Genomic DNA, 274,051 nt, shown 5'->3' with positions numbered 1-274,051 from the left:
AAAAAAAAAAAAAGTTCACATAGAGCATAGACTTCCTGTCTTACTCCAGCCTCCGGTCCAGCTTCCTTCCAGTATCCCAGCTAGACGATGGAGTGGTTGGGTTTGGAGTAATACTTGCTTCTTTTTTTTTTTTTTTTTTTTAAAAGATGTGTTGCATTTTTTTTTAAAGATTTATTTATTTATTATGTATGCGGAAGAGGGCGCCAGATCTCATTACAGATGGTTGTCAGCCACCATGTGGGTGCTGGGAATTGAACTCAGGACCCCTGGAAGAACACTTGGTGCTCTTAACCTCTGAGCCATCTCTCCAGCCCAATACTTGCTTCTTAAAATGAGCTGCTCCTTACTGCCAGATCCCTCTGCTCTGCAAAACCATCTGCCAGTGGGGGATAATCTGCTTCATCTTCGTGTCCCATGGTTTGGGTTACAAGCCTCTTAGTTTTATCGTGGATTATTTGTTTCTCATCTCTGTGGTTTTAGTGGCTCTCTGCCACAAGCAAAAATTCATTGTTTTCCAATCAGAACTCTTCCAGCCTTGGATTTTATTAAGGAGCATACATGAAAGTGGAGAGAATGCTCATCCACCTCGACCGTGGTCAGTGTTAACCCTCTTGGGTCGTGTAGACAAAGCATATATGTTACTTATATATGCATGAGCACACAACTCTATCCCCTCTCCATAGGTTATAAGGTCAAACCTGGATACCATACGATCTATTCCATAATTTAGACTATTAACCCTAGTTACTGGAAGCAATAGTTCCCACAGCTAGAAATGACACATGTACCCCACTAAACCACCGCTGCTGACGTAACAATAGAGTTGAAAGCTGGTGGAAATCAGTCTAAAGCATCGAATTAAGAGATAGTCACATTAAAAGGGATGGGAAAATGTAAAATTATCAGGTGTTTGTGTACCAGGAAAGTGCAAAGATGAATGAGACAAGCTTAGAAATAAGACTGAGGAATGACTTACCTACAACTTGTTTTATTATTAATATCATGAGAAAAGAATTCTAAATTCTTTTTAGGCTTTTAATTGACACATAAAATGTAAACCGTATTAATGGAATAATAGCATTTAATGTTTTCATATTTGTGGACATTACCCAGTGCATGTGTGTAACTAACATCAGTCTTAAGCATCATGATAAAAAAAAAAAAAAAAAAAACTTTTAGGGGAGAGGCTGTACAGAGATGTTTGGGTCCCCCCCCCCCCCCCCCATATAACAGCCCTGGCTGTCCTGGAACTAGCTCTGTAGTCCAGACTGGCCTTGAACTTACAGAGCTCTGCCTGCCTTTACCTCCCAAGTTCTGGGATTAAAGGCGTGTACCATCACTGCCCGGCAGAGGTGTTTTTAAAAATATTTTTAAAATTCTTTGGGAATTTTATATGTACATACACTGTATTTTGTTCACATTTACTCCCTACTCCTCCGTTTCACCCCCTAACCCCCTACTAACTGTCTTTTTTTTTGCCCCACTAAGCTCAATTTGTGTTGCTCATAAACTCATGGGTGTGAGGCCATCCATCAGCGCATGACTGACCTACAGGAACTGTACCCTAAAGAAAATGGACTGTCCTTCCCTTAGCAGCCAACCCTCAACCAGCATGAACTCTCAGCTGGGGGTGGGGCTGTGAACACCTCTCCATGCTGGAATGTTGACTGGCTCGATCCTGTGTTGGTCTTAGGCAGGCAGCTACAGCTGTTGTGAGTTTCTGAGTGCAGTGGCCCTGTTTGGTCCTGTCCTTCCTGACCTCTGGCTCTTAGAATCTTTCCACCCTCTTCTTCCATAATGTCCTGTGAGCCGTGTGTGTGTGTGTGTGTGTGTGTGTGTGTGTGTGTGTGTGTGTGGTGTGTCAAAGACGTTATATTTATGGATGAGCATTCCACAGACATTTGTTTCTGTACGTTGATCATTTGTGAGTTCCTGTGTTATTCACCATCCACTCACAGAGAAGTTTTGATGAAGGCTGAGAGATGCAACAATCTATGGTACAGAGATACATATTTAGAGGATAGCTTGACACTATGTCCACCTAGCAAAACAGTGGCTCATTCCCGGGGCATGTCAGTTCCCTAGCCTTGGATTTTTGGTCCTATTTACAGTTTCCTCCTGTGGAGTGGGCCTTAAATCCAGTCACCGAGTGGTTATCTCCATAAGGTCTGTGCTGCTGCAGCTCCCATGTGCGTGTCTTTGTCAAGCCAGCCTTCACTGTAGCTCACGTGTTCCTGCCTGGGTAAGAATGCTGATGACTTTTCTCCCCCAGCAGCCCACGTAGCATTTCCGGTATGTGATGTTTTCAGCAATAGGATCTTGTCATCAAGTCTGGTAGACATTGCAGTGACAATAGTCTGTGCTGTTTGGGCAGCAGGGGTGGAGGGGGGCATGTTCTCGGGACACCCCTGACACGGTGCAAACTTGTAATGTCCTCTCTCTAGACTTTTTCTTTAAATGTTTATTTTTTTATGTGTATATGTGGTCTATAGAGTGAGTTCCAGAAAAGGCTCCAAAGCTACACAGAGAAATCTTGTCTCAAAAAAAACAAAACCAAAAACAAACAAACAAACAAAAAAACCAACCAAAACAACAACAACAACAACAAAAAGCCCAAACCTTTAGTCACATGATGCCAATACCCATGGAATAAAGCAAAAGTTATCTGTTTAGAAATTAAGTTCACAGGTGAGTAGCTCAAACCAAACCACCAGATGAAATTGTGATCACCTGTAGCTTGAATATTTATTTCTGAGACAAGGTCTTGTTATGTAGTCCAGGCTGGCCTCCTGCCTCAGACTCTAGAATGTGAGAATGAGACAATGCAGGATCCAAAGCCAGGAGATGGGGCTGCCCACAGTGGGCTGGGCCTTTCTGTACCAGTTAATACAATCTAGACAGTCATCCACAGGTACTCCCACAGACCAACCTGACCCAGACAATACCGCATTGCGATTCTCAAGTGATTTCAGATTGGGTCAGGTTGACAGTTGAAACCAGCCAGCACACCTGTGGTTTTCCTCTTAGTGTGTGAGCAAAGATCAGAGCCTCACAACAGTGGAGGTGCCTTTTCACATCTCTTGTTGTTTTTGTTTGTTTTCCCCATCAGAAACCACGAGTGCTTTTCATTTTTCAAACAGGTTTCTACTTAGCCCCAGGCAGAGTTCCCAAACAGCAATGTCTGTTCATTCGATGTTTGCTGTCTGTCCTTTGAACACCACTGCAGTAAAACCCGACACCAGCAGGGCTTTGCAACCCAGGGAAGCTTTTGTTTTTACTTCAGCTCTCCATGTTTTGATAGCTAGGTTGTAAAAGGTCCACAGCAGCACTAGGGTCCACGTGTTGCTGTGAGCTTGGGAGGCTTGGGGAGTTCTACAAGCTGTGCCTTGTGAGGCAGTCTCTTCTCTGCCTGTGGGTGGCAGTGTTTCACTTTTTCTATCCTCGTTTCTAGGAGAAAATGGCTTATGCTTTTTTTTTTTTTAGAAGGGTAAGAAGGATTCGGTCATACTTCTCTCTCATCCCCCACCCCTCCCCTTTGTTGTGTTCCCTTGGAAAACCACATTGAGAACATCAGGATTCACACTCTAGGCTGGTTCTGAACACATTTCCAGGAGTCAAAGTTCCAGTATGGAAGACAATAAAGCCTTCTTAGAGGACCATTTGAATGTGTGTGTGTGTGTATGTGTGTGTGTGTGTATGTGTGTGTGTGTGCACATACTTGCATGTATGAGCATGCCACAGGGGGCAGGACAACCTCAGGTGTGTGTGTGTCTGTGTGTGTGTGCGCGCGTGTGCACATGCCTATATGTATGAGCATGCCACAGAGCATATGTTCGGGGCAGGACAACCTCAGGTGTGTGTGTGTGTCTGTGTGTCTGTGTGTGTGTGTGTGCGCGTGTGCACATGCCTGTATGTCTGAGCATGCCACAGAGCATATGTTCGGGGCAGGACAACCTCAGGTATCCTGTCTTGCCTTCCACTGTTTAAGGCAGGCCTTTCTCGTTCACTGCTGTGCACATCGGGCTAACGGACCCCAACCTTCCAAGGACTGTCCTGTTCCTACCTCCCATCCCCCGTCGCAGTGCTGGAATTACAAATGTGTCCATCGCTGCATCCGGCTTTTTACGTGGATTCTGGAGATCCAAACTCAAGCTGGTAGGCTCGGAGGTTAGCGTTTGACCCACTGAACAAGCTCCCCAGCACCTCAAGAGTTCTAAGCAGGTGTCTTAGTTATTTTATTTTTTTCATGGCTTTGACAAAAGCAACTTAAGGAAGGGCAGGTTATTCTGAGTCCCACTGGGAGGGCACAATCTTATTATCCGTCTCCTACTGCTGGAACAAAGTTCCTTCTCTACCTTCTGGAATGTCATGTGGTAAATTCAGTAACTATTTGTGAATGAATGAATGACTTATGTGTCTGGTTTCCCTCCTGAGGATCTACTGGTGTTTTAATTAATGTAATTAATTAATTAATCAATTAATTAATTAATTAATCTATGTGTCTAAGAACGTAAGTGGTAGGGGAGGGGTGCATGTGCCTATGGAATCCAGAAGATGGCGCCATATACCTTGGAGCTGGAATTGTGGGTGTTCGCAGGATGCCTGGCTTGCTATGTGGCCCCTGGATCCTGACTACAGTCCTCATGGTAGGGTAGCAAGCACTAACTGCTGGGCCATCTCTCCAGTCCCTACTGGCTCTTTCCATGGGATCATTGGAAGCAAAAGAAACCAACTGAGACCTCTGTGGCTTAAGCAAGAGTCTTCGAAACTGGAGAAGGAGTTCGTTAAGCCACCAGCGGTCTGTGCATTAGGAGAGTTTTACAGGGGCCTCGGCAGGCAGTGACTGTCTTGCCCTTTGTTGCCAGTGTGCACAGGGACGGTCTCAAGTTCCAAAGCATAGCCAGGGAAACCATGGCCAGAGATCACTTTCTCAGTGACAGGCCTGCAATGCTGGCCCTCAAGTCCTGCTAGCTTGCCCTGCCTCCTGCAGGACTGGACAATAGATACAACAATGGGGGTCAGGAGACATGGCTGCTTTGTAAGTGCTGGCTAGAGAGGGGAAGGAAGTCATACCCCTTGGGGCTGGACTTCCGGGAACGAGGGCCTGGGATTGGCAGCTGGTGTTATCACAGTTACTGGCTAGACACATGGACTTGGAGGCTAAGACAAGCGACGTCAGGGTGCCATGGAAGGTGTGTTGGGACCCTGAGCCCATGCTGTGGAGGGGACATCAGCTTAAGGCCATCCTTTAGAAGCTAAAGACCAGAGACATGAAGCCCAGAGAGTGAATGTGAAACCATGCAGAGCAGACCTAGGAAATGGAGAGGAGAGGAAAAAGGGAGGAAGGGGAGGAGAAGGAAGGGAAAGTGGGGCAGAGAGGAGGGAATGAGAGAGAAGGGGTGGCAGAAGGGGCCTAGCACAGAGAAGGGGGCTGTGTGTTCTGAAATCCTGCCAATGCTTCTGTCTCAGGTGTTCGTTTCTAAGGTCCCTGGATCACTGTCCTGGATCCTTTGTCTTAATTCTCAGAGACAGGCTAGCCTTGTTCAGTGAAGCTCCATTTGAGTTTAAAGCTTTTGAACTGGGTCCAAGTCTCTCCTAACTGAGAGAGTCCTGGTGAATATGCTTCAGAATGGAAGGCAAACAATGGTCTTCTCTAGGCCACCAGCCCCTGTTTCTAGGCACATCCTAATCCAGTATCCCTTCCTTTGAGATCAGTGGTGTTCTCATCAGAATCCTTCTCAGGGCTCCAGACAATTGGAGCCAACAATCACTGAAACGTATGTGTCGTCCTTGGATAAGCAAATCTCATCCTTGCAACACCTCTGTTGTAATAGTCCATCTTCCGTGTCAACGTGATTAAATTTGAAATCACCTAGGAGACACACCTCTCGGGCTTGTTTGTGGGAGTGCTTCCAGAGAGGTTTAACTGAGGAAGGAAGACCCACCCTGAATGTGGGCGGCACCATCCTTTGGGCTGGGATCTTAGACTGAATAAAAATGGGAAAAGAAACAGTAACATTGACCTTTCTTCTTCCTGACCGTGGATGCAATAGGACCAGCTGCTTCACGGTCTCATCATGATGCTTTCCCAACCAGGACAGATGATACCCTCAAACTGTGAACACAACAAAAACACTTCCTTAGGTTGCGTTAGCCAGACTTCGTCACAGCAAGGAGAAGAGTTTTAATACACACAGGAAGGGGGCCCCTCGTTCTGCAAAGCTGAAAAGGAACACCCAAGCGCAGCAGTGGACTGCTCAAGATGACACCGTTTGCTACAGACTCAAGCTCAGGCTGCACCATTGCCCATGAAGTCATGTGGGGTGTCCTGAAGCTGGGGCTTCCAGCTGTGACTTTAGAGCTGTGACCACTGTGGGCTCCATGTTCCTTTCGAGGAAAGAGGTTGCTCTGAGGGAAGAGAGTTCTGGAATCAAACTGTCTCCAAGTCCCAGGGTAGAGATGGCTGGGAAAGAAGATCTGGTGCTGGGTCACTAAGAGTAGATGTGTCATAGAAACTTGAGTCCCCAACTATCATCTATCTGCCTGTAAATATGTCTGCCTGGGGAATTAAAGAAATGGACTTTCCTATGGGAGCACCATGGGGTATATGTGAGACGTGTGAATACCTTGTATTTGATGTCTCATATAGCCTTAACTATTTGCTTATTTGGTTATTTACGTGGTTAAAATTAAGGTGTTCTTATTTTCCCCTAAATAGAACTACCCTGTAATGATTTCAGCAGATTATTGCATTTTGCTTGGGAAATGTAATCATGCAAAATGAATGTATTCAAAACAGTCATCATTTATTTGAAAAATCTAATGAAAATCCAAACTAATGAATTACTTCAAAGCAAAATTGACTTAAAATGACTTGATGTGTTGGGGAAGGGGGAGTCATCTTGTAACGATTTATACAGCACATCCCTGAGGGGCTGGTTTTGAAAACTGAGTTGTGGTGGCATTTTGAGCAGCATATTAATGAGCCTCACATCAGTCTAAGGACACTGTTTTCAAGTCACTGAGTTGTGCAGATTTTGCATGTTAGCATGGAGTGAAGGACCAGGGAATAGAGCTTTCTTTCTTTTTCTATCTCTTTGGTTGCCAAAGGGTTAATTGACATAGAGAAAGAGGTGAGGGAGAGGAGGGGGAAAGAGACTGAGATGGGTACAGAGATAGAAAGGGAGCAGGTGAAGAGAGAAGGAAGAGGGGGAGGGAGGGAGGGAAGGAGAGATTGAGCACTCTTGAGCAAGCACAACCCGGGTGGTGGCTCCATTGGGCCAGCCCATCCATATCCCATTTCTCCTTTTCTTTGTCTTTAAATAGAATATCTTTTATTATTCATTGACAATTTCATACATGGAAATAATGCATCTTGACTATGTGCACCCCAACTCCTCCCTGCCACTCCCCTGCTAGGCATCCCAATACTGTTACTCTTTCTGATGCATGGTCCACTGTTCTTCCCACCTCCTTGAGGTCAGACTTGGATGCATGATTTATTTTGTCCCATGCGATGTCAATACCAGTGAGGACCTCATTTCTGGGGCACAGTTTGCTCACTCCCTTACCTCTGTCACTCTCCTAGATGTCATTCCTATCAGCCTGTGACCCCCAGTGAAGCCACTGTGGGCTGCAGCACGTACCAACCCGTGATGGATTGATGGAAGGTGGCATGGGTAGGACCCTTTGTTGTCTTAGCTACTGACTCTGGCGATGTTTGTTTCCAATGTATTCCATGGCCTATCCTGACTGAACCATCATGTGACCTTGGGCAAACAACTTTAATCTGGAACTTAGCCATTTCTCCTTTTACCAGATGGGTACCTTGATCCCTGTACTTGCTTTTCAGGATGGCGTAGTGTGTCTGGCATGGAGCAAGGGCACTATAAATGTTAGCTGTTGCTACTTAGTGTGTGTCTCAGGGTTTTATTGCTGTGAAGAGACACCAATACCATTGCAACTCTTATAAAGGAAAACATTTAAGTGGGGCTGGCTTACAGTTCAGAGGTTTAGTCCATTTTTGTGGTGGGAAGCATGGTGGCATGCAGGCAGACATAGTGCTGAAGAATTCACTGAGATCATTTGAAGGCAGCAGGAAGAAAGTGAGACACTGGGCCTGGCTTGAGCCTTTGAAACCCCAAAGTCCACCCCCAGTGACACACCTCCAACAAGGCCACACCCACCCCAACAAGGCTACACCTTCTAATAGTGCCATTCCTTGGTGACCAAGCACTCAAATATGAGTCTATGGGGCCATTTTTATTCAATCCACCACAGTGTGGAAAGGTAGAAAGAGTACATTTCTATGTAGGAAAGCATCTTTCCATACAACAGTGAAGGTGTTTGTGTTGTACATTAATGTGTGTCCCCAGCCTGAGCTGTAATTGACACTGACAAGGATGTAGAAGGGAACCTGCTCACTGTCCATCTCTTTCTTAGATAGCTATTTGGTGGGGTGGATACTCCAGGGCTATGGTACCGAATTGCACAAACCCAAGGCCCAGTTGGCGAGCCCCTGACCTCAGACCACCTGTGCACATGAATGATCAGGACACCCATTTTACCTTCCACTACAGAAGCTGTTTGTCCCTGTTGATATGGAGACTTATTGGGGCTGATGCTAATCTATCTGGATTTTTAAATCTATAGTGAGCAGAGGCCACACCTGACTAACCCAGGCAGCAAAAACCAAGGAAAGCAAAATCTTAGAAGCATTGCAAAGGTCACTGAGACTCAGGAAGGGAGAGCCAGGCTGGAAGACCACATGGTCAAGGGCTCATTCTGAATTATGCTATAGTCTTTTGACACTCCAGGATCCCTGCCCTGGTCACTGCTGGGGTTTGGACCATTTGTGCCTTAACCACCATCTTCTGTGGATGAATCTGGGGGTTCCTACTTCTCCTGTCTAAGCAACAAGCTAGCGTGTACAACAAACACCCTTTGAAGGGTTTTCTTGAGAAAGCAGAATGGAGATGTGGGGCTTGGGTGGCTGACAGACAGAGTCTCTCTGTTTGAGAGTTCCTGTCTCCATGGGGATATGAGCATAATGTTGAGGTTCATGAAAAGCAAGAATTGGCAGGGCAGTGGTGGCGCACGCCTTTAATCCCAGCACTCGGGAGGCAGAGGCAGGCAGATCTCTCTGATTTCGAGGCTTGCCTGGTCTACAAAGCGAGTTCCAGGAAAAGGCGCAAAGCTACACAGAGAAACCCTGTCTTGTAAAAACAAAAAAAAAAAAAAAACAAAAAAAAAAAAAAAGGAAAGAAAGAAAAGAAAAACAAGAATTGATTTTTGTTTTTGTTTTTGCTTTGGTGTCAATCTAAAAATTTATATCCTGCTGCCTTTGTTTTGTTTTATAACCATCGATAAGAACTTAACTCCAGTGGCAAGCCTGCTGACATCAACTACAGCTCTTTTAATCTGAGAGTGCAGTTGGGCAGAGAACAGAAGCCAAGCGAATGCAGAATGATGTGTCCTCAGGCAGCAGCAGGTCATCCAGGCCAGGCTGGGCTGAAACGTCCCGCGGAATCTGCTCATGGTCAATGGTGGGGAACCCAGCTGTCTGCAAAACTGAATGACCTGAAGGGCAGGCAGCCCCTGCCCCATGGGATGAGCAGGGATGCATTATTCACACAGCAGCACTGTCTATCACAGGCAATGAAGGCTGATGAATTCGATTTTACAGTTTTACAGCCCTGCTGGTATCAATTTCTTAATGTGTCGGTTGAAAAACTGTTGAAGAATTGTCAGCATGAGAATTTCATATCCACATGATTCAGGAACATCATAATAAGACCAAACATTGAGTGCACCATATAATAATAAAATTAAAAACCTATATTAGCTCCAAGAATCCCAGGGACTTCTCCATTGAGAAGGGGCATGGACACTGCTTGAGTGTGCAAAGCAGTGAGCTAATGCAGGCTCAAGGTGGGAGCAGGAGGGACTGTTTACCGGAAGGGAGAGCAGATGGAGAGCATTGTGAGGAAGTGGGCCATAGTTTTGGGTGCAGCATTGGCTTGAGTTGAAACCACCACAAATTCAATGAAAAGTTATTACGGAATGTAAACACAGATCCTGCCTGGCACGTAGTAGGTGCTTACCACTCACACGAGTGAATGAGTGGATGGCTTCAGGAAGTAAATGACGAGTGCTGTTGAACCTACTTGACCACACAAAGCCACTGACCTATGAGGACTTGGGGGCATTAGGACAATTACTAAGAGAGGAAAAATCAGTGACAAAATGAGACAGTAGATGAATGTGATTTGAATACTAGAAGATTCTAAGTAGCTATGGGGGTTGGGGAGGAGGGTAGTGAATGCAGTATTTCTGTTAGTCTGCCAGGGCTGTCAGAACACAAGAGCCCAGACTTCCTAGCTTAAACAGCATGGTGATGGTACTGGCTTATAGAGGACTATGTTATTACTGCATCTGCGCAGGACTTTTGAGACAGACATATATAGATGACAGATAGATGATCGATGATAGATAGATAGATAGATAGATAGATAGATAGATAGAAAGATGGAAAGATAGATGGATAGGTTATAGATAGATGATGGATAGATAGATGATAGATAAGTGATGGATTATGATGATAGGTAGGTAGATAGATAGATAGATAGATAGATAGATAGATAGATAGATAGATAGATAGACTATAGATAGACAGACAGATGAGAATCTGCTTTCCCCTCTAAGGATATCAGTCCTATAAGGATACAATCCTATCACTTCAGTCTAACCCTGATTATCTATCTCCCCAAGAGCTGTGTTACACAATTCAGTCTATAGCCATCTTTAATACATATTTCTGCATCACGGGAAAAGACCAAGGACCTGGGTCTGTAGCATCAAAGTCAGACGCTAACCAAGGGACTTTCTTTGACTGGGTGCTTTGCCACGTGGCTCTTTCTTTCAGAAAACAAACAAATAAACAAAACAAGCAACAACCAATATCCTGTCTGTTGCTTTTTCGTTTCAGGATAGCTGTGTGAAATTCATATTTTGTTAAATATGAGATAAAACAAATCTGCTTTCTGTCACCATCCACATAACCCTTCTCAGTGGCCTTGAGGACATTCACAAGGCTGTGCAAGCACCATCTCTGTACTTCTAAAATATTTCCCTTGGTCCCAAAGGAGTCCCCATAGCCCTCTTCCTCTTCCTTCTCTCTTCCCCCTGCCACAGTGAATCTGCTTTCTCTCTCAGTAGATTCATCCATTCTGGGCATTTCAAATAGAGAAATACAGTGTGTGACTGAATGTCTGTGTGGTGGTATTTTACTTGTACTGAAATGTGATTTTAATTGTATGTTAATAAATAAAGTTGCCTGGGGGTCAGAGCTATTAGAGCCATAGCAAGTGTGCCGGGCGGTGGTGGCGCACGCCTTTAATCCCAGCACTCGGGAGGCAGAGGCAGGCAGATCTCTGTGAGTTCGAGGCCAGCCTGGGCTACCAAGTGAGTTCCAGGAAAGGCGCAAAGCTACACAGAGAAACCTTGTCTGGAAAAACGAAAAGAAAAGAAAAAGAAAGAAAAGAAAAAAGAAACCCTAAGACAGAGTGTAAGCCGTCATGTCTGTGGTTGGCTTCTTTCGCTTTTACTGTTTCTAGGTTCAGCCATGATGTCAGTGTGATGGTGCGTCAATACATTCTGTTATACATGCATACACCTCGTTTGTTTCATCCACTATCTTTTGGTTTTTCTAGAATTTGGCTATTATGAATAGGGCCATGTCTTTGCAAGACAACATTTACTTTAAACCTTGTTCCCACCATTGAGTGGATTTTGTTTGTTGCCTAAGTAATGTTCCTTTAAGGCACTTCTGTTCATGTCTTCTTCACTGAAGGTTTGATACCCTGTCCCTGCTCACCCAGTAAACATCTGCTTTGCTGGAAGCCAACATTCCTTGGGCATTGAGAATTGCTTGGTGTGATGGTTTACATTGATTGTCGACCTGACAGGACCCAGAGTTACTTAGGAAAGGAGCCTGTGGGGGATTTTCTTGATTAGGTTCATTGCGTGGGTAGACCCAATCTAACTGTGGGTGGCACCGTTTCATGAGCTGGGATCCTGGACTGTGCAAAAAATGAGAAAGTGAGGTGGACATCAGCATTTGTCTCTCTCCGCTTCCTGACTATGGTGGATGCAATGTGAGCAGCTCCTTCAAGTTCCTGCTGCCATGACAGTCTGTATCCTTTAACTGTGGGCCAAACCAACAACAACAGCAATAACAACAACAAGAACAGCAGCAGCAACAGCAACAGCAACAACAGCAGCAACAGCAACAACAACAGCAACAATAACAGCAACAGCAACAACAACAACAGCAACAGCAACAACAACAACAGCAACAGCAACAACAACAACAACAACAACAATAACAACAGCAACAGCAACAACAACAACAGCAACAGTAACAACATCAACAACAGCTACAGCAACAAGAACAGCAACAACAACAGCAGCAGCAATAACAACATCAACAACAGCAACAGCAACAACAACAGCAACAATATAGCAACAGCAACAACAACAACAGCAACAGCAACAACAGCTACAGCAACAACAGCTACAGCAACAACAACAGCAATAACAGTAACAATAACAAAACCCAAACAATTTTCTCCATTAAGTCTGGGTGTTTTGTCACAAGAACGAGACAGGAAACTAACACTCTCAGATTTCACCATTAAAAACAAACAACCCAGAAAACTTAAAACAATCCACTTCTCAGAAAATGCCTGGGTTTGTTACTTTGAGAGGAAGTGCAAAAGCATTTCATTAGAAAGGCAGATTCCTTTCTCTTCAGGAGAGTTCTGTTTCCCATTCCCAAGTGCCAGGAGTATTAGCTTTGGATGCTTATGCCTCAACCTCCAGTCATTAGAAGGGGCAGCAGGTTTTATTAGCCCACATCACATCCTAGTTAACAAAGCAAAGTGAGCATGATTAAAAAACAACCCCAAATATCTTCGGGGATCATGAAAATAATTGCAGATAACTTGAAAGACACAGAAGCATAAAGCTGCCAAGAGAAATCCCCCTCAAGTCCAGAACCCAGAGCCCATCACGTGTTAATGAAGTCATGGATCTGTGGTTGGCAGCAGACTCTAGAGGGCCTCTGAGCCCCGTCCGAGATGTGGCCTCAAGACCCCCACGGCAATTCTGCAAGGCCTGTGGTTTTTCGACAAAAGCTTTGCAGAAACCGCTAATCAGCTGGCTGCGCAGAACTTTACCAGCAGAGAGAACAATGGCATGAAAGCAGGGTGCTCTGAGGTCTCAGCCAAAGGAGGCTTACCCTTTGGTGCCACTGAAAAATGTCCCCATCTTTAGTTCTCATGGTGATCCAATGCAGGAAATCACCTTGGAAACCTATCCTGTGCAGGTTTTTTAGTAAACAGTAGTTGGTCTGCTTGATGATGTAACCCAATCAGTGCTTCCTTATGTAAATGAAGCTTAAAAAAACAAAGGGGGGGAAAAAGAGACTTCTTTTTTAGATATGTAAATCAGAATGTTCTGAGCCTAAAATTACAGCCATTTTCTGGCTGGAATTAATGAACTTGGGCACCAATCAACCAATCAATCAGGTTGCCAATCAGTCTTGAGTAGCAGACATTGTTTTCAAAGTGGGTAGAGCTCACAAAGACGGGACAGGGATGATCAGGGCCCCAGCGTGTGGCAGCCTTTAGGCATGCATTTGCTCCCTGACTCCCGTCATCAGCCTCGAAGCTCAGAAAACCTGGCAGCACTTGGTGGGTGCTCACTTAGCTCAGGTCTGACCTAGCAGCGTGCTCCATCACACACGTAGGGAGCACCTGCGTGGGAACACATTCCACATAACCGGCCATTAAGGAAGTACAAATTAAACCCACTAGGGGATGGCACTACATACCTTTCAGAGCGCTCACACAAAAATTAGAGGCAACACTAAGTACTGGGAAGGATGAAAAACCACCATTTCCCTGTTACTTGGGGACATTTAGGACAGCCGCTTTGGAGAGTTTGCCAACACCAAAGACACACTTAACATGTGACCCAGCATTGGCACTCCTGGGCATTTCTTCTGGGGGACCATCACACAGGTGTCCACGGCAGCTGTGATAGCTCGTTTTAATTGTGAATTGAACCTGACCTACAATCACTTGGGAAGAGGGCCCTCATGAGGAATTGTCTACATCATGTTGGGTCTGTGGGTGTCATAGTTAGATTCATTTGTCAACTTGACACGCCTGGGAACAGGGAACCTCACTTGGGGAAGTGCTTCCATTGGCTTGGCCAGTGAGCACGTCTATGGGGCCATTTCCTTGACTGTAAACTGATGGGGAAAGGCCCAGCCCACTGTGGGCGGTACAATCCTTAGATGGGTGGGCCTATACTGTATGTAGAAAGGGAGCTCAACGTGAGCCTGGAAGCAAAGCCAGTAAGCAGCGATGTTTTGTGGTCTCCGCTTCAGTTCCTGCCTCCAGGTTCCTGCCTTACGTTCTTATTCTGACTTCCTCCAACGATGGACTTGAGCTTGTAAGTCCAGTTAACCCTTTCTTTCCCAAGTTGGTTTTGATCAATATGTCATCACAACAGAAAGCAAGCTAGAACAAGGTGTGTATGTGTGTATGTGTGTGCGTGGGGGGTGTGTGGTTATCTTGTTTGTCTTCATTGGTATGGGAAGACCCTCTCTAACTGTGGGAGCCACCTCCTGGTAGTAGCCCAGATAAAAAGACATGGAAGAAAGAAAGGACCCCCCCCCCCCCACTAGGCCTTTGCTTTGGCTGGTGAGTTCATCTATCTATCCTGTTGCTTTGCTGCTGATTCTTTTGCTCATGTTAGAACCAACTTCTTCAGGCTTCCGACATGTACTGAAGAACAGCGGCTCTCCAGGAATCCTGCAGGCTTTTGGTGCCACGTTGGCACTGCTGAGGCACCAAACCTCTTGGGCTGAGCAATTGCTGGGTCCTCTACCTCTCTGGTGAGAAGACAGTCATTGTCAGATCACTCCAATCATATCATGTAAGTCAATCTAATGAATCCCCTTTTAGAATATACTGGTTCTGTGGATTGTGTTTCTAGAGAGACACTCTCCAATGACTAACACATCTTTATTTGTAACAGCCCTAAATGGAAAACACCCCAAATGACCTTCAGTGGCCCAATGGCTAAACAAACTCTGGTCCATCCATGAAATGGACTACTACACAGTCTCATTTATGTCATGAGCTTTTGAAATGATGGGTTTGTAAGGATGGAGAACAGCTGAGTGGTTTTTTCCAGGGTAAGTGAAGGCAAGAAGAAGAGAGAGAGCTGGAGGACATGGCAGGGTAATGTGAGGTGCTGAAGATCTGGACCACACAAGGGCAGTGGGACACAAAGGAGGGTGTGACTGGGTAGGACTTGGTGGGCAGACTTGATTGATGGCTTCCGTGATGTTGCATGGACTGCCAGGCCCTCAAATAGCATCCTACCCTGCCAGCCCAGCCTGCCTTGAGCAGGTTTCCTTTTGTCTTGGCTGTCTCCACTACTGCTTCTGCATAGACATCCCAACCACAGTCTGGTCTCTCTCCTGCCCCGTTTTACTGCTCTCTGAAAATCCTGCCTCCACCACTGTGCGTTATTGACCAAGGGCTGTCTGTCTGGTGTCTGCACACCTCTGCTCTACCCCTAGGACTTGACTTTGTGCCTTAAGCAAAAATAGCCTACAGCTTTTAAGAGGAATAGTCACCTTCTATTGCCCATGAGGATAGGTGGAAGGGTGATGAGCGATAGCCATATTCTGGGCTAGATACCAGTGGTAATGTAGGGTTTACAGAGGAGATGCTGGGGGCTCCCACTTGTTCAAATCCACCAGAGATTCCCAATGAACTGGACTCCAGTCTTTTTTGTTTGTTTGTTTGTCTGTCTGTTTTGTTTTTCCAAGACAGGATTTCTGTGTGTAGCTTTGTAGCCTGTCCTGAAACTTGCACTATAGACCAGGCTGGCCTCGAACTCACAGAGATCAACCTGCTTCTGCCTCCTGAGTGCTGGGATCAAAGGCATGCACCACCACTGCCCAGCCTGGACTTCATTCTTTATGCTGCTCTACTTGCTGGCAGGATCTTCTGACCTCCATACCCCTCAAACTAATGTGCATGCTTAGCATGAAGAAAACCAGAAAGGCTAAAAAATGTGAGTTGGAAATCACCACAAAATGTTCAGCTCCATTCCCTAGACTCACATTGTAGGCAGTCCTGCGGGTCCCCTCCAAATGTTTCCTGAAGACATGAATTGGTGTGTTTGCTTTACAAATGTTGTCTCTGTGTACATCTGGCTTCCTTTCCTGTTAAAGGCACATCTCATCCATCTTTCCATATAGTCACATGCTTCAGCCTGCTGTCCCCTGTACTCGATTCCCTTTCCTGCCGATCCTCCCACCCTGTCTGGGGAAGATGCTGGTTGACAATATCCATTATTATTAGGATTCTTGGTTGCTTGGAGGCAAGAGAAACAACTAAGTTGTGAAGGTGAATCCCATTGTCAACCTGAGAACCACAATGGAAACAAACTTCGGGGAATGTCTGTGGAGTTTCTAGACTAGGTAAGTTGAGGTAGGCAGACCCATCCTGGTATGGGTGGTACCATCCCATGGGCTGGAGCCCCAGACTGAGTGAAAAGGAAACAGCAAGCCGAGCACAGCATTCATTGCTCTCTGTTTCCTGATTGGCTTGAGCCTCTGCCCCATGACTTCCCTACGATGACGGACTGTACCATAAAACTGTGAGCCAAAACTAAACTGTTCCCTCCTCAAGCTGCTTTTATTAGATATTTTACTGCAGCACTGTGCAAAGTAACCAATACATAAATCAAGGTTCTTTTAAGGGAGTTGTTGACTATGAAGGGTCCTACAACGTTGATGGAGCTCAAGGAAGAGGTTGGATTAGCTTCAGAGGCAACCCCATGAACATCAGGACTCTCCAGCCCCGCGTTTAGCAAGCCTGCTTCACACTGACACCTTCTCAGACTTGATTCTTTTACTTTTCCAGTCTGGAATGTGGAAAACCTGCCCTCCAACCACTCTAGTGTTTACACATCGCAGACTCAGCCACCCTGAGGGAACCTGGACTCTATTCTAGTTCTGATATTCTCAGGAAAGGGAATTATATCACCTCAGTGTTGTATAATTTTGCCATGCCCATCATAAACAAGTCAGGTAGGAGCACTGTGAGGTGGGACCAGGTGGACAAGTGTTTGTATACCTTCCTTAGTCACCCAGCTGTGATCTAATGAATGATCCGTGTTCACACCGGAACCTATCACAGTGAGTTCCAACTGTGCATGTACGTCTCTGTAGTCTTAGCTGCAGACTGGTCTTCACAAAGATAGTATAGCATACAGTCGGTGCTCAACGAGGTTCTGTGGAATGAATGAGCGCCACTCACTAGGACTTTTCTCACCTACAGCTCATGTTCTAGGGACCCCCAGAACTATTCCTACATACAGTGCCTTTACTCCCCTTTTTTCCACAGGCCCACGAGTTCACTTTATTTTGGCTACACTAAAAACAATTCAGACCCTTTTTGACAGGAGCTCATTAAATGTTTCCCAAACCCACTGTTTCAAAACAACCGATAAAGTAGTTTTCCAACCCTCTTGCCTCTGGATGTAGTCCCGTTGCTATGAAACGTGAGTAGGAAAGGTGCTCGGCACTAGCTAAGAAAGCAAAGGGCAGGAAAGCCTTCTCCATATTCTTTTCCCTTTCCTGACTACCAGGATCTGGCAAGAGCTGCAAGATGTGAGGGACCAGAGAGACAGATGAAGTACCTGAATCATTGAAAATCACAGGGCATCCTTGCCTGGGGCTGGAACCATGACCCTAAGTCTGGGATTGTCACAATAGCCTATCCTGTTCAGTATACACCCCCACACATCCTGCTTTCTGTCACTGTCACTGACTTTTAGATTTTATTTCTTTACTGTTGTAGAACTATGCATATCTATATTCTCTTGACTTTGGCTCCCTTTTGACGACACCAGAGGCCTGTAGACATGTTCTTAGAGTAATAAACTAGTGTTTGGCTAAGGTGTTCTGCCGAGTGCTGGCGGCTTTGTGCTCAGTCTTTATGCTGGTACTTTTGCTGCAGCTGATACCGTCTAAGCTCCCGGGTAAAGTGTTCAGCGGATTACTGCTAAGACTTTATCGCTGAATGGCGAGCGGAGATGGCCTCTCTGAGAATTGCATTCACTAATACCTGGGGCTAATAACGTATCTTTATTTTTCACCCCTGAAGTCTGTGCTTTTACTCAAGGCCTGTGCTAGTTAGTTTTTATGTCAATTTGACACAAGGTAGAATTATCTGGGAAGAAGGAATTTTTTCTCTTATTGATAATAGATATTTTCCCATACAATATATGATTTATGGTTTCTCCTTCCCTTACTCCTCCTAGTTCCTTCCTACCTCCCTTCTCATCCAGGTCCACACCCCTTCTGTCTCTCAGTAGAAAACAAATAGGCATCCAAGGAATAATAATAAAATAAGATAAATAAAAAACAAACATATCAAAATATGAGAAAACAACCAAACAAGAAAAAGAGACAAAGATAATGCACAAGAAATGCAAATAGACACAGAGACACACAAGGTCATACTCTCAGGAATCCCATAAAAACCCAAAACCAGAAGCCATACTATATACAAAAAGGTCCTGTAAAGTATAAAAGAAAAAAAAATGCCCTGATTTAGCATTATGAGACAAAGAACATCCGAAGATGCTATTGAGTTTGTTTTCTGTTGGCCAACTACTTCTAGGCATAGGGCCTACTCTTAAGAGTGTTTTGTTCCCCCAGTGAGACTCCCTTGGAGAAAACTTAGTTTTCATTTGCAAGTGACTATCGATTGGAGATAGCTTCTTGGTTAGGGATGAGGGTGTGTGTTCACCTCTCCTTTCCACTCTAGGATCCCATCTGGTGCAGACTCATGCAGGTCCTGTGCATGCTGCCACAGTCTCTCTGAGTTCATGTGTGCCAGCCCTGTTGTGTCTAGAAGGCCTTGATTCTTTGGTGTCCTCCTTCCCCTCTGGCTCTTATACTCTTCTGCCTCCTCTTCCTGCAGAGTTCCCTGAGCCCCGAGGGGAGAGATTTGAAGGAGACATCCCTTTTAGGGATGAGTGTTCCAAGGTCTCTTAGCCTCTGCATATTGTCCTGCTGTGGGTCTGTGTATTTGTTCCTATCTGCTGCAGGAGGAATCTTCTCTGATGATGGCTGAGCAAGGCACAGATCTAGGAGTGTAGCAGGATGTTGTTAGGAGTTATTTTATTGCTACATTTCTTGAGCGGAGGAGTAGTACTTGATTTTCCAGTAGGTCCCTGGGCTATCTAGTCTCAGTTCTTGGCCACCCAAGCAGTACTGTGTATGGGTTCCATTTCATGGTGTGGGCGATCCGTTGGTTACTCCCAAAAGCTTTGTGCCACTCTTGCAGTGGTGAACCTTGCAGGCAGGTCATTCTTGTAGATCAAAGGATTTGTAGCTGGGTTGCTGTTTGTTTCTCCTTTGGCATCATGCAAAACACCTTTCGGCACCATTAACAGTAGTCCATAGGGCTGAGTGTTTGTCTGAGTTATTTGGGGGTTCCCATGGGACTTCTCCAGTACTGGATGCTTCATTTAATGAGAGATGTCCAGTTGGGGTTCTGTCTCCCCCATTATTTGTTGATTTCATTTAATCTTCATGTATGTATATTATGGGATGCTTCTATTATATTAGGTTTCCACACGGCCCCTTAGTTTTGGCTGTCCCTCCCCATATTCCCTCCCTAGCCCCCCTCTTCTCTCCCACTCCCTGTTTGATCCTCCCATTCCAGTCCCCCATCTTGTAATCCATAATTATGTATTCTTCCTAGAAAGACTCATTCCTCCCCCAGTCCCTTACTCTACCTAACCTCTATGCTATATGGATTAGAGCTTGCTTATCAATGACTTAACAGGTAACATTGACATATAAGCAAATACATACCATATTTGTTTTTTTGTGTCTGAGTTATCCCACCCAGGATGAATTTTTTCTAGTTACATCTATTTGTCTGCAAATTTCATGATTCAATTTTTTTAATGGCTGAGAAATAGCCCAGTGTATAAATGTACCACATTTTCTTTATCCATTCATCCATTGACAGACAGCTAGGTTTTTTCCCAGTTGGAAGAAGGAATCTTAATTGAGAAGATGCCTCCACAGGATTGGAGTCTGTGGGTATTTTTCTTTTTAATTTAATTTTCTTTTTAAAACTTCTCTTTTTTAAGACATTTTAAAAAATATTTCTCTCTCTCTCTCTCTCTCTCTCTCTCTCTCTCTCTCTCTCTCTCTCTTTCTCTCTCTCTCATTAATTATGTATATGGTGCTGTGTCTATGTGGCCAGAAGAGGGCACCAGATCTCTTATCGATGGTTGTGAGCCACCATGTGATTGCTGGGAAATGAACTCAGAATCTCTGGAAGAACCGCCATGTTCTTAACCTCTGAGCCATTTCTTCATACAATATATTTTGATCATATTCTTCCCCCTCCTCCAACTCCTCTCAGATCAACCCATCCCACTTCCCTACCACCCAACTTCATATTCTCTCTCTTTCCCTTTTTCTCTCAACAACAAAGACTCCAAAACTAAATCAAACAAACAGAAACCAATAAGACAAAACAACAACAAAAAACAAACAAACAAAAAAACCCAAGAAGTACAGGGAAAATATGGAGGATGTTTTGTGTTGGCCAACTAACTACTCTCTGGCATAGGGCCTTCTCTGAAGTATGGTTGATATACCCAGTGATATTCCATTGGAGAAAACTGATTCTCCCTTTCCCAGCAATTGCAAACAGCTTCTTGGTTAGGTTGGGACCTTGTGTTAACTTCCCTTTCTCCATGCTGGAATTTTGTCTGGTTTGAATCTGTGCAGGTCTTGTACATGCTGTCTCTGAGTAGAGCGTTTTCTTTTCTTTTTTTATTTTTAAAAGATTTATTTATTTATTTTATATACATGAGTGCTCTATCTGCGTGTACAACTTTGTGCCAGAAGAAGGCATCAGATCCCACTATAGATGGTTGTGAGCCACCCTGTGGTGGCTGGGAACTGAACTCAGGACCTCTGGAGGAGCAGCCAGTGCTCTTAACCACTGAGCCATCTCTCCAGCCCCTTAGGGCATTTTCTTGATTGATGATTGATGGGGGAGAGCCCAGCCCATTGTGGGGAGATGATCCTGGAATGTATAAGAAAACAAACTGAGGAGGCTGTGATGAGCAATCCAGTAAGCAGCACCCCTCCATGACCTCTGCATCAGCCCCTGCCTACAGTTTCCTGCCTTGTTTGAGTTCCTGCCCTGACTTCCCTCCATGATGGGAGTTTGACCTGAGACTTGGAAGCTGAAATGAATCTTTTCCTCTTCAAGGTGATTTTCGTCAATGGTGTTTTATCACAGAAATAGAAACCCTAACTCAGACAATGCCCATGAGAGTCTCTGCAGTTAGGATCCAACTTCAAGCCTGCCCTTTCCTCCCTTCTGTTCCTCTCTCATTCATTCTCTTTTCCTTCCTTCTTTCTACTGATCTTTAAGAAGCCTCTATTGAACTCTAAGGTCTTCAACAAGAACTAAGGATTTATATTCATCAGAGTCCCAGCACTCATCTGGGCATGTGGCACATGATGGATACAAAATTATCTAGATTGAATGGCACTGGATGTGAGCCCAGAACCGTAGTAGGTGCTGAGGGGGCAGAAATGAGAGAAGACACAAACTGTCTGAAATGATCTAATTCACAAACTCTAATGATTCTCCAGGAAGCGGCTGTGCTAATCAAAAGCATAGATGATATTTATTAGATGCTAGCCATAGGCCTGGTCTGAATTGAACCTAATTTTTTTTTAAATGTGTTTATGTGTACATGGGTAGGCAAGCCAAAGCTGACATCAGGTGTCTCTCTCTAGTGCTCTCCACTTTATTTTTGAGTTCTCTTCCTGAACCTGGAGCTCACTTAATCGGCATGACTAGCTGGCCTGTGAGCTCAGAGGATCCCCCTGTCTCCACCTCTCCAGCACTAGGATTACAGGCATGCAACACCAGCCCAGCTTTTACTTGAGTGGTGAACATCTGAACTCAGGTTCTCAGGTTCGCACAGCAAACACTTTGCAAACAGACTCCTCTCCCAAGCCCCAAGCTTGACCAATCTTGAGAGTGAGTAGTAGGGAACACAACACCGGAGTCCTCACTGTATCAGGTCCGACCTCTGCAGAGAGTCAGAAACTTCACATGGATAGCTGCCATGACTATAGGGCAGCCTGCAGGTGTGGGAGAAGCATTGTGTCCGAAGCAATTAAGAGAGGGCCCAGCCAGTTTATATAGAAAAGCAAAACCATGAAACCAGTCCTTCCATGTGCTTTTTTTTTTCTTTCCTGAAACCTCTGACCAATTCAGTGAAAGCCAGACATTTCTGACTTGACCTTGAGAATCTAGAATTGTTCTCTCCACCTCGAGGGACTTACAGAACAGCCATGTATCAACCAACAGGCTGATACGTGAGTTTAAATGAAATCTTCAATGGTCTGTCTAGAGCAAGGAACATTTTGAGATGGCCTAAAACAAAACAAAACTGACCTTTCTGTCTAAGAAAGTGATCAGCTGTGCCTGATGGAGTACTTCCCTTCTTGGCCTTGAATGAATGAGGCTGTGTCTGTGATGGGAAGCAGGGGGACACGTAGTCTTCAAATTCCTGCAGAAATGCTGCCCCAACTGTGACTGATACTTCTAGACGTGAGTGTGGAAACTTTCCCCTGTGTGTGGCTTGAGTCTTCTTTATCCCTGAGCCTCACCTTACGTCTTTACTCACGTAGCAAAGACTGCCATTCTTCCTCCATCCACTCTTCCTGCTTATTCACTTTTTTCACAGTGTTAGGCTGTTTTCCTGGCTGCTGCACTCTCAGAAGCTCTGGGTAAAAGACTCCTGCTAGTGTCTACTAATGGAGCGAACAGAAGTGAAAAGGTGCTCTGGTGTTACAGGAGAGAACTCGGTGCGGGTGTTAAAGACAGGGAGGTGCCCATGTTCAAATGCTGGCAGCCAGAAGGTGCATCTGGGGCTCTCAGCTCTTGAGCCCGTGTTCTTTTCTCCTAAATACTCTCAGAATAAATTTGGATTTAAATACATTTGTTGTTGTAGTTTACTGTTATGTAATTCTGCTGTCAAAAGGATGGAGCAGTTGCTCAATTAGGGTGAGTGCGCTAGAATCACCTTGGATGAGACAATAATATTCTCTCCAGACCCTACCCCAGAAGAACTGAATTAGGGTTCTCAGGACTCAGGTATAGGTGCTTTTCAAAGGCTCCTAGGTGACTCTCTCAGCACTTGGGGTTGGAAACTGTGAAGTGGGTTTTTGGTTAAGACTATTCAAAGTTTGGAGTTCTCTTTATTAACACAAAAGGGAGAATGAAAATTTAACACGGGGACATTTTCTGTTTGGTGTGGTATTTCCTTATCTTTTCTGGCTTACACTGCTTTCACAATTACATGTAAAATCAAGAACTACCTTCTGAATTGCAAAATCATTACAATTCTCTGCATGGTATGTGTGAAGCATAGATAGACCAATGAATGAAAAGCCAAGTTGATTATTCTATCTATCTATCTATCTATCTATCTATCTATCTATCTATCTATCTACCTATTCTCTCTCTCTCTCTCTCTCTCTCTCTCTCTCTCTCTCTCTCTCTCTCTCTCCATCCATCCATCCATCTATTTTTTTTATCCATCTGCTGATCTGTCATCTGTCTAGATCCATCCTGGGGATGGAACCCAGGGTCTTCTGAATGTTGAACACTCTACCACAGAATTCAGAAGTTTGCTTTTTGAATAGCTGCCTCTTGTTGTCCTAGAGTCTGCTACATTTATAAAATAAGCATTCTGATGAGAAGATTAGGAGTTACCACATGCATGCAGATCATTTTCAGGGCCAGTACTCAGAACTCTGATTATTTTATGCTCGTCATTAACCGTCTTGTGTTCTCAAATGAGTGTTCCTCATTCTTTGTGCTTGTAATCATCAGTCCACAAGAGCATAAATGACACTGTCTATGACTAAGAAGAAAAACAATTTAAAACTATTATGATCAAACCATATGGCGATTGGCAGTGTTCAGCTGAGTAAGACATTGAGTCATGAACACATCTGATCTCTACTTACTGTATTGCTTGCTCACTTTATCCCAAACAGCAGCACTTTGATACTTTATGTACTAAAGAGAATTTTTTAAATAATTACTTTATTGTCTAACATTAGGAGCAAAAGGAAAAATAAAATCCCCAAATGAATTACCTTTTAGAACCTGTTTGGAGAAATATTGTGAGTCTTTGGTCACCCAGTGTCACTGAAGTTCTGTAGTCTCAGGTTCCAGCATCCTGCTGCTAGCAATTTGGATGGAGTCTATTTTCTGGTCTCTTATTAATGGCCTTCCTATCAAAGATGCATTCTTCTCTTGGGAACTAAGGTCTAGATCCTGCATATGAGGGAAACATTCAATATGTGTCTTTCTGTTCCTGGCTTAACACAATCTACATTTCCATGTACTTTATGGTAAATGACATGGTGTCTGTCATCCTTATGGCTGAAGAGCACTCCATTGCATGTATAACCAAGTGGATTTTATCAGTGTATCTGTTGGTGAACACACAGGCTGATTCCGTAACTTGGCTATTGTGAAGAGTTCTACAATAAGCATTCATGTGCAGGCATCTTTAATGTGTGCTAACTTTGATTTCTTTGAGCTCATACCCAGGGTTGGTATAGCTTGATCATATGTCTTGCTATGTAGCCCAGCCTGGCCATGAGTTATTATGCTCTTGAGTCTAACTCCTGTGTGGTGGGATTACAGGCATGAACAACCCTACCTAAGTATATTTTCTTTTTTTTTCCTTTCTTCTTCTTGTTCTTCCTCTTTCCCTCTCCTTCCCTTCCTTGCCCCTTCCTTTCTATTCTTTCTTCATTCATCATTCCTTTACTCCATACTTGCCTCTGTATAGACTGAGGGTTTTGCCACCAGATGTATAAACTGATGTCATGACCACTCCAAGATGTGGTTGAGTGGAGGTTTTTTTTTTTTTTTAATTGTAGATATGGGAGAGAGAACAGCCAGAGGCATCTTGAAAGAGTCGAGAGCAGAGAGAGAAAGTAATAGACTGAAAATGGCTAGCAGAGTGGACTTGGCTGTGAGAGGAGAAAGAAGGGGAGAGAGGAGGAGAGAGAGAGTGAGAACATGAGAGGAAGACAAAGAAAGGACTAAGAGAGGACAAAGAGAGAGAGAGAGAAAGAGAGAGAAAGAGGGAGAGAGAGGCAGAGAGGGAGAGAGAGAGAGAAGGAGAGAGAGAGCATGCAGAAATAGTAGGGTTATAAGGAGAAATGAGTAGCTGGCGGGGGTGGGGTGGGGCTCTTGAGCTGGAGAGGTTTAGAGTTGGGGCTTGGGTGAGAAGCGCTGAGCAGCTCCAGGACGCCAGCACGGACTCTGAAATGTGTAACAGGTACTTGTGATACTGAGAGACTCTGGAGGCCAGCATGAGCTTTGGTATCTAATAGACACCTCAGAGAGCCACTTGTCCCTTCGGCCAGTGACGAGGGAAATGGCTCCTTTGGTAGAGGGGAACCAGCTTCACAAGGTCCTGAGGAATGTCTAACTGTCAGAATTTAGGGAAATGGAGTTTTCTATGGACCTGACACCTTCTTTCCTTCCCTTTCCATTCCATAGGCTCCTTCCTGTTGCTGTTATCTTGGGATTATTAGGGCAGATGGATTGTAAGACAGAGCTGGTGTTCTGAGGATGGTATACAGCAGAAAGTTGGGAATGACCTGATCTCTAGTGATGTTATTGATCCATTCAACTCAATAAGCCTGGAGATACCCGACTTGGCAGGCTTACTTTATGAGATAATAATGTGTCCTTATTGCTTAAGCAATTTTTATTGCATCTTCAGTACATGTAGATAAAATCACTCTAAGTGATAAAGCATGTATTAGGTTGGAAAACTGAAGTGCAAATAGGCAAAATGAATTCCCCGGTGTCACCAAACAAGGAATTAGGCAACTTCAATGTCTCTCCAGTGTACTCATTCAACTGTTTTCATGCAGTGGAGCTTGGAGCAGTTCTGTCACCTCTCTGACCTTTGACTTCCTTATCTGCCTGTCACCAGGATATGCTAGGGACCTAAGGGAACCTGAACAGAACTTTTTCTCACCCTCTTTGTGTTTTTGTTCCTAGGAATCTTTACTTCCTCCTAATTGTGGGAGGTGATGAATAGCTCTCCCATTTTATGAAAGCCCAGCATATTGTAAGGATTTTGTCATATGATTTTACCCAGGGATGTGTAAACAAATCTCCATTCACCCCACAAAATACTCACAGATCAAAGAAAGGATTCGGTCCAAGTCTAGCTTGGTGAACTGACGAGCGAGCGTACTGGGGTTACTTACAGAGGCATGTGGGAGGGGTTACTTAGAGGTGAATGGGTGACTTATGGGCAGCAGAGTCCTTGAAAAGTCCCACCCCACTGTAGCATGGGTGACAATTCACAAAAAGAGTCCCAACCCTAGTCAATCTTCTGTGTCTTCCTTTCGAGTCAGGTGGGACAGGATTACATGCAGTTTAGGGGTGATGAGAGATTGTGTATCTCAGGTGAGGTTCTGATGACCTCCCTGCTCCTTTACCAGCCTCGTTACTACAGATGGAGCTGTCTCTATTGTCTGCTTATTCTGCAGCCATAACCGTGGACCAGGGCATTCTGTAGGTCACCACAATTCTAACGATGGTCAGGGGGGGAATAGCTGCACCACAACAATTTCATGAATGCAAATCTGCTTGGAGGTTTCTTCTGTCCTCAAGCGCTGCGTTATCCATCTGAATTCACACAGCTCAGGTCAATCCAATGAGCTCTACCTTCTGTCAGAATCTGTCACACTGATGTCCCAGCACCAGAGTTCTTCTGGGCTCATTGCAGATCTTTGAGGTCAACCCAAGTCACTCATCTTGATTCTTCACATTTGATTGACAATCGCACTGGGAGAGTGTCCCTGCCAGAGGCATAGTGTTCAGGTCTCAGGGCCATGCTCTCCGGAGATAAAACAGGGACCACTCTGTGGAGGGTCCTGGCTGAAAGGTTTTGAGAAGGTTGTTTTAGTCATTTGGGCTCTGTGCTCTTTCTCAGGAAAGCCGGAACAGGAAGATATAATCCATCCAGTGGTGTAAGGTAAGGGAGCACATCCCAGCACAGAAGGGAAGCAAGGACCTCACTCTCAGTAAGTCTTGCTGAATTCACTAACATTGCTATGCAGTGCACAGACACCTGCCAAATGCTCCCTTCTGTGAAGAACCAACCAACCCAGATCAGGAATAAGAGTTACAGCCCTTCAGTCATGCCTCCTGTCTCTTTAGAGACAGAGTAGTAATTAAATTTCCAGACCTAACGAATCCTGCAGGGGACGTGAAGTGATCACAGCTCAGTAAGATCCCACCAGCATCCGCATTTGATTATGTTTGAGCACCCCCGGGGGATTCCTGGGAAGCTCTCAACTGGAGCTGGGAGGACTTGGTCAGACGATTGCATCCCTTTGACTGTAGCCCTCTGAATTTACTCACAGGACCACGATCGCTCCATCCATTTGGAAGGCACAGAAAAAATGATGAAATAGCTTGAGTTCCTTTTAACATCCAAGATAAAATGTGCTTTATTTTTAATCTTTTAACTTTAATATTTTGAGAATTTCATATGAGTACCCAGTGTCTATATTATTCCCATTCCTTCCACTTCACCTACCAAATCTTCCTGTGTCCATTCTATCTCCAATTCATTACCTCATCATTATTAGCCTCTGCTCTGTCTCTCTGTCTCTCCCCAACTCCGTGTGTGTGTGTGTGTGTGTGTGTGTGTGTGTGTGTGTGTGTGTATCTTCTTTGAATCCAATTAGTATTGCCTATATGTACATGTGTTTAGGGTTGGGAAACCTATCATGCTTAGGAAGGGATAATCTGCATCCAGAGTAACTATCTATTCCTGAAAGAAGGAAACCCTGCCCCTTCCATGATGGAAGTGGTCCAGTGGAACTAACCTGTCATCTTGGCTGCTGACCACTCTTGGGAACAGTGCCACTGAAGACTTGTTGTGGGCCCCTGTTGCTGGCAGATTAGACAGGTTGGCCTTGGAGACTGAAAGCTAATATTACCAAGCTTGTGTGTGTGTGTGTGTGTGTGTGTGTGTGTGTGTGTGTGTGTGTGTAAGGGTGGGGAGGGAGGCTGGTAAAAGGACAGGACATTATGAAGACAAAAAACAGAATGAGGAAATTGTCCCAGGAACTCACAGAAAATATGAACTTCCCTAAAGTAACAGTTTATTTTACATAAAAGTCACAAAAATGACAAGCTTTTCATATACCCCTCACTCAGTTTCCTTTAGTGGTAACATCTTCTAGTACCATGATGTGTTTGTCAAACCCAAGAGACTGACTTTGGTATGTACTCTAGGCTGGCATCTCCTGCCTCATTTCCTTGAAGTCACTTTTAAAGATCAGATGGCCGCTAGGGACAGTGGGGCTGAGTTTCTCAAGGCCAGTTTGGTGCCATCTAGAACATTCTAGAGTTAGTTCTTCGCAGCTGCTTGATGCTCTGTTTTGGAAGATGGAGACATATTATTTATTGCCTTAAGCTTTGGGGCTTTAGCTAAACATTTGAGACACAGTAAATCTCAACATCCTCATAGGTCCCAAGTAGTTTCTAAGACGTCTCAGGGCAAGGCTAGTTGCTGTGACAGATACACCCTGGATTTGCAATGACTTGATATGTTATTTCTTGTTAGGAGTTCAGTCATCAGTGGAATGAGGATGGGACCGGCTTTGATGAAGACCATGTCGTTTCAATACCATTAGATGAGGAAGACTGGGGCCTCGTAGGCAGGTATAGAGTATCACTTCTCTCATATGCTTTGGCCACACTTCAGTCACAGGATGACAGCTGAGGAAGGCTGGGAAATGCAGCGTAGAAGACATCCAGGAAGAAGGGGAAATGGTTCACCAAACAGCTGATTAGTGTTGTCTCTGGGGCTTCCAGGAAAAAAAAAATCTGAAGAGTCAGAATGGGAGATGCTGGCTCTTGGGGGTGGCGATGACAGAGATCATTTCAATGTCCTGGGTAAGGACCATACATTTGGAGCAGTGCGGTACTGTTTATAGATGACCCGGAAACAAATTCCTTTTTGTGACTGTGACGATCAAACCCAGGTCTGCCATGCCAGGTAAATGCTCAACCACAGAGTTATTTTCCCACTCTGGGGTATTATATTAAATTGTGACAATCACTGGGTCACTTCCCTGGCATGAATGGCCAGGGGCCAAGAATGCTAAATACCCCATGACATGTGTTCAGTTCCACACAAGGATAAATAGTGCCAGCTGGTCAGACGCCATAAAGGAGGCCTGGAACAAAGAGGAAATTCAAGTGGGGATGATGTTCTGCAGACACACAGTGACCTGGGGGGCAGGGTAAGAAGGGACATGGCCAGCTCTGACTCCAGTGTCTCACTTCAGCCACCCATGATGTAGTGGTTAGGAGCACAGGCTCAGGAGCCAGAGAACCCGGGTTCAAAACCTGACTCCAATGTCTTCTTTTGTCTCCATATCTTTGTCTTCAAAAGCCCATTAGTATTTACCTTGTAAGGTTGCCATGAGAATAAAAAATGAATTAATTTACCTGGTAAGCACTCAAAATAGCACCTGTCACATGGGGAATACTCACTAGATGATGTCATTCCTCTCAATATTTGCATGTAGCTATTTATAGGAGGGACAGTATTTTTCCTTATTTTAAAGGTCTTACTGAGATATAACATATGTATATATTAAAGGTCACATACCTTACGTGTGCTACTTCATATATATCTACCCAAGCACCATCTCTCATAATCACCCCCCAAGGCACAGAATGGCATGAGCACACATGAGGCCCACTCCCACCACTAAAAGACACTATGCCCCAAAGAACAGACTAACACCATGGGCCTCTTTTGCCTCTTTTTGTTTTATATACATGGAATTACGTAACATATGCTTTTCTGTGTTTTCTTCCATTGAGTCTTCTTCTGTGAGCTCTTTCCTTACTCTGGTCCTCTTTCCCCATCTCCCTCTCACTATTATAACCAGCAAGTGCCTGGATAGAGGCAAATACCTGGGCCGGTGACCTAGTAAGGTTTTTAAAAGGAAAACATGCCAATTAAAAGGATTCGGTAAACTTTTGATGCCACCTTATTAACATCCTGGTTAAAATCAGCGTCTGGTGTGGTAAGGAGTTTTGAATTAGTGATTTGGGGCTTTCCAGAACAGATCAAAGAAAGGGAATAATAATAAATAAAACTTTGAAAACACGGCTTCTTTTCTGGGGCACTGACTCAGAGCAGGCTTGTTGCTGGCTGGCTGGCTGAGTTCAATGCAGCTTTTCATCTTGCTCTGCACATTCTCCCTGATCACTTTATTTATCACCACCCAGGCTCATTTCTTTATGTAATGAAAATACACGCTAAGAAGGGACAAGCTGTTTTCCATTCCCAGAAAAATGATTCTCTGCTGCCCGCACACCGTGAGGTGCCCCCAAGTGACCATACTACTCCCCACCCCCCACCCCAGTCCTCAAACATACCTCCCTGTAGACCTGTTGGTAAATCTGTGAAAAAACATAAATAAAAATCTGGTGACTTGAATCGATTTTCATCTTTAGTCTTGTGTTCCAGGGGGAGCCATTGTCTGCTTAATTTCGGGACACAGCGGTAATAATTTTTCTTTGACTTCCACTGGAGAAGCAAAAACATATTCTGAGTTAATGGTCCAGCCAGGCAAGAAGTCATCAGAGAGTTTCCAGACATTTTACGGGAGGCCTAACTAAAGAAAATGAAGGGTACAGACACCCTCCCTCGCCCACTTTCTGAGCACTTTATAAATGATTTTAGCAATAGCTCACAGAGGGAGGAACCATTAGCCTGTGGTGTATCGGAATTCAGCGTGTGAATGTAGGGCTGACATCAAGTGAGACCAAAGTGACCCAGGAAACAACAGGAAGGGACCTTTGCCTGAAAGACATATGAAAGAAGCGCTTCTGGGTCAGCTTCAAAGCAAATGGTTAGCCCAGCTTCCTTTTCACCTTCGTAGACGGTAACTTTTCTAACTAGCCTATCTCAATGCAGAATTAGACATTTCCAGTATTCTTACTACTGCCCAGATGTGATCTTCTTTGTTTCTGGGTTAACACACACACAGCTCCAACCATCATACTCTCTAGGTAACCTCCAAGTCTTTCTCTAGCATAGTCTTGCATTTACATTTATATCCTATTTTATATTATATTTATTATGCATTTACATATACATTTATATTATATTCATACACTTGCATTTCCAAACATGGCTGGGCATCACGTGGGTGTCCTGTCACCATTTCTTGGGTAATACGGCTGGCCCTGAGCTCATCATTTCTACCTCTTTGGTACCAAATGCCTTTCATTCTGAATAACCCAACTCACTGAGTGATGCAGCCCACTGCCTCCAGCTTAAGCTCCAGATGTAGAGGCACCTCTGCCTTCTTCCTTTCTTTTCCCATTCCCTCGTATTGCCAAATCACAACTAGTCTCTCTTCCAAATGGATCTTCATTCCTGCTCTTCTTTGCAGCTCACGTTGCCATCAGAGCATTCTGGTTTCTACTTTTCCGTTTAATTAGGCTAGTGACCTCCCAAACAGACATCTGTTCTCCTGTGTCCTGTCTCATCATTCCAATCTGAAGAGTGTGGCCATGTGCTCCAGATCAAAAGCATTCGAGTCTGACAATGTCTACAAAGGGGATCTTAAATCACCAAGTGACATTTCAGGTTTGTGAGGCAGGTAGAACATTCAAACCTCAATCAATGGGCCTCACCACATCAAGTGATCATGTCAGCTGATACAGAGAAAGCATTGGGCAAGATCCAACACTCACTCATATTAAAATTTAGAAAACTAGGGAGCTGGGGGGGGGTGCACGCCTTTAATCCTAGCACTTGGGAGGCAGAGGCAGGTAGATTTCTGAGTTCCAGGCCAGCCTGGTCTACAGAGTGAGTTCCAGGATAGCCAGCGTTACACAGAGAAACTCTGTTGCAAAACAAACAAAAAACAAAACACACACACATACACACACACATACACACAAACCAAAAACAAAAAACCCAAACAACAACCAAACCAAACCAAACCAAAACCAAAACAATAACAATAAAAAACCAAAACAAATGCTTTCACTTCCTATCCCATCTATGAGCCTATACCCAATCCAAGCACCATCACCCCCTGGCAGGCCAAGACACTGCCGTCTATGCGGTGTACTGACTCTCCATTGTCCCTGCAGGGAGCTGACAGTCCCTGCCTCTCTGCTCCTCAGCTGCTTGCACTCGGAGCTTTGTAACTATGTGCTGGTCTCTGTCCAGTTCCCTCCCGTTTCTTTATCCCCATTGGTCCGAGACCTTTCCAGGCACGGGCTACCCTATGTTCCTGGTGCCCGTCACAGCAGCACTATACACACAGAAACTCTCACTGATGGGGACTGAGTGACACAATGTATTCAAAAGCGTTTAGCAAGCTCATCTACCCAGGAGCCATAGTTTCTTTTCTTTGTAACTTCGATCAGTGCTTTGGACTTGCCTGTAACTACTAGCTTTTTTAATTTTTTTCATTCACTGTTCAGTTTTATCCAACCCTCATCTGTTAAACATATTTTCCTACGTCCTATTTCTTCTGTACTCTCAAAATAGCGATATGATCTTTTTCTGCCTGGTGCTGTTTCTTGGCAAGAAACAATGACAGCTGTGGGCTCATCCACCGAATTCTCGGGGCTCAGGTGGGCTCAGGAGGGCTCTTCAGTCACCAGCAGCTGGTGTGATTGGCACCAAATGAGATGAAGTGGGGAGGGGGTGGGGAGGCAAAGGACTACAAAGGCAGGTGTGTCAAGGGTCACTGTTTTCTGTGGCTGTGATGGACAGTCCCTGGACCTGTCCTCTTCCCTCTGAACCTGCAGCACCCACAGGATCTGCACCAGCATTTTCATGGAACTTCTCTAATGACAGGAACGTCTAGCCAGGCAGTGGTGACCTACACCTTTAATCCCAGCACTGGGGAGGCCGAGACAGGCAGATCTCTGAGTTCGAGGCCAGCCTGGTTTACAGAGCGAGTTCCAGAACAGCTACGGCTACACAGAGAAACTCTGTGTCAAAATACCCATTTCACCCCCTCACCCCTGCCAAGTCTGTAACAATGCCTTTAAAAAAATTCCTGAAACATATATGTAGAGAAATAAATGAACTTTGATTTTGATTTCTCTACCTGCCCTCATAAAGACAACAAAATTTGTATCTCAATGAATTGGATTTTTCCTTTGCTGTCTTAGGGTTTCTATTGCTGTGACAAAACACCATGACCAAAAAGCAAGTTGGGGAGGAAAGGGTTAATTTGGCTTATCCTTCCACATTGCTGTTCATTATTGAAGGAAGTCAGGACAGGAACTCAGACAGGGCAGGAGCCACGGAGGGGTGCTGCTTACTGGCTTGCTCCCCATGGCTTGCTCAGCCCACCTTCTTATAGAACCCAAACGACCAGCCCAGGGATGGCACTACCCACCATGGGCTGGGCCCTCCCCCACTGATCTCTAATTGAGAAAATACCCCACAGCTGGATCTCATGGAGGCATTTCCCCAAGTGATGCTCCTTCCTCTCTGATGACTCTAGTTCGTGAGAGTTAACACACGAAATCAGCCAGTCCACTTGCCTAAAAAAGCTTCAATTCTAATGGAAAAGCAAACAGAGACAACAACAACTAAAAAACCCAGCTAACTTTGAGGTTGGCTAATTAATTTGGTCCTTATTTGGGCAGATTTATCACTGTACGTCTGATAAAAAGAGAACGTGAATGTGAGGCAAGAGAGCTCAGAGGAAATCATGCTATTGTGAGAAATCTGTTGTTCTAATTGTTTTAACATGGCTTTTATTTGTTTTTCAGATAAGCAGACGGTTTCCTTTAAGAAACAGGGCTTAAAATTGTTGAGTCACACTGTGTCTCTCTCAAAGACAGCAAGTCTTAGAAAGAATTACAGACAGCTGGGAGACGGGAAGGCTGGCACAGCGACATTGTGTGCTCCAACTGTAGAGCCTCCCAAAACAGATACAGGGGAGACAGAGGCAAGAAGCCCGCTCTACAGAGAACTGGGGCAAGAGAATTGGAAAGGACTCATTTGAGACACTCTGCTCCCAAATGTTAACTCCTTCATGGCCAAACATAAAGGAACATTAAACAGCAAAGTCAAAGGTGAAGCCTGGAGCAGGCTTTGGAGAGGACGAAGTTAAAGTATTGGGCAACTGATTAAAACTCCATTTCATCACTGAAGTCCAGTCTACTGACCTATCCACCATCTCCCAGAGCAGCCACCACCCTCCACTTCAGGGCTTCTGTTATTTGGACTGGACTCCTGTGCCAGGCAGGGGTAAGAGCTATGTCTCAGGAGCCAGAAGACCCTGAGTGCTCCACATAAGACCTTGCCGTGAAACCTGGAGTAGGTGTCCTCATCAACAAAACTTATTCTGAGAATAAATGAGTTAGTGAGTTGTTTGGAATAGTGCCTGGTTCAGAACAAGAACTATGTGTGTGTTTAAATAAAATACTTTCAGAAGGCATCATCCACGTGGTGTTTATTTTATTTCTTAGTATTTGTTTTTGGGGTTGTTTTTTTGAACCCGGATCTCCTTAGGTAGCCCTGGCTGGCCTGAAACTTGCTATGTAGACCAAGCTACCCTCAAACTTACAGCTTATCCTCCTGCCTCTACCTTTTAGATTAGAGGTATGTGCCATTATTATTAACCTTTTTTTTCACTATAGATCTAAAAGATTTTTGATCAACACATTAAATCTGTTTTAATTCATATTCACATTGAGTAGAGCTCAACTCAGGATACTTAGCTTATCCACTGCCTTAGGCTTATCATTTTTATAATGACTGCATTCAATTCCTCTCTACTATTTTAAGATATATAATACATAATTGTTAACTGTATTCAACTTGCTGTGCATAAGACACCAGAACTTTCTTCAGAACATTGTACCCCAAATTTGCATTTTACTTACATTCTTGTTCTTAAAAATGAAACCGGAAGTGAAAGAAAACTTCTTCTGAAAATGGGACGCTAGTCTTTCTTACTGTAAGAGAAGGTAATTAAAAATAAGAACTCTGATAACCAAGTAATGTTACTGAATTCCAGGAGTACTCTGTGGCCTGTGTGAGACCCGGAACCCGGGGACCCTTCTTTGCTGAAAAGTGAGATTACTAAATGTTTGAAATTAAAATATAGCAGTGCCCAATGAAGCACCCTCTGGCATGATTACTAGGCAGGAAGGGGCTGGAGAAAGGGCCTGAGATCATTCGTCTCACTTATGAATCACTCTTAGAAGAACGGCAGAATGTACTCCTGCTGGACCTGCTCATTGAGCAATTGGTGTTAATAAGACACGCAATGTCAGAGCCACAGAGGAACAGCAAGGTATTCTCTGCTGACAATTAGAAATGAGGCGGTCAGGGCCAGCACGATGACTGGGAAGATTGAATCTTGTCCTCAGTGATGCCTGCTTCAAGACCGGGGACAGGATGTCACACACACCACCTAGGCTGTCTTCAGGCCGAGCTCATTGAATCAAGGTCTTGGGATCAAATAAGTAAATGGCTTGTTGTGGGGGAATGGCCTGGGAGAGAGACGGTAAGACATATCCCATGGCATGGTCCCAGAAGGTGGTACATAAATGACACCACTCAGGGGAAAAAGGAGAGTTGGAGGACTATGGGCAACAGAGGAGCCACATTCGGTTCACAGACTTCCTGACCCAGCACTAAGCATGCCCTCACCTTTACGGCTGTTCACGCTTAGTAGAAATTTCAGTTCTTTTAGACGAAAAGTATCTAGGTGGTGCATTCTGCCTCTGGTTCCCTACTGCCAAGCCCGATGAGGCTGAATTCAATCCCCCAGTCGCCACTGAATGGAAGGAGAGAACTGACTCCCAGAAGGTGTCTACGCACATACATGCACACCTGTACACAAACTAAATAAGTCAAAATGTAATGGGAAAGATTGGAAAGGCACAAACTGAGCTATTGCTCAGTGAAATATGTCTGGACAAATTTGCCTTCATGATGACAGCAGCAAAATAGGTAAAAACAATCATTTTTTTAATAGACTGGAAGCTGACACAGTGTTGAGGGGGGCTGAATTTAATGACAACTTTGCCTGCCCAGATGTTCTGTTGACAGCCCAGTCCCATTTCGGTGATGAACGGGCGATGGTAAGACTATATATTCATAGCAGACTATTTATTTACTTGGTAGCATTTATATTTCCTGACTTCTTTGCAGCAGAGTCACTAACTCTATTGAAAGAAGCAGACTTTTCACATAATTTATATTACATTGGCAGGGAGGCAGGAGTTGGCAGAGCTGGAAAGGGCCAGGACGATAAATATTTTAAGCTTTATGGACCAATTCCTCTCTGATGCAAATATTCAACTCGGCTGTGGAAACGGGAGAGAGCTCTAGACAAAATGTGAGAGAATGGCTTGAATCCATTCCAGTATCATTTTCCTGACGAAAACAAGCAAGAAGCTGCATTGGTTCTGCACACTGTACCTCAGATATGTAAAGGATTCAAAAATAGAATATGATATACTCAAGATACTGACATTTAAATGTATCTCAATAGAAACATAATCTAAAGTCAAGTTAAAAGTGTAAAAATCTATTTTTTACACATTTAATAGGTTTTCTTATAAAATATTCAAGATAGTTTAATTAGTACACAGAATTAACAACTATTCTAGTTTTAACTAAAAATGGACTAAAAGTTGAAAATTTAAATTTAGTTTTTTAAAAATATATTATGTCAAATCAAGCATTTGCATAAAAGAAGGGTCTATTTGTGGGGGTAAGAAGAAGATCTTTCAAGGGGGAAGGGCAGCGGGGGTCTAAATAAGAACAAAGATGTGCATATGGAGATGTCACAGTGAAACTTATTTCCTGTGTTATCTAAAATATGAATAGGAGGGACTTGTCAGGAGAGTTAGCACCTGCTGTCTCTCTAACTGCCACCAAAAATAAGCATAATAAATACACCAGGCATGTGAAGTGTCTGTTGACCTACATGCAAAGCAAAGGGTCCAGTGGAGTCCTTCAGTGTTGTAGAATATTCTCTATGAACCATCGCCTCTGTTGGTGATGCTGTGCTGATTCTCAACGCCCCTGGGATGGCAAATTGCAGAACAAAAGGATTGAAGACCATGGTTCTGGGCACTGCTGGGAAGCGATGCTTAGTTATGTAAGAATCTGACGTTCTCCGTTCTCTGAGAGGAGAGATCTGACAACTTAATGAACTTAGCTTTTTCCCTTCCTAAGCACTTCTGCCACTCAGATCCATCTCACACTCCAAAGCAGTGGCCTCCTTTGAGGCTGCCAGGGCAAGCACGGAGGACTCAGAAAGCTCTTAGCTCTGGCTCCGCACACAATGACTGCACAGCAAAGCTAGCCCACACCACACAGCCACGAGCCCTCATCCTCGAACATGGTGTAGGAAGGCGGGTCCTGGGAAAAGCTGATGTTTATGAGAACCACGGGCCACAGGGAGATGCGGGTGGAGTATTCCCAGGGCAAGGGGACAATCAGTCTACCAATGAAACCCATTCCAAATCGTGCCAGTTACTTGGAACATCGATGATGATTTCACACAAGCAAGAACTGTGGAAGCAGTGGGCTCCTTCCTACTATCAGTGCCAAGCAGAAGGTAGACATAAAATTCAAGGTGACCAGGAAAGGAATCTCCCATTGGCCCACAAGGAGATTAAATGGACTCTAAGATCTCTTTCAACTCAGATTTCTAGAATATGAGATGAAACAAGGCAGCAAACAACACAGAAAGACAGAATAGGGCATAGGCAGAGGGGCATGCTGGAGCCAGGTCACATGATTTGCAAGAACAAATCGTCAAGTATTTAGGAAACTTGTGAACTATGGATAAATCATTAGTAGCTTAAAATCTGATACAGTTAGGATATTTACACAATGGAAATTGGCAAACATTGTAACTAAGAACAGCTCTGTTTTGCTTTTTTTTTTTTTTTTTTTTTTTTTTCAAGATAGCTGGTTTCCCCACACATCCTTCAATACCTAGTTGGTTTAGCTGCTGAGTTTCATCTTAGCTAGAATTCATAAAATTAACTCAATTTCACTTACAACAGGAGTATACAGATTCTGGAAGAAGTTTGCTAGATTTAGGCTCCCAGTTACATAGGCAGACAGAACTGGTACTACTTCTGACCTGTGTGGCCTTCAGCAAAGCACTTGACCTTTCTAAGTCGATAAAATGGGAAATTTAATAATAGTTTTGTTGGGCGAGAATGATGACTGCTATGCTGTTGGAACCTGATTAGTAGTGCTATTGTGAATGTTACATGTGATGACACACATACAAAGATTAGCATGGCTCTCATCGAACTATAATCTTTTAATACATGAAGCAATTATGATAATTTTCTTCCTTGTACATTACTAAAAGCAGAAGAATCTTGGGTTTAAACAAGGAAAACAACTTTTGTCACATAAAATGACTGAGAGCGCCCTAAGAAGACGTTGACACTAGTAGAGAGTTTGCTTCAAATGGAAGGTCCTAACTTCAATTCCCAGCACCCAAACCAATTAAATAAATAAATATCCATTTCATCATAATCAGGGACTGAAGTTGTGGCTGTACTGACTCTGGGAAAACTCATAGAGCTATATAATAATGGTTTTCTTCATTTAATATGCTTACTTTCCTATGCATAATAGAATCAACAAAATAGTGTATTGAAAATTAAGTAAAAAATTTAAAGAGGATTTTGCATGTTTGATAAGGTTGGTGGAAACACAGAAAAATTAGAATCAGAAAGGAAACAGAATCCAAAAGAAACAAAGAAGCCACCCCAGACCCAATCATAGCATGAATTTTCTCTCTTTGTATATCACGAGCTTCAGATTCAAAGCCTTGGGCAAATGTGCCCAGTTGGCCAACCCTTGATAGGTGCCAGAACCTTAATTTCCTAGAGTATGGGTAAAAACAAGCATCTAGTCGTTTTAGGATCTATTCTAGAAGATAGTCTCTACCTCCCACCAAAAACCACATCATGGTTCCTAATATAGGATAAATCTGTCTGAGTGACAGGTCCAGTCTGTCTTGTTCATTTAGAAACTCTACAGCTTTCCCCTATGTTTAGTGTTTAATGACAATGTGCACAGAAGATAAAACATGCTCCCATTTAATATGATGAAACTATTCTTCATATGTCTTAACTCCTCCTCCAAAGAGAAACCAATGCCTTCTACTGAGTAAATGCTCAGTTCTAAGTCTTGGGTCTAAGACTGATGCTCGTTTCTCCTTTAGTATTTAGAGACATCGATTGATATTGTGAATCCCCTTGGACTAGAGGAGGGGTTGGCAAAGGGCCGTGTAATGAACATTCTAGGCTTTGCAGTCCATATAGTGTTTGTCTAGACTCTCTGATTCTGCCATTGTAGCATGAACACACCCAGAGACAGTATGTAAATCAACTTGTATGGCTGTATTCCAATAAAGCTTTATTTATAAAAGTCCATAGGGGGCTATATTAGGACTATATTAGCCTACAGATTGTCAACTCTTGGGTTAAGTTATAAATCTTGCTACCACCAGCACACCTCTGCAAAATAATCAGATGACATAAATGAGAAGAAAGGAAGTTATTGTGGTAATACAAATATTACAGAATACAGAAAAGGAAGAGACATGGGTATAGGGGCTCTGGGCATCATTTCACATGGTCATAGCTGCTTCCGCCATTGTTCTTACTCATGGCCTGTGCTGTGCTCTCTCTCTCTCTCTGTCAGTCAGTACTTCAACTTGTTATGGCTCAGTATTTGAGTAGGCAACCCAACTTTTCTTTTGCTAATTCTTCCAGTATGGGTTGGAGTGGTCACATAACAACTGTCTCACAGGGCATAATTGTGTCTTAAGGGCCCCCCTTACATCTTAATCATGTTCTTACTCAGAGAAGGACTAATTCAGAACTGTCTTCTACACTTAGCACATTGAAAGGAAGCTCAGATGATGGCATGGTGTCACAAATGGCCATTCCCTAAACTGAATACAGGGGGACAAATAAGGTTCCATAGTGCACACAAGCCTGCACAGAAAGTGTGGTGGTGAAGATTTTTTTCTGTTTATGTGTACCATTTGACGTCAATTATCCAAATATTTTATTTGTTCCCACGTTAGGCTGAAATCATCCCATGATGAGAATGAAATGCGTTTTGTCTATCCTAGAACTTATCATAGATCCTGATAAAATACTATGTGCTTAAATCAGATCCAGGCTTTGTGTTATAACAGAAGAGAAAATGCAAAGCGATGAGGAAGTAACTCACAAAAAATGTAACCCGAATGTGATAAGAACACAATGGTTCCTATGAGTAAATACTGTGTGTGGAGGAGCAGCCACTGTTTAAACAGACTGGAGTTTGGGACTAGACCACAATGCAGGGCAAGTTAATCCCATGAGGAGGTGGAGAATGCTCTCTCTCTCTCTCTCTCTCTCTCTCTCTCTCTCTCTCTCACTGTCTCTCTCTCTCTCTCTCCCTCCCTCCCTTTCCCCATCTCTCTCTACTCAGGAAGTCTTTGTGGGATACTCTGAGTCTGGTATTGGTTCACAGCCAGAGACAATACACTGCTCTTGCTTCTCCTTGGATGATGATTTTTTTAGGAGCTTAAATCTTACATCAATAGAACTTAGAAAAGTCGTTTGTTTCCTAGCTAGGTAAGGCCCTTCGTGAGAAGCAGGTGCTGTTGGCACTAATGCAGCTCAGCCCAGAAGTGGAGCTGGAGAATACTATCAGAGAGGAACTGAGTTGGAATTTACTAGCAAATTTAACTGTTGATTCGACTGAAATAACTCAAACCCAAGCCAAGATTTTTTTTTATATTTATTAGGGGTAAAGTAGCAATATGGGAGACACAAAGTTGAATTAGAATTAGTCCTAGTTTATGATTTAGTGAGAGGGATGGAGTTGGTAAAGTCTTTAAATTGATACAGGCAGAGGCACCAACTAAAAAGTCTAAAAGAGGGCAGAGAATGAAGAGATTAATTCTAACTTGGAACCAATATAAGTTTCATGGAGAAGACATGATTTGAGACCATCTGTGAATTTAAAAGAAGTCTGTGCGATAGAACATTGCTGGGGATGGGAACACAAGATAAAGGCTACAAGCTCAAGTGTCTGAGGAACCATGCTTATCACAATTATGAGTGAGTCTAGTTGGGTATAAGACAACGAAAATTGTGGGCAGAGAGGGATCTGTACCCACAGAAAAGGGATGATTCATTTCTCAGCTCAGCTGACTGTGCAATTCAACTGCATGAATTCTTCAGGAAAGGCTAGAGAGTTCTTCATTTGTTGTCTCGTTTTGTAGCCCAGCCTGGCCTCATCCAGCAGGCAAGCATCACCACACCAGGTTAGAGATCTTTTAAAACATTTTCAGTAGGTTAGAAGAAACAAAACTCTGATAACAATGTGATCAAAATGCACCTGCAGATAACTCTGGTGTGCAGGCAATGGTTCAGGTAAAGGTTCAGAGGAAGAAGGATGAAAGCCATGCTTGGAGACTAGCCTTACTGGAGTTCTTGTGGAGATGAGTGACTGGGATTTGGAGCTGAAGGTTTTCCTGTGTCCCGCCTGATCCACAGCTGCTCAGACCCAAGTAAACACACAGAGGCTTATATTCATTAAAACTGTTCGACCGTTAGCTCAGGCTTCCTGCTGACTTACTCTTACACTTAAACTCAGCCCATTTCTGTTAATCTATATGTTGCCACATTTTCCATGGCTTTACCTGTGTGCAATTACATGCTGCTCCCTGATGTCTCCTGACTCAGCCTTCCTCTTCTCAGAATTCTCCTTGTCTGCTTATCCTGCCTATACTTCCTGCCTGACTACTGGCCAATCAGCATTTTATTAAACCAGTGTACAAAAGCATTATCCCACAGAAGGGACTGAGTGGTCACACAGGAAGTAGATGGAGCTGGATCTTTCAGGACACTGAGGACACTCTTTATTTTGTGGGAAATGAGGCTTGTAACCATGGAGGGGTCTCGTTGAAAACGGTGCTGGAAAGATTTCTCTGGCATTGATGGGAGGAACAAATATTGCTGTGTGAGGCAGAGAGATGAGTTAGGAGTATGTGTTTCAAGTTTCACATATGGAGGAAATGAGTTGTTTTCAAAAGGACTGTATTCTAAGACTAGTTAGGGCAGCAGCAGTGAGGGAAATGTTGAGTTAATTTGTAAAGTTGATGACAAGCTGTAAGAATCATGAACTTCAGAGTCTGAAGGTTTAACTTGACTTCCTGGTTGGATGGGCAGTGAGGGCTAGGTAAGTGGCTCAGTATGGCCAGGCTCGGGTGCTGTAAAATGGGAAACAGAGATGACAATGACTACGATGATGTTGATGATGATACTGGCAACACTGGAGCTGCTGCTGCTGCTGGAGCCAATGTGACAATGCGTGCAACATTCCTCATCACCCATGTTGTTTGTTGTTAGTGTTAAATAAATAGTTAAAGTGATAGAAACAAATGACTTCAGGTAGAAAATTGAAGAGCAATAGCAATTAGTGTACGGGAGGACAAGGTTGACCAGTTTCAGAAAAAAATTGTTAAGAAAGAGTTGATATTGTTATTGGATGCTTTGTACTTGCTATGTGATAAAAAATGTCTTTTAGGCTTCACCTTTTAGGACCAAAGTAGTAACAATGGCAAGGATGATAATAACAGCTGCAGCCATCACTTACTGAGCATCTGCAGTGGCCCAGGCATGGTGTTGTACTTGGCATTAGCTATTGCAAATCCTCCAACATCCACGCTCCGTATCAGCATGAAAACCAAGGCTCAGAGACGAAGTGACTGAAGTCAAACAGCTCAGGCATCTCTGGAGCTCTGTATTCTGTGCACATTTTCCTGTTGGTTTAATCAGTTCATGCTGGGATGCTGTGACAGAAACAGCTCCAACGATCACTGAATATTAGCTAATCTACTTTTTTTTTTTTTTAAAGGAGAAAGGGACCCTAGAAGCCCAGGGCAAGGCAATGGCCTGCTTAGGGACACATAGCTATGAACGCTAAGAACCCTCCAACTCAGGGCTCCTGGCTCCTGGTGCTGAGAACAGTTGCTGTTGCCTGTACTGGGCTGCTTCTCTGGAGTACAGTTGTTTTGAATTCCCATGGTCTTCTGCAAACAGACTGTTGGTTTCATTCCAGAGAGCCACAGGGCAAATTTACCCTGGTAGAGAGAACAGCTGGCATGTACACTGTGAACTCGCTTTTACCACACACCCTAGGTTTATGGTGGGCTTGCCTCTGGCTTCTATTGGCAGTGGAGAAGCTGTTTGACATGGAGTGAACAAATAAGGGAGTTCACTGAACCTCAGCTCCTAACTTCCTGTTTATTAGTAGCTTCCAGCATAAATATTACACAGTGCTCACCAAGGTGAGAGCTGGGAGGACACATCGACACGCTCACAGTATCTGGCCTTTGTAGAGTGAATATGTCATGCTACACTTCTGGTTTCTCACAAACTTCAAGATGATGGATTAAAGCCATTTAACAGAATCGAAATCTGAGACCCACGCACATCAAGAAACTTGTCAATGTTTGAAAATGGACCTGATAATTCCTGGGGCCAGACCCCAGCCTTTATGCCCGGGTGTATTTTGATGTCAAAGCTGATGACTATCACCATGCACACACACTGCACCTATAGAGCTTTGTCTCCACAAGACTCAGAGAGTGTATGGGAAACACATACAAAACTCTCAAAGAACTGATTTGTGTTCTAAAGTTTAAGCTGGCTTATTTTAAAGAAATGATCTTTGTTTTATTGCTTATTTCTGGGACAATACCCATGGATATGAATAAAACCCACAAAGACCTGGGAAATAATGAAAGCTTTAACATAAAAATCTCAAGTTATTGAATGTCACTAAAACATCAATAGAGCTGGTTCAGTTTCTCATAACCACCCCCCCACCCCCCGCTAATGTTTATGCTAAAGGCTCATTACGCACTTTTATATGTAGAAACTCTGCTCCTTTTATTTCTCCCTAGATCCAACAGAATGAAAGAAAAGGAAATGCTTTTCAGTATAATCATGCCTACCCTTTGTAGATTTGTAGCTGTTTCTTTTCTTTGGCTCTTAGAGTTGGGGTGCCAGGCTGGTACCACTGTTGATTTTCTTGATGTGACATGGGAAGACTCCTCTTTTGTTGGAATTTCTCTTTGTTCCCCCCCCTCCATCCCTCCTTCCTTCCCTCCCTCCCTTACCCTTCCTAAAACCAGAGGTTGGAAGCCCCTGACTTCCATATTGGGCTCTTCCTTTGGGAATGGTCATTAGTGGCTGTGCAGTTATTCTGGAGGCTCTGGGAATCCATGTATTAGAGATATGTGAAGGCAGAGCAAAATCACACAGTATTTGCATCTACTAATGTATGTGCTTCAGGATGCTGTAGTAGTTAATACACTGCAGTTAAAAGTATGGGATTTTTAGTACTTTTATCATCATGCTTTTCCTAATTAAAAGTGTTATGGAATTTTCAGTTCTGATCTCTTTAATTTTAATAACTAAAATGCAATAGAACTTTTGTTAGTTTTAGACATTATAATGTTCTTAATGTGTTCTATTAGAATGAGCAGAGTCTGCATACATCTTTGATGTCAAGAATGAGTTTCACAGGGCTCAGTGGAAGAGAGTTTACTTAGATGCATGAGGCCCTTGGTTTGACTGCAGCACTGGAAAAATATGAAGATCTCACAGCTGCAAAGGTTGAGAATCACAGATCCCAACAAGTTATTAGTTTTTTTTCCCCTGGGAATAACTTTTTGAGATTTTTTTTTTCAAATATGGTCTTTAAAACAGAAACCCATAGTCACATGTGGCTGATTATATTTACATTAAATTATACAAATTTATCCTGTTGTACCAGCCACATTTCAAACATCCAACAGTCATATTCTGAACAGGGCAAGTGATAGGGTATTACATCACCACAAAAGGTTCGTGTCAACATCCTTATACTGGGAGTACTGGGTGATCTTGTTATAGCCAATGCTCTCACTGAGAGGAGATGGTCTTAGCACAATTCTGAGAAGATCATTTGAGGACTGAGGCATTTACTTCTTGGTTCTGTCCCTGAAGGGACCTGAGGAGCACACCAGACACCAGGAGTGGCTGAGAAGCCTGACAGATCGGTCCTTTCTTAGGGAACAGTTTGTCTTTGTACCTTTGATTGCACTGGGGAGCAAGGTGCTCGCAAACAGCCGTGCACAGCCAGCCTTGTTGATTCGGCCACGCCCCCAGATAGCCTCACCCACTAGATTACTCTGAGACTCAAAAGCCTGTGTCCAGGACCTAGATAAAACCAGACACCAGGATTTTGCTAGTTCCCGACCAGAGGAGGCTCTAAGAAAGGGAAGAATGGAGAAGCCATCTAAAGCCAAGTAATGTACTGCTTTCTCTTAATGGATGGTTTCTGGGTGTGGTCATAGCCAGGGGAGCAGGGAATAAGGGGTTTCCTTTTTTTTTTTTCCAGAGCTGAGGACTGAACCCAGGGCCTTACGCTTGCTAGGCAAGCGCTCTACCACTGAGCTAAATCCCCAACCCCAGGGGGTTTCCTTTCTAAATAACTAAGATTTAAAGCTTAGCAGGCAAAGGCCATACAACAGAGGAACAATTGAGACTGATTACGCACTTGAAAGATACACTTCTCACATAATGAGAAAATAAATAGCATTTTAGTAATCACTCATCACTGGAGATAACCATTGTGAATGTTGAAAACAGTTCTTCTCATCCCTTGCCCTGGACTGTAGCCATTATTAAATGATCAGAAAGCAGGGATTTTTCTTAAATTACTGGACTGAACTATTGGCTTACTCAGCATGTCTCTTCCTTTCTCCCCCATGGGATCATTCTCTGCTGCCAAATTTCTTCTCTCAGTCTCTCAGTGGGGGCTGAGATCTTTCCAACCATTCCTCAGGTATATTGTTCACTGGCTTCTCTCACAGACTTGTTTATAGGGCTGTGAAGAGGCTAAAACATTGGCCTGGTAATGACAATGGCCTCACGGGGTAGAGCATATTAGTCTTGTGGCTCAGAGGAGGTCTTGTTGGGGCTGGATGAAAGGAGCTGATTTGTGTATTTTCATCCGCAACATGATATTGAAGAAATATATAGGTATATGAAAGCTTAAGTCAGGGACAGGATCTGAATTCTGGTATAGAATTGAGGTAATGAATGATTTAAAAAATGTAACCAGTTCCTTATTGAATCATTATTGATCATATCATGAGTATAGTGCTTTACTGGGGCCCCAGAAGTCCTTCTCTTAGAATATTTACAGATTGGTGGTGCTGATAAATAGTGAAAGCTTATGCATTATGAATAATATGGTAGAGTTATACAAAGAATAATGTTGGAGCCTGGGCAGGGATACCTCCATTTGGGGGAATGAAGAAAATGTTCTTAGAGAACACATTTGTAAGCTGGAAGGATGACTAGTCGATAATATTCTTGAGCATGGAGATGGAGATTGGAGTGAAGGAGAATGTTCCAGAAGGAAGATCTAGATAGCAAGACGTGCAGAGATGAGACAGAACAAGGTCAGTGAGTATGTACATATGTCCATCCTGCACTTTTTCTCAGTGGATACCTTTAATAACAGTGGTTCTGTGAAGGCTAGCCTGTATTGATGGCTGGGGGTCCATTTTCCTTCCATGCTCCAAGCACCACCTACTCCTGAAGCTCCAGGCCAAGGATACTTTACTCAAACAAAGTCTAGATTTCCTCTTGTGGGAACAAGTCTCCCTCAGACTTCCCAGTGGTTTTGTCTTCTTGAAACTTTCCACTTGTTATAACCTAGTATCTATCACTCAAGGGTAGATTCTCTGCCTTCTTGGATTGTAGTGCATGGAGAATCAGGGACATTCTGATTGCTTTCCAGAATATGTGTTCAGAGAATGCTGGGCTCCCTATGACGGCTGGTCTTGCAGCATTTTGCATATTTCTTGAGGATTGATTGTATTTTGTTTCATTTCCTAAAATGTGCCCCTACCACGTCTCAAGATAATGCTTAGAAGAGGGTAATGGCATTTGATTCCACTTACTCATGCACAGTGGATCCACCTGGATGTAGATGTTTTTAGTGGCTTTGTAAAAACTTTGCAATCCTTCCGTTGTGTGGAGGGATTTTAGCATGGTGCATGCACATGCATGGCTCTTGGCTGCTAAAACAATGAAATACTTCTGCATCAGGAAGCAATTGGCCCCTTCGTTAAGCCCTTAAAGTGCCCTTCTGACACTTAGGGTCCACTTGTATGCAACAGTTGTGAGTTAAGACCTGGCCTAAGCGGAAGCCTTTGAGAGCCTGTACAGTTGCTGGAGCTGATAGTGTTTTGGTAGGTCAATACCTGTGCCATAGGTGTTTTGACTATGGATCTTGTTTAATCAATAGGATCTACAACATTGAGGTATTTCATTCTGAAAAGTAATGGGGTGGGGGTAGCCTTTTGGGTAAAAAAGGATAATGAGTCCAATCTGGTGGTTTTCTGGTTATATCCCCTTAGGAATATTGTTTTAACTCTGCTTCTCAGTTTTCTTGTCAGTAAAAGAGGTGTGCTAATTCATTCTTTTGTTCACTCACTCACTCATTCACTCACTCACTCATTCACTCACTCACTCACTCACTCACTCATTTATCCATCCATCCACCCACCCACCAACCTACTTACCCTTCCATCCATCCATCCATCCATCCATCCATCCATCCATCCATCCATCCATCCATCCATCCATCCATCCAACCAGCCAACCAGCCAGCAAACAGTGGTATCAACCTAGAAATGTTTACTGGTGGTAACCAAAGAACATGGGAAGCAGTCTGGGCAACTAGCTTGCTTGAAGATCAGATGAGACATTGAGAGTAAAAGTCTTTTTAAACTGCAAAGTAATGAGTTGATGCTGCAGTGGTCTTCAGCATTTACTTAGAAAACAGGCAAAGGCATTTTTTATGTGCTGTGACATTTAGCATGGCTCTTCAGATCGTCATTTATTCATGAGATGTATACAAATCATGCAGAGCACAAAAAGGACTCCGGGAAGTTTCCACTTAACTAGTATTTGATGAAAATTTCTTTGCTTCAGGTATTACCCCTTTTGCCAAAACACGAACTTCTACAATATTTTCAGAATGCAAAAGTAATGCACCATCTTTATAAATATGAAAAAGAACACAGGAAAAGACATAAAGACAAAGATAAAAATGAATCTAGTACTATATCCCAGAGAGAAATGCTTTTGATGAAACGTCCCTCCAGGTACCCTTCCATGCATATATTCATTATTTTTACAGAAACTGCATCATATTCTTCACACTGTTCTGTAACCCACTTTTCCTCAGCACATACTAAATGTCTTATCACTGGGGGGATGAACGAAAAGTACTTAACATTAAAGAGTCTATGATCTCTCTGGTTTCTTTTATCTCAGCATTCTAGGACACCGTGAGTGTTAAAGCTTCTTATGTTTTCTTCTTAAACCAATAAAGTGATGGGCACCTTTTCAATTCAACAAACACACGCTTGTACAGCTGTCACCAATGACTGCTTAGTTTTTCAGTCCATACATAACATTACTTTATTTAGATCCTTGTTGCTGGATGTTTGAGTTATTTCTTATGTAACAATTATGTAATAAATATCCTTGTGTGCTCAGATTTGCTTATCTGCCCAGTTGTGCAATGTGGACAGTGTTGGTAGAGGGTTAAGAGTGGATCTCTTTAGATCAGTGGTTCTCAACCTTCCTAATGCTTCCACCCTTTAATACAGTTCCTCATGCTATGGTGACCCCAACCATAAAATTATTTTCGTTGCTACTTCAGAACTGTAATGTTGTTTCTGTTATGAATTGTAATGTAAATATCTGTTTTCTGGTGGTCTTAGGAGACTCCTGTAAAAGCATCATTAGACCCCCAAAGAGGCAGCAACCCACAGGTGGAGAACCATTGCTTTTGATGAAAAGGGACACAGAACACTGGGTGCAGTTTGGGAGCAGATGAATAATCTTGCTTTGGAGTCCTTAAAAATAGCTCTAGTCATGTTAAAGAGGAATCTGTGGGAGGACCTTGCGCGAGGCAGAGAGTAGGGTCAGATTCTCATCAATAAGACACAGACTTTGAGATCTCTCCTTTGACACTGGAAGTGGAATATTGCTAACACATCAGCCCTTGGTTTGTTATTGAGGGGTCCTTAGTCCAGGGGGTTCACGTGGGATCAATTGGAGTTGTAATCAATAGTGGATGGTTGTCAGTAGAGGGAGAGGATCTCTACATGCAAAGCTAAGGTGTAGACACTTGCCTTTCAGGGGACCTGCCATGGCATTGGGAGGAGCCACTTCTGCTGGTGGGTGAGGTCAGGGGGTGTTCTGTAAACCCTTAAGGACTGGGTTCCACATCCCTTGCATACAGCCTTTCTTGTGGCCAGCCTGAAATAAGCCAATTCCTTCCTCCCACCTGTCGTATGCTCTCCATGGCCCTTGCCCTCAGCAATTGCCACCTGGGTACAATGGCTGGCGGCTCATGTGACGTCACCCCTGAGTATAGGAAGTCTTGAGATTCTGGTTCTCTGGCTGATTGCCATTTGAGGGCAGGGACATTTGTTTTGCATGACAGAAGGTGACATCTGTGGCTAGAGAGATAAGCAGGGTTTCTGTCTGAGTCACAGGGAGGCCACAGAGACACGGAGGAAGCAGGAGAAAGCAGAAAATCCCTCCAAGAAGGCTCCTGCAGTTGTAGTAAACACTGCTGGTGCATCAACTTTCTGCCTAAACTTGCTCAGAGACTTCGTTAGGGACAGGAGTCTGCACAGGAGGAACCGGGCAGCTCAGGGAGGTCGCGGCAGAGATCGCTAGATGGAGTAGGAGAATTTGTATTGTGGTTAAGGAGGGGACATTTATATAACAATCTCCAGGAACCCACATAAGTGCCAGGCAAGTGTGGTATCCCACCTACAGCTTCAGCCTCGGAGTGCAGAGCAAGCTGGCTAGCAAGACTAACCACACTGATGAGCAGTGGGCTGGACTGAGAATCCCTCCCTCAGTAAATAAGGTGGAAGGTGGAAGGTGGAAGAGCTGTGGAGGAACACTCCCATCAACAACCCTGGGCCTTCACACCCATGTGCCCATACACACAAAAAAGTGTGAATACACACACTCGTGCACCCTACAAACACATCTGAAAAGTGGGGAAAATAAATAATTAGAAAGGAAACTCATCAGGTGTGGAAGACTCTGGGCGCAAGATAGATGTGGGGCAAGGCAAGTGTTACAGAATATGAGCTGTGACTTAGCCACCACCTGGGCTCACAATCCCCACACACAATTTCTAAATCCATAAATCTCTCTCTAAAAACAAAAAGAGCTTTCTTTAAGCACAGCTAACGTGACTATTTTTGTATTTTACTATAGAAACACTAACACAATTGGTTATAAAATGTTGAACTCTACTAGGGGGTAATTTGATTCTTTATCTTTCTAAAATAAGGCAATTTTGAACTTCCTAATGCATTGTCTCCAAAGACTCTAGGTAAGACATGGGTTTGGGGCCTGGAGTGATGGTTCAATGGTTGAGAATATTTTTCTACTCTCAGAGAGGACCAGAGTTTGACTCCCAGGGCCCACATTCAGCAGTTTACAACCACCTGTAACTCCAGAAGATCCAGTACTCTCTCTGGTCTTCACAGGCGCACGCACGCACACACACATGCACGCACGCACGCACGCATGAAAAATGAAAACCAATGATTAAAAAAATGAAGAGATGCAGTTCCCGCCATATCCCATTATTCTATGGCAACCACTAGTATCACTGCTTTACATTACTATATTTGTTTGGTGTTTGTGATACCTTCTAATACAGATGCCCACATTAGTCCCATTTAACTGAACATAAAACAAGAACCTAGAGGAGTTTTGTAATTTTCCTAGGGTTGGAGACATGACAGACAGTGAAAAAGGTGGAGTTTGGGGGCATAGTAGTGAGTCAAGTTGCTCAAGAGGTCAATGGTCAATCTCATTTTGGGACAAAAACTTCAATATTTGGCTTGACTAAAGCCATTGGCAGGTGAGCAGTTACAATGAATCCAGCTGTTGGGTGGGCTATGGGGCTTCCTGGAGGGGCCTTTATTTTCTCTTCTCTGGGACTCTGATGTTAACATTCACCACCAGCAGAACCTTTACTGACCTGATGGGGAAAACTTGTGACTGCTGAGGGGAAAAAATTCATTGACAATAGTTACACTCCCTTGTCTAAATGTCCAAGGGACAGCTCAGTCTTTCCTGTCCTAAACTGGAATTTTGGCTTCCTGCACTCTGCAATAAATATACTAACTTCTGAAAACCTTCACAGCAGCCTTTGTGACAGCACCATTTGTCAGAGTAGCAATCTTTGTTTAATGCTTTTTCCCCCTCAGAAGTTGTGCTCTGGTTAATGGCTGGGTGGCATGGCTGCTATTGTCTGGCTTTATTGATGGCCACATTATCAGAGTGAAGAATCTTAAACCCTGACAAAAGGAAAATAGATCACATTTATTGCTGCTCCTCAGTGGTCTTCACCCATCTTGGTTAGAGAGCTGGCTTAGATTCCTCTGACAGGATGGGTGCTTCGTGAAGCTGCATCAGCTACCTTCCTGCATCCGTCCATCACAGGACTTCCGGTCAGATGGCTTTTCTCACAGCTTATTTTTTTTTTCTCCATTTTGGAAATGGATATCTTGTGTATATCATGAATAATGATAAGAATTATTTATATAATTGGTACAAAGGCTTATAAGGGTTAGACAGGAATATTTATTTGAGGTGAGCCGTAAGAATATACTACAGAGATTCAGCAGTATATAATAAGCTATACCTTGACTGACCAAGGAGTCCTTCAAGAGGGAAGCCTTTTATCAAGGAATATTTAGTGTTATCCAGCTTTTGATATTTATCAGCTGTCTTCTGTTATGAAATTTTTGTGTGCTCATATACTACTAGGCTATATGGCAAACAGCAGAAACAGCTCAGACCTACTGCTGATCCACTAGGTAACACCCCTGCAGAGCCTAGGAGACAGGCAGACTATAGATGCATAGCTTTGTTTCTTGTGCAAATGAAGCTCAGACCATCCCCTTCCTTCAAGACTAGTAGCATTATAGAGCTATTGACTCAGGACAATAGGGCTTTTTGCATAACCAGGTGCAGTAAAGTCTGGAGTGGAATCCCTGGCTCAAGTGGAGTGGTGTGGCCAGAGAGAAAGGAACAAGGCAGATCTTTGTAGAGAATAAGAATCAGGTCAGGAGAGAAGAAGAGGAAGGAAAAATGGAGGTCAAAGGAACAGGGGACAAAGAGGAGATCAAAAACATAAGGGCTTAGTTATTACTAGGGCTATGAGGGGACAGAAAAAGAAGGGACAGAGAGGAGCTGAATGTGAGGAAGGAGCTGAAGCTGTATAGATAGAATTATGTCTTAGAGAAATAAAGTATATGGATGAAAGAGCATGGTGTACATAGATTCCTTTCCCTCAGGTAACCCGACGTCAGATGTAGTGTCTTCCCTGGGACTCTGGGAAGGAATCTTCTTAGGGCAGGCCCCTGGGAAAACTCCAATATTTATTTTCTCCAAATACTTGAATATAAATCAAAGTTTGCATCGATGTGTAAATTGTCTTTTAATGGGATTTGGAGAAGAGTTTTTCTAATTTTTTTCTACAAAATCTGAATGCTTACTTTTGCATAGGGAAGTAACAGATGAAGATTCCAATATGCTTGTTTTGGGGACCAAATAGAACACTTGGGTGTCAGGTCCACAAGAAATTAGGGACAAATAGTTAACTGTAGTACCTACTATCACATGCTGGCCTCTTGGATTTTTCAGCTTCACAAATACCTGTTACAGAGTCCATGCTGGCATCTTGGCTCTTCTTACCCACCCTGCCCCCTACCTCTGGCCTCCAAGGTGGTGGAGAAGCTTCTATGTCCAATGACAGGGTCTACCCAGGGGCTAGCTGTGGGGAGGTGGGTACAGTTCCTCCTAAACTTGGAAGATTTGAGCCTAGTTTTCTGGGACTCCTTGGGAATCTGAAACTCACCCATTTTCCTACTTAATCAAGCCAGAGAGAGTTTCTATATGTTAGCATTAAGAAATCCAGAGGCTACAACTGGAGTGAGAGGGTATTGACAAACGGACAGAATTGTTTCATATGCGTCCCCTGTCAGCTGTTGAGAGATATCAGTAAGACAAGACTGTCTACCAGATGATTCTTAAAGGATTCACTGTTTACTTAGAGTGACTCATTGTTGATAACATCTCCTGGAGAGAGTGATGCACAGCCAGGCAGACATTTCCAAGGGAAATAGAAAGTGATTTAACACTGGTGTAATAAATGGCTAGGAGTTAGGAATTTACCTATAACCTGGGGACAGGATCTCCTAGCAATTAAAAGGTGAGCTATAAAGAGGACCTGGTTCCAGGAATTCTCCAGGTTCTTGGTTTGAAAGCTGGTTGAAGCACAGAAAACAATCTTACTAGACACACATGATTTGACTCTTTTAGTCACTCATGGATCACCTGTTTATTGTGTGCCCATTGTGCAACACATGAGAGAGGTGGGGAGGGAAGAGAGGGGAAAGGGGAGGGAGAGAGGGAGGTCCTGCTGCTCTTGCTGAGGACCAGGGAGGGAAAGAGATAGAACAAGAGAAAAGAAAGAGAGATAAAGATAGATAGATAGATAGATAGATAGATAGATAGAGAGATAGAGAGATAGATAGATAGATAGATGGATAGAGATGATAGACACAGAGGGTGGAAAGGGAGCAGGAGGGGGAAGGGGAGGGAAAAGGAAAGAGAGAGAGAGAGAGAGAGAGAGAGAGAGAGAGAGAGAGAGAGAGAGAATCCAAGCAGAGCGACTCTGAAGCATTTCCTACACATGTACTGTCAGGATAACAGGTTTTCACTGTTTCTAGTCAGTGAAAATTGGAGAGGTTGTAGGGTTTTTCTACAACAATGTTGTCAGTAAAACTGAGAAGTGAACTTAATTCTGCTTCCAGAATCCTATCTACTTTCCAGGGCACTAGTCCTTACCCGATAGAGCTCATGCCAATGCCAACTGAAAGTTGTTGAAAATATTATTGCCTCAGGGATGGAGAAGTGGCTCAATGGTTAAGGTCACGTGCTGCTCTTGCTGAGGACCAGGGTTTGGTTCCCAGTATCTCCATGGCAATTCATAACTACCTGTAACTCCAGTTTCAGGGGGTCTAATGCCATAGTCTGGCCTCTGAGGGCTCCTGCACACATATGGTATATATGCATATGTTCGTGCACACAAAATAAAGTTAACTAATAGAAGATTACAGCATCTTTCTTTTTATAGGAAGAATTTGAATCAAGGATGGATTAGATCAGTGAATATAGAAGCGAGTGTCCTTTATCCAGGCCTAGTGGCTTTTCTACTACACCATAATTCTACTGTTTAAGTTGGCTTTAACTTATACTTAGACTATAATAGTCTTTAGCATGAAGGGCAGATGTCATGGAATACAGTCAAGTGTGAGAATGAGGGCCAGAGAGAGCAGATGTGGAAGGGACATTGCCTCAGCCTCTGTTCCTAGGGCAATGGAATGCACAACAACCTGGCCTCCGCCCTTACTGATGCTGTGATCTAGAGGGCAGGATATATATATATGCATACAAGCAAACCACTCCCCATCTCAGGCCCAGGCCTCCAGTGTTACATTTTCATGTTTTTACAGCCTCATCCTCTCTTGTTGTATCGTGTGTCTTTGGTATCTAGAAAGATGCTTTATAATTTTATGTTATATGAGTAAGTGAATTAACAGTATCATCACACACAGACACACACACACACACACACACACACACACACACACACACACACTCACTCACTCTTGGAGAGAAGAGGAAAGAACTATTCATATGAGCTTTGCCTTAAAGGCACAGGGAAAGGAGCCAGAATTAATGATGGAGCTGTAGACGCTTGAGCTAGGGGGGCAGTGACTAACCTCATGGTCACAGAGAAACCCTGCCTATGTTGAATTCCCGTGTCCCACCACTCTCTGTCAAAGTGGTCCCAAGCAAGTTATTTTCTAGGCTTCCCCAATTTCTCATTTAAAAAATAGGAGTAAGTTGGTGTGTATATTAGGGGTTTCCATGGGATGAAATAGGATGGAATTTGGGCAACGCGGGCAGAGGGAAGTCATAGCTCAAGAAATGGATGTTACTTTTAATTACTTTGATTTGGATTGTGTGCAAAGGGCTTTGGGGGCTCAGAACAGAGTCGTGACTAAAGCTCTTTGAGAGAGAGCATGGCAGATTTCCTCTTGGAGACAGGATGAGTGACACCACCCCCACCCCACTATTGTTCTACTGTTCTGGACCGTCCTTACTGGGTGTCCCTACAATGGTGGAGGTGATAGCTCTGGACGGCACTTTGAAGTTTTCAGTGTCTTTCACGGTATCTTATAGGGAAGCATGCTTGTGGGTGGTCATATGTCTGGGGATTCATAAAGTCTCAGGAAGCTTTCCCCTGGATTGATCAGGATCAGAATCCCCCAAGATGGAGGGCTCATGCATGACCTGCACCCCAGGGCAGCCGGCATACTTCCCAGGAGCAGACACCATTCTTTCTCTTTGTGGGATGGAGGAAGGTGGTCACTAGGGAGCTACCTGGACCCCCTGACTCCCTCAAATACCCCTTACTGGGTACACACCTGCTGTGAAAATCTTGGGTTCCAAAGACAAGGCCATGAGTAGGGCAGGGTCGGGGCTGGGAAATCCGCACAGTGTTCATCCGATCAAGCCTGAAGAAGCCACAGACCACAGACATAACTGTCCAGTGGGTTGTAGGGACAGCCTGGTTCTTTCTCAAGGGGGTGCCTGAGCAGAGCCTTCATGGATGATTCTGAGGTAATTAATCATCACTAAACATTGTAAAAAGGTGATTTCATTTCTTAAATTATTCCCTCTGTTTTTTTTTTTCAAAGATTTCTCATTTCCTTTCTTCTTCCAGCCACCTCATCCCTTTTTAATATCCATATGTTTGTGGCTTGTTTATATACTGTGTTACCACCCATTCTTGTCATTTTTTTGATATTCAAATTGCTTCTTATTTAGTCACAGATTTGTCTTTTTTTCTTCATATGCTCAGAAAGAGCCTGCCTGGGTTGAAGTCTCTTCCCACCACTTTGTGTCAGAGTGGCCCCAAGCAAGTGGCCGGAAGAATGGATCACTGGTTAAAAACGGGTATGGCTCTTGCCCAGAGTTAGTTCCCAGCACCCACACTGGGTAGTTCACTACTGCCTGTAATTCCAGCTCTGACACTTTCTTCTCGAATGAGACACATATACACAAACACATAAATAAAAGATGTGAGAACAGTTGCTCAGTACATGAGGCAGAGGCTGGATGTCCCAGTTGGTCTTCTGTATATACTGGAATCCCGAAGAAGTAGGCTCCGATGCCAGTGGAGGAATGGATGTGCTGACAAGGTGAGGGCAAGCAGGTGAAGAATGAACCAACCCTTCCTTCTTCCATTGTCCTTCCAGTGGAAGGTGTGGCCCAGATTAAAGTGTGTCATCCAGCCTCAAGGCCTGGATTAAAGGTGTGTGTCTTGCCGCCTCAAGATCCGGATCAAAGGCAGGTTGTCTTCTTACGTCAAGGTCTGGATCACAAGCATCCCCCCACCCCCGCCCCGCCCATTTCTGGATTATAGTTCTTTCCAGATAAAGTCAAGTTGACAACCAAAAATAGTCATCACATTCACACACACACACACACACACACACACACACACACACACACACACACACCATTCCAGAGGCATGGAAATCAATGTCTAAATTCAATCTTTGCAAAAACAATGGGTTCCAGATTATACTTACTAACCACTAATATTTCTAGAAATGGATGTTGTGTTAGTCATTGTTGTCTGTGAGAGGCTTTTGGGGTGCAAACCCTGTTGATGAAGAAAAAATACATGGGCATAGTCTAGGTGATGCTCATAAACACCTGCATAGCACCGCCCTGACAGGTATCCATGGTAACAGGAGACAGAAAGCACATAGTAATTACTACAGGAAGGCAAATGATTTGTCTCAGTCATCCCTGCTCTGCTCCATGAAAAATATGACAGGAGTAACAAATCAATTATAAAACAATCTGTCTGCACTAATTTTAATTTCCACTGCCTTCAAGTCTGTAGAGATGAGAAGTTATAGGAGAGGGAACGCACAAAAGGAAAACAGAGAAGATGATGAGGTTTTTAAAAAATTCTCAAAGTAGAACACACACACACACACACACACACACACACACACACACTTCCAGGACTGGTGATATCTTGATGATTTACATTTACTTGTCAAGAGTCCTTCAAACAGCTGTGTAGCCGAGTGTGTGGATGGAAGTGAAGAAAACGGTCTATTAGAATGGGAGACAGATAATACAGTGAAAATAGCCATTGACCATGTGCCCAGGGAGCTGGTACTACACAGGGGTGAATGCCGACAGGTTGTCCCAATGTGTGCTGTCCACAGAAGCTTTACAATTACTCTAGACTCTCCCCAAAAGGCAGCCCATACTGAGGGGGGGGCAGGAGAACACGAGAATTCCTTTCACTTGAACCTCCCCCACAACACTATTGCATTCATCAAGAAAATCCACATGCTGACGTAAAAGCAGCACTAGAATGATAGGTGGGGCTCTTGGATTGCACTCCAAGTCTGATCCGTATGCCTTGGGGCTAATCTGGTTCATGATCTGCTAAGTGACATAGCTGAATTGAATTACGAAGCTTTCTCCAGCATGCTCTTCATTATTAAAAGCCTGAGCATTGGTTCTATAATATTTATTGGATGTTATGAAGTTGAAGGCAAGGAGAATGGAATACACTGTGTTTCTGTCTTCTAGAAGCTTTCGGTATGCCTGGGAAGGCACCAAGGGTGATGGTAGTGATGGATTTGAATATCTTCTCAGTTGATCAGAATGTGCCAGCACAAGCAATCTCCACCATTCACTGTATACCAATAATTGAGTGAGGATTACAAACACTATATTATTTTATAGAAAGAGATTCACCTTCCTGCCAGTTTCAGTGACAATTTCCCTGGGTTGTGCAGCATAAGTGTGCTTTGGGTTTAGATTGCACAGAAAAACAACACACAAGTCACTGTCCATGGTGGAAGTTTGCTCAATGGATATACTGAATATTAGCAGTAAAATACAGAGGCTAAGAGAGAAGGATTCGGAGTCATGTCTTGACCCCATCATCTAAGGCTGATTGAGTCTGGGCCAGTACCTTGAGCCCTCTGTCTGTCTATTTCCTCTTCTGGAAAATAGAGATTCTTGCTCCTGCTTCATAGAATAGCTTTGGAGACAAAATGAAGTAAGTACGTAAAAGAGTTTGCTGTAGTTTCTAGGCATAAGAGCTCAAAAGTATTACTGCCATTGTTGCTATTTTTCATCATTAATGTAGACTCTACTCCAGTAGCTTTTTGGAGGCCAGAAACCTCATCATAGTGTGCATCTTAGGGATGAGAACATCTCTCAGGAGCTACTGTGCTGTTTGGGGTTACACAAGGGTTTCTGATTATCCTGGGGTCCCCTGGGGCATCAGCTTCCCCTGGCACTTTGTTGCTTGGTACTTATGAAGACCCAGCTACTCCATCTCAGCTTTGCTTACTGTTGCCAATGCCACCGAGCTTCCTACGACTCTTGCTCTACCTGAGGTCTTCGTCAAGCCATAATCAGAACAGGAAGTCGTCCTCTTTCCGTTTTCCCACTGTGGTCTCAGTAGACTGCCTTTCCTTGTGTGAATTTTAAGATTCTATCTCATTACCAGATTCCAATGTCTCTCCAACTTGAATGTGAATTCTCTCACCCACCTGGCTAAATGCTGTCATTATTTTCCCCAGAATGTTAGTTCACCTGTGGTCCAGTCAGCTATGGCCCATGGATGAGGTAATATGTTTTTGGAATGTCCTGACCCTGAAAAGAGAACTTTGGGGGTCACAGACAACCTCAACCTGATCTTTCAGTCCTGTGGGTACAGAGATGAACAGAGGCCCCCATACAAAGTAACTTTAACTCCAGATCCGGAAGCGATCTTGGGCAGCTATAGTTAGATAGAATCCACTTTTATGTATCACACAGCTTCGTTAATTGCTTTTCATTTTCCCATCTGGAATACCAGCAACTTTAGGAGAGAAACTTAATTCTTTCTGACTCTTTATTTAGTAATAAGCTTAAGTTTTCTATTATGATATTTTTCATAATTTCCAAAGTAACAGGCTTCATTGAAAAGTTATAAGGCACAAGAAAGAAATGTCAACAGCAAATTCCATGACCGTCTACCAGCAACTTTATTACCTGAGGCCTGAATTTCTTCATCTAAAAAGGGAGGATAATAGTTTTGATTACTTTGAAGATCATGGAGGCTGAATATCATCTATGTAAGATGTCTGCTCTAGTGAGCAAACAGTGATGGTATTTTAAGTGGCAAACTACAATTAGTCTCCCTACTCCACCAGAGGAAGGGTACCCTTGTTCCATCTCTGTGCCCCCAGGAAGAAAGAGGCAAAAACCTTATGGGATTCAAAGCACCCAAATCCCCGAAGAGATGCATTTTTGGTCCCTGGTTCTCAGAGGTGCCCAGGTGCTCACTCCGTCAGTTGACTCTTACTTAGCTGTGTTTATCCAAGAACACTGCCTAGTAGAAGTGCATCTTCTCATCAAGCTTCCTGCAGGCTTGGCTTTTGCATCCTTGGGTTGTTTACTGAGAGGCTCCAGAATGTCTTGTCTTGTGGCATTTAGTCTCCTTTCATTCAGCTGTTGAGTCGTGACCAGGAATTGAGGTCAAGTGGCTGACTCTTGACATTGAACGCAAATGTTTCTAAGATGAATTCTCTGAGCATGCCCGTCATAATAAGCCCAGGATTAAAATTTGCAGGCAATCTAAATTTATTGTTTGTATCAGTGTCATTTGCAGGAAGCAGATAAATCAAATAAGCTTTACATAATCCAAAGCCATTTCCTAAAATGAGGAAAGCAGCTTCAATGTAAAGAATAATTAATTTATTCTTCTTTGAGAGAAGATTGTATTGCCAGATGGTAGCTTGGATTTCAGCAATTGTATTGCTTTTCAACAACTGTATTGCCTGAGAAAAGAACACACTAAACCATCTCTTTTGAGGTCCCTAGCCAAGCTAAGGATAGGATGAGTGTGTGTGTGTGTGTGTGTGTGTGTGTGTGTGTGTGTGTGTGTGTACTGTCAAGTGGTCTGCAACTGTGGTCCGTGCAGACTGACACTCAATTGTTTTGACACTCCTACTGAATGAACAGCCTGAATAATATTGTTTTGTTGTTACATCAGCTAAGGGATCACTATATTCTAGGGTGTTTTTGGAGACTCTTATACATTAGCTGATTAAATGGAATCCATGGAGTTGATGATATTGGCTTTACCCCAGTTCTCTCCACATGTATTTCAAAATGAAACCTTTTTGGGTGAAAGATGTATTTGTGACTAGCAAGGTCTGGATCAGATACTGGTGGTTTGGGTATTCCAAGAAGGAGGAGGAGGAGGAGGAGGAGGAGGAGAAGGAGGAGGAGGAGGAGACCAGGACAGCATCAGTGTGTGTGTTGAGATCAGTTTGGGAAATGCTTGGGAAGGACAGAGTGGAAAGAATAGACGGCCAGGAGAACATTCAAACCAAGCCTCAGCTCTGACATCTGTGCCTCAAAGGAGGTAGGAAGAGGAGTTGGGGAGGAAACATTTCCTGTTATTATTATTATTATTATTATTATTATTATTATTAAAACTTACAACTGAACAGGGGGTAGCGAGCATGGTTATAGGCCCCAGCATGATGGCTGATGGAGGCAGGCCTCAAGGCTCCCTCACTGTCTGGAGCTAGGCTCTCTTGAGTTTGCTTTGTTTGGTGTTGGGGGTAGGATGTAGGGCCTTGCACATGCTAGCTAGCACTGTTCCACTGAGCTACATCCCCAGCTCTCTTTCAAGCCCTGACCTACCTGTGGTTTCCTGATTCCCCATGAGAACACACAGGCAGCCTCTGCTCTCTGGACCTGTCCTGGGTTTCTGTATTTGCTGATCAGAGCCCTGGGGCTTGGCAGTCAACCTGAGCACAGCAGTTCTAAACAGAGATAGGGCACTGCCAGACAAGTACACACAGAAGGGCATTTCCTGGGCCGAGACCTACCCAGCGGGAGGGGCAGCTGGTACCACATACCTCCGCTGCTGAGCCTCTCAGTTCCCAAGGGGAGCGGTCTTCCTTCCAGGACGAGTGCTGGGTATGGTCCCTCCTCAGGCACACCTGGTTCAGGGAGTCAGTGAGTGTGGGCTTCTTTGCCCTCTCAAGGGCCTGGAGGTCAAGGTGAGACCCAATGCTCTGCTTCTCTTCACAGAGCTCTGCTGTCTTCAGGCTGGGCTGCTGCAGATCCTTGGAGATGCTGTTCCTATGCTTGTCCTTGGAGACTGGGCCAGGGAGGATGGGGCTGCAAATGGAGTAGAGGCGATCTTCGGTGTTAGATTCCTGTGTGGGTACGCTACAGGTTCCTTAACCTCCCTGAGCCGAAGTGCTCTGAGTTTAGTGAGGATTGCATGGTATCTAACTCTTAGTGGATACTTGAAAAAATGGTGGCTCTGATTGACATTTGGGAGTAGGCAGCAGTCGGGGTTAGACAGGATGGGTGGAGTGGGTGCTTTCTGCTGTTGGTGATGATAGGAAGTTAGGCAGATGGCTGGCTTTGTATTTCCTTTTAAATGTTTGCTTACTTATTTCTTCTTCTTCTTCTTCTTCTTCTTCTTCTTCTTCTTCTTCTTCTTCTTCTTCTTCTTCTTCTTCTTCTCTCTCTCTCTCTCTCTCTCTCTCTCTCTCTCTCTCTCTCTCTCCCTCTCTCTCCCTCTCTCTGACAGGGTTTCATTATGTTGCCTAGGCCGGCCTCAAATTTCCGATCCTCCTGCCTCAGCCCCTCAAGTGCTGGGATTATAGGCCTGGGCCACCACACCTGGCCATTTGACCCCTAGCCAGATTTTGCAAGTCAATTTCCTCATGTGAAAGAGAGATCAAACCTTGCTCAATGCTATTGGGAAGACTGGGTGACACGCTCAATTAACCGAGTCTACAATGGCCGTCTCAGAGTGCTTGGAGCCATTAGAATAGAAAGAATAGAAACTACGGACTGAAGTGTGTCCATCACAGAGAACTGCACACGAGCTCAATCTCAGCGTAGCAGCATTCAGGAGGAAAGCATTCAGCCAGCAGCGAGAGGTGCAGCCCTGTCTCCAGTGGCCAGCGTGTAGCTGGGCCACTCGGAACACATCTGTCAGCTCTTCTGAGCCTCAGCACTGTAAGAATATCAGTGGCTGGGTTAGGACCTGCCTGGTGCTCTCCACACAGAAACTCACTTAGTCCTCAGCACTCTGAGATGTACATACCCATCGGTACTGGTACTTAATATCCGTAACAAAATGAAGGTATGAAGAGGTTATGCAGTTTGCTCCAGGTCACACAGTGAATGAGGCCAAAGTCTTACCCAGTACGCTGTGAAATCCTACCAGCCTTCCTGCCTCCTAGGACCCTATACATGGTCATGTACTCGAGTGAGGACAGAGCATCATACAAATAGGACAAATAGGATGTGCAGTTCCTCTTTATATACTCAGGGTCTTGGCTCCATCCTTCTCATTGCTTAATGTATGGCATATGCCACCGTGTAAATTGAGGTTTCAGGCAGGTATAAGTAGTTATGTGTGTTTATGTATAGATACACGTTGGAGTCCTCCTTTATGATTTCACTCCCATCATGCATTGGGAACAAGTGAGGACTTCATCATTGTACAGTTCTGGAGCTGAAAGTCAGTATCAACCATAGATCTTTTCTGAGCCTTCTGGGCTTATGACCTAGGAGTGTGCATGGCTCTAGACCTTTCTCTTTGGTGTTTTTAGGATGAGTCTGGGAAGGCCTATCTGGGACTTGTGGGACTTGTTATATTTTGACCCCGAACTGTGGCTGAAATTCCAAAGACAGTCACTCTTGAAGAAGTGGACAGGCCTGCAAGGGTCTCCTCCTGGACATGGGGCTCAACCCCCAGCTTCTGCTCAACTCAGGTAACAGTAACCTGAGCAGAACCCTCCAGAACTAGGCTGCACTGGGGGGAAGAGGTATGGAAGGGCCCTGTTTCTGGGACCCCGTGAATCTCACAGAAGTCCCACTCAGGAGAAGTGGTCCTAAGTATCCTCCATGCACCTGCAGAGGGCCATTTGATGGGACAGGTGAGCTTCCAGCTTTGTTTTTGTCCTGGCAGTCTGTCCATCCGAATGAAAGCTGGAACACCGAATTTCTAGTTGGGGTTTTTTTTTCCCCTTCTGAGTCATGTCTGGGGAATGGATGACTGGGCACTGTTTGTGAGTAATTGCTTTGAGCTGGCTCTGTTCGAGGGATTTAGAGAGCCATACTTGACTGCACTAATTAAAGCTTTACTCTTGGATCTAATCAGCTCCTTCTGGTCACAGAAGTGATTAGGCAGCCCAGACATGCAAAGGAAGGGAGGTCGTTGGTGAGACACCTTGACTGTTGGCTTTCAGCACTGAACTTGAACAACGTTGTGCTTGGAAAGGATGGGAACTTCTTTTTGCTTTTCTGGAGATATAGGAAAAAGTAACTAGACTCTAATTTTTACCCATCATAGCATTTTACGTAAGGCACAGGATCCCAAAGCAAAGCTCTGAGAAAGGAAAAAGTTAGGTTTTGAGTGAGTGGCATGGAGATGTAAGGAGCAGAGATGGCCTGAACTCAGAGAAAAAGCCCATGGCAGCCATGTTTGCTGGGATCTTAGCATCCTGGCAGAAGAACACAGGTGTGTGGATTCCTCGACATTTCCTCAGGGTAACCTGAGGTCCCTGTGCAAATGCACATCTTCTTTCCCAGCCAGCCTCTGAGACCCGTGTACCCCAGACATGAGAAAGGAGGATTTTGGTCAAGACAAAAAAGACCTCTTCCCCTTAGCCCCACTTGACAAACTTCCTAATTCTTTCAAATAGCACCGCTCTGGGGACCAAGTATTCAAATCTGTGAGCCTATGGGAACCAATCTCATTCAAACCACCACACAAACTAAATGTTTTTATAAGGGAATCCAATTCTCAATTATATGAAAAGGGATTAATGAAACAAGCCCGAACAAGGAGATCCAGGTCCAATTCTGAATGTCCTGCCAGAGAGAAGCCTGCTCATGAGGTCTGTCAAGGATAAGTTCTCTCTCTGGCCTGCACAAGACCTGTTCTTTGTAAATGTTGAGGACACCTCGGCAATGCAGGTGCCGCTAGGTAGACAAGACCCTGACAAGTTCTAACCGGACTTTAGCAGGGCTCACCTGGCCGAGGGCTCAATGTGGAGTACCAGAAGGTGTGATGGCTACCGCATGGAAGGAAGGCAGACTCCCTGCCCCCACTCATCAGTAGCTCCTTCTGTTCTTAAAAGCTAAATCCCGCCTCTTCTGCCTGTTCTCGTTTTTTCCCATCTCTCTGGTTCACAGCCTTCTCGTCCTTCCCTTCACTCTCTGTTTTTAAAGTTTTATTTTTACTATCATTATTAATGCATGTCGATCGCACATATTAATGGGGTTCACTGTGACATTTCTGTAAACACATATATAATATGCTTTGATCTATCCATACTTCCAGCTACCTTATCTTCATCTCTTAACTCTCCCCCTACACAGTCTCCTTCCCTGGTAGTCCCTTTAGTCGTGTCTTTTAAAAATTGGAGAATTTACATATAAAACACGTATATTTTCTCTCTGAACTTGGCTGACGTCGCTCAGTTGGCTACCCAATTCTGTCTACTTTCCTGCAAATGGCATGATTTTGATCTTCTTTATGCCCAAGTAACACTCTATTCTGTGTATACACCACATTTTCTTTATCCACTCATCAGTACATGGGCACTTATGCTGATTCCATGACTTGCTTATTGTAGAGCGTGTTGCAATAGACATGGATGTATACCTCAGTGCTATGCGGACATAGAATCCTTCAGGTACATGCCTGGCAGTGGAATAACTGGATCATGTGGTAGTTTTTATTTTTAAAATAGGGGCTACACTATTACTCTCACCAATGGGACCCAAGAGTTCCCCTTTTCTCGTATCTTTGCTAGCATTTTGGGAGGTTACTTTTTCCATTTTTTCGTGTGTGTGTGTGTGTGTGTGTGTGTGTGTGTGTGTGTGTGTATGTGTGTGTTTCTGAGAAAATGTTTCACTAGGTAGTCATGGTTGGATTTGAATTCATCATCTTTCTGTCCCAGGTTCCTAAGTGTTCAGATCCATGGCTGTGTACCAACACTCCCAGCCTGTACTTTAAAAAAAAAAAAGTTGTAATGGTCCTTCTGAACAGGGTGACATGGAATCCCTCCACTCTACAATCCAGGCATGTGAAGGGGAAATTTTCTTGTATGGCCTATGCTTTTACAAAGAACTCCAGTGTCATAGAAGAGAATCTCTTTGAATGTTAGCTCAGGCTGGGCCCAGGGAATGGCATTGTCCAGGGTCTATGGAAAGAAGAGCAGACTGACTGGAGGCTGGTATGCATCCTCTGTCTGAACATGGTATCGGAGTTTGAGACCTTCCAGAACATGGCGGACTTACATCACTTAGAATGATGCTAACCCCGAGAGTCACTGAGTCCCTTTTAGGCCTGCAGCTGCTGGTGTTCCAAAGCTGCCCATCCCTCAACTCCCCACCACCAACCTCTGCCAAAGGAACCCTGGTGCTGTCTCCTAGAGCTTCAGGCAGCTGCTGAAATGGCAGAGATTGACAAGCATCCAAGTCAAGCCACGTTTGGTCCTTTCTCTACTGTATTACTCACTTGTCTTGTTTTGACAAAATATCTAGCAAATCCAACCCAAGGAAGGGAAGGTTTATTTAATCTCAGAGTTTAGGTGCACAGTCCATCATGGTGGGAAGGGGATGGAGGCCGAAGCTTGAAGCATCATCTGGTCACACTGCATCTACAGTCAGGAAACAGAGAGAAGTGAATGTCGGCACTCAGCTCTCTTTCTCTGAGTCCATGGAATGGAGCTGTCTACAGTTTTAGTGAGCCTTCTCTCCTTAATTAACCTAATCTAGAACTCCTTCCCAGACAAGTCCAGAGATTTGTCTCTTAGGTGATTTTGAATCCTGTCAACTTGACGGTTGGTACTAACCATCCCGTATATGTTGAAGAAAGCAGTGATCCAGATTATCAGGTCATTTGGAAGACAATGAATCCTTTATCCCCAGAGATATGTAAGAAATATGGTTGATTATAGCTATTGGGGACACCAAAAGGGTTCTTTAAGAGTGCCACAGCTCTGAGATGCTATGGATTACCAGGGACTGGCTGTGAAGTTCTTGCCCTTTTATGTGGTATCTTGTCTGAGAGTATATGGAAAGAAACATGCCGATATCTATCACAACTGGAGGAGTTGTTTCTTTAGATCTGACATTGACTGTTTCAATAAAAGTTTGGAGGGGAGGCTTTAAATCTGGGAAATCCCCTTAAAGAAGAAAGCCTTATATTCTGAATGAAGAGACGGAGCTTGGAGGAAGGCTTTCTTTTGACTCCTGTTTATAGCCTGGATAGTATTGGGGGCTGGTACAAGATGCTTTTCTAAGAGATATAGACCTTCCTGAGGACCAGCCAAAGGGAACAGCTTGACTCACAGCTAATTAAGAAGAAAGGGCCTCTCTGACCACTCCAGCCTCCTACAGGAGTCACTGGAGGGTCCTGGTGGCACCAGTGTGTATACTGTTCCTTTTGTCTGGCTTTGGGATCTGAACCCTGTCTGCACCCATGACTTTGGTCAAGTGGCTTAGCCTCTTTAAGTTACTATCTAGGTTTTGAATGTTTTGAGAGTGCCATTGCTTACTCCAATGTTGTGGTCATTATATGAACAATATCATGCAAAGGAATCTGACACATCGTAGGAATCTAGTGCATGTTCATCCTTCCCAGTCACTTCTTTGTGTGCCTTATTCCTCTTCCAGGACCCAATTAGAGCACCACCTCCTTTTAGTGCCTTCCAGGTCCATGTAAGTCATTCTTCATTCTCTGAAAGCACTTAGTCTATATGTGAAAGAGCACTTCTTGCATTGTGCTTTCAGTCACACGGGTTTCTATGTCCTACCCACATCGTGAATGCCCCAGCTAAGGAACTCTGCAGTATTTATCTTTGTAAACCTATGTGTAGCAAAGTACACCAAACAACAAACAAACAAATAAGCAAACACCTCATACACTCTTCCTGAGTGACCATACGGGAGAAAAATTCCCAGCCAATAGAAGACATTTAACCACGATAAAGAGAATGAAAGGGAAGGATGCATTAGTGAAGGGGGTGATGGTAGGAAATGGATGGAGGATTGATGACAGCCAGAACTGATGTCCCATTTAACAGAGCACTAATGGCTTCCCAGGTCCCAGAGTGGACAGTTTACTTTCTCTCCACAGTTCCAGGGTAAGCACTGGGGCAAGGCTCAGACGGCCATTGACATTTTATATGGCTCTCTTCTGCTCTAGTCTCAGACTGCCTTTATCTCTTCTGTGACTCACAGAACACATTTTAAAATGGGGACAAAGAAGTTCTGAATTTGGTAAAGCTTTTCTATCTGCATATTCTACCCACCTCCATCTGTCCATAATCCAACCTTCTGGGTCCTTTATACACAGCAAATACTGTGATTGATAGCTGGGGTTCAGAGAGAAACCAGGCATGGCTGCTGCCTACACATGCTCAGCATATAGCGAAGGTGAGTGATGTCTTTTCAGAAGCTATTATGTCAACATGACAAATGCTGTAACAAAGAAAAAAACAAAGTGCTGATAGAGGCCAGGGGATGCATGACTTGTTCCTCCCCACAAAAGCGAAAAACACATCACATCAAAGCAAGTGGTTGACTTAAGCCCGGAAGAAAGATTTGAACCTTGACAGGCAAAGGTGGAGGAAGTCACCTTAACAGAAGGCCCAGAGTGAGGAAGGTTCAGGGCAGAAGAGAGGGACAAGTTCAGGAGAAGCTGTGCATTGGGATGAAGTGCAGGATCTGAGGGCCAGGTGCTCACTGACGTGCCGAGACCACACAGCAGAGAGTCTGGAAGGAAGCTCAGGCCATGGATCCTGTTTTCTGATTGAACTAGTGCATGTGGGATAGAACATGTCAGTGTTTGCAAACAGTATCCTGCATGTATAATCTCACTGGGTCTTCACAATGGCCCTACAAGAGGGGCATTCATTGTCCTCCATTTTTGCAAATAACAAACTAAGGCACAAAGAAATTGAGGGTTTGCTCAGGGTTGTATGATTAGCAGGTGGCTGAACAAATGCTTAAAGCTGGGGACTTCAATCCAAAATGTATCTCTCCTAAAAACTAAGTGTTTTGTAGAAGTCTCTCTCTCTCTCTCTCTCTCTCTCTCTCTCTCTCTCTCTCTCTCTCATATACACACACCCCACTAATCATTAGTGTATTCTTGTAAATTTTTGCAAAGCCATTTTTTTTGTAAAATAAACATGGCAAATAATATCTTTTTAATATTGTATTTTTCTTTCTTTTTTTTTTTTTTAAATTTTTTTAAATTTATTTTTGAACCATCATTTTCACGAGTTTAAGCTTTAATGGTAAAAATAATGACACACAATTTTTTTCTGCAACATCACACATAAAATTACTAGTACACATTTCATTAGTTTTTTTTAACAAGTGGAAATCCTACTTCAGAAAACATTATGAATCAATTTGTTGAAATACACCACCTATGTACTGATTAAACAGCCACTCAGGATTAAAGAGTTAGCATTCCTATTATTTTTAGGCAATAAAATTAAAAAGGAACTTTGCGTGTTTGCTGTTTTCACTTTATACATTATTATGTGGGCCTTTATTTGGGTATAAAATTTAGAAAGAAAAGCATTCTCAGCTACTCTCATTAGGTTTAAATGGTTCAAAACTACAAATAATGCTAAGCCAAGCCCTGGCATTATTTTTAAAATCTTAAGTTTCTAAAAGTTCTAAGTTTTAGTCAATACTTTTAACTGCCAAAAGACTACTTAAAAAACTAAATATTTTGTTAAAGATATGATTAGAAGATATGCCTTTGATTATTTTTTAAAAAACAAGATGTGAAACACAAAAAAAGGCAAAATTCACAAATGGCAGCTGAAATCCCATCAACTTTCAGCCTAGTGGAACATATAGCCAGTTATTATGCATAAACAATTCAAAATTAAGGTTTCTAATGGAAATGTCAACAAGTCATAACTACTATTCATCCCCTCTGATGTGTTCCACTAACTTCAACCAGGCACAACAGCTGTGTACATCTGAGAGATACTGTTTAGAAAATTACAGCTAGCAGAGCTATAAAAAAGGAATACATAAATAAGAGCACAGCAATGCCATGGAATTGGGGCCATTAACAAGATGGCTGTGATGTAAACATGCCTGCTAGGTCTCCCTTAAACCACTTCCCACTAACTCACACAGCCATGGTTTTAAAATGCTTTTAAAAAGAAAACATTTTCTACGCAGCAAGCAGTAATATCATTGTACATCTTGACTACAATGCAATCTTCAAATTTTCTTTCAGAGCTTGGCATATGTGTTCAGGACTTTCCCGGAAGTCAGCTTGTATTTTCAGCAGCCTTCAGTGCTTCAGTACCCTTGCGAAGCTCCTTAATAACAGACGATAAAGCTTCCGGGTTGATTCCTTGTTCACAAAGTCGTACACAAATAGACAGCGTTTCCATATCTAAACCGGTATTCAAAATTCTTGAAATCTCAAGAAGAACGTCCATGGTCTCCCGCACGGCGTTGAGGTTGGTCGAGGCCGCCGCGCCCGCGCCACCGCCGCTAGCCATGGAGAAGAAGAGCAAGCCCCGGCCGGTGGGAGAGGGCCTGACCCGGAAACGGAGCGCCCGCCGCTCCGCCCCCTAATATTGTATTTTTCAATCCACAAGCATCTAACATTTCTCCATTTATTTTATTTTATAATTTCCAGTGTAGCAGTCTCACACATATTTCTTAGATTTATTTTTTAGTTTTATAATTTTTTATTCTTATAAGCAATGTTTTATTTACGGTTTTAATTTTATTTTTTTTCCTTTGGTACAAAGAGGTGCATTGATTTTTTTTTATTGTCCTTGCTTATAGATATCCTGCTAAATTCAGTTAGTAATTCAATTTGTCAGATTTTATGGTTCTGAGGAATTGAATGAAGCGCATTGAAAAGGTGAGAGCCAGCATTCAGTCTCACTTTATTCCAAGATAACGGGGGAAGGCTCTAACGTGTACTTATGGTAAGATGTTATCTTTAAGGGGTTTTGTAGCTAACATTTATTGAATGAAGAAGGTTCTTTGCTCTTCCAGTTTTCAAATATGGCTTCAGAATGGACTACGCTGCAGGAAGGATAGAGACTGGAGCTAAGTCCTGAGCTAGGCCAGGAGATGTGTGGAGGTAGAGGGGGGAATGCATGGGTGTGGAAAGAACCCTAATATTGCCAACATTCTTTTTCTCTGGAGTCACCAATGACGTTCTTTAGGTCAGTAGTAAACACAGTTATGATAAATGCGTGGTCAAAGCCATCAGGAAAGGCTGAGTACATCATCCACTTGGAGGGTCACAATCCACACTGGCACATAAGGCTCTGAGTCTCTCCCAGCACAGGCAGTTATTTAGAGGCATGCATTTTCCTGCACCTGATGCCCACAAAAACCAAGAGTGTTGTTTGCCAGGATTCCATAGGTCCCATTTCTATTACTTACTTTTCTTGGAAGCAACTATCAAAGGCTTATTTTGAATCGTAGTTCAAGATTGTTAAATTGTCAGTCAAGAAAACGCCCATAGATATACTCAAATCGCCAGTCAAGAAAATGCCCATAGATATGCTCACGGCCAATTTGATGGAGACAATCCTCAGTTCCCTCTTCTCAGGTGGCTCTAGCTGGTGTCAAGTTGACAAAAACTAACCAGAACTTAGACCCTGCACCCAACCAGTGACCTACTGTCACCAGCTAGGCTTCACTTCCTAAATGTCCCACAGCCTTCCAAGACAGTGCCACCAGCTAGGAATTAAATCTTCGAACATATGACCTTGTGGAAAATGTTTCATATTTAAGCCATAAGATCCTTTTTACATAGGATAAAGCTTCATGACTGTCACTTGTTATAGCACTGTTATAAGTTGGTACACTGGTGTTCTTGACGATGTTCCAGGGTTCTAACCATACCCTGTCCCTGCCACCCGCCCACCCGCCCACCCACCCACACCCACACACACAACAGGTCAAAGCCCATTGAGAACTAGACCTAGGCATCAAGTAGGTATCAAAGTATAGTGTCTGGTGCTGGTAGTGTGATGGAAGCAACTGTCAAAGGCTTATTTTGAATCGTAGTTCAGAGTGCACCGTTTCTCATGTTGGCATTATCAACTCTTGTCTGTGGTATGTGAGACCACTGGTCACGTCATGGGGCAGACAGGAGGTAGAGAGGGAACAGGAATACATTCTGAAGTCCTCCTGCTCTAGTTGGTGTCTGTCGCTGTCGTAAACATCATGACCAAAAGCAACTTGGGCACGAAAGGGTTTACCTGGCTTATGCATCTCAATCACAGTCCATCACTGAGGAGGTGGTGGCATGTGCTTATAATCCCTGGGCTGAGGAGGTGGAGACAGACCGCTCTCTAGGCTTCATTGGCTGGCCAGCCTGGTTTAATCACAGAGCTCCAGCACCCAGTGAGACCCTGTCTCAAAAAACGAATTGGGAAAAAAATGAAAAGCTCTTGAGGAATGACACCCAAGGTTAGCCTCTGGCCTGCACACACACACATGCACATGCGTATGCACGCATACACACACGCGCACACACACACACTCATGGGTGTGTCTCTATCTCTCCAGTATTGGGATTACAAGTGTGTGCCACTATGCTTGACCTTATTCTGTTCCTACTCAGGCCCCAGGGACTAAATGCTGGTCTTTGTTCTTATAACACAAGAACTTTACTTGACTGAACCAGCTTTCCAGGCCTTAAATAATATGTGCTCATTGTCCATGGCATGCATTTTATATAGCACGTTTCCCCATCCTTCCCAAGTCCCCGTTGTCACCCCACCCCTCCTGTTAGTCTCCTTTGTTCCACTAGACAGTTTAGATTCTACATTCATGTCATAGATGCATACCTGTGTGCATGTATCGATATAAAGTCCAGGACTCAGAAGGGGGAAAAAAATGTTGTCATGCTGAGGCTGGATTAACTTGTTTGATAAGATCATTTCCAGCAACTAGGACTTTGTTTAAGATTTTGGATAATCTTAGAATGGTGGAAACACTTTGATTTTCATTACGGTTGTCTGTTTTGTTTTGGGAGCAGGGGTCTCATTATGTAGCCCAGGCTGACCCAGAACTTAGCATCCTCCTGCCTCAGCGCTGTGATTACAGATCTGTACCACCATGCCGACACTTGTTTTTAAGACAGACCTGATTGCATACAAATTGATTCTCTTGATAACAAAATTCTAATAAAAATATAATGACATTTAGTTTAACTTTTAAAGGTGTTGGAGATAAATTCGGTGTTTAGCTGCGGGGGTGGGGTGGGGGTTGTCCTTTTCCTATACTGGATGCTGTAGTTGACAGTATGGAAGGTGGGATACCTAAGCAACTTGTATCCTATGGCCTCTTAGATAGAAAGAAAGCAGCATAGACCTGCGCAGTTAGCTCAGTGCTTGGCCATTTGGCCCAAGCTGTTTCTATCCTGCACCAAAGCTGGAAAAGCTCATGCTGGAAGGGAATTTGGAGACTCAATTAAGAAACCACACAACTCTAGTTTTCAGGCAATTTTCTAATTCTGGATCCAAAGAGAAGACATGAAATTAGCTACCTATAGATATGGGTATAGCTCCCTATGAACAGTTCATCAGGAGAATCAGGAAGGTTGTCTGCGTAATGACTCAGTTTGGGAAGCGGAGGTAACTTAGGACTGGCCTCTGAAGACAGAGGAGTTCTACGACCACCATCGATGCAGTAACTAGAGAGAGGATAGAACATGCCTTCACACCAGTCCAGCCCTCCCTCCTCAGTGCCACACTAGCCGTGCCTGGCATTCCACGTGCTTTGCACCAGTGCCACAAGCAAATGGGCAGAAGCCAGTCTAATCCAGGCCGTGTTTAACGTTCTTCTTGTTTGGACACAGATATCGGAGTCACGGTAGCTTTCAGCCCGAGGAGACCAGGTTGGTATGGGTGTGTCTGTGTGTCTCTTAACTTCCCCTGGAAGGGGTGGCTTGGGAGGAGATATCATAGATCCTGCTCTGGAAAGCCTCATCTTCTCGGAGTTTCATGTAAGAATAATCCCCAAACAGGAGAGGGCAGGTGTGAGGGAAGAAACGATGGAGATTTACCTTATCAGTCTTCCCGATTTGGGAATTGGTTCCCATGTATTGGCTAGAAGCCCCAACTCTACTTTATGAGAAATGGTAACAGTAGTCCTTACTCCATGATATGTTGTGGGGATCCTAGGAGATCACATGTAAAATGGTATTTCCATCACATGGCTCATTATAGGTGCAAAATTAAGATTTCTATTGTCTTTCCATTGATACTGTAGTGATTTGTAGCAAGCCTTACACTTCACAAACATACCTCCTATTTTAATGTCATTTTTAATTGAGTAAGAAATGTCTTTGTGTCATCTGGGGGATAAAAGCTCATCTAAGTACCCAGTCCCCAACTCTAGAGCCAGAGTCACGCAGCTGCCTCTGAGGCTTCATCTTCCAGCACCGATTCTGCTTCTTCTGCCCTATCCTCCAGTGCCATGGCCAGTGGAGACAGGCATGCCACACTTCCTCTCTGCCCCTGCATGGCACAGGGTGGTGGGGGAGAAATCAGTTTTCAGAGAGAAACTCTCTCACACCAGGAGCGCCCTGGACAGCTGATACCCTGCATGCTCTTCAAAATGACATCATCATACCAGTGGCGGGGGTAGGGGGGTGGGAGGGGTGGGGGGGGGTGGGGGGGGTGGGGGTGGGGGGGTGCGCAAACTGACTGAAAGGCCTGGGGCATTCTTGAAAGGTTTCTTTAGTTAATCTGCAGGGATTTGAGTTGTAGGCAAGAGATTTTGAGCTCCAGCCCTGCCCTGGATTAAGTAAAACTTTCTACAGGTAGTTCAAGACATCAATATTTTTTAAAGACACAAACCCTTAGGAGACTCCAGTGGAAGCCAAAAGGGAAGAGGTTCCTGTGTCAAAGGATGGGGATCTCTCTCTTCCTCTGCCTTGGTAGCATTCTCAGCTGTGCCCCAATAGCTTAGCCATGGGCGTCTCTGGGAGAAGCCAGGATGCCAGGCCATTCAAGTTGTGTACGCTGGGGCTCCTTCCAGTACCACTGTCATTGTTGACTAGTAGCGACTTCCCTTTAGGAGATGGAAGTAGCTCAGCCTTGACAAGCAGCCAGCAGACACTGGCCAAGTTCCTGGGGATATGAGGTTCTGTCTTCATGAACCAATCATGGCAATGAGCTCTTGGGGAGTATACGTATGGTTTCAGGGTCTGGAAAGTGCCAGGCGTGGGTCCCCAGCTTGGTAGCTACCCTTTGAAAAGAGGCTAATAAAAGCTATTACCAAGAGTGCTCTCTTAAAATTCAGAAAGGGGAGTCCCTCATGTATTTGCTCTCTGGAGCAATCCTAAGAGGATTTAGGGCGAGGACACTCCCTCCCAGAGGGCACTCATATGCCACATCCTGTGTACAGGGACCACTTAAGCCCTCTGTTTACTCTGCTGCATTTTATTCATTCCCACTTGGGCCATGCAGCAGGTACTCTGGTATATCTTCACTACACAAATGAGGGACGTGGGGCTCCGAGAGGCCCTGTGACTTCCCCAAGGAGAGAGGAGTCCAGTCCATGTCTGGGTGCTACCGAAGCCCATTCTTTGCATCTCAGTCTCAACAACCCCCAAATCCCCTAGGTCAGCATTCCATTGTGATGCTTGTCTTCAATACATCATCCTTTACAGCATCCTTGGCTTGTAGACCTTCGGGGAAGTGAACTCTCTCCCTCCTGATAAAGTCCATTCCATTGCTCAGCATTAGTGATCAGGTAACTTCCTTAATTCCTCATCTAAGTCAAAGAAAGACAAAAGCCTGAGAAATAAGTAGATCAATAAAATGGACATTTGTTTCCTCTGTTTGACAGTCTTAATACTATCCCTTAGAACGACAACAATAATAATAATAACTAATACTAACAAAGGCTTATTGAGCAACTTATTGTACTATGACAGTTTCTTACCATTTATTACACTGTGACCCATATGGGGATCCTGAAGTTGGGAGAGCTCAGGGGCTGCTCTAGGTTGAGAAGACACTGCTGAGATGAGAGACGGACAGGCTGACTACGGAGTAGATGACCTTGACCGTGAAACTCACCACCTCAACAGTCCCACATTCAGAAGCACAGGCCCAGGGTCTAGGAAGTGTGCATTTGGGGGAGAAAGCAATGGGGCTGGTACCCTATTCAGGGGTCACTCTGCAGCCCCAAGCAACCTGTGTGAAATGAAAGGCAATCAAAGTCCTCCACTGTGCTCACATTTTGGGCACACACCGTGGACCAGTTAAGCAGTGTGCTGATGGCATGGCCTCAGCAGGTACCAGAGCCTCTTGACCTTAGAAGCAGTGTGAGAGCCAGCTGAAGGGATGACTGCCAAAGAGGACTGGGAGATTCGGGTTTCTCGGTGGTCAGAGTGGCTTGTGAGACTTGGCAGATTTCCAGGAGCTGTGTGGCCTGAGAAACTGTTGCCACCCTCTCTGGCACCTCATCGGTAAGTTGGGCAGGAGACAATTGCTGTCATTAGCAAAGGATGTCATTCTTTAAGAGTCGATCCTAGCACCTGGCACGGGCAAGCCAGAAGACATCAGAGGTTCCAGGCTAGCACGATTACAATCCCCAGCCTGTCTCCCATCATGTGCGGTAGTTTCTGGACAAGAAGGACAACCTGGGGGACTGGTGGTGCTCTCCCAACACCTTCTTTTGACTCCCACCCTGGGTAGATGAGGGGGCTGGCCAGCCAGTAGGACCCACCATCTTTGTGTAATTGCTTCTTCCCAGCAGGGGCGATGATTCATTTCCATGATTGGACTGATGAGTTTTTCTTCTTTGCAGGAAAGGAATGTTTGGGCTGAAGCTGAAAAAGAAGAAGAAAAACAAAGCAGAGAAGGGGTTGATCCTCACCAACAAGGGTGCACAAGGTGAGGTGTGAGGTGGGGCGCTGCCCACTACCCAGGGGACAAAGGGGACTCTCTTTATTTGACAATGTGACTGTCTGTGGTGCAGGGTGACTCTCAGTAATCTGCCCGCTGACTCTCAGGTTCTTCTGAACAGGTGTGGGCCTCAGGGAAATCACCCCAAGGCCCAACATCATCGACAAACAGGAGTGGGGTACATGCCTGCTGGGCCATGGAATGGTCCGTCTGAGACAGTGGCCACAGGTTCAAGCTCAGTTTTTGCCTTTGTTTTCACTGGATAAGTGGCTCAGGAGTCTCCCATTATCAAATGGGCATGGCACGGGTCACCAAGCTGACCTCATGCAGCCCTGGAGAGGATCAAGGACATTTTTCAAAGTAAAAGTCAGGATTCTCAAAGTAAGATGGGAGGGGGATTTCTATACATCATCTCATTTGACCCCTCTTACCAGCAGGAATCGTTACCCCAGTTTTCCCAACAAGATTACAGAGACACAGAGATAATACAATTCATGCATGGCAAAGTCTAGCTGCAGAATTTGTAAGGCGAGGGTGTGTGGGTGAAAATGTAGAGCCATTGTTAAGACATTAAGAGGGATTTCAGGATGGCAACAATAGTGCCTAAACCAAGTGGGACCAGGTCCTTCTAAGAAGGCTCTGTCTGTCTGCATAGAATGCCTGTCAGTCAGCTTGCCCTGAGCCTCAGGGAGCCTGCTGGGAAGCAGCTACTTTGTGAGCTCAGTCCAGGCTGCCTGGCTTTCTGTGCCTTGAACAGGTCACTCCTTCTGCCAAGTGAGGACCAAGGCTTGCACTGGGTAGACACTCAGCATTGATGAAATCACACTGCATCTGTGGTTTCCAAGTGGACAGGTCTGGCTGGGGTGGTCGCCTGGAGACATCTGCATCGTAGCTTTGATAACATCCAGTGAAAGGCAGGCATTCTTGACCATTTCTAGACCCAAAATGGTGCAATGGGTATAGTCCATCTTCACACATCTTGAGGCATCATTCACCATAGCTAGCTGCACTGTAGCCCCACGTCCCACCTCAAGCCATTCTTTGCTCTGAGTAAAACTCAGTCTTAGAGAGAAAGCAATGGACACTCATTCATACTGAGATGTTGGTGGTCATGACTAAGAGTTACCCTTAGATGGGAAGGGATGCAGTGTGTTTTCAGTGGCTACACGGCTTAAAGCTTAAAGGAAGTCTAGGGTGATGGCTCTGTCATTAAACTTGCTATACAAGCATGAGGACCTCAGTTTGATCCTAAGAACCTACTTGAAAAAGCCAGCAGAGTGGTGTGCAATTCCAGTCCTGGGGTGGCGGAGACAGGCAGATCCCCGGGGCTGGCTGAGCCAGCCTTTCTCAATCAGTAAGGTCCAGACCAATAAGAGATGTTGTTTCAAAAGTCAAGCTGATGAATGACTGAGGAAGACACACAAAGTTGACCTCTGGCCTACACACACACAATCAAATTGATAATATGGATGGATGGGAGATTTAAAAGGCTCCGGATCTTTTCCTGGTCCTTGAAATTAAGTCTTGGGGACCTCAGGTTGACTAAGAGATGGTCCCTTCCCTCTGGGACCTTATGAAATTTACACATATGACATATTTAATGAGCTTCTGCCATGTGTTGCTTGACATGCACCATTCATGACCCTGAGCAGTAGATTCTGTTGCCTGTGTTTCAGAACAGAGGTTCTAATGGGTGAGTGGCTTGCCTCAGTGAGCCCACAGCTTGTAAGTAGGAAAGCTGACACGGAGGGAGCCTGGGCTTTCCTGGCTGCTGGATGGCCTTTGGTCAGGAGTTCTCCCTTACTACCCAGCAGGGAGGAGATGAGAGTAGTCAACAACAGGCATGTCAGTCACAGGCTAGCCCTGTGACTAGTTCTTGTTAAGTCTTCAGCCCACAAAACAAACAGGGCAGGCGTCTATCAGCCCCTCCTAGAAAGTAAATGGTATCCATCCTGCTGGGAGGGGCTGGCCCTGCAGGGAAGGGACAAACATGGGTGTCAGAGCAGAATCTTTGGTCCTTCCCTCTTGGTTTTGCTTGGGAAGCTATGGTGTGGTGTGTGTGTGTGTGTGTGTGTGTGTGTGTGTGTGTGTGTGTGTGTGTGATATGTACCCTTAAAATCCATTTTATGTTTAGTTTGAGACATTGCAATTATGTCAAAATTGTTGGTACTCTAACCCCTCTGTTCATTAGTTGCTCAAGTTGTAACTCCTCTGACCATTCATTCATTCATTCATTCATTCATTCACTCACTTCTTCAGTGAAAGTTAGTGGAATACCTGCTATGTGTCTAGCCCCAGGCTAGGTTTGGCGTATAATGTGGGGCCAATATGGAGGGAAGATAACCTTGGGCGCAACTCCTCTGCCTTCCAGATCAGTTCCCACCCTTCTCTCCTGTCCTGTCTCAGGATGTATGTATGACCCAGATCCCTCAGCCTCTGTTCTCAGGTTGGATCTGGCCAGTGGGACCCCAGCAGGAGGCTTGAAGTGGGTTTGAGGGAACTTGGGGTTCAGCTGGCTGTTTCCCTCAGCTGGAAGAACCAGGGTCTGACTCAACCTGACTCCCCCTTTTTTAGGTTCTGGTAAAAGCTCTCTCCTTCTCCCTTTTCCTCTTCCTCCCTCTGCCCTTTCTATCTCTTTCTCTTCATTTGGAAGGATGGGATAGGAGCAGAGTAGCTGCTTTGAGCTCAAACAACTGCATGAACTTTTGTGGAGAAAAAACTAATGGATGAAGAGCAGGTTGGGTCAGAGTTAAGTCAGAAGGAACTGAGGAAGGCCTGGGTAGGCAGAGAGCAGTGAAGGGTGACAAGGTTAGGTTGTCAGGAGGAGCACGTGGAAGCCAGATGGAGGAAGGCATCGGCACTGAGTCGTGCGGACTTCGGATGGTTTTCTAAGCAGGATGGGAAGCCACTGGAAGGCATCAAGAGAAGTCACGTGCTATCCTTCATTTGTGTTTTGTGAAGATCACCCTGCACGTACAGTGAGTGAGAGAGCATCATGAATCAATCGGTGAATGAGTGGCTGCCATAGAGAAGCAGCAGCTGGTGACTTTCCTACCTTGAGATCTCTGGGGGTCTCTCTCGCCGCCCTCCCGAGTATAAGCTCTGGAGGAAGGTGCACATGGTCTGTTAGATGCCTCTCCAGCATCTAACCTTGCACAATGTCTAGCTTTTGTGAGGTACCTAAGGATGCTTACTGCACATTTGCACCCATTCGAGCAGTTCTGCACCCATAAGACTCTGTGGTCTGCAGAAAATGTTTTTTTATATTGTTGCTACAAGGCTGCAAGGTGCTCGGCCAGGCACCAGTGTTAATTCTGAGAACCCTTTTGTCTGGCTTTGGCCCGACTTTCCCAACTGAGACTGCAGTAAATTCAGTTCCTCTTCATCAGCTTTCCTCTCTGTAGCCACTGAGAATCTAATGAGACCACGCCCAGGGACACCAGAGCCCATCTGTCTTCTGATTCAAGGTTGCTGAACATAGATGTCCAGTTAAAACCAGAACCCAAACATGCTAAAGCTGGAAAGTATATTAGAAATAATTCAGTTGATGTATTTATAGTTGAGTCTCATAAGCTCTGTGGCAAGCTTCGTTTCCACCCCACAAAAATGACACCCAGGAAACTTGAAACAAATGAGCTTTTGGTATACTTGTGTCATTTTGAGACCTTTTCCTTCATAATATCTACTGCTTTGATTCATGGAGAGGGTGTCTAGATGATAAGATTATTTAAATCACACACACACACACACACACACACACACACACACGCACACACACACACACACAAAGAAGGAGGATGAGAAAGAGGAAGAGAGAGTTTCAAAATACAATTACATCTGTAAAAAAAGATCCTGGTTACTTTAAAACATTTTGGGGATTCTTTCCTTACTCAGTTCTCATTTTATAGAAGGATAAAAATCAGGAGTTTTTTATGACTCATTTAAGCCACCCTTCTTAGGCTGTGACAGGCACAGGGCTGGGACACTTTATTTTCCTAATGACTTTGGTAATGCAGGCTTCAGCTCTGCAAATAGAGATAAGAAAACCATAGAACCAAGAGAAAGTAAGTAACTTGTATATGTGCAGCAACTTCGATCATCATCTGGGGAACTGAAACCATCTCGGCATCCGGGCAATGTCGCCATGAGTTAAGCCGGAATCTGGGTTAGAAAGGAAGAATCTGGGGATATGACTGCAACCTGCTCACTTGGGTTTGCTAAGTATTCTAACTTTGTTTCCTCGGGCTTCTTAGTAAGCTGTCCTTTCTAGGGCAGATAATTTGGTAACTTAAAACAGCATACATTTATTCTCTCACAGTTATGAAGCCCGGATGCCTGAACTCAGCATCCCTAGGTCAAAGATCTCAAGAACCTTTCCTCCTCCCTCCAACCTCTGGTGCATTTAGTCAGCGTTCCATCACTATGACAGAACACCTGAGGTGATCATCTGATAAGTGAATAATAATAAAAAAATAATAAAAGGGAGAACATGACTGCTCCTAGGTATGGTGGAGGAGAGGTAATTTTGTTGTTGTTGTTGTTTTGTTTTGTTTGTAGATATGAGGGAGAGCATAGCCAGAGGCAGAAACATCTGGGAGGGCCCATATTGAATATGGCCATGAACCAGGCCATATGAGGAGAGTCAGGGAGGGGAGAGCCAGAAGGCCAGGAGGGTAAAATGTAAGAAGGACCATCCTAGCCAAAAATGGCTGGATTATATAGGGCAGCCCAGCCCCTGGGCTGGAGAGTTCAGGGTAGGGAGCTGGGTATGTCAACCATACCCTGTAACAGTTAGGGACTGAGGGATGCTGGGAGAACATGGCAGTCAGGTCTGCTTTAATATGCTAGCTAGGTACTTCAGTTAGTCCTTTGTCCCGGGATTTAGACCTAACAATAGGGAGGAAAGATGTAGTTTAGCTCATGGCTTCAGTTCACGGTTGCTGGGTTCTGCTGTTTTGGGGCCAGTAGCTGGACCAAACATCGTGACAGGGAATTCATGACAGAGAAAAGCTGGGAGAGGTGAGAGGAGACTTATGCCAGGGTCCCAATCTCCACTGCACAGACACACCCCTGGTGACATAACTCCCTTTTACTAGGCCCTACACCTTACAGGTCTACCTCCTCCCAGGTGTGACATAATTTGACCACCAGACTGTCAACACTTGGCCTTGGGGACATCTAAGATCTAAAGCATAACAAAGTGGATGAGGCTGGGCTGTTCCTTGCTTTGTGATATTGGTTAGTCGAATCTTTGCCTCCAGGGTCACATAGCTATCTTGGGTCCTGTTTAAAATCTTTGGAGATCATCTTGTCAAGGTCTTGGATGAACACACACACACACACACACACACACACACACACACACACACGCACACACACACACGCACGCATGCACGCACGCACGCATACACACAATTTTGTGTCTGCTTGCCTGGCTTTTCTGTCAATACAACATCAAATTCAACAGTGGCAGAGCTACGGTGCCTCCTATGGTAGTGGACACAAAGCGGAGGCTTGCTTACCACTTTACTTTGATTGAACAAGATTCCCTTTCTTCATTTGTATCTACAGATGGTCAGAGCGACTCTGAAGCACCACAGGAAGGGCCTTCTCACCAGGAAGGACCAGAAGGAGACGTGATTCATGACGATGCTTCTATCACTCCTGGCCCCGCGGCTCCTCCAAAGAGGAGGTATGGTGTTTTTACAGGTAGTCAGTGCACACACTTTGCACCATGAGTGGCCAGGCTCTCAGAGAACTGGAAAGAAGACATAGTCAGTGTCTATCAGGAGCCAAAGGTCTAAGGAAGGAAGAGAGTTCTGTGTCCACTCAGCTTCTCTCTGAGCGCCAGCCTACAGATGCTGGTCAGCCTTCAGCAGAATTCTGGTCCCACTAGCTTCAGACTTTAAATGACTCTGGTTACATTCCTGAGAATTCAGAGATGAGCCCAAGAGCAGAAGGCAGATTTGGGAGCTGTCCTTTAACCTGCTCTTTAATTTATCAGGATCCCAATTACCCTAGTTTCGTGTTTCTCCCAAACGGGAAGGTACTTCTTAAACGACCAGAGGAGATTCAGAAAAAACTGGCTTCTGCATGCTGTACCAGTTGGCTGTGATGGTGAAACCAAACCAAAACAAAGCCACCCCAATCAGTGGCTTAATGTAAACCTTTATTGTTATCCTTGAGTCTGTGGGTCAGTTAGATGGTTTTAGTGATGCCAAACAGTTATCAAATTGTTATTCACATGTGTGTAGTCACTTGGCAGCTTAGTGGTTTTAGCTCGGGGTTGGTGGGTGGCTGATCTAGGGCCAAGACCACTGTACTCATCACAGGGCAGAGAGTGCGTTTCAACGTTGGCCGTGGCAGGGTTGGGGAGAGTGGAGGCACATGAGGTCTATTGAGACTTAGGCTCAGAACTAGCATAGGTCATTTCTGATGCACTGAGTTGACCAACGCAAGTTACAGGGTCAGCCCGGGTTGGAATGGGAGGGGGACAATAAGATGCAGATCCAGGGGAGAAGCCAGGAATTGGGGTCACCGGTGTTTTCTGTCTACTGCATTTGTTTATGTCAGTATCTGATGAGTAGCAGTTTATCAGGCCCTTCCATTCTCTTTCCGTGCAGATGAGTTACTAACAGGAATACAAATTGGTACCTCTCTGGGGGGTGGATCCTGAGCTGGTCTTTCTAAGCCGTGACATCATGGTAGATGTAGGGGAAGGCTAGAAGGAAGTGGGAGATGGGTAGAAGTCATTGAACAAACACAGAGGTGACACTTAAAAGCAGACGTGACACTTTTGTGTGCACACTGTCACATCGATCTCTCCATCTCCACTACACCTTGACAGCTACCATCTCCTCCCTGTGGCTTTGACTAGGCACTTCAGTTATTCCTAAGCATCTTCGTGATGTCCCAGGTCATTTACAGAAGAGAGGAGAGCAGAAGGAGGAGAAGTAAGGAGTGATGGCCTATTCTTCCTCCCTGGTCAGAGCATTCCCCACGGACTGAAATTCTGCCCTCCCAATACTGGTTCAGACCCCACCTCTGTACTTAGGTCTTTCTTGCCCACTGAGACCCAGGGAATTTCTTCTCTACACCTCTTCCATCACACACATACCCCCACGTGACATTTCACACTTACATATTAGATCTTTCCTTATAGGCCTTGGCCCTCTTTCCCCTGGATAGATTGCTAACTCTACAAGGGCAGAGGTGATGGCCTATTCATCTTTATTTTACTCTCAACTAAGCCGAGCACTAGGTTTCAAATTATGAGTAATTGGACTGAATTTGCCATTTGATTGATGAGCATGTGAATGATATATACATTTTCTTCACCTTCAGCCCTCAGAGTTAACCATTTGTGATAGGAATTATTATTTCAGATAAGGAAATTAAATATAAAGCTAAAATTGAGGAGAAAAATATTCTAACTCAGATCAATCTGATCCAAAAGTCTTGAGAATTATTTTTGTAGCTTACAGCATTTTCTATTGGGCTGAATTACACTCAGCAGATGCAGGATGAAGGCAGGTACACAATGTCACTGTTAGAAGCCAGACGAACAAAATTCAATTCTACTCACTCTCAGCTCATTTTCCACACATTGCCACTTCTGTGGTAACAAGGATCCTTCTCCGCTCGTGATTAGCCAATATCTAAGTGCCCAGGTGTTGCACATCTATTTTCAATTACCTGAGACAGTCCAAATAAATGAATTCCCTGGGACTGTGAAACTCAGTGACATGCATTTTGGTCTTCCTTTCCAATTTCCTCCTTTACCAATCCTTTCAAAAGCAATCACAACACTCAAAATTTTTTATCTTCTAGAAAGGATAAAGAGTTCCCGGGTCTAAAACTAGTCAGGCAAAGGGCCAATCTTTACTTTGACCATCCTTGCCTCCGATTTTCTGAGGAATTATTATTTCTGTAAGGTTATGAACAAACGACCTAGGAAACCTTACATATAAAAACGCTATCGTTTATTCTTGCTAGACACTTGGTTAAATGCCTGTATGCGTTCTATTATTTAATTCTAGCAATTGCTTTGTGGTATAAGTGATATTATTAGCCTCATTACTAGGACAGGGAAACTGAGTCATAGGAAGCTACTTGTCTACTTATATTTATTTCCTAGGAGATGTAGAGAGAATCTGAGATAGAGTGTAAATGAAGGCATTTAGAAACTCTTAGAAAAATGTTACCATGGCTTACACATCTGAAGTATGTTCTTACTTGAGATATATTAATTTGCTGTTACACTGTTTATTTTTTTATTTTATACTTGTGTACAATATTATCAACAAATATAAAACAGTATATTAAACTTTACTTCAATAGAGCGAAACTGCTGACTAAGATCCATGATGGGGAGGTCAAATCTCAAAACTATCAAGTAAGTGATTGATTGGCTCATCCTACCTAGCATCCCCCTCATGAGAATGAAGAGCAATGGCCGGAGAGGCATGAGCGCTGTTTTGTGTTACAGATCGCCATAACCATCACTGAGGCCCGGCAGCTGGTGGGCGAGAACATCGACCCGGTTGTGACCATTGAGATCGGGGAGGAGAAGAAGCAGAGCACAGTGAAGGAAGGGACCAGCAGCCCGTTTTATAATGAGGCAAGTCACAGAGCATCCTCTGGGCCCACATCCCCGTCGGTTACATACAAAGGGTTCCTCAGCCAAGCAGGAAAGCGAGCTCCTCAGGGCTTCTCCTCTGTCTCCCGTCTAAATTCACAGCACAGTCTGAGCTCTTTGCACGCACAGCCCTGAAGTGCTGAGAACAAGACAATGAACAGGAGGCCAGCTTTCTTATTTCTCACGAGCTCATTGCCCTGCTTCTAAGCCTTGGAGTTGCGTTCCATGAACCTTGAATGTTGGTTAGAGACACAGTACAGGAGCCACACTGAAAATTTAATGACTGAATTTGAAATAAGCATACTTTGTTGGAAAGCAAAACACTTGTGTTTTTCTAAGATGCATAGTTTTTTTTTTTTTTTTTGGTTTTTCGAGACAGGGTTTCTCTGTGTAACTTTGCGCCTTTCCTGGAATGTTGCTAGAGAATTTCTCTCCAGCTCCCACCACCAAGTCCCGCCAGTCTCAGAGCCCACTTATAAAATAAACACACAGACTCTTACATTATTTAAACTGCTTGGCCATTAGCTCAGGCCTGTTATTGTCTAGCTCTTACTCTTATATTTAGCCCATTTCTATTAAACTTTACTTTGCCACATGGCTCATGGCTTACTGGTACCTTACATCTTCCTTGTCCTGATGGCGGCTGGCAGTGTCCCTCTCTCAGCCTTCCACTTCCCAGAATTCTTTTCCTTGTCCCGCCTATACTTCCTGCCTAGCCAATGGCCAATCAGTGATTTATTTACTGACCAATCAGCAACACACTTGACATACAGACCATCCCACAGCACTGGAACTCACTCTGTAGACCAGGCTGGCCACGAACTCACAGAGATCCGCCTGGCTCTGCGTCCCAAGTGCTGGGATTAAAGGCGCACGCCACCACTGCCGGGCAATACATAGAAATTTTAAAGGAAGACCCCAAAGAGGGAAGTTTCTAAACAATCTCTTTGTAAATGTTATTTGGTAAAAATAAGGCAGAGTATACAATAATATATATGGTGGAAAACCTCATTTCCCTCTAATGTTTGGGCCCTAGTACCCTAGATTTCGTCCCTGGAAAGATCCATTCTCACAATACTCAAGGATCTTCCAGAGACATCCCAAGCATGTACAGGAATACAAATCAGTGCCCCAGTGACAGACTCAGTAACACTGTGGTAGGCCTTGTTCTTTTTACAGAACAGTGGGCTTTGGGGTAGGGCACAGCTGCTCACACAAGTCAAGCTCACTTTGGCTTCATGGCTGGAGAATTTTCCATTGCTTTCACAGGTCATAATTTACTGTTTAGTCTCTCAGCTACGGACACTAAAACTTTTAGCCTTTGGCTAGTACTTAAAATATACTTATGTGGTCTGACTGAGGGATTTAAACTTGGATATTGCCAAATTGCTTGACAACGTGAATTGCCAAAAAAGTGCTGTGGAGTCATTACTAACCCTAGTGGTAATCTACAAGGAAGGCAGGGACAGCGTGGATAATGACATTAACTGGAAACCCCCAAACCACATTTGAGCTGTTAATTCCTTTCCTCTTTGTCATTATTGTCCCCGAGGCTCCCAGATGTTACTCCCCCGTCTCTGGCCCCCCTCTTCCCTCCCTCTTTCTGGCACGGATGTGATATTTAAGAGTGTGTATGCAAATGCTCTGAAACCTCAAAGCCCCATTTACGTGTCAAATGTTATGATTATGCCTGCAAGTCTTGGCTCTAACTGGCATTAAATTGAGCCCGAGTGCAGCAAGGAGGAAACCAAGAAAAAGAACGGAAGGCAAGCCAAGGACATTTGTCACAACTTCTCACCTTGAAGGCCGAGGTCACCAGGTGTTGGAGGAGGAAGAAGGGATTGGTGAATATTTGCTTGCTAACTAGAACAACGGGTGCAGGTCCAGAAGTCTATAAGGCATTAGAGCACAGCAATGAAACTTAGCTGAAGACAACAAATAGTAGAACTGATTCATCAGTCTAAAGGATCGCTCACATAGCCATCCTTAGTAGAGTGAAGAATTTCACTAAAGTGAAATGTCCATGTATACTTCGAGTTCCAAACATTTAAAAAATATAGTAAAATGTGTACAAAGTATATGTATATGGACATTACATATGAAAAATTTCTTTAAAGGTCATACCTGTTTTCTTACTAAAGGACACATATTTAACATCATCTTTAAATTTATTTATTTATGGTAGCACTGGGGATCAAACCCATAAGCTAGGCAGGAGTTCTACTGTGGGGCCACACCTCAGCCCCAGGGACCACCATTTTGAAGGGCTCCTAGTATAGCACATGGTAGTTTAGTTTTGTTTTTCTCTTTTACTCCAGGAAAGAAAGGTGTTCGTTGTCATTGTTTTTCTCCCCACTGGTGTGTCTTTCCACAATTTATCATTCTTTAATATCTTTGCCTCAGAGCAAAGGGAAGAACCCAGGACACAACAGTGTCCCAATCCTTCCTAGCCCACCCCATTCTTCCTCCTCCATCAGCCAACTCATGTAGACACCTCCCTTTAAGGTCTTCTGTACCTTTAAATTCTACAACCTCATTTGAGAGGAAATTGACTCAACCTCTATGAAACGTCCACTGTCTAGTCCCTTCTTTAAGAGAATCAAAGTGTGGCTTGAGAGCCAGAAGTAACTAGAATTATGAATCTGGTCATCCATCACCTGTTAATCTCTTTAATCATCAGTCTTTCTATATGCAAATTTGGGGATCCATATAGATAATTCTTACACTTCAGTTATCTGTGTGTGAGCATGTGCACACATGTATGCATGTATCATGGTATACATATGGAGGTCAGAGGACAGCTTGCAGGAATCAGTTCTCGCCTTCCACCATGTGGATTCTGGAGAAGTTCCTTTACCCACAGAGCCATATTGCCAGCCCCAAAGTAATTCTTTAACTCTGGAATTTAATAACTTTTCCCATCCTAAAAGTCTCTATCATTCATCTTTTTTTTTTTCATTCCTTCCATGGTTAGTCTTGATAATTTTACAAGAATGTTTGAAATAGAAAAATCCCAAGAAAGATTTCAAATGTGTTCACTCAAAGTTAAAACTGCTCCAAGATACCATTTTCAGCTATCATAAGAAACCAAACAGGTAAAGAACTAGCAATATCAAGGGTTGGAAAAGACACAGCAAAAGCCAGAATGTAAAATGAATGCCTTTTGTGGTGGTTTGAATGAGAATGTCCCCCATAGGCTCAGATATTTGAACACTGCTCCTCGGTTGGTGTCATTGTCTGGGGAGGTTTAGGAGATGCAGCCTTGCTACAGGAAGTATGTCCCTTGAGGTGGGATTTGAGATGAAAAGCCTGGTGCCACTGCCAGTTTTTTTCCTTCTGCTTTGTGTTTGTGGTTGGCATAGGAGCTCTCAGCTTTCTGCTCTAGAGCCAAGCCTCCCCACAACGACAGATCTTGTCCCCCTGAAACTATAAGCCAAAATAGACTCTTTTTTTTTTCATGCCTTGCTCATGGTATTTTACCATAACAATGAAAAAGTAACTAATAGACATAAGTAGAATTTTTGGATAATGGATTAGGTGTATATAAAATTTTAATAGTGTTATTAGTCCTTCAAGGAAGAACTTTGAATACTACTAAAACTTCATACAATACATGATATAAAACTTCTCCTTATGAGCTGGGCGGTGGTGGTGCACGCCTTTAATCCCAGCACTCGGGAGGCAGAGCCAGGTGGATCTCTGTGAGTTCGAGGCCAGCCTGGGCTACCAAGTGAGTTCCAGGAAAGGCGCAAAGCTACACAGAGAAACCCTGTCTCGAAAAACCAAAAAAAAAAAAAAAAGGTGTAAAACTTCTCCTTATGTTTATGTTAGAAGAATAATTATAGTTATCTTATGCAAGAATGTGGTTGGTGGCATTTTAAATATAATATATAAAACAATGGAAAGCAACCTGAATGATCTTCAGTAGGGGACAAGCCAATCAAACGCTGATCTACTGTTGCCAATAAGGACAAAGCAGCAGTGGGTCAGAGTGATGCAGATCTAACCCACTCCAGGAACAAGGTTCTTAGATGTAAACTGGGGGTTTGATGACCAAGATGGACTTCATGTTTTACAGTACTTCGTGTTTGACTTCATTGGACCCCAAGTGCATCTTTTTGACAAGATCATCAAGATCTCAGTAAGTATACCATTGCAGGTGGTGGTACTTGGGGTCAGGAGGAGAGACTCTAGGCACGGGGAACATTTTGGGGCAGCTCAGCATGGTTGGCGATGCCTGGATTCAGGGGGATAAATATGGGTCAGCGACTGGGGAAGAAGCAGGCTAAAGCTTGAAATCCCCAATACGGGGGATTTTAGGAAGGAAAACCATCTCAAGAGAATTTGCTTCTTGGAAGCGAGCAGTAGACTACAGAAAACTTTTGCTAATTGGATGTGGGGATATGAAGCATATGCTGCAAATGACATCTTAATTGACTGCCATTTTTCAGTTATTTTTTTTAAAAATCAAGTTAATGTTATGTTTTTCTATTGGGATGATAGCTACGCTAATTAATCATAACCATCTCTTCTCCTAGTCAGTGATAAATAGAGAAACAGGAGTAGGAACCAGGGAGGGATCACATATGTTCGCCTCATCACGGATAATGCCTAACGAGCAGGGAAATTATTTGCAGCATTCTGGCATTCTTGAAAGTTGCCGCTGAGTGTGGACCTCAGGATCTTTGCAGGGGCAGTTGGATCTGCTGGACAGCTCTTCCTCAGCCCCTCCAGGGAGAGGAAGTTTGTCCGCAAATCCGGACCGAAGAGTAGAAAGAGTGAGCGCTCCCTGGGCTTGCTGGGGGCCTTATCCAGGCTTACATGGATGGCAGGAACAGGAAAGCAAAGTAAGGATGCTGAAGTCATCTTGTCCCAAATGAGAGCAGAAAGGGCCCATTACCAACTGCACACTGTTCAGCAAAGGGACAGAAGACTGGGTGGCAGGTGATGGCATTTATCCTTCAATCTCAGAAAATAGCCACTTCTTCCACGGAGAGGGGTGTGAGCCTGGCTCGGTGTGCCTGAGGGTGATAGGGTGAGGGCTGAAGAGTGAACAGGTGCTATCTTCCAAAGACTTCTCAAAGAACAGAACTCCTACTTTATATGCCAGTAAAAGTGTGTGGAGAACAAGGGAATAGTTCCCTCAACAGTCAAACCATCTCTAGTGGTAATTGCTAGGCTGACATTCATCTTGGAAGTTTTCTTCCCTGTCCTTCTCTTCCTGGCCTGTTTTTATCACTCACTCACACACTAGATCAATGCATAGGTGATATGACCTTTTAACTGCAGCTGAATGCCAACAAAGTCCCCTCGTAAGGCATGGGTTCCAGTGGTATGATACCGTCCTGCCCAGGAGAGCTTGAAGAATGTGACTCTTGAGGAATGGAAAGTCACCAAGAGCCAAACATTCTTAGTACTTGAGTTTCAGATGTGATGACAAGGATGTAGAAGATATTTTGGGAGCTGGGATGGCTCCCAGGGCTTTGTGCCATCACTCCAGCAGTCACCTGATGACACTGGCCTTGATTCAGCTAAGGGACGTGCTAGGTTGCAGATGAAGTTCATCACCAGGCCTCTAAGTCCTATCATAGACAAGAGTCATGACTATATGAGGGACACCTGGAATTTTAGACATAGGACCAAAGCTGATTTGCCTGCCTCCTTCCTTCTTTGGGAGAAGACAGTCTTGCCATTCTTAAAAGACAGCTTGGGGAGAGAGACCAAAAATTTTAATGGAAAACCCTCCCTCTTATGTTTGACACAATTTTTCTGCTGGTTCATAAACTGAAAGCCAGTGTGCCCAGAATGAATTCGGTGTTAAGGAAGGGGAGATGACTTATGGTCATGTGTTTGGAGCACTTCGATGGTTATGAGTCCTTGTTTAACCACTGCCCACTGCAGATTACCTGACCAAGGCAGAGAGCAGCACGGATTTAGATGTGTAAATGTAAGTATTTAGAAGATAGTTTGACAGCATGGCCACCTAGCAAAATAACAGTAGTAGGTTCCCCTCTGGGACCTGTCACTCCCCATCCATGGCCTTTGGACCAGGTTTGTATTCTTAGGCATAAAGTCTCTCCTGGGGAGCAGTCCTCAAATTCAATCAGACAATGTTTGGCTACTCCCATCACAGCCATGAAACTGCTGTGGATGTAAGAGCAAGTCAGCCAAAATTCCAGTGTGAATGGGAGAAAGACTCATGAGGTTCCACCCCCAGCTGAGGAACTATTGGCAGTGGATGGCTTCTGGAGCAGGCAGTGTCCTTATTCTTTGGGAGTATGGTCACTGATAGGTTGCCTATGTTCTAGTGGATGGCCCCCAATCCAAGCATGTATGGGCAGCATTAACTGGATTCAGTGGGAAGTAAAAAATGGGGGGAAACACATGAATTTAGGAGGTAGACATGTTAGAGTGTTCCAGAAAGAATGGGGGGGCGGAAATGGGGGTGGATATGATCAAAACTACATTGTATATTGTGAAATTCTCAAATAACAAATTAAGAATATTATTAGAAAGGGGTGGGGTGAGGGTGACTATAATTAGATGCTCTTGGAATAACCATGGTATAATAATATGCCCTGGTAGTACCATAGACAATTTTCCTTTAACAGTGGGCCAAGGAACCCAGGACCTCAGAGCCTAGTAACCTCATAGCCAACTTCAATAGGCTTGCCTGGCACTCAGCCAGTAGGCAGATACCTTAAAGAGGTCTCCTGTGTGACTGGAAGAATCAGTTGAGGGTCTTGCATTCCATCTTTCACAGAGACATTTACATTGTGAAAGGAACTTGAGACAGGCATCTGATCCTCCTCAGACCTCAGGGAGTCATGTTAGCCACAGAAAATGAGGCAGCTTTTTGTGTGTGGTCCTAAATAGCTCCTCCACTGAAGCCAAGCTGTCCTTGCTTCCCCTCTGTCAACACTAAAAAGTCACAGCCAGAGAGAGAGAGGGAGGGAGGGATGGAGAGAGAGAGAGAGAGAGAGAGAGAGAGAGAGAGAGAGAGAGAGAGAGAGAGAGAGAGAGACGGGAGAGAGGGAGAGAGGGAGAGGGGGAGAGGAGAGAGAGGAGGAAGAAAAAGTAGGGATGGCTGTCATTTCTTGAGGTCAGCTGACTACTTTTTCTTACTGCCTCTGACAAAAAGAGTCACTCAGAAGCTACAAGAACCTACCATTCACCCTTCTTTCAACCATCCATTAACTCACTGAATATTCATTGAAATTCATTATGAATGAGGCACATGGTGGATAGAATCAAAGGAACACTGCCCTTAATCAAAGAAATCGTAGTATTTATAGTTAGCAGGAGTCTCGGAGGTACCTCCAGGATGACATGGAGTTCTTGAGGCCCTTGGGTTCCAGTGACGGGAATGTCACTACTTCTGGAGAATGAACCCTTCATTGCTGAAAGATTCTAACCAGCAAAAGAAATAGCATCCTTAACTGAGTTGAAATCTCAACCTGTTACTCAAGAACCACGCAGGGAACCTGACCCCTTTTCTGGATGCAACATGCCCAAGATTTGAGGGTGCTTCAGTCACACAGTCCTCTTCCCAACAGCTCCCCTTTTCTGGATTAAAGATTAAAGTAGTCTAGCTTTTCCCTTAGCGTCTCATACACTGTGACTTCTAGATACAGCACTCACTATGCCACCTTTCTTCAGGACTTCCTCCTGGTGACACCAGCCTTTCAGCATGCTGCTGTACCCAAGCTAGACACTCTGCTCACTGCCAGTGAGAACACACACACACACACACACACACACACACACACACACACACACACCATACTGTACAGAACTTACTCTGTTGTTCAGTAACAAACATTTGACAACACATGATAAGCTCTCAAGAAAGTTGTGAAAAATGTTTTGGAGGCTGAGGAAAGGAAGAACAGTGGCAGCCAGGGAGATCAAGGACAGACACTTGGAGGAGGTGACATTTGCTCTAGCCACTGAAGGATAGGTCAAGTTTGAGTGGGAAGAGGTGGGTATTGAAGGGTAGCTTACCATGGTTCATTTGATTAAAGAAACCTTTTGGGCACTGAGAGCGTCATGCATCCTTCCAGCAGAGGAACAGAAAAAGCTGCTAGAGAAAGAGGTACCAATGAGACACTTAGGACCCTATGGGTTGATGACCACTGTGCTCCAGACAAGGTCAAATACAGACAAAGGTCAAGTCCTAGGAGTATCGTTGGTGAATTCAGAGTCCGCTTCACAGATACACCTTCAAGGACAAATGAGTCAGGCTTGGTGCTCCATCTTTTATAGGTCTTACACCACAAGCTGATAGGAAGCATCCTGATTGGCTCTTTCCGAGTGGATGTGGGGACGGTGTACAACCAGCCTGGTGAGCCAGCCCCTCCTCCCCATCCTGCTTTCTTACTCTTCCTCAGTTTACTCTCTCATCTGCAAAGCTGGGCATTTACTGTGTGGTTCTCTAGACTGAAGGTCTCCCAAATACCCATGGTCAGTTGGAGAAGAAAGTCAGACAAGAGGGTTGGAAGGAAGGGAAAAGGAGGAAGAAAGAGAAGAGAGTGGGTAGCCTGGGGACTGGGGATATCTGGGAACGGCTACTATGCTGAGCAGCAGAAGGAGAGAACCAGGAGCCTGCGGGTGTGGGAAGGGATGTGGGAGCCACTGGCCTGTGTGCAAAGGATACACTTACAAAGTGTGTTTGTAGGTCACCAATTCTGCGACAAGTGGGCACTGCTTACAGACCCTGGTGACATCAGGACTGGCACCAAGGGCTACCTGAAGTGTGACATCAGTGTGACCGGGAAAGGCGACGTCTTAAAGACCAACCCCAAAACCTTCGACGCTGAGGAGCAAATAGAGAAGTGAGGCCGACCCACTGAGAGCCCTAAAGGAGAACTTACTTGTCCACTTTATGTCTCTCTTCCTCTCTCCACTCCTTTCCCTATGGGTGTGTGAATGCTGCCAAGCTCATGGCTTGTCTGCCAGAGACCCCGCTCTGTCAGCAATCCCTGAATATATCTGCTCAGAGCTGTGGCTCTTTCGGGAGCTCAGATTCTGGGACAAGAACACTGTTTCCCTGTAACAGCTTATTTCAGATAAGCCATTCTATTGTTATCATTATTGCTATCATGAATTCTTCGAGAATTTCATATAATGCATCTTGTTCATATTCACTCCGACTCCTCACTCCCACCCCTCCCAGATCAAACCCCTCTTCCCTATGCCCCTCTTTGTGTCCTTTTGTTGTTGTTTAAAGAAAAGACTATTGTACAGCAGTTTTCCTCTGCTCTGTCTTCCTACCTCCTTTTTCATGTTTCCTGAGCCTTAAGTGTATGCATTATGTGAATAAGCCGTTCTTCAGAGTGTATGATTTATCCACATCTAACTGTTTTGTCTTCAAAAGAATCATACTTTCAACCACTGGTTTATGGCAAAAAAAAAAAGTTAAATTCTAGAAGGAACTAGAAAGAAAACTTGGTTTAGTGATGAATTCCAGCATTTTTCTATAGCCAGATTTTTCTTTCTGCCTCCAACCTGCACCTGCCCTTTCTCTTTACTCTTGAGTGACAGACTTTTTCATTTTAAAAATCTTTTTCCCCTCTAGGAACATTCTGATCCCTCAAGGATTTCCATCAGAGAGACCTTGGGCCAGATTCTATGTGAGGCTGTATAGAGCAGAAGGGTTACCCAAAATGAACTCCAGCATTATGGCAAACGTCACCAAAGCATTTGTGGGTGACAGTAAGGACCTCGTGGATCCCTTTGTGGAGGTGTCCTTCGCTGGGCAGACGGTGAGGAAACTTTGTCACCAGTAGTACAATTATGTCCTGCTCTGCATCCAGAACATTTTTAATCAAATGAAATTAGGTTAAAAGCGTCCCAGAGAAGACCTTGTCACAAGAAGGGGTAGTGTAGAGGAGGCTTGCCCGCTCGTACCTCACTGGACATTGTGGAGAGGAGCTACAGTTGGATTGGTGCAGCTTAGGGTCAGGGAGAAACATACATTTCCTCACCTCTGGCTATTTCTCTAAGCAAGTATCAGGCCCTAGGCCCTGGAGAATTACCACTCTCTCCTGACCTATTTCCCAATGTTCCAGGTAGTCCTTCTCCTATCACTAGACACCTCTGTTCCTTTCTCAAGAGCCATCGGAAGAATCGAGGTCTAGGTTTGTGGCCAAAGCTGGATTCTGCCTTACTGGACTTTGAAACTTTGAACGCATTTTATACTTTCAAAGTATGTCCCTGTCCCTTCCCATCAGTAGGAGTGAATGCTGGGGCATTTCTAACTCGGGTTGAATTCGGAGGGCATACAGGACATGATTCCCATGTATGGCAAGGAAACTGAGGCCCAGGCTGCAACACTGATTCCCTGAAGGTCATATATAACATGCACCCAGGTCTTCATGTAGACCTGAGCTCAGGGTCTAGCTATGTCTGCTGCTTTCCTGGAGCTGTATACAACAGCTCATATTCATGTCACAGGCATTCACCCCAACACTTATCTGTTGAGTAGAAATTTCCAAGAACAACGCCTTTGCCCCAGTGCTCCACATTGCATCTAGGTCACCAGGAATGTTAATGGGGTGCAGTTGGTTTTCAAAGGTGTCCTGGGAAGTAAGCCTGTCTTTGGTAATTCCCTTTCTATCCCCAGGTGGTTTGAAGTGTTTTCTTTAGCCATTTATTTCCATGGCTGACTTCTTCCTGGCTGTACTTGTAGGGGCGAACCTCAGTGCAAAAGAACTGTGCAGACCCTGTGTGGCATGAGCAGGTGGTCTTCAAGGAAATGTTCCCTCCCTTGTGCCGGAGGGTGAAAATTCAGGTGTGGGATGAAGGCAGCATGAATGACGTCGCCCTGGCAACCCACTTCATTGACCTGAAGAAAATCTCCAATGAGCAGGATGGAGACAAAGGTAGAGTTTCCCGTGTCTGACTTGGAAGGAGGTCTCAAAACCATAGTTACCTTTAAAGAGAGTGGGCCATGTAGGCATGTGCTAACACCTTTCATGGTTCTGTGGTCTGTGGCCTGGCTCGGTTAAGCTAGTGGATGGAACTCAAGCTCTGGTCTCAGGTCTTCCATGACCATTGCTTACCTACCTGTGGTGTGTCACAAAATGGAGTTCCAATAAAACCCAAGGTTGGTAAACTAAGATCTATAGGCCAAATCTGTCCTCCTACATGTCTTTGCATGGTTCTGTGCGAGTAGTTTTTGCATATTCCAGTGGTTGATTTTCCCTCCTACATAAAAATTACGTCCCCAGTCACCTGATGGGAACAGGACAGCGTGAGGGTGGCAGGGGCTGTGGGTGATTGTGAACTCAGAGAGCCGCGAGAGCCTCAGGTAATCCGCAGAGTGCTGAAGGAGGCAGGCAGGGGAAGAATCCTTACTCGGTATATGACTCTATTTCCAAAATCACATTGATGTGTAAGAATTCCTAAATTAACCCCCATTTAAATTCATAAAAATCTTTCTCTGCACTGCAAATGTATGTCAGTTGACAAATACACATATATACATACATACCTACATACATATATCACAAATATATACAATTAAATGGTCAAATACAAACACACACATATATGTATATGTTAAGTAGATCTAATCATATGTCATGTAGAGATGACATTAGTTTAACTGCTTTATTTTTTCTTAACTAGATGAGTATTTTCCAAGAGCAGAGACTTGTGTATTTGTGTATTTTTATGTCCTTCACAGATTGACTTTACAGAAAACCCTCAATGAATGTATGTTGTCTATTTCTTGATATTGCAGCAGCACTTACCACTTTATATATAAACACACACACACCCTCACTCATCCATCTACACTTTCTCAACTAGATGTTAACATGTTTTATTCACAGCATTTTAGGAGCCTCTTGATGGTTTTCAGAAAGATAGATGTTTATGTCTTAGAAGTAGACACCAGAGAACCATAAAATCTTTCTATCCTTTTTAACAATAATATTGCTGCTTCTTTAAGTTTACTCAAAGGACAACAGAATCTGAGGGATAGAATCTAGTCTGGAGAAGTCAGGGTGGGAGAAATGAGACGTGTGTGTGTGTGTGTGTGTGTGTAAACATTTACTTGGCAACTATGGGCAAATTGATAAACAAATGATGACTCCCTCTTTATTCATAATAGTAGGGCATGTCCCAAGGGTCCATATGAAACACTTGATAGATATTATCCTGTTAATCTTGATAGGTGAGGTAGGCACTATTAGCTTTTCCTCCAGATGAAGAAACTGAGGCACAAGGAAGTGAAGAAATTTGTCCAAGCTCACACAGCTGCAAAGTCCCAAAGCTGGGATTTGAATCCACCCAGTTGAGTCTTCAGAAACATGCTGTTTTGCCTTTCAGAAAGGAGCATGTGTGGAATTGAAGGTGTAGGTCAGTGGTAAGAGCACTTGCCTACAAGGTGAAAGGCCTTGGGTTTGATTCCCAGTACTGAAAAAATAAAGGGACATTGCATTCACATACGTTCTCATGGATAGCATACATTTTCTCAGATGGTCTATATTAAGAAGAGAAACCCCTTACGACAGAAATAAGTTAAAAATCACCAGGTCTTTTCAGTTCAATGTTTAGGAAATATTTTAGAACATGCATTTCTCACTGTCTCTACCACCCTACCCTTCTAGTCCAAGCTACAGTGCCCTTAGCTTTCATGGTAAAATGGTTCCCAAAGCAGTTTGCCCACATCCATTCTTGCAGGCCTTCACGTGGTAGCCACAATGGTCTTATCAATTTGATGAGAATCCCTTTAACATATTCTTAAGGATACTAAGATAGTGAGAAAAATCCATAACAAGGCCTTAAGGCCTCTCACCTGTCCAAACTCTGCTCACATACCCTTCTCCATGCTCTTTCCAGCTGGTTCACAACCCCTTCACCCCATTCCTCCATAGTTCATCAACCTATCACTTGTTCTTGCAACACCAGGCATATACAATGTTTATAATGTAAATATTAATGTAAACATCTAACGTGCTCATGTTAGGAATAAATAAACATTCGATGACTGAATGGTGAGAAATGGTACACAGTGCCCTCTGTAATGTCACACGGGTGGAAAGTGTAAATGTGTAAAAGAAAGACTAGATGGAAATTGAGCAAAATATCGTCTTTGGAGGGGATGCCTCTTAAATAGTTTCTTTTGTCTGTATATCGTGTATTTTTACATGCAACTTCTATAAACCAAACATGGTAAAGGTGGAAGTTCATTAAGATCCCTAACACTTGGGTTTTCCCCAGGCTTCCTTCCCACCTTCGGACCTGCCTGGATTAACCTGTACGGCTCCCCCAGGAACCAGAGTCTCATGGATGACTACCAGGAGTTGAATGAGGGCTTTGGGGAAGGCGTGGCCTTCAGGGGCCGGATCTTGGTGGAAATTGCTGTGGAAATCCTCTCTGGGGGCGCCCAGGAGTCTAAGTTCTCCAAAGCTCTGAAGGAGCTGAAGCTGTCTTCCAAAGACAAAGACTCCAAATCTTCTAAAGGCTCAAGCAAAGACAAGGCTGACAAAAGCGAGGATGGCCGAGCCCAGCAGGCAGCTGACAAGACCAACTCCACGGAGGTGGAGGTGGAATCTTTCACGGTCCCCCCAGAGGTAGGTGTGAGCACAGCTCCTCTGGGCCTGACAGGAGACGAAGAGAGAGTGGAGACACAGAAGCACCTGGATTGTCCTGTGTCTACCTCCTTCTCCAAAATAGCCCAGTAGCCTTCTCTATACCTTGACTTATAGAAAAGTCCACTCCCTACCCACCTCCCTTGCTTTCTGCTAGAGTATCTTCCTTCAGGAACCCTCTTAGATTATGAAAATCTCCTCATAGCTTCTTTCTTCTTGGATATCCCTATCCAACGTGGCTCACAGCAAGAATGGTTACCAGACAGGCAGATGTAAGACATATATGCTTGAGTGACCACAACACATCACACAGGCTACTCACCACATGCAAAGTCAAGTTTCCCACGTCTTGGTGTCTTGGTGGTGGTAGTTTCTTGTCAGATTCATTAGCCATTTGTTGCTGTACAACAAGTCACCCCAAAGCTTAGTGTCTTGACATTGAATGCTTATTTTCTCTGTGAGCGAGGAGTTTGGGGATACCTCAGTACAAGGGTTCTGGTCCCGACGTTCCTTGGAGGAAAGTTTCATTAAGGTCTTGGTAGAGGCTATGATCCTTTGAAGGTGTCACAGGACTGGAGGACCCATCTCAAGATTATTGGTGAAATTATTAAGGCCACTCCACGTAGTTAAAAGGAGATTTATTTAATGGCTTGGGAGCCTGAGGCGGCCAGTCACACTGCATCCACAGTCAGGAAGCAGAGAGAGATGAATGCTGGTACTCAACTCACTTTGTGAGCTCAGTGAACATTATGTATCATCTCTTCTCCAGTTTAAGGCATGCTTCCGGAAGGGAGGGCCCTTTCAATTTGAGCTTGAAGAACATGGAGAATTAGAAGATATTTCGAACTATTGAACTACTTATTGTAGTTACTGTTTGTAGGGTTTATATGTCTGCTTTTTACCAAGTGTTCCAGGCTCTGTTGGGATACTTTTGTCACAAACAAGGAAAGCAACAGCCAGAGAATGGATGCCACTTGCTTAGTTGGCTGGTTGGCTGTGACGTCTGTCATCCTGGAGGTCACGTGGTCTGCTTTCCCTCTAGTCTCTGTGGTTTTCACCCTCCTCCCAGAGAGTAAACTCAGCCCCTGGACTCCGAGATAAGAGGCTGGTGGATGGACAGTGACTAAGTTCCAGCACTATGTCCCACCCTGCCCTGTAGTTCTGGTCAATAGAAACATTTCCTGCATTCCAATGCTACAGGAAAGGTCACCTCTTATCCAATTACCGTAACTCCTTTGTTCTCTGAGGGGCCTGGTTCAGGACTCTTGTTGGATGGAACCCTACATCTGTGAGGCCACAGTTCTTTAGTTTCCTTAGCTCCGCCTTTCTGTTCTTTCCATGGAGTTTAGTAAATCCAGCTGCAAGGCAAGGGAATCCTGTCTGCATGACTTTACTTTACTTAGAATCTTTACTCAGAAATGTGATGCTGGGTCACTGTGCCTCAGTGACATCTGTTGCCCAAGTTGTCTACACATTCCACATTAGGAAGAGCTACTTGCAAAGAACCGAGTATTACCTCATAGTGCAGTGGTTCTCAGCCTTCCTAATGCTGCAACCCTTTAATACAGTTCCTCATGCTGTGGTGACCCCCAACTATAAAATGATTTTCATTGCTACTTCATAACTGTACTATGAATCATAATGTAAATATTTTTGGAGATGGAGGTTTGCCAAAGGGGTTGTGACCCACAGGCTGAGAACCAATGCATAATGGTTCCTGCCTTATGGCCTGCCATAATCCAGTCTTCCAGACTATCTGTGGGCTCCTTGACCAAAAAGCCTTGGTGAAGGCCATGTCTCAAAAGCCTTAGCTGACTTTAACTTCCCAGTGGGCTTGGAAGCCCCTCAATTTTTCTGGGCCTTATTTTGTTTTGTTTTGTTTTGTTTTTTTCCCTTTTTTTCATTATAAAGAAAGTTTCTATTCACTTTACATACCAACCACAGGTTCCCCCCCTTCCCTCTTCCCAACCCCCAGCATTCCCCCGCAACCCACCCCCCATCCCCACATTTCCCAAGGTAAGGTCTATAGGCCTTATTTTGTAATGGTAGAGGTTGGAGTAGATAACTCTAATGTCCTTTTCAATATAAAAGCATTTGTGATTCACATACAAGTGATTCGCATCCTTGCAACAGCGTTTAGTGTGTATAGCACCCCAGAAACACAGGATCGGTTGGTGCATCTGCCTATGTGTAACACTTTACTCTTTTTATCTGAGTTTCCTGATTATTTGAGGAAGTAAACTTGGACTGTGGGTCCGCACAAGGCCAAAGGTTAGCACATGCTAAGCTCAAAGAACCCGGGGTCTGTGATCAAAATGCCTGGGAAAGTTACTCAACAACACAAGCTTCCATTCCTTCAGTTTCCTTTTCTATAACATGGGAATGGTCCGAGTTCCCAGCTCCAAAATTTGCTATAAGGAACAAATAATAAATGTATGTGAGTACCCCAAACAGTTATGTTGACGTGCAAGCGTTTAGTGCGGGGACTCTCAGCAGCTCATCTATGATTTTCTGGGTCTACAAACCTGTTCCGTGCTGGGTCCTTCCCAGCATCTTTGGAAGACACACAAGCTCATCTCTTGCCATGAAAGGAGACATTTTTTTTTTGTATGTTAAGTTAGCAGTTCATAAGGTAATTCTGTGCCATTTTAGACCAGCAGCTAGCTGGGTTTGAACTTGAGGTTGTTGGCCACGATTGCAGTGGCAAGACGTGACTTTTCCAGCTGGAACAGAGACTCGGGTGTCTATGAATTACACGAGACCAAACAAGTTCCACTAACTTGGCTTTCTAGTGAGAAAAGGAAGCCAGCTCTGTCTAGCAATTTTTTTTCCTCTCTGTAGATTACACCAGAAAAATATGAGGAGTTTTTACTCTTTGGAGCCTTTTTTGAAGCTACCATGATTGACCGGAAGATCGGAGACAAGCCCATCAGCTTTGAAGTTTCTATTGGTAAGGGCAGACACCTGCAGTGTTTGGGGCAAGTTTATTTCTTGAATAAGTGGATTAATGCCTTACATGAAGGTGTGATTATACTCTGGTGGAGATGGCAGGTGGCACCTCAACAAGAAATGATAGTTCCTTGTCTACCCAATGTCACATAAAGAGTAGATTTATTCCTACAGATCTAGTTGCTGTCTATCTGTCTGTTTAACAGTAATCACTATAGGTTTGGGTTCAGGGACTTGGATTACTAATCTTGGTTCTATTATTTTGGGCTGACTTAATTTCTCTGGGTCTTGTTTCCCTCATGTGTAAAATGGGAAAGACAGTAACTCCTGACAGAACGGGAAGGTTTGATGAACTAATAGGAAGCATCACACACTCAGTAGCTGCTATGGCTATAATTCCCACTTCTCCCTCGGCTAGGGAGCAGCTCGACTAAGAGGACTCATTCCAGCCGAGAAGAGTAGATTCACGTTCAGGCAGTTCTGTGGCAACAGGGCAGAAGGAAGTAGAGATGGTACTCAGTCCTTCTGAGCCACACAGCTGGAGACCGGGCACATAAGCCCGTGTCTGCATGTGCATAGGGTGCAGATGTCTGTCAGAACTGTGAAAGTTAGCCATGACAACAGAGGCTTTGTCTGTTCTTCCCTTTTATTGATTTATTGAAAATAGATTTTTTTCTCACATAGTATATCCTGATCATGATTTTCTCTCCCTCCTCTCCTCCCAGTTCCCTCCACCTCTTCTCCCATCTGGATCCACCCTCTTTCTGTCTCTCATTAGAAAACAAACAGGCTTCTAAGGGATTAATAATGTAATATAGTATAATATGATATGATGTGATAAAACAAAAATGAACACGTCAGAATTGGTCCAAACAAACAGAAGGAAAAGAGCCCAAGAGAAGGCACAAAGAAACAGAGACCCATCCATTCTCACACTCAAGAATCCCTAAAAACATTAAACTGCAAGTCATTATATATACACAAAGGACCTGTAGAGTAAAAAGAGAGAAGAAAAGTATATAAATAAAAAAAATAGTGAGGTAAAATTGAAAAAAAGAAAAGAAGAAAAGGACAAGTCCTGTCCTGACACTATGAGATGAAGAGGCTCCAGCCACGCTGTTGAGTTCACCTTCTGTCGGCTCTCTGCTGCTTGGGCATGCAGTACCCTTAAGAAGAGTTTGCTTCCCCACGAAGACTTCCTTGGAGGAAATGAAATGTTCACGTCAAAGTGGCTATCAATTTGAGATTGCTTCTTTCTTAGTAATGGGGACCTGTGTCCACTTCTTTCAGTTCTAGGACCCCCAACTGGAGCAGACCTGTGCAGTCCCTGTAAATGCTGGAGAGACCTTCTCTTACATGAAGATGTGTACAGCACAAAACCTACCCTATTTGAAATATTCCCCCCAACCACCATTCTCTCTTTCAATACCAACTCACTCTTACTTTTTAAAACATGATGCTGCCTTTTGGATACTCAGACAAAAAGTCTTTTCTTATAGAAGAAACAGTTTTGAGAAGGTTCCTAATATTTTGAGTGAAAAAACTTGATTACAAATTAACACATCCACAATGATAGTTTATCAAGTCTCCATGATGAGTTTTGGTAGGACAGACACACTAAGACATTCAAAGTCCAATAGCCCAGAGAGCAAAGGCGCTTGATGCTAAGCCTGATGGACAGCTGGACGCAGAGAACCCAATTCCTGCATGTTGTCCTCTGACCTCCACACTTGCTCATGAGTGTATGTACATACACAAAATAATGTAATAAAATTAAAATAGATAAAAATAACATGGCTATAAAAAAACTTAAAATCTCCAGTGGACTTTCTTTTTCTCAACTATCTTTCTTAATTTGTACCTTGTGTAGCTTTGACAAAGAAGAAAATGAGACTCATTGACTTTGTCAATTGAGTTTTCTGGTTCTCCATCATTAGTTCTTTCTGCCTTTATCTATAACCTGGAATCTTATTTGCTGGTTGGGAGAGGGCATGGGTATGCCAAGCTGATGGATCCCACTTGCTGACACCCAGCCCCTCCCCGCTTGCTATCGTTTCTGAAGGTAACTTTGGGAACCTGATCGATGGAGGGTCTCATCATGGGAGTAAGAAGAAATCAGCTGAGCTGATGGAAGAGGATGTCCTTCCTCTGTTGCATGAAGGAGAAAAAGACGTGGCCCACGACAGTGTCATTTCCATGGCCTCCACCACACACCCGGAGAAGCCTCTGGTGACGGAAGGGAACAGGTAGGAGGAGACAGGGCAAGTGAGAACAAAGTTTCTGCTGGGTGAGAATTTTGCCAGTTCCTGGGACTGTTTCATTCAGCTTTTCAGTAAAATAAGAAACACAAGTTTTATCTCAGTGCTGGGAAGAAGTTGCGAACAGGTGAAGCATGCTAACTATTAAACCTGTAGCCCTCCATGACACACCCAGGGAATCCATCTAAAGGCAGAGCAGCCATGATGGTTACCACACATGAAGTCCCCTTTACTCTTAACTAAGAAGCATGGTAAACTAGGAAGAGGATTTTAAGATTCCGCCCAAACCCCAGGTGATGATTATGCTTCTTGTCAGGGCACCGCCAAGTAACTCGACTTGGTGGGATTATTGAATGTGTAATTTCTGACCTTAAGTTTGCCACAGTAATTGAGAAACTAAAGAATGATGGTGAGGCACTCGAAATGACCATCTTAGAAAATAGCCGGGCATCCATACTCACCCTCACAACTCTTTAATTCATGCAAAATTTCAGCCAATCATACCAGGAAAATTATAGAGTTGGTTTAAAGAAAGCCCCATCAAACAATGCTCGGGAGATTCATGAGAAGAAATAAAAGCAGGCATGCAAGAGTATTGTCTTGCCTAGTCTTGTGCTACATGCGTGAGTAGTCTCTTATGTTGTGGATTCTCATGGTAGCACATTGCTGTCCTCATTTGTTGTGTGAGGAGACCGGAATCTAGAGATGTTGCACAGTGACATGAAGGCCATGCCACTGCTTTTCAGCCCTTTGCTATTTTCAGCCTGGACACTTCCCCTAGGAACCGACTTCCCAGTCCTGTTTCCTCAGACGGTCCTGTTCCGAAAAGGCAGATCAGATGCCCCCATTTGGGTGGTTTATACACTGCTCCCCAGACTTCTTTCTTTTCCCATCTCTAGACAGATCCCTCTACTCAGAGCCTTCCAACCCACAGTTGGTTGTTTTTCTTTTCCACATTTTAAAGATTAATTTTTATTTTTTTTATTTATTTTTTTTTTTTTTGGTTTTTCGAGACAGGGTTTCTCTGTGTAGCTTTGCGCCTTTCCTGGAACTCACTTGGTAGCCCAGGCTGGCCTCGAACTCACTGAGATCCGCCTGGCTCTGCCTCCCGAGTGCTGGGATTAAAGGCGTGTGCCACCACCGCCCGGCAAAGATTAATTTTATTAAATTACGTGCCTTTGTGTGTCTGTGTGTGGGTGTGTGCACACGTGAGTGCAGGTGCTTGCTGAGTATCTGTTACCGGATCCAGAGTGAAGGTTGTGAGGTCCCCCACAAGAGCAGTACACCCACTTAACTGAGACATTGCTCTAGCCCCCAGCTTTGCTTTGCCTATGTGTCCAAGGCCAGTAAATGACAAGCTCTGGTCAGTATAAATCCTAGGGTTCTTTGTGTCCTTAATCCTGGCCATGTATTGGTCATTGCTGTGACAAAAATACCCGTCAAAAGTAACTGCAGCAGAAGCTTATTTTGTCTTATATTTCATGGAGATACAGTCCACCATGATGAAGAAGGACTGACTGCTGGTCACATTATGTTTACCATCAGGAAGTAGAGAGTGGACAGGAAGTGCGGCCAGGCAATACATCCGGTGATCACTTCCTCCAGTGAGGTTCTACTCCAAAAAGGTCTCTAACCTTCCAAAACAGCACAGCATCCGTGACCATCAAGTGCTCACACACACACACGCGCACACACACACACACGCACGCACAGACAGACACACACATACACACACAGACAGACACACACAAATACAGAGACAGACACACACACAGACACACACACACAGAGACAGACATACACACACACACAGAGACAGAGAGACATACATATATACACACACACAGGCGATGGGACAGACAGACATACACACACACAGAGAGACAGAGAGACATACATATATACACACACACAGATGATGGGACAGACAGACGCACACAGAGAGACACAGACAGGCACACACACACACACAGAGACAAACACACACAGAGAGACAGACACAGACAGACACACACACAGAGACAGACACACACACAGACAGACAGACACACACACAGACACAGACAGGCACACACACACAGAGACAAACACACACAGAGAGACAGACACAGACAGACACACACACACAGACACACAGACAGACACACACACACACAGAGAGACACAGACAGGCACACACACACACAGAGACAAACACACACAGAGAGACAGACAGACAGACAGACAGACAGACAGACACACACACACACACACACACACACACAAACACGTCTACCTGGCTTGGGTGGGTCATTCCCCCAGGCACCCCTTTCATCCAGCTGTTCAGTGTTCCTGGAGGATACCCAGCTATACACTGTTCTTTGCTGCTCCCAGGTTTTGAACACACTCTCCACTCTGCCTGGCAATAAGTCCACACCTTGGCTATTGGCTTCCCTTATCCTTCAGGATCCTTTTCCCTGTCCCAAGTCTGATTGAGCTTTCTGTACTCATCAGGGATTTAGCGAGCCCTAATCATAATGGACTGCGGTGGCTTCATTTGTCTCTCTTGCCTGTAAGACTGGCACTTGGAGGGCAGCGACCTCATCTTTGCCCATCTCTGTACCTGACACATTCTATCTGGTTTTCAGTGAGTTAAGGAGTTGCTGTGGACGCAGGGTGCTATGGGAACAGAGAGGAGGAGTGGTTGACTAACTCTAATGTCCTGGCAGGACGTAAAGAGTTGGGACAGTTATAGAGAAGATGAAATCTTACAGGATAAGAGGGGATTTCAGAGATAAAGAAGACCATTTGGGACAAAATAGGGTCAAATAAAAATAATTTTAGTTATTTGTCTTCTCAATATTTAGTGTTCTCTGCATTTTCTGAACCTTGCCCCTTTTCCATGGGTCACCTTTGGAGGGTTCTTTTTAGCTCCAAGGCGGCCATACCTTGTAGCTAGAGTTTTCCTGCCTGGCCCACAGTCAGGACAAATCTCTGTCACCAGCCAGTCCCACAGCCACTCAGACCCAACCAAGTAAACACAGAGACTTATATTGCTTACAAACTGTATGGCCATGGCAGGCTTCTTGCTAACTGTTCTTATAGCTTAAATTAATCCATTCTATAAATCTATACCTTGCCACGTGGCTCGTGGCTCACCGGCATCTTCACATGCTGTTTGTCATCGTGGCGGCTGGCAGTGTCTCTCTGACTCAGCCTTCCACTTCCCAGCTTTATTCTCCTCCTTGTCCCGCCTATATTTACTGCCTAGCCAATGGCCAATCAGTTATTTATTGACCAATCAGCAACACACTTGACATACAGAACATCCCACAGCACTACCTGGTTCCCATCCTAGTTCACATACACCAGAAAGAACCCGAAGCTTCCTTGTGCCTTAACCCCAATTTACAGCTTGAGGGTGTCAGTGAAGAATCCCTGCACCTGGGGTCAGCAGCTCCGGAAGACTTTCTAGGACTATTCAATGGGTATCTGTATCCCCAGATGTCCTCCGCCTGGACGGGCTGTCCCACTGTAGACTGCTAGTGGGATTCCAGGGGCTGTTGTATGGGAAGGATTTAGAGAGCACAGTCTCCAGGTGCCCTTAGATGGGTTCTGTGCTAGTGTTGGGCAACTGGCTGAAGCTGACCAATACGTTATGCTGGGATTTTTGAGTATTTCACACAATTGAGCTTTCTTTTTACTTCTCAGTTCCTGTATCGACACCTTATCCATATAGTAGTGAGCCAGGGAGGCTGCAGATGCATTGGAAGATTTTATATCTGCAGTACTCCTGTGTCTGCATGCACACAGAGACACAGGCGTACATGGACACACACAAACATGAACGCGCAAACGATGTATGTCTATTGCCCCTAACAACATTCCACTGTGCATGTGTTCTGGGATTTCTGGTTTTACAAAGTATGTGCATTTGCACGCAATCTGTGCTGGATAGAGATGAGGAATAAAATCAGCGCAGGTGACATCCAATGGAGGCTCATGATTACATCCCCAGGATTTCAGGCTTATTCTTGCCCCACGTCACAAGCTGCTTGCTGTTCTGTTGGCCAGCCCTTCACTTTCCATGGGCCAACCAGGCACCTTCTCATCTGTGGCTTTTCCATTTGCACTACAGCTTACTCAATGAGCCTCAACTGCCTGGTCCTCAAAGACACAGTCAGGAAACTCTGAAAACCGCAGAGACAAAGGCCCAGAATGCCATTAGCCCAAGCCAACCCAAAACAAAGGACCCCAAGAGGAGGTACAACAGTGTGTGGGCACTTTAGATGTAGGATTCTCAGTGAAATGATTGTAGAGATAAAACAGGGAATAGTCTGGTTTCTGACCTTTTGTCTTTGTTGTTCTCTTGCTGAAATGACAACATCAGTCCCCCTGCCCCCATCCCCTGCCATTCCCCCACCCCATCCCCCCTCCCTGCCAAGAACCTCTTTGACTTACTTTTCTGAATGGACACCTGCTGGTTTATTTATTTTTTACAGAGTAGACCAGGGGGCCCTTTGCTAATTCCATCATCCTTCCGGAGAAATTTAGGTTGGAGAGCTAAAAAAAGAACATCCAATCTTCCAGGCTAAAGAGCTTTTGTTGGAAAGGAAAACATGTTCCCCTCCCCTGCCCTCCCCTTTCCTCTTGCTTTCTTTCCTCCATGGTGCTTTCCTTCCCTCTATCTCACCTCCCTCCCTCTCCTCTCCCACCCCATCCCTCTCCCCTTCTTTCTCCTCTCCTCCTTTCCCGCTCCTTGCTCTTCTTATGGCTCCTCCTCCCTCTCCTTCTTTTATGCCTCTGTCTACCTCATCTCTGTCCCTTTCTCTCCAAACCACCATAAATACATTTCTCTAAACAATGTCCACATTCTCCAAAGTCAGCACCATGCCCATCCCAAGCATTTGCTCCTGCCTCCCATCAATACTTCTCTTTAGGGTCTTGGGAGAAAATTATAGGGGGGGGGGGCTGGGGAAAACCTGACCATTAAAACAATTGTCTGTAGCCGGGGAACTTCACTGGTTGGCTATGCCTCTTCTGCCTGCCCTGCCTCCACACACCCCCAACACCCCCACCCCCACCCCAGCCCCACCTTGGGAACCAAATCTACACATTAGTTCTGTCTTTTCTGACTTCCATTTCATTCTGTTAATGACCTTTTCCTATCAGCATTAGGGAATATTTATTCCTCTGCCACCGTCAGGCAATCCTTGGGGCTCCAGATCTTTGCTGGTTGGCTATGCATCTTATCCCTTCCTAGCCAAGCAAGTCACCTACATTGTTGACACCGGGGCCTGGTAACAATTAGTATGAGATGGATGGATGGATGGATGGACAGACGGACGGACGGACGGATGGATGGATGAACGAATGAAAGAATGATGCTAAGCTACCGAGTACTGGTTTAGATTGGGATGTATGCGTTTATCCCCATTTAGTAACATGATTTACTTTTCTCCAGAAATTTCATTCCTATCAATAAAATCAATACAATGTGCTCAGAATATACATTTTTTAAAAGTAACATTGCTCTTTTCCTTTATTAATTTAAGCCTTCTTTGAGGAAGGTTTGCCCAACATACTCTACACACTAGTGATAATTTCTAAGCTTTACTCTATGTCTAAGAGTAACTTCTTTTGTGTGTTTGGCTTGATTTTGAGAGTTTCATGTAGCCTAGGCTGTGCTTGAACTCACTATGTTGCTGAGGATGGTTTTGAACTATCCCTCCCCCTGCCTCCACATTCCAAGTGCTGGGATTAGATGTGCACCACATTGGTCTGGGGGTAACTCTTGATGTCTTTCATGGTAGCCATATAACTCACCATTCACTGATCACAGGTCTCCAATTATAGTCTAAGGATATCATTAGCAGTTACGTCTCCACCCTTCTGCACCCCTACAGAATACATAACACATATACACCTGGGGTCGCTTGAAAACCACTGATTGCCAGCTGACTTCCACACCTAATGTGCCTTTACAGAAATTACAACTACTTGCCTTTTGGTGCCAAGAAGCCCTGTGTCTCCTTCATCAGTTCCTGGGGAGACCAGACATTCAGACTGCACTGGTCCAACATGCTGGGGAAAATGGCTGACCTCTTGGTAGGTGGCTTCATTGGCATATTGGGAAACTAAGATAAAGATATGCTTTTCTCTTCAACCATGGCCTTGACCTCAGGTCAAACATCACTGAATTGGGGTTGCTGTATTTCAAGGCTTCGATCATGGGAACCCAGAGGAATGAGAATGTTTTGCAAAATTTCCCCAAATTCAAATCAGCCTATCCAAATCAGAACCCCTGCTCTGGCTTTTGCTCTTACAGGACCTAACAAGTGGCTGGATCCTCATCTCCCAAAGGCAGGAGGAGAAGATATCTCACAAAGTTAACAAATCCTGGCTTCAAATGGCCCTTTCCTTACCCTCACATTTCTTCCTAACCGACAGGTCTCATGAGGAGGGGACACCCTCTAATCCTCCACTCACTGTCCACGGCCTCATCATATGACTCTTGTTTCACCTTCCTGGTCCACTAGAAGCCACACTAAGGAGAGAATGTGTATCTCCCTCCTCTTTGCTCCACAACCCGACTTCTGTAAAGCAAAGTGTGTCTTCAACTGTGGGATTCTAGGCGTTGGGGAGCTAGACTCTGAAAATGGCCAGAGAAGCCTAGACTAGGCTCACACGATGTGGAGTCCACAGGCTTTGCAAGACGGGCCTTATTTATTCTTCAGGCAGAATAGATAGAGTTCACCACTAACAACAATGACAAAATAAACCAGAATATCCCTTAGAGGCTGCAATAGTCTTTAGCACTCTTGTCTAATTCCCTGCTCAGTGTCAACAGCCCTTCATGGCTTCCATGACTAAGTGTATTCCCCCTATGGCAGTGAGGTAGATGGTTCCTATTTTATAAATGAGAAACTTTGTATAATGAGATTGATTTACCAGTAAGCGGCAGCCTGGATTTGAACCCAGATCGCCCAAGCCAGAGCCCAAATCCTTAGACTACTTACTCCATTGTGATGCCTCGTCTTTGTGTATTGGAGGTTCAAAGAACAGAACTTGAGTCCCCAGGCACCAGATTTTGGCAGGTGGTAAAAATGCAGCTTTTATAAATTCTAGCAAAGCAGTAGGAATACTGGCATTTCCGTTTAGACCCCATTTTCCTCTGGGATGCTGAGTAGAATCCTGGAATTGAGGCCCAAAGAGAAATGTAAAATTATTAAGTATATCAGCATATAGTCACTGCTATATCCAATCTACCCTGTTCCCTGCCCCAAAACCTGATATACTCAGAATTGATTTTCAATGCCAGTAGGGTTACATTATTTTGTAAAATTGACAAATGTTGACTTTGTAATTTTTTATAATAATATATACATTTTAAAATTAGGAAATATTTCTCATGATATTGGGTTTCCCACAATATGGGTGACACAGAATGATGCTTAGTTAGATAGGAATCGATCTGGGATGCAATGGCTCTGAGTAATACAGGAGAAGATGCTCATCTGGACCTGAGGAAAGTGGGGATCGAAGTAGGAAGGCAGCAGTACTTCCAGGCTAAGTTCAAGAAAGAGGGGGCTCTTCCTGCCTCTCCAAAACCACAGAGACAAAGACAGGCCACTGTTGTTTCTGGAATGTGACAATCAGTGATCTCTACCACAAGTCCCACACTCTGTGGTTTGTCTTCAGGAAGAAGGCATAGAAGAAGTGAGGGAGCTGGTCAAGGTTTCAGAGGAGGCACCGGAAGAGAAGATGAAGACCGTGCTCAGTGACTTCATCAGTCAAAGCAGGTGAGTGACAGCACCAGGCAGCTCAGATGGACTCAGCTTTTAATGACCTTGAGAAATCAGCTGCTCTCACACACATTCGGATGGGCACTTTACAGTACTGTATCCCTTCCTGATACTTAAAGAACTACAGCGTAAGTCAAAGGGGAGAAGGTGAAACTAGACAGACCAACTGCTAAGATTCTTTACGGAACAAGAAAAAGTCCTCATAGCATCAGCACCCAGCAAGGCACTTCTTGTTTGGTAGATACTCAACAACTATATGGCAGTTAGATGCATAATGCTATATCACGGGATACTTAATTGATTTTAAAAAACCCAGTTAAGGACTTCTATTTTAGGTGGCAGACGATATAATGAGAGACTTTGAAAGCAGGGTATACTGACCTATTACTGAGTAACAATTGACCCTCAAACCTCGTGGCTTGTCACTGTTTTTTCACATCGCAGTTTGTGTCTATCAGGAAGGCAGGAGTGGATTTTGAGCACAGGACTCCCTGGGTTACTGGGACTAATGTCATCTCTAGGCCCAGCTAGGAAGGATCCACTTCCCAAATCACTCATCTGGTTACCCACGGGATTCAGTTCTTCCTGGGTAGTTGGGTTGAGGACTTCAGTTCCTTGCTAGCTTTCAGTTTGAGGCCATCCATCCTCAATCCTTTGCTGCACGGGTCTGTCTAAGAAGCTCTTATGATGATGAACAGACAGGAAGAGTCGGAGAGAGTGTCAGTCAGGTGGAAAACACAGTGGGCCTTGACCGAAACCTCATCTGATTGCTCTTGACACATCCTTTTTGAACTAAGTCACTAGTACAACCCGCAGTAACAGCAAGGGACTCCGTAGCAACACAGATGGTAGGCGGAGCTCTCTCGGGGGGCCTTTAGCGGCAACTTGTCCCAAGTAGAAGCAACTTGGACCATCTCTTAAAATTAACTCAGTCAAGACAAGAAAAATGGGAACTTGCTAAAAATGGAATTACTAAAAAGCGGGTAGAGATTAAATTATATCAGAGATAAAAACCAGTAGACCGGCAGTAGATATGACAGACAGTCTGCTGTGTGTGTTCATTCATGTGTATATATTTATCCTCATATATATCCACACACGTAGACAAAGAAATAAATGTGTTGTTTTGCTATCTTTATTTGCTTTCATTTTTCATCACAAAACAATATTAAATACTTTTTATATTAATTACATACATCTTCAATTACACACATATATAATTAAATACATCTTTACAAAGTTTCATCACCTCATCTCTCATCTTGGAAAGTATTGGCATGCAAGTAATAGCTCAATAACTCTTCTACATGAGGGGGTTACTTGAGGATGATAACTAACGATCCCTCTTTTCTTCACGTTTCCAGTCAGCTGACAAACCATCCATGTGTGTCGATGATTAAAATGGTAGATTTATAGTTGGTAACTGCAGATCTGAGAGGGCAGGTCGGACCCGAGGTCAGATTGGAATTCCTGCTTCCTGCTCCTTTCTTGGTTGAGCAGTTGGTCTTCCGATGTCTCCTCCACAGCAAGGATGAGCCGCTCGTCATGTAGGGGTGATGAGATCATGCACAGTCAAAGAGCAGGCTGGGTCTGAAAGATGGAGACTGAATGGAACACATACCTTATCACTCACCCAAATTCTGATACAGAGAAATGTGTTTCCACTGGTCTCTGTGTGACAGGAGAGACCCTAAGGAGGTAACATGTCTACTTGGGCTGATCCATCCTGGAGAGTGGGATAGGATTCCCTGTATTTCTAATAAACACAGGAATGCAACAAGAATACGTCTATCCCCAAATATAGTCCTCTTATTCTTTGTAAAAAGGAACAAAAAAAACCCCTGTGGCTTTAATAGCATCTTCAAAGAGAACCTGGTAGGGTTTCCTATAGGCACCAGGCAGAGCGCAGGTGTGGGGTCTCTCATCCTATTCTTCTCTTCGTAAGTTTCCTTTGTGGTAGTTTTCACATCTATATGCCATATTCCATAGTTCTATTATGGATATAATATTAAAAGAGACATTTTCAATTTTCTCTACATTCCTACTTTCAGAGAAAAGAGATTAATTTGTCCTTCTGGACTGGGTTTTCCTGCCTTTGCAGACACACATCCTCACATACACACACATACTCATAAAACACTTTGCGTCTTCACAATAATAGCAGACACTTGTCCAGCAGGTTGCTTCTACACTCAGCAATATAGCACAGGCATCTTCATACATAGATATACCAAAATAAATTTAATTTGTCTTTAACAATATTTTATTGCTCCTTATTTTATTGCACTTATTTTATTACTAAAGCAAATACTCTATAAATATATTCTTACAAAATCATTCCACTATTTCCAAAGGACAAGAATTCTAGTGTAATTTTTAATCAATTACGCACATGTTAAAATGTCCATAGGTGCTATCAAGTAGTCTGTAAGAAATAACCAGTTACTTCTACAGCAGCATACATTTTCCCATCCTTGCCCATACCACCACTAATTTTGCATAACGTTAATTTTATAAATGAAGTAGCATTGATTTCAATATCATTTAAGTCATCACTAAAGACTGTATGTTACTTCCTTAAGATTTTCAGATCATTTACATTTCTTCTTGAATTGCACTCATAGCCTTTATTATTTTCCTTTTTGACACGTTTAAAATTTCATCTCCAAAAATATTCCTCTTCAAGAAGATGGGCACATATTTCAGTCTTCATTCTAAAATATTTGCTTGATATGAAACATTTTAGAAGAGTCTTGATATGTCTTAAATATGTAAGACAGAGAGCTGTAAGAGAACTGTATCATTTCATGCAAATTTTGCCATGGAATTTGATAGCAGTCGCAATGGGTATGTACTGAAAGAAAATGAAATTCATAAATTCCCCAAATGAACACAGGCACAGGGTCTGGGGATCATTTCCAATTTTTTTTTTTTTTTTTTTTTGTCTATGAGAAATGTTAGCACACCATTGTTTAATCCTAAATTAAAAACCTTGGTTCTGTGGCTCTATCAGCTTTCGACTGTGCCACAGAAAGTAGATATTTTTGCAGATCTCTGGAATCATACAAATGGATTTTCACTAAGTAGGCTGCAAAACGGATATTCTCTTTCAGCTCCTTTATCTCTGAAGCAGAAAAGAAACCGAAGATGTTGAACCAAACTGCGTTAGATAAGAAACGACTCACGCTCTGCTGGCAAGAGCTGGTATGTGAAAACCTATTTATATTTTGAACGGAGTTAAAGCATGTGCTTTAAAAATAAACCTCACGGATGACACATAGGTCACAGGCCAGACAAGGACAAGGTTTAAAGAACACACTTTTCTGTGAGGTAGAGATAGCAGTGGGGAAGAACGTGTGCTGGGTAGGAAAGGCGCTCACGTCTATTGAAGATTCACAAGGGTGAGCTGGAAGCCCCACAGTTCCACTTCCCATTCAGATGGAACCTCCCCTTATTTCTTCTGAAATTTGCATTTTCTTAAAGCTGGTAGACCCAGGCTAGAGAAATGGCCAGGTAGTTAGGAAAAACAGTTGCTCTTCCAGAGGACCCGAGGTTGATTCTCAGCACCCACGTGGAGGCTCACAACTGCAGTTCCAGAAGACCTGATGCCCTCTTCTGGCCTCAGCACACATTGCACATGGTGCACAGACATATGCAGCCAAAATGCCCGTATTCTTTTTTTTTTTCCCTAAGGCTATGTTCTTAGACTCTTCCACCTTCATGTCTCTCTCACAAATCAGAAGCTAAAATGAAGTAGCAATTCTCCCCTCCTCAGGTCCCTATTGAGAATCGTGTTAAGGGTTGCCAGAACTTTTTGAGGACAGGAAGCTACTGATGACCTTCTGTGTCCTGCCCACTAGCACCGTGCCTGTAGATGTTTAAAGTGACCTTACAGATGCTCGGTCCTTGTGGAATGAGTGATGGCTGAGAAATGTCAGCCCAAGTCAGATCCTGAAATACCTGACCTTGAACTTTCAATTCCAGCAATAGCACCAAGGGACATTTGGGTGATGCTGTGATAATTCTGCCAAGAAAAATCTCTCCATATTTGACTCTGTGGGGAACATTTTAAAGATATGAGCAGAATTCGGGAAGATCTTTTTTGTTTGTTTGTTTGTTTAAGAACTCATAACTAGCTAATCCAATTCCAGAGACTAAACATGGGTGCCTAAACTCTTCCTTCACCTTTCTTTTTAGAACACTTCTCTTCTGTCCCCCAAGATGTCCCAGGGGCTGGCTTCCATCATCTGTAAGATCTTTCTGTCTGGTCCTTCCTCTGATCCTCTAGTGACATGCTGTCTGTGTCTTCTCTCCATTGCATATTCTCTGTAGAGTTCTGTCTGCTCATTGTCCATCAGTCCTGGCTGGATCCAACCGGCTATGGCAGCATCTTTTTTTTTTTTTTTTTTTTTGGTTTTTCGAGACAGGGTTTCTCTGTGTAGCTTTGCGCCTCTCCTGGAACTCACTTGGTAGCCCAGGCTGGCCTCGAACTCACAGAGATCCGCCTGGCTCTGCCTCCCGAGTGCTGGGATTAAAGGCATGCACCACCACCGCCCGGCCCATGCTGACTTTTAATCTCTCTCCTCAAACAGTCAATGCCACCCCAGATCCTCTTGATTCTGTCCCTTAAGCATTCTAGAACTTACACCACTTTGCTAGCCTGTGAATTACTAACCTGAACTAGTGCTTAGAACCTCTGGCCTAGACTTTGCAGTAGACTTCCTCTAGCCTATCTTCCATACCACAACTGAAAAGCCTTCAGAAACGAAATTCAACATGATCACTTGTTCATACCACATCATTGGAGTCCATCAATAATGCATAGGACAGAGTCTAAATTCCCTTTGCATGCTGTACAGAGCTGTGCTTGACCTAGCATCCTGGCCTTGTCCTGCAGTACACCTTTACCCTGTATCTGTGCTCCAACTGGCTGGACTCTTGCTGATTGTGTATCTGCATGTGTGAATGCTCCCTTTGTAGGGACTGTCATTTGGTGTGATTGTTCCCTCTGTGGGGACTGTCATTTGGTGTGATTGTTCCTCTGTAGGGACTGTCATTTGGTGTGATTGTTCCCTCTGTGGGGACTTCCATTTGTTTTCTTACTGACTGATGAATTCTATTCACTTATAGCTCAGCTCAGATTCAAAGCCTCCAGGAAGCCTGGCTTCACCCCTGTCTGAAATCATGATGCTCTGTACATTTATTTGCATGTGTTGCTTTTGCTTACATTTCACAAAAATGTCCAAGGAAGCATCATGTCCAACTGCAGTCTTGGTACCCGACAGACAGTAGGTATTAACTTTTGTAGTCAGCATCATCAGAAGGTTTCTTGTGTGTCAGGCATGGACAAAGTGTTAGGAACACAAAACTGACAGTTTGTCTTTGGGGAGTCCATAAACGGACTGACTTACTCATTCCAAATATCCTTACTACGCTCTGTGTGGCAAGGATGTGCTGTATGTCACTGTTGTGTGGTAGTGTCAATGACAACATGAACGGTGCAAGATAAGAACCAGACAGGGGCTCTCTGTCCAACTAGAAGTCAAAATGCAGACAGGAAAACAACCCGTACGTAAAAATAATCATGGGTTATGATTATGAAGGGAAACTCACTAAAGCCACAGTGACCAGGGAAATATGTGGCATCATATAATAAATGGTGATGTTTAAGTTGAAGCCATGTGGAGGCCAGGAAGAACATGTAAGCAATAAGAATGTCCTAGTGTTACAGCCTTAGGGTAGACTGAACTTGGCATGGTCCAGGGCCTCCCGAGGAGCCATGAGCCTGGGGCCCAGTGGGGGAGGAGGGGATGCTATGAGAAGGAAGGAGTAAGCACAGCCAATTCACAGGGCCTTGGAAGGCACTGGAAGAGACTTCTTTCTTTTTCTTTTTAACAAATCCCGTAAGTATAGCTGGAAAGGGTGAATAAAAATAAGTATTTTCTTTGCTTCTTCCTCCCTTCCTCCGCCCCGCCCTGTGATCTCCTCCTCCTTCTTCCTCTTTCCCATCCACTCTTTCTTCCTTTCTTTCTGGTCTCATGTAGCCCGGGCTGAGCTCAGACATGCTATGTAGTTCAGGATGACCTTGAACTACTGATTCTCCTGTTTCCATCCCCATCCCACGTGCCGGGATGCAGAGGTGTGCTGTCATGCCTGGGTTATATGATAATTGTGTTTGGTATTTGAACACTATCCTGACTCCCTTCCTGCTTCTCAGATGGTACCTTGGGCTGGAAGCATCCTTCATATTTCTAAGATGAGAAAGTGATGCTCATTCTGGATTGAGCTGCAAATCAGGACCAGGAGCTGTGTGACTTTTTTCTCGCCTTAAAATGGAAATATTGATACCCATCTCCTAAGGTCACTAAGAGGAGTAATGAAAGAACATTGCACGGCGCAAAGTAATAACTCAACAAAGTTTAGCTGCCATTATTACAGTTGTTATTAAGCACTGGGAAGCTTAGTTCAGATACTGTCTCATACTTCTGTAGCCTGGACAAGTTTCTGCACTTTCTAGGTCTCAGCATCCCATCTATCTACCAAAGGAAATGGTACCTACTATCTCCACATTCCTATGCACAATGCAGGACTCAATACAGTCTTGTATGGAGTTTGCGAACACCTTTAGGACACTCCAGCCATGGGGCAATGTTTGTTCCCCAGACTTCTAGAAAGATCTACACTAACTCTTGTCTTTTTTAGGAGGCAATGGCCAAGGAGGCCAAAGGGGCCATTCAACAACAGAAGAAAAAGTTATCTCTTGATGAGATGATCAATGAAGCCCAGAGCTTTGTGGAGAAGATCCGCTTTCTTGTGGATGAGGTAATCAACCCTACAGACAAAGTTCACTGGGAGGATGGGGAAGAAATCTTCCCAGACAGGGGAGATGAATGAGTTGAATATTTGCTTAGTGATGGGAGGAGAAATTTTAAAAATTAAGTCAAATATAGATCGCTATATTGATTTTTCATAAAGCCAGAGTGTTCAGCAAAATAAAAAGCATGTCCCCTAGCACAAGAAAAGTCCAAATAAGAACGCTGAGGGAGGGGACTTTGATAGGTTTTCAACTATAAGAGAATTTAAACTCAGGTTCAATAAAGATTAAACAGCATCCCGTTTTAAAGTTAGTTGTAAGGAATGTTTTCTGGTATCTTCTAGAATGATCTTTTAAGAGGGATCATATTTGCTTCTGTCAAACACTGAATCTTTCTTGAAGCCTACGGTTGTGGGTACATTTCCTACGTTGGACTTTGTGGGAGATGGTGTTGGAGAGAGATACTTGAACTTTCTGCACTATTGGCTCTTAGACATCATGATTCTTTCTCCTAGTATTTGTTCTCTGGAAGCATATTAATAGTGAGACAGGTAATGTTAAACAGTAGACAAGAGAATTTTATGAAGAACATGGAAGGTTTGAGGGGATAGGGATTGGGTCTTCCTGTCTGTAACTAACCAGACTATCCACTTGAAAGGAAAAGTATCGGCTCAGGGCCTCTAAGAACAAGTTCTCAGCACAGAGAGATCTATTTGCCCCAGAGGGACAGAGGACAGGGAATAAGAGACAAAAGACCATAGGTAGAGGATGAGGGAGGAGGGGAAGGGAACAAGGGAGAGAGGACAGGAATATTTGTCCCAGAGGACAAAGGACTGCCTCTGGGTAGAGAGGAGACAGATATGGCCCATGGGCAAGTGGCAGTTTATAAAGGTAAAAATGGAAACTCTGTATTAGGATGAGGGGTTTAATTTTAATTGGGAATGTTAATTGGGCGAGTCAAAAGGGGCTTTTGATTGCTGGACTTCAATACTTTGATAACTGGACTTCAGTAGTCAACTTCAGAAGGAGGAAGTGGCCAAATAAGGGAATAGCCCTTGGTGGAGAGCTTTAGGGATGTAATCTAATAGTTTTTAGCAAGGCAGAGAGAATGGGGGAGAAGGGCAAGGCCTGCCAGGGCCATGTTTGTGAGCTGGCTAGAATCCCTTACCTTTGCCTTTGGCTGCATATCAGATAGAAGGGGTGGACGCCCCTTTTCAGTATCAAATAGGTATGTCAAAAACGAGCAAGACAGGGCACCTACTTCCAGCTCAAAGCACTATTCCTCCTATTTTTATAGTTTTATTGGTCCATAAATGTACATTTCAAACACAGAATCACGGAACACTTGAAATGAAAACCTGCATTTCCTTGTTGAATCGCTCAATTTTTAAAATTTTTAAATTTCTAAAAAGTTTAGTGGAGTTTCTCCAAATGGCTGAAATGGAAGTCAGCTATTTGGCAGCTAGATCTTAGGCACAAGGCTTCTCTAGATTTGTTTTCTTTTTCCTAAAAGCAACTGGGAAATGATTCAAGGGCATTAGCACACTTTTGTTCTTGTCTTTTCATTTGAACTTTCTGGAAATGATACATGATTCTGAGGAAATCTAATGCTTTGAAGCTAAGTCAATATCTACGTTGAAAAAGAATCAATGGAAATCTGTAGAAAAGCATTTGTTTGACATATCAAGAAATGTAGGCAATCAAAGATGCCCCAACGCAGGTCCAGCAAATACAGGGAAGTCACATGTATTCCTACCTCATGACCAAGATGTTTCCTTCTCAAGCAAGTGGCACTTCACTGGCTTGTTTGTACAGGTGTTTAAATACCTACATTGTCTTCTTCTATCTTCTGCTTGCAGAAGAAGGGTTCTTTGGGGATAGGTAGACTCTAGAAGCACATCCATTAAATACCAACCTATCCGATCATATCCCTCCTCCACACAGCCCCAGCACACTCTCCCAGATGTCTTCATTTGGATGCTCAGTAACAACAAGAGAGTAGCCTATGCCAGAATTGCTGCCAAAGACCTGCTTTACTCCCCCATCAGAGAGCAGATGGGCAAGCACTGCGGGAAGATCAAAACCCACTTTCTCAAGGTAAGTTGGCTTGAGACCAAAAGAAGACCAGTTTCTTTTGACCCTGAGTGGCTTAGAATTTTTAGCATGTGTCCATGTCTAGAACTCCTTCCAGTGTTTTCAGAAACAGAGGACAGCTGGGAGACCTCAGGCTTCTTGATCTAAATTCCAGTTCTGTGCTTTCTTGTAGCTTTCTAATCATTATGTCTTCAGAGACATGTAGATTTCTCTTTCAATCTAATGACCAACCGTCTAGTTTAGATTTTCACTCCTTTGATTACTAGTGAGACTGGACATTTTCTCTATCTGGTTCTCCTGTCACTTTCTCCTGTATAATTTTTCCAAGGCATCTCTTCACAGGAATTAATCTATATTTTTAATGTATTTTTTAAATTAACCTCATCATACATACAATTAATATGTTTGTTTAAATTCAAGCCTGTCTGGTCATGAAGGCCTTCAATCCCAAATACTTGGGAATCTGAGGCATTTCAAGGTCAGCCTTGGCTACAGAGTGAGTTCAAGTCCAGCTTGAACAACTTAGTGAGATACCATCTTAATTTTTTTTTCATTAAAAAAAAAGAGGAATGGACACGTAGGGGAGATGTAGTTCAGTGTAACAAACCTGCTTAACACATGCAAGGTCCTAGGGTCAACCCCCAGTGATGAAAAGAAAAAGAAAAAATGAATGAGTAAAAGAAAGAAAGGAAAAGGAGAGAGAGAGAAAGAGAGAGAGAGAGAGACAGAGACAGAGACAGAGAGAGACAGAGAGAGACAGAGAGACAGAGAGAGAGAGGAGAGAGAGAGAGAGAGAGAGAGAGAGAGGGCATTCTTTTTATAAGGGTATTAGTCATACTAGATTCAGGGACCATCCTATTCCAGTACAGTCATTTAACTAATCACATCTGCAATGACCCTCCTTCCAAATAGGGTAACAGTCTGAGTGCTGGAGATTAAGAACTAAAACAGATGAATCTGGGAGGAACGTAATTCAACCCATAACAGAATTCTGGGCAAATATTTACGGCTGTGTGATCTTGGACAAGTTGTTTAATATTCTCCATCTGTTTGAAGAGTGTTTATTTTACTTTTCATCCACTACATGGATGTGATTGTGAGGCTTAAGTGAGTAAATTCAAGCAAAGAACACATACTTGCGCTTCCTGCGGAGCAATCACTCAATAAACCTCTGTGTTCAACAATGGGCATCCAGCAGTCCCTTCCCAGAGGACGCTGTTAACCCCTTCAGAACTGGTCGGTTGTTTTGGTGGCTGAGTGCTTGATCTGACTGGATTTAGAATGAATATGAGACTCGGCCCAGGTGCATTTGTGATGTGGGAAGGACCACCCTACGTGTGGGTGGCGCCGTCCCACGGCCTGGGGTCTCAGACTGAATAGAAAGGAGGAAATGGGGAAAGAGTTGAGCACAGGCAGGCATCCATCGGTCTCGATTTCTGATTGGCCCTGAAGTGGCCTGATGGACAGACAGCCACTTCACCTCCCACCTCTGTGCCTTCCCCCTACGGTTGACTGTAGCTTCCCTTAAACCACCACCCAAAGTGAACCCTTCTTTCCCGAAGTTACCCTTGTCAGAATTTGACACAGCACTGAAGGCAGGGTTTGCTTATTTCTTTCTTATTAACCCAGTGGCTTTGCTTATCTCTTTCTGTCCGGTATGTAAGTTAACTTTTAAAATCTGCTCCTATAAAACTGTAAGTGAAAAAAAAAAGGCCATTTTTTTAACCCAAGTCATTCATTCCCAAATATGAGAGACTGTATTTAACCTTCTCCATTCAAAGAGTGCTGCAGACGCCAGAAAGATTTGTCTTAAAAATAGCAAATCATTTCCAAAGGCCTCGTGCTAAAAATACTAGAAAACGGTATGAAGTTACCCTCTGCTAAATATTGTGATGTATCCTGGCACCGTACAAAATTAGAGCAAAGAGCATCTGTCACATCCAGCCAGGGCATAGATACAGTTGAGACAGGAGAAACGCTTTTCCCGACGCTTCCGGCCTGTGTGTTATCTTTATCAATGTGTTTATGGCTTTCTTTATCTGCCTTTTCCTTTGCACTGGGATTGCTATGAATGATAACTTCCTAAGTCTCCTTGAATTCAGTTACTTCTACATCTTGAAAGGACGATTCAGCAGAAGTGTTTTTCCTTCCTGTTTCGACTATCACCTTTCATTTCAACTCCCTCCCACCCACCACTTCTTTCTACTTATTTATTTTATTTTTCTCCTTCCTTAAATAGTAAGCCTGAAGAGAAAAAAAAAAAAAAAAACAGCCAAGGCTGTGTCAGGGAAACCCAGTCTCATGCGGGGTCCTTAGTGGAGAATTCAGAAGTGGAAATAAAGACTGTAAATCTCTACAATCTCTAAACCAGAAATTCCTCAGAGTGTATTCTATGGCACAGCCATCTGCTGGGTGGCTTTTGTAGACAGCCTCTGTTCAAAGACCTGTAGGAGTTTGTGGTTGTCTCTCTGGAAAGTCGTGGAGTTTCACAGTGCCTAAGGGTCAGAAGAAGATTGCTAGAAGGTCTATAGTCAGGAAATATCCAAATGTTTGAAAGCCAAGTTTGTCAATATATTGCTCCGGAATATCTACTTACAGCCTGTTAGTCACTCTGCCTGCTACTGTGTTTGAATGCCCGGCAGGCTCAGTGGCGGGGTTGAGTGTTTGTACTTGGATGCACAGTGTTAGGTGACACAGTCCTTCCTGGTGGGGAAGGAATGGTGACAGAGTGGATCTGTGACAAGAGCTTGCAGGAGAGGCTTCCTTTGGGGTAGAGATCAGGAAGCAGAGCTAAGAGGCCAACACAAGGGAGGAGACAGTCTTCACAGGCCCCCATCATTTCTGCCAATTAGACAGCAGACTGGAAGGTTCTACAGCTTCCCAAGCAGTGCCAGGAGCCGGGAAACAAGTGCTCACATGTCCAGGAGGGACATTTTCCTTCCGACTCTAACAAGGACTCTAATGGGCGGACCTTCTAGTCCAGGGCCCAGTTTGGGAGGTGGGAGATAGATGTGGCCTGGGAAAGGCTGAAACTTTAGCGTTTCATCTCACGCAGGATTTTGATGTTGGTTATCAGACTGTTTCTATGCCTCTCCATTCGTTACTGTTTTTAGCTGATCTCCATTCTAGTCTCAAAGGTTGAATAAATCAAATGTGGATGTGTGAGAGCAATTTTGATTTGTGAATGCTTGTGGGCTTTTGTTTGTTTGGAAAATTTGTATATTATTACCTTAGGTAGCAGTGATCCTGTGGAATTCGTTTGCGGTTCACACACACAGGCACACACACACTCGCACACACACACACACACAAACACACACACACATACACAGAGTTTGTTTACCATCAGTAGAAAATAATGATGTTTGCTTTTGTTTTTCATTACTTGGGAGAACTATAGCATAGTATGTTAATCGTATGTTAAGAGCCATGCAACTTAAAAACTTAAAACTAAGGTCTGTGGGTCAGCAGGCCCACACCGACAGAAAGAAGTATAGAAGCTCAAACTCCACCCTGGAACTGCCGAGTCAGAATCTGCACTTTAACTAGATGCTCAGGCCATGTATGTGCACAGACACACACAGCATGTGTGAGGAGCAGAGTGAGACTCTGCACAGATCTGAGTGTGCATTTACTCTAATGCTGTCTTGCTCTGTGACATTAGATAACTGTGTTTTTCCCTGACATTCACCTTATTTCTAAAACATACTCGTTAAAAGTATTGCAGAACCATTGAAAGACTGAATGGAACAGTGCTTGTTATGACATGCAGGTGATAGAACATTCCGCAAGAAGAAATATTAAGCCAGGGCCTAGACCTGTGTAAGTTCTCAACGCGCGTCAGGCGTTATTATCTTGGCAAATCATAATATTTATTCCACAAATATTTGCTGCATTCTTCTGGCACCGAGCACTCTTTTCTAAGACTTGGAAACAGTACTGTGACACACCGGACACAAACCCCTGCCTTTGTGAATTGATGTCCCAGGGATGGCTACAAATAGCATAAGAAATGCTGTTACTACCACAAATAACCTTAAGCTGACACATACTTACTCTGTTTTCTTTGGTTCCATCCCTCTCTCACTCCCTCTCTCTCTCCCTCTCTTCCTCCCTCTTTCCCTCCCTCCCTCTCTCCCTCTCTCTCTTCCTCCCTTCCTTGCTTTCATTCCATGCTGTAAATCAAACCCAGGGCCTTCCAGATGTGAATCAAACAATATAGAACTGAATTAGATTATCAGCCTTCTCAATAAATATTTATTTGCTTGAACAAGTTTTCAAATCATCAGAGAAATGAAGGAAGGTCATTTATCTTATTACAATTTTAAAAATTATAGGTTGTAGAGCCTTTACCCAAAACGAAGTAGACTTGTTTTATTTTTTAGCTGAGTAAATGACAGTATCCTTCTTCCTAAGGATTAAATCCTGACTCCTCTGCACTAGTCTCATGTTCACTGGCGTGAGCTCTTCAGGTCGAAAAGCTTTCTCTACCATTCTTGGCACAGCATAGACACCCACTAAATATGGACTCCTACTACCAGATCTCTGTTTGCATCCCTCCCTCCTTCTGGGATGCTTTCGTGACTGGTCCTACTCTAAGGTACTGTCTGAAGCTCAGCTAAGCACCATAGTGCCCTCCTATCCACTGAGAGAATGTTCCAGACACCCAGGGAGGGGCTGGCATGCAATTACAACACACATACTATTTTCCCTGTAAACACATACCTATAATAAAGTTTAATCGACAAATGGAGGTTTATAACAATAACTAATAGCAAAATGGAACATTTATAATGGTATACTGTAATAAACCTCATCAATGACGTATTTCTGAAATTTCACATTTAATACTTTCAGACCACGAGACATTGAACACGTAGAAGGGGAGAGAGAAGTACGAGGGGCTGTGCATTTGAATCTTAAAGAAAGAATGGAACACAAAGGTTCCTTCCCTTTCCCAAAGATCAGTGGTTCTCAACCTTCCTAATGCTGCGACCCTTTAATACAGTTCCTCACGTTCTGATGACCCCAACCATAACATTATTTTCCTTGCTACTTCATAACTGTAACTTTGCTACTGTTCTGAAACATAATGTAAATATCTGTTAGGCAGGATATCTGATATGTGACCTCCGCAGGGGGTCACGACCCACAGGTTGAGAAACACTGCCTTCTATTTTTCTCACTTGTATTAGCTACTTCCCTTGTGTCTATAACCAAGTACCCGACAAGAAACAACTTGAGAGAGAAGATTTGCTTTTGGCTCCCAATTTGAAGCCGAACAGTCTGCCACAGTCCACTGGGAAGTCTGGGTAGGGGGAGCATGATGTGGCTCGTCACATTCTGTCCACAGGCAGGAAGAAGAGAGATGAGCGCTTCTGTTCAGCTCACTTCCTCCTTTTCCTCTCTTTATTTACTCTGGGATTCCAGCTCACTTCCACTTAATCCTACATCAACACTCTCACGGACACACCCAAAGGTGTATCTCACTAATTCGTTAGATGCTTATTAAGCCAATCACGTTGATAATAAAAGTTACCCATCCATCATTTGAGTGAGTGCCGGTGTCCAGGCTTGAGCTCTTGGAGGACAGGGCTGAGTCCCAGAATCTGTGATGCGCCCTGGCACTACCCATTGGCCGGAGCCCAGGGGTACTTGCGGTCATGGTTTGAGAGAGTCGTTCCAGATCTGCTTTTGGAACCTTCAGAGCAAGCAACAAAGGCAAACAGCCACGCTCAATTTGGAGTCCAAGCCTCCCCGTGGGTGCTTTAGAAGTTGTCAGAACAAGTTATGGCTGTGGTGATAGGACTTTACGATCTTCCGTGGAAAGAACTCAGGGTAGGAGAGAAGAGAAGTTACTGAGAGGCAATCTCAAAACCCGCCATGAAGAGGCACTTAGAAGAGTCAATAGACTCCTGAGAAGCAGCCAGCATGTCTCGAGTGTCATCGGCTCTGCTCAGATCGGCTTAAGTGCCATTGGCTCTGCTCCTCAGAAGTCCTGAACACAGCCGGAGCTGGTGCCTGGAACTTTGCGGATGGGGACAGGGAGATCCCAAACCTGGTGACTAAGAAGCCAAAGAGACACATTGAATTCACCCATCTGTGTCCTTGCGGTCTTGGGGTCTACGAACCCCCACACGTACACTAGCACCCACACACCACTCCATGCTCCTATCTCAACACTGCACACACACGTACCCATCCCCCACCCATATTACATCTGAGGCCATCGCAAGAGAGGAAGCAGAGAATTTGGGGGGGAGGGGGGACATAAAGCCACACTGCCAGAGGAGGAGGAAGGATCTGAGAATGTCTGCTAGGCAAAAGGGCCTGAAAGAGCAGGCAGGATCTCCCCTCGTACAGAGGCATGGGATAGGAGAGTAGGATAGGCAATCCTGAATCAAATGAGGGGACAGAAACTCCGGTGGTAAGCCAGAGTTCTAGGAAGGTAAGGCGAATTGGAAAACATGGTGAAGAGGCAGGCCATGGGCTCAGCCAAGAGTCTACATCTGGACTCATCAGTCCTGAGCTCCAGTCTTGGGTGTGTCAGCTAAGGACTACGGGGACACAGACACTTGTCTATCTGAGCCTAACTCCCCTGTTCTGTGAAACAGGGCAATAAGCACACCTACCTGTTAGACCTAAGTGTTCCCGGACCTGGCCGTGACTAGCAGAGTGCATGCTTAAGGCTAAGGCCTCCAAACTCAGGTCGTCCTCCAGAGTGGTGCGTTGTGGTAACTGGGGACATTATTTTCAGTTTTGTAATATAAACAGAGCCTAGAGGGTGGCCCTCTGTACAGACCTCGAGGTCATGTGTCCAGGAAGGATCCCTTTTCTCAGAATAAGGCCCATGCTTGCTTTCTGGTGCTAAAACAGCCTTCCTTGTCCCCTCTCCCCAGCTTCCTGGGAAACGGCCAGCTGGCTGGACTGTACAGGCAAAAGTTGATATATATCTGTGGCTGGGCTCCACCAAATACTCCAACGCCATTTTGGACAACTTGCCTGTGGGCTATGAAGCAGAAATGCCCTCCAAGGCATCTGGCACCCATCACCCTCCATCAGCCCTGCTATACCAAGGTATGGTGCTCACAGGACAAAGAGGGGCAGGAGACATCTCTAATGGGCTTTGGTGTAAACAGTGGCGGGGACAGCATTCATGCATTTGTGGTGTTTTAGTTGGGACCAACTCCATTGTCTTCTTTAGTACAATTGCCAATTATTCTCTTTTACTTCCTGTCTTCTTTAGTGCAATTCCAAATGGGCTTCCTTCCTAAGTGGAAAGCGATGTCCCATTTATTTATGCATTTCTGTGAGTAGAGCAAGAGCAGTGTGGACTTTCTTCATAGAAGGACTTCATTCCGATGAGTTTGGGTTTTGAGCAGAAAGTTCTTGTGTTGATAAGACTAATGAAAGCAAGGTGTTTTGTTGTTGTTTTTTTTTTTTTTTTTTTTTTTTTTTTTTTTTTTTGTTCCTTTTTACACAGTGTTGAGGTTTGAACCTCGTACATATCCTTACAGTGACCCAGTGCAAACTGGTATTGGTGAGGTCACTTACATTCCTCTAGCCCAGTTCCTGGCTTGGCTGCTTCTTCATAAGAAAGGCAGCATATTTTATGAAGTTATTTAATCCATAGAGTCACTTTTATCAGTGTTACTAAATTTACATATCAACACACATTTAAATTATGTTATTATTAATGCCTTACTTTTGCCTTCTGCTCTGTTTTCAAGTAACTTTAACTTTTGTGCTTTTTTAGCTGCTGGATTCAGACAGAGCAGATTGCAGTTGGCCTTCACTTCTACTGAAGTTGAGTTTAGAGTTGAGCCAAAGCTGTCAACACTGAAGTCAAACACGCCCATGTCTCCACTGTTGTGAGACATCCTTCGGTGTCGGTTGACCTTGACTGCCAGTGTGCTCCAAGTGGCTCCATAGTCAGAGAAGACAGGGTTCTGGAGATTTGTGTACAGTGGGTCAGCTCATAGATTCTGTACTCAATGTCAACACACAAGTGTGTTATCTTTGGGGAAAATACATAATTCGGAGTTCCAAGTACCATGCCGCATACGATACACATAATAGTTCGTTCAACCCTAGGAAGATCCTTTGATTCACAGATGGGGAGAGTACATTTCTGAGAGATCCAGAAATTGCCCAAGATCACTGAGCTGCTGAAGGGTTGAGTAAATCATCTCCAAACTCTACTTTCTTATCTGCCTTTCATTAAGTCATTGAGAGCACCTATCTTTGGGCAAATAACACCCACATCAAGTTATCTCCTTGTAGATACAAACATCTCTACAGATCCAAAGGCCCAGACATGTTCACTGTTTCAGCTACTAATAATCTGAGGGGGTGGGGAGGAGAGGCTTTTCTGGTGCTTTGAGATGCCACGCAGCATGTCATTTTCATGGAGTTACCTAATGACCTTCTGCTGAGCACTGACATTGGTGGCATTGGCTGCCTTCCACACCGACTGGTGAATTTTATGCTCCAGAGGATATCCATTCAGCAAATAATTACCTGGCTTCTATATATGGAAGGCCTGGTGGAAAACCTGGTGGGGGGGGCGATGTAGAGATGAGCAAGAGGTGATCCTAACTTCAAGTAGGGCATCCAGATGTGGCCTTGATAACCACAGGGGGCCCCCACAGCGTGAGGAATCTGGCTAGATTACTCCAACAATCAGAACTGGTAAGATTCAAGGTTCCTAAAGAAACCCCAAATGTAGGCTAAGTAAGTGGCACCCCCTAGACTTGTGCGGTGTTCTATTGGAAGAGCTGTTAAAAAATCTCAGGGTTAGTCATCTCAAGGGCAGCTGCTGGGCATTCTCTCAAGGGAGGGGACCTTCCCAAGTCTTCCTGAGAAATCTGCTGAACTCGGTAGTATGTGAAGTAACACATGGCTGTCTCCCAGCTGACTCCTGTCCCTGTGTCCCTGTGACATCTGCTGTGCGCTGCTTTGTTTACTGCTGCCATTTTAAGGGGCCCTCTTGTCGACAGAGCTCAGCCTGTCAACATTAGAGTTAATTGGTGTCTATGGAGACAGGAAGGGCTTTAGAACTGAGCCCCCAAAATTGCTTCTCTCGTTCCACTGACTTGCTCGGAGTTTGCGGAGCCTTGCACTGTAAGAACTGACGTAGACTTAATTGGGCAATGTGCACAGCTCGAGTTTCCTAATTGCCTGCAGGATTAGAATGGGGATTGAGAAGGTTGCTGCATTTTTAGGCCCCGTGCTAGTCCTCACGTAAGCCAGATGGTGTCATGGGGTGCAGAGACAGAAATGTTCAGGTTTCATAAGTCACCTAAGGAATTACCTTTAACATCCTGCCTTCCCTGTCCCTCCACACCCTGTCTGTCAGAGTCAAGTTCTCTATCATCTGAAGAGAATAGCAAGGTTTTCCCCACCCCTTAATGTGTGGTGATCTGGCCCTTCAAACTTTCACCCACAGGGGACACTGTTGTCTTCTTAGACCTACCCCTTACATCTCTTCTGTCCATTGACAGCTTGACCTACAATGCTATTCTCCTGATATCTTACTCTGATATCATCTGCTCCTGAGTGTACACACACACACACACACACACACACACACACACACACACACACACACACACCCCTACCTCTTCAAGAGTCCCATGTGGCCTCTGGCCCTTTCCAGGGCTTCATGCACATCTCCAAGGTCCGAGGTCATGTGACTACCACTGTCTGTGACCCTTACTTCCACACAAAGTAGCCAAGACTTCTGCTTCCGAATGACCTGCTGTTACTGATTTTTTAAATTGGCTCATCCTATATCCTTGTTACAGCCACTTGAGGTTCGAATCCCAGCCTACCAAACACTACCATCCTGAAGGTCTGTTCGAAAGACTAGCTACCTCCCCTAGAATCAGCTCCCTTGTGTTTGAAAGTGCTTTGGTGACTACGACCTGTTCTCTTATATGTACATCATCTCAATTCACAGGAACAATTTGTCGCGTTTTGTGTTATTTTGCCTTTCCCACTATGTACTAGATTCTCAAGATCCTGCTGTTTTGCTATGTACACTTCAAACGTGTTATTTTTAAATGCTTAAAAGCTGCCTGACATTTCTCCTGTCCGTTCATCTCCAAGGTCTGAGGTCACGTGACTACCACCGTCTGTGACCCTCACTTCCACACACATTTCTCCTGTCCATTCCTGCTGAGGTGATACCCAGGTTGCTTCCAGATGCTCCCCACCATGGGCAACATTGCCACAATCATTAGGAACAGCGCACCAGCACCTTCTTGCTACTTCCCAGTGCCAGGCACTGGCCTCAGCCCTCAGCCTCCTATAATAGCCTTATGAGGAATTATGATTAGCCTCCACTTTACAGATGACTGTGTTCACGTTCCTGTGTGGACATGTGGGACTTATGCCTAGAAGTTGCTGGAGTGGGTGGATGAAGGTTGGGGGGGGTGCTCATAGGATATGTGTGCCCTTCATTTAAGTAAGCTGACCTACTTCAATGAGTACACAAAGGGTTCCTTCATAGTGATCCCCATGGCAACACAAAGACATGGGTTATACTAATATAGTGCCTTTCAGAGATGTGGAAATGGGTGGGTAAGAAGGCAAAAGGGAATAAGGGAACGTGAAAACAAGGAGTGAGTTGGAAGAGCCAGTGGAGGTGAGGTCCCACAGAACAAAGACTGTAAACAGCTGCGCTGTCCTCCACTGAATGCTAACCTCCTCCAACCTGTCTCTCTCTTTGTGTTCCATCCTATCCAACACGTGCTCACTCCTGCTCCTTGTCTTCCAGACCAGACCTCTCACAACCATTCAACCACACCCTCCCGACACTGTGATCTGGGTTCTCATCTAATCTTCAGCCTTCTCTAGGAGCTTCCAAGGGCAAGGACTGTCTCGATACAATCAATTATGCCTTAGAGACTAATACCAAAATCCTACATAGTAGGCACTCAAAATGCCAAAGTAGAAGAATAGCTGGATGGATAACTCAATACATCTATTGAGTTTATGGAAGTAAAAGCTATTTGTAAAGCAGCTTTATATTAACTGTGTATGAGCCTGTACATGCATGTATGTGCCCACATGTGTTCATGTGGACACACACACACACACACACACACACACACACACACACACCACAGAACAAGAGATTCCTAGGGACTTAAGCTTGTTAAAATATGACATTTTGTTGTGGGGAGAATGGATTTTTGGAATTAGGCAGAAGAAAAATCTGGTCTCTGCACACTTGGGAAAGTATGTCGTCCATTTGGGGGTCATTTTCCTCATATATTAATGGGGAGAGAATCGCATATTTCACATGGTTGTGATGATGATTAAGAAACACAGTGTGGTAAAAACTCAGGGGGACTGTGCTTCTAAGGGACTCTGCTCTAGTACCTCTCCACCTGGTCACGGAGGAGGGCAGGATTCGTGTCACTGTGGCCTTTCTGTGGATGCACAGCTACCTGTCACTTGCGGACACACGTTCACACATACTACCCCTAAAAGCCTATTTATGTTTTCCCTTTCCCTAATTCCTCCACAGCCCAGCATGTCTTCCAGCTGAGAGCACACATGTACCAAGCCCGGGGCCTCATCGCAGCTGACAGCAATGGACTTTCAGATCCCTTCGCTAAAGTCACATTCCTGTCCCAGTGCCAGACCACAAAGGTAACCAGAGAGCCCACAGCCTCCTCCCTGCTGCTGTAGCTGATGCACAGCGGAGCTGGGGAAAGAAAGATAGGACTCACACTGCCCGTTGCATCTCCCGGTAGGCCAGTTCTTCAGACTCAGAAGCCAATGTGGGCCAGGAGTGTACAGAAGGTATATTGGTCCCCTTGAACCACTGTCCTAAAGCAGATGGGCAAGTCTTAAAGCTAAGACAAGGACAGGAAGGAAAGGTGGGAAGAGGAGCCTGTTGTTCCCCAGTCACCGGCAGGAGTACCAGGCGTGGAAAGTAGCGAGGGAATGAGAAAGGAGAAGCCAGCATAGACAGCCCTCCCGAGACTTAGAGTCTGTCATTACCTGCTGGGGGAAGGGGGAGGGGGGCGGTCCAGCTTTCCCATCAGGAAGTTCTAAACTTTGCACTTAGCAGCTAGGGTGCTTTTTACCAATACTGTGCTTCAAGCCCTCTCCCCTGGAGAACACCACTTGGTGATAGGTGCTTTGTCACAGGAGATGGGCAGATGGTGGCCTCCTCTGCTTCCTTCCTGTCTCACACACCAAGCACTAGCTCGGAAAAGGGTTCCTAGTCAGCACAAGTCCTGCAGGAGGAGATCTTCTCACTCAGTCGCACTCACCAAAGCTTTACTTGTTCTCTAGTTGTTGGCTGGGGAAGGGTAAGATCATACAGAGTTGGCCATCTCAGAGAGGTAGGAAACAAAGAGACACAAGGTCAGTCTCTGGTTCATCTGTTCTGCACCTGTCTCTAGACAAAGAGCTCCCTAGACCCCAGTTCTGTCATTCCAAAGCAGAGCTTTTGTGAAGACGTGAAAAGTTAAGTGCATAAGCGACTGATGAACGGCGGCCATTACATTGACTGGTGTCAAGAGGGCGCGCATTTTCTCCAGGACAAACCCCATGACCCAGTTGATGGATTCGGCTATATTTTGATTTATCACAGGAGAGTGTGATAGGAACCAGCATCACATCCATTTGGCCAGTGCCTGTTGAGTACTGGTTCTGCATGGGCTCTAGGAGATGGTGGGTTGTAGCCGGACAGTTTTTCTCCAGGTCCACCAAGCCCCTGCAGTTCCGCAGCCCACTTATAAAATCATCACTCAGAAGCTCATATTAATTAAAACTGTTTGGCCTAATGGCTCAGGCTTCTTGCTAGCTAGATCCTACATTTAAATTAGCCCATTTCTATAAATCTCTACCTTGTCACGTGGCTCGTGGCTTACTGGTATCTGTACATTTTGCTTCTCATGGTGGCAGCTGGCAGTGTCTCCTGACTCAGTCTTCCACTTCCCAGAATTCTCCTCTCTGCTTATCCCGCCTATACTATACTTTCTGCCTGGCTACTGGCCAATCAGCGTTTTATTTATCAATCAATCAGAGCAACACATTCGCAGCATACAGAAAGACATCCCCAACACGTCCCCTTTTCTTTTTTTCAAAAAGGAAGGTTTTAACTTTAACATAGTAAAATTACATATAACAAAACAATTATCAAGCAAGAATTATAGTTATAATATCTAGTCTATTTGTATTTGGCAAAATTAGAGAAGAGTGGATGGGGCAGACCCTCCTCCTGCACAATGTATGATGCAGACATGGACGTGGCCCTCCAGACAGATAGGCTTGTTGCACTGTGCTAAGCCCTATGTGCCTGGCTGTGCAAAGGCCTCCAGGAGCCATTTGGAGAGATGGGTCCATTCTGTCTCAGAGAAGTATAGAGAGATCTTGGAAGGAAAGTGTCCCCATCCTCACCCATTGTCTAATGGAGACAAGAAGGCAGAAGACCTTCCTCTTGGCTAGTCTTTGTGGTGATATATTGTTTGTAATCTAGAAAATAAAGCTTGCCTGAACAAGACAAGGACAGAACAAGCCACTAGATTAAACATAGAGGACAGGCAGTGGTGGCACACACCTTTAATCCTAGCACTCAGGAGGCAGAGATCCCTTTGGATCTCTGTGAGTTCAAGGCCACACTGGGCTACACGAGATTAATCCAGTCTAAAAGAGAAACAGAGCCAGGCAGTGGTGGCACACACCTTTAATCCCAGCACTAGGAAGGTTGAGACAGGAAGTGATACAGCTGGGCAGAGAAAGGAATATAAGGCAGGAGGAGACAGGAACTCACGCTCTTCTTCAGGTTGAGGAGTTGGTGAGGTAAGAGGTGGTGGCTGTGGCTTGCTCTGCTTCTCTGATCTTTCAGCTTTCACCATGATATCTGACTCCGGGTTTTTATTATAAGACAATTTAGGATTTGTGCAACAGGTTTTTGAGAGGACACGCACAGCAGTGACTGTCCACATAGGTCCTGGAGAGGGGCCAGGAGGGAGAACACTACCTGTAAAGTGCTTGCCAGGAAAGTATGAGGATCTGATTTTATTGCTAGAACTTAAGTAAAAAGCCAAGTGTGGTGGTGTACACTTTAATCCTATCACTGGGGAATTGAATGGAGATGGGCATATTGCTGGAGCTCACTGTCTACCTAGCCAATTCCTGGGTCAGTGAAAGTACCTGTCTCAAAAAACAAGATAGATGGCTTATGAGGAATGAAACCAGAGGTTACCTTCTGGCCTCCACATACATGTACACATACATGCACCTGCACATATGTGCACTCCCTACAAACATGTATACACACACACACACACACACACACACACACACACACACACACACATCAATACACAACTGTAGAGTTCTGTTGCTCTAGTCCAAATCCAATGTCTCATACTTACTAGATTATATGACATTAAGCAGAATTTCCTTTAGGGCTCAATTTCTTCATCTGTGGTAGACATGATGGCAACATATACATCTCCCTAATAAAGAGATGGAATGAAATGCCAACAGCTTAAAATAGCTTCTGCCTGACTGTTCATAATGGCTGTTCTTGCAACTGCCATCCCCAGACAAGAGCAGTCTCGGAAGGTGGATCCAAGGGCCATCCACTTGCTTCAACCACGCAATTCCAGGCCTTCTGAAGTGACCCTGGGGGAGTCTGAGTGAGCTCATCAGACTGCCACATAACTATCCTGCTGGTTTTCATCTCCATACAGCATGCTGGTCTAATTGAGATTCATATCTCAAAGGCACAGATGGACTTTGTTTATCAAATAATCATCTGAAAGGGAAAATAGGTTCTGTTGAACCCTGGATCTGTCTCTAATTTTGAACCAAGTGCCCAATTTTTGCTAATAATAAAAGATGTCACTTATTCAGAGCTCTCACATGCCACACACAACAATCAGGATTTTGTGTACATTGTTTACCACCCCTCACTGTAACTCCCCATTTTGGAGATAAAAAAAAGTAAGGTTTGGGGATTGTACAGCTTGTAGACAGTGGGCCAAGATGGAGACCCAGGTCTCTCCAATTCCGAGGTCACCTTTGCCTAGCCATTCTGTCTTGGTTTTGTTTAGAAAGCCCCAGGTTTTTCTCTCCTGTCTGGGTGTTGGGCTACATCAGAGGACCTGGTCTGTGACTGAGGGCCTGGTCTATGGCTGGCAGGCCTTCTTCATATTTCTACTGGGGAAAGCTGAGTCTGAAGCCCTGCAAGCCCAGCTAAGCCCAGTGTTCACAAGGTAGCACCCATGTGGCCTGGCACTGGTTCCCAGGAGAACTGAGCACCTGGCGTGCGGAAGAGCCAGCCTCGAAAGGACACTCTGCACATCAGTCCTTTACAGAGTGACTTGGTGGCCGGGGATGTCCAGTTATTGCAGACACTATGGAGAAACAGGATTTGAAGGATAAAGGAAAAGAGGAGGAAACCACAGAGAAAGGGTTTGAGAGCTGATGAGGAGAGGAGCCAGATGTGTGTAAGAAGACGAGACAGAAAGAGAGGGTGGGGTATCTTAGATGGTAGAGATGGTTAAGCCTGAGGGTCCCAACAATGAGACTGACGCTTAGTCCTGAAGTCATGGATGGTTAGACAAGATCACCCAGTGTACCAAGACTGTCATAGAGTAGGCATTTAGGGGAGTGTGTGTGTGTGTGTGTGTGTGTGTGTGTGTGTGTGTGTGTGAGAGAGAGAGAGAGAGAGAGAGAGAGAGAGAGAGAGAGAGAGAGAGAGAAAGAGAGAGAGAGAGATAAGGAATTGGACCCCAGGCTTGACAGATGCTAGACAGGTACTCTAGCCTTGAGCCACTTCCCAGCCCTCAATGTTTACTCACTTATAAACAAATATGGACCGAGATGGAGTATATTTAGGGAGGGTAGCAAGCATTTACTGAGCACCTACTGTATGCCAGGCAGTGACCATTCTTTACCTCCGACAAGATGAGTGTTAGCCCATTTAAAGAGGGGAAACATCAGACATTAAGTCACCTGTACAAGTTGGTCACACAGGTAGTTAATTAAGCCCGAATTCCATTTAGTCTTTACTCCTACTGCCATATTCTATGCAGGACATCTGACTAACTGTTCACAGTGCTAACTAAGTCTTACCCTGAACTTCCAAACGATGCTTGAACCTCAGTTCCGTGCATGGTTCCTTAAGGAAGCCCTTAAGGAACAAGGCTAATCACGGGTAGTTGAGCAAAGTGGGAGACTTTTGTTTGGGTGAGTCGTTCAGGACTGCTCTAAAGTGACCAGGTGACATTTTACACATGGTGGCAACTTGGAGAACAGGTGAGTGCCCTCTCATCCGTCCGTCCATGCAAATGGCTATCAAGCACACGCTTTGCAGAGGATACAGCCCAGCACACTGTTGTAGGTACATGATGGATGAAGAATGAAGAGTGAATGCTGGCCTCTGGAATGCTATGCAACGGCATTTCCAGCCACATAAGGAGGAAGTGATTCAAACACATCTGTAGGGAAGATGCTGTGAAGATCATTGACTGTTTTGACGTTACACTGTCAGTCAGGTGTGTGCTTCAGAGAGCTCACCTGTCTCCTCAAAAGCGACACGGAGCACACATGACAGTGTTGCTCCTGTTTATGGGTTGATTGAACTTTTGTCTTCCTATGTCAAAAAAGCTAGATTTTCCAGAAGCATTTTAAAACCGCATTGTATCTGAGACACGAAATAGTCTAAAATAAAAACCCAAAAAAGGAGGTGAGCTGCAGGCACACAATGCTTTCACGGCTTACATAAAGAGCCATAAAGCTATTCTTCCATAACCACCGTGCAAACAATTTAACTGGAGCTGGCTGGCGCTACAACTGAGCTGGCAGTTTTATGTAAGTCTGAGGGTTAGTGCAGGCCAGTTCTTCCTCCCAGCCCTCCTGAAGTTGATAGTGGTGGGTCAGGCACAGTTCTGAGGTGCTGTGGAAATTTCCCCAGGATCCAGCAGCTGCTGCACACATTCACTTACAAGACCCATTTGACCACACAGCTTGGAAGAGAGCTGTGACCACGGACTCTTTCCAGTATGGGCTCCACATAGTGATGGGCAGTGTCTGCCCAGGTGCAGGACCACCTACTCAGTGAACAACTCAGCCTTTCGTCTGCGAAACTGGCCTCTTTCCAAATGTCTAAATAAACAGAGAAGGGAATTCAAATTTAAATAATATCCTCCCCTCTAAATGTTCCTCTTGAGCGGCCTGGGAAGGAAGCTCTGGGCCAGTTCTGATGAGGCCCTCACGGTTCTAGACCAATTCTTCATACTATCATCCTGCCTTGATTTTTAGTTTCTCCATCTGTATGATGGGTATAGTCCATTACCAATGTCACTATTTGCTGCCGTGGCAACTCCTGTGAAAGAAGAATGTCATGTCAAATGGTGAGGGGAGATTCTGGTCTCTTCAGAGTAGTCAATGAACAGCCACACAGCTGTAGACTTCTACATAAAGTATATGAGATTTGAAAGTCAACATTAAAGCCTTTGGTAACAAGATTATATTTGATCCCCTCCCCCCTTTCTCAGTGGAGGGGATCCCTAAAGTGGAGATGCCAGTGGTATTTACCTGGTAAAAGTGGATGATCCAGATGGAATGTCAGTTTGCCGTCTGAAGACTCTGGACATGTGAACCTGTTTCTTGGTCTTCAACACGCATGCAAATAACTGTACCCAGAACGATTTTGAGGTTTGAATGAGACAGTACATACACAGCGCTATAGGAAGCATATAATAAGCACTCTATAAGGGCAGCTGATGCATCATAGAACCATGGTAAATTAAAGTTGTTTATGCAAATAGGACACTAAGCAGTACTCCACTAACAAGACATTATGAATACGAAGTTTTCCAGAGACTGTGAGTTTATATTCCCTGGCATTGAATAAACAGTTGCCATGGGTTCTCCTCGGCCTCCATGTTTCTGTTGAACAATTCAGCTAAATGGTTCCTTTGTGGTTTTCTTCCAGATCATTTCCCAGACTCTCTCTCCTACCTGGAACCAGATGCTGCTCTTCAATGAATTGGTTTTGCATGGCGAGGAGAGGGAGCTGGCGGAGTCTCCGCCCCTAGTGGTGGTGGAACTCTATGACAGTGATGCGGTGGTAAGTGTCACCGGGCAACAGTGACTGCACGTTCTTCCAAAACCTCTACTGCAGGAACTGACTCAAAAGTCAATGGAGCCGGGCGGTGGTGGCACACGCCTTTAATCCCAGCACTTGGGAGGCAGAGCCAGGCGGATCTCTGTGAGTTCGAGGCCAGCCTGGGCTACCAAGTGAGTTCCAGGAGAGGCGCAAAGCTACACAGAGAAACCCTGTCTCGAAAAACCAAAAAAAAAAAAAAGAGAAAAAGTCAATGGAGTTCTGACACTGTGAGTGTCAGGAGCCAGAGATGGCTTTGACCTCAGCATGCAATGATATACAGAACCACGTTGATGATAGCCACTGCTTTATTTAGGGTTTGTTCTTCAGAATTCTCTTTACATTATAATCAAAATTACATCAAATTAGCAAAATTCAGTCAACGCCCACTTTTCTGTAGGGATGTGATGCTTGCTTAAGCCAACCCACAACTACCATAACCCCCTAGCTGGTCCCAACTCACTGATGTTTACAAAACTTCTCCAAGCCTTTTGCAAACAGGTCTGTGTTGCTCTTACCTAGCAGGAGGGAAATGCATGGGCATCTTTGCTGACTCAGACTTGTAACTGGGTCACTTCTTTTACCTGTGTGTTGCTTGGCCCTGCGACAGCTTATTCATCACGGCCTTCTTTGGTGATGAACCAAACCTCTCCAAAGACATTTGTGATCTGAAACCTTAGGTAACTCCCAAAGCTGACTGGTGAGTTTAAGTGACTATGACAAGCATTCTTCTCTAAGTTAAGAAATCTACAATGAATGACAAAGATTTATTTCTTTTCTTTGACATCTCTATCTCCTCAGGAAGCTCAAATCTGTAAAGTATAAAAGCTGTTCTGAAAAGATTTCCAAAGCCTCCTTACTCCTGGTGTGCTCACAATAGCCCTGGGGTGGGCCAAGGTCAGGGAGGAAACAAGATGTGAGATTCACAAGGGTTTTAGGGACCATTAGGAACGTGAGGGTTTTGTCCTGCCCTTCTTGCTCTCTAGAAAGGAGGACAGTTCTAGAAAGTTCAAGTGCCTTCTTTAAAGTTAGAGCTAGTGAGATGCAGAGTCAGGACAGGAAAACACAACTCTTGGGTCTACTCTTTCATGTACAGTTGGTGGCTGCAAGCATGGCATCCCCTCCCTCGGCCCCTCCATAGTTACTGTCTATTGGGGTTGAATGTATTTAATTTCCCTGTTCAGCACGCAGTACAGATTTTCTGGAGGAAGACCCACAATGTAAATACCCTTTCACTCTTCTTCCTTGGAATGCACATTTCATCATAAGTGTCTGTTTTCTATTTGAAAGGGAATCTCACATCTTTGGAGTCCTTTGCTACCCTAGCTTGCTAGTTCTTGTACTACACACCACTACTCCATTACTTTCTATTTCCTTTCCAGATCCGCACTCAATGATGCCCTTTTCTTCACAGGAAAAAAAAAAATCAAGCTAATGCTTTCAGATATAAAGGAAAAAGGATTGTGGGAAAGACAGACAATACAGAAAGTTTGTGCTTTCCTCCTGGAGAAATATGGAAAGACATGCGTAAGATCATGTCCCTGGGCTGCAGCTAAAATGAACCTAAACTATGATAATCAGATGATTAGAATTGAACTCTTCTGGCCTGTGTTTCCAGTCTAGAACTTTCTCTCGTTCTCCTGCGGCTTGCGGTCCGTGAGGGTTGACGGGCACTGTAAGAAACACATGTACATTTGGCAAATTGTTTCCTCGGGTTTACATTTCCAGGGCTCATTGGAGTTAACCATGCCCAATAAAAATGATTAACAAACTAATTGCTAAGCGGAACAGGCATTTTGTACGAAGCTGTCCTGACTCCATCCGTCCTCCCGAAGGATGCCAATGGGACCCAGCAGCCACTTCTGTTGGTTTTCAAGTGTGGCTGAGCTAAAGCCTTGTTTCCACCTCCTTCCCTGGTGGCAGTGTAAACGCTGGCTTGTGAATCCAAAGGCAGTAGTGTAGCATGACTGCAGAAGCCTGACCTCAAACAAAACAGAAGATGAGTGCTATCCTTGGACTACCCAGATCATGTCTACCAGCTGTCACTTAGCAGATACACGCTCAGCGGGTTCCCAGGCTAGAGGATACAGTGTGAATGAAGCAGGGAATCCTACCCATACGGAACATATATTCTCATGATTCTGGAGATAAATTGCAAAGTAGGATCAGATGCTATAGCTCCTGCCTTTCCTGGAGGAGCATGGGCCTGAGAGCTGGCTTGGGGAAGAGGCAGGTGCCATAAATAGTTCTTAAAGAAACTCGAAGCCCATACATGTACATACATACAAAGGTCATTTCCCCTTTTTACTACCCTCACTTAAACATACTGGCCTCAGTCATCACTGTTACCATGAGCATCAATATTCCATTACTATGGATTAGGCACATAATACAAGTGTTATATAAGATTGCATTACTTCTTATGGTGTTATGAACAGAAATAAGCTTTAGCCGTATTTATGAGCCTCAAAAAGGTTGAGTGCCTAGCTTAGGTCACAAAGCTAGAAAGAGGCAGATTAGAGACCACAGACTCAGGTTTACTTAGGTCTAAAGTTCATGATCCTGTCCACAGTAGCCTTGGAACATCTGTTGTTATCTTGTGTTTTCTTTTCTCCTTCCAGTCCTGGTTGATTACTTTAATTAAGCTCTCTATAGAAGGAGTCTTGGACCAGTGAAGCCCCAAGATTATGTCGTCTTAGCATTTCACTGGGGACCTGAGAGTACCCTCTGTCCCCCAAGTCATGGGTGGGACTGGGCAAGAAGTGCTTGGTAGAAGACAAGAGGAGAAAGCTGATGCTGTCAACTTTGTAAAAACAATTTGCAAAATTGCACTGTTGCTGGTCAGAACTAAGTAGATGCCGATTAAAAGCTCATTTCCTCTCTAGGGGAAGCCAGAATATTTGGGTGCCACGGTGGCTGCTCCGGTTGTGACCCTAGCTGACCAGGACTATGAGCCCCCCAAGCTGTGCTATCACCCCATCTTCTGTGGAAACCTCTCTGGAGGGGACCTTCTTGCTGTGTTTGAGCTGTTGCAGGTAAGAGGTTCAGAGCATCTGTACCAGATGTTTTTTGGCTCTGGTTGGCCAGAGATGTAGCTCCCCTGGATGTGCTATTCAGTGGAGCTATGCCTGGTCCATCCTTGTTATCCTGTGTCTGTGAGTGTCTTCTTTGGGGGACTAGAGCCTGACATTCAAGAACTTTGATAGCATGAGTTAGTCTCAGAACTGCTGCATCACAAATCAGAATCCTAGAATGAAAGACCCTTAAGGGTTGGGTCATCAGTGTTTGAGCTACAGCAGAATCCCTCAATCCCATCAGACCGTGAAAAAAGAAGGCATTGAGCATTTGTGGGGTACTTGCCATGTGCCTGAAGTTACGGTTGTGACATCTCTTATCTTTCAACGTACTAGACCCCCGCTCGAGCCTCTGGAGACACATATTACCATTTGCATTTGAGAGACAGTGAGCTGAGGACCGGTGCACTTAGCCAGCCTCATCTCCTTCTGCAGATAGACAATTAAGCTGAGCTCTGAACCTGGACCCTTAAAGCTTCTACTTCTTATACCGTATCACATTGTTCTCCAAGGTCAACAAACTCCTAGTCCTTCCCTGCAGTCCTAGAGGGAGTGTGTGTGTGTGTGTGTGTGTGTGTGTGTGTGTGTGTGTGTGTCTAGGAAGGGGAGCTGAGTTTCTGAAGTTTGGCTGCCCAGTAGAGAACAAGCAGGACTTGAACCGAGGACAAAGAAAAAGGGAGCATGGGCTCTCCAGAGGTTCCTCTCCTGGACCTGCACAATCTGTGGCACCAGGTGCTGGTGGCTCTTTGCCTTCGGATTGGGTCGGTCATTCATCTTAGCCCATACAGGATGCTGTAACAGAATGCCATTGATTGAACAACCCAAACCACAAACATTGTTTGTTAGATATTCTCACTGTTGAGGCTGGATTCCAGAAAGGCACTGACAGATCTGGTGTTGGATGGAGGCCCACCTCCTGGTTTTTAGACTGCTGCCTTCTCATTGTACCACATGTGGCTGGGAGAATAATGTTCTTCTTGGGTCTTTTTGTTTGTTTGTTTGTTTGTTTGTTTGTTTTTCGAGACAGGGTTTCTCTGTGTAGCTTTGTGCCTTTTCTGGAACTCACTTGGTAGCCCAGGCTGGCCTCCAACTCACAGAGATCCACCTGCCTCTGCCTCCTGAGTGCTGGGATTAAAGGCATGCGCCACCACCACCTGGCTGGGTCTCTTATTGTAAGAGACTCATCACATTCATGGGGACTCTGGATTCTTCTCTGCGGCTGAACCCCCAAAATGTCATAGTGGTGGGGTTACAATTTGAACATACATATTTGACCTTGCATTAATAACATCTTTTATAGGAAAACCTGATTTTCAGAAATCCCAATCCAAAATAAAACAAAACTTAACTCACTTGGTGAGGAAAATGGAAGGCACACGTTCCTAACACACACAGCAAGAATGACCATGAAGTTAGGGGGACTGGATCCCATGGAGATAAATCTCAGACCTACCACTTGTTATAATGTGCCTTTTTCTGTTTAAAAATATAGGCTGTTAATCACTCTACCCAAAGTGTCTTGTACAGAGCAGTCCGTGCATACTATTTTATTATTAATAATATTGCTATGCCACAGGCTACTGAAGCAAGATCTTTGGTCCCAACTACTGATTTTAGAAATCGAAATGGATAGAAAGGCAATGATGTGGTAGGTCAGAATCTAGATTCTGGGTAGACAGATTTCTAACCAAAATGGAGGGCTAGACTGTGTTCATTATTAAGGACAGATTTAGGTTAGACGTACTTGCATTCAAACTTAAATTCTCTTTCTGTCCGTAGCCTGGAAGCTGCAGTTGGCTGCAGTGATGATTCTTAAGTCCATCCTATCAGAGACTTTATCTCCAGTGTTTTGAGTCACCCGAGGAAAAACTTTTTATGGAGAAAATGGCAGCTTTGGAGAAAGAGTAAACTTTGCCAGGGAAGCTGAGTCTGGATAAGTAGGAGCAAGGTAATGGGAATTCAAGGACTGGCTTCATCCAGCTCCAGGCAGTTGGAGTCCAGCAGAGTAGGAAAGTAGAACTAGAAAGACACTAATTCTAGGATGTTAACGTGATAAAACAAGTGGTCTCCAACAAAACCATCTGTAGCTGGATAGCTGTGTGCCACCCCGAAGTGTGGGTATCGGAACAGAAGGCGGCCTTCCAAACCAGCTGTCCAGTCTTTCCTCAAATGAGACTCGTGAGCTGTCAGCACGCTGTTCAGGTTCAAGCCCAGGCAGACACCAAACAACGCTGAACCCATACTAAAGGAGCTCCGCCCTAACCGCTCCCCCCCTCTTCTAGAGGAAGCCTTTGTGTTCTGTTCCTCTATAACATCACATCAACTGACAGCTTCCTTTCCCAAGAGACAGCAGGCTTCCGACTCGGTAGCTCCGGAAGTTCCCACGTCTTCTTGGAACTTCAGTCCCTCCAAATCTAGTAGGTGGGGAAATTTAATAATTGTTTCACATTACATATTCCAATAAGACTTTGGTTTTCACTAGAGTTTTTGTGTGTACATGTGTATATGCCACTGTGTGTCTGTGTACATATTTGTGTGTATCCATATTTGTATGTGGGTGTGCAAGTGCATGTAGAGCCCTGAGGGGGATGTCAGATGTTTTCATCAATCACACTCATGCTCCACTTTATTTGTTTGTTTATTTATCTATCTGTCTATCTATCTATCTATCTATCTATCTATCTATCTATCTATCTATCTATCTATCTATTTGAAAGCAGGGCCTTTCACTGAACCTATAGCTAGTTCACCTAGATTAGCTGTCCAGCAAGCCCCAGGGAGACCCTTGTCCCCCACTCCCGGCTCTGGGGTTACAGGTACACCTGACTTTTTTTTTTTTCTGTGGATGCCGAGAGTCAAACCCGGGTCCTCATGCTTGCGTGGCGGGCACTTTAATGACTGTGCCACGTCGCCCCACTCTGTTTTAAATTTACTTTCCATTGACTTATTCTACCTAGCCACATAAAGTTTCCTCTTAACCAGCACAGTTGTGTCCAGTTTCTTTGTAAGGCTACTAGAGCATGGGACCATTGAGGACTGTGGTGGCTGGCTTGGGAGAACTAGGCCTGGTCTGCCACCCTGCACACAAGAATGCTGAGCTCCAGGTTAGCTGAGCTGAATCTAGGCAGCTGCTCTTCCCAACTCACAACTGTCTTTATAAGTTCCTGGTCCGAGTCTCCAAGTCTCTCCAGAAGTCTTTCAACAAGGGGCTGAACAAGCTGACCCCTAAAGATGCCCCAAGGGCTCTGCCATTTGGTGCCAATGATCCTACCCACCCCGTCTCTCAGAACTAGGCACATTGATGAGACACTTGCTGCTTCCCAGCAGGTGACCTACAGAGGAGCTTTGTCAGAGGTAAGCTTAGGAGATGCAATCCGCCAGGCTTTCATTAGGACTTCTCATTTATGATTTGCTTGTCAGCACGGCTGTCTTAGCAGGTGGAGCTCAGACATGCTGAGCACGCTGAGGCTGGAGATGCCTTCATCTGTCGCAGCCGCCACCTCTTTGGGTCTGTGGATGACTTACTCTCTCACTCCCCTGCTTCCAATGCAGAGACACTCCCCTGACTCAGGAGTTGGCAGCATGGTTCTTCTATGTACTCATCAGATCCATTCTTTCCTTCAGCCGCCCACGCTAGCTGCCCCTCACTCTTCCCAGTCCTAGTCTGTCCCCAGCTGTTAGCCCAGCCCCTCTGACTGAAGTGCTCAAAGCCAGCTTAACTCTATCCGTGGTGTCTATGCCCATGGTATCCAGCCCTGTAGCTGCCTCCATGCCTGTTTCCCATCTTCGCTGTTCCGTGGGCTCTTCTAGATCTTGTGTCAATCATTCTCCTTTTGCATCATTCTCCATGTTCCTTCCAGAACGGGAGGTGAGGGTGTTCTGTCTTCTTCTGCATCTTCAGCTGCTCCCCACTCCCTACCTAGGAGACTACTTACCAAACGTTGCTTTTTTAAAACACCAGCTCCTCCAAATGCAGTGAATAGAGTTTGAGAAGTGCTTCTCTGTAACGTTTCTCTCGGGGATTTGAAATACTTGCTACCATGGTAAAGGCTCTCTGAAGAACATTTAAAAATATTTTTTTCAAAACCTAGTATTTCCAAATGTAATCACAAAACCATTCTGGTTTTATTATAATGGCTGAATTCCATGAAGAGAAAAAAAAATCTAGACTGTACGTGAATATCAAATTCTCAGTCTGGCTTTTAAGCTGTCTCAAAAGTTGTCCTCAAACTCCTTTCTCAGGGTCACACATTAGTTCTACCTACCCTGCAGCCGCTACGGCCTCTTTATGGCCGCCCACTGCAGGGTCTTGGATCTCATTGATTTACTCTTCTGCTCTTAGGCATGGTGAAATAACTCAGCAACTCATTCTGAAATGCCTCCCCACTCTGCCCACCTCAACTCCTGCCGAGCCATTTGCCTGTCTGCGAGAATCATCACAATTCAGAGCCATGGGTGTCTGTTCCAGGAAGCTCGCCCACCCTATTTCAAATGTTCTCTCCTGCGCTTTGCCGCTCTGTCTAGTCCGCTCAGCCCATTGTTTGTAGGCAACTGAAACAGCCCATGCCTCCTTTGTCACTGTGTCAGCATGCTGAAGACAAGGATTACTGTACTCATTGATCCATACACTCAGACATGGATTTATTCAGTGTCTGCTATGTGTGGGTGTGTTCCCGAGGAATGTTCCTAAGTAGACAAAACACAGATCTTGCTGCCATTATCTGTCTACCACACTCTCCAAATTCTAGAAATGCTCTCTTACCTTACTACCAAGTAGGCTCACTACACATCCCAAGAAAGGGCCATTTCTATCTAATGCCATGCGTAGCGCCCCCTGGAGTTGTTCAGTGTACAGTGTTTATAAACCTATGTGGCATATCTGCCTTCCTAGATCCTATGCCACTTCCCAGGAAGCTTTCACTTATCGTCACATGAGCTTTGTCCATATTTTTTTCATTTATTTTTAATCTTTGTCTCTTTGGTACAGATCAAGGAAAAGCGATATTGTCCTTGCCTTTCTCTTAAGTCCCACTTGAGCAAAGTAAGTCTCCTCCTTCATGCTTGATGCTCATTAAAGCATCTCACTAGTGGTCCAAATTAAGTGAATGGATTAGTCTTACATAGCATCTGTGTGTTCTTTCTGTTTTAACGTTATCAATTAGTGATCTACTGACCTGGGTTTTGTAGAAGCCATTCGCCTGAAATATGCTAGTGACGGGGTCAGGGGAACAAGAAGGAAGATTCTGGCATTGTATTAAGGCCTTCCAGAATACTCTGCTCAGGCCCCAGGAGACTTCACCATCAGCTTAATCACAGAGATGATACTTGCCTCCTCCAGTGGCTAACATGTCAGGACATTGACAATGTTGCTCTCACATCTCTTTCCCGGGGAGCATTATCTACTGCAGTGTCACACATGTGACTAAGTTTTGTGTCTAGCCAGGACACACACACACACACACACACACACACACACACACACACACACACACATTTGCTATTTGAACTAGGACCCAATATATTTCCTCTGAGATCTTTTTGTTTGCCAGGGTTGGTGACAATTTCATCCCATGTTTTGAAGATACCATTCTGCCTTTGGGCTTCCCTTCTCTGACGAGAAGTTCTGTGCTATTCTTATTATTGCTCCTTTAAAAAAATGGACTTCTGCAAGGTTTTCTGGTGGCTATACATGTGCTCATAGAATTTCCATTTCTTCCTTTTTACTTTATCTTTCAATTCTTTACTGAAATCCTGCATTGTGTCTTTTATAACAACACAATAAGTATTGCTATTGTAGAGTTTCTGTCTGATGATGGCACTACCCAAATCCCCTGGGATCTGTTTCCTTGGTTGTTGTTTCTCTTGGCATTCGACCACATTACATACCATGTTTTATTGCATGATGGACATTGTATATAACAATATGTAGAGGAATTGGAGCCCAAACTGAAAATGTTTCCCTCTAGAGAACTTAACTTTTTTTTTTAAGTTCTGAGTTATTTTGAAGCACCAGCACCTTATCTTGCACAGCTTTGGAACTGACTTGATTAGGGCAACGGAGAATGAAGAACTGACATGTTTTCCATATCCTTTACATGATTAAACACTTTACACATTACAGGTGAAAAACAAGATGTTCCAAGAACCCACATACACTCATAACCAAGCAACTTGCTATAGATTAACAGAGTGTAAGGAAGCAAGACATTTTCCTCAGCCAGTTCTTTTACTGCTAGGCTGCATTTTGCAGGTTACAAAAGACCAAATATTTTATTATTTATCTCAAAAGGTAATCTTAGAAGAAATCTTAGAAGAATCACAAATCTAAACTTTTATATATGAAAAAGAATCAGTCATCTCTACTTTAAATCCTCAGGGTGCATACCCACCCATCAACAGTTTTTTTATGTCAGGAAGCTGAGGGCAGAAATGGGTACAAGGAATTAATCATCATCTTTGATCACCAAGCCATCCTAGCAAGAAAGGCACATTGGCTGATAATAACCAGGCTGCTTTGTTGTTGTTCCCTGACTTTAATGAGTCCTTCACTCAACTATGTGCCTTTCTAAACTTTTGATTGTTTCCCTGGGTTTTACTTTTAACCTCAAAGCTATTAACAAGAGCATCTTAACCCAAACTTGAGTCATATATAAAGCTTTGTTTCAGCTATGATGCACACTGAAACCTGTGAACACATCTCTCAACAATAAGATTAAAAGAACTTGAGCTAGCCTAGCTTCTGGGACACAATTGTTTTTATTAATCACTAACCTAAGCTACAGGATATACAGCTCCTCAGCTAGAGAAAATAGCTATGTGACACTTCTTTGTTCTTATTTTCTATCCTCTGCGGCCCCTCTTTTATTAGGGGTGAGGGGGCAACACTTTAAACAGTACCGCGTAAGAAGAAATCATCTTCATAATAATCCACAGGTAGAATGGGGTATTTCCAAGAGATAATCACATTACAGTTAAGGGCAGTAAGGATCTCCCCACCACCCCCATTCACACCATGCCAGATACTAGAGAAAAATGGCAGCAGCAAACACGCAAAGACACATAAGTAGCAAGAGACATTCTGGGGCCGAGGCCCTCGGGGCCTTGCCTATCTGAGACTCACCCATCGGTGCCTTGCGTGGTGATGGGACAATCCCCTGAAGTCAATTGCCACCTGCCGCTCCTCTGACATGGCCACCAGCAGCCATGCACTCTGATGGAGACACACTAGGAAGCCAGTGTTTATTGTATACTGCTGAGTGAGGATGTGGGTGAGCTAATCTCAGTAGGGTTCTCGGTAGGCAGCAGTCTCAGGCTCTAGACCCTCAGGAGGAGGCATCTGTGTTTGGAACTTTGTGCATACACTGTCAACATCAGACCAGAGGAAGGCCTTGCCATTCCCATGGGTCTGAGGCATTGGAGTCCTTGACAGGGTGGTGGTCATGTCAACAACACACACTCACTCAGAACTTCACCCACCCTACACAACAGCAGTCCAGAATCAGCTCCGTTTAACTAGAGATGACTTAAAATGGAGCCTTGTTCTTTGCAGGGCCAATGCAGCTTGTCTTCGTTCCTAGGGAATCCTCTGTGGCAGAAAGCATGTGAGTGCTGGACATGCCTCTCAACACTTCTTCACAGTGACTCTGGACTTAAGAGATCATTGTCCCCATTCCGCCAGTGATAGGACTGAGAGTCAGAGATCCAAAGTAACTTTCCCCAGTTCCTGCAGCTCGAGAGCTGAAGCCCGGTCCCTCATCGCTGTGCTGAGTAGGAGAACCTGTTGCAGGCTAGAAGATGAGTGGGGGACGGCAGAGAAAGGAGAAAGGCTTTTGAACATCTGTGATTGTCCAGATGTGCAGGGCTGGGATGAGGGTCATACATGGCCCTGAGAATAAACAGCTCTTTGATTCTCCTGCCAGGTACCCACCTGCCTCAGCTTTGCCCGAGTTGTGCAGCCAGGATCTTTTTTGAGTTTCTCATGTTTCATCTTCCCTGGGATATTAGAGCAATTTGTCCTTCACCACAAGTTACTCCATTTGCCCCAGAGTTGAATTATTTCACCTTCGTAACAGTCCCTCATGTTCCCAGGGCCCCGTGCACTGAGGAAATACACACCATTTCTCCAGGCCACACTGACCCGTTTCATTATGAAGAAATTTAACTGTGATGGTGAGCCATTCCATCTCCATCGTACTATAGGATCCCTTAAGAGCTGGGGGTGAATATTTAAGGTCATAAATGTGTGCCTTTTGGGAGGATTGCCCAGGCTGGTATCTCAGCACTCCCAGGGTAAGGAAACACACTTTCCTTTTAAAAAAGGATTTTTTAAATATGCCTTTTTTATAAAAGAAGATTTTATTTTTATTGTATGTGTGTGAGTGTTTGTCTGCATCCATGGATGTGCATGCCTGGCGCTTTTAGAGGCCAGAAGAGGGCATTCAATCCCCTGGAACTGGAGTTACACATAGTTGTAAGTTCCCATGTGGGTACTAGGAACCAAAGTTGGGTCCTCTGCAAGAGAGGCAAGTGCCTTTAACTGCTGAACCATCTCTGCAGCCCCATGCACGACGCCTTTTAAAAAGCGTAGCCAATGATGTTCTTAGAGCCTGGCAAGTGTGAGAATGGGGGGTGGGGCCTGGAGAAAAGATGATGAATGCTTTTGTTGGGTGGGAGGGAGAATGTCTAGTGACCTGTAGCAGTAGGACAAACACGATTAGCAGAAATCCACCCCCCCACACACACACAAAGAAACAATAGCCACCTGAAGTGACAGGTATGCCAAGTGCCCCCATCTCATCATTCCACGTCATTTAAAAAGCCACTCTACTTTATACATCATAAATATGCATAGCTATTATATGTCAAATTAAAATAGAAACAAAGCATGTCCATAGGCAGCTAGCTCCTTCCCCACCATGGTCTCAGCTGTTTTTTTTTCCTATTCCTTATGCTCGGTACTGGGTTACATAAGGATGCTTTCATACCAGTAGACCGTGTGCCCTCCCTTTCTCCCTGCTCCCCTTCCTGTTAGTCCCCTTTGTTCACCTAGACAGTTCTCACTTCTACTTTCAAGTCTCATGTACACACAAGACTTTCCATAACTATATAAACTCTAAGAAATACAAGTGTGAGAAAGCACATAGTATCTGTCTTTGTGCCTCTTAGTCTTGGTTCTGTGACTGAAGTCAGAGGAGCGGTTGGCCTCCCAGGTGAGGCGATGTTGGCAGAGAGCACCACTCACCTTGGCCCACCAGGCAGCTGGGCACTTGTCCTCCTGGTACCAGCTTCTTTCTCTGGCTCATTCTGCAGCTTCGTGATCTCTGGCCTATTTGGAATTTGTAGCGTCTGCTTGTCTTTTTTCTGGGCTTTCACGTAATTAGCTTAACCACATCTGCCGTGGCCGACTGTATCTGTATCTGTAACGATGAAATGGGGGACGTCTGCGCTTTGCCAGTTTCAATGAGCAATCAGGCACTTTCTAGCATATGGGGCTAATGTGACAGTCAGCTAGTAAACATTTGTCAAGAAGCCACTGTGTGTGCAGTACTGCTTGAGGGTTTGGAGGAGATGAAGTAAGGAAAAACTTCCTCTTGGCCCAGCTCGGTAGATTTTTGCAGGCAGACGAAAGCCATACAGAGGTGAATCACAGACTCCAATGCAGTATTTAATGGAGCATGTGGTCCTGGAGGACTGAAGTGTTGGCCAGCTCGATATCTGAGGCTCAGAGAAAGGAAGTGACTTGTATAGGTCACTCACAAAAGCCTGGTTCCTGCTCTTGGTCACCCAATTCCCATGCTTACTGTGCCTATACAGAAGATGCGGGGCAGTCAATGGGCATAGGGCAGGAAAATGGCCACAATAACTGGGACTCAGTCTGGAAAGGCTCCTTGACAGATGTGGGCAGTGAGATTAGGTCTCGAAGAGATGGCAGCATGGCCTACATGTGGGAAATTCCCGTTCTTTAGTGGAATTCTCTAGGTTCTTTGTGGGGGTATTTCTGCAAAGCCTGCTGGTTGTCCTGTAGTTTCACTGTGCCCAAGGGCACAAAAGTGACCCATTTTCTCCCGAGTTCCACACTCACAAGATTTTACTTTCTGCTTCAGTGATTAGCAGTAAGTCTCTATTCCGTTAAATACGATCTCATTCCGTAGCTGCACTATGGGCCGCCTAGAGCTCTTGACTCTCTGAAGCCAGTGGGTCCTTAAGTATCAGAAGCTCAGGGTGTGATCACGGTCCCCTTTCCATCCATTGCTGCAATTCTGTGTGTTATTTTATCAAGCTGTGAACATCTATACACTTAAGGGGGGTTCCCCTCTCTGTTGTCTACTGTGAGTTTACTGAAAGCTATGTCTTACCAACATCATGGCATACCCTGAGTGCTCACTAAATGCTTGCCAATCAATGTTCTTATCATTAATGATTTGTTGAAGGGGTTATGCCGCAAGGTCTGAAGAAATAAAGATGTCTTGCTGAGAAGGTGCTGCATAGCTTGGTTACACATCCCCACTTCTCCCCCAGCCTCTCACTAATGACTGTTTTGTACGGCAGGTTCCTTCTTCTGGACTACAGGGCCTCCCTCCCATTGACCCACCAGACATCACACAGATCTATCCTGTTCCCTCCAACATCCGGCCAGTGCTGAGTAAATACCGGGTCGAGGTATGGCTCAGGAAGTGGAGAGGCTTGCCCCATAGGACTCATGGGGGGGGAGGGGCGGGGAGGTGGGGAGGTCCCACCTGCATAGTTGGAGAGGTGTGGCAGGATGGGCAGGTGAGCCACGGAAGACCCCACTAGCTGAACTGGACAAGACAGGGTCTACCACTAGCTGTATAGTTTGTAGTTGGAAGACCACATTGTCGCTCCCAGGAGTCACGTGTGGCTTTTCCATTGGTCATGTACCAGGCTTCTCTCTGGCTCTGCCCACCCTCTCCTCAGGTCCTCTTCTGGGGTGTCCGAGAAATGAAGAAGGTACAGCTCCTCTCTGTGGACCGGCCACAGGTTCTCATTGAATGCGGGGGACGAGGCGTGAAGTCTTGCGTGATCCAGAGTTATAAGAACAACCCCAACTTCAGCATACAGGCAGAAGCCTTTGAAGTGGTATGGGCTTCTCCTTCTTCATCTACTCAACCCCCTTTCCAGAGCTAGGCTCCTCACCTTCACCCATGTGGCCTGGGGAGATGCTTCAGGATTCCAGGTGTATACCATCTGCATGAGCAGCCTAATTATGGAAAGCCAGGCTTTCAGAATGAGAAAAAGTAGGTACCCGTTGTTCAAATGTTCAGGTCTAGATCCTACAGTAAATAAAAGAAAACTAGAAAACTTTTGCCTAGACAGGCTTCTTTGAAGCACAGCCCCCAACTCATGCCTACCAGCTTCACCTGTTGCACATGCTCAGCTAGGCATCATGACGTAGGCCTATCATCCTAGCTACTCAGGAAACTGAGGCAGGAGGGACACAAGTTCAAGGCCTGGCCAAGCTGCAAAGAGAGTTCCAGGCTAGCCTGGGCAACTTAGTAAGGCCTTGTCTTAAAAATGAAAAGTAAAGAGAGGGCTGGAGATGTCGCTCAGTGGAAGGATGCTTGCCTAGCATGTTCAATACCCCGTGCCCACCCCCACACACACCAAAGGAGAAAGAAATACATAACATCAGGTCTAGCCCAGTCTACCAAATAAAGAAGTGTTTAGAGTGAGCCACAGACCTCCTTGGTTTGGCAAGCTCTCCAGTTGCTTCTGAGAACAAGATGCTCTATAGAAACTTACTTTGATGGCCACAGTTAAATAATGTCCCTTGTGTTAAGAATGTCAGTGTTTGTCATGTGTAAAGTTAGGTCTTTACACCTGCGCTTTTATTTATTTCAATATGTCAGCATGCATGGTTTTTTTGCTCTGGTTTGGAACTAGGAAAAGTTTTCTTTGTCCAACCCACTCAGTTCCCCAGATACGTGTTCTAAATGCTCAAAGGGGCCACTAAAGTGTGTGCAGCTCTTCACAGTGGATGTCATGGATCCTCTTGGGCACTAGAGGAGACAAGTGTGTAGAGCATGGTCCCCATAGTTCTGTGTCTCGTGGCTTGCTCTCCATCTGTTTCACATATGGGGACTGGCCAAACTGTCTTTTGACATGAGGGGTCTTGTGGTCAATAATAGCAAATAGGAGGACTGAAAACATTGCCATGGAAATACAGGAGTAGCAGATATTTTGCAACTGAAATCTTTCAGGGATTTGTACCTGGGATGACTTGTTATTAGAACATATCCATCAAAGTTTTAGTGCTTATTTCCGGACTTGGGAAGACAGTCCCGCAGAGTTTGGGCAAGCTGCCGAGCTGGTCTGAAGACTAGAATGTCAAGGCAAGGAGAAGAGAGGCAGACATCCGGTCAGAGCAGCCTATAGATGAGTCCACAGGGCCAGAGCAGACAAAGCCACCCAGGTAGTGGCATCCCCCCCCCCCACCTCTTCTGCAGGAGCTGCCTGAGAATGAGCTCCTGCACCCACCGCTCAGCATCTGTGTGGTCGACTGGAGAGCTTTCGGGAGAAGCACCCTCGTGGGCACCTACACCGTCAACTGCTTGAAACAGTTTTTGTGTAAATCCAGAGAGCCCCTTGCCCTAACTTCACAGACGGATGGAGGTAGGAAGAGCATCCTGTCTCCTAGACTGAAAAGGACTGTAGAATCGGGGTGGCTGTGGGTGTGTCCGGTGCTCTCTGCCTCAAAGAGTGCTCACGTGGCTGGCTGGGCCTTTCTAATGAATCTACGCTTTTATTCTCTCACGTCAGAATCGAACCCTCTATTGAGGCATCTTTGAGTATTCCTTAAACTCCTCTCCCCAGCCCCCATTCTCTGCCATTTTCCTTGGCTTTATGCTTGGTGTTATTTTAATCTGTTCCACCTTTGGTTCTCAGGTTTCAGAGTTAATGACACCACTCAGCTCCCTGCTACAGCAGCATCATTGAGCTGTTCAAGTCTTCTCTGTCAGAGCCCCTCTCCTCCTATGCCTGTCTGCCAGACCCCTCCCCAGTGTAGACTTCTCATCAACACTGCTCTAAAATTAAAGATTTAATGAGTGTGTGCGCACGTGTGTGTGTGTGTGTGTGTGTGTGTGTGTGTGTGTGTGTGTGTGGTGTGCAGACAGACACATACAAGTATAACACCCATGGAGGTCAGAAGAAGACATCAGATGCCCTGGAGCTGGAGTTACAGGTGACTGTGAGCCACTTGACGTGGGTGCTGGGAACCTAACTCAGGTCCTCTGCAAACACAGTATGCATTCTGAGCTACTGAGCCATTTTTTTCTGGCCCCTCATAAATTTAAGCACATTTGATCTACATACATGATAGGGTGTTATAACATTTTTTTGGTTCCTTTCACTCAATGCTACATTCTAATATCCATCCATACTACCATGTGCTCATTAGCTTATGACTACCCACTGCTTCCACCGTATTTCCCTTTTCCTTTCCTTTTGAACTGGACTGGACTCTTAAGTTGTTCACAAATCTCTACTTTCACCAACCATCCTGTGATGAAGGTGCCTGTGTGTGTTTCCCACGGGAAGATGCTGTGTGGGGATTTCTCCAGCCTACTTATCCAGGAGTGAGACTACTGGTCTCAGGGAATGTGCACATGAAGTTGTATGGAATCCAGACAGAGGGCGCTCTGGAGCACTGTGCTGTTTAACACCACTCTACATCTCTCCCATTACTGCACTGGAGCCCCTTCTGCCTCTTCTTGCACCCCGCTCTCTAGCCTCCTCCTCTCCACCTCCTACTATCCAATTTTGGAGGGTTAGGTTTTGCTTTGTTTGGTTATCGGGGGTTTGCTATTCAGTGGGTTTCTACTTCAGCTTGGGCATCTGTGTCTAGCACAGAGTAGATACTTATGGGAGTGTGTTGGATGAACTTTGCTGCTGCAAGCAGAGGAATGAGAGCCTCTGAAGGCCTTGGCAACTGTGGAAACTCCAGGCTGAAACACACCCACCAGTGCTGAGCTGTACAACATGAGATGCAGAGGGCATTTGGTAACTCCGGACAAGTGTTATGACCCTTAATGACATCAGCGGCCCAGCTAGAATGTCATAGATTCCAAGGCTGTAACTCGGCTTTCTGTTAAGCGCATGTGATCTTGAGCCCCGTGTACTGCCCTCACTTGGGGGCTTGATGGCTTCTGAAACCTCAAAATCTCTGCAGATTTACACACTGGGAGAGACCATCAATGCAGAGGACCTGTGCCTTAAACCTTGACTTTCGTGATCCTAGTGTCCACAGTTTCTCTAAGAGATAAATAATTAATAGTGCCATTTATGGATTGCCTATTGTACAAAAGATGTCATACATGATGGTCTCATTTTAACCCCCAGGAAAATAGTTACTGTATTCCTAAAAATAAGGAAAACGGGGTTCAGAAATGTCAAGAATTTGTCACTTTGGAAGCTAGTTATAACCGCTGTGTTTCCTGACTAACTGAATGAGCTTTCATTCAGTTGTTTCAGATTCACTAGCAACAATCGAGTCTTCTGAACTCAGCTCCTCCCAGGATCCCCCAACAGATCACGTCTACGTGGATGTTGAGCCACCTCCCACAGTGGTACCTGACTCTGCCCAGGCCCAGACAGCCACTCTGGTCGATATCCCTGACTCCTCTCCGATGCTGGAGCCCGAGCACAAACCTGTATCCCAGGAACCACCAAAAGATGGGAAAGTCAAGGTCAGTCAGTGTAATCCGCTTCCTATTTGCCAGGCTCGGTGGAATTTGCACTGGAAAACACAGCCATTCATTAGCTATGTGACCCTGAGCCAGCAACTTCACATTTCTGGGTATCTGTTTCCTCATTCACAATGAAGATACTGCTGTCCGCCTCAAAGTACTGTTGCAGGGTTGGAAAGTCACTGTGTATGAAATTAAAGAGTTAGTCAGATGTGACAGTAATATTTAACAGGACAGAAACTCTTCGAAATTCATTAGCTTGGAAAGGCAAGGCTTCCTTCACCCAGGACTACTGCACAGACATTTGGAACCTCCTTTGTTCACGGTCAGACATGATCAAGATGTGTCCTTTGAGTTCTAAAGAGGAGGAAGACTCTTCACCCTCAGTTAAGTGGGCTTCGGGAAGGTGTCTACTGCCATAGCAGCCGGAACACACCCAGTCACTGAGCTCAGAACTGAGCACGGTTGGTCCTGGTTAGAATACGGGTGTGAGTTTCTGAGGGTGGAAAGGACCAAAGGCCACAGGACAAAGATGCTGTCGGTCTTCTGCGGTCACAGATTTAATTTCAAACCCTAAGATCATTTTTAACTTTTCCTTGCCAGCTGTAATGGTACCCATTTGTAATCCCAGCACTCAGGAGGCTGAGGCAAGGGGATCACAAACTCAAAGCCATCCTGGGCTACATAGTGAGATCCTGTCTCAAAATTAAGAAAAAAAAAATCCTAAGGAGTTTCTTGCCTGGTAAACAGTAAAAACTGGAATGCAAAAGCAAGTATGACTTGATGATGGGGATGTTTATCAGGCTATACCAATCACATCCTTCCTCAGTGTCCCCTCACCAGGTTTTCTCCATTGTCCTAGCTTTGAACCAGACACTTACGTACATCCTCAGTCTTGGAGTTTGTGAATATCATAAACCGGTTAGCCCAGGTTGGATTTGATTTGTTAACATCGTGTCTTTATATTTCCTGTCCGTGGTAGAATACTTGGCACACAGTAGGTCCACTAGAGATGCTGGGGAGAGAAGGGATGGTGGGTGCATGATGAGTCTCCTGGAGACAGCTGTCTTCCTCAAATGCCTCCTTTCTGAGCTACGCATTGATAGTTATTACGTGTAACTAAATCTCTTCTGCCACCCGCCGCTTATGTTTTAGATGGCACTCACTTGCACTTCTTAAATGAGAAATGATGCTAGCTGTGGAGTTCCTACTTCCCGTCACTAGAACTTTCCCACAGGGAAGTAGGCTGGTGTCATCATCTTTAGTTGAGAAAACCAAGAGTCACACATTTCATATGATTTGCTTAGAGATTGTTGACCCAAGTCTGTCTGCAGCCAACCCCCGTTCTGTCCCATGACATTGTGCCACATGGCCTGGGACGCTATCTCCTCCGCTGCACTTGGAGCTCTCTGGGCTTGTGTGGAAGCTCCACTGCATCTCCAAAGTTGGACAAAGTTGTAATCGTTGGCTGAATTAATTAAAGGATGGTTGAAAATATGATTAAATGTTCATTTATTGAAGCAGCATGGAAAACTGCTACCACAAAACCAACAGATACCTCTGCCCACCTCTCACTGGGCATCTACACACAGTCTTCCTCAGCTAACCAGTTGGATCCTACACGTGACAAGTTTAGTAACCTACCTCTCGTCCCTTAGCCAGATCCCAGGAAGCCTTCTCGGAGATCCACCAAAAGGAGGAAGAGGACCATAGCAGATGAATCCGCTGAGAATGTCATTGATTGGTGGTCTAAGTACGACGCCTCCCTAAAGAAAGCACAGAAGGTAGAGACTCCTGCCTGTGACTGTCGAGGGGTCAGGGAGAACATGGCATCTTCTCCTTCCTCCCTCAAGGCCATAATCTCCCTTTAAATTTCAGTATAAAGAGCCTCAGGGCTTAAATATGACCCTGGCTGGCATTCCACTGTGGTCTGGCCAACTTATCAGGGGCTAAACTCTTAGAGAAAACCGATCCTTCCTCTCCTAACCACTAACAATTGCTCCTCAGTTAGGGGCAGAACTTCAGACGCAAATCCTCTCTCCATGCTGGAATTGGTCTGACTTGGGCTTGCATGGGTCTTGCGGACGCTGTCACAGCTGATGGGAGTCCATATGTGCAGCTGTTGTGTCCGGAAGATGTACTTCTCTTGTGGTAGTCATCTACCACCTCTGGCTGTTACACTCTCTCGGCTCTCTCCTCCACAATGATTCCTGAGCCTTGAAAGGATGGGTGCAGTGTAAATGGTCCCTGGAGAGCTGAGCATCCAAGAACGTTTGGGCATCACACATTGACCTTGATGGGAAAAAGACACAGTGCTGGGTGGGAAGGGAAGGGGGAGTAGATTTGGACAGAGTCACCTGAGGGGGTGAATCAAAACTCATTGTATGAATTATCAAATAACTAAGTTTTAAAAAGATTAACTTTAAAAACTATGTTAAATGCATTAGGGAAAATCCTAGAAGACTGGGGTTCCTGATTACGAGATCCCCACCCTCTGGCTGGAGCTGGTGTAGTATGTAAGCTCTGTTGGAGACCCTCGAAGGATATTCAGTATAGTCAGTATACACAGGCTCTGACCTTGGGAGACTTAGGGAGATCAGCATGGAGAAGAGGGGTCTCAATAGTGAGCAGCAGGGGCAGGGGATCCCCGGGCCACAGAGCATCAGGGCTTCAGCAGGATTCTACTTTTGTAGGGGAAATGATCCAAGCAAAGGATGATCTTGGCATAGCAAATAGCAATAATTGGTAGGTTGTCAGAGGAACCACAGAGCCCCATGTACGTGGACTAAGACAAGCATCAAGTCCCAACACCGGAGAGCCAGGGCCCTGGAAATTCAGGTTAAAGCTCTGAGACCAATTTTTTTAAATTTTATTTTACAATACAATTCAGTCCTACATATCAGCCACAGATTCCCTTGTTCTCCCCCCTCCTGCCCCCCCTTCCCCCAGCCCACCCCCCATTCCCACCTCCTTCAGGGCAAAGCCTCCCCCAAGGACTGAGATCAACCTGGTAGACTCAGTTCAGGCAGGTCCAGTCCCCACCTCCCAGGCCGAGCCAAACGACCCTGCATAAGCCCCAGGTTTCAAACAGCCAACTCGTGCAATGAGCACAGGACCCAGTCCCACTGCCTGGATGCCTCCTAAACATTTATCAACACCAAATTAAAAAGAAAGTAAGAACTGGTCACATGCTACCACAGTTGAGCCTGTTGAGACTCTAGTTTGGGGAGACTACATTTTCATGCAGGACTACTCAAAAACACTGGTGTACAGTGAGTTAACAAATCAAACACTAGCCCCTGCCTCCACCCCCTTCCTTTTGCTGGATGGATGCTTCCACTTCCTACGAATAGTTAACTCTTCACTGTTTCTCTACTACCCTCCTCAAGCCCTGGTACCCACCCAAGGGCCCAACGTGCCAGCAGGAGAAACTCATAGGGCAGGCTGTGGGTTGGTCCAGGGGAGTGTAAAATCGATCTGTCCTCTCTATAGCTTAGAAAAGCCTGTCACAGAGAACAATAGTCTTCCCCTTGGTGACACCATTGTTGGGTGTGCAGAAACCTGTTTTCTAGGCTTAGGACATCCCCACTGCAGCTAGGAGTCATGTCTTCACAGTGAGGCTTCATTCTGGAGACTTCTTGGGGACTATTTTAATATTCTTAAAATGGCATTCCTGGGGATACAGAGAGTTGGGATAATCAAATTAAAGCTGGTAGCACTTGGGCTTAGTAAATTAAATATAGCAGTATCGATAATCTTATTTCCTCTTTTTTTCTTTTTGAGGAAAAGGAGAACAACTCGAAGGAGAAAAGGGCCACAGGTGAGTGGCTATTTGGGGGCTTCTTGGATGTAGAACAGGGCCATCAGAGTAAGAATTACGAGTGGAAGTCATGACAGATGTGTTATAGCTCAGCTCCCTTGTCCACATAAAGAAAATGGCAACACACGTCACAGGTCATCCAGAGGGCTGGAGAATAGAACCCGCCTGGCATGCTTTGGGTCAGTCCCACAGTATCAGAAAAGAAAGGCTCATAGGTATTGGAGCTGAACTGGTCTGTAATTCAAATTAATTACCGGAATTGACTGGCTCGTGCCCCATGCAGAGCTTTCATTTAGAAGAAGCAGGATAAAAATAGGATCAAGCTGGAAGCACAGGCCCAAACCAACAAGATAAATATGAATAGTGCTGAGTGGAAAGATCTGGATTCGGGATCTAAAATTCACTTTGCGAGGATTGGTTAGATCTGATATGGCAGAAGTCCAACAAAAGAAGCTTGGGGAATGACCAAGAGCTCAATTCCAGTTATAGCCTACCTACAGCAGTAACAGCAAGCAGCCAAGAATGGTTCAGACGGCATGGACATTCATGCACACACACACACACACACACACACACACGCACGCACGCACGCACGCACGCACGCACGCACGCACGCACATCCTCGAGAGCCTGGCTCCTAACTAATGTGTTTCATTTCACATTCTTCCTATGTCCAGCCATCTCCAACAGCATTTTCATCACACACACGATGGGACAGAGATACAAAGAGGTCAAGTTACTCATCCAAGGTCACACAGCTAGAAATAGCAGAGCTCAACATCCATCTCTAGTCATTTTTTCTTCACATGATGCTGCTAAAAATATACTAAAAAAATGTTATTAGCATGACCTTGGATAAGACTCTTAACATACTTGAGCCTTATGTTGAACTAGATGACTCTTGAGACCCCGAGGACATTTGAGAAGGAAGGTAACAGAAAGCTTTAGAATTATCCAAAATCAGGGTCTGTTCTCTGCTAGTTGGGGGAAAGAACAAATAATGTACCTTCTCTGGCCTGGCTTAATGCATCTATGCACAGACCTGACCCACTTAACATTTTGCCTGGCCCTAGGGCAGCCACAAACACTGTATTTACATATGCTACAGACTCCAGGGCTGATGTAGTCACCCTGTGGTTAACAATTCGATAAAAATTTCTGCCGAATATCCACAGACGCAAAGCCAGACGAGGTGGTGTTGGATATAGAGGATGGCCCCAAAAAGAAGAAAGACAAAATGCTCAAGAAGAAACTGAAAGATGATGGGAATGGTGGGATCCCGAACTTGGCTGTCTTAAAGGTCTGTGGGCCCAAGGGCCTCCGTGGGTGGGGTGCAGAGCTCAGAACCAGGCTTCTCTTGGTGATTCAGTCAACTGTAGTGATTCCTTTCTTTGAACTGACTCACACTGTCTTCATTATAGTCACTGATGTGAGGAAATAAAGTCTAATGTGCAGGTAAGCCAAGACAAGAAAGCTTGTCCGTTTTCTTGCTCCACAGCCCTATATTCAGAAAGGGTATAATGTACAACCTGGGAGATAATTTACAGTGTAAAAGTTCCCTTCAACCCTTCTTGGGGCACTATTTTATGTGCACGCTCAAAATAGCAGGAGTTTTAACTAAAATCAGCTCCATCAGACCAATTTCCCTATTAGTGAGAGGGCTTTAGCTAGAGATGTATGTACGGATGTGAAAATTTGAAGTCCAACAATTACTTATGTAGATGATCAAGTTGAGTAATTTTGAGAGGAAAGTTGAATAAGCATTTTAATTATATTTCTAAACCTCAAATTGAATTCTACTTTGCATTTCTAAAGTCTATATATTATTTCCCACTTGGAAAATTCATATCTGCATGCATTATAACAAAAATAAACATTCTGTCATTTTAAATGTGTTAAGAATTAATAAATATTAATGATTTCAACTTCCTAAAAGTACTACAGTCTATATTTAATGGCCAATAACATCAATTAAACATAAAAAGGGTTGTTGTGTTTATGCCTGTATATTTAAACCTGTTTTATGGGCTGGAAAGACAGTTCTGTGGTTCAGAGCACTTGCTGCTCTTGCAGAGGATCTAGACTTGGTTCCCAAAATCTACTTGGGAGCTCACAACCACTAGTCTAGGGGTTATGATGCCCTCTTCTGGCCTCCACAGGCACTAGGTATACACATAGCACACATATATGATGGTAAAACATTCACATACATAAAAATAAATAATTCTTTGAAATGTTTTCAGTTGGCTATACTTCTTGGAATTCAAATTTTTATGCAAAGGGCTTTATAAAATTCATAATAGTTAGCTTTAGCAGTGTTTAGCTGAATGTTTTCCTTATCTTGTTAAGGATAAATCAACAAGCAGTCGCTTACGTTTTCCCTGGGGCATATTTCAAGGCCAATTTTTGAGAATTCTGATCTTCCACATTAAACAAATGCTGACCCTTTTCTATTGGACATTTTTGCATCACTCTGATCTGAATACCCGAGGGAACAGCTGTGGGGAGGGGCTTGTAAGGCTCATGGCTTCAGAGGGATCAGGCCATGCGTGCCCAGCCCGTGTGCTTGAACAGGTCATCATGGTGTCCAGAGCATGTGGTAGAGGAGAGCTATTCCCTTCATGGCTAACAGGAAACAGAAATGGATGGTTCTGGTGAAGCTCGGAAGACCAGAATGCTGAAATGTAGTCACTAAAGGCTATCCTCATAAGGTTTCAGATGGGAACAAGGACTCTACTGGGCACTGAGCCACAGGCCACTTCTGCTATATTCTGGTGAAGGATTTGTCTGTTTTCAAACTTTGAATGAGAATGAATTTAAAGGTGATAGAGTAATTAACCTTCTGTCCTCTTAATATAATCTTGCTTCTCTCTAAAGATATATGATGGTGAGCTTGAGAGTGAATTTAACAACTTTGAAGACTGGGTGAAGACCTTCGAACTCTTCAGAGGCAAATCTACAGAAGATGATCATGGTCTAGATGGAGACCGAGTCATAGGAAAGTTCAAGGCAGGTTCCCATGCGGATCTCATTCTTTGTCTCTGTCTGTAAATGCCAGCCTTAACTCATTTCTAACAATGGGGTTGTGATATGTGACATGGGGGTAAAGGCTCCTCAGTGCCCACCCAGTACCTTCTCTGAACCACACAAGGCCCAGCCACAGTCTTGGGAGATATTTTTGATCCATGGCCAGTGGGTTAGACTTACTGTGTATAATATAAGAAGACATAGTCACTACCCATAAGGACCACTGTCCTTTGCTGTCCCATCCATAACACATTAAATACTCGATCTATGCAGACTTACCAATTGAAAAAGCAACATAAACAGTACAAACACTTTTCGGGGGCAGACTTAGGTTTTCAGTATCACAAAGCAGTTGCTAATATCTGTAGTTCATTACTGCATGCTGGGCCTTTAATATGCTGCATGGCATACTGAAATAACCTGAGTGACTCGGTTTGCCAACCTGGATTTAAATCCTGTTTGTTACAGTAGCTAGTAGCTTGAACAATATACGTCACCTCCCTAAGCTTCAGTGGCTGTGTCTGGAAAGAGGAATACCGTACTCAGGACAGGAGGAGACAGTAGGGAAACCTGGGCACAGCATTCCACACACAAAGAGCACTCAGATCCCCTCTGTCACACTCCTCATGCAATGGCCCTGTGATGAGAGCATTAACATACTGACCCCAGGCATTAGTGTACCACAAATAAGTGCTGAGGTAAGCAGCTTGGATAAATTGCCCAAGGACATCCCCCCTCCCTTGTGACAAAGGGCAGCACTAGCCCACTTGGGCTATGTTCATTTTCCCACCACTGGGCTCACTGTGGTTTCTCTTGGGTCACATGACCATTCTGCTTTCTGGCTTATGTTCTGTGGTTCCAGGGCTCCTTCTGCATCTACAAAAGCCCAGAGGATTCTACCTCAGAGGACAGTGGGCAGCTGAGAATCCAGCAAGGAATTCCACCCAATCATCCCATTCAAGTACTGATCAGGGTGTACGTTGTCGCGGTAAGCCATCCTCCTTTGATCTAAGTGGGGGGGTTAGCTTACCCACACTGCCGGAACAAAATACCACAATGTAGAGGCCCACAAAGGTTTCCTAGTAAGATCTGAGCTTGCTTTATCCAGCAGGGCTGCATTAGAGGATTGCTTGACCATGTGCATGGTTTCTAGGTGATTGGAAGAGTGTACATTTGGCTGAGCTAGGGGGAGGTATTTTGCTCCACCTCTTGGCATTCCTATAAATACCCTTTAGAAGAAACGGGGAGGGGGGGTGAATAGGGATCCAGGACCTCCTGAGGTTATCTAGTATTTCTGTTTCTCTCTCCTCTATCCTTCTATTTAAATCTCTTATCCCTCACTCCTCAAGAGTACCCTGGGGTAAAATGTGGGAGCCGATCTCCCAGATGGCCTCCCACACCACAAGTGGGCTTAAACCATGGAAATGTATATCTCACAGTTCTGGGGACTTAGTCCATGATTACCTGGTGGTGTCGGCATCTGGTGGAACCTCTCCTGCTGGCCTGTAGGTATCTGCCTTGCTACTATGTCTTCACGTGGCCATTCCTCTGGGGATGTGAATGTGGAGAGCAAAAGAGCAACGTCTGAAATCTACAGCTCCACTCCTGTGACATCATTTATTTCAGTCACCTGCCTATAGCCAGCCATAGCTCCAATACAGTTAGGCTTCAACATATGCCGTTAGGATCACCCAGATTATAGGGCGTGAAGGTCGTTCAGGAACACGGACATCTCCTGGCTTTTCACTTCCTGGTATACAGGACCTCTCTGAGCAGCTTTATCAGCTCTGTAAGGTTACCTACCAGCAGGAAAGGAAACCAAATCAGAAGTAGAACCCTCAGAGGGAAGACCGTGGAGGAAGAGCTCAGGAACGACACCCAGGACCCAACAGGGCAATGAAACTCCCCCCAATGGCTTTGCTGGTGCACTGCTGCCGTCAGAAGTTTCGTTTTGAATGCATTAAAAGGAAAAAAAAAAAAAAAACCTCAAAACATTACGTTCTCTAGGCTTCCCTTTGGTTTGATAATGGATCACAAAACTTTAATTGTAAAACTTTTTAACTTATAGGGAAAGTGGACAACCAAGCATGACGTTCAGTTGTACACATCCTTATGGGTCATGGATTTGTCTTTAGCTCGTTGCTTGAGTTTCATTTCTGTGATTCTCTTTGATTGCAGTATTCTTATTCAGTGCTCCCTCTCCTCATGTTCCTTATATAACTTATGAGGAGCATTAACAAAACACAAAAGAAAAGCAAAATTGCCGGATGTGGTGGCACAAGCCTTTAGTAAGTACCAGCCCTCAGGAGGGAGAGTTCCAGGCCAACCTGGCCTATGTAGAGAGTTCCAGGCTAGCCAAGCACACAGTGAGACCCTGTCTCAAGAAAAAAAAATAATAATGAGAGGGGAAAATGAACTGTCCTTGCATCGTGCTTCTTGGATGGCCTTCTCTCCTCCACACCATCAGACAGCTGGGGGGCGGGGTGCAGGTTGTGGTGGAGTCTTTGTCCTCAAAAGAGCAGGCTAACTGGGAAGGGTGGCAGTGCTTCTGATAAACCTCAGACCTTGTTGGGTAGCCTATCATGAATTGCTGCCTACAGGGTGCTCTACAATAGCCTTTTCAAAATGGCGTTCAGGATGCTCCTGGCATCCTGGGAGAGAATTAATATACATTCCTCAAGAGATAGAGTGTGTGTTCAAGTAAATTTGAGAAATATTGTGTTCAATAGTTGATTTTTCTTCTCCAACTCGGGAGGCTCTCGAAGTTCATATGAGTGCTAAAGGCCCAGAGAATTCAGGAAACAAACAAATCTATTGAACTGTCATTTGCGCTGTCTCCACTTCCGGCCCCCACCTTTTCCTCTCACTGAATCACAGTACTACGGGACACAACACCTACTGCACTTCTCTTGGTTAGGACTCTCTATACGGAGGTCAGGGCTGCTGTGGACCAGGTTCCTGCCTGGAGCGGGGGTGGGCAGCATGAAGGAAGTCTGGCTTGGGCTGCAGTTGAGGACAGGAGGGACTTGAATGAAAAATGACTGTGCCACATTTCATTAGCAACCAAGTCACTGCAAGATGGAGAGCCAATGTTTGGCATGGACCTTGTTAGCAGTGGTGATTGTGTGTGTTTTCCTATTACTTTTTTTTCTATTTTATTTTATTATTATTATTTTTTTCAGACAGGGTTTCTCTGTGTAGCTTTGGAGCCTGTCCTGGACCTTGCCCTGTAGACCAGGCTGGCCTTGAGCTCACAGAGATCCATCTGCCTCTGCCTCCCAAGTGCTGGGATTAAAGGTGTGCACCACCACTGCCCGGCTCTATTACTTACTAATATACAATTAGCTGGTTATGTAATACACTGATTTTAAAATAACTTAAGAGATACTAAAAAGTTGTTTTAAAAGTAACTAAAAAAAATGCAAACAGAAAGAAATCAAAGTTCTTCACTATGTTCCTCTCACTTCAGAAGTTAGCACAGATTTTTTTTTTCCAAATCAGTATATGATTTCATTCCTTTTAGCAGCCATGTGGTATTTTCTTGAGTAGATATAATAAGACTTGTTCATACAACAAATATTAAGAAGACTATGTTCCATGTCGTTGAGATAAAGTAATGAACAGGACAGTACTCTTGTGGAGATCACATGCTGGTTCTGAGTGGCATAAGAACTAGGAAATATAAAAATAAACGAAGGAACAGCCATGTGCACAGGTTGCATTAGAGTTCACTGCTGTATAGAGAATTAAATACCAGTGATTCGACAAGGAGAAACAGGGGAGTGGCTGATTTGGATTGCGCTTTGGTATGTGATCTGTTTACAAATTTTGACTATTAAGCAATCTCTAGAGAACATTTTTGAATATGTAGCTTCATCTGCGTACCCTGTTCTGTCTGCAGGAGATAGTCTTAAATATGTTTCTCAGCTTTCTTCACAACCGAGTTTCTCAATTTTGATGTCATGTCTTACTGGCCTTCTACCACGGTCTTTCCTTTCACCGTGTTCACTTTTGACAGCCTGAGGTCCAGCCAGTCTGGAATCAGGCTTCATGATCTGAAACATCACCGTTCAGGGAGCCATGGCTAAAGGCAAGACTCATGGGGTAATGCCCATGGGCACCAATGGTGCTGGTCAGGGTCTTTAGGGCCACCCCCATGGTTTTACAAATAGATCCGGAAACAATGTGACTTGTCCACAATGACACAATTACTTAGAACTAGAGCATGGGCTCATGTCTTCTGCATCCTTTTCCGGTGTGTTCCTCACTGCCGTGTGCTAAGGACTGGTTTCCTCTGGGTGGGTGATAGCAGAGAAAGATGAGGCCAGTATGGTTCTTTTTAACACCAAGACTAGGGTGTTAAAGCAGTGGTTCTTCACTTTAGCTGCACTCTAAAACTCTGAGACGCTTTTCAAAGTACCAAAGCTCAGGATCCAGAAAACCTGAACATCTCAAGATAGAACCTGGCACCCAAGTGTCCCCATGTGAAGCCAGGGTTGAGGCCACTGGGTCAAATGTAGTTGTTCTTTACTCTTTGCTCTTTGGAGGCCCTCCACCCAGCTCCCATATAAATACACACACCGAGACTTATTTTTACTTATGAAAGCCGTTCCTTAGCTTGGCTTGTTTCTAGCCAGATTTTCTTAACTTAAATTATTCCATCCATCTTTAGCCTCTGGGCTTTTACCTTTCTCTATTTCTGTATACCTTTCTTTACTTCTTACTCCATGGCTTGCTGTAAAACTGGGTGGCTGGCCCCTGGAGTCCTCCTCTCCTCCTTTTCTCACTCCTCCATCTTCTTCCCAGATTTCTCCTCCTATTTATTCTCTCTGCCTGCCAGCCCCGCCTAGCCTTTCTCCTGCCTTGCTATTGACCACTCAGCTCTTGATTAGACCAATCAGGTGTTTTAGACATGCACAGTAACACAGCTTCACAGAGTTGAACAAATGCAACACAAAAGAATGCAACACATCTTTGCATCATTAAACAAATGTTCTGCAGCATAAACAAATGTAACACATCTTCAACTAATAATTCCACAACAGTCGGAGTCATTTCCTTTTTCCTCTCCAGGCATTTAATCTTAGCCCAGCTGATCCAGATGGCAAATCAGACCCCTACATTGTCCTCAGACTTGGCAAAACAGAAATCAAAGACCGGGACAAGTACATCCCCAAACAACTGAATCCAGTATTTGGAAGGTCAGTGGCCATCCCAATTGGGTTATATCATCTTTCCTGCATTGGCTGCCTCTGTCTTCCTGGAGGGTTAGTAGAAATGGTATGTGGATGTGTGTCTTAAGTAAAATAGTAGCTGAGGATTAAATATTGACTTGTGTTCTTGATAACAGCCAACTAAATGTCCATGAAATGTGGAAAGTTTTCCTGTTTGGGATTTGGCATGTAGTGATCTTCAGACACATAGTTTTGAAACAGCTATTTCCTAGACCTTAAAAGTACCTTGAAGGGTCATGGATACCACCTCCTGGTTCTGTAGAGAGAGTTTTCTTCTTACAATCAAGAAATCTGAGATCCAAAGAGGTTAAGAAAAAATTCACATGCAAATTCATTCCACTCAGAATTAGAGAGGACTAAGCCAGATGGTTGAGTTTTTGGTCTATTAGAGAGAGTTTTTCCATCATATCATTTTGCCAACCACTTGCCGTGACTCCTGAGGTCCAAAAGTTGAACTGACATCCCATAGTTGTGTTTTATTTTCCTGCAAATTGTTAAAATACACTGTATGTGTGGGTGTGCAGTAGAACTAGACACAGGAATTTTCTGCTACATGGCAACAAGTTTTAAAAAGATTTATTTATTTTACTCATGTGTGTATATGTTTGCTTGCATGTATGTATGTGCACTACGTGTGTACAGTGCCCATGGCATCAGATACCCTAGAATCGGACTTACGGATGGTTGTGAGCTACCATGTAGGTGCTAGGAACCAAACCCAGGTCCTCTGCAAGAGCAACAAGTGCTCTTAACCACCGAGCCATCACTCCAGCCACACGCCATTGACCTTATAATGGCATATCATACACGTTTCCTGCTTGAGTTTGTGCTCTGACTACCACTGCCCTTGGAATTGGAACCAGGGTTTCACTGTCATGTGCACTGTGCAACCTCATGAAGCTAACTCCACCTGTTTTGGCGCTTTCCTCATCTATAAAGCAGTTGTGACACCCGACCCTAGCTAAACTCCTTTGACACCCAACCTTAGCTAGACTCATTTGGAAGAACATGCGAGACATCTATAGCACTATCAGTGTTCAATTTGCATCTGCCACCTTTCCCTCCTCCTTGGTGACTTCAGCAATATCTGAAGTATGTTTAATTTGTTTCTCTTGAGGAACTAAGGGCACAGGATGAAATCTCCACCAGACTCATACACATTCATAGATCCATCTGTATTGGCTTCGGACCCCATGGCATTTGACCAGAATCAGCTTCTCAGATTTTATTGCTGCCAAGGAAATAGGCAATAAACGACCTGGCCTGTCTGGATTAATGGGAACGATTAAAATGACATACCAGGGAAGCTTATCCTTGTTTCTCTGATCCAGAGATGACCTTTACTGTGATCTGCCACTTATGTAACCACTGCTGCGTTTTGCCATTACAGTTCCCCAGACATGAGTTAGACTTGGTTTATCAACCTTATTTAAGGGCTCTGGAATATAGGAGGCCAGTGTGATGGATGCACCACACACACACACACACACACACACACACACACACACACACACACACCAACATACAGTCTCCCAGGGCTTCTTTCATAGCCTCTCCAGGGGTAGATGGTTGGTGGGACACATCTTTCATTGTTACTCAGAACATACATTCTTGGCTTAGTCCTACTGTGTTCCAGAAGGATGTGTGCCTAACCTGTGACTTAGGGACCCCCCTCCTGAGGGGAACACCTGCTAGGGTGTTCATGTGAGACTGTCACAGCCCCTTCCACTAACACCCTGGCTCCTTGAGCTGCCTTCCTTTCTCCTTCACAGCTTCTGGCATAGGTTTACTCGTCTGTGTGTTCATTTGCCATCTTCTCTCTACTGGAAGATCAGATCTGTTGGTGCATGAACTCATGTAGGCCGGCACCGCCTCCCCAGCCCTGTGGACAGCGCCCGGCACACACTGAGTACTGACTATGTGTCTTATTGTGAAGGAATGAATGAGTGAGTGAAAGAATAGGTACACAGACCAAACTTCCTTCATGTGGTGGTGACATCCGCTGGGACTCCGCTACTCCACATCGTTCTGAAGTTGAGTATGACCATAGTCTTTGACAGCTCTTTCCATAGCTCTCAAAGTGTCCCATAGTCTTTATTGCCTTGAAAACAATGGGATCCCAAATTACTGAACTTGGGTGACTAAAATAGCTCACTGACTCTGATGGTTCATTCACCTCTGCAGGCCTTGGTCCCAGCCGGGCTCTCATCTGCCCACTTTCCTTGGTTCCCTACACACACACACACACACACACACACACACACACACACACACACCACTCACAGTTATTGGAAATCCATCTTGTACCAGGTTCTCTGCACTCTGTGCTTTTCAGGGATCCTGTGACTACTGAGAGAAAAATGAATGGGGGATTAAGACACTGTGGCAAATCCCATAGAAACAGGGGACGGGCAGGTCTGAGTTCCAGGTCTAGAGCCCAGAGAACTCTCTGCTGTCTAGGTCCAGGTGAAGGGACTTCTCTTTTGCCTATGACTCCATCTCAGCTCCTGCCATCTCCTGCCACTCTTGTGTACACCTCACTTATAGGAAATTATTCTACGCTCAGGACCTGTCACATAGTGGCGGTGTGATAAACACCAGAACAGTAAGTTAGGCAATGAATGAATGAACAAAGGAACAGTGGGGATCTTTGCTTTGAGCCTCTGAACCTCTGCACACTTATGCTGTCTCGGCGTTTGCTCAAGCAATGACATCTAGTGGTGTTATCACCGACATATGACCTGATGTAAGCTTAGGAGTTCCCGGGGAGACCAGGAATCCAATCTTGGGATGGTGGTTTTGCAAACTTTTTGGATGGCAGCTCCAGTAAATTCAGGCAAGGTTAAACCATAAGTGCAGCTTGATGAGACGTGCCAGAGCCATTAAATCCTCTGTCATCGTTACCAGGGTCAGTGAAGCCTTCCTATTAAGCCCTTCCTTGATGGCTACCGTGGTGATAGCAAAACTCAGTGATGGATGTTGGGTGCTTGCTTCTAATGAACCTCCAGAATAGCCATTGCAACCTAGAAGCCAGGATTTGAAGTCAAGGAGGCACTACCATGCGTAACAGATGAAGAGCACATGGATTTCATCCCTGTGCAGCCCCATCTGGGCCGTTCAGAGCCTACCCCATCAGTTATGATCCCTGCTGCTGTAAATTGTCTGTTTTTCTCACTGGAGTGCGGGTGCGGGTGGTAATTGTCTCTTGAATGTGTGGCCGTCTCTGCTACACTAGACTTAGGATCCCATCACATAGTTCAGGAAGTTATGATTCTTCACTTAGGTTCCCCAGAGTTTGTCTTCCTTATCTACAAAATAGAGGTATTGGATATAAAAAAAAAAAATTCTGACATGCTTTGCAGCTCAAAGAAATAGCCTTTAAATATCTATTCTCTGCAGGCCAAGAGCAAGCTCCAGTGATGCAGAAATCCGAGAATGGTATTCTGTTCTCAGGGCCCTTCGTCTTGTGGAGACAGCCTGCGAGTCTTTGTTTCCATCAGCAAGGTTTTCTTTTTGAAAACTCCAGCTGGTGTTCCTCGATAAAGCAGTGACCGAAAAGAATGATAATGTTCTTACCGGGTCTGAGCTGAAAAGCTGGAAGTGAAATGTGTGTTTTATATGATCAACCTTGCATCTAACCGCCACACTATGTTTAAAGGAGTCCTGATTGTTCTCATTTTCATACAAGGAGGGTGAAAGAGATTAAGTCACATCCCCAGTGTTTAACAACCAGGTCCAAAATCAGATTGAAAATCAGACCAAAGTCCCCAGTAAGCAACTCTGAGATATGGCCTGTGAAAAGGCAGATCATTGTCTATTGAAATTTGACGAAGGAATCAGAAGTCCGTTGTACTACACAGATTCCTGTCAGTGCTGACTGAATTGCTGAGCCGGTCAGTCCCTCCACCCGGGCAGGAAGCTAACTGAAAGAAAGCTGGTGAAGCACCATATTGCCAAACACTGCTGACTCCCAGCCCTCTGCTTGCACTCAGGTCATTTGAGATTCAGGCCACTTTCCCAAAGGAGTCCCTGCTCTCCATCCTGATCTATGACCACGACATGATTGGGTCAGATGACCTCATCGGGGAGACCAAGATCGACTTGGAGAACCGTTTCTACAGCAAACACAGAGCCATCTGCGGTTTGCAGAGCCAATACGAGATGTAAGTTGTTCCCTGTTGGTGTCCCAGGGCCACAGTCTTAAGGGGATCTGGACTGCGCATGCGTTTATCCATCCTATCAGCAGAGCTGGATTGGGAGACTGATCCAGGCATTTGAGGGCCAATTGGCCTGGGGAAGCATCTCTGGTTTAAAACCCAGGGCAGGTTCTTCAAGAGTAAAGAGTCAGGCTGTGGTGTGCTTGTGTGTTCACCTGTTTCTGGTGGTCCGGATTCCCTGGCGGACGGTGCTAGAGGAAGACTGGTTAATACAATGGTTTGCGTCAGTGTCTCGGCATTCTGTAAACAACAGCTGCATTTGCTTAGGGCCTGCTGTTTGAAGAGCTTTGCATGGAATAACTCATCAGCTCCCCCCAGAACTCGCTGGGGTATTATTATCCCCACTTTATACGTGCGGGAAGAGTGGATCCAATATTCTTTACAAAGATTTGCAATTCAATTTTATTTTTAAATGTAGGCTACCAGCTTGATTTTCTTTTAATGTATGCTGAATCTTACTATATTTTTTAACAAAATCTTACAAATTACAGCTAGGAAAATATAGACATTCATTGTAGTTCCGTTCTGTAATTCAAAAACTACTTTCCTAAATGGGAAATGGAAACTAATTTACATAGTTTGTCAATATAAATAAATAACTTGCATAAATTACTATTTTGCATAATTAATAAAAATTATTTATATAAAGGTTTTTGCTTATTTCCTTTTAGTATTTTTCTATACTATTTGCTTCTGAACTTGGATTATGCTTTCCACGCTTTGTAACTTGTTTATTGTCCTCACGTTGCAGCTTATGGATTTATAACTACCATTTAATACTGCTGGAGTCTTTGCTTTACTGGGCCTATATAGTATTCCACCATATGAACGTGTTGCAAAGTGGTATAGCCAAGTGACTTTTGACCTGTAGGACAGTTGATAGTGGCAGTTCCTACTGTGGTGGGCCAGGATGCCGGGGATGAGGAGGAACCATAGTCCCCCCCATCCTGTGATCCACTTCCTCCAAGTTAGCTGTTCCTCAAAGGATGAAAGGGTTGGGGAGACCTAGAAGAGCCCACCAGGAAAGTCACTGGTTAGAAAAACACGTCAGAACCTTCTGCCTGAGACATGAGTCTATGAGATGAGTTGTGTGAGGGGAGGGAGAGGAAGGCAGGAGAGACAGTGAGGTCATAAGCCGGGCTTTCCCCTTAAGTAGCACACACATGACCAAACACAGGCTAAACTTGCCTGGACCCCAGAGCAGCAGGAAACCAGACTGACCCAAGCTAATGGAGCGCGGAAGTGGGACTGGAGAGTGCGTGCAGTTTGGATACAGGATCTTCTCTCAGGGTGATGGCAAGAAGTGATTGCATGATATTGTGACTATATACATCACTGTACAAGTCAATTCCAAAATGATGAATTTTGTTATATGAATTTCACTTCAATGTTTCTTTAAGAAGAATTATCACTTCTAAAAAACTCGACATTTCCTGCAAACCATCTTTAGGTCAAGCTGCTTGGAAGTCCTGTCTTCCATGCAAGCTGTACATAGGCAAAGGGGCTTGACCGGTTGACTAGAAAGAGGAGAAAAGGAAACAAAGCCAAAAGCAGTAGCTCAGGTGTAGAGACGGATGAGTGGGTGTGAGGAAAACCCGCACAATGAAAGCGGATCTCAGAGGGTGTTCCCCTAGAGGGCAGCCAGCCTCACCTCATCTGTCTGTCCTTCCTCCACTTCTCAGAGAAGGGTACAATGCCTGGAGGGACACGTCCAAACCCACAGAAATCCTGACCAAGCTCTGCAAAGACAACAAGCTTGACGGGCCACACTTTCGTCCCGGGAAGATACAGATCGGAAGCAAGGTCTTTTCTGGAAAAACAGCCTTTGCCGAGGAAGACTCTGGTAAGCCCCAGCACAGCATTCTGCTGATGCGCTGTTCTTTCTTAAAAGGCTGTATCCAGTGGTGTTTGAGGCTTGGGGACATTAGGTCACCTGATTACAAAAGTAATCGTGCTCCCAGAAGAAAAGACAGAGAATCAAGTAGGCTAATGACAAGACTCACGATCACCAAGTTCTGCTAACTGTGCCTTGTGTGCTTGGTAACTGTTAAGGACTTGTAAGTGTGCAAAGCAAGAAACAGCTTTAAGTGAACACCCCACAGTGCAAAACACTAGGTCCAACCCGCTGCCCCGCAAGTGCTGTGCCAAACTATCTTATCTTAGCATCAAAAGATGGATATTTTCCCATGAGTATCATGAGACACACCCTGGAGATCCCGAAGAAGCTTCCATAAATTTGGGGTAAGGGGATGAAAGTCATTTTTAATGACACAGCACAATTCTGGTATAAATTTTCCACACTTTTGCTACAGAGTCAAACTAAGGTGGTAGAGACCATTTCACACTATGGACTTCCACCAGTTTCATTGATTACTCTTTGCTTCATTATTTTGGACCCAAGAACACACTGTAGGTTCTTGCATGCAGAGTTATTGCTGTTTAGACAGTGTATTGGTGACATGTTGATGCGTATTTCTGTTGAAAAAATTTCTTCTTCACCATATACTCTTAGAGTGATGTAATTATTTGGTCAAAACTCTACATTTGATTAAGTAATGATTAAATAGTTACCATTTTGCCCAACAAAAATCTGAAATTACGTTCATAAGGTCAGTTCCCAAACAATTAAACTCTAAAACAAAGATTTTGTTCATTGATTGTCTAGCTCTATCAGCTCTTACCAATGTAATTATTGCCAACAGGCCATTGTTTCTGTAGTCCCTTTCTATAAAGTCAGGTTTGATTATCTCATAGCAATTTTTCACCATTATAACCTTTGTCAAAAAATATTTTATTCTTTCAATAGTTTTGTCTTGTTTTGTGATATTCTTTTCACCAGTATTTTTATTATTGTTTTTGTTTTTATCTTTTAAGTCATGAATCACCTCCTTTGGTAGAATGAAGTATAGGTGTTTATAGTTGGGAGATCCCTGGGGAAACAAAGATGTCCACAAACACACCTTGGGCTACCACCTTATTTAAGGCCACCTTGATTCTTAGGCCTTCCCAACACAGTGTTAGCAAACATACCCTTTTTAGTGTCTGGCATCCATCTTTCCAATCTGTGGGATCTCCAGGAATCTGGTTGAATGTGTGTGTGTGTGTGTGTGTGTGTGTGTGTGTGTGTGTGTGTGTGTAATCCCCACTCCAGGGTTTGATTGCTGTCTCTGTCTTCTTATCAATTGACTCATCTCAGGTCTCTGTCTTTGCATTTGGTCTCTTTCTCTTTCATACCATGCTACCTCCAGCTCTTCCCATTTTCTATTTTCCTTTGCTCCTACCCCCTAGTGTCTTTAGAATGGATCGTTACAGGAAGAATTTAAGAAGCATCTACAGCACTCACTCTTTGGAGGAACAGCACCTAACAAGTCTCTTTCCTTCTCTTTCCCTGCAGAGGAGATGGTGGAGTCTTACGAACACTTGGCCCTCAAGGTGTTACACTCTTGGGAGGACATACCTGAGGTTGGGTGTAGGCTGGTTCCAGAGCACATAGAAACTCGGCCATTGTACCACAAGGATAAGCCAGGAATGGAGCAGGTAGGGTTGCCAGCATTATTAAGGCCAGAGCGTAAGGGAATTAGGGTTGGCCATTCATCCTCAGTAGGCAACTCAGAGTCTCCATTCACCCTCAGTGGGCAACTCAAAGTCTCCATTCACCCTCAGTGGGCAACTCAAAGTCTCCATTCACTCTCAGTGGGCAACTCAAAGTCTCCATTCACCCTCAGTGGGTAACTCAAAGTCTCCATTCACCCTCAGCAGGCAGCTCAAAGTCACAGTGAAAAGCAAAGAAAGATTTATTAAATGTATCTACATTGAGAAGATGATAAAAGGGGGTCGACTGAACCCTCGAATCTATCTTAAGGACCCTGGCATGACATTTAGGTTTAGTAGACTTCAAGAGGTCTGTATACCTAACTGGGCAGTACTGTTTTTGTTTTGTTTTGTTTTCATTTTTATGATTTGAATTATCAAAGCCCTTTAGAAGAACTTCAACATTTGAGAAACTTTGAAACTTAACTGATATCCAAGAATTTAAGAGACAGTATATATCAAGTGCACAGTGCCATGTCCATTGCATAGTAGAGGCTCAATAAAGGTTTTCTTACCTTTCCTCAGCTCTTAACTTATGCATTAGTAAATTCTTAATAACAATGTAAGTTATCCCTGGCATGGTAGTACATGTAATTCCAGAATTTGGGAGGTAGAAGCAGCTGTATCAAGTGTTCAAGGCCAGCTTTAAGTACATGATGTGTTCAAAGCCAGTGTAGGCTACATAAGAGTCTAGCTCAAAGAAGGAAGGGAGGAAGGAAGAAAAGAAAGAAAGAAAGAAAGAAAGAAAGAAAGAAAGAAAGAAAGAAAGAAAGAAAAGAAAGAAAGGAGGAAGGAAGGAAGGAAGGAAGAAAGGAAGGAAGGAAGGAAGGAAGGAAGGAAGGAAGGAAGGAAGGAAGAGAGAGGGGGACCCCTCTACCATCGTTAACAAATAGGCCACATGTATATAGAGAAACCAAATCATATCTAACATCCATTTCTTTTAAAGGGATGTTTTAACACAATGAATAGTCAATTTTCATGCCCTGCCCTTTCTCAAAGCTAAAGGAAATCTTCTTTTGTTGACAAGGGCCGTCTACAAATGTGGGTGGACATGTTCCCCAAAGATACACCTCAGCTCGGACCTCCTGTTGACATTTCACCAAGGAAACCCAAAGGGTAAGTCTGCCCATCCTAAGTGGGGAGGAGACCATGGTCCTAGAAGAAAAGATTACAGGGTTTGAGGTGAGAGATGACAGGTTAACCAGCATTCACCCCACACTTGCCACCGGGCCGGTGACAGTGGTGCGTGGGTTGTGGTGATGGAGGTGGTTGAAGCGGTGGCTTCTGCATTTCAAGCTCTTCATCTGGACAAGCTGGTCCATGGAAGAAGAAGCTACTCTGCCCCACCCATAGCCTGGTGAATCTGAGATCTCCAGTTGAGCTACATGGTTCCGACAGACTGACTTCCAGTGCTGATGCCAATGGCCTTGACAGACTCAAGGTTTACAGACGGAGTGCAATGCTTTTTGGCCCCCTTTTAAGGTCGTTTACCTAACACTGTGTTTCTTCACCCCAGATATGAGCTGAGGGTGACCATCTGGAATACTGAAGATGTCATTTTAGAAGATGAGAATATCTTCACGGGTCAAAAGTCAAGTGATATTTACGTCAAAGGGTAAGGTCTTCCACAAGTGCCGTTCTTCCTTTCCCATCACCCCTCTTCAGTCTCTAGCCAGTCTGTGCCTTGTGGGAGCTGCTACCCACAATTCCACAGAAGGACCTGTCCTGCTTTGAGTTAGGTAAGGCCACTTTCTGTGTGATAACTTTGTCTTGTTCGTTCATTTTGCTAAGGATTATTTTATGAAAACATTTTCAGTGAGTAAATCTTATATAACTATCTCTCAGTTAAATGTTGGATAACCAACCTTTTAGGCATCCTTAAAAGTACATCTGCCTTTCAACTGAAATAGGCAGGGCAACAAGAGTGTTATGGGGGGAAGAGCTATGTGTTTAGCAGATTATAATGCTGGTGCAAAGGCTGGAATTGAGGCCTTCCCATTTGTTAGTGCTGCTTACTGAAAAGAGATTCCCACCTAGAACCCTGGGGTGAAGCAGTCAATATCTCTCTCATATCTCAGTCCATCTTCCATTCAGGGCCCTCTCAGGGAACAGGTGAGGGCAGAGAGAATCAGGTCTAAGCTCATCAAAGCCTCATGGTGACCATCCTCTGCCGTTCCTGAGCAAGAAGCGCCTTGTGCTCTAAATACACTTGACAGTCGATGCCCAGTAGTTCAAAATTCTCATTTTTTTCCCAGAATGAGAATAAAGGAATGAATTATGACAAAGGAGGAATGGAAGTAGCAGAATAACCTTTGAAGAACAGAATTAAAATCATCTCAAATTGCTTTCCAGTCACATTCAGGAAACATTAATGTGTTCTGCAAAATGGTATTTTTGTCATGACTCACCATATGGAAGGCTTCTGGAAGAGTTCAGCAACTTCCCAGTCCTGGTCATTAAGATGTACAGAAAGATGCTCATGTTCACTGTCTTCTCCCTCACCTCTCATCTGTCTGGCCCCTCCCCAGCACTGCACAAACGCAGGTCTAACCACCCAACTGTAGAGGCGTCAATATAATCTTGTTCCAATACTCTGGAGTGGAGATGACCACCTTTCCACAGAGGACTCCCAGCATGACAGGGGCTCCGATCACGTGTTCACTTCCTACTTTCTATCTTAATTGCACAGAGCTTCTGATCTATAAACAGTCGAAGACACTTACACAGCCTGCTTTGGGATGTCTTCTTTTTGATCCGTTTTTCTCTTTCTCATTTAAAATGGAAACTTCCCTCTGAACCCAGCTACATATAATGGAAGCTACGGCTCGGGTGCCTGAAGCTGGTCATGTCACTCTTGATTCTGCTGATGCCTGAATAGCGCACTCTGAGTGTGAATTTCCTTATCTTTATGCAGGTGGATCAAGGGTTTGGAGGACGACAGGCAGGAGACGGATGTGCACTACAACTCCCTGACTGGAGAAGGGAACTTCAACTGGCGTTTCCTGTTTCCGTTCCAGTATCTGCCAGCTGAAAAGCAAATGGTCATCACCAAACGGGAGCACATCTTTTCCCTAGAGAAGATGGAGTGTAAGACTCCAGCCGTCTTGGTGCTGCAGGTCTGGGACTTTGAAAGACTGTCCTCAGATGACTTCCTGGGTAAGCCAGCGGCCTTCTCAAGCACATATTAATGCTAAGAATGTCACTCTAGCTTTTGGAGAGCTGAGTGCGATTTTGTTACGAGCACAATAATTTTAGTGCTATTTGTGATTACACACACACACACAAAAAAAATACCAACCGTCCAACCAGCTATTACTAGGGAACTGACAAAACTGTAGTCTGTGCATATGATAGGTGCCTAACACATTCAGGCAAGTCGGTCTTTGCTCTATTTAACACTAAGAAACAGTTAAACTTTGAGTTCATCACTGATCTGTTATGAGTAACCAGAAGGGCTGGAGAGGTGCTCAGCAGTCAAGGGCACATGCTGCTCTTACCGAGGACCCTTGGGTTTGGTTCCCAGCACCCACATCAGGAGGCTCACAACCACCTGAAACTCCAGTTCCAGGGGACTGGATGCCCTTGCACAGGCACCTGCATCACCATGGTACACATGCATATATTCAGGCTCACATACAAACATGTAAAACAAAATAGCAGAATAAGAATAAATCTTGAAGAAAAAGAGCCCACCACAAGCCCTCACACATGGGAGCACTCCGTAAACAACAACTCTGCAGCCACAACAATACTGAAACAGTCATGACCATGATAATACGGAAACTGTCAGTGGTCCGGAAAGTTGGAGGAGATGCGCTAAGCAAAACAGAATGTGGGAGGGAAATCTCATTTCTTTAAGATACACGTTTATATGTACAGAAGGGGTGGCAGGCTGGGGCTATGTGCTACTTACTATACAGAGACATGGTCAGTTTGGTGAGACTGGGTAATAGAAGATAGATAGATAGATAGATAGATAGATAGATAGATAGATAGATAGATAGATAGATATAGATAGATAGATATTCACATTTAACAAACATTACTTTATAAGAGGAAAGTTGTCAAAATGAGACACACAACTCCTCCATGACACTATCTTACCCTGAAGCAGCATTGCTGTGAACTGGGTGGCCCTCTTCTGTCCTAGGCAGTAGATGCAAAGGCAGAAGGACTTGGACTGTGACCTGCAAGATGATGTACGGGGGACTCCTACAGGGAGATCAGTACTGAAGTACGACAAACCTGAGGCCCATCATCCAGGGAACAGCATGTAGAGCCGGGAAGATGCCCTGTCATATCAGTACTCCAAACTGAAGCCTGGAGATTCATATAACACTCTGCTCTGCCTTCCACCTGCTACCATATTATTAATTCTTAATGGGACCACGTGTCTCCATCCCATGTATACCTGCTCACATAGCTAGCACATCTCACATGCAGTATAATGCTGACTGAGGGACTGGCCAGCGAGTATGGGAGTCCCTGCTGATCCACAGTGACTGCAAAGCCCCCCATAACTGTTAAGGACATCTCTTCACAGGCTCCCTGGAAATGAATCTTAACAGCTTCCCTCGGGCAGCCAAATCTGCAAAAGCCTGCGATCTGTCCAAGTTTGAAAATGCAAGCGAGGAGAACAAGATCTCCATATTCCAGCAAAAGCGCGTGCGTGGCTGGTGGCCTTTTGCCAAGAGCAAGGAGCTCACGGTAAGTGACAGCTGTAGGAGAGGGGCTGGGGGGGTGGCGCATCAGGGGACATCGTGCTCTCTCAGTGAGTCGTTTTGTGAACTTCACGTTAAGTGCTTTGAAGTAGCTCTTTAGAGCCCTCGAAGCAAAGGTCCTTCCAAGAAGCTAGACTTTCTAAAGCGTTATAAATGCATTAATAATCCTTTCATATTTCAGCCTATTTGGTTTATAAGCTGTCTCCATTGGGGTGATCTTCCCTTATTTTACCTGAACTCATGCCCCTGGCCTTAAAATTTTAAACATTTCTTGAAATCATACATAAAATCGTGGCTAATGCACAAGTTGAGTGTAATTCTCTCATTCCTTAACCTCCAAACATGGGACCCAATTTTAATGACAGCCCATCCTTTCCCAGCTTCCTGAAGAGGGTGATAGCTGGTAGGGACATTTTCCTCTTTCTTCTGCATTTTCAGGTTGATCTATGTTGGTCCATATTGGACCACCTGTGACTGGAGTTACTGATCCTTTAAAGCTATTGGGTGGGGTCTTTCTTTTTAACATTCTTTAAGTGCCCCCGACACCTGCCCCATTGCTCCTCTGTAGGGACGGAGGGCCTATGTAAGTCAGTAGGTTGTACAATGGTACTGAGGCAGGCAGCAGGACTCCTTCCTGTTAGCCTTTCTCTCTGCTCTGGATTCAGTGTGTATGAGGCGAGGAAGCCCCTTGAACGCTGCTGGTCAGATTCCCTGGTATCTACTCTTACTACATTTTCTGCAACATTTTCTTCTCTCTTCCATTCTTAGTTTATTGCTCTGTGGCCTGATGATATTGGGGGGAAACTGAGGCACCAGCCACCCTCAGTCTTCTGGGTCCCTGGAGGACTTACTGAAAGCTGACTGCACTATAACTCTGTGCTGGTTCTGGGTGTAGGGTGAGGAGTTAAGATGGTGGCTTGAGAGGATCAATCCCAGACAAAGAGGCTAAGGAGGGGAAGGTAGAGATGGAGGGAGAAAATGAGAACATGGACTACCACAGAAGCCAAGAGAGGAAATTCTTTAAGAAGGACCGCTTGTCTCAGTTACCGTTCTGTTGCTGGGTTAAAACACCGTGACTAAAAGAAACTTACGGGAGAAAGAGTTTATTCCAGAGGGATGAGAGTCGACCATGGTGGGGTAGGCAGGGCAGCTAGAGCAGGAAGCTAAAAGACCACATCTTCAACCACAGACATGAAATAGAGCATGCACTGGAAGTGAGGCAAGGCTATGCACTCTCAAAGCCCGCCCCCAGTGACGTACTTCCTCCAGCACGGTTGGACCACATCCCTAAACAGTGCCACCTACTGGAGGCCAAGTGCTCCAATGCCAGAGCCTGTAGGGAACATGTCTCACTCAAAACCACCACAATCCCACAGAGAGAGAATTGCTTTACAAATCTAAATACATGCTCTCAAGTCAAGACCTTGCACACTGAACTTAACATCAACCATTGAGTCTCTCTGAGCCCCCATTAAGGAAGTTTAATGTGTGTAAGAATTTCCTAGGAAGCTGTTAAATGGAAGATCCTCACTCAGTGTATGGAGAGGTCCAGCATCCTTGCACTTCCAACAGCAAGATCCAGGTGAGGCCGTTCTTATATGTTCCTGCCAGCCTTAAGTCAGGAAATACCATGCCCTGAAAAGATGGCAGTGGGCCCTGATCCATGGAGCCTGTGCCTGGTACATTATTTAGATGTGTCCATTAGATTTAGCAGCAGAGAGGGTCCCAGTCATCTTTAAAAAATGGAATTGTGAAAGTTTATGACAGCTTTAGTCATAACAGCCTGAAAGTAGAAACACCCGATGTCCATGAGCTAATGAGTGAATAAATAAAGAATGACGCACATACCCAACTGAAAATTGTTATCCAGCCATGGAGAGAAGTGGAGTAATGAGCACAGACCGACCTTGAAAACATCATGACAAGGGGGAAAGAGTCAGGAACAGAAACCACATGGTACCCGATTCTATCTCTATAAAGTGTACAGAAGAGGCAATCCACCCAAATACCTCGGTGGTTGACAGAGATTGAAGGGAAGAGGAATGCCTGCTAACTGGATGCAGGGACTTCAAACAGGAGGTTCATGGCCAACTCCTGTGCAGAGCCTGGCTCCATTATTAACCCACAGTGTGATCTCGGGCAACTTCATCCCCCAGCCTCAGCGTCCGTACCTGCAAAAACAGAGATGAACATGAGCACCTCATGAGGCTGTTGTGATGTTGGAAGGGCACGGAATCTGTGTCTGGAATATTCTAAATATTCAACGCATGTCAGAATCTGTGTGTCGCGGCATGGTAATAATGTTTTCACCATCCCCCGCTTCTGCCTCTTTCTGCCATCATAAAGAGCTACATATCTGAGTCTATAAACAATGATGTCCTCTCCTAATGGGTCAAGAAAATAGAGGGGGAAATAGAGCCATTTTCATTATGCTAAAGCACTTATAAACAATACTTCTGGTGAACTGACCAAGATAATGGACTTCGGCAATCTGTCGTCAAGGCTATTTATTAAGTTTAGGAGCTATTAATTAAATGTGGCTCATTTCTGTTCACTGCGGGGTTTCTTTTTTGAGTATAGGTCACCTAGCTGCTCTATCAGCTGTTCATTTTATCTCAGTAGTCGCAGGGAGTGTCCTCCAGACAGGGCTCTCCTAGGGGTATCCCTAACTGTTGAGTAGGAAGCAGACTCCAGTCCCAAGGAGCTTGCTGTTTCTTGGGAAGACAAACTAGAAAAGTTTGCCCAGATCACGGGGACCCCCAAAAGACCACCACGGAGACCAAATCCCATACATAAAAGCAAAGAGCCTTTATTTTCAAGCTCTGAGCTTGGTCTCTCTGTCTGTCACAGCAGTGAGAGAGGAGAGAGCCCAGAGCCCAGGCGGGGTGGGGTTTTTATCACAGCAGAGGTTGGGGTGAGGGGATTTCCAGGGTTCAGGACCCTGATTGGCTGACATTTGTCTATGGGTATAGAGAATGTTTTGAATGTCAGGTATTTCCTCTTAGATGCAGGTCCTACTGGGTGGGGTCAGCTTATAGCTTTTCCTGGGTCTGGGTGTTGCCTGCCAGAAGCTGTGTCTGGGCCTCTAAGCCTGTCATGGCAGCTGTGTGGTCAAGCTGTTTTTGGGCCCCCCAAAAAAAGAAGCCTCTCGCCACCGGCTGACACAGCGGGGTGCGATCTGTCTGCAGCAATGACAGGCATTGCTAACAGCAGTTGACTGAGCCCTGACAGGTTGTGAAGGGCTGAAAGCGCAAACTGACATCGGTGGGATCACATGTTACTGTGGGAGCCTGAGACCCAACCTCTGCTCTCCGACCTCTGCAGCACCAATCTCTGAAAACCAAACCCCAGCCTCTGCAGACACCAGCCTCAAATGGTCATATTTGGTCAAGGGTACCAGCTCTGCAACTAACCACACAGCTAGCCTGCTTCTTCTTTCCCCAGCAGCGCACTTTAACCACAAGAACTTCCCTTTGACCACGCTCCTTTCTCTGCAGCCTGCCTGTCTTGGAGTCTCTGTCACGTACAAGTGACGAGACTGACAAATGATGGAGCTCTGGGTCATTAGTCTCTGTTTAGTGTCACTTGTGTGGGCTTCAATGTTTCCACAGTACTAAACTCTTAATGGTTATGAATTCATTCATCTGCTAAAGCCCTATGATCTATATTACACACACACACACACACACACACACACACACACACACACACACACACATATATATATATAAAATCAATCCCTAGTTTATTATTTTGTAGATAAGAAAGACAGGCATAGTGAGGTCGTCACACATCTCCAACATGGCTGGTCAAGGAAGGACGTGGTTTAAACCCAAGCAGTCCACTCCTAAATTCCTTGGTTTTAACCATTGGACAACATTTCCCTTTCTGGAAGAAACCCATGCAAATGGAGGGCCATCAAGCCTAGTGCTAACCAACCTGGTCCTGAAATTATTAGCCATCTTCTCCATGGAAGATGATATCTGTAAAAGAAAGCCTATTCCTGAACTATAAAACCTATCTACAAAGAAAATAGAGATGAAAAGTTTGGTTACTGTCGTAGATAGGGTTTCTATTGTTGTAGGGAAAAAAACACAGCAAAACAAACAAACAAATGTAGCTAGAGTTTTCCTGCCTGGCCCACAGTCAGGACAAATCTCTGACACCCGCCAGTCCCACAGCCGCTCAGACCCAACAAAGTAAACACAGAGACTTATATTGCTTACAAACTGTATGGCCGTGGCAGGCTTCTTGCTATCTAGTTCTTATATCTTAAATTAATCTATTTCCATAAATCTATACCTTGCCACGTGGCTTGTGGCTTACCAGCATCTTCACATGCTGCTTGTCATCTCGGCGGCTGGCAGTGTCTCTGACTCAGCCTTCCACTTCCCAGCTTTATCTCCTCCTTGTCCCGCCTCTACTTCCTCCTGCCTTACTACTGGCCAATCAGTGTTTTATTTACCAAGCAATCAGAGCAACACATTTGCCATACAGAACATCCCACAGCAAACAAACAAACAAAAAATACCATGACCAAAAGCAACTTTGGAAGGAAAGGGTTTATTTCACCTTCTGGCTTATAAAGCCATCACTGAGGGAAGCCATGGCAGGAACTTAGGGCAGGAATTTGGAGGCAAGAACTGGAGCAGAGGTCATGAAGAAATGCTACTTACTGGCCCGCTCAACTTGCTTTCTTACAGCAACCAGGACCACCAGCCCAGGGACTGGCACCACCCAGTGAACTGGACCCTTCCACATCAATAATCAATCAAGAAAATGTAACACAGGCTTGCCCACAGACCAGTCTTGGGGGTGTATTTTCTCAGTTCATGATCCCTCTTTCAAAATGCCTCTAGCTTGTATCAAGTTGACATAAAACTAGCCAACATGCTAAGCGATTGCTAACCTGGGATGTGACATGCATCACAAGTAAGAGGTTACAAAGACAGAAACACTCCCCACCCCACCCTTGTTACAGGGCCAAGCAGTTACAGCCCACTCCATACCTAGTTTCCAGGTAAATGATAACTAGTCCAAATTCATTCTAGATTAATCCAGTGATTGGAGTGACCAACTGAGTTAGAGAATTGCTTTGTTGTGATGGGTGGGGTTGGGGCTGGGGTGGGGGATACTTGTAAATTTTCATGACAAGAGACATTTTGTGACTTGGAATGAGGTAAATGCCAGAGTTGGGCCACCTCCCCTCAGAAGTAGCAGCAGATTTATTTATATCCCCCCCCCACTCCTCTTTCTCTGATTTATTTATATACACACAAAGTCTCCAGTCTCCCCAAATAGTCCGTGCTGGCTTCCCTGTCCTTTAACTTTCTCCTCGGGAGCTGGACTTGCCTGTATGCAGTCCCAGGCTAGGATGCTAACTTTCTTGATATTTGCATTGCAAAAAAAGAGTGGTTCCTAAGCCCCTGACAAAGATAAGCCTGGATATTTTAAAGGATAAAGCCTACCCAGTTTTCAAAGGCGTTTATATACATTTCAAAGAGAAGAGAAAGTGCTTGTAATTATAGTTCTTCCAAAGTAAACTGCTCTAAGAGAAAGGAAGAGAGGGAATCCTGTTTACGGGTTTATATGGTTTGTTTGTTGTTGATAGGGTCTCTCTCTGTGGCCCAGGCAGGCCCTGAACTCCTGACCCTCTAGGCTTACGGTTCTATGCCTGGTCTTCTTCCCTTGTTATCAACAGAAAGAATTAAGTCTTTTTCAATCTCTATTTTCCCTTATGCATCTGAAAGGCAGCATGTGAATGACGTCATTCTAAACTCATGCTGAGTCCGTCAGGTCCTGAAAGTCCTGCAGTGATTGCAGAAGGAAGTAGACCCCGGCTTCCCCTTGTCCCCTTTGCTCTGTAACCAATCAACGCACATATCCAGGAAGGCACCCAGCACTTTTCTCTTAAAGTAACAGAAAGTTGGATCGTCCAAGAGCGACCCCTCAGGTCACCTTCTGTCTCTTGAGTCTCAACTTCCAGTCTCTAAGCTGCAAGTGCTGAACTAGATGCCTGAGGAGTGTTTTTGTGGCACAGTCTCAAATCCCATGGGTCTTGTGATTTGATATTACTCATAGAGTTGGGAATGATGGCTCAACCTATTCTCCCAGCACCTGGGAAGCTGAGGCAGGAGGACTGCTCCGAATTTGAAACTGATATAGGCTACATTGTAAGTTGCGGACTAGTTTGAGTTACAGCGAAGACTCCCCCACTGCACCCCATCTCAAAAGTATATATATGTATATATCACCCACAAAGTGTTGGGAATGTTTGATGTTTGGTTGTTTTTTGTTTTTTTTTTTTTTGTTTTTTTTTTTGCCCGGTCACTGACAGGTGTGACGGGATTTGTTTACAGTCTCCGACATCTGCCAGACTTATTTTTAAAGCTGCTTATCAGTAGCCCAAGCTGTATAATTTAGACACTTGGGTTCACACAGCTCCTCATGTGCAGTGTGCTGTCCTTGGCATCAAGGCAAGCTGGCTGCAGGGAGGGCTCAGGGTGGGTGCCCTTGGCAGAGCAGAAGGGCATATGCACACATTGCACCCTGTGTTAGATACTTCTTGCACCAACTAGTCCTCCTAAAGGCCAAGCAGGGCTCACAGGGGCTCACAGAGACTGAAGCAACAAACACGGGCCCTCTCCAGGTCTGAGCTGGGTCCTCTGCATATATGTTGTGGTTGTGTAGCTTGGTGTTCTTGCTGGACTCCCACTAGTGGGAGTGGGGGCTGTCTCTGACTCTTTGGCCTGCACTTGGGACTTTTTTCCTCCTGCTGGGCTGCCCCATTCAGCCTTGATGTGAGAGCTTGTGCCCAGTCTTATGGTAACTTGTTAGGCCACGTTCAGTGAATATCCCTGTAAAGCATGATCTTTTTTTTTTTTTAAAGGGAAATGGAGGAGGAGTGAATCTGGGGGAGAGGGGAGGTGGCAGGAGAGACTGGGGGGTGCAGACTGCAGTTGGAATGTAATGTATGAGAAAGAATAAAAGAAAAAATTTCAAAATAAATAAATATTAAATATTGTAAGTATATGAAGCAAAGCAAACTTATAGGTTTCAGTTGTATAATTTTGTAAAGCTGACAGCTTTTCCTAGACTTTAGTAAATTTATATCCTGGAGACAGGGGAGGGAGCGCATGGCTATGCACACCTTTAATCCCAACACACAGAAGGCAGAGGCAGGCAGATCTCTGTGAGTTCAAGGCCAGCCCGGTCTACAAATTGAGTTCCAGGGTAGCCAGGGCTGTTACACAGAGAAACTCTATCTCCAAAAAACATAACTAAATAAATAAGTAGATTTATAGCTGGTGGCTCTGAAAATTAACCCCTAGTAAATCTAAGCATGCATGGACATAAATAGATATGGCCAAGAATGTTGATACGCAGTTGGAATCATGCTAAAGTCTAATATAGAAACTGCAAAATCTATAAAGACTATCACAATAAAATATGAACTAAGGGGAAAAGACCACCTTTAAATAAATCACTCCTTTAAGATGTGGAGGTCAGAGAGTTTCTTCTCCAGGCAAATCCTACAAATTAACATGTACCCTAGGTTAGGTCCCAGGGCGGTCAAGCCCTAAGTTAAAAAGGAGGCTGCTGGTCTCAGAGATGCCAGGAATTCACCCTCTTCATCACTGAACCCTTAGCTCTTAGACACTGAGGATGCTATCAGCTGATTTCACAGCTTGGCTGAGGAGGTTGCTCGGCACACAGGTCATGATGCATGGGCAGATTCCCATTCTCTAAGACCAGAGGGGGTATGTTTGTATGTAAAGGCTGTTTTCAAGGTTGAGCTTGTATAGTATATGTTCACAGGAAAAGCCCAACGGGTGGAGAGAACTCACACCCCCTCGTGTGCATATCATCTCATGAACACTATGACTTAGGCACTGGTATGTGCATAGTTTCTGTGTGTCTGAGTCACCTTTCACTGGACTAGAATACCTGGCAAGCAGTTCAAGGAAAGAAAGCTTTATTTCACTGAGGGTCTGAGGGATGCCGGTCAGCATGGCAGAAAAGGCATGGTGGCCATAGCCGGTCACACGGCATCCACAGTCATGAAGCAGAGGGAGGGCAGTGTGCCGCTGAACTTCTCCCCTTCCTTACTCAGCACAGGACTCCAGCCCATGGTGGGGAGCCCCCCAGATCCAGAGGAAAGCTTCTCTCCTAATTAAACCTCCCTGGAAACACTCTCTCACAGACACACCCATGAGTGTAGCTCTTAAGTGTCTCTAAATCCCTTCAAGTTAGCAAGATTAACCATGACACTTTTTGTCCAGACTCTGATAGGAGCTATCACTCATATTTCCAACTGCACTTTTGTCTCATTTTTGCCTGTGTTGCAATGAGCATTTCTCTGCACCATGCTACCTCTATTATTGTTATTAACTCTTTATACTCCCAACTTGCAAATGCCAGCTGAAGCGCGCGTTTTTCTTTGACCTCCATTTATTTTAAAGTCTTAAAATCGTGGACAAATTGAAAGAATGGGAAACAGGGATCAGCCCCAGATACACTACCAGGATTTGACACCACTGTGTTGCCATATTTGGTTTTGGCTCTATATGTGGGTGTATGGATGTGAGACACAGTCTTTTTAACTGCGACATTTAAGACACATCAACCTTAAGTACTCAGTCTGTCTCTTGAGAACATGGACATCCTCCTAATGGTGTTACCATCACATTAAAGAGTTAGTAACTGTTGAGTCAGGGCTGGAATTGTATAGCTCAGGGACAGAGTACTTCCCCAACATACATGGGATTCGATACCCAGTACCTCAGAAAGGAAGGCATATTCCCAATAATGATAGCCTAATGTAATCAGATATTCACACTATATTAATTTTTCTACCTATAAAATATTTTGCCATTACTACCCTGACCCCCCCCCCCAGTGTGTTTTACAGCTGTTTCTTTTTTCATGAAAAAAGAAATCCTAGTCCATGTGTTGCTCTTGGTGGCTCTATCTCCTTTGGCTTGTTTAATTTTAGCACAGACATCCCTACCCCACCCCACCCCCCTGAATTTTCTGGTTGCTTTCTCATGATATTGCTTATCTTAATCTCTATTTCCTATATTTTCTCTGGATGAGGTTAGGTGCAAAAGCTACTGTGTTGAGAATTTGAAGTCAGTCTATTTGATACAGGGTACTGTTTACTTCCTAGAGAACCAATGATCCTGCTGTAGGTGATGCTGGGTTGCTAGGCTGGTTAGGTTGGCAAGTGTAAGATCTCTTCCTTGCAAAGCTGTTTTCCCCTTTGCACGAGCTGGTCAGGCAACACTGGCATTTTGAACTCTGCTGCCGCCAACTTTTACCTACTGCTTTTTTATAACCACCGAAGATCTTGTTCTCTCTCTCTCTCTCTCTCTCTCTCTCTCTCTCTCTCTCTCTCTCTCTCTCCATCTAAGACCTTTCCTTCATAAAGCAGAAATATGATTGCCCTACTTTCCTGCCCCCAAAATGATGGAATAGCTACTTAATCATATCTGCTAATCACCAAAGATTAGAATCAAGAGTTATTGTAAGAATCATCATGAAACTTGTCCTCCTTGACTTATTCTTAACTGTGTTACTGCAGACTAATAATAGAATTTTTGGAAAATACATGTCTAACTGTACCCTCTGGAAGGACCTAGGATCAAAATCACCCGGTAGCAAATAAAACTTTTAGTGCGTGAATTGTATTTTCTAGATATCATCTTCTACCAAAAGCAGTGACCTCAGACCTATCACCAAAATAATCCAGGAAGAGTCTGAGACACCTAGTTAAAGCAATGGGACAACTTGAACAGGTGTTTCAAGAATGACCATGCTTAGGACAAAAGCCTTTACTGAGTTCTGAATCATTATGTAAGTCGGATACTCAGAAGTGAAGTCCCTAGGTTGAGAACATAGGTATATACAATGGACACACATGTCTGGACATCTGGATGAAGCAGCTCCTTTGACATGGCTGTGACAAACAGTATGAGGAGAAAGGATTTGCCTCACAGTTTCAGAAGGTTTCAGTCCATCTTCAGGGAAGACATGGAGGTGAAAGTGTGTGGCAAAGGTCAGTCCCTTCATGGTGGACCAGAAAGCTGAGAATGAGGCTGATGGAGCCTCACACAACTTTCAAAGACCCATCCTTAGTGACCTACTTTCAATCATCTGGATCTCACCTCCTGAAGGTTCCACAGTCCCTGAAAAATAATATAACCAGCTAAGGGACAAGCATGAAAACGTGGGTCTGTAGATTCAAACTACAACTCTCCATGTATATTTTTTTCCTTAAATTATTTTACCAATGCACAGTCCATCATGAATTTTTTGCAAATGACTCTTTTAATACCAGTGAGGTCGCATTTTAATGAGCAATAATAATCAATTATTGGTGAAAAAGGTGTGTCCGCTCTGAACACAGTCTCTTCTCAGCTTACCTGATAGCCATTCCCGGGGTGTTGAAGTTTGCAGTTCATAAACAGTAACTGAGGTAGAGAACATCCACACTCTCTTCACAGACCTTTCCTTATCATTTTCCCCCATCCACAGATGTCATGAGGTTAATGGGTAGTCTCTCAAACTGTCTGTGTGGGTTTTTTTTTTTCCTTCTAGCCCTGCTTTTAAATTACATTTGGAGGATATTATTAGCTTAAGACCTCTGTTTGGTGTGAGGCTGAATACTGATGATAGAGTGGGAAGTGAAGCCCTCTGGGTACAGAGATAGGCAATGAGGAACAGTGTTTATCAGAATTCGACAGTCACACCTTCCCCCTTTGGCTTCCCGAGGCTAGAATAAGCAGGGCTCTCCATAATTACAACTGATGACTTCTAGTCTATGCTGAGGTCAGAATTTATGTGCTCAGCCTTCTTTTTATGATTTCCTGTTTCACTCTGGACCCGTGGGACTCATCTATGTGTGTCTGAAAGCAACCTTTTGCTGGGGGAGGCGGATGGGGTATGTCTATACTATAAACATCCTTAGGACAGTGAGTCTCAGAGAGGACAGACCACTCACTCAAGGTCACATTGCTTCAATACAGATCACTAAGTTATGCTCATTCAATTATTGTCTATACTGAGTTACACTGTTCTATGCCATCTTCAAGAGATCCATTTCCTGTCCATAAACTGGAATCAAATACATATACTAATGCCAGAATGATGGCAAAGATTGTGGAATCCCTTCAGAACTTTTCAAAAAAGGCACAGTTATTTGTTGTTATTAAAGATGGCTCAGTGGGTAAGGGAGCTTGCTGCAGAGTCTGAGGGACGGTGCGCAATTCCCAAGACCCAAATGGGATGAAGAAGAGAACTGACTACAGCAAGGTGTTCTCTGACTCACACACACACACACACACACACACACACACACACACACACACACACGTGCACACACGCACAAAACATACAAAGAACATTTCTGAATCCTAGGGCATCTAATGTTGCTTTGGGTTGTCCAACATTTTAAACAAATTCTTTGAGCTCTAACTATGTCATTAGCACAACCTAGATGTTACAGTCAGCTCATTCTAGAGCAGCTGACAGATGGGGACATCAAGACTCAAGGTGGTATCATGAAGGCATCATGGAATCATCTGAGAAGAACATTTTAAACCTTCTAATCCAATATCTAACAAATGAATGGATAAGTTGCCAGACAGTTTGTTACCATGGAAATATTAGGAGCCTCTATGTTTTTCAGACCAAGATTCAAATTCTAGTTGGATGGCTTATTGTGTGTATATCCTTGGAAACATTGATCTCTGGCTTCAGTTCTCCATCTCTAAAGAGAATAGCTACCAGCTGGGTGGTGGTGGCACATGCTTTTAATCCCAGTACTCAGGAGGCAGAGCCAGGTGGATCTCTGTGAGTTCGAGGCCAGCCTGGTCTACAGAGCGAGATCCAGATCCAGGACAGGCACCAAAACTACACGGAGGAACCCTGTCTCAAAAAACAAAACAAAACAAAATGAAAAAGGATAGCTACCTTGCTTGATTTTTGAGACAGACTGAGAGATAATAGAATAAATGAGCCAGAGACAAGATGTATAACTGCAATTTGAATTACTTGGTAGAATTATTATATGCTGATAATTGTGTAAAGGAATAACTGTAAACTACAGAATCTATATATTACTTATTTCTTGCAGTTTTAAAATATCTTCTGAGAACTTCGCAGGTAGGTCATTGACTACCATAATTTCTCAATGAGAATGAGAGACTACACATATTCATGTATTTAAGAGACATCTCTAAATCACAGGATATGGTTGAGTGGAACAGGAAATCAACCAAATAGTCATATAATCTCTAATTCACAGGTAACCCAAAGAGAGAAGCCCCCCTCCCCCCTCCCGCCCACTTGCCTCTGCCTCCTCACTACTGGACTTATACATGCTGCCACCTCAGGCTTCTATGTGAGTGATAAGGATCTGAACTCAGGTCTTCACACTTTCACAACAAGCCCTCTCTCCAGCCCCACCCTGGGGAATTTTATGATTCCCCACAAGATGGTTTCTCCCAGGACCAAAAAAAAAAATTTTTTTTTTTTTGATACTTCTCAAAAGAAACCAACAGACTAGTCAAAATACTTCCTGGTAATCTCCGAGACGATGGCACATTTAGAGAGTTGGGTTTTCCCCCAACAGGTCTGTGGGATTAGAAACTGACGTTTCTGTCTGATGCAGGGCAAGGTTGAAGCTGAGTTCCACTTGGTCACAGCAGAAGAAGCTGAGAAAAACCCTGTTGGGAAAGCCCGAAAGGAGCCTGAGCCCTTGGCCAAGCCCAAGTGAGTATGGCTGGGCTGTAGTTGGGAACCTGGGGCAAGGGCAGGGCCTCTGCAGCCCCCAGGGTTTTCTGGGGTCCTGGCGTTCCTGTTACCTCCCAGAGAACTCAGGAGTCAGGGGTCAGGAGGTTAGTGTCATCCAACCTGTGTAGTTGACTGTTTTTATAATTGAAAAAATGCCTTGAAGATCTCCGACTGTCTGCAGATGGAGCAGGAATGTGCACCTGTAGTATGCCTCACCAGCCTTCCCGGAGTGCTTCACCCATCTTTAACTCACATTATGCATTCTCTAACCACACTTAGAGAATTGACTTAAACCCTTCACACTTTATTGAAAAGTTAGACTTCATTGTCCTAGTTGTTCTAATCAGCACAATATTCCATATTAACTTGTGCCCATCATCAATTTGGTCACCACCCCACAGTCAGTTAATCAACTTCATTTTGCCATTTTTCTTCCTTTTTATTTTTTTGACATGATGAAAACATTTTCTTTTTGATACACCATTACTTTAAAAACTAAATCCACAGAATCACCCTTATTAGGGAAATAATGGTGCCTGATTGTACTTGATTCTTGATTACAAAGTCATTAAAAATGAAATGTACCTGAAATGTAAAAATGACTTTTGGAGTTATGTTTGCCCTATCTCTCCCCAGACCCAGGGTACATGGTATTTTCTCTACCCATGTTCCACCTCTCATAATGTTAGAAGCACAATGGGTACTTAGTTACTCATTAGCTCAAAGCTGTTTATTAAAGCATCCATTCAGACATACTTTGCTCACGGAGACTATGACAGCACACACAGGGTCTGCACAAGTTCAAGTAAAAATGGGTTCCGGTGATGAGAGGGGGAAGCAGACACATGTTCCCATCCCAAACCAAGAAGCTATCTATAACTGATGGCTGTTTGCAGAAGAAAAAGTTGTTTTCTCCAATACAGTCTCACTGGGTATATAAACCACACTTAAGGGTAGTAGATGGCCAACACAAAACAACCTCAATGGGATTCTTAGACTTTTTGTCTCACATTGCTTTGTTTGGGCTTTTTTTGTTGTTGTTGTTTTACTGGTCTCTTGTTGTATATTACAGTTTCCAGTTTTGTGTTTCTATAGATTTTAGGTCTGTCTGTCTTTCTGTGTGTATCTTTCTTTCTTTCTTTCTTTCTTTCTTTCTTTCTTTCTTTCTTTCTTTCTTTCTTTTTTCTTTCTTTCTTTTATTTATTTCTCCCTCTGTTTTTGTTCTGGTTTACTTTTTGTTTGTTTTCTAAATAGAGAAAGAAAGGGCATGGAGTTAGGTGGGTGGGGAGGTGGGGAGGATCTGGGAGAAGTTGGGGGAGGCGAAACTGTGATCATAATATTTGTATGAAAAACCTTTTTCAATATAAAAATACTTTGGAGGGCACAAAAGAAATATAAGGCCTAAGCTCTGCCTCCCAGAAGCTTTCCATTTATTTGGGAGACACAGCGTGGAGACTCATAACATAGTAATGAGTACAGAAGACAAACGTGCTGTAGTCAGAAAGGGGGCCAGTCAAGGGGAGGCAGGATTCCTGATGGACCGAGGTAGTCAGCGCAGATTTCATGCAGAAGGAGGGCTTGAGCTGGTCATAGAGAGACAGACGAAGGGATGGAGGGTATGGGCTTCTGGCTGGGTTCTAACAGGGTTCTGCTTCTATTCAGAGTAAACTTTAACACCAGGAAGGAGTCGTTATGGTAAACTTGGTAAACTGTTCTATTCCTGTTGCTTCAGGCAGAATGGTCTTTCACCCCTATACTTAGACGTTGCCTATGGGTCCCCAGAAAGACGGTATAAGAAGTGTTTCCTGTGGGCTTGGGACTCCTGGGTATTGAACATGACCCTCCTCCCTCATTTCTTCCCTAGCCGCCCAGACACCTCCTTCTCGTGGTTCGTGAGCCCCTTCAAGTGCCTGTACCACCTCATCTGGAAGAACTACAAGAAGTACATCATCATTGCTTTCATTCTGATCATCCTCATCATCTTCCTGGTCCTCTTCATCTACACCCTGCCAGGAGCCATCAGCAGGAGGATTGTCGTGGGAAGCTCATAAGGGCAGCGGAGAACACAGACCTCTTTTCGAGAATGTTCTCCTCCATTTCCTGTGTGAACCTCTAAGATTGTGTGCTGTGGGAGGTGCTATGGTGAATGCTAAAGGAATAGACTCAGAGGACCCAATAACCATGCCTGGGTCTCAGTGCAAACCAGGTTTCTCCAGGAAGACAGAGCTCTGGCAGTCTCTCTGCTCCAATCCCTGCTACCATCCTTCAAATTCCTAAATCCCAGATCTTGTTATTGCCCACAAGTAACCTAGAGCAACAACTCTTTTACTCCAGGCTAATCAACAGTGACCTCACATGGACCTCAGTGAAACTTTTCTTAGATTCTCTTCAAAAAGATTAAACTCTGAGTCTATGATTTTATTAGAAGCATTGTATTTCAAATAAAATGTCTTAGTAAATAGTCTAGAAGTATTTAGCAAATTACCAGCTGTTTAACATGCCCTAAATATCACTTGGTTTAATCTTCACAGTTACAGGACACATTCACTTTCAGGCTGTCAAATTGGTTTGATAAAAGAGTGTATAGATTATCTAAAATATTTTATTGTTGAAGTTCCCCCAGAGAGACAAAATGCAGCCGGGTTACCCTGAAAGTCAACTGAACATGGGCAGTAGCAGTAGTGAGCAATGAGAAATTCACTTGAATTTGCTCTGTGGCAATTTCCAAGTGGAGTGTTCACAATTTGTCATAAGACATATGAGCTATAACTCTGTGTATGTGGGGGGTCAGGGCAGGCTCCTGCCACCCAGTGGGCATTCTCATTTGCTAGATAGACAGCCTCCCACCAAGTGTTGTGTCCCCATGGATCATTTGACTGTGATGTGAATGGCCAGGGCTGCCTCTGCTCATCCCTTACCCGACCAGCAGGAGAGCTGGGTTCATTATAATGTGAGTCTCAAGCACAGAATGTAAAAACCAGTCCAGGAACAACAGCTTATCCACTTGACAAATGCATCAGCGTGTCTTGAAAGGAAACTTCTGCTCTCCAAAGCACAGTCCCTATATCCCTTGCTCTCTACAGTGGGGGTTGAAATGAGGGCCCTCTTTTCTCAGTGAGGAAATGGAATGTTTGACCTCAATCCCCTTGCAGGACTTTTGGCCCCATAAATTTTTCTTCTTCCTATCACCAAAGGTCATTTAGGGTCGTAATGGGGAAACTAAGTTGGGGTTCCCCTCTTAACCTTAGAAGCATCAAGACCACGGATTTTATTTTATCTGTTTTTTTGTTTGTTTTGTTTTGTTTTGTTTTGTTTTATGAGATGGGGTCTGGTATAGTCCATTTGGATCTCAAACTTCCCAAATAGCCAAGAATACCTTTGATTCCTGATCTCCCTGCTTCCATTCCCTAAATGTTAGGATTACAGGCATACCCCACCATGCTTGGCTTCTCCTGTATATTATAATACCATTGCATAGTTGTAACTTTTCTAAAGGCAAAAGTGCTTATGTCTACACAGAAAATCATTCTAGGATTTCCAGGATCCATCAAAAACAGAAAGATTAAAAAATACAAACTTACAGTGCTGGTATTGGAACCCAAAGCCTGGCCCACCTGGACAAGCATCCCTCTGTTGATTTACAGGCCCTGTGATTTTTATACTTAAGCACTGTTTGCTCAGTTCTGGATGTGGATTCTCTGTCTCTGGCAACTGTACCATCACATTTTCCTGAAGTGCTGAGAGATAGAAGCTTCTGCCTTGGCAATGTTTCCTAGTAAGATCAGCTCCATCAGTGGTGGCTCATTTTCACTGTGCAGTAATGTACATCCATCCTTAATGAGGAGGTCAGAATGTTTGATGCCATGAGGCATATGTACTAAATTCATTATAAGTATTTGTATATGTATTAGAAAACTATGTACAGCATGCTGTAAAAATAAATAAATATATATATATATATATATATATATATATATATATATATATATATATATACAACAATAGAAAAAATGTCTAGAGAAATATACCAACATGAACAGTAGTTATCTAGCAGTACAAGCTTTTCTTTGCCTTCTTATTTTTCTATTTCTCCCAAAACTTCTGTAATAAACATGTAGTATTTTAATGTAAAAAATTTAATAAACATAAACTTACCTCTGTTCACTTGAAAACATTTATTGTCTCCCATAAACTGGGTAGTGGAGATACAGCAGAAAGCAGTATGCATGGTCAGATTACCACAGAATTTGCATTCTAAAAGCTCCCCCCAAAATTATTGTTTTATCTTCAAATAGTGAGTCTTCCAAGAAAGGCAGTGAACAACAAATGTGTTTCTCAAATGAGGCTTTGAAAAAAATGCATACATTTCTAGTGTGGTTGGAAGGAGGACTATTATTTTTAGATAAATTTGGATGAAAGGGCAGGTGCTTTCTGGTGAATTCTGGAAGGTAAACTCTTGACAAAACTATACAAATTGTTGAAACAGCTAATAAAAGCAAACAAGAAAGTTATCTGGAAATCCTTCTAAGTGAAACAGAGTCCATCAACTTCCCCTTGATATCAAAAGATGTCCAGATGCTAAAAAGCCTGGTGGCAGAAGCCTTAGAAACATTTTAGAAATGTGTGAGATGGAGTTGGTAAGCAAGGATAATTTTGGCGTCAGCCATGGCTGGTGTTCTATACATAGGATATCACATATGGCCTGTCCTGCAAAGAAAAATTAAACAAAATAATGTCTTGCCTAATTATGCAGCCCTGGTCCTAAAGATAAGCAGTTTTTTAAAAAAGAATACCCACTTTCCAAGTTGTCATGAGTCCTCACCTTTGTTTTGTTTTTTTTTTCTTATGGCTTAAATACATTTCAGAATGCTTTTTTATCTTTTTAAACAACGTTTCAATTCTTTCCCCCCAAATAATGCGAGACAAAATTCACCCCAGCAACAACCACAACATCCTATAGGATTGGAAAGCTAATGCGGGATCACACCCTGGAACCATTTGGTTCTTTGTTCTTTTCTTCTGTTGTAGACACCCTGGCCAGAGAGAAAACCTTTCATTTACTTTTTAAAATTGGTGTGTTTGGAGAGAGAGAGAGAGAGAGAGAGAGAGAGAGAGAGAGAGAGAGAGTGATCATGTACATGCAGGTGTGTGTGGAAGGGCAGGAATCACAAATGCCAAAGGTAGGTCTCTGATGACTTACTCTAGCTGTCTCCATTTTTATTTTTTGAGACAGAGCCTCTTTCTGAACCCAAAGCTCACCAATTACATTAGGATGGCTCACCAGTGAATGAGCTCTGGAGATCTGCCTGTCTCTGCTCCCCAAGGACTGGGATTACAGATGTGCACTACTATGCCTGAGCATCCAATTTCCCAGCCTAGAGAAAAGATATTTTAAAGAGAGACACTTGTGATCTCAGACTGCTAAAATAATGGTCCCCAAAGAGCTGGAGTTTCTCCAGGAATCTCCAGCTGGGGCCAGCCAGAGGGAGATTTTGATTCCCAGCAAGAAATGATATGGGCCGGGTGGTGGTGGCCCAGCACTCAGGAGGCAGAGGCAGGCGGATCTCTGTGAGTTCGAGGCCAGCCTGGGCTACAGAGTGAGTTCCAGGACAGGCTCCAAAGCTACACAGAGAAAACCGTGTCTCAAAAGAAGAAGGAGGAGGAAGAGGAGGAGGAGGAGAGGAAGAGGAAGAAGAGGAAGAAGAGGAAGAGGAAGAGGAAGAAGAAGAAGAAGAAGAAGAAGAAGAAGAAGAAGAAGAAGAAGAAGAAGAAGAAGTAGAAGAAGAAGAAAGAAGAAGAAGAAGAAGAAGAAGAAGAAGAAGAAGAAGAAGAAGAAGAAGAAGAAGAAGAGTGCAGGAGAGAGCTGGCAATGGTGGAAGGCAGACCATACACTGACTGTGAGTCACAGACGCCTCTTGCTCTCTGCTTAAACCTATGTCAAGACCGTGAAACCAGACATGGAGTTACTAGACATTTTTATTTGTTCCTCTTCCCAACATGGTCATGTTGAGTAAGACTCCTTTCTCTGCTTTCCACTATTACTTATCGCTTTAATTGGCAGATTGAGGGTGGGTGGCCAACTCTAGCTAGTTAAAGCTGCCAGGGCCTGGGTTTTGATCCTAACAACCCCAGTAATCCATGACACACAAATGGACATAATAAGGTCCACCTCACAGTGGGGGCCACCTGACTTTCTCACTCAGGAGATAATTATTGAGTCTTGTCCTCATGTTAGCTGCATGACAGCATTGGGGACACCAATGTACACAAATAAAGTCCCTGGGCAAACACATGGGGCATGGAAAGGAGACAAACCAAATAATCACACCTTCCAAGTTACAGATGGACTACTAAACAAGGGCAAAGTATTGAGAACAGCGACAGAGCCTCACAGAGGGACCTCCACCCAGCCCAGACACCAGGTAGACATGCCAGGGAAGCAATAGCCAAGGAGGATGTGATCAGGAAAAGAGAACATTCCAGATGGAAGACAGCACATCCAAAGGTCCTGTGGAAGGAGTACTCGAGGCCGGCCGTGGAGGAGAACGAAGGAGACTGAAGTGAGAGTGAGGGGCAGAGGGTCTAAGGTGGGGCTGCAGCGTCAAGCTGGGGCCACATCCTTACAGGTTCTTATAGCGAGAAATCCAAGGGAATCTGTTTAATCCACGGGAGTTATAAGGAATTTATTAACATAAATTGGAAAAGACAACTCACTAAACAGAAGAGATAAGGTTCTGGAAGGCTGAGGTCCTGTCCCACGCTGCTCTCGCCGCTTGAATCAGTCCCACCATCCAAGCCCACAGGGAGCAAAGAAGGCAGTCTATGAGCATCTCAGGTCTTAAGGGTAGCCCCGAGGCCACGCCCCAGGGGCTAGTACTTCAAGGAAGGTAGAACAGGTATCCGCTACAGGCTCTAGTCTGTGTTTGAAGAGTAACCGACAGAGAAGTGTGATTAGTTTTACAGTGTATGTGGGGAACAGATGGCAGCCACCGTAGTCCTTCCCTTAGGAGCCTGACTTCACTTGGTAGCAGCAGCAGAGGTGGACAATAAACAACAGAGATTGGATTTCTAAAGTTCGAGTGCTCCGAGGGAGAATGTAGGGTCTGGTGTTGCCTTGTTGACTGCCTTGTGACCCAGGGCAGCAGCCCGCACATCAGAAACTGTGTTGGGTCAGGACTGTGGGATGAGATCATAAGCCTGATTCTAGAGGGACTGGTAAACTCATCCTAGAGCCCCCTAGAAGAGAGGGCATGGAGGTTGGAATCCTAACGCCTCCATCTCTACAGTCCATTCACGTCTCTGAGCCTTAATCTCTCCTTCTAATAGATGGGAGCCAATGCCTAGTGGGTAAGAATCACTGTAAAGAGGGAGGGAAGCTTTGAGGATCCAACAGGTGCTGACATGAAGCCAGGCCTCGGAAGAAGACAGCTATTATCCCTGGTATGATTTCTAAGGATGGATTTGGCATGTAAAGTTGGCTTGGACATGGGGGTTGAGGAAAGAAGACTGTGTTCTGACAGAGAAGCTAACAAAGCTTTCAACCCATAACACTCCTCACTTGTTGCTGTCTGTCACTGCAGAAACAAACCTCAGTGACCTCAGCTGAGGAGACAACACAGATGTACCCAGCATGGATGCCGTGAAGCTGAACCCTTTCTGGAGGCTCTGGGAGTGTCTCACATGCCTTGGCTTGTGGCCCCTGGCTCCTGTATAGAGGGCATCTCTCTGTCCCTTTCTCCTGTTCTCACATCTCCGCCATCCACTGCTCGAAAGTTCTGGCTTTATGGCCTTAGGTGACGTCACACATGTAATCCAGGACAACCTTCTTATTCCAGGGTCTCTGCTAATCACATTTACAGACCCAAAGACCCTTCGTCATGTGAAGCCACACAGTCCAGGAACTGGAGCCTAGGACCTGGGCTGTTTGGGGTAGAGGGAGGCATCACACCATCAGCCACGCCCACCATCACCTGACACTGTAACTTATTGCCGTGAGGAAATCACTTCAGCAGAGACCTGCATGCCAGCTGGGTGGTTCTCTGTGTGAAATGGAGCGGGATGGTTGTCTTGGTTAGGGTTTCTACTGCTGTGATACAACACGGTTACCAAAAGGAAACACTTGAGGATGAAAGGGGTTTTTCCAGCTTACAATCTTCGGGTTACGTTCTATCTCTGAGGACAGGGACTCAGGTCAGGCATCTGGAGGCAGAAACTGAAGCAGAAGCCCTGAAGGAACACCGGCTTACTTGGTCCTCATGATTTGCTTAGCCTGCTTTCTTAGGCACTCGGGAACACCTGCCTGGGGGTGGCCCCACCCACAGTGGCCTGGGTCCGCCCACATCAGTTATTAATCAAGAAAATGCCCCCACAGGGCTGCCCACAGGGCAATCTGGTGGTAACATTTTTCCCAAATGAGTCTAGCTTCTGTCAAGGTGATTAAAAAACAAACAAACAAACAAGTAGGACAGTGGAGCTCGCTGCCACAGACATTTTTCTTTCTGGAACAAGATGTTTTCTTCTCTCTTCAGACTCAAGTGCAATTAGCTCCAAAAAAAAAAAAAAAAAAAAAAGGTAAAAGTGGAAGTGGAGCCATCTCTTCTCCCTGCCTGATTCGAACCCTCAGGAGCTGAACAGATGGGATTCTGCCCTTCCTCCCGCCCCTCTGCTACCCAGATCCAGCACTGCCACTCCAGGAACTGTAAATGCCTTCCGTCACGGCAGAGGGTCCTTTGCAATCAGGAGAAAGATGGATCTCTGCCCACCGGGTTCATGACAAGCAGTTGAGAAAAGCACTCTGTTTTTCTGAAGCATCACAGTCCGCGGATCTTTGAGAGGAAAGAAAATGGACTTTGCAAACGGAGAGAGTACATGGGAACTCGGGCATAGGCACCTTTTTCACAGTGTGGCCTTCAGCCGCTAACTCAACAACAGTTCTGAAGCATGTGTTCTTACTACATAGACCATGGCGACTGTGAGTCTCAGTGGTGACTAAGGAGAGAGGTGGAGACACCTTCCTAAAGTTTAGTTAGCACAGTGTCTTCTGTCTCTCGGGGGGGTTCACATAATGCTCAGTTACTATAGAAATCAAACCAGTCTCAAGGACCATGGTCACAAATGACAGAGCAGTGCACACGTTTTTGCCGAAATTCTCCCACAATCCAATTCTGTATACCAAGAAACAGCTTGAGCTGTTTAACCACTCATTTCAGACAGACAGGGCTGCCTCTACTGGAAAATTCTTGTGTTTAATTTTAAGTTCCAATCATGAGTCAGGGCCAGCTGCTAAGGACAGATATTCAGAACTCTGCAAGGTGTGAATTTTGAGCCCTTATAGTTTATCTGATAAAAGAAATAACGCTTTGTCTTTCTCCCTGAATCCTAGTTGAAATGTTGATGTGATGGTTGGAGGTACAGCAGCCACTTCTCAGCATGAGGATAAAACCAAGGCTGATAAGAGCATGTCGCAAGGTGACACAGCCCTAGCTTGGACTGCTCTCCTCAGACTCCCAGGGCTGTTAGTGGGGTTTCCTGTGGCTTGCAGCTAACCGTGACCCTAACAGTTACAGACTGGCAAGCGCATGTCTTTAACGTACAGTTAACAGACAGAATGCTTTTAAGGAAAAAAATGCCGGGTTTTGTCAAAATGGTGGAAGAAGGGCAGAGCAAGGAGGGAGAACTGGTCAGATTTAGTGGTGGGGGACAGAACAGCAATCCAGAAAAACATAGACTGCGGAGCCCCCATTTAAGAACCATACACACACACACACACACACACACACACACACACACACACACACACACACATCTGAAGTCCCCCACGTATAACCTGCCGTACACAGACCCATGAGCTAAGACAGGCACAAGAACGAAACTGAAACTCATCTCAGCTTCTCAATAATTCAATGTGGTCATTTGGAGAACGGCTTTTAGTAAATTAGCTTTCAGAAAATTGACTTTTTAGGACACAGGAGGCTTAGCTACCCCTGGAGGCCCGGTGACTTGGAAATGGCCGTGGTTCCACAGGCAAAGGCTTTCAGCTAGCTCTGTGTTCAGTCTCCAGGTCATATCACAGAGCATCCTCGGGAGCTGATAATCAGGTCTGGGCTGTGGTGGGTGCTGGTGTGGTTTTCCTTCTGTGTATATCTGTCCACTTTCCTCTTTGTATAAGAGTAGCTTTCAGAGTGGATTAGCCCCATGGTAGCTGGGCAACTTCTCTAAAGATCCTACATTCAAATATGTTCACATTCTGAGGACTAGGACTAAGGCATCCAACATGGTAATGCAGTTCAAGCTGCCGACATCCCAGAGGCCCAGCGTAATCCAGGTTCAAACATTTACATTTCTTCTGAGATCGAAAATGATTTCATCTGGAAAATAACACAAGCAGCTATTATTGAAATCCACACATAGTCTTCCAGTGTGGGTTGCTACTTGGTGTAATACATTCTTCTTAGCCCTGTGAAGGTGGCAGAATTCCTAACTTAGAGACCACAAAGTTTACTCAGTGAATGGCTGAGGCAGAACTTGAACCTTGAGCTTTTGGGCTTCAAAGTTGACGCTCCTTCCGTCCGATCACCTTCCTCCAACCAGGCTGGTGTGAAGAGACACTCTGGGTGTGAGATGGCTGTCTGCACCCAGAGAGGCATGCTGGATGATGCGGGCTGGTGTGAACAGGCACTCTAGGTGTGCGATGGATTTCTGCACTGCAGAAAGGCATGCTAAATGGTGCAGGCTGGTGTGAACAGGCACTCTAGGTGTGAGATGGCTGTCTGCACCACAGAGAGACAGGCTGAAGAGTGGTTCTTATTTCTTTCACAGGTTGGTTTGTCCTCTGCCACCCTCAGTACCTATCTCTCAACACACATCATCCTGAGTAGGACAGTTTCCCCCTTCTGGACCTGGCTAGTTGCCTTGGGAACAAAACGAACTCCTAGCTCTCTGCTCTGAAGATAAATCTTCAGTAAGGCATCCCGGATGGGACTGTTCTGGGTCCTGTGGTACCAGGTGCTATTGGCCATACTGGCAGACTGGGTAGAAGTAAAGAGTGGAAAACAAAATCCTCACAGAAATATGAAAAAGACTAAACTCCATGTAAGGATACTATCCAATTCGACCCTGACTTAAAGTTTCCAGAGAGGAAACCAGGCAGGACTGGATATGCGAGGACCAGGAAGAAACAGAAGAGCTCATGTAGAGATAGATGGGAGACAGAGGAAACTCCTCTCAGAGTGTGGGAACTGGGGTTCCTAGAGACAGATAGGACCTTTGTCCTTCTCTGTTGGTGGGCAGCAAGAGGAGACAGAATTAAGTTCATTGTCCCAGGTTGCCTGAGATGGAGAGTGTGCAGTGTTAAAACCAGATAGTCTCTGACAGATCACAGTGAAGTGGCCACCATCACCCCCAAGTCTTAGCAATGTGTCTCCTGTAAAGACAGAGACATCTTATAGGAGAGGACAGAAGGCTTACACACACACACACACACACACACACACACACACACTAACACTAACACTAGCACATGCATGCACACGTGCACACACGTGCACACACACTCAGTGCTTCAGCAGCACTATAAATGGATAACATCTGGGGTGCTTAGAGGGTGGGGCTCAGAAAGGGGATAAAGCAGGGGCAAATATACCACCACTTTAACAGCAAGCACCAATGTGTGTGACCTACTAGTGATTTTGTGTCCTGTACACTTTCCTGTTTTTTCCAGACTTTCCTCAATAAACATCTTTCATAGTAATCATAAAAAGGAATTGCTATATTTGACTAATAGTGATAATAAAATGGATCACGAATTTAAATAATTAAACCACTTTTAAAATGTGATCCTTTGATCCTTTTTCTATGCCACAGGTAGAGTGAGAAGCAATGTCATATTTATTAACAAGTACAGAAAAAATTCATAAGGAGAATAAGAAATGTTTTCCGAATGCCTGTTGCCTTTACATAGATTACCCAGTGGTAGTAACAACAACAACAAAAAAATTCTGAAGTGTCTATTCTGCTTGTCCCTTCTCTGTCACAACCGATTGCAGATATTTCATATAGACTTTCCCCAAATCTAGGTTATATTATCCTATTCCCCCCCCAAAAAAAAAATACCTTCATTGCATTGTGGTTACGATTTAATTCTGTGCCTCAATTGAAGTACTATGTCACAAATTTGGAGAAAACTCGGTGGAAATAATTGTTCTACTAATTGTAGGACCTGGGAGAATCTACTGTAGTGGATTTGGTGCCTCAATGTGGCTACTCCTTGGATGTACAGTTCTAAGTGTTCCATAGACTCCCATTCTAGACCCAAAAGCTGAAGCCAGTGGCATTTTTTCCTCTGAGTCTCAGTGTGTGTTCATAAAGCTTCAGTCAAACACAGTGAGCACGGGGCTGTAGAGCACTTACTTGACATGTGTGAGGCCATAAGTTCACTCTTCAGTACCACACAACAAAGACTAGAAAGTGTGGGAGTGCTCTACACTCCAGGGAGTGCCAGCCAAAGACTCAACAGAAGTTACTGAAGGATTGATCATTTTGTCTTTGGTGCCTCCGGAGAAACCAACTCAACTACAAAACAAGCATTCATCCAAAAACCACTCTCTGGTGGGCAGGTGCAGATAAGCCACACTCCAGTCATTAGCAGCAGCAAAGAAAGAGCCAGAATTCAGAATACAGAAGCACTCTCTGCAATGCCCAGCCAAAGAATGATGTAGCCCAGGGGTCTCCAAACTCAGTGTCCCAGAGTCACCTAGAGAGCTTCTTAGACACAAGCTTGGCTAGATCTGGAATTTTAGGGTCAAAGGTACATGTCCACAGCACTTTGAGGCCAGCCCTCCATCATCCCCAGGTACCGCACATTGCATTTTTTTTTCATGAAAAGTTGATGCCACAGAGTCTACCTTATTGGAGGCAGTCTGATTTTCCTCTGTGGATTTTGCTAAGTTTTACTATCTACATGAGTTATTTTCTCATTGCCGTGACAAAGTACCTGACATTGACATTTATTCGGCTCATGGTTTGAGTGTGAAATCCATCACAGTGGGAAGTCACAGCAGCAGGAACATGAGGCAGATGTTCACATTGCAGCTGCAGTCAGAAAGCATAAAGACAAATGCTGATGCCCCACTCATTTTCTCCATTTGCGTTCAATCCAGGAACCCAACCCAAGGGATGGTGCTGCCCACATACTGTTTGTGTCCTCCAACATCAGTTAAAACTCCCTGGAAATGCTCCCAAAGGCATGTACAGAGGTGTGCCTCCTAGGTGATTTTAAGTGCAGTGAGTTAACAACGAAGATTAACTGTTGTGTTGTTTGTTAACTTACTGCTCTGTAGCAGTGTTGTGAGTGTCTGGGTTTCACTCAGTCTGATGAATGTTTGTTCTTGATTCTGGTGGTAGATTTGAGGGATGGGGAGGTGGGTTCTGAATGCTTATGTCTTAGTAGATTCCCAGGAATTTCTCAGGCAACAAATCTTCAGATGTCACCTTTCGGGCCCCTAATTTTACCCTGTTGTCCTCGCTTGTCTTTGCATTCCTCCATCTTCCCTACCTCTTCGTTTTTAACCACAAAGGCCACTGCTCTGCCTGCATTCAGTCTCCAAAGAAAGATGAACAGCTGGTCCCTTCTTGGTAATCACCGATCTGGTGCCCCAATCAATGCATTTTCACTCATTCTTTTGGAATATTAAGAAAATTCATCCACATGCCTCCAACTCACACACAATGCTAATGGATCAACATTCTCCTTGAGATCTTCTTTTTTTTTTTTTTTTTCAACTTTGGCCTATAGAGATGCCCTGTCTTACTTTAGAACGCTGATATACATGAACGATGTAGCTATTATTTCTATGTGTTTTGAAATTATGCCATTTTATCCCACACTCAAGCCATTATCTTGAGTCAGAAGTCAGAGTGGATGTCTCACTTCTTTTCATTTCCAAGCAGCTGCCTCCAGGATACTGACATAAGCATCTCCATCTCCCAGGGAGCAATTCACAGAATGCACACAGACCTCCTCCAGAGAAATCTCATAGTTGCATTTTCTATAGTTGTTCAATATTCATAAAGCACTGTGTACGCCAGGGCTGTCTAGATGCTTCCTGATTCCCTGGGTTCATCCATCTATAAAGGAGAGGAGGAGAGAGTAAAGCCATTTCCATTTATTCAGGCTCCCATCTGAGATGAATATGTGTCTGTGCTGGCTAGTATTTATGTCAACTTGACACAAGCTAGTCTTTTGGGAAGGTAGACTCTCAACAGAGAAAATGTCCCACAAGTTTGGCCTGTGGTGCAATTTCTTGGTTGATGATTGATATGGGAGGACCCATCTCACTGTGAGCCATGCCCCACCCCACCCCATCCCCCCACCCCCCGGCCAGGCTTTTGATTCTGGGTGCTATAAGAAGTCAGGCTGAGCAAGCCTTGAGAAACAAGCTAATAAGCAGCACTTCTCCATGGCTTCTGCATCAGCTCCTGCCTCCAAGCTCCTGCCCTGACTGCCTTCAATGATGAACTGTGGTAGGAAGTGTAAACAAAGTAAACCTTTTCCTCCTCACCTTGTTTTTGGTCACAGTGTTTCATCACAGCGATAGAAACCCTAGCTAAGACAGTGTTGTTTACTTTTCAATTCTGCTATAGCATATTTACCATGGGAAAAAAGATCAGTCCTATAGCTTATCATGTTTTCTCACTGTTATCATCAAATCTAGACAAAACAAATCAAGAGAAGACAATTAAGAGGTTTCTATTCATCATTGTTGGCCTCCCCGAGTAGGGTAGCTCACTTCATGGTGGCCAAGAAGCGGAATGAAGTAGCAGCAAGAAAAGAACAAGGCAATTAGACCCACCAAGGACATGCCCTCAGTGACCTACTTTCTCCAACGAGTCTCACTTTAACAGTGAGTTAGCAACTCCATTAACTGGATCAAGTCCATCAGCTCCCAATAGTCTCTCCAATGTTGACTCCTCAGTGGATGAATCATTCATGTGTCAGAGCCTCACGATCTAATTGTCTCTGAAACTTCACACACACACACACACACACATACACACACACACACACACACACACACACACACACACACACACGGATGTGTTTTACTAATCTCCCAGATGTCTCTCCATCCTGTCACATTGACCCACAAGATTAACAGTCACAACTACCAACTAGTCTATATGTTCCAGACTAAGATAATTCATGGATGGCTCTCTCATATCCAACATAGCTGTGTGTGATGTGAATGAACAATCTCAAGCACTAAGAAGATACATTTTCTTAGTGTATCTTCTGTTTGGGAGTTGAGGAAATTGGGGGTGAGTGTCACACCAGGTACTATAAGAACTATAACCAGGATCCCATGTTGACTCAATTCAACCCATCCCGAGAGACTCAACTTCCCTTAGGCTGACAGGTGACTGATTTGCCCATTTCTCAAAGGCACAGCCTGCCTCTTACTCTTCCATATGTTCATGTAACACACAGAAAGATCAAATAAGATGCTGTAAAATTAGCATAATCACATTTGTTACTATGGTTAAATTAATTATTCTCTGTCTCTTGATAATTTTTTTCAGTCTTAGAGTGTCGTAGAATGTAACAAAGCATGAAGGACCATTTCCCCAGAGAAATGCACACTGGCATACACACATGCAGCAGACCATCCTGTATCAACATCAAAGGGTTTTTAAATGCCTAATGCCAGGTTAAGCCTCAAAAATCCCTTCCAAAATCTTGAAATTTGGGGGCTTAGATGGTTGGTTTTAATTTCTCCATTTTAGAAATACTGAGACAGAAGGCTGCAGGTGTACAGTGGCCCGAGAGTCCATTTAAAGGCGGCATGGCACAGCTGCCGCTTTCCACACCCTGAGTCACCTGGGAAAGAGATCTCCCACCTACCTCCCTTGGCCATGGCCTCACTCAGACTCATTCCCTTTCCTGTTCTTTCCTTGCGGCACCTCTGACTGGCAGGTGAAACCCGTCCACAAGCTCCCAGCAGAGCGAAGTCCTGAGGTTCATCTCAGCTCTACTAGACTCCAGCCCCTTTGACTTTTCCTGTCAGTTTGGTCTCCCAAAGTCTCTCACCTTCCTCTTCCGCCCTCCCCACCTGCTTCCTGTCCCTCCTAGGTTTAGTTCCCTCTAGATGCTTTTTTGAATTATATTCTCTATTTTCAACTAAAAATGAGTCAGAATTCCAGTCTACAGAGTGATAAACAGTTGGTTGCAGATGCATAAAACTTAATTTGCTTCTATATTTCCACATGTTCTCAAAGCCAACTGGATTTAAGATCAATAAATAACTCACCACATACCTCTCCTTCCAACTCCGAAACAACAACAACAACATAAATAAGACAAACTGATGAGCCTGGATGACAGGTGATGATTCAGATCCTATCCTTAAAATGTCACTGGGGGCTTTTGTAAATCTATATTATGCTAAGCTAAATTAAAGTACAAACAGATGATGTTTAAAGAGAGAGAGGCAGAGACAAATTAAGTTTGCTGTTGATTACACGTTGTGATTAAACCAAATGAGTTGAAGCCTTGATAATAAAAATGGTTGATGGATTCAGAAGCCTTCTTACAGAATGACTGAGGAAGCAGATTTATCCCACAGAGTTGAAGTAATATCAGAAAAAAAAGCTATTTAAACCGTAGCTGATGTGCTGGTACTGACCTGTAACCCCAGCACTTGTGAGTGGGAAGCAGAACAATGGAGATTTCAAGGGCATTCTGGGTAAGATGAGACTCAGCCTCCCCACTTCAGTGTTTATGGGGTTCATTCTTGCAATGCCCCCCCAACACATAAAGAAGAAAATATTTCTGATTTTCAGGCCAATAAAAGAGCTTGAGTCTTAGGGCGAGCCAGGAACTTAGCCATGTTGTATAACGTTGAGTTACTCTGACTGGGTTTCATGGGGGAGCTGCGGGCATGCCATGTGTGGATTGGTCTTTTTCTGTGACAATGGTAAGTTTTACTGTCAGTGGTTGTTGACTGGACTGTGTTGGACCAATCGTCCTGCTGAATAACAAAAGAAAATCCTGACAAAATGTAAAAGGTCCTGATTTGATTCAGTTGGCCTGCCTTTAGCTTAGTTTTGGAAAGACCCAAAGGGACCAAAAACGAATCTGACAAATGGAATAGAAATAGCAAAATATAGGCAGGGGCAGGTGGATCTCAGTGAGTTCAAGGCCAGCCCAGTCTACAAGTGAGTTCCAGGACAGCCAAGGCTGTTACACAGAGAAACCCTGTCTCGGGGAAAAAAAAAAAAAAGAAAAAAAGAAAGAAAGAAAGAAATAGCAAAATAATAGACTTAAACTCAGCTCTGCACATAATTATATTAAATAAAAATAGACTAAATACTCCAATCAAAAGACAGAGATGTCAAATTGTATTTTAAACAAACCAAAAGTCCAATTAGGTTGTCTCTACAAATGTGTGTGTTGAAAGCAGAACTATAGAAAACATCGGCATAAGAGAACTGGTATGCTCGTACTAAGTCAAAGTACCAAAATACATAGCATTTCTAGAGACAAAGTGGCCATTTCTAAACATCAAGTGCTCAGAGTAGGAGTGGGGAGATGGCTCCAGGGTTAAGAGCACTTGCTGCACAAGCATGTGGATCTGAGCTCCAAACTTTAGTCCTAAGAAAATCGGGGTGTGCATTGCACATGACCCTGTCGCCTCTGTGGCGAACAGGGACAGGGATCACCAGAGCTTACTCACTACCAGCCTGGCTCCAGGTTTAGTGAGAGACCCTGTCTCAAGGAAATAAGATGGAGAATGATAGAACACGGCACTTGATGTCCTCCTCTGTTCTCTGTGTGAGTACGTGGGTACGCGCACACATGTGTGTGAGCACACACACATGCATATATCCTAAATACTAACAAGAGGATTAATTAACAAGAAAGCATAATAAGCATATAATATATATGTGTGTGTGTGTGTGTGTATATATATATATATATATATATATATATATCACAAAGATTTGTGAGGAATTATTGTCCAAAATGAGTAGAAGGTGACAGTCATAGTTGGAGATTTTAACATTCTTCTCTCGGTAAATAAGAGAAGAATTTAGCACTGTCAAACCAATTTGAACTAATTGACATTCATGTAACTCAAACCCAACTGACAGTAATAGCAGACTACATGCTCTTTGAAAATGTTCAAGAAATAATAACAATAAAGTAAGTCCAAATATGTAATGAACGATCTAAATCTTACAGAAAATGCTCTTGGACAAATTGGAATTAGTGATAAGCCTTTTTTTTTTTAATTCCACGAGTATTGGGCAAGAAATAACATGCTTCTAAATCCATTTGTTCATAGCTAAATTAGAAAATCCTTCAGTTGAATGATGAAAAGAGCATAAACATGTCAGAAAATATCAGGAGTGTTTAAAACTTGAAATGTCGCAAGAAGAAAAGCGACAGAATACACAGGGAAGGAAGTAAAGCAGGCTCTCACTGGGCCTGGGATATAGTCCTGTAATGCTAGCTTCCAGAGGCAGGAAGAGTGTAAGTCAAGGCCTGCCTGGGCTACCGAGCAAGTTCAAATCTAGCTTGGGCAACTAAGCAAGACCACATCTCACAAAGGGCCTAGAGATACAACCCAGTAGCAGTACTTGCCGGGTATGCACAGGACTGAGAGTCAACCCTGAGTACTGAACAGGAAAAACTAGAAAGGCTTACAAGGCAAAAAAAAAAAAAAAAAATTAAAAGCACATAAGAAACAACATGTTTAATATTCGGGGCCAAAGAGGGTACCTAAGTACAGATTCTACAGACATCAAAAGGAGAATTTTGTAATTAAAAAATAATATAAATGACCTCAAATCAATTATCTACCAACTATACAATGTTCTGAAAACACAACTGATCAAAGCCCACAAGAAGAAAAAACGGGTGACGCAGACAGCCTGTCCGACAAACAAATTAAATTCATTGTCACCAGCCAGCACACTGTGAACTAGTGTGTTCACCGGTGAAGTCCATCAGACGTCTAATGCAAGAGCAGCAGTAGTCCTTACACAGCTCCTTCACTCGATGAGCCTGTGTTTATCCCAAAAGAGGGGTGTGACTTCAAGAAAAGTGACCTTTTCATTGTGTACCTGGATTCTGGGGGAAGAATGTGAAGCAAACAATAACATTGCTCTTAACTGTGTCTCCCTGGGGAAGAATTCCTCCAATGATAAACCACCTTTATTAGGAGATTTAGTCCTAATGGAAAGTTCTTCCAACTTGAACACATCTCTGGTGGTTGCCTTTTGGGGAGAAGGAGCGGGTGGTGTTTGACAAGGGACGTGAAGAGGGGTTACCGGGGTCTGCAGATAGCCTCTTCCTTGACCGGCTGGTGGTTGTGCAGTATGTTTGGTGAAACTGTATCCATCTCTCACGTATGACGTGTGCTGTGTGGCCTGCATGTTAGTTGCATTTCTGTTGCTGGGACAGAATACCCTGACAAAAAGCAATTCAGAGGGGAAAAGAGTTTAATTTAGCTCACAGATCCAGAGAACATACAGTCTAATATGACGGGGAAGGCAGAGGAGCAGGAGCATGAGGCTGGCCCAGCAGTCAGGAAAGAGAGAGACAGAGACAGAGAGAGACAAAGAGACAGAGAGAGAATGGGAGCCTCCCCTCCCTTCCCCCAGCAAGGCTCCACCTCCTAAAGGAGTGATTCTCAACCTGTGGGTCACAACCCCTTTGGCAAACCTCTATCTCCTAAAATATTTGCATTATGATTCACAGCAGTAGCAAAATGACAGTTCTGAAGCAGCAACAAAAATAATTTTATGGTTGGGGGTCACCACAACATGAGGAACTGTATTAAAGGGTCACAGCATTAGGAAGGTTGAGAACCATTGTCCTAAGGTTCCATAACCTCCCCAAATATTGCCAGCAGCTGAAGGACAAGAGTTCAAATGAACGAGCCTGTGGGGAATATTTCTTATTCAAATCACAACAGCTTTCTTCATGTGCATACACCACTAAGATCTCATCAATGTACAAAGCATCAAAGATTAACAGTAACATATGCTATGATTCCTATAGTACTCAGGGCCCTTATAGGGGCTTTTGCTTGATTTCTGAGGTAAAACAACACAAAGTGAGTCATTGAAAATATGAGGATGGGATATCAAGCCATTTAGCTGATGATTACATGATACTAAAAAACTGTGATTGCTATTGAATGAAGACAGTGAGGTAAAAATTGGCTTCCGTCCTGCAACTGTATAACACAATGATTTTCACATATTAAAATAGCAACTTACTCTGGAGGGAGAGAATGTGACTGTATTTGCTCTAAATTTATTTCCCTGATTTATTTTTGTTTTTTCCTTGACTAGGTAATTTTGAATTGATATATAATATAATAAAATCATATACACAAGTCTTTTTTGCTCTTGTTTAACGGGGAATTGAACCCAGGGCACCACACACGTTAGGCAGGTGCCACCACTGAACCCTGGCCCCTTTTTCCTTTTTGTTTTGAGACAATCTTGTTGAGCTGTCCACACACTGAGCTTGCACACCTCCTGCTTCAACTACTGAGGAGCTGTGAGTACATTCCTGCATCATCAGGTCTGGCCAATGTGCACGGCTCTCGAGCACATAGCTTGCTGGCGTTTTATAATCCAGACATGCCTGTATAACTAGCACTGAAGAGAAGGTTCCGAACATTATCAGCACCCCCAGAAACTTCTCTTCATGCCTCTTTCCATCTCTCTGTACCCCCTTGTCAAAGATGACTAATCTAATGTTTATCACCACAGTTAAGTTTTATTAGTTTGAAAACTCGATCCATACACTCCATGTCTTCGTGTCTGGCCTTCACTCAACATTTTGCCCATGGGCTCAATTCTTGGTTTTAGTACTACCGTCAACACTGTCATTACATCATCATCATCCAACAAGCCTCAGGGGCTTTGCAAACTGATTGAGCAGGGCCTGAGTCTTAGCTCTCCTGGTCTTGGGATAGATTTTTGAACCTCTCTGACTTCAGTATTGGAAATATTATAAATAATCTCACTAACGGGATAGCTTTGTTTGACATGGTATAATCCCAGAACTTGGAAGGTAGAAGTGAGAGGGTCAATGAGTTCAAGGTTATCTTTGCCTACATAGCAAGCTCTAGGGTAGTGGTTCTCAACCTTCCTAATGCTGTGACCCTATAATAAATACAGTTCCTCACGTTGTGGTGACCCTCAACCATAAATGTATTTCATTGCTACTTCATGACTATAGTTTTGCTACCGTTATGAATCATAATGTAAATGTTTTTTGGGGATAGAAGTTTGCCAAAGGGGTCACCATCCACAGGTTGAGAACCACTGCTCTAGGGCGACCTGAACTAAATGAGACTATGAGAAGAAGAGGAGAAGGAGGATGAAGAGGAGAGAGAGGAAGACAGAGACTAAGGAAAAGGAAGAGAAGGAAGGAGGAGAAGAGGAGGGGGGAGGAGAAGAGGAGGGGGGAAGGAGAGGAGGAAGAGGAGAGAGGTAAGAGGAGGAGAAGGAGGGGCAAGGTATATTTTACTGAACAGCCACTGTGTGTCCGAGGCTTAGGGAGGCTCAGGACCATTTCATTGGCCTTCATAGTCAGTACACCGTGTGTGTGAGCCTTGCCCTCTGCTCCTCTCTTCCAAATTCCAGATCACAGAAGGTTAGGCCAATGATCTCAGCATTCAGGTCTGGAAAAACTGAACTAACAAGCTGGAGAGGGGAGGTAGGCATAGGCATCGTTCCTAGAGAATCATTCCATGCAGTTCCACAAGAGAACCTGCACAGCCCCCAGGAAACTCAGCAGGGAAGCATGTAGCCCTGCAACTAGACACACGTGATCCAGGAAGAAAAGACTAGAAAGCACATTCGTCACGCATAGACAGTCACAGGAACAACTGGCCCCAGTCCCCTTGAAGTTTAACGAACAACGAAAGAGGTCATGGTGACATGGTGGCCTAGTAACACATGAAGGTCAAGCAAATACTAAGCCCAGAGAACACAACTTAAAATGAGGACACTGGTCCTTGGTCCTTGGTCAGTTCGGCTGGAATCACCATCATACTGTCATAACCATGTCCCCAAGGTCACACAGTCCCAACACAGACCAGCTGCACATAAAATGAATGAACAAAATAATCACGGCGACATCACCAGAGCACAGTGTGTTACTCGTCCCATTTCCACGTGGGAAAGTTCAGTTAGAAAGGGACAGGGGCCTGAGCCATCCCCAGGTAGTTCATAAAAAATATTATGTTGGGGGAAAACATATTGTAAAAATAAAACCCTTTACCAATGTAAAATAAAAATTTGTTTTAAAAAAAAAACCTTTCTGTGATCGGATAATTATCTTTAAAATATACAGAAGGAAGATTTCTGCTCAGCATCAATTTCTCTCCCATCCAGGAAGTAAAGACTAGATGGTGACTGTAATACTCCATTATTATGAATTATTATTATGAAATATTATTATGAATCGGATATCTGTTTACATGTCAGTTTAATAAAACTGATAACTGTTTAAAAAAAGAAAAAGAAAAAGAAAAGGAAAGAAAAAAGAAAAAAGAAATGGGCCGAGGCCTAAGCCATCTTCCTTAGATTGTGATGTCTTAGGATGTGTGAGTTCGGCCTGTATAGCTTTACTACTTTAAAATATCATTTTAAACAGTGTTCAGGTGGTCTAATTCACGTGTCCCCTGGATGAGGAGGCAGTGGGGTCTGGTCATCTGTAAGGAGGTTCCTATTTCCTCTGGCTCACCCCAGCTCCTCTGACTTAGCCCGTACTGCTGTATCCACCTTTTCTTTTGCTGAAATTATTTCAGTGTCTACCACATTGAAATAAGAGCAAAATTCACAATGCAGAACTGCTGAACTGCTACTCAGCTCACAGATGATAGAGAGCGGCAGGAACATGTACTTAGGAGGCTCAGGGTTTTTTTTAGTTGAAAGATTATTTCCTCTTAGAATAAAATTGTGTAAACTCGTTTGCTTCAAGAATTGGGTTAGGTGCCTGTGGGGGAGTGGAGTTACATTAATTTTAGCCCAATTTGCATTTTAGTACAATAACATTTTCAGTTTGGAATGTGGAGGAGAGGGAAGCCGTCTGGATTACATGTCTTAAAAGGGGACACAGTAGAGCCATGTCTCCTGTTACCCATGTTGGCATTACTGGGGCTCAGAGAGATGAGAACCCTCCCAACCTTTTATGCCCATCTTTCCATTTCTTCTTCTTCCATGGGATAGGCCCTACTTCCCAAAAGGTCTGCAACCTTGCAAAACAGGTCCACCAGCCAAGGACCAAATGTTCAAACACATTAACCCATGGGAGACATTTCACATCCAAACCATAACTCATTCAAGGTGATTAATATGCTAACTGCTTTGACCTGCTTTGACCATTACAATGCATGTGTGTAGTCAAAAATCATGCCGCATCCCGTGAATAAATGCATCTATTATGTGTCAATCCAACATACAGTGAAGCCAAAACCAACATGAGAATGAGACTCCGAACTCAAGTCATCCCCCTCTGCGCTCAGGCGTGTTCGCTGAAGGGACGCTGGGGATGCTGGTCTTCCCATTCTGTGTGCCTTCTGATCTACAGCTGCCACCATGCTAGGTCAGCTGGATCAGAGTCACAGCAGGAGAGCTGGGTGGAGGGAAAGGGAAGGCCAGTCCTTGCTTAGCCTGTGACTGTGCTCCCTGGACCAGGTCAGTGAGTAAGGCTGCACAAAAAACATTCCACTGGAGAGGAGGCTAGAAGGGAGCAGACCCATTCTCCGTAAATAGTTTTGTCTCAGCTTTTCAGATTTCAAACCAGGTAAGGAGAGCCACACACAAGGCGAGCTCTTCTTCGTTATGGTTATGCCATGCTTGTGGGTGCCTCTTCCAATAGCCAGCACACTAGTGCCTTAGTAAAACCCAGTCACAAAAGGCCTCCTCTAAAACCACAGAAGACAGAATGACCAATCTCAAGTGTGTGGCATCCAGCAGGTGTTCAATAAATTGCTGCCATATAACACTATCATTCCCCTCTCTTTTCCCACCTGGCAGGGGAGAGGACGCTACGGGAAGTCCCAGCAGACCCCTGTTCAAAAAGGCATCAGAATTCTTTCCTTACAGATGCTCTGCGATCAACCCATTTACATTTCCCAAAACCCAATTCTTGTACATTATTCAACATTTTTAATGATGTCACAAGTAAAACCACAGGCTGTAGGACTAACGACTCTTCAAAAATATCCCAGGGTTGGCACATCCACCAGCTTTGGTGATGTTCCAATGTGAAAATTAAAACAAGAGAGTCCATTGTGGGGTTAGGATTCCTTTACTTTCCCAAAAGTGAACACAACTGTTCTGCAGATCCTCGTGAAAAGTCTAAAACACAAACTGAAAGTTGGATTGGAAATTCCTCCTGAAAATCTGTTTATACTAGTTCTTTGGAAAAATACAGAATTAGCTGGCTAATTCTGTTCCACCACCCCTCGGCTTGGCGAAGAATGATTTAGACTATTTCCTGTCAACCCACCAAATCGAAAAGTGTGTGCTTTCCAGGAAACCTGAAACTACTAATTACCCAGACTGTGTTTGCATATATGCCTTGTACGTGTGGTGTGCGCGTGTCCTGCCCCTCTGTGACGTCGGGGGCGTTGAGGTTTCCCTGCACAAAGAGCTGAACGTTTTGTTTTGTTCCTGGAAACGTCTTGGAAGCACAGCTGTTGTCAACCCCATTGTAATTTGGCTGACGCCCATGGAAAACACCACCTCTCTAAAGCCGGGGTGGCTTTAGGACATCAGAGGGCCCCACAGAGCAGGTGTTTCTGTTCATCTCCTCCTAAGGGCTTGGGCGATTCCTTTATTTGCTGAAGATACTCACTTTCTTGTTGTTAGTTCAACTTCAGCCCCTCATCCCTGTCACTGAGCTCCAGGGGTGCTTACTGCTCCTCGCTTTGCTAGAGAGAGACTTTCTATCCTCCCTTGATCCCATGTTCTGTCCAGGGGCTCCACCACCAATACTAGAGCTCCTTCAGGGAACTCCTGTGGAGGAGTTCGGTACTGCCTCTAACCTTAAGTCCAGAGCCACACACAAAAGGCATCACAAAGCCTTTGTGCTTTGAGAGAAGAATGCCAGCTCAATGAGGTAAGAGAGGTGAATTAACATCCTAAAGCAGGTGTTTAGGGACATCTCTCAGACCCCAGCATCCTTCACTCACAGCCTCACCAAGTCTAAAGCTCTGAAGCCAAGTATACCCCACTCCTGGAGGATGAGCTCTTTCTCTCTGGCTGTATCATCCATCACTGCGGTGAGATTTCCCAGCATGACTTGGTGTCCCTAAATCCTTCTATTAAATATGCAGAGAAGAGTGTCCCTAAAAAGGTTGAGTGAAGAAAAGTAAGGCACAGAAAAATGTGCAGTGAGCCTGCTCCAACCTGCCTGCAGATGCGCAGTGGGTCCCTCACAATGGCTGCCCTCCAGAAGCGGTGCTGTGAGATGCAAGAGGGATAGTGCTTAGTTCTTACTTCGTGCCGTTCTATTGTTTAACATTTTGCAATGTTGACCCAATACTTTTCAAAGTGAGTCTATTCTCTGCATCCCCTTTCAGCTTACACTATGTCACCTCCTAGGCATTATAGGCACCTTTTAAAAATGTTGAGCTTGTGTGGAGGGGTATGTTTGTGCCACCACACATATGCAGAGGTCAGAAGACAGCTTTGTGAAGTCCATGCTCTCCTTCCACTTTACGTGGGTTTGGGGGATTGAATTCGGGTTCTGAGGCTTGTGTGCCAAGGACTTTACATACTGAGTCACCTCACTGGCCCCCATAGATATCTTATTATAGAGGTGTTTTTTTTTCCATTTTATTTGCCCATTTCTTATGATACAATTGCTATTCATTTTTCTTATTCATATGCTATAGTCACCCTATATACTGTTGCTGTTATTTCTTTAAACAAGCAGTTATTTCAAGATAAATTAAAAATAAGGAAAATAAATTGCTTTCTTTGGAGGAGCTTGAGAGATGCCTTAGTGATTTAAAAAAAAAAAAAAAAAAGAGCATGTACTGCTCTTTCAGAGGACCCATGTTTGGTCCCCAGGAGCTACACCAGGTGCCTCACAACTGCCTGTAACTGCAGCTCTGGGGGATCCAGTGCCCTCTTCTGGCCTCCTCCAGTACTGCACTCATGTGCACATACCCACATACAGACATACACATATCCACATAACTAAGACTAAAATTTAAATGCCAGTAATTATTTCCTTTTACCTTTACTTTTTCTTTCTCTGGTGCTCTTCCTTTCTAGTCATCATTTTTTCAACTTTTTGTAAGATCTGTTTTAGTGTTTCTTGCAGGAAAGTTTTATTGAATTTCATAAATTTTTGTTTGACTTGCTGAGAAAGTCTATGCACCCCCAAACTCTTTTGCTGGGTAAGGATTCTGCATTGGTGGGTTTTTGTCTTACAGCACTTTCAGTGTATAACTCTGTTCTTTTCTGGTTTGCAAGGGTTCTGATGAGAACTTTGCTGCAGTTTTTATTTATGCAAATATTTTAATATTTATTTCCTAATACTTCATATACAAGGTATATTTTTACATTCTCAGGTTTGGTCCAAAGATCTTGGTCTTTAATTCTCTGTAGCTTGAGGGTGATAAGCTACATGGAGCTTTCACACTTCACTTGGCTTGCTGTTCTTGAAACTTCCTGGATCTGTGATTTGGTGTCTGTCAGCAGCACTGGAAAACCCCACTATCACTGGTTCAGTTATCCCCCCTGTTCCCTTGTCTAATTCTGATTTTCTGAAGATTTAATCCTAATTTTCTGTTCTGCTCTGTTCTTTAGTTTCTCATTTTTCCTTTTTGTATTTAAGCTTGCAAAGTTTTAACTAACCTATCTTCATTGATTTTTCCCACACTGTGTCCAATCTACAGATGAGTAGATCCACCAAAGCAACTTCATTTCTATTAGGGTGTAGTTTCTTACATTTTATTTTTCCCCTTTTTTTGAAATTACAGTGTAATTACACAATGTCTCCCCTCCCTTTCCTCCTCCCCGTGTATTCCTTTTATTCCTGATCAAGTCGTCTTGTCTACAGCATCTGTTAATTCTCCTGTGCTGTCTTATTCTCCCATCAGCATCCACAGCATTACTCTTACTTACCCTTCTGCTGTTGGCCTGATGGGTCCAGCATCTGAACCATAGCTGAGTCTGGTTCTAAAGTTCATCTCATCGGGCTGCTTTTTTCTTGACTTTTGACATGTCTCACAGTGCTTTGCTGAAGGCTAAACATGATGCATTGAGTAGTAGGGCCTTCAGTGGGATGTTTTGTGTCAACTAGGAATTGGCCTAACGATTAGTATTTGTCAAATTTTTAATACTTTGTGACATTCATTCCTGGTAATTCTAATAAAAGACACTGATGCTCAGTTTGGCTGCTTGGTTGTCAGAGTTTGAGTTATGACTTCTAAGATCTGACATTTCTAATTTAGTACATTGGAAATCCATTGTTTAATTTTTAATGAAGAGTTTTATTGTATTCACTGAAATAAAAACTTTTTTTAATGGAGTTATCTCTCATAGGTGTCTATCTTTAGCTCTTAGGTGAATGGGCTTAAAAAGAATTAAGATTCTTACTTGGCAAGGAGTTACACCTGTAAATTTAGCAGGAATTACCAACACAGTCAATCTCTCCCTGAAGGGAGTAGGATTTCCTCCTTGCTAAGTCTGGACCAGCTCTCTTTCCTCCCAACATGATAACCTTCTGTATTCAGTTGGCAGCTAGTCTCTTGGACCCAGACAACCTAGAAACAAGAGCTTCTACAAGCTCAAAAATCACCACCTCCTTCCGCCTGTCTCTCGATAGATGGAGTGCATAGCCATCTCTGACACAAGAGAACACCTATGGCTTCATTTGCAAAGGTCACATGTAACACGAATCTTAAAAGGTCTTATTAATAAAATCAAACCTGAAGCCAGGTATTGGGGTGAATGCTGGAAGATCAAAGAGACAGAACAAGCCACAGCTTCCTCAAGCCACAGCTTCCTCACCTCGACAGTTCCTCAGCTGATCCTTTTTCCTCAGATTGGAAACCTCTGAGTCCTTATCCAAATGAATCTCAGCTGAGATTCCTGGTCCTCACGCCTTATAGACCTTTCTGCTTCCTGCCATCACTTACTGGGATTAAAGGTTCTTGTTACCATGCCTGGCTGTTTCCGGTGTGGCTTTTGAACTCACAGAGATCCAGAGGATCTCTGCCAATGGAATGCTAGGATTAAAGGCGTGTGTGCCACCATTTTCTGGCGTCTATATCTAGTGGCTGTTCTGTTCTCTGACCCCAGATAAGTTTATTAGGGTGCACAATATATTGGGGAACACAATATCACCACAGCCATAGATGAGTGACCTCAGTGGCAAATACACAGCAAGGGTAGGGGGTTGATGATGGCTGTCTGTCTGATAGCAGTCCCTTCTTAATGCAGAACTCTGTGCATGTGAAGGGACCCTCTGTTTATGCTGCCAGGGAGCTATGGACACAGGAAAGGCCTTTCTCCAGCCCCACCCTGTGGCCAGTACTGAGGATTTTCCCCCTCTCCCTTAAATAACTCAGAACAAAACTAGTAGTAATAATGGAGGCTTCTCTGAAGTGTACTGAATCAAGCAGTTGAGCAGTACAGAAACTGTACTAGCCACAAGATTACGGGAAACCCCTTCATGTTCTGGGGGTTTTAACATCCTCAAGTATAAAATGGGAACAAAATCTTGTGGTGATATATTGTGTACCATAATAAAATTTGCCTGAAGATCAGAGAGACAAAACAAGCCACTAGATTAAACCTAGAGGCCAGGCAGTGTTGCACGCCTTTAATCCCAGCACTCGGGAGGCAGAGGCAGGCGGATCTCTGTGAGTTTGAGGCCAGCCTGGGCTACAGAGCGAGTTCCAGGAAAGGTGCCAAAGCTACACAGAGAAACCCTGTCTTGAAAAACCAAAAAAAAAAAAAAAAAAAAAAAGCCATGAGATTAAACATAGATGCCAGGCAGTGGTGGCACACACCTTTAATCCCAGCACTAAGAAAGAAGTGATATGGCTGGGCAGAGAAAGGTATATAAGGTGTGAGGAGACAGGAACTAAAGGCTTTTTGGAGACAGGAACTAAAGGTTTTTCAGGAGAGCTTTCAGCTGAGGACTCAGAGGCATTCAGTCAGAGGATTCGTGGAGTTGCCAAGGTGAAACATGGCAGTGGATTGTTCCTTTGTCTCTGATCTTTCAGCATTTACCACAATATCTGGCTCTAGGTTTTTTATTAATAAGACCATTTTAAGATTCAAGCAACAAAATCTCCTCCTTGACTTTTTCTGACACTGTCCTTGGGGGGTTGTTGGGCAACTGAACAGAACTGGGGGGTGTGGCTCCAGGCTCCCCCCTTGCTTTTACAGTTTATGCTGTGGAGCTTGGTCATGGTGTGAAAGTGTTCTGGCTTGCTGGGATGCCTGTGTAGATAGAAAGGTTTTCTTGTGGTTTTGGTATCTACGCCTGTGGGGTTTCTGGGTTTCTGGCTTCATTACCTCAGTTTTGACATATATGAGGAAAAACCAAATCAACATCCAAACTACACAAGAAAAACAGCAGGGGCCTCACGACAAAGCCATTGTTGAAGTCCTGAGTCCATGTGCAGTCTGTCAGCTCTCCATTCAAGTCTCCTCGCATTGACCTTGGTACCACGGGTAGGGTCTCGGAGAGTAGGGGGAAAAAAAAGCAACAATAATAATTTTAAAAGTTCACATCCGTGCCATCTTCCCAGATACAAAACTCTACCATCTTGTTTCATAATCTGCTTTCAAAGGAATGTCCTTCTCTTGTAAATAAATACAGACTACATTCGTTTTTAATGGCTACATAGTATTCCATCACACCGATATTCACTGCCTTGACTAAATCAATTATCTGTGGTTAGAGGAACAAGAGCATCCCAGTACCTTCCTACAGATTTCTCCTATGAACACATGGGATTAACTAGCTAAGTAGCTAAGTATTTCTCACAGTCTCCTTTTCCAGCGCAGAGGAGCGAATCCAAGGCCTTGAACGTGCCAGGCAGGCTCTACCGCTGAATTACACCCCCAGTCCCTGCGATAGTCTTTGTATAATCTGTGTGTGAACACATGTGTAGAGCTTAGAGGGCAACTTCAGATGTCAGGCCTCACATTCCCTCCCCCTTGTCTGAGACTGGTTTTTACCTGCATGTACCAGGCTGCCTAAGCCACGAGCTTCCAGGGAGCCTCCCATGTCTGGTTCCCCATCTTGCCGTGCAAACAATGGGATTACAGACACACGACCATGCGCAGTTTTCTGTGGGTTCTGGGGAGTCACACTGAGATCTGCATGCTCGCACAGCAAGCGCCTTCACCCACGATCCATCTCCCCCAGCCTTTGTCGTCTTCTCATTTCTTTAGGCTCCGTTTCCAGACATACACAGCTACTATAAAGGGTAGATTTATCAAGGCTTCTAAAAATGCAGCCAGCTGCTTCCCAGAGATCCTGAAATGTTATAGAAAATTATGCAATGCTAGTAGCAATCCGTACCTTCAACGACAGTGGGATTTTTTCCAGTTGATAGTCTAGTGTATCATTTTCAAAAATGACCTTTGCTTGGTTACTTGTAAGAATCATCATTGAGAAGTGATTGACTTTATTATGGTCCTGAGTGTCCTGGAGGAAGAAGGAAGACAGCAAAGGCTGATACCCAAGGTTTGGAGGAGCACCTTAGGTGAGCTAGAGATGTGGTGGGACTTCACTCCATGTGACAGACAGTGACCGGGGCTTGGAGTGCCAGGTCTGACAGATACAGGCAGAGGTGAGGCAGGAGGTGAGCACGCCTCATGTCTCTCTGCAACCAGGGTTCTGCTCCTATTCATGAAGCCTTCTCATTTTTCTCTGGATTTGTGGGGGCTTTTTACTAACAAAGTGTCTCTTAGTCATCAAGAATGGATACCGGTCACCACAGTGAGTGAAAAAGCACCATTATAGTTGCCCTCTAACTAATGCCTTAAACACAAAATCAAGTGCACCTGCACGTGCAAACAGACGCAGACGTGCACACTCACACAGAGCTCTAGTCTGTTTTCACTCCGGTCTTCCGTTCCTTGCTATAATTAGTCACTAGGAAATTATAATTAGCTTGCATTGCAGTTGGGTCCTAGGGACGGTCATGTAGGGTGAGTGCATGATGATGAGGATTGAACCTAAGAGGGAGGATGGGAGAAGAACGGAGGAAATAAGAGAGAGAGAGAGAGAGAGAGAGAGAGAGAGAGAGAGAGAGAGAGAGAGAGAGAATTCTTCCCAGCACTTTATCCTCCCTCTTATACATAACCCTTGGCTTTGGACATTTTCTTCACAACTACTGGCAAGGTCACAATAATACTACTGCTTTGCATTCATCTCCAAAGCGAATTTTATTCCAGTCCTTAAGTCAGAGTCTCTTCAGACATCCAACTCCTTAAATCCGACCTTTATAGTGACCACTTCACATTGCTGCTGTGTTTCCCCTTGCTGACTGATGTATACTAGTTTCTATTTTATTAACTTCAGCTATCTAGGCTTTGGAGTAAAGGGATACCTATGCTGTAGACAGGGGACATCTCAGGATAGCTAGGGCCCTGTGTCTTTGGTGTGCACTGTTTTCTTCAGGCTACGACACCTGGAGTCCTTAGATTTCATCAGAATATGCTGTGTCACAGACACTGGGGGCCAGTCTGATCCCCTGAGATGCATAAACCATGAGCTATCACAGGCACTGCTCCCTTAGCTTTGAAAAACACCAATTTTCACGAATTGTTGATTTGTCCGATTTTCATAAAAAGGGACAGTTTTGCATTTGTAATTGTATACGTGAACTAAAGGATTCAGTCCTGACAGGAGAGCTCTTCCATTTTGTTTGGGTGTGACGAAAGCAACCCACCCTTCCAATGCTGTAATGCTGGCGTCTGCAGCAGCCTTACACACAGCAGCTTCCAGCTGTTTCAAATCCTAACTCTGCTCCACTGTTGACAAGCCTTCAGTACCACCCTGGAGAAGATGTGATCACGTGACGATGACCTCCAGCAGCTCTTCACGTTGCTGTCACAGTGGACAGTAGGGGTTTCCAGACATCAGCACCATTAGCTGACCACATCAGGTGTCCGGTTATGGCGAGAGTTCCCGCTTCCTGCTTTGGCAAGGCCAGCCATTTAGCGGCTCCTCCTGTGGCTGGTGCGTCCTGAAGCTGCCCAGCCCTGGAATGGTCATTTCTGGAAGAGAGGTGTTCAGCTTCACCACACTCTCAAACCCACCAGTTTCCAGAGAAAAGCTTTACACTGGGGTCTAGATCAGTGGCCAGTGGATAGTTCTGGATCCTTGTCTGGTTCTTGGACTGCACTTTCATGGCTAGAACCTGGCTATAGGAAGGAGATGGGATACAGAGGTGGGAAGAGAATATAGACAGATACTCAGAAGGAAAGCAGCAGGAGCTGAAAAATGGGGTGGTCCCAGGATGAGAAGAACTTCAGGGAGGTATGTTTTAGAGGGTTTAAAACCTTCCTCATACTGCCTGGCTTAATCCTGTTGTCCTTCTGGGGGACTTCAGAAAGTCTAACAGATCTCATCAAGAGTTTTGACACAGCGTCATACTGTGTTTCCTACCACTGCAACTGAATAGCGTATTTATCAGTTTATAAAGAAAGAAGGTTCATTTGGCTCATGGTTCTGAAGGATGGAAAATTCAAGGTCAGATAAAGACTCTGTGGGACTCAAGGTGGCAGGGGGCATCACATGCCAAGACAGAATGGCTTGTGTCTCTTCCTAACTTCCCTCCCCAAAGGTCCTACCTCCAAATGCTGTGGTTAGATGAAGTCTTTGAGCTCTCAACACCCACAGTGAGGATTATAATTTTTAACACGGATTTTCCTTTCTTATTACATTTTATGTACTTGCGTGTAAGAGAGAGCATGCCCTGGCCGTATCACATGGGTAGAGATCAAAGGAGAGCTTGTACGAGTCAGTTCTCTCCTTCCACCATGTGGGTCCCAGGGATTGAACTCAGATTGTCAGGCTCCGAGGCAAGCACCTTTACCCACCGAGCCATATCACCAGCCCTAGTTTTTTTTTGGCGGGGCGGGGGGGGGGGATTCAAACCATGGTGTATAGATTTGTTTGTTGTAAATATTACCCTGCTGGAGCCAGCCTTAAGAAAAGAGTAAATGCTTTATCAATGAGATTTTTGCATTCCTAAATGGTATATACTGTTACAATCACCATCTTTCTGTTTAAGAAGCTGAGGCTGTGAGAGGTCAGAGGTCTGAGGTTACTCGGGTCACACAACAGGTAGTAAGGCCAGGCTCTGAGCCCAGACAGACAAAATACCAAGACACGTGATGAAACAGCACATGACCCACCCTGCCCTCACCCTGGGTAGTCACATGGGCTATGAAATCCCCGAGCATCTATGGAGCTCTGCCAAGGTCAGACTCTTTTCCAAAGGCTTTAGAGGACAGAAAACACTTGGTAGCTTTCAAGTCCCATAATGATGATGGAAAGGGAGCGAGGATGCAATGTCCAAAACTGGAACCAAGCGCTAACCTGAATACTTTCAGCTGTGTGGGCCCCCTTGTCTGCTTTCCAACACGAGGTACATGCGTATGAACTTGTGAAACTTCAATGACCATGTGGCTGCTTCTGTCCACACAGTCCAGAGCATAACAATGCGGATGGAAAGACGCCATGGCGGAACAATTCTAGCCTAGTGTGCTGGCACTGCCCCCGGGAGGAACTCATCGCTCTTCAACGACCCAGACAAAACCAGTTCCGATTGGCTAGGAAGAGCAGAAAACCCCACATCCCTGTGTCTCAGAAGACCTCCTTCCCTCCACTGGCTAAACAAGAAACTATCCCAAGGACCACTGTGAAGCCAGGAGATTGCCTAGGACTGGACTCTTTTGAAATGGTCTCCAGGGATGATTTCAACCCTGGCTCATATCAGAATTACTGGGCTTTAATTTTTTTTTAATATTCAATTTAAATTGTACTTCCTTTATAAAGGCATGTAATGCCCCACTTGCATAAAAACCATGAAAAGTGGTACTCTGTGAAAAGTCCCCATCTCATCTGTGGTCACTAAATGCCATCCCGCCTCCCACACGCAACCAAAGTGATTCATTTCTTGTGGATCCTTCCAGACATACAGAGATTTTTAGGTGCCCTTTCTTGGGCCCTAAGCCAGACTTTCTGAGAAGAGTTTCCAGGAGAGAATCTAGAAGCGTGGCTATTAAGCCTCGGTGCTGTCGAGATTTAAACAACCGCAGTAGTCCATCAGTCATTTGCTCAATTCCATTTCTCAGTGTGCTCCCGAGTGCCAGGCACTGTGCAGGGTGCCAGAGACTCAGCAGCAAACCAAACAAATTGCTAGTCACGAGCTTGGATCATGGTGTGGGGCGGGGGAAAGGCAGAAAACAAACTGTAATTATCCAGAAAGAAGTTCTATGATGAAATCTAAAGTGAGATAATAGAAAGTCTTTCAGCTGCTCTTATCACAGCATGAGCCTCCCTCTTCCTCGCTTCCTATTCTTTCCTAGGCCGAGCACTGGAGAGCATGTGGGAGCTGGAAAGAAAAAGGGGGCAAATGGTTTTGGGGATTCGATTGTTCCCAAAGCCCGAGATCGGGATGAGCCAAAAGCTGGTGCCTAGTGTCATTTACATGTGGTATCATTTCTCTTCATGAGTGCAGGTCACTGCGCCATTCAAAGTGGTGTAGGAATAATGTTAAAAAATGACCGTGCATGGTACTGTAGTACTGGGGGTGTCTCTTTCAAAGCTAGGGTCACACTGAATATCTCCCCACCCTCACCCCCCCCCAAAAAAAGAAAAACATCGGAAGGTCTCTTGGCTGCTGGCACTGTGAATATTTGGTTCTACAGAAGGCTGGTGTCATTGACGAGCTGGGCACTGTGGTAGATCCCATCATCATCACGTCTATAAAGGGAAGGAAGGTTAAGCTGGTAAGTGACTTCACCGAACAGCTTAGTGTTCTGGGTTTGCTTGTATCAGAGCTGGCTTAACCTTCAAGGGTTTGCCCCCAAACTGAAATGGGGTCTTCTGTGCATGGTACTTAACACAGTACTTCACAAACTGCTAAGTTCTCTAGAACAGAAGGTGCCTTGTTCTCAGTGGTGTTTGGTCGAGGGGTGATGTATAAAATCTGGCTATTACAGGCCCTTGTCCCCTTTCTTTCCAACCAAATACTGAGAAAGACTTGGACTCTTTTGGACTCTTTTGAAATAAATGGTCTCCAGGGATGATTTCAACCCTGGCTCATATCAGAATTACTGGGCTTTAATTTTTTTAATATTCAATTTAAATTGTACTTCCTTTGTGGGCATGTAATGCCCCATTCACAATAAAAACCATAAAAATGGTACCAAATGCTGAGAAAGAAAGAGGCTGCAGTATGGCATCATGTGGTGGGGGCTGGGCTTACCCTGTGAGGCTGGGAGTGTGACGTCATGTGATGGGGGCTGGACTTAGCTGCTGCTTTGGGCGCATTCTTTAGGGAACAGCTGCCACTTGGGATTCTAATTTTTGCATCAAACAAATCCAAATCTGGGAGTTTAAGCATGATCTTGCAGACCCAGGACTTGCCGCGTACAGTGAGCTTGTGCTCTGTGCCGTATATTTTACCATGCAAATTCACATGAGGACAGTGTTGAAACAGAAACATAGATCCCAATGCACTCCTGAGATGCTCCCCAAACAAGTCCCCTCCCAATCTGGGTAGCATGGAGGCCCTGATCCTCCTACGGCTAGAGCTTAGGGACAAATTTGTTCTGTTCTTCACTGGTGAATTGTGTCTCCCATGAAAGGCAGGTTGAGGTCCTAACCTGCCTGAAGTCACTTGCTCTTACTTGGCAATACAGTCGTTAGAGATATAATTGGCTAAACTGATCTGAGTCCATCCTGGAATTGCGTGTGCCATTAATCCAAAAGAACCATGTCCTTACAGGAAGACCTTCAGGTAAAGAGACAAGCACAGAAAGAGCATGTCAAGATAGAGACCAAGGTGCTGAGCTCAGTGGTGGGGTGCTTGCCTAGGCTCTGGGTTCAGTCCCCACCACAGCAAAAACCGGCATGAGAACAAATGCCTAACTCCCCCCCACACACACACACACACTCAGGATGTAGAAACAGAAAGGTCAGAAAGTCAAGTTGGACCTGACTACAGAGTGAGTTCCAGGCCAGCCTGAATGTCACCAGACCCCATCTCAAAAAAAAAAAAAAATGATGATGATAGTGATGGTGATGATGATGGTGATGATGATGGTGATGGTGATGACTATGATGGTGATGGTGATGGTGATGACTATGATGATGATGATGGTGATGGTGATGATGATGGTGATGATGATGGTGATGGTGATGATGATGGTGATGGCCAACTTAAGTAATGTGTCTACAAGCCAAGCAACATCAAGAGCCATGGGCAGAAAGCAAAATCTAGAAGAGAGGCAGACCTAGACCCTTACTCAGAGCCCTCAGCAGGTTTTGGATCCTGGCTTCTAGAACTGTAAAACTCTCCATTTTCCCTTTTTAAGACATCCATTTGTTACAGAAATCACAGACAGGTAGAACACTCATGAACCCCAAGAAAATGAAACTTTGTCTTAAATTCAGAGAAAGCAAAAATTTTCCTGGCCCTTCATCATGCCAGACAGACAAGTAGATAAGACAGATGGCCGGCATGGAGGACTGCAGTGACTCCCGGGGCAGGAGGCTGAGATGAGTCGCAGGACCACACACACCCTTCACTATGAAGGCTGCTTTCCCACTTACTGAGAGACTCAAGAACAACCATCTGAAATGAGACCAGGAAGATTGAAATAGATGTCTCTCACCTGGGAGCTCTAAATCACGTTGACTTCAAAGAGGCAATCTGGATGTCCAGCCTAGTGATAGTTCCAGACAAAGGATTCCTAGACACCACATTCCTCATCTACCTCAATCTGTGGTTTCCACGGAAACTGGTGTCTGCATCTACTTGCCATCTAGAGCTGATACATGTCCCATTGTACACAGATCATCAAAACTCTGCTTTAGCTAATGCCAGCTGAGCTCCATACTCTCCCACTAGCCCTGCACTACCTCGTCTCCATTTGGTAAACCCAATTCTGCCTGCTACAGGACAGTGCCTGGTGGCCTAAGGCTGACTGGACCAAGAACACTTTATTGGATGCAGCAGTAGACCTCCAAGGCTTAGAGTACAGGAAACCCTAGTGGTTAATGTGCCTGTAATTTTCTCTCTTGTTTCTTCCCTTCTCACCCATCATTTTTCTTCTTCACTCTATAAGGTTGGGGGGCCGCAAGAGTCTCTGAAGCCAAGTCACCAGGTCACATGACACCAACAGTCCACCATTCTCCGATCTTCCACCCAAACCATATGGACTGATTTCAGCAGGAACACAGCCCTGTGTATGCCATGATAGGGCAGGGGTTATCTTCCTAGGATTCATAGCCCATCAGAGGACAGAAAGCAGTAAGCAGATAAAATACAAGATGCCCAAAATAGTGTGCAAGGAGAAAAAAAAAAAAAGCAAGGATATGGGAAATCTCACGATGGGGATTGCTGCACTTCCTGGAGGAAGGAGTATCCAATCAGAATCCTGAGACATATTCTAGAGTTAGAGTTATGAAGACAGTGGAAGGAAGCAGTCCAGGCAGTGGAAACAGTCTATGCAAAAAGCCAGGGAAAAGGAACAGGTTTGAAGAATTGCATATGGCTGTGTATGGGGACCCCAGGGAGGTGATCCACACAGATACCAAGCATTCAGGGTCAGATCACCCAGGACCTAGAGACCAAGGCAGATCAAAAGTTGGAGCTTTACTCTGTAGAGATGCTCTCCTTAAAAAGGAGAAAGCTGATCCTGATCTGATTTGCATTTTCAAAGGGTCACCTGGGTACTGTATGGGAGATGGACTGGGGGAAGGGGAGCAATCGTGGTTCTTTGGAAGGGGTGTAAGGATGGCAGGCTTCACTAAGGTGATGCCAGTGGGGATGGAACAGAAAATGCAGACTTCTGAATTCTGGTTCCCTGTAGCTAGAGTCTTCCTGCCTGGCCCACGGTCAGGGCAAATCTCTCTCACCTGCCAGTCCCACAGCCGCTTAGACCCGACCAAATAAACACAGAGACTTATTGGTTACAAACTGTATGGCCATGGCAGGCTTCTTGCTAACTGTTCTTACAGCTTAAATTAATCCATTTCCTTTAATCTATACCTTGCCACATGGCTCGTGGCTTACCGGCATCTTCACATGCTGTTTCTCATCATGGTGGCTGGCAGTGTCTCTCTGACTCAGCCTTCCACTTCCCAGCTTTATTCTCCTCCTTGTCCCACCTATACTTCCTGCCTAGCCACTGGCCAATCAGTGATTTATTTATTGACCAATCAGCAACACACTTGACATACAGACCATCCCACAGGAGTTCCCCATCCCCTCTCTGTGGTAGTTTGAACATATTTGGCTCCCATAAGTACATGGGAATAGCATTATTAAGAGGTATGGTCTTGTTGGAGGATGTGTGTTGCTACTGTGGTGGGCTTTAAGGTCTCCTATGCTCAGGCTACACCCAGTGTCTCAGATCACTTCCTGCTGCCTGTGGATCAAGATGTAGCTCCTTCTCCACTCTCAGCTCCTTCTCCAGCACCATGTCTGCCTGCATGCCGCCATGTCTCACCAGGGTGATAATGGACTAAACCTTGAAACTGTAAGTCAACTAATTAAATGTTTTCCTTTATAAGAGTTACCATAGTCATGGTGTCTCTTCACAGCAATGGAAACACTAAGACACTCACCCTCTTTCCTTCCTCCACCACACACACACACACACACACACACACACACACACACACACACACACACTGCCATGTGTGTGGTGTTAGGGTAATGATGCTAAGGGCAAACGCATGAAGGCTGAGTTCAGAAAGTGTTCATAGCAGCCCTAAAAGATTGTTTTGTAGCCCCATTTTGCTCATTGGTTAAAGGAAGACCATTCCTCCTTTGCCCTAGATCACATGGCTAACAGTGTCAAAGCCAGGACTGGAGATAGCTTAGCTCCCAAGACCATGACTCAGTTCATCTTTAACATGCACATGCTAGCACTGTGAGGGCAGCCTGCTAACTCCCAACAAGAACTTTAAGACCCCCCTGTCAAGATTTATCAAGGTTGGCTACAGTCATTCTCACGACCTCTCCATTGCATCTCATAATACCTAAATGCCTGTGTTCTCTGAGCCAAGAACATGGCCCAGCCCTCTTCCCACTGATGGACTACTGCAATTCAAGGAAGGTCTTCAGCAATTCAGTCCAGTGACACAGCCCCATAGACTCTTGTTTCCTGAGCAGATTCTGAGCACTGCAGGTCAGCCTCCTGTACCAAACCCGGAGATAACAGCTGTGTAATGGTCAGCCCTGCTCAACAATTGCTCTGGACCCTCATGAAGATGGCTGAGGATCAAAGAGAGGAAAGCTCAGGCCAGGGATGTGGGGAAGACTTCTAAGAGAAGGTCACTTTGAGGCCAATCAACTGATGAAGAAATGAATGAGGCCATCAGTTCACTAACAGGATTGTCCTTGACGGTGAAGAGAGAAGGGGGTACTGGGTAACCCATGTCTTCCTCCAAATTTGCTGGCCTGCTTCTTTTGCTCACTCTGTACCCCAGGAAACTGACCCCTAAATGCTGCTTTAGGTAGCTGTCTGTCCTTGAGCATCTACTTAAGTGTGGCCTGTGGGAGGTTATCAAGTGGAAAAAGGATGTCCTTGGGTATTCACTCCCGGGTGAATATGGCCCCAGAGGATCGTCTAGGGTTGATTCATGCCATCTTCCCGCTTTTCTTGCTCCACATGTTAATGGGAAAATGTAGAGTTTGGGCAAAAATCAGTAGAAAGAAGAACTTCTCAACACTAACAGTATTGACTTTTAGAGCTAGAATGTTCTGTGTGGCGAGGGCCATCTTGTACAGGGTGGCTGCTTAGCAGTTCCCTTCCCACACACATTTGTCTGGGGGATGTGATACTCTCAGAGTACATAGACTCGCAGTAAAGGCAAGGGGTAGGCCTTGAAAGTCCAGCAGAGGGTGTGAGCACTAGAGAAGCTCCCTGCTCTGTGATCCAGGGGTCTGCTTGATCCAGAGGGCTGGATGAAGGTCCACTGATGGGAAAGTCAGAAGCCTTAAGCCCCATCGTGGACACTTTGTTCAAATGTTCTAGAACACCCTGCCTTGTGATGAAGATGAGGGGGAATTGGGAAGAAATGCAAAGGCCAAGAAGAGACTGAGGAGAGCTGATACTCCCATCATGCAGCTGTGTTGTCCCCTTACAACAACCCGATGATCCAGAAAGTAAGAAAATCCTCAAAGAACAAGGGACCCAGGAGCCAGCTTGAAGGTGTTACCGCAAGCCAAATCTGAGACAGTGTCAGCATCACAACACAGAGTGACATCCATGGCTCTAATGCACTGATACAAACAAATAAATTGGGCAGAAAAAAATCATTCTTAAATTGCAAAATCAACTAATGAATGATGGAACTATAAGACTACCATCTGCAACTCTCATAACTGCCCTAAACATCTATTGATTTGAATGTTAAACCTAGTGAGCAAAAAATAAAAAAAATAAAAAATGATGAGTAAGAACGTTCTGGTATAGTCTCAAAGAGTTCTCCGCTGAAAAAAATCATGAATTACAAAGGGAAAATGTACTTTCTAATGGGGAAGGAAAGTGGTCTACCTTGACCAAGGTTAGCATCACAGAAACACAAGAGACATGATGTACCTCACAAGCTCATTCACCAACGAGAACACAACGTACTTCTGTTGTATTTCTGCCAGAAATCTATAACCTGAATCTAATCATGGGGAAATGCCAGCCAAACCAATTTCACAATGAGGCATTATGCTAAATGACCCATACTCTTCAAAAATGTCAATGTCGTGAATGGCAAAGGACTAGGGCTATTCAAAATTCAAGGAGCTTTGGGCCGTGGTGGCACATGCCTTTAAGCACTCGGGAGGCAGAGGCAGGTGGATCTTTGAGTTCAAGGCCAGTCTGGTCTACAGAGCAAGTTCCAGGACAGCCAGGGATACACAGAGAAACCCTGTCTCAAAAATAATGCATTAAAAATTCAAGGAATCTGAAGACATGAGACAACTGAATGCAACAAATGGCCCAAGATTTACTCTTTCTATTAAGGAAGTGTTAGTAGAATTAGTGGAAATATGATAGGTGATAGAATAGATAGATGATAGACAGATAGATGACAGCTGATAGAAGATAAATACAAAAGTATATAAATAATTATATATTTTTTAATTTTCACAGATTAATAACATGGAATGATTCTGTAAGAGAATTGTCTTTGTCTTAGAAAGTATATGCTGAAAGGTGTGGGATAAGAGAGCATGGTTTCTACAATTTATTCTTAGACTTTTTAGAAATAAAATAATGTGTGTGCATGGATGAAAAATGATGGGAGCTGGAGCAATGGCTAAGAAACTAAGATCACCTGCTGCTCTTGCTGAGGACATGGCTTCAGATCCTGGCATCCACATGGCAGCTTACAACCTTCAGAACACCAGTTCCAGGGGATCCAAAGCCGTCTTGTGGCCTCTATAGGCACCCACACATACATACAGACATGCATGCAAGCACTCAAATACACATAAAGTAAACCTTTAAAAAATGATCCTTGATGCCAAGAAATTTGTACAAGTGTTCACTAGGATGTAAACAAAAAAATAACTTGTCTACAAATACCACATAGCTCTGGGAAGCAGTTATACAGTTTTTGACCCAGCAAATCTATTTCTCAGTCTATCCTAGTAAAAATATTTTCAATTATTTGACTAAAAGAACATTTAAGATGCTGAAACAAAATGATTTCCAAGAATAACACTTTGGTTACACAAAACGCTGTGCATTCTTATGATGAAAAATTAGATCGTGGTCCAAAATGCCTCCCTGACAACAAATGCCATATAACAATTCAAAGTTTAGTCCTTCTTGTTGGAAAGGATGCTCTTGGTGTCATACAAAAAAAGGCACAAGGGGCTGAAAAGATAGCTCAGTGGATAAGAGCACTGGCTGCTCTTCCAGAGGACCCAGGTTCAATTCCCAACACCCACATGGCAGCTCACAACTGTCTGTATCTCCAGTTCCAGGGGTTCTGACACCCCCACACAGACATGCAGGCAAAACACCAATGTACATAAAATGAAAATAAATAAAATTAAAAAAAAAAAACAGAAATGCACAAACAAAGAACCCGGAAAGGTGATTTCTTTTTGCAAAAAGGGTGTGCCACTACCCAAATTGAGCCAGCAGGCAGGATGTATTTAGTTTTTATTGTAACACAGGTGGTAACTGTCTCATCCCATTGGTGGGAGCCCAACTTCATGATCTGACACTAATCCACAGTTGGTATGAAAGGGTGGGTGCAACAGAGTCAAGTCTCAGAAATACTGAGGGGTTGGGCACATAGACGCGTACACAAGCGTTTTGAGATGGAGGAGGTTTATGGAATATTGACTTTTGGGGGCTAACAACCTTTGGTAGAAAAGGCATGTATATCTGTCCAAGTTTTGTCTCTGAGATTCCTCCTTCCCTTATTGTTTATTATTACTATTGTTATTATTATCGCTATTATTATTATTGTAGCAGGAGTAGGACTCCCATGACACCAAGGCCACTGGATCTTGCTTTCCTCCTGAGCTGCCCTCTGGATAACAGTTAGTTTAATGTAACTCACAACAAACAAATCATTGCTTGTGCCTACATGCAGACTCCTTCCCATGGAATGAAGTACGAATGTGGTCCTGTAACATATAATACAAAGTGCCCCTTTCAAATCCAGCTCCAGCCAATGCTTGGATCAGGATTCCGATCCACTTCTGGCTCTGGATAAATAGCTTTATTGGGGCTGAGACTGTAGCTCAGCTGGTGGAGTGTTTGCACAGAGCCCTGCGGTTCAGTCCTGAGCACTGCATAAACCAAGCATGATGGTGCACTCCTAAAGTCCTAGTGCTCTGGCAGAGGAGACAGGAGGATCAAAACTTCAGTGTATCCTTGAGACCCTACTCACCATCCCCTCTCACCCCCCACACACAGAGCCTTGGTCATGAACACTGTCCTTGTCTGTGTGAGCAGCAGGGTTATTAGGTGCCAAGCCAAGTCATGCGTGCGAACAGGTGTTACAATATCTGGCTGACTCTGGCCTCTGCTGTTGGTTCTCCTGCATGAATTAAGCAAGTTAATCTCCCGAGTTTCTTTCCATTATCCATAAAATAACCAACTTCCACCACTGCCTGCCTTGTCTGCCTCCCAGGGTGAGGACAAAAAGAATAATAATAAAACAGGAACAGTAAGAAATTAGCATTTACGTAATGCTCCATATGCCTCGGGCCCTATTCTAAGTGCTTTTCATAGATGTGAGCTAATGTCACAAAAAAAAAAAAAAAGGCCAGAAAATGTTTTTTATTGACCTCAAGTTTTTATAACCTAACTGAAAGGCCATAGGCCATGGCTGGCTGCTCCATTTTTCTGAGGCTGTGTTTACAGGGGAGCCTGCACACTCAGTTCTTCAAGCAAAACTTAGGTTCTACAGGATCGCCTATCTTCCTGAACAACATCAAAGGCTCCAGCAAGAGACCATGACTGTCGCTATCAATACAAATTCCTGATGTCTACGTCTCTTTTAGGAGGATCCCTGAGTCCCATTCTTCAATACTTGGACATATAGACCTGCAATTGTTTGTTTTGTTTTGCTTTTTGAGACAGGGTTTCTCTGTGTAGTTTTGGTTCCTGTGCTGGATCTCACTCTGTAGACCAGGCTGGCCTGGAACTCAGAGATCCTCCTGGCTCTGCCTCCCGAGTGCCGGGATTAAAGGCATGTGCCACCACCGCTTGGCTAGATCTGCAATTTTACCCATAACAATTCCAGAGCAGAACCCATCACTAGCCTATTCTGCCTCCTCCCAGAAAGGCAATAAACACAACACAGGTCCAGGGGTGCTGGCTAGGCTGGGGCTCCCCAGAGTCTCCGCAGAGGTGCACTGTGGGTAATCCCTCTCCTCTGCAGGCTGCTTTCTCCACGCATTGCAGTGCCGCAGACTCTCCTCTCTGTTTCCAGAGTACCAGTAGACACTTCAGATTAGTGTCTCTTTCCCTCTCCAGGCAATGAAAGCTTACCCCAGCAAACATCATTATCTTCTTGATAAACCAGTTCGGGAGACCAAGGTCAGCAAAAAGCAGCTTTCCTCAGCAGGAAGCATTCAGAGCTCAGAGTTTGTGCCTCACTCTGTCCCCTTCCTCTCCTCTTCCTCTTCAGTCCCTCTGTTCACATCTCCAGATGTTTGTCATGTTTGTGTACTGAATTAGTATAGTGTGTCTAATTTATAGTATAGTCCACTATATGGATCAGATCCGTTCGAAAGGGACTTTGCCCACAGACTACCACAGATGGAAAGCAAGTAGTAGAGAGAATTTTTCCTGTTGCTGCAAATCTCACAGCCACTGAAAGGAATCTAATTATATGAAAATGGAGCAATACTTTCAGGTTCTAATTAGCAAGAGCTGTTTGCTGAGGATCCTGTACCCACGGCCTTCTTTTTCTAACTAAAACTGGAAACCATCCCCTAAACAGAAATCTAACGTCAGTCCATTTCCATTTCTTCTTCCTCTGCCACACAGGCTCTTTGTCCCGCGATGTCAGCCCGGCTCTGGGGATGCCTGTCTTCGCTTCTCAAAGCCAGGAAGCCACCTTTGATTCTTTCCCTACCTCATCGGTCCCTAGAGTCCTACGGGGCACAACTCTGACATTTCTGTCAAGTCCCTCTCGCACTTGTGGTCTCCTCTCCCCACTCCATTGCCAGCCATTGTACCACAGCTTCCTGCTGACCTTTCTCCCTGTTTCCAGTACGAACAAAAAGGTCTCAGTGCTCTCCACCTGTCACTCAGACATGCCCTGCTTTCTTGTCCATCAGCTTTTAGCTCAGGTCAGTCCCCTCCTCTTCCTTGCGGCTGTTGCCCTAACTTGATATTTCTTGGTGTTAAGCCTCTGGTCTGCAATCTGTCCTGCCTACAAACTATGCCTGTGCAATGGTGGCACAAAGCTCGTGGGAGTTAACCAAATGATGTCTGATTTGACTTAAGGCCCACTCGGTGAGATGGAGCCCAAACCTGACATTGCTTGGTGACCAAGAACCAGAGACCAGATAGCCCACAGACATAGGGTAAAACCAAATACTACTAGTTTAAAAAAAAAAAGTAACAATAAAATGACTCTTAATGATATTTTGCCACACTTATAGATTGGTGCCTTATTCAGTCATGACCAAAAAGTTGTCCTCCTACAGCAGATGGAAATAAATACAGAGATCCACAGCTAGATGTTACACGAAGAGAGAGAGAGAGAGATCTTGGAACACACAACTCTAAATGAGATGTCTCCATTAAATCCCTCCCCCCGGAGCTTGGGGAACCTCAGAAGAGGAGGCGAAGGGGGTGAGGGAGACAGGAGATGGAGGAGACCAGGAGAACAGGTCCCTCTAAAACACCTGAGCAAAGCTCACATGAACCCACAGAGACTGAAGCCGCAGTCACAGGGCCTGTGTGGGTCAGCACCAGGCCCTCTGCATACATACATATAGCCATCAGTTGGGTACTTTTATGGGACTTCTGAGTGTGTAAATGAGTGGGTCTCTGATTCTCGTGCCTTCTCTTGGGGCTTTTTTATTTTTTTGTTGGCTTGTCTTAGCTGACTTTGGTATGATGGTTTTTGTTTTATCTTACTGTATTTTATTTCGTTAAAATACTTTTTAAAAAAAGAAATATGTTTAAGCTACATTTAGAATCAGGAAAAGCAATCTCACAGCTTACTTTCCCTCATTTTTTGATTCAGCTAAGCTTTCAAGCTGAATAAATTAAAGTCTCTAAGATGAAAAAAGAAAAAGGAAAATATTTCTTTGTGTTTTTACGTTGTGTTTATCCAAAGCCCAACTTGAAGGCTAGGATGACCTCTCTCTTGATGTACCTCAGTGACAGCGTGTGTCACTTGCTAGCTCTGTGACCTTAAGCAGCTTATACACCATCACTCACTTTTTACGTAGAAAAGGTGCTTCCTGACCCTACCTCACAGGTCGCTTTCAGAATGAAGTCGAGTTACACGCAAGGTGCCTAGAATACTGTTTGATCCATACCCACAGTAGGAATTCAATGCAAGTTTCATCCCCTTTATACCCTGGGAGAGGAGAGCATAGAAGTCCAGGCATCGGCTGTAAGCACCAGGAGAGAGCAGAGGCAGACAACACGGACTCTGCAGCTCTCAGTGGTGGGTGTGTGTGTGTGTGTGTGTGTGTGTGTGTGTGTGTGTGTGTGTGTGTGGTTTCTTCCTCTCACTAGCTGCCACTCTTATCCCTCTCAACTGCCTGTCTTTCTGAGTCAAAAAAACGGTCTTTCCTTCATAGCTCCCATGGAGGAATCCCAGGGAGACACTCTGACTGCTGTGACTTTGGAGATGGCCCGTTAGGGAAACAGACATTTCATCTCCAGAGTGGGATTGGGATCGAAAACAATACATCCAAAAGAAGGATGATAAGTTCTCAAGGAGGAATGGAAGAGGTCTTGGGTGGAGAAACCGTGTGCATTCATGGGGTGGGGGGAAGCATAATACAATACAAAACAGCTTGTGATATGGTGCATAATACTGTGAGCAATGTGTGTCTTCCTCCCTGGTTAGAGAGATGGAGCCTTAATTACGGTTGTGTCCCCAACACTTAGTCCAGAGTCAGGTGCATATGGGGCATGGCGTTAGCATGCTGGCTGGATAGAGACTGAACCAAAGTGGGCAGCAAAGCTTGTCTTCCCTCTTCTTGACGCTTCTCTCTGTAGCTTCTGTCTGTCTGACTCTCCCAGCCTAATCTGGAGAAGCGGTTACATAATGGCCCTCCAAGAAATCTGGCTTCTCTTTCCTTAGCTGTTTGCATCTCAGAATGGTCTCTCGGAGACTTCCCCATTCTCCTTTGCCTTGCTTGGCTTCTCCCCCAAGTTTCCACGTTCCTATTTATAAATCTCTCTTATGTCACGCTCCCGGGTCCTGCCTACCCCAACTCCTCCCTCCCTCCCTCCCTCCTAGGGGCAGAATGTTCTAGTTAACCTGTGCCTGGAACGGCTTTCAGAGGAGACACAGCTATTCACGCTGCTGTGTTCCAGTCCGGTCCAGCTCCACCAAATAGATGGCAGCCTTTCCTGCTTGTCCATTTGGCTACCACCTCAAGGACAGAGGGTCATTTCACTGCTTCCCCATTTAATGCCTAGAAGTCAAGTGGCCAACAGAGGAAGCGGCAGGGCCAGAGCCTCAGACTCACAAGCTAACCCAGTTGTGCACCCCCTGAAAAATTTATTTCTCTGAGCTGTGGATAAACCCTGGACACCTTTCCTCAAACCTTGGGAGTAGAGTCCACCATCTTCACATGGGAGGCCCCGTACAGGGTGCTGGGACGCTGGGACTCAGGTCAGTGCCTGCCCTTGAAAGGTTAAAGAAATCCATCCCACCATGCAACAGCAGTGCACTGGTGTCTCATGCTATGAATTACTACATGGAGATCAGAATGCATTATACCTGGAATGACCTTGGTCGGGCTCCAGAAGTTCTTCCAGGGCTAATTTCCAAAGTACCAGCTCATAGAAGCAACGAAAGAAGAGTCCCGAGAGTCATTTGCAATCACAGAGATTTTTTTGAGCTGAGGTCTGGGAATGCAGCTTAGTGACTGAGCACTTTCATTGTCTGCACAGGGCCCTGGGTTTTATTCCTAGTCATGCAAACAGACAAAATTTTAGAGCTGGAGAAACCTTGAAGGTCATCTAATGCCAAACCTTTAACTCCCAGGGAAAGAAAACAGATCTGTACAGCCAAATCACCTCTGTGATATTCAAAGTGCCTCCAAAAATGGCCATCGAAATAACCCACAGAATTTACTGTTGGGAATAGGAAAGATATTGAGCATGAGTATATGAGGCCCTGAGCCACATGCCATGACCACATGCAACCTCCCAACAGTGCCATGGATGTTTCCATTCCATTTTACATGTAAGGAAACTGAATCACAAAAATTCTAAGGGGTGCCCAAGACCTCACAGCAGGTAATAATGGATCTGGGCATTTTAACTCATCTAGTGTCCACAGCTTCTCTTCCGAAGAGGCTGAAAATGTATTGAAATAATAATGTTGGACAATCTGAGTTCTGCTCTTACATTTACTACCAACAGGTTGTTTCATCTGACAAGGGCCTTTTTTTCTTTACCAGGACTTAATTCCCAGACTGTAAACAAAAACGAGTAACCATGACATGGCCACCAAAGGCCACTCTGCCAGCCTATGCCCCACAGACACAATTCCAAGATCAGGCCTGTTTACTTTCTCTGACTTCAAAGTGTACTTTTGACCCTGAAACTTCACTTAGCTGCCCGATCCATAGCAATTGACACGAACTCAAACTTATTTGTCTCCTACGCTGTTTAGTCCTTGCAGACGCTGGCCCCGGTTTCTGGCACCAATCTGCAGCTCTTAAGAAAAATGAGAGCAGCTTATCTGTGATTGTACAGAACAGAATCCTGCCAGATGTGCAGCCCTGCATCCTCCGGATTGATCATAGGCTCCGTGCAGGACTCCAGGGGGTCCGCCTCAAGTTAGAGGGTATTTTCTCCCACAGCTCTGCTTCATGCGGATGGAAATCTCCCTCACCCCTGGCATGACTGGCACATCACACAGCTCTTCTTCAGCTGTCTCCGAAGTGCATTAATATGGACAATGAGGCCCAGAAGAGGTTTATGGAAAAACACCACAGCTCTTCGAAGCTGATTAGCTCACAGGCCCAAAGGGTGGGTGGATGAGGGAGGGGGTGTGCTAGCCAGACAGTCTCTGTTATCTCGATGGGGAATACCCAGAAATGACAAGCTAGCCTGTGATCAGCCTGGGGCCAGAGGTCACAAAGGCATGGAAAATCATAACAGCATTGTAATCTGACGCTGAGCTGACAGGCGTCTGTCAGATGCTGTACAAGGAAGACTGTCACCCAGAGGGAACCGAGGACCTTCCAGTGGCCACGCTGCTGGTGGCCCAGACCTCAGCAGTCCCTGGCCCTTCACATAATAAGCAAAGGCCACTTTGTCCTGCCCGTAGCCACCCTGGGAGACAGGTTTGTTCTTCCAAGTGTCAACTTGAGACCAGTGTCAAGTTACCCCAGAATGTCAGCAAGTACTGTGGCCTTGACTACCTTGGAAGGTATTTGAGCAGAACTACAAGGTGACTCTGCCTGATCCTGAGAGGGCAGAAGGTGACAGCCATGGATAAGGCTCTGCTTCCCCAACAAAACTGGAACTGTTTCTAAGTGTATCTTACAGCCATCTTCAACTTACATCACTTAGCAGTAAGGTTCAGCAGCAGAGGCTACAAAGCGCGTATATGACGGAAATAACAAATACTCTCTTTAAAAGGAGAAGTCACTAGCAGGGTCCAGATAGGTCCAGTTATATCCTTCTCATTTCTCCAACTCAATGGTTCTCAAAATATACCCCTCAGGCTGACAGCATCAATATTTTCTCCTATGCCATCCCTGCGTGAATGTTGACCCAGTGTGTTTCCACTCTTATTGGGTCCACAGAGCCTCGGGAGAATGTTGCAAATGCCCTATCCCATACACCTGAAGCAGAAATACTGTAGTGGGCCCAACAACACATATCCTAACCTGCCTTCCAGGTCACCCTGATGCATGCCAGAAGACTGGTCTTCTCAGCTGAACAAGATACAATATTTGGGGGCAATTCCACTGGAGCCAATCCCAGGATGATCCAGTCAGCACTCTGGTCCTCCTTCCCAGCAAGCAGGCATGATGGGATACAGCTTTAGGACTGGGCCTTTCCTGTGACACCTCCCTGTGACCTGTAGCATACCTAGTTGGGTTTAGAATGACACATAGTTTCATATTTTGGTAACCAACGAGAGAGGGTGAGCAATGAGAGAAAATAAGTCCCCTCCAGGATCTCCGTCATGGCCAGCCACTAGAGACTCATCATCACCACTAATAATAGCTACTGTTTATTAGCCGTTACTGTGAGCCAGGCACTGTGGAGAACCCCTGATCCCTTCATTACTCAGTGAATGGGGGGGGGGGGGTAAACACTCCTACTTTACAGAAGAAGCAGATAAGACTCGGTGAGGTTAGACATCTTGTCAGAAGGTGTTCAGCTCCTCATGAACATGTATGTACTACACATACTATACATATACACACATATACACCACATACACTCAAAACAGCAAAAGCACATAAAGAATAACCTGCCTGTTTTTGTTATCCAGGGATCATCAGACAGGTACCTCTAACTTTGCAAAGACTGATGATCCAGTTAGAACAGTGTCCTTCAATGGAAGCTATTGGCATTTTCAATGGGACAGCTCTGGTGGCAATATCAGGAGGACTGTCCCCACCTATGGAGTGCCAGAGGCTCCCTTATCACACTGGAAGAGACCAAAGTGACTTACCAGCGCTTTCTCAGGAGGTGGAAAGATCAGCCCCAGAAGACTGTAGAAACAGACATCTATCAACATCTTTCTCCTTACCTTTTCACTATCCCACTTCAGCCCAAGGATTAAGAGAAATCAGAATCCAAGGACAGACAGCTGCGTAAGAACAAACACAGCAGAGGTCCAAATTAGCAGGAGTGACAGGAAGCCTAGGAGTAGGGGGGACCCTGCCTAAGAGTGGGGCAGGGGCTGCTCTATGGTGAGTCTGGACATAGGAGCGGAAGAGGAGGCCAGGTAGAGGAGGAAGTGAACCCCAGATGGTCCACCTCACTCCCATGAAGCCATTCTGTTAGCTGAGAAGCCTATGGCAAAAGTGTGGCCTAAAAGAGGGATTCAGGAACAGAAATTGGGGTGTCTGACCAAGAAGAGCTATGTCTTCATGATACAGGCATTTACCCTCAGTTGCCCCAGGAGACAGTGTGATACTCCCAGTAGCTAAAGTCAAAAGCAACTGACTCCAAGAAGGTAAGGGTACCTGAAACAATACATGTCACCGTATGCTTGTTTGTGTCTCAAGGCAGAGTTAGCATTGACTGACTGGTTTCTTTGGGATGTCTGTGGCCATTCATAGAAGCAGGAACTGTTTGCCAGGCTCATATCCACTGAGTCGTTTGTCCTTAAGACAACAAAAGCCCTTCCTTCCCAGGACAATCTCTGCCAAGTGCCCAAATCCTTGATGGTGGTAATTGAGGCGTCCATCACAAGGAGGACGTGTGTCAACCAGGCTTAAGGCAGGCAGAGGTATGGAAACCAGACTCTTGAGGCTTTACTGCCTCTGTCGCTGGCTGGGGTGTCTGGAAGCATCATTTAAGGGCACCATGGTCTAGAGCACAAGTGTGGGAGTTCTGCATTAGTAATTGCTTGTTTATAAGAATGAACAGAGAACACTATAGGAATTGTTCAGTATGTGTCAGATACTGAGCTAAATTTGTGAGGTCTATTTGCTTCAAGTAATTCTTATCTCACTTCATGAACTGACCTCTATTGTTCCTACCTTACAAAAGAAGTGCTTAAGGATTAAGGAGTTAAGTAATTTACCTAAAGTAATACACCTATTTGGTGCACGTGGTAAGCAAGATAATGCCAACCTCAGATGACCCAAGTCCCTAGAACCTACGAACCTGTGTTCGATTCCATGGCAAGGGGAATATTACAGAGAGGAATAAAGCTGCTAATCACCTGACCACACAATCAGGAGAATGTTCCAGACAATCTTAGTGCATCCAGGGTAAGCAACAATGTCCTTACAGGAAGAAGAGGGAGCTGTAGATGTGAAGGAATAGTCCAGTAGATGCAGCGATGCTGCCTTTGATGGTGGGAAAGGGCTGCGATGACAGGGGAGTGGGTGTCAGGTACAAAGGAGACTCCATTTTTCCAAGTTTGGGCTGTTGGACAAAAGGCAGTATTCCCAAGGACCTTGTGAAGCTGGTTCCCCTCTACCAAAAGAGCCATTTCCCTTGTCACTGGCAGAAGGGACAAGTGGGTCTCTGAGGTGTCTATTAGATACCAAAGCACATGCTGGCCTCCAGGGTCTCTCAGTATCACAAGTACCTGTTACACATTTCAGAGTCTGCGCTGGCGTCCTGGAGCTGCTCAGCTCTTATCACCACCCCAGATTTCCTCCAGCACGGCAGGAAAATCCCCCCCACCAGCGACCCATTTCCCCTTATAACCCTGCTATTCCAGCTATGCTCTCTCTGTGTTCTCTTGGCCCTCTCTCCGTCTTTATCCACCACCATGCCCCTCCGTCTCTCCTGGCCAGGCCCGGTCTGCTGCAGGCCACGTTCAGTCCACTACTTTCTCTCTCTTCTCTGGACTCTTCCAGACGTCCCCAGATGTATTCTTCCTATATCTACAATGAAAACCATCCCTTAATCACACCATGGAGCGGTCATGTTGTCAGTTTACACAGTGGACAGCATCTTGAAGCTGGTGAGGCCAAGAAATGAAGCTCCCCTGGAGTCTCCCCAAGGAACAGTGTCCTGCCAACACTTGGAGTCCAGCCCAATGAGATCAATTATGTACTGTTAAGCTATAGAGTGGGAATGATAATAATAACAATAATAATTGATTTGTATTGTCTTAAGCCAAGTTGGTTAGTAGCTTGTTATGGCGGCAATAGAGAGCTAATATAGTGCCCTATCCTGATTTGAACTTGAATCCCTCTTGCTGCAAATAGGAGCTCCTAACCATCACACCAAAATGCTTCTTCTCTTTGCTAGGAATACTGAAGGCAAGTTAACATTGATAGAGAAAGTGGCTTTGGATTATGATATTTGAGCTCCCCAGATTTATTCATCTGGTGGTCTAAAAGTCCACCCAGATTAGATGATACTTAGAAAAGATGGCCCAGCACGGCTTAAGCAGCTCTGGCTGTCAGCTCTTCTAACAAGTTCCTACACACTCCCATGTATTAAACCAATGCTAGAAAGCTCTTAGAAACCACACCGAGTCTGATAGGACAGTCATACCAGGGACACACAGGCCTCAGCTTAAGCCATGTGTTTTAGACAAACAACAGCCCTTGGTTTGTCCCTGGGCCATAGGAGAAGCTTGGGTCATACAGGCTCTTGCTGTATACACAGATTACTTAGGTGTCAGGACCCTCTGATGCTGCTTATCAAGGCATAAGTGTGTAGATTCCTCTACTCTCCAGACTATCCAACATGCCATCTATGTGACAAACCAAAATCAAATCCCTTGAGATAGTCAAGTCTCCGATGTGCTAAGTCCTGGCAGAGAAGAGCACTGGACATAACTTTGTAATGCCGCAGTGAAGGTGGACAGCCTGTTGTGTCTTGTAGGTCAAAGCAAACTGCTTTGCGATCAGTCTATTCACTGGGGTAGATTAACATGCATTTTCCCAATAAGTAGCTGCCCCTGTGAGACCAGAGTCTGTGCCGATCTGTTGCAGTAAGTAAATCAAATCAGTGCAATAGGAACCTCTTCCTGATTAAGCTTGTGATAGTCTGTGCCAAGACGGTGATAGAAGTACAACCATCCTTGTGTATTTCCAGTCTCTGATAATGCCACAAATCCTTGTATTTCCCCCAGGAATGTGTTTCTGCTTTCGATGGACTCTTCTGGCAGGGAGGGCAGCTCTGGGAGCTTCCATTTGGTTTTTTCCTGCAATAACATCCTTGTGTTATGAGTCCTCAGTCCTCTCCCGGGGGCTGAGCCCATCTATTCCATTATATACTACAGTACTAAGGAAATAACAGAGGGTAAGTGCGAGCCACAGGGAGACAACCTTCAGTAAAAATGGAATTGATTGGCCCACGGTAGTGTGTTTTGCTCCTGGGGAATTGCTGACAACCTCAAAGCCAGTGTCAAAGCCCTAAAACCTGGGGTGAAATTTTTCCTCTCAGAATAAGCTGACCCCTGCAAACGGCTGCAGAAAGGGAAGCAAGGTTCTCTTAAATATTTATTACGGTATCACAGGCTCTTCCTCGGGGCACCTAAGCTCCTATTTAGTCAAAGAACTGTGGGTTCTCAAGCTCTGGGAGCAGTTTGTTCTCTGCCGTGTGAGTGACTTAAAGTATGTGTGTCTCCTTGGAAAGTAGACTTCTATTTCAGTTTCACAAATCAAATCGTTTCCTAGTAGCCAGGTATGGGGGCACATGTCTTTAATCCTAGCACTTGGGAGGTAGAGGCAGGCAGATCTCTGTGAGTTTGAGGCCAACCTATTCTTTTTTTTTTTTTTTTTTTTTTTGGTTTTTCGAAACAGGGTTTCTCTGTGTAGCTTTGCGCCTTTCCTGGAACTCGCTTTGGAGACCAGGCTGGCCTTAAACTCACAGAGATCCGCCTGGCTCTGCCTCCCGAGTGCTGGGATTAAAGGCGTGCGCCGCCGCCACCACCACCCGGCGAGGCCAACCTACTCTACATGGTCAGTTCCAGGACAGCCAGGGCTGCATAAAGAGACCTTCTATCAAAAAATAAATAAATAAATAAATAAAGGCAACCTCTTAGTTATCAGTCCATCTGTTGGACCCTTGGACCTCTATGATCCATGAATCACCATCAAAGACATCCTGGGGGCTGCCATCCTTACAAAGGCATAGACTCTGGTGGCCACATCCGTCTCCTCCAGGGGTTAAGTGGAGCTCAGGATCCAGGCCCCCCAAATCCTCAAAGGCTTCAGGAGGAACAGTCTATTTCAGGACCACCTATCTCTACCCTGGCTCTTTACAAATGGTACTCAAGCAGTTTTCAGAGGATCTGATTCTCTCTTTGCCGTGTAGGTCAAGACTTAGTGGAGGGGTTCTCTTTGGCTCGCCTGGAGAATGCTTAAAAAATAGTTACCTTTCAAACATTAACTGTACCCCAACATCTGTGCATCTGAAATTTCAGTTTTTCTCTCAGTTGTAACATGAGATTGCTAGTGTCTGACCATTGTTTCCTATGGACTACCTTCGACACAGGTTTCAGTCCGCCACCCAACTGACCACTTAGCATCAGTTCACGGCACACTGAATCAAGACCAGTGTTTCTGACTGGTGTACTGCCATTGCTGTCCCAGGAAACAAGCAATAGAAAACGGAAGGACACAGAGTCCCTGGAATCAGACACAACCTCTGCTCTGTTTCTTTCGGTTCTGGGAGAGGTCTCGGGATAGTTACTCAACCTGCAATTTAAGCAGCCTCAACTGGACTAACCAGACAATAAATTAGCTGCTTTCTAAAGATCCTTCCAACTGTTAAAAAAATAGACATTTCAGCCTGGTTCTCCCGTGTGCATTCTGATTCTCCCGTGTGCATCCTGATTCTCCCGTGTACATCCTGATTCTCCTGTGTACATCCTGATTCTCCCGCATACATCCTGATTCTCCTGTGTACATCCTGATTCTCCTGTGTACATCCTGATTCTCCCGTGTACATCCTGATTCTCCTGTGTACATCTTGATTCTCCTGTGTGCATCCTGATTCTCCTGTGTGCATCCTGATTCTCCTGTGTACATCCTGATTCTCCCGTGTACATCCTGATTCTCCTGTGTGCATCCTGAGTCTCCTGTGTGCATCCTGATTCTCCTGTGTATATCCTGGTTCTCCCGTGTACATCCTGATTCTCCTGTGTGCATCCTGATTCTCCTGTGTGTATCCTGATTCTCCTGTGTACATCTGATTCTCCCGTGTACATCTTGATTCTCCTGTGTGCATCCTGATTCTCCTGTGTACATCCTGATCCTCCTGTGTGCATCCTGATTCTCCTGTGTACATCCCGATTCTCCCGTGTGCAGCCTGGTTCTCCTGTGTGCAGCCTAATTCTCCTATTGCATCCCGATTCTCCTGTGTGCAGCCTGATTCTCCTATTGCATCCCGATTCTCCTGTGTGCATCCTGATTCTCCTATTGCAGCCTGATTCTCCTGTGTGCAGCCTGATTCTCCTGTGTGCATCCTGATTCTCCTATTGCATCCTGATTCTCCCATGTGCAGCCTGATTCTCCTGCATGTCATGTTCTAATAAGCTGCTTTCCTTCTGTTTCTTTGTTAGAATTATAATATTCTTCCTCAAGTTCAGTATCTTAGCTAGTTAGCCATTTCCAACACAGTGCATAATATATTTCTCTACCACATTTAAGCACAGATAAACCAGAGCTTCCTGCTTCCTAGGGAGTCTAAGATACTCCAGAGAACAGTATTTTCATCAAAAGTGGGGAAGAAATTATAGAAAAGCAATACATACACTAAGATCCTATATTAATATTTCCTAGTATTTTGAGCATCCATTATATGTTATGTTACTGGACACTTCATCTCACTTATTTTTCACTGGAAGGTTCTGGTGATAACATGATTTTCTGTGTCACAGATGGGGAAACTAAGGCATAGAGAAGTTATGCTGCCTTTTCCAAGATAAGCACATTAGTGGATGATATAGCCAGTCCACTTGACTCCAAAGCTGAAATCTGTCACTCTATTGTTGTTTATGCTACAGCACTGCTCCTTGTGGTTGTGGCTGGTCACCGCCCACGGCGGCCATGCCGGCGGAGGAGCGTGCTGATTGAAAGAATCACAGCCATGGTTACCTTTTTTGAACTTTATTGGGAGAGAGGGGGCAGAGGGGGCAGAGAGAGAGGGAGAGAGGGGGGCCGACGGGAGGAAGGAGCAGAAAGGAGGGAAGACAGAGAGCGCACAGAGGGCCCACCCGCTTTTTAGGCTGGGACGCCATCAAAGGCTGATGACGTAATTAAGGACCGAATCCTTACACCTATACTACATGACATATGAAGTTTGACCATCTTTTGTTCACACTAGTTATTTAAGGTTCCACTATCTACTCCCTATATCATATTGCTTTTCTCTGGATCTGCCTCAACTAATGACTTGTCAATTAAATCCCTGATCTTTTCCCAGGCACTTACCATATCTCACTTATCTCTGTCCCCTTCTCTTCCAGAACCAGATGCTAAAGGGTGTGTGATATATGTGAGGTGATCAGCATTCATCAGCATTCTTCACACGTCCTCTGCAGTGAATGTGATGCTAATGAATTCTGATGAGATAAGCTATATAAACACCATTTTAGGAGGTAAAATCAGCATCTGTCATGCTGTCCGTTCTAAGTATCATCAGCTGAGCCTGCTCCAATTTAAACAGTAAAACCTGACCTTCTAGAGTGGCTGACGTTTTGAAGTCGCTACCGCTAGAATTGTGGGCAAATGAAGCCCAGGAAGGCAGAGTGTGCGTGGCACCCAGGTTCCCCTGCTGTAGGCCTGCTCATTAGTGAGTGACTCCATCACAGTGGCATGGAATGCAGACCAGGAAAGTTCAGTATGTGTCGGCTCTGGAGCCCTGCTCATTCAAATCTAGACTTCCCTAGACTCCAAGAAGTTCTGGAACACTGGGAGGAACACAGGAGCAAAGAAGTGGGGACCCTGGCTGCATGCCCTTTCTATGCAGAGACCTGCTACTTTGTCTTCTGTGGGGCTCTGTTTGGTCCAAGTAGTATAGAACTGTAAAGTGCAATAGGGCTTCCTGTTAGCACAGCAGCCAACAGAGTATAAGGATAGAATGTGTTCATTTTTCCTCAAGAGATATGAATAAATACCTACTCAGACCAGACAAGGCACCAGTGACAGACAGAAGCAGTTATTCTACCAGATTCCAATTTGAAAAACCAATGTATTTGCTGAGGTTACTTACAGGAGTGTGGGTAAAGGGTTACTGACAGGAACATGGGTGACTCAAAAGTAGTTGTGTTACTGAAAAACCCACCCCAGCATGGGTGATGATTCATGAGAGCTGCAACCATGGAGCTCTCCTGCATGACTTGTAGGCAGATAGGCAGATAAGAGAAATTCCTTCTCCAGAAGTCCTTACTGCTTATATAACCTTGAGGAGGGGCCCTGTGAATCTAGTTCCAGGAGCTTCCTGAAACATATGAAGCTTGTTTCCTGAGTCTTAACCCCCATCCAGGATGGGATGTGTTTCTCTTGAGAGAAAATGCTATACAAGTAGGCAGAATCTGGAATTGGGCATGGGGGTTTATCTTGCATTTATAATCAGGATCTGCTTCTACCAAGAATGTCCAACATTGGTTTTCTCTGGCCAAGGGGCTGTGCTGAATCAAAATTTGTCTGGAGATGCGGTTTCCAGTGCCTCCATTCTTGCCAGCCCAGAGACAGACTTCGCTGTTTCCTAGTGGAGATTGCCCACTGGAGAAGACATTTTTTATATGGACCATTTGATAAGCCTCAGATTGAGAGTTGAGAAGAACATCTCAACATGGTACAGTATCATGTGATATATACGTTACTGCATGTTACAGGATCAATGTCTCTCAAGTCATCTCCACTTCTGTGAAAATTCTACAATATAACCCAAATCCTTGCCTTTCTCTCCTCTGGTGCTGCCACCCCCAGTCCAGGCCACTCTCACCTGAGGCACTGTCATGATCTCTCACATGGTGCTTCAGTTTTGCCCCATCCTATTGACCAGAATGGCGTTGGTAGCATATAAGCCAGACTGTATTGCTCCTTTGCTTAATTCTTCCTGTACATTCCTACTGTGTTGAAAATTAAAACCCTTGTTGCAATGGCCTACAAAATCCCACCCTGCCTTGGGTCTCCTTCTCCGGCTTTATTTCCAGTCACTCTTATTTACCCAGCTCCCCATTCATCAACCATCTCTGAAACAAACTTATGGATTCCTACCTGAGCCTTGGCTTTCTTGCCCTTCCTCTGCCGAGGACACAGTTGTCCTTGTTTTTACAATATCTGGTTTCTCGCCCTTCAAGCACATGCCTCTGTGGCATCCTTGATCCCTCCACTTCATCAGCTCTCTCCAATTCCACGCAGCTTCCTCCCACATCTCTGATCTCTTTCCTTCCCGGTGCTCACCACCACCTGGAATGATCGTCTGTTGGTTGGTTAGTTTTAGTCTCTTTCTTTGAAATGTGGGCTCATTTGGTGTTTTAGGTCATGGCCCTTTCTCCAGTGCCTAGCACAGGAGCTAGTCTCGAACTTGATATGCTGCCAAAGGTGACCATAAATTTCTGATCATCGTGTTTCCACCTCCCAAGTGCTGTGGTTACCACTCTGTTTAGTTTTAATATGGTGCCAGGGATCAAACCCAGGGCTTCATGCATGCTAGGAAAGCACTCTGTCAGCTGAACTACACTCCCAGCCTTAGTAGGGTGATCAGTAATTTCATGTTACAAACACATTGCATATGGTCAATGTATAACGAGAAAAAGGCCGTGGAGGGAGTAGCAAACTGTGGTGTGGGCATGCAGCACGGGCAAGCCTTGAAGCCGATGAGTCGTAAAGCATGATGCTTTCAGGTCAGGTACCCAGGATGAGAGTGGATACATGGTGCTCCCACCAAAGCCGTGTGTATAAAGTGCTATGAGAACAGAACGAGGGGAAGGAAGCCTTCAACAGGAAATGGCACTTGAGCTGAGGCTTGAAGGCCGACGAAAGAGTGCACCGGGCAAAGACAAGAGGTACTTTAGCATCACAAACATTCCAGGCAAGATGGACTTGTAGAAGAAAAATAGGAAGAGGAGGCTGGAGGGAGACGTCAGGACTAGACCATCTAGGGCCTGACTTGACTGCGTTTATTTCCTAAGAAAACGTAGAAAATAGATACATCAACACAATGCTGAACAGTTTACATGTACAGTTAAGATGAATCTGGGACCCTGAAGAGGTAGGTCTAAATGGAACCCACATCACAGGCTTACACATGTGAATCCAGAGTACAGGTTAAAGGTCTGTAGGCTGCGTGGATGACCCGCATCCTAATGCTCATTCTGATGCGCTAACGTGATCTTCTCAAACTGTCTGTCACAGACGCTTTCATTTCCAGTCTGCTGTAACTGCTGTTTCATAGACGGTAATGAAAACTGCCGCAGCCATTGTATTTTGCTGTAGAGGTTCGCAAATACTTATTATTGGTTTCCAGCTCCACCTCTTCCCAGCCTTGTAAGAACCATCTAGTGGATGAGCCTCAAACTAGAACCCACACTGTGAACTTGACTGCGCTAAAAGCACAGGATGGGCAAGGGTAGGGGTTGTGCAAGAGTGTCTGTGAGCGTCTAGACAGCCATATTGTTGTTGCCCATTATTCTCCACTAAGGCCTTCCTGCCCACTGCGGGCCTCTACTTCTGCATGACCTTTCTGCCATAAGCGTGTAGAGTTATCAACAAACTCACTGAAAACTCATGTGTTTGACTCAGGTTGGCTACTCCCTGAGGAGGGACTCTGCAGAAATGTGCGCTGTTTTCCAGGGGCACTGCCAGCTAACTCTCCAATAGATGAACGAACGTTACTTTGTTAATATTAGGCTTGGAGCTCTTTACCTACTTAAAATAACACAGAAAAATATTTCTTAGATTTACACACCCAACTGTACAAACTGTGTTTCCTTCAGATAGTTTCAACACATCCTTTTGATATACTTGAAGGTCATATTGTTGTTTAATAGCAGTGTTAGTTTATTGTGGTCGGTTTAGAAAAAGCACTAACTGTGGTCCCTCAGTCCCATCATTTTACCAGCCCCATTTGGTGGGTAAAAATGACTGAGCAACTTCTAGGAGCTCTGAAGAAAAGATCAAGAAATAAAATTCAGTTCCAAGGTTATTTTGAAGTCTGAGTTAAAGAACTTGTGTGAGACACCCAGTATGGAGAAAACACTCAGCAAGTGTTAGCCCAACAGTTTTGTCATTTTATCCCTTATCAGTAAGTCATGGTCTACAGGAAACAGTGGCTGTCTTTGACTGGTCTTTTAATACTCAGAATAAGAACTAAAAGTTGACACTCAGGAGGCAGAAGCAGGTAGATCTCTGTGAGTTTGAGGGCAGCCTGGTTTACAGAGCGAGTTCCAGGATGGCCAGGGCTACACAGAGAAACTCCATCTCAAAAAACCAATAATAATAATAATAATAATAATAATAATAATAATAACAATAATACTTAAAGGTTGTCTGTCAACCTGTTTCTTCCACATCTAATACAAGTTCTTCATTTCTTCATCCTTTGAACTTACTTGCAAACACCTCACCTCCCCTGGAGCCCAGGCCTGGTATAACTAGTGACATGGAATCAAAGCTCTGAAATCTCTTGAAGCTTCCAACTGCCCGCTGCAGTGCATAAATTAAGCTTAGCGTAGAAGTGACTTCTCCTTGGTCCTTCCTTTGACCTTGTGTTAGCTACCAGAATTTAGTTTATAGACCTTCGTGGATGTATACGATTGAAGGGAAACTGAGCCTCTAGTAGGGAAATGGATATTACGTCTGATCCCAGCACCTACTCATGAAACTTCGATGAGGGAACTTCAATGCCCCCCAAAATGCTGGCCTCTCTCTGCCAGCTGCTGCTCTGGCCTCCTTTTCTCTGGCTACTCCTCCCAATGGAATGGGCTGCCTTTGCAGTCCTGTTGGAGATTACTGCTGATTCACAAGAAGAATCAGAAATACCCTCCCATCACTAGCTGTACAGACCAGGCTCAAAGCCTCACCTCCCTCCCCTACAGCAATGCCAGTCTAATGAAGTCTCCATGCGGTTGATTAAGATTACGGATTAGGCCGGGCGGTGGTGGCGCACGCCTTTAATCCCAGCACTCGGGAGGCAGAGCCAGGCGGATCTCTGTGAGTTCGAGGCCAGCCTGGGCTACCAAGTGAGTTCCAGGAAAAGGCGCAAAGCTACACAGAGAAACCCTGTCTCGAAAAACCAAAAAAAAAAAAAAAAAAAAAAAGATTACGGATTAGCACGATGAGTGTGGCGCTTAGCAAAGAGTGCATGTTCCGTAAGTACTAGCTTTTATTACAGCAGTTGTTACGTTATTATTAACAAGTGGCTGCTATGCCCATCTCAACCCGTCAAAGGCAAATTTATTCCCTGGGTGTACTGTAACATTATTACCGACTGAATGGCTTCCCGCTGTGATATTTTTTTTTTCCTTTGACAGTCCCAGAAGCCAGAAGTCTAAAGTCAAATGTCAGCATGGCCTCTCTCCCTCCAAAGGCTCCTAGAAGAATGGTTCTTAACTGCTGACACTCCTTGGCATCCCTTGGTTTGTAGCATCATTACTCAAATCCATGCCTCTGACTTGATGTCCGTCTTTTCCATACTTCTCTGCCCTCTGCTTTTCTGTCTCACATCCTCTACCTCATATAAGAACATTTGTGGAGGCATTTTGGATCCACTTGGATAATCACAGTCTCCTGGGACCCTTAATTCAGTCACATCTGTCACTATAGAAGGTAACATCCGCTCCATTGCCATTAAGGTAATATTCTCTGGTTCTGAGGATCAGGACGTGGTCTATGATTTTGGAGGCCACCATTACACCCACTGTAGATAACATTCTTTCTTGAGAAGTTTAGTTTGAAGAATAGTAAGGTAATGGTTAATCTCGACTGTCACCTTGATGAGGCCTTGATGAGGAATCAGGTAGAGACAGGCCTCTGGACAGGCCTGTGAAGGCATTTCCTGGCGGCTTTCACTGAAGGGGAGAGACCCTGCCTCAAAGCCAGAGCAGCATTTCATTTAATACATACAAACCTCTCTTTGCTTTTTTATTCTTCCAAGGGCTATTTCTGGTGCATCCTGTCAGAGCTCAGCAGACAGCACCCCAAAGTCAAAGTCTTCATGGAGCCATGTTACATACCCAGTCTGAGTGAGCTTGAAAGTTAGCATGATGGAATCAAATAGGCCACAGTGGCAAGAAAGGGGCACCTGGAACCAAGAGACTCTCAGAAGAGTAGAGTATCAAGTGTTGGCTCATCTGGAGCCATGATGTATAGTCGCGAGAGTACAACAGGGAGGCCAAGCTGTGGCCCATTTGGTCATATGTTATGGGTCTGTTTGTGAACTAAACCATTATTAATAATTAGTCTTTCCATTAAGGGCTTTGATGCCTTCAAAAACTACAGAGATAGAACTATTATTATCAATACCTAGTCACTAGAAGACCAAGAAGCCATATCACATAATTCATGAATACTGTGTAGAATGAGATCAACAATGTCTTGAGTACAGAGAACACTGTACTTGTACACAGGGGTAATTTTGTTACAAGTCCACAGAAGAAAAGACCCTGCCCAGGTCAGAGGCCTCTAGAGTTCCAAACTATGGGCTGGTGGGAGATGAGAGGGGAGCCTGTCTTTCCTCACCCTTGATCAACCCTGATACCTTCTCTGTAAATGTCGTCTCCTCTTATGGGAAGATAAGATGAAGAGTATTTTAATAACTCTCCCAAAGACATCCATGCCTGAAACCTGGAGCCTGAGAAGGCACAAAAACTTTGCAGGCATGAGAAAATCAAGGCTCTAGAGGTGACAAACTATTCTGAATTAACTGCATGGCCGGAAGTATAATCATGGTGTGCTTATAAGGAGGAGGGACAGGAGAAGAGGAGGAGGAGGGAGAGGAGGGGGAAGAGGAAAGGGAGGAGGAGGGAGAGGAGGAGGAGAGGGAGAAGGAGATATTGGCCAGAAGAGTAATCAGTGTGGTGGCTGAAGCAGGGAATGGAGGATGTGGCCACAGCTGAGGAAGGCCAGCAGCCAGCAGAAGTGTGGAGTGTGAAGGAAGAAGTAAGAAATAGGTTCTCTCCTGGAGCCACCAAAAAGAATCCAGTCCTGACAGCACATCGATGTTAACTGTGAGCACATCTTAGGCCCTCTGGATGCCAAAACTGTAATAAAAAAAATAGAATGAAAGAAACAAAGAAAGAAAAGAAAAGGAAAAGAAAATACTGCTGCTCTGGAGCTCCCAACTTTGTGGTACTGTGTTCCAGCAGCTGTGGGAAGCTAACGTAAGGGTTAGGCTGTGTATGTGCTATGATGACAACTTTATTAATGCCCCCGCCATTCTGAAGCGGGCATCCTATCCACTCACTCTTGAGTTCTGACTTCCACCTGGAGAGGTAAATACTACAAGTTCAGAGAATGGGAGTTGGAGAGGTTAATTAGCTTTCATGTGATTGAACAAACAAGTACAGAGCTGAAAAATCCCCGGCTCAGCTTCCCTAAGTCCAGGAGGGTTCAGGCTCAATATGAGTAGAGGTGTTGTGTTGTGTTGTGTTTTTCTTCATTTTTTTTACTTTGTCCTCTCTTCCTTCAAGAGTTGGGGGGGTCTCCTTAAGCTCCTCAACTGAGCTCAAGCCATCTTCCTGCCTCAGTACCTGAGCACACAGTCCAATGTGCAAGCCTATCCTAACACTTAGATTTCTCAATCGAGTTTGTTACTTTTAATTCATGAAGACCTAATTTTAGCAATACAAGATTCATTCAATATACAACTAATACCTGTCCATGATATTTAATAAAAGTAAAAGCATTTTCAGGTGTGGTGGCACACACCTTTAATCCCAGCACTCAGGAGGCAGCAGAGGCAGGCAAACCTCTGTGAGTTCAAGTCCATCCTGGTCTACATAGCAAGCTTGAGGACAGGTGAAACTATACAGAAAGACTCTATCTCAAAAGCCCAAAATAATAGTAATATAAAATCAAAAAAATAAAAGCATTAAAAATGTACCAAAATTTTGAAAATATAGCAAAGGACAATACAGAATGTCCCTTCAAAAACATAATAAAGTACCGCTTGGCAGACCACTCAGAGATGGTTTAATTTTCTTGGTTCACAAAATTTTGGTCTCAGGATTTCTTTATACTATTAAAAATTAGCGAAGATCTTGCATTCTTTTCAACAGCATGGATATATTTATTGATATTGACCCATACCAGAATTGAAAACTAAAAAATAATCAAAATATAATTTAATTCATCTAAAGCAACAATGGAAACTAGTGTTCCATATGAACGTAAGTAACATGTTCTGAAAATACACATACACTTACTTACCTGTACAAAACATCTAGGCAAGAAGAGGAGCATTACTTTATGCTTCTCGCAAATTTCTGAAATGTTGGGTTCAACAGAAGACAGCTAGCTTCTTGTGTATGCTTCTGGGCTCGCCGCAGTCTGGCATACACGTTTGGATGGAGTTTGTGAGGGAAATCCTCAGATACACAGTTTGGAAAGGGTGGGCATTAATAATAGCCTTTCCAGAGAAGTAAAGATCTTCTTTGATACTGCATCTAACTGGATGGATAAGTAGTAGCTTCTGAAACATTAGCATAGAATATAACACTGTTCAGACTCAGAGAATGAACTTTATGATTTCTGTTACACTGTGGGCTGTTGAGTCATTTCACATTTCTTTTACTACAGATAGATTGCTGTGCCATCATATTAATGATCACTCGGGAAATACTCATTCATTTAGTTCTGCAGGTCCTCCCTATGTAAGCAACAGCTCACCACACAGTAACAGAGACAGTCACATTGTTTTTAGAACGTCTATATGACCCAGTCATAGACTCCACTTCTGGGTACCTATGCCAAATAATCAAAGTCAACTTACTATAGAAATACCTCCATGTCCACACTCATTGCCTATGCCCCTAGTTACAGAACCTGACCAGACTCCCATCAATACAGAAATGGTTAAAGACAATGTGATGTGGGGTGGTGTGTGTGTGTGTGTGTGTGTGTGTGTGTGTGTGTGTGTGTGTGAGAGAGAGAGAGAGAGAGAGAGAGAGAGAGAGAGAGAGAGAGAGAGTTGAGTTTTACTCATCTATATAGAAGAATAAAATGATTTTTTCCTTTGTAGGAAAATGGCTGGAACACAAAGATAAGCAATCTCAAGCTTTCCTCATATGTGGAAGTTGAGATGGGGGAAATTGGTTATGAAATTAAAAGGGAGCCTACTAGGGATGTGGGAAGGGAAGGGAAATGGACAATGAGGTAAGAAAGTATAATAGAAGGGTGGGTGTGGTCAAAGTCTATTATAGGTATGAATGGAAATGGCCCAATGAAACTCCCTTGGGATTAATACACACTAGCTTCAAATATCTAGCATTTACTATATGAATTAAGTTCAATTGTTGAAAGATAAAAAAAAATTCTTTTAGGAGGCAAAGATTCTCCCATTTGTAAATACTCCCATCAATCTCAGGAAAGTGTTCCTATCTGGAGGCTGTCCAGGCTCAGTGACTGCAGAGGGTCCAGCCTTCTGCAGCTCAGAGAGACTGTGAACAAGATGCAGAGTCAGCAAGAAAACACACAGGCTTCTTTTCCGAGGGATAAAAGCATCTTCTTCATTTCGTTATTCTTTCTGTTGCTCTATTCTTTCTCTGTTGTCTTCCACCCCGATGTTCCCCTTCTTTCGATTTCCTGGTGACTTCCTTCTCTACGGTCTCCTGATGTCTTTATTCTACCTCTTTCCTGGTGTTTTCCCTCTACTGTGTCTTTATTTTTTCCTTTACAGCTTATGTACCCCAGCAGAATCCTTCAAGCAATATAAAAATTCAAGCATTCTATTTTTAAGTGAATGATTACAATGAATACAACCAAAAATCAACATGTTGTCCATATCCCTTACATGATTAAACATTTTACGTATTACAGGTGAAAAACAAATTATCCCCCAAGAACCTACATACAGTTAAACATTTATCTTTTAGACTTTTCACAGATCAGGAGCCTTTCAGCCATAACCGTTTACATAGGCAGTAGTTTTTATAATTGCCAGAAAAACAGCTTACTTGATCTACTTTTTGTATTTTAGAAGCCTGTCCAATTATCTTAACTAACCATTGAATTCTTTGGTTTTTCGTTACATGAAGTTAATTGTTTAAAGCTTTGTTTTAGCTGTGATGCACACCAAAACCTATGAACACATTTCCCAATATCAGAAAGAACTTGAGCTAACTCCTGGGACTCAATTGTTTTCCTAATCATTAATCTAAACCATAGTTTATATAGCCACTCATAGAAACTCATAAGTTGGGTTGGAGAGATAGCTTAGTGGTTAAGAACACCAGCTGCTCTTCCGAAGGACCTGGGTTCAATTCCCAGCACCCACGTGGCCGTTGACAACTGTCTATAACTCCAGTTCCAGGGGATCTGGCACCCTCAGACATACATACAGGCGAAACCCCAGTGTACACAAAGAATAAGTAAATCTTAACATAAAAAAAAAGAATCTCATAAGTCCTGGCTGTGTGATACATCCTTGTTCCTATTTTCTATCCTTTGCAGCTCCTGCTTTATCAGGGGCAGGGGTAACACTTTAAATAGTAAAGCTTAAGAGGAAATCATCTTCATAATAGTCCACAGGTAAAAATGCCCAGTAGAATGGAATATTTCCATGAGATAATCACACTACATTAAAGGCAGTGGGGGTCTCCCCACCACACCCATTCACACCATGCCAGATACCAGAGAAAAATGGCAGTGTCAAACACATAAAGGCCCAGCAGTAGCCAGAGACACTTTGGAGCCTAAGCCCTCAGGGCCTTGCCCATCCAAGATTCGCCCATCGGTGCCTTGTACTCTGGTGGGTCAAACTCCTAAGTTCAAGTGCCACCTGCTGCTCCTCTGACATGGCCACCAGCAAGTGACAGATAACAGCTTCCAGGTTATAATTTCCACTTGAAATTGCAGGTTTTGTCATTACAACAGATGCTGTCAGTAAGCTTCCTTGAAGTAATAGCTTCACTTCACGTCTGAGAGGCTGTCTGCCAAATACTAGAGACTGGGTAACCACAGTGTGTCAGTCATTTTCTTAATGTACAACTACTGTTCCCTGAGAATGCTAGTCAGTGCAGCCATAAATCACACCACAGCCAGCCAGTGCAGCCATAAATCACACCACAGCCAGCCAGTGCAGCCATGACTCACACCACATCACAGCTAGTCAGTGCAGCCATGACTCATACCACACCACAGCCAGCCAGTGCAGCCATGAATCACACCATACCACAGCCAGCCAGTGCAGCCATCAATCACACCACAGCCAGCCAGTGCAGCCATCAATCACACCACACCACAGCCAGCCAGTGCAGCCATCAATCACACCACAGCCAGCCAGTGCAGCCATCAATCACACCACAGCCAGCCAGTGCAGCCATCAATCACACCACAGCCAGCCAGTGCAGCCATCAATCACACCACATCACAGCCAGCCAGTGCAGCCATAAATCACACCACAGCCAGCCAGTGCAGCCAGGAATCACCACATCACAGCCAGCCAGTGCAGCCATAAATCACACCACAGCCAGCCAGTGCAGCCATGAATCACCACATCACAGCCAGCCAGTGCAGCCATAAATCACACCACAGCCAGCCAGTGCAGCCATGAATCACCACATCACAGCTAGCCAGTGCAGCCATAAATCACACCACAGCCAGCCAATGCAGCCATGAATCACACCACAGCCAGCCAGTGCAGCCATAGGTCACACCACACCACAGTGGCTCTTCTCCACAACTGCTGTGTTTACTGTGCAGCAGAAGGAGGTATTTTATGGCCTGGTGCTCTCCATTTCATCGTATTTTGAAATGCCACAAAGAGGTCAAAGGTCAGGTTTTAATGAAATTCATAGTTTATTCTTTTTCCTTTGGAGGCAAAAATTTTATTTTTGAGGAGATTGTTACTGCACATTTCAGAGAGATATATAAGAAAGAAAAATGCTCTCCTACCCTCATTTGAGGAGAAATTAATACATTTTAAAGCTTCATTAGGGACTCTCTTAAGTGACACAGGAATTATTTTTGTGATGAGGACACAAGCTACCAGGCAGGTTGGCATCACTGATTTGTGCTGAGGTGACAATGGTCCCACTCTTGTATCCCTGGGCTGATGTTAAACTGGAAAAATATTAAGTTAAAAGGGAAGAAAAATAAGTCCTACTGTTGTGAAAACAAAATTAAATAAAAATCTGGATGACTTCAAACCATAACCAGGTATCTCAAAAGAAGTAAGAGCAGCCTCAATTTCCTGTTACCATGTCTCCACCAAGACTCCTAGTGAAGAACTGTGGTGGGCTGAGATCATACTTGGGAAAAAGTGAGCATCCACCAGACACTGGCCCCACATCTCATGCTAACCTCGATTGGGAAAACAGAGTGGAAGCCCCCACCCCTGATCCCGGTTCCCACAGCACCCTCAGGCACGTACGAGATTTTCCCAGACAGAGTTTCCAGAAAACAGCTTCCTTCCTGTGGGTTTTTTTCTCTCTTCCCAATTAATTCCTCCTATCGTCTACCACTAGGCACATAAGCAGTGATAGTCCAGGGCAGCCATTCAGTGACTGTTTATAACCCTGCAAGAATCCATTACTTTTTCATTTCAAGATGACTGATTTCTTTCAAAGCTAATTATGGAAGTTCATAGAAACAAAATTTCAAAAGGTGGCTTGGGAACAGAGTGACTTGATAAATAATTATTTTCTCTTGCCCTGAGCTCTTCAGGCATGTAGCAGCCTTTATCCCACAATCCTCATGGCTGATTAGTGGCTCTTAAGAATCATCAAGATTCAGACCTGGGTAAGGCAGGAGGGGCATGAGATTTGCATCAGGACACAAGATTCCTGGCATGTTAATCTAAAGTGTCCCACTGGGGCTGGCAGAATGGTGGCAGAGCCCACAGCGATGTTTCAAAAAGATCTTAAAAAGAGTCTGAAATGAACCTAGGGAAGAGACTGTTCCAGGTCTGCTATCAGGTTGAAATTGATACAATTTCACCACAGTGAAAATAGGTAAACACAATCAACCTCAGCAGCTGCCTGAGCCTCAAGAGTCACCAGGACCGCCTTCCCTGTGACCTTGAAGACTGAATCAATCTACAGAAAGGGTACAGAAATTTCCCCCCGAAAGAAAGCCATGTAACCAATTTCTGCACAAATTATAATGTCCCCAGTTCATCCCTTAGCGAGTTTTCTTGTTTTAACTTTAAGCTGGGCTTGTTTTATAAGAAATTGGGAGTAAAATAGCAATTACTGGTATAAAGGTATATCCACAATTGTCCACTTTTTTGAGGGATATGAGAATTATACCAGCTCAATAACAACAACAGCTATGAGATCAATAAATGTAATGATTGAGAACAGGGCTCTTTCACTTCCTGTGTGACATTAGAAAAGATGTTCCTCGTTTCTAAGCCTCAGTTTCTCCTTATAAGGAAGTGGTGGCCCTAGTCCCTCTCCCACAGGCTTGTTTTGGACAATAAATAAAACGAGGTCATACCAAGTACATATGCTGCATTCAGAGCATCTAAACCTATTATAGTAAGTATTATTTGGGGGAGGGGGGGTCCTAAAGTAGGGCTTTCCATCCTCTTTGTTACCAGGGAGGTAACATGAGTCTCAACCAGTCAGGGAACCTGATGCTCAGAAGAGTGAGGCAGGTTGGCCGCCACGGCGGGGAGCATCAGGAAGGCAGGAAGGCTCAGGTACTCAGGGTCTGCTGAAGACAGGCCCGGGCGGGAGAACCAAGAGGTGCTTCCTAGAGCCTGGCTCCAACAAGCAATAGGAATCAGGTGTAGGGCAGAGGCAAAGGCATGCAGAGAAGCATCCTCTGTGGTGGAGGTGTTCTCCCTGCAGCAGGAATCCGAGAAAATCTGTTCCGCCCTTAGCCCTTCACTGAGTATTGAGCGGTGGTGGCTACCGTAGAGGAAGCAGAGTGTGTGGAAACCTGTAGGACTGACAGCATCAGAATCCCTAAATCACCTCAGAATCCCTAAATCACCTCAGTGACCCGCCAGATTGGCCCTACGCTCCACATTGACAGGCTGACAGAAGAGATTCATCTATTCCTAGACATCAGCATCTTTCACTCCAGTCTCTGTCCCTTTACATACTATGGCCTGCCTTCAGTGACAACAGCAAAGTATACACAAGAAAGCACACACACACACAACAGGTGTATCAGTTACTCTTATATTGCCATGACCAAAATACCCGAGAGAAACATAGTTTCTGGCTGGTATAAACTGGCTCATAGTTTCACATGGCATCGTCCATCATGGTTGGGAAGGCAGAGTGGTAGGGAGGGTTCCATCTGTGCTGATGGAAGCATCGGGATTAGCTGTTCTCCTGGAGTCCTCCAGGAAGCAGCAAGCGCAGGGGCAGCACCAGGAGGAAGATCACATCCCACTCCAGACCTCCATCTCCATCTCCGCTGTCTGGTTTGGGTTGCCAGCTGCCTGCTGCAAGGATCGCTGTGATGACAATGACTGGAATCTTCAGAGCCACACCGGTTGGAATAAGAAGGCAAGTGACAAGGAAGGCCAGGGCACTTGAGGACAGATGGTGTCATTGGTATCGAGGACAGATGGTGTCATCTTCTGGCCCTCCTGTCCATTGATTAGATATGCTTTCTTTGGTGCCCCCTCTTTGAGGTTCAGGGAAATTCACACACACATACACACACACACACACACACACACACACACACAGAGTGAGAAAGCTAAGCAAAATGAGGATGGAGACAACAAATTAAGGTAATGAATTTCTAAGAAACAAGGACATACCTCGCATGATATAATGACTTCCCGCTAAGCCCCGCCCTCAGCATGTGAGAGTCTTGGAGCAGATGCCTGCACAGCCCTGGAGCAACAGCTTTGCAGTAAGGCCACCCACAGCTGGAGGTGATGAGAGAAAGATGCCCATGTGGTTCTAACTCATCTTTGGGGGTCCCCCATCATCCTCACTCTTCCTCTACTCCACATCCACCTCTTCTTCTCAGCATCGAGCCACACTTCCCTGGGGCAACTTCAGGCCCAGCATCGGCAGTAGAAGCAACAAGCTTGCTCGGACTTCTTCACCACCTCCAGCCATTGCACAAGGCCCAGCCTCCATGTTGCATCCCTTAGCCACGCCATTCACGCTCCCTTAATAGAGCCACATCTGGTAGAGAATGGATCGGCATAGACAAGCAAAAGGAAGGTTCTGGGTTCTTTTAAAAGATTGGGTTTTTCAACCATCGACTTGTTAACAGTTTCTTATGCTGCTTTCCAAACTTCACTTACCCATGCTGTAGGGTGGATTTTTGTTTCAGGCCAAAATTTTCATCTTAGTTCATATCAATTCCCAAAGTGTCTTTCTCAACCAGTCTCAGGCAGCCATTTGCCAACCCTCTTATTATTGAGACTTGGTAGAAAAAAAAAAAAAGATAAAAGTCTGCAGTGATTATATTTGTATGGTTTAATACAATCGGAGGGTGAAGTGTTGGCTTTGGGGTCATAATTGAGAATGGACCCTGGCCCCCTGCATCTTCCTCACGTGGCTTTAGTCACAGAATTCATTCTTCCAAATCTGTTTTCTCCTCAATAAAATGAGAGGATAACCTCTTTATTCTTTGGTTTCTGTAAAAATCAAATAAGAGAATATATATATATATATATATATAATATTTTCTCTAGTGGTTTTTAAGCATTTAATAACATACCAAATATATGTGTCTATGTACACACACACACATACACACACACACACACACACATACACACACATTCATATATGCATCGAGGAGCTGTGTGTGCCTTTCACACTAGAGGCCATTATTTGGGAATACTGATTTTAGCCAGAAACCAGGATAACATGCATGTTTAACACACAGTGAAAACCTAAATGGGTGGATGGATAGATGGATGCATCGGCAGATGGTCTCCAGAACAGAAGGGCCAGTGGAGGGAAAAACGGACCTGGAGAGCATGACTTTGAAGCAGAAGGGTGTCAAGGACACACCCGCAGAGAAATCGCTCAGAATTTCTGCAGCGTTGGGTTCTGCCAGATTTTTGCCCTTGGTTACCCAGGGTTTGATCTTCAGGCACCATGCCTTATGGACTTCCTTCACAGGGTTTTATTCTTCAAATCCTTCAGCGTCAGATGTTTACAGTAGCTTTGCAAGGCTAAAATCATGATGATTGGTGTCCTCACTTTGCAGACAGGGAGGATGAGAGTCAGGGAGGGCTCAGCTCTGTCTGTCATGCGGCCTGATGGAGGGACTCACAGGCCACGGGGGAGAAACTGCTTCTCTAAGCCGGCAAATTTACAGAGACTGTAATGTGGTCTTTCGAAACACCCATACTGCTTCTAGAAGGGAGGCTGGGATTCTAACTCTGGGGTGTTTTTGTCAGCCATCTTTTGGTGCAAAGAAAGGGGCATATATTGACTTTACAACCAGGCGTCTGAGCTGGAATCACACAGCTCTGCCACTGGCCATCTTTGCCCACAGGCAAGTTACTTAATCTCTGAGTTATAGTTTCACAATAATTATAAAACTGGGATAATGTCCCATTTCCATTCTTCAATGAGGTGACCCAGCAGTGTTTGGAACCTAGTCAGGATTCAGTCAACAAAAACCCCTCACTGCCTGTTTCCTCTTCAGAACAGGGAGAAACAGTAAGCCTAAATTTAAGAGCATGGACTTCAGGGCCAGAATGCCTGGGTTTAAATTCCAGTTTTGCTGTTTATTGGTGGTGTGATCTTGGGCAAATTGCTTAGCTTCTCCACACGCCAGTTTGCTCTTCTGTAAAATCTTACAGATAATGAACTAAGGTATCTTCCTCACACTGTTATTTTATGATAAAGGGAGTTAATGTGTGTAACACACTTAGGACACCTACCTGTCTATAGTGGGTTTTATTGCTTTCGATAAACTTCCATAAATATTGCAGGAAGATAGACAGTGATGGCCTCATCCAGGTGAGACACAAATGTGGTTTTAACTTTCCTCTCCCTCCCTACTGTTTAAGACTGTCCCGGCATTTGGCCACTCTTGATTTAAAAACAAATCAACTAACTAGAAAAATAAAGCATCTAAAGAGCCCTTGGGTCTGAGCTGCAGCCCGGTGGTGAAGTCCCACAGCACACAGAGGACAGACATGTCAGGCTGTTTAATCTGCTCAATTCAGACAGGGCTGGGTGACACTGACTGAGCTGAGTTCTAATGGGAAGCAGACAGACCTGAGAGCGCCCGTGGATGGGAGGTGGGAGGGCTCTCATCTGCTGGCCAAGCAGAGATCTGTTAGACAGACGTACGTACCTACACAGGAAAGCAGTGAACAGTAGGTTTGTACTTCCATCTCGGGGGTTTTGGTTGTTTTTATTTGGTATGCTGCTTTGTTTTGTTTTGTTCCTGGTGCTGGGAGGTCCGTGCACATGCCAATCAAGTGCTCTGCCACTGAGCTACATTCCCCTGCAAGGTCCCAATACAAATTTCTGACATGCCTAATAATTTCTAAATTATTAAAGGAGATCTCTGAAGTCTCACCCCTTGCGCCTCCTGCCAATCATACTCAGAAGGACTAGCCTAGGATTTGGCTCAGAGCTGAGCACTCACAAAACCCAGAGGGGCAAAAAGTGATGACTCAGAAACTGGTCCCAGCTTGTCAAGTTCAGTGCTCACTGGAATGCAAGAGAAGATGATGTCAGTGAATATGGACAGAGAAATCAATGTAGCCTGAGCCGGATCGGCCCTTGTGTGCACGCTCCGTTAGCTCACTACCCCCGAGTTCTGTAGCCATCAAAATAAAGCGTTATGTTAGAAAAGTGGAACAGTGGAGGACGGAACAGCAGCCTTTATGGTCCTTCCAACCTCTGCTGTGAGATGCTCAGTCTACACGAACACATTCTCTAGAATTTTACAGGAAGAATACCAAGTAAGAAAACACAGAAAAACTTTGGGTCTTACCTGGTTTTACTGCATACCACTCAATTAAAAAAAAAAAAGCCACCATCTGTATCATTCTTATCCCCCTACCAGGTTTAGTTCTCTCACAGTACTTATCACGGCTTAAGATGATTTATTCATTGTCACAGTTTGTCTTCCCCATATGAATATATGAACTCCATGAAGCAAAGGACTTGATCCAAATTCTTCCCCAGCTTATCTCTCCCTCCTGTCATTTGCATTTGATAAATATTTGCTGAATAGATAAGTGAGTGAACGTTCCCATAGCTCAAGGCAGCCCATGCATAAGAACAGCTCTGTGACCACATCTCAAGAATCAGTACCAGTAAAGAAAAAAATCCGAACAGCCTCGATTAGCCTAATGCTGGGCAGTGTCCGTAGCACGAAGCATATGTCATCTGATCCTGTCTTCACACGCGTTAAGTATTATTGTTTCAGCTTTACAGGTGAGACAAATCAAACCTCAGAGACATCCAATAATATGCTCGTGATCACGTGACTGGTAAATAGCAGAACTCAAGGAGCAAAGCTTAAGATTGGTATTTGGCCCCCATGCTTGAGGAACGTTTTAAAGGGACATAGCCTCCTTACCATTGAAAGTCTGGCTAACATGTGTGCCTGCCTCACCTAAGATGGCATCCACTGTCATCTCTGCTCTAGAGAGGGTGTGGCCAGTGAGGAGTGCTTGGGCTGGAGGCCAGGCGGAGCTGCAGGAATCAGCTGTCTATGAGTTTGGACATGTCTCAGCACCGCTCGTCCGGAACCTGTTTCTTCTCTCAAGCTCGTGTCTGCTGCGCTGTGCGCTGTGAGCTCTAAAAAGGGGACCAGGGGGGAGACACAGTGGTGTAAGCTGGACATTCCAGCAGATGCCTGGTCCCTTGGGCCCTGTCCTCCCTGTTTGGAAATCTGATCGTGAAGGGCCCTTAGCTTTCCCACTCACTTCATGTCCATCTCATACTGGGGCCTTGGTTTTCCCAAATCAGGTCCTCCCTTCAGAACTGGATAGGGAGAATCGTTGCATGATTTGAGAAAACAGGAGAAGCCACTGGGTCATAATATTTAAGTGTGGCCTGTGATTCTCTCTTGTTTAAAAAAACCAGAACCGTTCCTTACATTCACCCTCAGTCAGTTGCCTGTACGTCGTAAGGTTGGGAATAGTTCAGAAAACCTCAGAGTCACGTGTTTGACAGCAGGTGGGTCAAGGCTGGCAGATTTGGAGGGTCCTCAGCCAAAGGGCCAGAAGGTACCAGAATCCTCCCCTACACCTCCCTGTCAGATTATTTACACTGACCAGCAAAGGGTGTTGGGTGCATGAAGCCTCAGGTCACAACTCAGGAAACCAAAGGATGATGTAACCTCAGGGATCCTAAGCTATGTGTGAAGAAAAGAGCTCACTGTGGGCTGCTGCTTTTCCTCTAACTCTCTTGATGTTAAGTCACACCATGATGTCAGAGATGCCAGTGAGGCTGAGGGAACAGACTTCAGAGCTACAGGAAATCAAATTTGTGCTGCCCCGTGTCTCGGTGTTCTCCTCGGCCTTTGATGAAAAGCTATCAGTGTGTCCACTTGACCATTTTGACACCTGAACATCTTGCCTAGGCAGGCACACGGCATCCAGTTCTCCACCAAAGTGGAGAGAGCTTTCCTTTCTCCTGACACCAGCTCATCTCACTCCCACATTCCAAGGAGGAATGCCCACTCTCATTCGGCCTTTCCCCTTCCTAGAAGCATCCAATCAGTTCCCAGCTTGTGTAGACACATCCAAACTAGTGTGGCACCTCACTAATCGCCAAAGTCATGACTCTGAAGAATCCCTGTGGTTCCACCCAACACCATGAGGGTCGTGTGGTATGCGTAGGTAACTGTGACCACTAGAGCCGGATTGACCACATTCAGTTAGTAACTTTAACACTTGTTATCTTTGTGACTTTGGATGGCTCACACAGACACTCAGATTCATTCCATCTTCCAAAAAACCAGGCTGAGAATTTGCATGATAGAGCCGCGTTGTGTGTGGGTTCCTTCAGAATCTAAATATTCCCTCCCAGGGGAGGAAGGGGACTCTCAGAAGCTCAACAGGAAGTTGTAAGATGTGTAAAAATCATGATGCTCTGTATTGAGGTATAGAAACAGTGGCTGGGGGACACAAGACTCTGGTGGAGTGATTGGCTGTCTACAAGTTGCAGGGACTCCACTGATGCAGATTTTGTGAGTGGTCACTCATGCTGGGGTCGGCTTTATGGGGATGCAGCTGCTCAAGTTACCCAGGCTTCTGTAAGTCACCCCAATAAACCCACTGGACTGGGGTGAAATGGTTTCTTTGGTTCGTTGTTGCTCTTTCTTAAAAAACAGAAATAGTATCTTACCCAACACAGTCATGAGGTTGAAGACAGTGAGTACCTGGCTACCGATGCAGGAGCACTAGAAAGCACATCACATGAGTCGCTGAAACTTCGGGGTGTTCCAATGGTACTACCAGCACTTAACGCTTTCTGAGTCCACCCTTGCTTGTGTGGCTCTTAGAGATGAAGAACCGGGCCGCTCAGCACTGGGTGAGTCAGTCTTTGCACAGCGCTGGGCCAGACATCCTTCCAATGCTGACTGTGAGGGGACGAGCCGAAACCCTACCCCAGGGCTGAGTGGAGGAAGGATGCCTTGTACACCGTTGGGGTTAAAGCAAACCCTGGGTTTAGGGCAGGCAGACACTAGAAACGAGGGAAGCAATGGTCCCAGAAAGTCTTCCAGCACTCCCCGCAGCAGGAGAGAAGTATTTACACCTCCACCATCCCTCCCCATGCACGGAGAGTGATCAATGACTCATCTCAGAGGAAACAGGCTTTCTTTACCAGGGCGCAATGCATCTGCGTCAGGGAGATTAGAAATCGTTCCTTGTCAACTTAATGAGCGCGATGTTAGAGAGCCTGGACCGCCACAGCTGAGATGTTGTGGAAGCTGATACCCAGTGTCCCAGCCCCGGCTCTGCCTCTCACTACCTCTGTGACCTTGGGAAAGTCGCTTGCTTCTCTAGCTCTGTGACCTTGTCTATCCACGGAGTTAATGATTTTCACTCCGCTGGCCACCGTCGAGTGTCAAATGAGATGCTGCCGTGTGCACTGCTGTGCACGGTGCGGCAGACTGAGAGGAAGCAGACAAGACAGTGACCAGAAGTCTGTCCCTTCCCTTCCTTGGTGGCGACTTACTATGTCTGGGTGCACACAGTCTTTGTTGTTGTTGCTATTTATCTTATTTGGGGGGATAATAATTACACATTTCTCCCTTCCCCCATTCTTGCTTCAACACCCACTCCCCCCACCCCCACACCCCCACACCCCCACCCCCTCGCATATACCCCTCCATGGTCTCTTTCAGATTCATGACCTCTTTTTTCACTAATTGTTACATACACACACATATATATATGTGTGTGTGTGTGTGTGTGTGTGTGTGTGTGTGTGTGTATATACATATGTATGTATGTGTGTATATATATTTATATGTATGTATATTCCTAAATACATAAATACAACTTGCTCAGTCTGTATGAAGTTACTTTTATGCATATATTTACTAAACCAACATAATCCCTAACTACCTTCTAATATTTCTTCTTACCCACAGATAAGTGTAGTCCTCACTGCTCACTAAGGAGATGTCTTTTGCAACAGACACAGAAACAAAGACCATCACAGAAAACCATAGCCAACTAAAATGCAGAGTTGTGGAGCCCAGTGGATAAATGGATAAATCTAGAAACAAATTCCGTACCTAAGTTTCAGAGATCACTGAGGAAGAGTACTGTGCAGAGATTGTAAGAACCAGAGAATCCGGGAGTTTGCTGTGAGATTGTGTCTCCTAGGAGTGTCAGAAGAAACACCCACAAAAGTCTTACCAACATGACTTCCTAAGCATTATCCGAACAAGGACAACAACAATAGACAGGCTAATATGATCAGGGGTGAGGAGTAAGGCCTCACTTAACCTTACACAAAGAATTACGGGCAGCTAAAGTATGAGGAGATAGGAAGAATCAGTCTTCTCCAGGGAAGAGCACATCAGTTGGTTATCCAACACTAAGTGATCAGCACAGAGCTTCTAATGGCTGGTCAGCTGTCCACTCCATCCATCCCAGATGTCTTCAAAATTCACAGAATTGAACCAGAGTGACTTCAAACGTAGCATAACTCTGGGGTCTTGCTTTGTAAAGTTTACATGTGTGTTGTGCCATAATTTCGGTTTGGGATTTATCGATTTAACCATGAAAGGATCACTCATCACTTTAAAAAAAATTTTAAATAAGTGTGCTGTCTCAGGGAGCAGTGGGCACTTGGACTAGAGCTAGTTAATTAGTTCCCTAAATTCAGAACCTTATGTAGATTTTTTATTTTTTATTTTTATTTTTTATTTATTTATTTATTTTCTTTTTTTGCTGAAGTTGCTACATTTGTGGTTATTTTCATGACAGTGGCCCCAGTTGAGATGGTTGGTGGAGGGGATCATGGATTACTGATCTGTGTATTGTAGTTCTTAATTTAGTATTTAATGCCTAGGCATTGCTAGATAAGGGTCTGAGGATCAAACCCAGGGTCTTGGTGGTGCTAGGCAAGTATTATACCACTGAGCTACATCCACAACCCCACTAAGTCTTTTGAAAATGTGTTGGGGGCTGGGCATGTAGCCTAGCTAGTAGAGTGCTTGCTTACAGGCACAAAGCCCTGGATTCAATTCTCAGCATCATATAAACCAAGCATGGAATTTCATACCTGTAATCACATGACTCTAGAGGTGGAGTCAGGAGGGTCAGGTGTTCAAGGTTATCCTCAGCTTCATGGAGAGTTTGAGGCCAGCCTGGGATACATGAGACCCTGTCTCAATAAAACAAAATAAAATAAAGCTGAAGTATGGTTAGAGTTGAGCTGTTCTTTCTACCTAAAGTCTCTAGTCAGTTATAACAGTCAGCTCAACTCTCCTCCAATACACACGATACACAATGCACCACATGGTTTACTATAGATGAATGATGTTGTACCTTGTAAGCACCAAGAAAAGTGTCTGTCAGTATCAACGTCTCATCATTAATAAAATATGCTCATAAGGGACGTCATGACCTAGGTATTTCCAAGGTAGATTCTGGTGCCATCTGCCTTCCTTTCCTATACATCTCAAGGTCACTTGTCACGGATGCCACTGTGTAACAGTAACTAGAGTAACAGAAGAGTTCTTATCTGTTCTCGTGTACTGATTGCTTTCCACACCACTGTAAAAAGAGCATTATGGGAGTTTGTTGAGTCTTCGTTGTAGTTTCCTGACAGAGTCAGAGAAAAGGTGTTGGATGTGCTCTGGTGTCCACTGGGGCAGCTGCTCAGGTTAGTCAGCTAATGAATCCAAGTTCAAATCCCTAAGGT

General features: G+C 44.5%; 2 protein-coding genes across 2 annotated transcripts; one reads left to right on the top strand and one right to left on the bottom strand.

The window, feature by feature from the left end:
- Positions 1–69,770: 69,770 nt before the first annotated feature.
- On the bottom strand, positions 69,771–70,207 carry LOC131896745 (mitotic-spindle organizing protein 1). The gene has a single exon (XM_059247513.1). The coding sequence runs from the start codon at positions 70,139–70,141 to the stop codon at positions 69,905–69,907; it is 237 nt and encodes a 78-aa protein (XP_059103496.1). The 5' UTR covers positions 70,142–70,207; the 3' UTR covers positions 69,771–69,904.
- Positions 70,208–76,443: 6,236 nt separating this feature from the next.
- Positions 76,444–196,052, top strand: Fer1l6 (fer-1 like family member 6). The gene is made up of 40 exons (XM_059247020.1): positions 76,444–76,522; positions 82,106–82,226; positions 84,875–84,929; positions 85,023–85,154; positions 89,251–89,313; positions 93,438–93,516; positions 93,850–94,006; positions 94,750–94,936; positions 95,863–96,055; positions 98,403–98,755; positions 101,615–101,723; positions 103,785–103,968; positions 109,947–110,067; positions 111,661–111,761; positions 114,878–114,968; positions 118,467–118,586; positions 120,523–120,675; positions 127,572–127,749; positions 132,209–132,333; positions 138,647–138,781; positions 141,703–141,852; positions 152,440–152,550; positions 152,827–152,988; positions 154,356–154,521; positions 156,373–156,596; positions 158,255–158,380; positions 160,380–160,416; positions 161,592–161,716; positions 163,294–163,425; positions 164,306–164,431; positions 168,517–168,644; positions 172,670–172,840; positions 174,577–174,737; positions 176,289–176,431; positions 177,513–177,601; positions 178,002–178,100; positions 179,400–179,641; positions 181,029–181,192; positions 193,880–193,980; positions 195,866–196,052. Exons 1-40 carry the CDS (start codon positions 76,444–76,446, stop codon positions 196,050–196,052), a joined length of 5,580 nt encoding a protein of 1,859 aa, XP_059103003.1.
- The last annotated feature ends 77,999 nt before the right edge of the window (positions 196,053–274,051 follow it).

The sequence above is a fragment of the Peromyscus eremicus genome, chromosome 20 (genome assembly GCF_949786415.1).
Source record: "Peromyscus eremicus chromosome 20, PerEre_H2_v1, whole genome shotgun sequence".
Classification (NCBI taxonomy): domain Eukaryota; kingdom Metazoa; phylum Chordata; class Mammalia; order Rodentia; family Cricetidae; genus Peromyscus; species Peromyscus eremicus.
The sequence above is the reverse complement of the archived record's forward strand: the minus strand, read 5'-3'. Positions and strand labels throughout refer to the sequence as shown.

Coding starts and splice junctions, on each gene's coding strand:
- LOC131896745 (XM_059247513.1), bottom strand. CDS start 70,141: ATGGCTAGCGGCGGTGGCGCGGGCGCGGCGGCCTCGACCAACCTCAAC.
- Fer1l6 (XM_059247020.1), top strand. CDS start 76,444: ATGTTTGGGCTGAAGCTGAAAAAGAAGAAGAAAAACAAAGCAGAGAAG. Junction 103,969..109,946: donor CTGGTGACGGAAGGGAACAG/GTAGGAGGAGAC, acceptor GTGCCTTTACAG/AAATTACAACTACTTGCCTT. Junction 138,782..141,702: donor TCTATGACAGTGATGCGGTG/GTAAGTGTCACC, acceptor TTTCCTCTCTAG/GGGAAGCCAGAATATTTGGG.